Here is a 259,907-nt window from a genome sequence, read left to right on the forward strand (position 1 = left end):
GTATTGACCAACCAGAACTCAGCTGTGCCAATCAATGGAAACTAGGCAAGTTTGCAACTTTTATTTGCATAAACAGATTTGATTGGACATCTGAGCAGGAACTTTTGCTATAAAACTGGAAACCTCCGTTTGTTCTCTCGAACATGCCTTCATTTCACAGGTTTGCAAACTGTTACCTACCGCATGATAGTAAAATTAATAGTACTCTTGTTTTAACATTTGCTGTGAAGATTAAATGAGTTAATAAAGAATGTTTAGAATATCTGGCATGTAGTAAGTATTCAATTATTATTACTATTATATAGTAATAGAGCAATTATTGTTACTTTAGGACTTAAAAAGCATCTAAGTTTACAACAATTCCTCCCTTAAGAGGAATTATGACAATAGAGAAAGAGTTCAGTAAATTATGGCCCATCAGCTGAGTGGAATATTACATGTACCCTAAAAAAATGATCCTTCCTATGAGTCTATAATAATTTGGAGAAATGCTTGTTACCTGAAAACATAGTAGGCTTTATAATCATACATACAATGTCATCTCAGCTATACTCAAAAGTCCAAACAAAAATTATGCACAGAGTAAAGACCGAAAGGAATTATACTAAAATATTAACAGCTACCTTTCATAATGGAAAAAAGTGTTTTTTTTCTTCCTCCACAAAGAACCCTCTCATTATTAGTGAATGCCTCTGCAGGGGAGCTGGGCACACCCTATGCTTTTATTAGTTAACCTCTTATCTAGCCAAGGCTTGGCAGGAACTACAGCAACGCAATCCAGGGTGGAGGAATATGTTTGAAGGGGAGGAGAGAAGATGAAAGAAGAGATACATAAATGAGGAAGAGGCTGCTGTGGGGAAAATGGGAAATGCCAAGGAAATTTGTGCTTTCCCATTGCACCTGAATTCAGGAACATTCACTCACCTGCAGCAGCATCACGCAGACATGTCCAGCCAGCCTATTGCTGAAAATTATGCTGCTGCTGTCTTATGCAGAGATCTCTAAGGCAGAGGCCTGTGATGCCCATGGTATCTGCTTATACATTTCTCTTTGACTTCACGCCTGTGTCTGTCAGAAAGGATATTACTCATTCATGATGGCAGCTGCAAAGACTATGATTAAATTATTAATAAACTGCAAAAGTCATTTCCTGATCTTCCATCCCAAGCAGAAATTCAGCTTTTGTCACACTGACAACATTTTGAACCTAACTTCTCCTTTATCTATGCATATTTGGTTGCAGGGAGAAGACAACTTTCCTCTTCTTTCCTGTCTCTTACTCTGTGATTTTTGTGGTGAGTAACTTATTTTTCTAATCACGCAGGTAGCTCATGAACTGAGGCAATGCAAGGAATTATCTTGGTTCTTGGGTGCCGGTTTCTGGTCAGCCAACCCTTTGTTGTCTGGAAGGTTTGATAATTTTAGCTAAGTGTCCCTCTTAGTCAGACTAATTAGATCCGTAGCACTGTGAAGCACGTCTTACCAGGGAATTTGCATATCATGCTTCTATGTATTAACTCTACCTCCAAGGCTAGGAAACAGGAGACTGCCCTAATGTCCATGGACACCCTTTCACTTTTTCTCCATAAATCAAGAAAATGGAGCTTATATTATTTAGGCTGCCGTGTTGGAAATGCGGGTCTCACTCTTTGAGGGAGCCAACTGATGAAAAAATATTTGGAACATTTCCATGGGGCAGCCTGGCTAGAAACCATACAAAAACTGCTGGCAGCCAGCCTGGGGTATGCCTACCTGGTCTCCCTGTGGGCAGCTCAGGGCCAGCTGGAGGGAGAGGGTGTGCCCAGTCAGCACACTGCAACCCTGACAAACGGAGTTCATCACTAAGGGCAATCTGAGGCTGTATGTATTCAAAACCAATTATTTTATTTTTTTCTTCTTCAACTTTTAAGTCCCGAGGTACATATGCAGGATGTGCAGGTTTGTCATATAGGTAAATGTGTGCCATGGTGGTTTGCCGCACAGGCCAACCCATCACCTACGTATTAAGCCTAGCATCCATTAGCTATTCTTCCGGATGTTCTCCCCTCTTACCCCTCCACTAACAGGCCCCAGTTTGTGTTGTTCCCCTGCCGAGTATGTCCATGTGTTCTCATTGTTCTGCTCCTACTTATAAGTGACAACATGCAGTGTTTAGTCTTTTGTTCCTGTGTTAGTTTGCTGAGGATGATGGCTTCCAGCTCCATCCATGTCCCTGCAAAGGACATGATCTCATCCCTTCTTATGGCTGCATAGTATTCCATGGTCAAAACAATTGTTTTAATTTTCCCCAATTATTAAAACATACAAAGTCATTGTTGCATTGGAAAATACAGAAAGAAAAAAGCAATTGTAAAACTTAATATTTTGGGCCAGGTGCGGTGGCTCACGCCTGTAATCCCAGCACTTTTGGGAGGCCAAAGCGGGCAGATCACCTGATTGGGAGCTCAAGACCTGCCTGACCAACATGGTGAAACTGTCTCTACTAAAAATACAAAAATTAGCCAGGCGTAGTGGCAGGTGCCTGTAATCCCAGCCCTCAGGGGGCTGAGGCAGGAGAATCGCTTGAACCAGGAGGTGGAGGTTGCAGTGAGCTGAGATTGTGCCATTGCACTCCAGCCTGAGTGACAGAGCAAGACTCTGTCTCAAAAAAAAAAAAACTTAATATTTTGTAATATTTTCTTTTGAAATATTTTCTTTTGAAATATTTTATTGTCCTTTTTTTTTAACCATAGTCAAACAAATACAATGTATAAAATGTTTGTGTCCTGCTTTTATTACTTTATATGGCATGAATATTTTCATATAGTGTTAAAGATACTTTGCAATAATCAGTTTTAATGGCTGCTTAATATTCTCTCCAGCTGTAGTTTCTTTAGCAATTCTTCTATGGTTGGGCATTTTTCATATTATAAATAGTATGAGCCAAGCATGTTGATACACTCCTGTGGTCCTAGTTACTCGAGAGGCTGAGGTGGGAGAAATGCTTGAGCCAGGAGTGATCATGCCACTGCACTCCAGCCTGGGTGACAGGGTGAGGCCCCATCTTTAAAAGAAAAAGAAAAAGAAAACTTAAAAATTAAAAACATTTAAAAAAGTAAAAAACTTCTTTGATCATAAAATTTTTTCATATTTCAGGTTATTTCCTGAGTGTAGAGTACCAGAAGAGGAATTTATAAGTGAAGATCATAAAAATGACTACCATATGGTAGCACTTATGTATCGGGCATTTTACATATATTTTGGAATTTAATTCTTATAAGAATCCTGCAAGATTTGTATTATTATTTCTATTTTACACATGAAAGAAGGCTCAGAGAATTAAACAACTATTAAGTGGCAAAATTGGGATTCAAATGCAGGTTGGTCTGATTCCAATACACATTTGTGATGGTTAATCTTTTTTTTTTCTGAGACGGAGTTTCACTTTTGTTGCCCAGGCTGGAGTGCGATGGCACAATCTCGTGTCACTGCAACCTCCACCTCCTGGGTTCAAGTGATTCTCCTGCCTCAGCCTCCCAAGTAGCTGGGATTACAGGTGCCTGCCATCACGCCTGGCTATTAGTAGTGGCAGAGTTTTACTATATTGGCCAGGCTGGTCTCGAACTCCTGACCTCAGATGATCCACCCACCTCGGCCTCCCAAAGTGCTGGGATTACAGGTGTGAGCCACTGCGCCCAATCAGTGATGGTTAATCTTACGTGTCTTCTGAGTATAGAACTCAAGAATTCCTGAGTATAGAACTTCTGAGTATAGAACTCAAGAATTCCCCAGACTTGGATTTCTACAAAAACTTTGCCAAAAAGAAATCAGTATCAGACAAAAGCAGTGTATGTTTCCTCTAAGGCAATCAGGCTCTGGTTTATGGTTTATTTTGCTGGTTGACTTTGCTGGACCCCATTGCCCAGATGTTTGGCCAAACATTATTCTGCATTTCTGTGAAACATTATTCTGGATTCTATTTTTAAGATGAGATTTATATTGAATTGGTAGACTTTGAGTAAAGCATATTGTCTTACATAATGTGGGTGGGCCTCATCTCATCAGTTGAAGATCTGACTAGGAAGAAAAGACTGACTTCCTCCAGCCAAGAGGCTGTGGCTTGAATTGCAACAACAGCTCTTCACTTGATCTCTTACTTGACAGCACTCTCTGGAGATCTTGGACTTGCCACCCTCCATAATTGTGTGAATCAATCCCTTAAATCTTTTTCTACATATATACACATCCTATTGATTCTGTTTCTCTGGAGAGCCCTGAGTAATAGAACATTCTCCGACTAGAATATTTCTAAAGTTTTTGATAGATATTTTCAAATTGCTTCTCAAAAGGCTTAACAGTGAATATTACCGCCAGCAATGTATGCGAGAACATGAATTGACAATTCACAAAGAGAAGAAACACAGTGTTTGGATGTCTGTGTCACCCACAACATTCAACATTCATCTTTTAAAGTTCTACTTATATACTATATAGGAAAGGCAATTTCACTTGAATTCACATTTCTTTTTCTAACTACCGAAGTTCAGTTTTTTTCTGTATTTTTTTTAACAGATATTCACTTTTTTTCTATTTTTTCTTTTTTAAGGATTGAGTATATTACAAATAGGTTTCTGGAATTTATTTTGATGTATGGGACATGTTGAGGATCTGATTCAATTTCTTCCAAAATGACTAATATACTGGCCTGATGGTTTTTATTGTCTAATCTACTGGGCTTTGGTTTTCTCATCTATGAAATGAGAGGGTTGGACTAGAAGTGGTTCTCAACTCTTACTGTATGTCAGAATCACCTGGGGACGCTTTTTGAAAAAAAACATAGTTGCTTGGCTTTTCTCCAAAGTTTTTGTTTCAGTTGGTCTGTGGTGGGATCTGCAAATTATTTTTTTTCTTTTCTGGTCCTTTTGATTTTAATGTGTAGCCAGGTTTGAGGAAGCCTGAGCTACATGACCATTGAGGTCATTCCACCTCTAAAACTCAGATTTGAGGTGAAGCCATCTGTGATGTTGTGAGCTCATTGCTCACCAGGTAGCAACCTCTGATTAGGCTGGTGGTGTCTGGGAAATGTGGGGTAGGGAGAGGCAGATTCCCTTTCTCTCTTCCCCGCTCTTTGTATTCGCCTCCTGGAGCTTTCTGGTCTTTGAGGTTACACACCTCCTGGCCCAGGTCACAGAGGATAGCTCTGCTCTTCTGCTTGAACTTCTGAGTATAGAACTCAAGAATTCCCCAGACTTGGATTTCTACAAAAACTTTGCCAAAAAGAAATCAGTATCAGACCAAAGCAGTGTATGTTTCCTCTAAGGCAATCAGGCTCTGGTTTATGGTTTATTTTGCTGGTTAACTTTTGTCCTGGACTGTCCTTACCTTTGCAATCCGCAGATTGTCCCTGATGGCATTTCTGCTAGCCCTCGCCCTTCACACATCTCAACTGGGATATGGACTCCTTAGGAAGTGATTGTCAAGCCAGAATGAATGGTAGATCCCATGGAGAGGTTTTTTTTTTTTTTTTTTTTGAGACAGTCTTATGACACAGATCTTGGCTCACTGCAACCTCCGCCTCCTGGGTTCAAGCGATTCTCATGTCTTTGTCTCCCTAGTAGCTGGGATTACAGGCATATACCACCACACCCGGCTAATTTTTTTGTATTTTTTATTAGGTTGATGCATAAGTAATTGTGGTCTTGCCATTACTTATAATAGCAATTATCCACCTCTAATAGTAGAGACAGGTTTTGCCATGTTGACCAGGTTGGTCTCAGACTCATGGCCTCAAGTGATTTACCTGCCTTGGTCTCCCAAAATGTTGGGATTACAGGTGTGAGCCACTGTGTCTGGCCCCATGGGGAGCTTTTAAAAAATGCGGATGCCATGGTCCTACCTCCAGAAATTCTGAATTTGTCTAGGGTAGGATAAAAGCACCAGGTAATTCTCATGTGTAGCCAGATTTGATATCCACTGCCCTGGGATGTGATGGTGCAGATTCAAGTTGCAATTAGGGAAAGAAATATTGTTGAGAAAGAAAATTCTAGACAAATTAATTTTTATTTTTATTATAGTAATCAAAGGGAGAGAAAAAAAGAGGTAGATGGCCTCATGCAGATAAACCATATTCAAGGGCCAGAACTACTTTAAGGTAGCCTCAAGCAGGAAGCATACTGGGGCCTGAGCTTCATTATAGCCAGGCAGATACTGGTGGGATAGACATGGGAAAATTTAGATTAGTTCAAAGGGCACTCAGATGGGCCAAAGGGCCTGGAAAACTTGGAGGGCAGTTGGGCAAGTATTCGCACTCTGGAGAGTAAATCCAGCAGGAAGGCATACGTCAGGTAGACAGTCGCTTTCTGGTTCTGGGCAAACAGTTTATGTAAGGCAATGGCCCGGCTAGTGTTTAGGGACATGAAGATCAGGATACAACCCCCACAAATGAGTAGGAGGAGAGCATGACACTGTGGCTCCATCTGCAGGGAGGAGCGGGGTTAAGAACAGGGTCCTTGCAAAATCATTTCTGAGGAAATTTTTCTCTTCTGATTCTTTTTATTGGAAGGTAAGCTCCCTGAGAGCAGACACACATACTTCTGTTGTCAGCCACTCTATCTCCAGCACATATCACAGTGACAGTTGCATAAGAGGTTCTCAAATATTTTGTAATTGGTGGTGGTTTGTTTTTACCACATCATAAATCTTTTTTCCCTGAGACGTTGTCTCACTCTGTCCCCACGCTGGAGTGCAGTGGCACAGTCTTGGCTCACTGCAACCTCCACCTCGCGGGTTCAAGCGATTCTCCTGCCTCAGCCTCCTGAGTACCTGGGACTACAGGCACGAGCCACCACGCCCAGCTAATTTTTGTATTTTAGTAGAGATGGGGTTTCACCATGTTGGCCAGGATGGTCTCAATCTCTTGACCTTGTGATCCACCCAGCTCAGACTCCCAGAGTGCTGGGATTACAGGTGTGAGCCACTGCGCCCCTCCAGCACATCCTAAATCTACAAGCAGCAAGGCATGGGTTCAGTCCCCTCTTGCTAGTAAGAGGCGGGTGCTAATATCCTCTCCACTCAGATACAGTGGGGTAGGCAGATGCTGACAGGAGGGCCTGTTGATTGCTGTGCTGGGAGGAGAAGGGTCTTGAATGGCAGGACTATTTCTGCCAGGTTACTTCCCGCAGACTGCCTTAATCACTCCTTCTTCCCTTGGCGCTGCCCCCACCAGATCCCCCACATCTGCTGTGAGGCAAAGCCCCTGAAGAGAGTTCCTGAAAGGCAAATGCCTGGGGCTACCTGTTTTGACATTCAAAAAGAAGTCAGCAGACCTTAAAAAGGGCAGATTTTTTCCTTCAAACACACATTAAAAGCTAACCTAGTGCCTTTGTAACAGTTTGCGTCTTGCCAAATGCTTCAAGGATTGCTTTTTCAACTTGGAAGAGGATTTCCTCAACTTTAGAAAAGGTGGAATAAGCTATTGCCAAGGCAACCAGTAGAATCCATAACATTTGGCCTCCTTCACTTTAGCATGCCCAAGTCAATTGGAGGGGTCCGTGGGTGGAGGGAATGAGCCGTTCCAAGCGGCTGATCTCTGCTGCCACTTTCCCCAGCTCTTCAGGTAAATGCAGTTTATTATATCTGACAGCTGGCTCTGCAGCTGTGGTGCAGGCAAGCCATCTCGTCTTTCACCTCATGGTCTGAGGCTGCTCCCTTATTAAATACACTTACTGAGTCAGAGAAATGGAGTTTTAAAACAGTCTTTCCGGGAAGTTCAGGGAAATCAATCTTTCCCAACCCCTCTTCCTGGATAATGGCACCTGCCTATTAACTGGCCTGCCTGTTTCCATTCTCACTGTCCTACAGGCCAGGCCTTTCACAGCTCAGCCGGAGGGATCTTCTTAAAATGACAGTCATGCCATGTCACTCCCCGACTTCGTTTCCTCTAGTATTTTTTTTTCCCCTCATCTCAATCAGGATAAACTCCAAGCTCCTTCTGAGGGAGGCTCAGGAGGTCCTGTGACCTCAGGCCTACTTGGTGAGCCACAGCTCACAGAACTCATCCCTCTACTGGCCTAATCACAGCATCCTTTTCTGTCACTTGTAGCCTTCATTGGACCATTTCATCCATTTCTTCCCAGATCCATCAATCTGAGTGTTGGTGATGCTGTCATAATGAGTGCATCATTTTCTCTAAACAGATCAACTCTTAAATGAATTCTCAGTTACTGAAGCAGCCTTGTTGTCTGGGGTGATAACCGAGGTTCATTGTCTCACGGTCATGGAGATCAAGGATGCAGACACACAAAGAGTAAGGTTAAGAGCAGAAATGTAATAGGTGAAAGAAAGAGAATAGCTCTCTGCTACAGAGAGGGGTTTTGGAAAAATGCGTTGTTGATCTGTGGTGAAATGCAGGCATTTTTATAGATAAGCTAGTGAGGAGGTGGTATCTGATCCATATACGGTGTGAAAACCAGGTCAGGACCAGATGTGCCATCTGCATAGGGTGTGAATCTCTGGCAGCCTCCACCCCAATCTTTTATTATGCAGGTGGGTTCTCTGCCTGAGCTTCTCCATATTGCCCAGTTCTTTCTTACCATACATGTGCTAACAAAAAAGGGAAAGTGGAGCTTCCATGGTGGACATGCCTGGCCCCAAGTAGACCCTTTCTATTGGCACTGCTGCCGGTATTCCCCTGTGCAAGCTTCCAGCTTCCTTATCTATGTTTGCAGCTTGATCTTTCAGGCTGCTCTTGATTAGAAAAGATATGATTTCTATCATGAGGTCAGGAGATCGAGACCATCCTGGCTAACACGGTGAAACCCCATCTCTACTAAAAAATACAAAAAAAAACAAAAAACAAAAAAAAACAAAAAAACTAGCCACGCGAGGTGGCGGGCACCTGTAGTCCCAGCTACTCAGGAGGCTGAGGCAGGAGAATGGTGTGAACCTGGGAGGCGGAGCTTGCAGTGAGCTGAGATCCGGCCACTGCACTCCAGCCTGGGCGACAGAGCGAGACTCCGTCTCAAAAAAAAAAAAAAATAAAAGAAAAGAAAAGATATGATTTCTTGGGCTCCTTTTTGTTACAAGGGAAATTCTGCTGAGGACTCTCTTGGCCCCAGCATCTGCCTAAATAATTTTATCTTCTGTCTGTATCATTACTTTATGGGAAAATCCAACATTAACAGATAAGATACTCTGTAGTCTGTAAGATGGGGTGAAAACCTGGCCTCACGATAAGATCATTTGGCATTGAGAAAGATGAGAAAAGGAAAGGGGAAGGGAAAATGGAAGGCTTGAGGGAGAGGAAACTGTGGAAACTGGTGGCACAAAAGATAAAAGAGGAGCTACTGAGATAATACTGCTTTCAGATTCGTTCATTATGGTCAGGCACGGTAGCTCATGCCTGTATTCCCGGCACTTTGGGAGGCCAAGGTGGGTGGATCATGAGGTCAGGAGTTTGAGAGCAGCCTGGCCAACATGGTAAAACCCCATCTCTACTAAAAATACAAAAATTAGCTGGGCGTGGCGGTGGATGCCTGTAATCCCAGCTACTTGGGAGGCTGAGGCAGGAGAATCGCTTGAACCTGGGAGGTGGAGGTTGCAGTGAGCCAAGATCTCACTATTGCACTCCAGCCTGGGCAACAGAGTGATCTGTCTCAAAAAAAAAACAAAAAAAACCAAAAAAGATTTATTCATTATTTGTAGAGTGGTATAATGTTAATTCTGGGTTGACTGTGATAAGTTAAAGAGCCATATTATATTATAATCTTCACAGCAACCACTTTAATATCTACAACAAAGAAATATTGATGAAAAAACCAACAGAGGAAATAATTTGAAATACAAAAAAATTGCTATATTAATTTAACATTTTAAAAGACAGAAAAGGAAGAAAAAGAAATAACACAAGGGAAACGGAATCAAAAATCACCATGGTAGATGTATTAGTCATCATTCTAATAGGATAACAGAACCAATAGAATATATAGAGACATATAGGAGGAGATGTATCACTGGAATTCATTCACACAAAAGGAGGCTGAGAAATCTCTTGATAGGCCATCAGCAAGTTGGAGAACTAGGAAAGCTGATGGTGTAATTGAGGGGAGCTGATGGTGTAACTTTTGCTCCAAGGCCTGAGCACTGGAAGGTGGGATGTAGGGGAGAAGGTAGGAATGCTGGTGTAAGTCCCAGAGTTCAAAGTTTCGAGAACTAGGAGCTCTGATGTCCAAGAGAAGGAGAAAATGGATGTCTAACTCAAGAAGAGAGCAAATTCTCCCTTTCTCCTCCTTTATGTTTTATTTGGGTGGGTCCTTAATGGTTTGGGTGATGGCTGCCCACACTGGTGAGGGAGATCTTCTTTACTTAATCTACCAACTCGAATGCTAATCTCTTCTGGAAACAGCCTCACAGACAGAGTAGTCGTGTTTTACCAGCTATCTGGGCATCCACTGACCTAGTCAAGTTGACATATGAAATTAATCATTTCATTAGACATGAACACAATCATATCAATGATTACAATAAATATATTAGTTTCCTAGGACTGACACAAATTACCACAAACTAAGTGGCTTAAAACAACAGAATTTATTCTCTTATAGTTTAGGTGGCCAGAGTACAAAATTAAGGTGTTGGGCAGCATTAATTCCTTCTGGAGGCTCTGAGGGAGAATGTTTCATACCTCTAGCTTCTGGTTATTCCTAGCAACTCTTAGTACTCCTTGGCCTGTAGCTACATCACTTTAATCCTTACCTTTGTGTTCACATAGCCTTCTTACCTCTGTGTATCTTTGCGTATCCTTTCCTCTTCTTATAATTGGATTAGATTTAGGGTCTGTTCTAATCTAGGATGACCTCATCTTAACTAATATTTGCAAAAACCAATTTTCAAATAAGGTCACATTCTGAGGTTCTGGGAAAACGTAAATTTCGAGGGTACATTATTCAGTCCACTACAAACATTAATGGATTAAACTTTAAGTAGGCCAGGCATGGTAGCTCAGGCCTGTAATCCCAGCATTTTGGGAGGCTGAGGTGGGTGGATCATGAGGTCAGGAGATGGAGACCATCCTGGCCGACATGGTGAAACCCCATCTCTACTAAAAATACAAAAATTAGCTGGGCGTGGCAGCGTGTGCCTGTAGTCCCAGCTACTCGGGAGGCTGAGGCAGGGGAATCGATTGAACCTGGGAGGTAGAGGTTGCAGTGAGCTGAGATCACGCCACTGAACTCCAGCCTTGTGATAGAGTGAGACTCTGTCTCAACAAAACAAAACAAAACAAAGACTACACTTTAATTAAAAAGAGGAGATTATAAGGCTTTTTTTTTTTTTAAAGCAAGACAACTATATGCTGCTTTTAAGAGATATACTTTAAATATAAAGATACAGATAGGTTAAAAGTAAAAGAATGGTTAAAAAGGTCTACTATGCAAATTAGTGTGCCTATAATAATGTCAAGAATGTAGATTTCAAGATAAGGAACATGACTAGAATTAAAGAGGCACATTCCATGATGGTGAGTCAAGACACAAAAATACTAAAAGTGTATGTACTTAATAACAAAGCTCCAAAATATGTAAAATAAAAATAGATGGAGAAAGCAGACAAATTCATATTTATATTTGGAGATTGCAACATCTCTCTGTTAGCAAATACTAGAAATAGACAAAAATCAGTAATGATATGGAAGATTGGAACGACAGTATCAACCAACTTGTCCTAGTTATTATTTATAGGACATTGTACTTAACAACTATAAAATACAAATTCTTTTCAAGTGCACCTGGGACTTTTACAAAGATAGACCTGATCCATAACACAAGTCTCTGTTTTATAAATTTTTTGACAACTAATAAGATTTAACAGTTTTTCTTAGTACACCTTTGACTATTCTCTGGAAAATTGTGCTTTTGTGTCCCTTTTCCAGGCATCTATTGGGTTAAAACTGAGTTAGCCATTTGACTCATCACTTAGTCTATCTGGACCCTAACTCTTCTTCCTATAGAATGTTTGATCATTCATTCGTCTGTGCACCCACCAAATATTCATTGATGTTTTATGTGTCAGGCATTGTTCTAGATGCTGGAAATATAACAGTGAGCAAAACATAAAAATCCTTGTTCTCATGGAACCAACCTTTTGACGGGAAGAATAATACTGCCTACCTTACAAGGTGGTATAATCCATGGGAAAGAAAGCATGTTTACACGATGCAATAAAAACATAAGTGGTTCTGGCCGGGCAAGGTGGCTCAAGCCTGTAATCCCAGCACTTTGGGAGGCCGAGACGGGCGGATCACGAGGTCAGGAGATCGAGACCATCCTGGCTAACACGGTGAAACCCCGTCTCTACTAAAAAAATACAAAAAATTAGCCGGGCGAGATGGCGGGCGCCTGTAGTCCCAGCTACTCGGGAGGCTGAGGCAGGAGAATGGCGTAAACCCGGGAGGCGGAGCTTGCAGTGAGCTGAGATCCGGCCACGGCACTCCAGCCTGGGCGACAGAGCGAGACTCCGTCTCAACAAAAAAACAAAACAAAACAAAAAAAATAAGTGGTTCTAACTTATTATTTTACCCTTCCAACAATTGTGTGGTCAGAAGACGCTAAACCATCCCCTGTACCTCCTCATAGCAACCCCCACGCCTTGCTTTGTACCTTATATGACTGATTTCTTTGAGGTAAAGCATTTTAAGAAGACTAACACACACAATTTATTATAATTCCTGGTTTACAAATTGACCAAGTCACCTAACAGGGCCCTGAAGGAACAAGGTAGTGCTCAAGTTTTGTATTTATGTCATAAAAAGGGCCAGAAAAGGCAAGAACATGGAAATTACCAGTGAGGACACAGGTGAGAATGAGGCAACACCAGCGTCCTGTGCTGGGAACTGATTGGAAAGCAGAAAAGAAGACTGGCGTCTTTATCCTAAAAACCAAAAACCTCCACTGGAGTCTCCCGTCAAATTGCAAACTTGACAGAGGTGGGGAACAAGACAGAATCAGAAATATTGCTCCATTTCCAGCACCAACCACAGTGCCTGGCCCAGAGCAATATTTGAGGCATTGTTTAATAGCCTCTACTCCAGATATTATAGTTCAGATTTAGCAGAAATCTACATGGGTTGTTTATGTGGGGGAGATCTTCATGGAGAAGGTGGGGCTGGCCTAGACTTCAAGGGTGATGGGAATTGGGAGGATGAAGCTGCCCTAGGAAGGACTGATGAAAAATCTTCGAGCAGGTACGTCAGGGAGTGGCATCAGTGGTGTAGTGGAGTGTATGTGCAGTTCTTAAGTCTTGGAGACTCGGTGAGGAGGTGGGGCAGGGACAGGCTGAATGTCATGAATAGCAGAAGCATCATGGGCAGAGTCTCTGAGAGCAGGTTTGGGACCAGTGGAAGTGGAGCCAATTAGGGGGAGTATTGTGGCCCAAAGTTTTTATTATTATGCAACGTTGCTGGACTGGCCTCACTCTTGTCAGTCTTGGTGAAATTTCCTGAATCAGAGTGTTCTGCCTCCCACATACAGCCTGAAGTCTGCAGGGACTTCCTTATTTTGCAAAGGGATAATAAACTCTTTATGGAGTCTGGCTTTAAACTATTAGCTTGAGCATATTTTCTTTTTTCGGTTCAATTAGCTAAATCTAGCTAGTATAAGAGCAAGAAATTGTAGTAAACTATTGTAGTAAACTCAGGATCATTCAAACAAGGGCTTGGCATGAGATTCTGGGAACTTTGCTTGCAGCAACAGGAAGAGACAGGGCTTGCATTAGGATGTGTAAGCATAGACTTGGCACAAATATCTGAATTTATAAGGGCTCCACAATTTCAACAGTGCCTCAGTTTTCCTAAGCAGATAAGATTGGGAGGGCCCAAGTAAAAATACAGATTGGAGCAGGAGCTTCAGTGGGTATTGAATCAACTCCACCTTTTACTTCCCAACAGCTGGTGTTGGGTGGGGCTAACCAGGGGTTAGCCTTGATTGACCTAAGACAATTAGTTTCATCTCCTCTTCTTTGCCACATAGATTAGCTCATGAGTGAGCAGGTGATTCAAACAAAGTAAAACTCAGGACTTTGTTTCAGCGACTGGGGGATGGCGTGGGTGTGGGTATTAGTCTGGACACTGCTGCAGTTATTTTACTCTAATGACAGGCGCCATCCAAAGGTGAGGCCACTGCTTGAAGAGGGCAGATTCAAAAGACTTAAGAAAAAATGGAGTCAGAACCCGATCAAACCACAGGTAAAGTCTACCCTACCTTTGCTATTACAGTTATATGAGCCAATAATTTTTATCTATTGTTGAAACTAATTTATCTTGCTTTTCTTTTGCTTATCTGGGAGTTTCCCTTATATTAAACAAATACTTATAGTAGTTTAGGGAGTACAATTCGAAGCCCCCTTTCTTCTCTGTTTTTGTTTTTGCTTTTTTTTCTGAGACAGGGTCTCACTCTGTCACCCAGGCTGGAGTGCAGTGGCTCAATCACAGCTCACTGCAGCCTCGACTTTCCCAGCTCAAACGAACTTCCCCCCTCAGCCTCCCAGGTAGCTGGGGCTACAGGCACACACCACCACACTGGCTAAGTATTTTTGTAGAGATGAGGATCTCACTCTGTTGTGTAGGCTGGTCTTGAACTCTAGGGCTCAGGTGATCCTCTTGCTTTTGGCCTCTTAAAGTTCTAGGATTATAGGCATGAGCCCCTGCACCCAGCCTAATCCCTCTTTCAGTCTCACTTTTCAGAGTTAACCACTGCTAACTGATCCATATGTGTCCCTCGTGTCAATTTACTGTGCACTTTATTGCTCCATATTATAAATTACACTCTCATTATATTTCAGAAATTACAGCACATCCCCTTCCCTCCACACATTTATAACTAATGTAAGGGTACCCATTGCTCATAATCCCACCTTATTCTACCTCTTTCAATCTAGGATTTGTAATCTGTTAAAGGTGCATTCCTGTGTTTTTCAAAGCTGTCCCATGAAATAAAATTCTCATAAAAGTTATCCTGCAAAAGGAATGGGACTCTTATCAGACAGGATTGAAAAAAAAAATCACACTAAAGAAAACTGCATATCTGGATCCAGATAATCAGTCTTTCTGGAAAAATTACAGAACCAAGCTATCTTTAAAAGTATATTCCTTTTTAGGATCAAGCATTTGATAAGAAAATAAATTCCCAAAGTCTCAGTCACACAGGAGGTAGAACTAATTAACCCTCAAGAGGCAGGAATTGAGTGTATGGAAGGATGTCAGAGGATTAGATTTTTTGAGGGGCTCAATTCAGTTGAGTTCCATTCACCATTATAAACACGTGCATCAGGGATACTCAGAGAGAACTCAGATTTTTGTTGTTTCAGTGAGAAAAATTGGTACTCAAAAGTTGCCAGCCATCTCTCTCTATTAGTAGAGTATATGTCACCTTGGGTAGAACCATGAAATGCTGTGTTCCAATTATGCAGTTAGAAATTATACTGGGTCAAGAGCAAAACTTTCTTTTTAACTTGGCAAATACTATCCCTGAAAGAATCTAGGGAGAGGGAGAATTTGCATATGGGCCAAGGAGCCCTCCCTCCCATCATACAATTCATGCTTTAAAAGGGTGAAATTTAGTGGTCTTTTGTATATTTACAGAATTGTGCAACTATCACAACTATCTAATTTTAAAATATTTTTAATACCCTGCAAATAAACCGTACTCATTAGCAGTCACTCATTCTCCTCTCCCTAACATCAGGCAATAACCTGTTTATAGACCTACCTATTCTGGACATTTCATATAAATGGAATCATACAACTTTTGTCTGCTCACTTCTATCTCTTAGTATAGAAGTTTCATTCATGTTGTAGCATGAATCAGTACTTCATTTCTTTTTTTCACGATCATCTTTTCGCTTTTATTCATAGTTTCATTAACCAAGTATGAATTCCTGAACAATATACTTTTCTTTTGCCTGTTTTTTAAACTGGCGGTAATATATATGTAACATAAAATTTACCAGTTTTACAATTTTTGAATGGACAGTTCGGTGGCATTAAGCACATTCACATTATTCTGCAATCATCACCACTATCCATCTTCAAAACTTTTTCATCATTGCATACTGAAACCCTGTACCCATTTAACAATAACATCCCATTCACCCTCCACCCCTGCTAGCCCTTGGTAATCACTGTTCTAATTTCTGAATCAGTGTATTAAACTATTCTAGTTACTTCCTACAAATGAAATCATACAATATTTTTTCCTTTGTGTTTGGCTTATTTAGCATAATGTCTTCAAGGCTGATCCATGTTGTAGCACGTATCAGAGTTTCCCATTGTGTGTGTATATACCACATTTTGTTTATTCATCTTTTGATGAACATTTAGGTTGCTTCTGCTTTTCGACTATTGTGAATAATTCTGTTCAGCTATCAATTTTCTTGATAGTATACATAGTAATGGAATTTTTGGAGCATATGGAAATTCTATGCTTAATTCTTTGAGGAATCATCAGACTGTTTTCCATAGCTGCTGTACCATTTTACATTCCTACCAAAGATGCACCAGGGATCCAGTTTCTCCACATCCTCATCGATATTTGCTATTTTCTGACTTTTTGATAGCCATCCTAATGGGTACAAAGTAGTATTTCATTGTGGTTTTGATTTACATTTCCCTAATGATTAATGACATTGAGCATCTTTTAATGTGCTTTTTGGCCATTCGTATATCTTTTTTGGATAAATGTCTATTCAAGTCCCTTTTCCATTTTAAATAGTTTTTTGTTGTTGAGTTGTAGGAGTTCCTTGTATATTCTGGATGTTAATCTCTTATTAGATGTGTAATTTGCAAACATTTTCCTCATATTCTCTGGGTTGCCTCTTTGCTCTGTGATAGTGTCCTTTGATGCACAAATGTTTTAAATGTTCGTGAAGTCCAATTTGTGTATTTTTTCTTTTGTTGACTGTGTCTTTGGTGTCATATCCAAGAAATTATTGCCAAATGCAATGTCATAAAGATTTCTTCTGTTTTCTTCCCAGAGTTTTACAACTTAGGTCTTACTTTTAGGTCTTTGGTTCATTTTGAGTTAATTTTTATATATGGTGTTAAGTAAGGGTCCAAATTTATCCTTTTGTATAGGATACCTGGTTTTCTTTTTCTTAGTATAATTTGTTGCAAAGCCTGTCCTGTTCCCATTGAATGGTTTTGGCACTTTTCTTATTGAAAATCACTTGACCATATATATGAAGGTTTATTTCTGGGCTCTCTATTCAATTCCTTTGGTCTATATGTCTGTCTTTATGCCAGTGCCACGCTGTTTTGATTTTTGTAGCTTTGTAATAAATTTTGAAATCATTAAGTGAGTCATTAAATTTTGTTCTTCTTTTTCAAGATTGTTTTGGCTATTTTGGTAACCTCAGGGCCCTATGAGGTTCCATATAAATTTTAGGATGGAGTTTTCTATTTCTGCAGAAAAGGTTGTTAGGGCCAGGTATGGTGGCTCATGCCTGTAATCCCAGCACTTTGGGAGACCAAAGTGGGTGGATTGCTTGAGCCTAGGAGTTTGAGACCAGCCTGGGAAACACAGCAAGACTCTGCCTTTACCAAAAAAAGTATACAAATTAGCTGGGCCTGGTGCCACATGGCTGTGGTCCCAGCTACTGCAGATGTTGAGGTGGCAGGATCACTTGAGTTCATGAGGTGGAGGCTGCAGTGAGCTGACATCATGCTGCTACACCCAGTTTGGGGGACAGAGAGGCCCCCTATCTAAAAAAAAAAGTTGCTGAAATTTTGTGGGAATTACATTGACTTGTAGATTGCTTTGGCTAACTAATATTGTCATTTAAATAATATTAACTCTTCCAATCCATGAACATGGAATGTCTTTCTATTTATGTCTTCTTTGATTTCTTTCAGCAGTGTCTCATAATTTTCAGTATATAAGACTTTAATCTCCTTGGTTAATTCCTGAGTATTTCATTCTTTTTGATGTTATTATAAATGAAATTTTCTTAATTTCCTTCTCAGATTGTTCACTGCTAGTGAGCTGAAATGCAACTAAATTTTATGTGTTGATTTTTTTTATCCTAATACTTTGCTGAATTTGTTTATTAGTTGTGACAGCTTTCTTGAGTGTGGAATTTTTAGGGTTGTCTACATATGCAATCATGTCATCTGTGAACAGAGATAATTTTATTCTTTCTTTTTGACTTGGATACCTTTTATTTCTGTAGCCGAATTTCTATTTTTGCCTATCTATATTGTCTAATTGTAGTGTCTAGAGATCCTAATACAATGTTGAATAGAAGTGGGGAAAACCGGCATTCCTGTCTTATTCCTGATTTGAAGAGGAAAAGTTTTCAGTCTTTTTTTTTCTGAGATGGAGTCTCGCTCTGTCTCCCAGGCTGGAGTGCAGTGGTGCGATCTCCGTTCACTGCAAGCTCCGCCTCCCAGGTTCGCGCCATTCTGCTGCCTCAGCCTTCCGAGTAGCTGGGACTACAGGCGCCCGCCACCACGCCTGGCTAATTTTTTTTTTTTTTTTGTATTTTTAGTAGAGACGGGGTTTCACTGTGGTCTCGATCTCCTGACCTTGTGATCCGCCCACCTCGGCCTCCCAAAGTGCTGGGATTACAGGTGTGAGCCACCACGCCCGGCAGTTTTCAGTCTTTTGCCATTGAGTATGGTGTTAACTGTAACTTACATTAAAGTTGAAGGAAGTTCCTTCTATTTCTAGTTTGTTGAATGTTTTTATCATAAAAAGATGTTAAATTGTGTCAGATGCTTTTGCTGCATCAATTGAGATGATCATTTGGGTTTTATCCCTTTGTTTTGTTAATGTGGTGTACCACAGTGATTCATTTTGGTATGCTGGAATCATCTATGCATTCTAGGAATAAATCCTTCTTGGTCATAGTATATAATCCTTTTAATATGCAGATGAATTCAGTTTCCTAGTATTTTTTAAAAGGATTTTTGCATCAATATTCATAAGGGATATTGGTTTGTACTTTTTTTTTCCTTGTAGCATCTTTGTCTGATTGTGGTATTTAGGCAACATTGGCCTCAGGAAGAGTTAGGAAGTGTTCCTATTTTCAAATTTTTGAAAATGTTTGAAAAAGATAGGTGTTAATTTTTCTTTAAATTTGATAGAAATCACTGATGAAGCCATATGCTTTGCTTTTTTGGGATTTTTTTCATTACTAATTCAATCTTCTTATTAGTTATAGATGTATTTATATTTTCAGTTTTTTCATGATTCATTCTAGGTAGGTTTTGTTTCTAGGAATTGGTCCATTTCATCTAAGTTACCCAATGTATTGGTGCCTAATTGTTCATAGTATTCCTTATAATCCTTTTTATTTCTGTAGAATTAGTAGTAATGTCTTTGCTTTCATTTCTGATTTTAGGAATTTGAGTCATCTTTTTTCTTAGTCTAGGTAAAGGTTTGTCAATTTTGTTTATCTTTTCAAAGAAAACTTTTTATTTTATTGGTGTTCTCTATTGTTTTTCTAGTCTCCATTTCATTTCTCTCTTCTCTAATCTTTATTATTCCTATCCTTCTACTTGTTTTAAGCTTAATTTCCTCTTTTTTCTCATTTTTTTTAAAGGCATAATTATTTCTCTTCTCAATTCTGTCCGTTTTTGCTTCATGTGTTTAGGGCTCAGTTTTTAGGTCCATATATATTTATAGTTGTTATTTATTCCTGGTGAATTGACACTTTAATCATTATAAAAAGTTCTTCTTTATCTTTAATAATTTTTTTTTTGTCTTAGAGTCTTTTTTGTCTGATATTAGGATAGCCATTTTAGCTCTCTTTTGGTTACTATTTGCATGGTATATCTTTTCTGACTCTTTTAAACTACTCGTGTCTTTGAATAAAAAATGTCTTATAGACAGCATATAGTTGGGTTAAAAAATCTATTCTGCCAATTTCTGCCTCATGATTGGACTGTTTATTTGCACTTAATGTAATTATGATATGGTCAGTTTACATCTGTCATTTTGTTGTTTTCTCTGTCTTATGTATTTTTTTGTTCCTCTAGTTTTTCGTTATTTCTTTGTTAACATTAAATCTCTATTTTATAGAATACGGTTTCAATTTCCATTGTTTCTTTTAACACATATTTTTAGTTCTTTTACTATATATTTTAGTTTACTATATATTTTCTTAATGGCTACCCTGGGAATTACAATCAACATCTTAACTTATAAAAATCTAGTTTGGATTAATGCCAACTTAATTTCAATAGTTTAAGGAAGTTTGCTCTGGTATAACTCTACCCCATCTCCTCTCCTTCATGTTGTTACTGATATACAAATTACATTATATATAATAATGTATCAATGCAGTTTATATTTTAAAAAATAATTATTTCAGTTATCTTTTAAAATAAATAGAAGAAAAAGAATTAGAAACAAAAATACATTTAAATCATCTTTTAAATTTACTCCACTCCAAGATGCCACTTACGCTAGATTGCCTCTGACCCAGTTATTTGGGCACTGTGTATGTGTGTGTGTGTGTGTGAGCACCTGTAGAGCCATAAACGAAAAGATTTACTTCACTAAAGAACCACAACTATGGGATCAACAGAAAACTTTGACAAAGGTAACTAATATCTGTTGGTGATCATAGAAGATTATCCAGTTCAGTTCTAATAGTGAAATGAAAGCAACCAGGACCAGTTCCTAGATCTAACAGATGATGATAATGTGCCCAGCATCAATAGCCGTAGTGATGGTAGACAGAGGTATCTTGAGACTGTTGGGCTTTCAGTGGTGATGCCAACCTCTCAACTTTAGTAGCTTCAACTGTGGTATGAAGGTCTGTTCTGGACCACCCACTGCTCAAAGAGCAACTGGGACTGATCTGTTGGACCTAATCATTCCCTAAATAAGAAACACTGGGAGAGTCAGCATTATATGAATTTAAATATTAAGATAAGTGGCTTTCTTTTAAATCATAACTTGTGAACAGAAATGTCAATAAATTTAAGCAACAAATTTTAGTAAGAGCCCTGCCAGTGAAAAGTAAATCAATAAACAAACAGTAATATTGTTTAATAGATTATTTCTCTCCCTTCCAGTGCATTTGCTTGATGAGATTTACAAAGTCTAGAAGCTCCTGAAGAGTAGGGCCAACACCTTATGCACCTGCAAGGGGTCTCAAAATAATCATCGCAGCCCACACTTACTCTTACCCTGTGCCAGGCACTGTGCTACTCAGAGTGTGAGCTGTGGATCATTGCTGGTCCATGATCTGTTTGTTAATGATCCATGACAATAAGTACACAAATCAAGAATAAACATTTAAACATTTTTATAGCAATTTGACGTTGCTGCAACTTGAAGGTAGGTGATTATTTTCACTGAGCTTTACAAAAATGTCAGTCCAAGCTTGAAAAAACCAAAACCAATAAACAAAAACTAATCCTTTTGTTTGGATAGCTTGAAAGTACTGTTCTATAATATTATTATTTTTTCCACTTTACAGATGAAGAAACAAACTTAGATTAATTACTTGCCCCAGGATACAGTTAACAAGTAGGTGCTGGAATTTAAACCCAGGTGACCTGACTTCCAGTCTATGGTCTCAGGGACCATACTGTGAGCAGTAAGAAGCAGCTCCTCACCCCATTGACAGATATTTGGCCTCTGGTTGTGGCAGCAGCAACTTTTAGCAGCGCCCTTCCATTTAAATGACTCTATCCTTGAGCTGACCTGTCATTGGTCAGGAGGTGAGCAGGGGGTGGCTGATGGGGCCTGGCCACTAAGGTGGAAGACTAGGGCATAGGTATTTGTGTTAATCATGTATGTCCAGAAAGTCAGGGGTTCCAGCCACAGGAATGAGGGTTTCAGCAGATGGCACTAATTACCATGATTTCACAGCTGTGATCAATTCACGTTTTCTCACTTTGAGCTCAGGCCTGCTCTATGGGGACTAATGTGAAGAGGTGTAAAAATAAGTTGTGTTTTCAGCCAGATGAATTACAGGCTCTGCTGAGGCCCCAGTGCAGATTGCCTGGACTGCAAGATTGATTGGCTTAGGCCCCAGGTCCAGCTGAAGGAAGGCTACATGGGCTGGCCCAAGGGTGCCCCAGGGGGTGCAACTGAAGTTAGAGAGGCAGCCCAGCCCTGCTGCTGTCCAGCTGTGGCTCACCCTGTGGCCTCCTCCTGAGGGCCTTCCCTCCATAAGCACCCATCCATCTCAGAGATGTGCAGGGAAGATTAAAATGAGGCAACGTCTGTGAAAGCCTAGGATAATGACACAGAGAGTAGGGGATGGTCAACATTATAATGTCATTATTATCAGTGCTATTTATTTTTATTGTTATTCATTTTCTTTTTTATATATCCTTCTCTTCCTACTAAATCCTAAGTTCTTTGAGAGCAGGGACTTTTTTTTCTTTCAGAAAAATACAGAGTGCAGAACACAAGTCGATGTGTACGCCTTTGACGCATGATTTTCCAAGCCACTAAATGAATTGTGAAGTTAAAAAGACACTTCTGAGAAAGAGCTATAGAGAGTTGCTCACTTTGCCTTGAGACAGAAGTCACAGGTGATGGGGCAGGGGCAAGTCTCTTGTGCGTAAAGAGATAGATTATGGGTGACAGATGTAAAATCATGTTTTCTGTTCCTGCTGACAAGAGGGGATCAGTACACTTGTTGGAATGAAGTGTGTTTGCCCAAATGGAAGGCTTTGCTAGGAACTTACTGGGGCTCCTTCAGGGGTGTCCCAAAAGAAAAGACAGGGATGATGAATGTGGCTTCATGAGAGCAGGAGTCTGCTCCTACTGTGTTGGAACTTGGCAGGAGTGGTGACCACAGAACCTGTCCATGTGCCATAAGTGGGCATGTGGATCCAGGTCACCCTGTGACAACACGGCCCCTCCAGAGCCTGCAGGGAAACAGCAGCCCAGCCAGACAGGGGGTGGGGCACCTCTGAACAAAGATTTGGGCCAATCAAGAATCGGAGCTCCTAACAACAATAACTAAGATGCATTGAGCCGAGCACTCACTAAGCATCTGACCTCCTTTATCTGATTAGGTTCTCGTAACAGCCTTTTATGGTAAATACTAACAGCATCCCCATTTTACATGTGAGGAAACTGAGGCTTAGGTCAGGTAAGTAGCTTATGTAGTGTTACTCAAGTAAATATGTTTTGAGAACCCTCAGCCTCACTCTCTTCTTCCTCAGGGCACACTTTTTTTTTTTTTCCTTCCTATTGTGTGAGCTGTGGTGGGAATGTTAATCAGGAAGCCTGTCTTTCCCTAGTCTTGGGGTCAGGCAAGTGCCCGAAGTTAGGATAAGCAAACTCTCCTTCCTGGGACTCTGAGGAGAGGCTCATTGATGGGGGAAATGGAGGGAGTGGATTCACTCCAGCTCGGCTCTGGGACAAGATGGCCATGGAGCTCCTGCTACATAGATGTCAGGGACTATCCTGGCTCCATCCTGCCTACTTCCCTAACTGCTGCCCAGCATCACCTAATAAACATTCTTTGAGCTGGTTTCTGTCCCTTGTGACCACTGAGCCCTGACTGACAGATGGCTGTGGGCCTGCTTAGGCCAACATTTCAGCTTCTAGGATGGTCCTGGAGTCACGGCCCACCTTTTTTCCAAGTCTCAACTCTGCCTTGCCTTCCCCACAGCCTCCTTTGTCTTCTCGGCTGCCTCCCCACTGCTCCTAGAAGGGCCTGGTACCAGCCATGGAAGCTGTGATGTGGTGCCGTCCACGGTCAGCAGCTGCCAACTCTACTATCCTGGAAGGAAGGGCTTAGATCCCAGGTACAGAAGTAGGAAGTTTCAGGAAGCTGGTGAGAGAGAGTAGCCGTGCTGGTGAGAGAGAGTAGCCGTGGTTGGGGGCTGCAGTCACACTGTGTGAGGCTGGCCTATGATCTGCCTCACAAGGGCTGATGCCTCTAAGCAATTGTTCTCCACTTATGTTGGCTTCTCTGATTCCCTTAAAGATTATTCTGCCCAGTTGGCCAGATCCTCTGCACAGGCAATCCAATTTGGTTGGGAAAATGCCAGCCAGATCATTTTCCAATCTGATGTGTTTCTTTGCCCAACCTGAGATTCTTCCATCAGACTCTGAATTTTTTCCTATTTTTCCTGGCTCATTACATGGCTCTCTGGCCCATCTCTTGGGCATCAGACCTCCTGAAGTCCTGCATTCAGAGTCCCAGAAGCTCAGTAAAGAAGCCCAGGGTAAAGGATAGGGCTTAAGAAAATAAAAAACAAACAAAAAAAAACCTTACAAAAAAGGCAAAGGGCAAAGAATATGTGATTCAGCGAACTCATTCAGCAATGTGGAAGAGATTAGTTTTCAATTACTTTAAATTTGAAAAGCAAAATAAATACTAATAGACTGAAGCAATTCATTAATCTTATGATGACATTTCTTTTCATTTCATACAGAGCATAACTGATTACAGCCTACTTAATTTTTGAATAGGTGATACATGCATGTGGTTCACAAACCAATAATTATAAAAATGTATACAGAAAGTTTCCTTTGCAACTTTGTTCCTCAACTGCCCTGCCCCACAAAGAACCACAATTCTAATGTTTTTCAATGACTAAAATCTGTCTTTCTAACCATATTTGTCCTCCCCTGGGCTTAGTTTTAACTTAATTTTATCCCACAGATTAAAAAAAGAAACTATTTTCTCACATTATCATTTGAGAAGATTTTTGCTTTAAAAAAAATGGTATGTGATACATAACTGAGACAGTGTTGCCATCTTTGAAATTCTCTTCCCTGGTATTTTTATAAGCCAGAGTCTCCGCTGACCTCAGATGACCTGATAAGAAGTTTTGTGTCTCAAAATCCCAGAAAGATTTGTTGAGTGTCAGTTGGAATCTTGAGGTCCATGTAGTCAATGATAAATACCATGTCAAAACTCATCCAAAGTGGCAATAAGATGTTAAAGCCCTGAGAAGGATCTCTGGCCAGTCATGCCCTCTGTCCCTTCAAGTTCTCAGACTGTCAGTAAGAGCATGTTATTTTAGACCAAACCAGAGAAGTGTCAGGGAACAATGGTGCTCCTTGGGAAATGCCTTCAACTCACATCAATAACCATACACCAAGCTCTGTGCCGGGTCCTGAGAAGGAAAACATAAGATGGTTTCTAGGTAGTTGGACATTTTGGCTGGGGTGACATGTAGAGAAAGAGGGGGAGTCAGAATATGCTAGAACAAGAGCAGTAGAAAGAATGGTCTTCAATTCTGGCCACATATTAGAATCATCTAGGGAAGATCTTTAAAACTTGATCCCCGAGACTCACATCCTGGAGTTTCTGGATTCTGATTTATTTGATCTGGAGTGAAGCCCAGGTATGACTATATTTTAACATTGTCTCTAGGTGATCTGACTGTGTAGCCAGATGATGAACTCTAAGGTCATTAGAGTCCAAAATATTTACTTTGAATCTCATTGAGATACAAAAGCATGTGATTACAACTTATGTAGTGCAGGTTTCACATTACAGATATCATTTTGTTCTTAGAGTGTAAATGGAACAACATAAATGGTTTTCCCTTGTGGCATCTGAATACAGCTTGACTGGAGCCAAGGTTAAAACGAAAACAAGCAGTGCAAAACCCGGCCCCTTTACAGTTTGGCCAGAGTAATTTGGATGGTCCCTACCTTTATGGCTTGTTGTCTTGCCACTCTCTTCTACGTTTCCCTCACTGCTATTCTCTCTAAAATGATCATTACCATCTTCTCTTTGCATCTCAAACCTTTCCAGAGCTCCTAGTGGCTTAGAGGGGGCACTACTTCTCAAACTGGTCCAAAGGTCATGTTATGCTTGGAGAAATCACAGTGTACGGGTCTGAGGATATAAAGTGTGTAACTTTTTTTTCTTTTCCTTTCTTTTCTTTTTTTTTTTTTTGAGACACAGTCTTGCTCTGTTGCCCAGGCTGGAGAGCAGTGGTGCAATTTCGGCTCACTGCAGCCTCCTCCTCCTGGGTTCAGGCAATCCTTCTGCCTCAGTTTCTCGAGTAACTGAGATTACATGCATGTGCCACCATGCCTGTCTAATTTTTTTTGTATTTTTAGTAGAGACAGGGTTTCATCATGATGGCCAGGCTGGTCTTGAACTCCTGTCCTCAAGTGATCTGCCCGCTCGGCCTCCCAAAGTGTTGGGATTATAGGCGTAAGCCACCGCACCTGGCCTAAAGTGTGTCACTTTGTTTAATCCAGTGTTTCCCGAACTCATTTGACCACAGAACACTTTTTGTGAACACGGGTGTGAAGCAGACATGGTCTACAGACCTGAGCTTGCATCTTGAATGAAGGCAGGTCTGTTTGCACATCCCCAAGACAGCCTTCAATGACGCTCACCTTACGGCCCTTATGCTCTTGGGTGTTCTGTCCCATCTTGAATCAGGGCTGAGCTGTGTGACCTCCAAGGCTAGCTAATGAAGGATGTATGGCTTCCACCTTGTTTTCTTGGGTTGCTTTCTCTTGGGGGAAGCCAGCCACCATGTTGTGAGGACACTGGAGTGGCCCTGTGAAGTGGCCCACATGGTAGAGAATGGTGGCCTCCCATCTACAGCCAGCACCACTGTGGCTGAGCCACCTTGGAAGTGGACCCTCTGGTCACAGTCAGTCCTCCAGCTGACCAGCATCTTGATGAGAACCTCATGAGAGCCAGAAGTGCTAGCTAAGCTCTCTCAGATTCCTAACTCGCAGAAACTGGGAGAGCTAATCAATGTTTATTGTTTTAAGCCAGTATGTTTTGGGGTAATTTGTCATTTGAAAATAGGTAACTAACACGCCTGGAGATTTTACTTTTGGGTCTCAGTTTCCTCATCTGTAAAGTGGGCATTACAGTACCTTCTTCATAAGGTTATCGTGCCAATCTTAAAAGGAGAAAATGCCTGACCTATAGTACGTGATCAATAATTGGTAGCTATTTTTATGAGCTCTTCTCCATTCTGATCAGTCTTTTTTGTTTCCATTGTTTTAAAACCTCATTGTACAATTTCATTTTAACTATTTATGCCTATGTTTGTAGTTACAACTAAATGGAAGGCGTATTGTTTTTCATTTATTTTGTCTCACCGGACAACACATAGAAAGCGGTCTTTTGTATTCACAGTAGAAGCGATAATAGGTGGACTCTTTAAAGGCTCATTTTGTTGTGTCTCCTTTGGGGATCTTGCTGACCATCTCTACCTGCTACATTCATCTTACAGCCAAGTGTGAGGCCTGCCCTCTGCTGTGTAACTATGCTTTAGAGTCACAGGACAACCTCATTCTTATTCCTAACCTTGGGGGTCTCATCTTACCAGGTAAGGGGTAGAGAACTCAGGTGACAATGAACTTTAGTAGGAGCCTTACTACTCAAGTACTGTGGTTCCCACTCCCTGAAAGGCTTCCAAATCTCTCTACTTCTTTGTTCCCACTGCTACCACTATAGGCCAGGCCATCACTATCTCTTGCCTGAGCTATCACAATAGCTTGCCACCTGCTTCCCGGATTGTCTCCCCCACTCCCTGAAATTATGTCTGATATCTCAGCTAGAATAATATTCCTAAAGTTTAAATTTGATTATGTCACGTCCCTGCTCCAAACTCTTTTAAATGATTTACAAGACCTCACGAGTTCTCATGTCTGTTCACCCTTCCGGTCCCACCTCCCCACGATATCTATTTGCAGTTTCCAAATGTGCTAAGCTGTTTCTAGTCTCTTAAGCTTTGCACATAATTTTCTCTCTGCTTTAGGTCACATAACATATAAAGTTCCAGAGAGTCCCCCAAACAGCATTACCATCAAAAAGCCACGTTTCTTTCATCCCAGATTAGCTGTAGCTGCATAAAATTCCACCATTCACTAGTGAGACACTCAAGAGTTTAATAAACATTTCCTCCTGTTGGATTACAGATAATTGGCAGTGTGAGTGGGTGGGGGATGGAGAGTTACACAGGAGTTTGGCTTCTTGGCATTAGAGACCATATTGTCCATGTGATTCCCCAAACCATTTCAGTTTACTTGGGTCAGTAGGCAAGGGCAGTTAGATGCTGAGTGGAAGAAGACCAGGTTAGAATTCTGGAGCCCAGGGGTCAATACATGGACCCCACCCAGCCCTGACCCTTCTTCTGAACTCCAGACCTGGAAAGTCAATTACCAATTGGACGTCTCTACTCACATGTCCTGCAGACAGCTCAAATTTCTCATGTCCATGACCAAACTCATTGTATGCTCTCCCAAGCCTTCTCTTCCGTTGGTATTATCTTGGTAAATTAATGGAGCCATTAACCACCCAGTCCCTGGGCCAGAAACCTGGATGCCCTCCTGTGCCCACCTCTAAATCTCAGACACAGTCACTTTTCATGTTCTGCATGTTGAATATTTCTTCTTGCTGGGTCTTTTCCTTTCTATCGACACTGCTTCTGCCTTGGTTCTGATTGACATCTCTGTCCTGCGCCATGGCTACATCAGTTTCTTAAGAGTTTCTCTGCTTCCAATTGTATCTTTCTCCATGTACTCCCATAATGATATTTGGAAAATGCAAAACTCTCGTGATTAAAATTCCTCAGTGACTCCTTTACTCTGTAGGGTCGTGTCCCACATCCTCGCCATTGCACACAGGGACCTTGATGAGGGGTTCCTGCCCTTCTCTGCAGCCTCCCCTTGGCTGGCACCCCACTCACAGCCTGGCCGTGGTAAGCTCATGCTGTTATACTGTTCCTGCATCAGGCTGTGAAATTTCATGAGCCCTCACCCTCCAATGCCTTTTTCATATCCCCCTCACTTGGAAAGTTCCCAAACAGCCCATCACAGGCATCTTAAAGTCTTGAAAGACCTTCTAAGACTTGGTTCTAATGCAGGCTTGCTGAAGCCTTTCCTGACCACCACCCCATCCTCTCCTACTTGGCTGAGCACTTACAGGGTGGGTGTTTCCTATTTCAGCAGCAACTGGCTGGCTGAGGGAGGGGGTGTGGGGGATGGAGTTCCAGCTGGGCAGGCAATGATATGAAAAATTTGCTCAGCGGAAATCATCAGTGGAAGGGAGGGTGATCCAGGATTAACTCTACTTTGAATTTGGCACCAACACTTTGGCCCTTGGCCTATGTGAAACCAGAGTGGGGTTGAAGGAGATGATGCTGCTGGCTGGAAGAAATCTATCTGGAGGACAGCAAAGGGCGGCAGACGCCGTCACTGGTCCCTTGAGCCTTTCATGCTTCTTGCTTTGGTGCTTGTGGAAATCTCAGTGTGAATTTGTAGTGGGATGGGAGACGGGGCTCAAGACAGGAGAGAGCAAGGGAGAGAGACAGATGCTTAAGTGTGGACGGCCAGAGGCTGGGAGGAAGCCAAGGCCTTCAGAGTAGGGGAAGGAAGGGCCAGGCTCTCAGCTGAGAAGGGGAAAGGGTGGGTCACCTCATTTAAAAACTCTTTACCAGGCAGCCTGACATTAAGGTTTGCACCTCCTTGCACTACCCATCCAGAATCCTGCTTCCACATTGCCTTGGAAAAGCAAAGGTGTGGGAGTGAGCGAGGGGTGAGGCGCACCCACCCTTCCAGCCTCCAGCCGCTTACCCAAGTCTCGGTGACCACAGAGACCCATTTCCCCACAGTGGCTACCCCTGTCTTGTCCGCAAATGAGAGAAAATGGAGCCTAAGAAAGGAACCCTGCATGCCGCATGTAATCTTGCGGTGGCCGGCTCGGCGGGCCCCAGCACAGGCCCTTATAGCACTGGCAGTGCTTTCCCAAACACCGCGGTTTTGATTTAACCAATTCAAAAAAGAGTTAACTTCTCCCGAAGAGTTTCACATAATTGGAAACATGCATTCTGGCAAAGGCAGATGGAGAAATTTTTGGTACAACTCCAGCGAAAAGGCCAATTTATCAACTGCAGTGGGACTGACAGGCCGGTCTGCTGCAGCCCAGGAATTGAGGCAGGCGATGAAGCCCGGGGCTGACGGTAGGTAGGTGGGTAGGCAGGCAGGCAGGCAGGCAGACATGTAGGTAGGTAGGTAGCTGCCTGAATGGTGATGGCAAGCTGGACAGAAAGGCACATGAAGAGATCTTTATAAATAAAAGGAGCAGGCTGTACTGAGAAAATGGAATCATTTTCCCTAAAGCGATAGCAAACTTTTTTTCCAGTGAGGAAAAAAAGTGAGAGGCCGGGCATGGTAGCTCACACCTGTGACCCCAGCACTTTGGGAGGCTGACACGGGTGGATCACCTGAGGTCAGGAGTTTGAGACCAGCCTGGCCAATACAATGAAATCCCGTCTCTACTAAACATGTAAAAACTTAGCTGGGCTTGGTGGCGGGTGCCTGTAGTCATAGCTACTTGGGAGGCTGAGGCAGGAGAATTGCTTGAACATGTGAGGCAGAGGTTGCAGTGAGTCGAGATCATGCCACTGCACTCCAGCCTGGGTGACACACTGAGAGTCTATCTCAAAAAAAAAAAAAAAAAACAGAAAAAAAAGAGAAATGTGAGACCAGTGACATGTCAGTGACCAACAGCGGGTTTAATATGATGCTCAGGTATATAGATGATCAATGTTTTGTCCACACTGTGTGGTGTACAGGGGGACAGAAGGTGAGTTCTCTCTGCCACTGACTGACACGTTTCTTAGCTTCTCAAAGCCTGATCCCTCATAGATAAACTGGGGACATGGATACCCACCCACAGAGCTGTCATTAGGATTTAAAAATTATTTATAAAGCATGCCTGGTGCAGTAGCTGGTGCTCTGTATGAAGGACGACCTTGCAGGTAACTTTGGATGCCTTGACACCTGCCATTTATAAGATCTTGCCAGCCAGCTCAGGAAGGAAGAGGAGGTGCCACCTCACCAACCATCTAGGTCCCTGGGCCATTTGTTTTGGCGCCTGTGTGGCTGAGGACGCTCCCCATGAGGACCTGCGATACCCAACTTGGCCGTGCTCTTCTCTGCTCCTGATCTCACCCTCAAACCTCTGGCTTGGCCTCCCCCAGATCCCGATCTCTGGCCTCTGTGCCTCTCCCCTGACCCTAAGCAGACTGCTCTCAGCTTCCAAAGACTTGGGTATCTTTATTCACCTTCTTCTCTGATTCGCAAGGAGCTTCCTGGACTGATTACCATGATTCCATTTCTATAGAAATAGACAGTTATCCAGTAGCAGCCTGCTCTTTTAACATAACTTCATTTCTGGATTTGAGAGACAGTTTCTTGGTGGTGAAGAGCCAGGCTTTGGAGTGTACATGCCTGAATTCTAACTCTGGCTCAGTTACTCACTTCCAGCAGTGTGACTTTGGGTGAGTTGCTTCTCTGAACTTCATTTAAATAAACTATAAGGGCTGGGCACAGTGGCTCATGCCTGTAATCCCAGCACTTTCAGGGGCTGAGGGCGGGTGGATCATTTGATGTTAGGAGTTCAAGACCAGCCTGGCCAACATGGTGAAACCCCATCTCTACTAAAAAAAAAAAAAAAGGAAAAATTAGCCGGACTTAGTGGTGCGTGCCTGTAAGCCCAGCTGCCTGGGAGGCTGAGGTGAGAGAATTGCTTGAACCCAGGAGGTGGATGTTGCAGTGAGCTGAGATTGCGCCACTGTACTCCAGCCTGGGACAGAGTGAGACTCTGTCTCAAAAAACAAAAAAAATCCTATAAAGTAAGAATAACAACAACAAGTTCATAGTGATATTATGAAGATTTAATTAGGATCTAGCACTTGGGAAATGTTCAGTAAATGGTAGCTATAAAAATAGGATATGTCAATGGGTGTATATCAGTGTGTGCATATGCTGTATACAAAAATATGAATAACCTCCACCCCTCCTCCAACACGTCGCATCTTTATCTGGGGTCACAGATAAAGTAACCATTCAAGAGCCAGGTGACTCAGTTGGGACGTGGCTTCTCTGAGATGGAGTCTTGCTCTGTCGCCAGGCTGGAGTGCAGTGGCATCGTCTCAGTTCACTGCAATTTCCTCCTCCTGGGTTCAAGCGATTCTCCTGCCTCAGCCTCCTGAGTAACTGGGAATACAGCCATGCGCCACCATGCCCAGCTAATTTTTTTTTGTATTTTTAGTAGAGACAGGGTTTCACCATGTTGACCAGGATGGTCTCGATCTCTTGACCTCGTGATCCACCCTCCTTGGCCTCCCAAAGAGCTGGGATTACAAGGCGTGAGCCACCGTGCCTGGCCCAGACCTGGCTTCGAATGCAGGCACTGCCTGTAACCAGCTGAGTTACCCTGGAGAGGCCCCCTCATGTAGATGGTTCTCTAGAGGCTTCTATGAAGTCTGGCCATAAAGCAGTCACTTGTTATAAACCGAGACATGGAGCACCATGCTGGGGTGCAGGGTTTGGGAAGCAGGGGTCCTCACAGGGGTTCACGCTTGTCAAGAAGGAGCTGTGGAAAAGAAGGGGAGGGGCCTGCTGCCTCCTGACTCTGCTTCTCCTCCAGCTTCCTTGGCCACCACAGCCACGTGGACTGTGAGAGAGGGTCCTCTCCAGTCTGCCTTTTCCTTTGCTAAGTGCAAGGCTGCTACCAAACTGAAGCTGGTTGTTTCTTGAGCTCCTACCCAGGTGGTAGCGGCTTCCCAGATAAAAGCAGGGTCCTCTGTGACCCCAGGGGCCCACCATATGCTGGAAATGAGCTCTTAACACTGGGATCAGACCCTTGGGGCTTTATAATCCTGGTTCTTAAGTTGGATACTGGACTATCATTCTGACACATAAACAGAATACTTGAAAAATCCAGGCCCTAGAAAACCAGGATTAAGATAAAGTTGAGGTGCAGGGGCAAGTGGGGTCTAGAAGCACATGGACTAAGAGGAAGGGAAAGGAGTTAGTATAGATAGCAAGGCCTACTGTGTGCCTGATGCTGGACTTAATATTTTACATGTGTTCTTATCTCATTTATACTCTTCAACAATAGACAGTGTTATTACCAGTCCCATTTTAGAGATGAAGAAGTTAAGGCTGATAGCTTCAGTTACTTGCCCAAGGTTACCCAACTAGTAAGTGCTGGTGCCAGGATTTCAGTCGAGGTTTTTCTGACATCACAGCTTAAGCACCAAACCACTAAACCACATGAGACAGCTAAGAGATATTCAGTTCTCCCCACAGCCTTGTGAGGTGCAGGCATCACTATCCTGATGTTCCTGTTGTGAGAAGAGTGACCCAGACTTTCCCAAAGATTCCCAGCAGGGATTTGAAGCCGGGTCTGTCTCACACCAAAGCCTGTGTGAGAGCAGCACCTTCCTTGTCTCCACCGGACACAGGAAGGGCTGGTTGGACTTCCCTCGGGACAGGGCATGCACGAGTGGAATTTTGTGATACCCGCAGGACCAAAGACTTTTAATCATTTTCATAATACTGAGCACTTCTGTCCATTTAAAAACAAATTGAACATCAAGAGGAAGCATCACATATAGAAGGGATTTGTTGAATCTGGTACTGGGTTAAGAGAGCCGTTGCAACTCACTGAAAGTATGAGAAGTATTTTGTATTTAAGCAAATAAAAGTCTCAGGAGTCCACTAATAATTATGCAACCCCAAATTTATGGTTCCTAGGTCTCATTGGATAAAATGTGAAGCATAGCAACGAACTCATTAGGTTATGACACATTAAAAGAAGAATGTGAAATATTTATTAAAGCAACAGACAATGATGAAATAGACAGCTTGGGGCCTGATACTTGAGGATGAGAATACAAATTTTGAGTATACACCAAAATTGTTCTTTGGCAATATTCATTAACATCTGTCACAAAAGTTCAAGAGACCCAGAAAATATGTGTAAAAATAATTAAGAACCAAGTGGAGGCGAGCAGGGGAACCAGGCCCAGGAGAGGTGTGAAAAGACTTTACAGTGTCTGGAAGCCTTCCTCTTCAGTGTGTGTGGGCAAGGAGCTTAGATTCACTGTGAGGATACTTCCTAGGCAAAAATGTCACTCACAATATGCCAATAAGAAGGCCCTGAAAGGAGGGGTTTTCAGCAGTGCCTCCTTTTGAGGATGGTGAAGAGAATCATTTACAATCTTTATGTTTGCTGTTATTATACTCTCTCATCATTTAAGACATATAATTTTGGGATGGGTGTGGTGACTCATGCCTGTAATCCCAAAATTTTGGGAGGCTGTGGTGGGAGGATGACTTGAGTTCAGGGGTTTGAGACCAGCCTAGGCAACATAGCAAGACCCTGTTGCTACTTAAAAAAAAATTTATAAATTAGCCAGGCACCGTGGCACATGTCTATAGCCCCAGCTACTTGGGATGCTGAGGTGGGAGGATTGCTTGAGCCCGGCGGTCAAGGTTGCAGTGAGCCAGGATCATATCACTGCACTCCAGCCTGAGTGGCAGAGTGAGACCCCGACTCTAAACAAAACAACGACAACAGGAAAGGAAATACAGTTTTGGCTCTTTTCTTAAAGTGAATAAATGCCATCTGGTTCATGTTTTAATAGTTACATTTTAAATAAACTGGGGCTCATTTAAACGAATCCTGGGAACACCAGGGATAGTACTGCTCTGAGCAGCACCTTCAGCTCTTTAAACTACTCCAGCTGTTTGGGTCCTCCCTGGTGCACTCCCAGATGTCAGGGAGCAGAGACAAGCAACTCATGCTGTACCCTGCCCAAATTCCTGACCTGCATGAGCATGAGAAACAGCTGTGTTTTATGCCACTAAGTTTGGGTGGTTTGTTATGCAGCAATAGAAAACCAGAACACGTGGAATCTCCTAAGTTTTAAATGCCACGCCTAATTCAAGATTTTACAACAACAATGGCAATACCACAATGCCGGCCAATACAGTGCAGGCCAAACACGATCGCTGAATTTGTTCCCATAGGACACCAGCTTGAGACTTCAACTTAAAGAAATTATAAATGGTAGGTGGTCGATGACCAATGGGACAAAAGAGAACCAGCAAGGAGGGCAGAGATTTCTTTGCAGAGAGATGGCAGGCACAGGGATTAGTGGGGTGCTCAGAATTACAGCAGGTTTTCAAAAAGTGAACGTTAAATGCAAGAAGGCTCTCATTGAGAGGCCAAAGGACCTTAATTGATCTGGAATACATTGGCATCTCATGTACTATGTACTTAGACTCAAGTATACTTGAGTATACTTGAATTCACTCAAGAAAACTACTGACAGCTATTTTGGATCCACAAATACCAAGTATTTTCTCCTTGCAGGGAATCTCAGTCTGGAGGGTCCCATTTGTTTCATCCTTGCCTGGGAGCAACTAGGCACTGAGTTTCCCCATGTTGCATTGTGAGAAAACACTAGAATGGTCAGGACAAAGGCAGATAGCATAAGGAGACTGGCCCTTAGCAAATAGAGTCCATGCAAATAAGTCTGTGTGGACTCAGAGGACAAATGTAACAAACCCCTACCTGGGCCAGCCTTCTCATCTCATGGGTAACTTGTTTCTAGTTACTCCTTGGATTGTGAAATTTATTTATACAAGATTGCCCATCAAATTTTTTCTGTGCTTTCAGTAGCTTTCTGTTTGACTTTAACCACCTTCAGAGCACAGCTTATATTCTTCTTCATGATTTCAGTAATTTGTGAAGACAGTATATTTTTCTAAGAAGGCTGAAGTTTTCTTTTTATTTATTTATTTATTTTTATTATACTTTAAGTTCTAGGGTACATGTGCACAACATGCAGGTTTGTTACGTATGTATACTTGTGCCATGTTGGTGTGCTGCACCCATCAACTCGTCAGCACCCATCAACTCGTCATTTACATCAGGTATAACTCCCAGTGCCATCCCTCCCCCCTCCCCCCTCCCCATGATAGGCCCCGGTGTGTGATGTTCCCCTTCCAGAGTCCAAGTGATCTCACTGTTCAATTCCCACCTATGAGTGAGAACATGTGGTGTTTCGTTTTCTGTTCTTGCGATAGTTTGCTGAGAATGATGGTTTCCAGCTGCATCCATGTCCCTACAAAGGACACGAGCTCATCCTTTTTTATGGCGGCATAGTATTCCATGGTGTGTATGTGGAAGGCCGAAGTTTTCTAAGCCACAGCTTTCTGCTGCTTTTATAGAATACTATCTGTGCAGGGCTGTCATGAGAGTGGTTTGTGTTGTCTTCTCAGCTCGGATTACCACCGCTGAAGTGGGTGGGCTTATGTGGGCACTTACGTTCTATAAGAATCTGGTTCTTACTCCACTTCCAATTCCTAACTGATTTGACCCAGGAGAGCTAGTCCATCAGCTGGACAGAAACCAGTGATTCTCTCTAAACACTTCCTACCAAGAGACTCAAGAACCGTGGCTGGATGGTACTGAGCTCCTGAATTAAAATGTTATGCAGAACAATAGTTGTGTGCAAGCTGAAGAAAAGCAGTAAGATTTAGGGAAATCTGCATTGAAGATGGACAGGGGAGCAAACCTACAGAAGGAAGCGAAGGCAGGATCATGTGGCCTGGAGTGGGCAAAGGAAAGCACTGCTGTCCTCTTGGGGCTCCCCTGCCAATCTTGTGCTATGGGGCCTGGCCGATCACCTTTCTATGTGAACCAGCTATTTCTTATACCACACTGATCTTCCCTCAGTGAGCCAGGACCTAACCGTAGAGATAAAATACGTCAGGTCATTGAATACCTGTAGATTCTAATTTGGCAAGTGTGGAAAGGGCCTGGATAGCATATTTTAAAATACCTCACTTTGCAATTCAGCAGACCAGCCAAGATCAAGAGCATCGTCCCGCAGAATAAAGTCCCGGCTCCTTGTAGGTACACATCCCCTTCTGTGCCTTGGCCTTGTCTGCCTCGGTCGCCTCACTTTGCCCCAAGTCCTGCCTCAGAATTCGTGCTCTTGAGCTTATGCTCAGAGATTTTCTCTAAGCTTTGGGGCTAAGCAGGATGGAATCCCTTCAGGGGCATCCTCGCCTAAGCTATAGAGCTACTCAAGGGGTCATATCTCCCTCTGAGTCTGCAGTTCCTTCTCTCATCATTTATACCCTAGACTTTTCTCCCTTTTATACCCTAGACTTCCTTTGGTCCCAGGGAAAGCGCAGGAGGAATTAGGCCTTCTCTGGGGCCATGCCAGGTCCTCACCTGCCCCCTCCCCCGTGCTTCCTTTCACCTCCTCCTGGAATCACCCTCTTTCCTATAGGGAGTACCTCCCTTCCCTCCTCTCCACCTGTCTCCCTCCCCCAGCCTGAGACATTCAGGCCAGAAGAACATCCTGGCATCTACTGGGGGTCAGAAGGCTTTGGCGACAGACCTGAGCTGAGGGTGAAGAAGGGGGTCTGGTGTTCCAAGATGTGTCCTTCATATTCGTGATTTTAGCTGACTTTTTTTTGAGCCTAATAGTAAATGTAAATACCTATCTCTAGAACAGACACTTTACAGGGAGCTGTCTAGTACCACCTTAAGCTGAAATGAGAAAATATTTTCCCAATTAGCAAGACACCTTCTATTTCCTGAGTCGTGAGTGCCTGTTAATAGAGCAGTGTGTGGTTTCTGTCCTACTCACTAGTGGCTTCCTATAACTTAAAGATGCTATAGTATTCTTCCTGGCCTCTGAGACATCAGGAAGGGAACCTAACTTACATTTCTGATTCTTGGGTTATCACACTTCTGATACCCCTGCCCCCAATTCCCTTCTTGCTGCTTCTTCCCTCTGCTATGCCAGCTGTTCCCTTTGCCTTGAATCTCTTGGCATTGCACCCCTTTACCATGCTGGCTCCTGCCTTTTCTTTCTTTCTTTCTCTCTCTCTTTCCTTCCTTCCTTCCTTCCTTCCTTCCTTCCTTCCTTCCTTCCTCCCTCCCTCCCTCCCTCTTTCTTTCTTTCTTTCTCTCTCTCTCTTTCCTTCCTTCCTTCCTTCCTTCCTTCCTTCCTTCCTTCCTTCCTCTTTCTTTCTTCTTTCTTTCTTCTTTCTTTCTTCTTTCTTTCTTTCTTCTTTCTTCTTTCTCTCTTTCTCTTTCTCTTTTCTTTTCTTTCTTTTGATTCTCACTTGGTTGCCCAGGCTGGAGTGCAATGGCATGATCTAGGCTCACTGCAACCTCTGCCTCCCAGGTTTAAGCTGATTCTCCTGCCTCAGCCTCCTGAGTACCTGGGGTTACAGGCGCATGCCACCACATCCAGCTGATTTTTGTATTTTTAGTAGAGATGGGGTTTTACCATGTTGGCCAGGCTGGTCTTGAATTCCTGACCTCAGGTGATTCACCTACCTTGGCCTCCCAAAGTGCTGGGATTACAGGCGTGAGCCACCCAGCCTGGCCAACTCTTGTCTTGGCATCAACATGACTCCACATTTTTATTTTTCATGCAGGACTTGTTAGTCATTTAGTAAAGGAGACTCTGGACACCAGAAATAGCACCTTTCTCTAGAAGCTTTCCTTGATTTCCTCTCCTTTCTGCTCTCATAGACTCCATATCTGTCTCCATGGTGCACTGATCAGAGATAAGCACAAGGGCTTGATGATGGCTGAGTAATGGGTTAGTGGAGCCTACAGCAAAGGGTCTCTTGGCCCCAGGAGTGATAGCATGAGACTACAGCATGATTATAGGTGCCTGGAAGGAGCTGTGGAAAGGGGTGGGTGATGGAGAAGCAGAGGATAATGGATGGGGTGAGAGCAGACAGGGAGAAGCCACAGCCCGTGATGGGGCTAGCCTGGGAAGAGAACTGGCTCTGGAGGTGCATGCTGGGAGGACCTGGAGCAGAGACACTTTGCAGAGAAGAGGAGATGACAGAGATTACCTGGCAGATGGATGTCTTTGGTCCTATAGGCTCGTGACTTTCAAATTTGTTTGGACCATAAATCATAAGGAAAACATTCTACTTCACAATTCAGCAAATAAATACACATCTACATGCTGTCTGAAAACAAGTTTCATAAAAAGTACTTTATTTTACTACCCGTGAAGCACTGATCTGTTCTATTCAATTGTAGTCTCTTTTATTGAAAAAATGCTGGTCAGACCATCTAAATTGATCTTACAATCCTTTAACAGATCAAGTTTGTGCATGTGTGTGTTTACCAACTTTTAAAAAAAAAATTTAAATTCACAGATGAAAGAACAGTGAACATCCATATGCCCTTTATCTAGATTCATCACTTGTCACATTTATTTATGCTATGTACATGAATATAATACACACATATATGGACATGTACATATGTGTGTACACACACAACTGATTCCCATTATTCACATACAGTTATACTCTAGAGAGTCAACGTGAACGCTGAATTAGAGAACATGGAACCATTTCTCCTAAGGGAGATACAGAGCTAGATTGCTAAGAGCCTCTGCTGATGTTTTCATTAAGCTTGTTTTGTGGGCATTTCTGTTTGAAGGCGCTTTACGTAATGTATATTGTTGATTCAGTAACATTGAGCATATGCCCGATAGTGCTATGACTCATGTCTGAATGAAGCTTCTCTAAGATGTATTTTCTCCATGAGGTTCATCACAGCTGTCTTGCTCATGGGAACACTAGACAGCACTTCAGCCTTGTGCGTGGGGCAATCTTAAATAGTGAAATCACCAACAAAAACAAAAATGCAAAAAATGTGCCACTAAATAGACCTCAGAAAGGACACTTATTTACAGTGGGAAACAAGAAGACAGAGTGTTGGTCAGCCTTCCTTGACCTCAGCTGAGAATATTTGCATCAGGTAACTCAAAGTTTTCATCACTCTGTGTACGTCTGCAAGTAACCATCAAAGCCCTATGAATATTGATTCAGGGGGCTATAATTCTGAAATAAATTTTAGCAAGTAGGCAAATCTGCAAATATAGAATGTCAGTGATGAGTATCAGCTGTATGTATGTGTGAAAGTTGCAGACACTATGTCTCTTCCCCTGAATGCATCTTTTAAGAATAAGGATATTCTGCAACGCAAGTACGTGACCATTATCTCACCCAGGATAACTAATCTTCTTTCAATAATATCATCTATTGTGCAGTTTATATTCAAACTTCTCCAATTTTCTCCAAGAATTCGAAGAGCTGTTTTTTGCGGGGGGCCTAAATTCAATCAAGACTCACCCACACATTGCATTTAATTGTGTCTCTTTAGTCTCCTTTAATCTATACATCTCCTGCCTTTTAAGAAATTGACATTGACATGTTTGAAGAGTCCAAGCCAATGGTCTCTTAGAATGTCCCACATCCTAGATTTATCTGGTTGCTTCCTTATGATTAGATGTTGACGAAACCCTTTCGGCAAGATTACCACAAAGAGGGTATTGTTTACTGCTTTTGCAGGCCAGGAGAAGGCTCCTATCAGTTTGTCCCTCTATTAGTCAGGCTGTTTCATTCCTTCATTAAATTACTGCTGTAGAGTAATGTAGGGTATGATGGCTCACGCCTGTAATCCCAGCATTTTGGGAGGCCAAGGCAGGAGAATCCCTTGAGCCCAGGAAATTCGAGACCAGCCTGGGCAACATAGGGAGACCCCCATCTCCATACAAAATTTAAAACATTAGCCAGGCATGATGGTACATACTTGTAGTCTCAGCTAATTAGGAGGCTGAGGCAGGAGGGCTGCTTGAATCCAGGAATTTAAGGTTGCAGTGAGTCATGACTGTGCTCCTGCACTCCGGCCTGGGTGACAGAGTGAGACCCTGTCTCAGAAACAAATAAATAAAAATGAAGTACTGCTCTAGGTGAAGTAGGGTCAGCGCTGTAGAGGTGAGGGCCTGAAGAGTGGAGGAAGAACCAGGAATCATTGTTGTGAGTGGGGCAGGAAGTCTTAGGGGCTGAATCCCAGCACTGAGATGCAGCAATCTCTCTCCCAGGAGCAGAGGGCCTGCATCTGTCCTGGAGCCCTTCCTTTGTCAAGGGCATGAAGAAACACAGCGTCAATGTCTGGGGGCCTACTCTCAATTTCCAGTGAAATTAGGACAAAGTTCCTTTAGGCTTGATATCATTTCTTTTAAGCCTGGGGCTTGAAGTTGGAGCATTCTAAATGCATAGGAAACTGTTATGAATAGCAACAAAAGGCAGAGTAACTAACACCTGACATAGCTATTTTCCTTGCCATTGCCTCTGCATGATTTAATATTTAATATGCTTGTGGTCAAACCAAGTCTGAACAGAGCAAGTCTGAAGCATTTCTAGCAACACAGCCAGGTGGCCAGGAGCCCAAAGTGATATAACTGTGGTTTACTCACAGGCTTTCAGAGTAACCTTTAGGGCTGGTTGAACTCTCAAACACCACTTAGCATTTCCTAATAATGATCTGTAATGCATTTGGGAAGCCTGTCTGAATCACCCAATTAGATCATGCCTTCTAATAGGCTTCAATGCAGAGATGCTGCCAACAGCTTTGGCAGAGGCACACAGAGTCCCCTTCTTTGCAAGGCGTCTTCCACTCTCTGTTTTTGATTTCACTCTCACAACATCACTGTGTTGTATCCCAGGCGGATGTTACTATTCTCATTTGCAGATGAGGAATCTGAGGCTCACTGAAGTTAAGTGACTTGTGCAACATCACAAAACCATTGAATGGTTGCTGTGAACTTCCAACTCAGGAAAGGGCTTGACTTTCCCCTCAGGTGCCCTTTCCACTGTGGTGCTGGGAGTTAAGCAGAGGCAGACAGGTCATTACTGGATGGGAAATGCCCTGTGAGCCATTGCCAGCTATGTTTCTGTGTTGGCCTCCAGCCGTGCTTGTCTGATCAGAGACAGGGGTTATGTGGTTAGAACTGGGAAGAAGGCACCCACTAAAACTCTCTAGTGACTTGTTTTAACTTTTGTTTTAGGTTTAAGGGTAGAAGTGCAGGTTTATTATACAGGTAAATCGCATGTCACAGGGGTTTAGTGTACAGATTATTTCATCACCCAGGTAATAAGCAGAGTACTGGAAAGACAGTTGTTGGATCCTCACCCTCCTGCCACCTTGTACCTTCAAGTAGGTCCTGGTATCTGTTGTTCCCTTCTTTGTGTTTACATGTACTCAGTGTTCAGCTCCCACTTCCAAGTGAGAATGTGGAGTATTTAATTTTCTGTTTCTTTGTTAGTTTGCTTAGGATAATGGCCTCCGGCTCCATCCATGTTGCTACAAAGGATATGATCTCATTTTTTTTATATGGCGGTGTAGTATTCTGAGATGTGTGTGTACCACATTTTCTTTATCCAGTCTACCATTGATGGGTATATAGGTTGACTCCATGTCTTTGCTAATTGTGAATAGTGCTGCGGTGAACATACATGTGCATGTGTCTTTATAGTAGAATGGTTTAGATTCCTTTGGGTATATACCCAATAATGGGATTGCTGAGTTGAATGGTAATTCTGTTTTGAGTTCTTTGAGAAACCACCAAACTGCTTTCCACATTGCTGAACTAACTTACATTCCCAACAGCAGTGTATGAGTATTCCTTTTTCTCTGCAACCTCGCTAGTGTCTGTTATTTTCTGACTTTTTCGTAATAGCCACTCTGACTAGTGTGAAATGGTATTTCATTGTGGTTTTGATTTGCATTTCTCTGATGATTAGTAATGTGGGCATTTTTTCATATGCTTTTTGCTGCATGTATGTCTTCTTTTGAAAAATCTGTTTATGTTCTTTGCCCACTCTTTAATGGGGTTGTTTTTTGCTTGTAAATTTAAGCTTCTAGATTCTGGATATGAGACCTTTGTCAGATGCATACTTTGCAAATATTTTCTCCCATTCTGTAGGTTGTCTGTTTACTCTGTTGGTAGTTTCTTCTACTGTGCAGAAGCTCTTTAGTTTAATTAGGTCCCATTTATCCATTTTTGTTTTTGTTGCAATTGCTTTTGGAATCTTCATCACAAAATCTTTTCTGTAGCCTATATCCAGAATGCTATTTCCTGGGGTATTTTCCACAGTTTTTATATTTATGCTTTACATTTAAGTCTTTGGTTCATCTTGAGTTGATTTTTGTATATGGTGTAAGGAAGGGGTTCAGTTTCAATCTTCTGCATATAGCTAGCCAGTTATTCCAGCACCATTTATTGTATAGGGAGTCCTTTCCCTATTACTTGTTTTTGTTGACTTTGTCAAAGTTCAGATGGTTGTAGAGGTGTGGCTTTATTTTTGGAATTTCTACTTTGTTCCATTGGTCTATGTGTTGGTTTTAGTACCAGTACCTTATTGTTTTGATTACTGTAGCCTTGTAGTATAGTTTGAAGTCTAGGTATAGAATCATATTGTCTACAAACAGAGATAGTTTGACTTCGTCTCTATTTGGATGGCTTTTATTTCTTTCTCTTGTCTGAATAGGAGTGGTGACAATGGGCATTCTTGTTTTGTTCTGGTTCTCAAGGGGAACGCTTCCAACATTTGCCCATTCAGTGTGATGTTGGCTATGGGTTTGTCATAGAAGGCTTTTATTATTTTGAGTTATGTTCCCTAAATGCCTAGTTTGTTGAGGGTTTTTAACATGAAGGGATATTGAATTTATTGAAAGCCTTTTCTGCTTCATTGAGATGATCATGTGGTTTCTGTTTTTATTTCTGTTTATATGATGAATCACATTTATTTATTTATATATGTTGAACCAACTTGTGTCCCAGGAATTAAAGCCTACTTGATCATGGTAGATTAGCTTTTTTATTTGCTGCTTGATTCAGTTTGCTAGTATTTTGTTGAGTATTTTTGCATGTGTGTTCATCAGGGATATTAGCCTGAAGTTTTCTTTTTTCATTGTGTCTCTGCCAGGTTTTGGAATCAGAATGATGCTGGCCTCATAGAATGAGTTAGGAAGGAGTACCTCCTCCTCAATTTGTTGGAATAGTTTCTGTAGGAATGATAGCAGCTCTTCTTTATACATCTGGTGGAATTGGGCTGTGAATATGTCTGGTCCTGGGCTTTTTCTGGTTGGTAGGCTTTTTATTACTGCTTCAGTTTTGGAACTCATTATTGGTCTGCTCATAGGTGTGTCTGTAGTAGTCCCCGAGGGTTTTTTGTATTTCTGTTGGATCAATGGTAATATCCCTTTTGTCTTTCTGATTGTGTTTATTTGGATCATCTCTCTCTTTTTTTTTCTTTATTAGTCTAGCTAGTGGTCTATCAATCTTATTTATTCTTTCAAATAACAAACTTTTGATTTTGATGATCTTTTGTATATTTTTGCATCTCAATTTCATTCAGTTCATCTCTGATTTTGGTTATTTCTTTTCTTCTGCTAGCTTTGGGGTTGGTTTGCTCTTGTTTTTCTAGTTCTTCTAGGTGTGATGTTAGGTTGTTAATTTGAGATCTTTCTAACTTTTTGATGTGGGCACTTAGTGCTAGAATCTTCCCTCTTAATATCTAGTGACTTCCCAGAAGGTCAGGAGCACCCCCTCTACTGGAAGCATCAAAAGTGGCCCACAGCTTGGTGGTTAAGATCATAGACTTAGAGTTAGATCGAGATTGGAATCTCAGCTCTGCCTCTTACTGATGTGTGGCCTTGAGCAGGTTGTTTAACCTTGCTCGTTGTAAGTCTTCTTACCTATAAAATGTGGTTTTATAGTTTTTTATGAAGAATGAATTATTGTATGTAAGGTACTTAGATCAGTAGCAGACACTCTACAATTAGTAACTGTTATTATATAATGCACTTAGTAAACACTCAATAAAAAGCCATCGTCATGGCACTGAGACATTTTCATGAACAGTGGTTGCTACTTGCAGACAATGTCATTGAGAACTGAACATATTCTGTGACACTGTCTCCCAGAGGCTAAAGAAACTTCCTAAGTACAGAAGCCTGTGATTTGCACCTATATAATGTGCTCCATGAGACAATTTTCCATCATGTCATCAGCAGTGCATTGAATAAGTGCTGGGCAAATGGAGGTAAGAGTTGTGTTTCTTGCCCTCAGGGAACTTATGATCTGGCTGGGATTGGCCAGTGGGGGAAGGTGTAAAAACCCGTGCATAGAACATAAACACCAAATACAGTAACATTGTCCATATGGAGAGGATTGGGTCCCCTTGGAGTACAGAGAATTAGGGGAGGCAAGAGCCAGGGTGGCCAGGCAAGGCCTGGCATAGGAAATGGACTTGAACAGTAATATTAAGTCATTCCTACTCCCTCCTTGCTGAGCAGGAATGAGAAAGCGAACTCCCAATGACAGGTACCGACTTGGTGTCAGTTCAGAGAATCTCCCAGGCCTCTCTGCCCTTTAGTGGGGATGTTACCTTGTATTCAGTTGTAATTCTCTCAGAGGGTCCAGGCAGCTGGTGTGGGTATTAGTAAGGGTCAGGCCATATATGGGTCTGGGAAGCTCCATCTACCTGTTTGTCCACTCCATTATCTATATTTGTCTATATGTCTGCCTGTCCACATCTGATCATTTTCCTGTCCATCTCTTCATCTGTTGACCTGTGTATGTCTGTCCTTCCACTCATCTATCCATCTCTTAGTCTAGCCATCCATCTATCTGCCATCTGTCTGTGTGTCCACCTGTCCTTTCCATATTTCTATTGCTTATCTTATTCCACAAAAGATTTGCAGTGGATTACAGAAAATACAAGGAAACAAAACAAGCGCACGCACACACAGGATTAGAAAGGTCTATGAAGCTAAGAAGTTGCAAATGGGAAAGGGGCTAAAACTCAGACTATGTAGAAATGACATAATTGGTTGCTGCTATAGTTGAGCCACAAATTTGTCTCCTATTTATTTTTACAGTTATCTTCCTTGAAGTAGACACAATCTACTATTTGTTTATAAGAAAAAATATTTTCTCTTATTTTTAGCTCAAACATAACTTTATCTCATGAAGCTTCCTTCAGTTTCTGGGGAGAGGCAGATGTTGGTAGTTTTACATGGTGGCTTCTAAATCAGACCAGCCTAAGTTCATATACTGCATCCATCATTCAACAACTGAGTAACCTTGGGCTCACTGAGTCTTTCTGGGTCATACTTTCCTGATCTATAAAAAAATGGGATAAGCCAAGTATCACCTCAAAGGGCTACAGTGAGAATTAACTGTGATTGTATATACCCAGAACTTAGTAAGGTGTGGGACACATAATTAGTCTTTAATATGTGACAGCACTTGTTATTATTGAACCTAATCAGGTTTTGAAAGCAATCTCTTGAGTGTGATTGAGCATTAGCATTTACTCAGCTTCTGCATGCAGAAATCGTGCAGAAAGTCAAGGCCAGAGCAGTTGTGCCCAGGATAGTGCCTGTTAGCCTTGGATGGGCAGGGAAGACACTCTCATTCTCCAATCTGTCCTGTTGATTAGCAATCTGCTTTTTCCCTGTCCCTCAAGGCCAGTCATGGGGGAGGGCTTAGCCAGACTGCCCTCACCTTGTGGTCCCAGCTGGGAAGTAGAGACCAGACAAGCTGCTGTGACTCACCTAATCTTCCCAGCAGTGATCCCTTTGTGCTTAAAGATGATTAATTGCATGGGGGAGCAAGTGTGCATCCCTCTCCTTGGCTGCAGTTGCCTCTCTCCCTTAAGTTCTGTATAGCCAGCAGCATTTCACTCTTAACCTTGCAGTCTTCCTGGCCTGATTTGCATCCATAAAGTTTCTATGTCTTATTTAGGAGTTGAACCATCTCTCCTTAGAGACCAAGGGGTGTGGGGCAGGGGACAAGCAGCAGGCGGTGTGGCTTATTCTGTCTGAGAGCAAGAGCCAATGACTCAGTTATGAGTGTCTATATTTGTGTGCGAGGGAAGATAGGGTGAGAATGGAATAATTCCACTTTGTTTTTACTTTTAAGTATTGCACAAATGGTCTTGGGAGTCCGCTGGCAGCTGGTAGACTTTGATTTAGAAAGCAATGAATTATATCCTCCAGTTGTGAGTAAAATTACAAATATCTTCAAGATGTGCAGTGCTCTGGGAAAGGCAGCTCACTCATCCTGGCTTTGTGGATGCCTCCTGTTCAGAGAAGGACACAGCACCTCTCTCTCCAGAGGTGAAGTGGGAAATGGGGAGAAGACTGTGGGGAGCGTATCCCACAACACAGGGACTAGAGAAGAGTATGATTTAGGGACATAGCCTGGACCAGATATGGGGTAGGAAGGAATGGGAAGGCCAAGTGAAGCAACATGGGCCCCTTCCAGGCTTTGCAGATAAAATCCTCTCAAATTCGTATCTGGAGAGGAGTTGTGTAGGAGAATACCTGGTATCATCAGGTAGAATGGATGCTACTTGATGAAGGCTTCTTCACCTCAGCAGCAAATATATATATTTCTGATACAATGTCTCGCTCTGTTGCCCAGGCTGGAGTGCAGTGGTATGATCTCGGCTCACTGCAGCCTTGACTTTCCAGGCTCAAGTGATCCTGCCATCTCAGACTCCCAAGTAGCTGGGACTACAGGTACACCACCACACCTGGCTAATTTTTGTATTTTTTGTAAAGAAGAGGTTTCACCATGTTGCCCCAGGAGTTTGAGACCACACTGGGCAACATAGCAAGGCTTTGTCTCTACAAAAAATAAAAAAATGAGCCAGGTGTGGTGGCATGTGTCCGTAGTCCCAGCTGCTCCCAGCTGCTTGAAAGGCTGAGGCAGAAGGATTGCTTGAGTTCAGGAGTCTGAGGCTGCAGTGAGCTGTGGTTGCTGTACCGCACCCCAGCCTGGGTGACAAAGCGAGACCCCGTTTCAAAAGAAATTAATAAGGTATGGTGCTCTTGGGATGTGAACCCTGTGGATAGGGAGGATCAACTTTTTGTGTATATGCAGGTTCCACAGCGCCAACTTCAAGACTTGAATATGTGTGGATTTTGGTATCCAAGGGGATCCTGAAATGAATCCCCCAACTCTACTGAGGGACTGCTATATATTCGATAATTGTTTTTCCAAAGAGGTCACATCTTCTTGGTATAGTTAAGCATATTGCAGAAGGAGGTTAAGCAAGATGTATACTTGGGGAAGGCAACCAAAGGGAAAGGTTGCTGGAAGGGAGATTTGGTTCCTTCCCAGCTAACCCTTTGGCCAGGGGCCCAGCTCCAAGTCCTCCAGCCCGAGCACATGGGAATGAGAACAGTGGGGCATGCCATTTTGAAAAGAAAAAGCTACTAAGTACCTGCATAGAATAGATATTAAGAAGAGATTTGTGTAGGGATTTTTTTAAAAAAAACAACCCATTGATTTAATAACTAACAAATTTCCTTATGGAAACAATGAGATTTCATCAAGCACGTATTTAATTTATGGACACTCAACAATTTGCTGGATAAAAGAGAAAGAAACACACGTAGGAGCACACACACACACTCACTCACTCTTAAACGGTCGGGGCCATTGTCCCTGCCAATCTCAGTGCTTATATACCTGGTGAGCATGAACGGGAAATTAGAACATAGGCTTTCTTCAGTAGGTCTCAGTTTTTATGAACCATACACAGAGTGAGTCTTTTGTTGCTTTGGTGTTGAAAGGTTTTTGTTTTGTTTTGGTTTTGCTTCAAAATGATCAATCTACTTCATTTCATACTCACTGAAGAAATGAATCTGTTGTAATCATGGAGGAAACCTTGGCTCTGTTGGACTTACTGAGAGATACTGTCTTCAACATGGTGTTGTCCTAAGGAAATTTCAAGAGTACTTTTAATCATTTGTATAAGTTTAGTTTTAGATACATATAATATAAAACTCAAATTAGTGACTTAAGATGAATTTTGATATCTTTCCAACAAAAAGTGTCCAGAGAAAAAAATGGTCCGGGTTGGTGACTGCGGCTGTGGGAGACCCAGGTTCTGCCTGTCTTCTGATTCTTCTAGTATTGGCACATGTTTTCCAACTCAAGTCTACCACATGACCCAAGATGATTACAGTAACATCTTAGAGTCACGTTCTAGGCAAGAAGAAGGAGAAAGGGAGGAAAGAGCACAAAGGTGATCCTCCCAGTCAAGTAAACCCCTTTGAGATGCTTTCCCAGCAACTCCAACGATGACTTCAGCCTGTATAGCATTGGCCACACCTAGCTTCAAGGGAGACTGGGCATACTGTTACCCAGACTAGTCCTGGGGTTCTATTAGCAGGTGAGAAGGGGAGAATGAGTGTTGGGGAGAAGACAGTCTCTGCTATGACTTTTTTGCTTATGAGCTGACTTTAAAATCCAATCCCCACATAAGGTAGATCTCCAATGTAACTCAGAGCCCTCCAGGTCTTCTGGGGCTATTTGGGACTTGCTCATTCCTAGAAGGCAGGTGTGCTGACCTGGGCTAAACCAGAGGGCACTAGGGCACCAACTGACATGGTGTGAGTTTGCTCTACAATTTGGATGGAGAGAAGAAGGGCAGAAAGTAGGTTCTTTATCTTTAATTTATGGAGGAAGAAAGCAAGTACAGCAATGACAGTTTCTCAGGGACAAGAAGGGCTAGAAACACAGTGGTGCAGGATGCAGGAAGGAAGAGGCAGAGCTTTATTGGTGGTAGGGAGACTGGGGGTGGGAATGGAAGGTGGGGCCTTTAGCACTTTGTATCACCAATGGTGAGTTCTGGGAGCTTTCTGTAGAGGGTGTGTCAGAAAATGTTCTGGGAGTGTATTAGGCCATTCTTGCCTGGCTATAATGAAATACCTGAGACTGGGTAATTTATAAAGAAAAGAGATTTAGTTGGCTCATGGTTATGCTGGCTTTACAGAAAGCATGGTGCTGGCATCTGCTCAGCTTCTTGGGAGGCCTCAGGAAGCTAATAATCATGGTTTAAGGTGAAGGCGGAGCAGGCGTGTCACAGGCCAGAGCAGGAGCAAGAAGGGTGGGGAAGATGCACACGATTGTCAATGACCAGATGTCCCAGATCTTGTGTGAACTCAGAGCAAGAGCTCACTTATCACCAAGGGGATGGTCCAAGCCATTCATGAGGGATCTGCTCCCATGATCCAAGTACCTCCCACCATGCTCCCCCTCCAACATTGAAGATTACATTTCAACATGAGATTTGGGTGGAGACAAATATCCAAACTATATCAAGGAATAGACAAGGGACAAGAAAGAGATGGTGTGAGAAGGACTGATTCTATAATGACTCTATAATGATTTATGTGGAAATGTTTTAAAACTAACCTTTTTGTAGATTTTTATGGTTAATAAAGCATTGGGTGCTACAGATGACAATTTGGGGTCGTACTGATCTGGGTCCAATTCTGGCTTCAACCTGTGCAACCACAGGCAAATTGTGTAAGCTCTATCAACGTCAGTTTTCTCAACTGTTAAATGGGAACAATAATTAAGCCTATTTTACAGACTTGCCATGAGAGTGGAATTATATTAGATATCTAAATGGTTGAGCATGGTGCTTGGTCTGTAATAGCGCTAAATAAATGTGAAATATTGGTTTCTTTCCTCTTGCTGAGGCTAGTGAAGCATAAATGGAAGAGGGTAGGAGTGGGAAGTGGTAGGAGGGGGAGGGCAGGGAGGAGGACGAATAAGAGTTGTATTCACAGCCGATGTGGGGAACAACACCATGGGAGAGAGGAGCTCCATGAGCGAGAGACTGCACATAAGGAGAAGGCAAGGAGTGAAACAGCTAGACGCATTAGGGAAAAACAACCTGACACAGCAAATAACCCAATCCAGTGGGATGAGCTGGGAATCACGGCAAACTGGAGACCAAGAGAAGAAAACATATTTACACTCCTGGAAGGAAATACAAATGGAAAGACAAATCCCCAGACTGGAGCAAGCAGGCTGGCCCTGCATCCCTGCCTGTCCCTGGGGGCTTCACAGTCGCCGAGTCTGCCTTTTGCAGGTTACTTCTTTCTTAACCCTTTTCAACTTTACTCCGATTCTGTCAGGAAACCAGGTGGAATAGGCTGGGCTACACTTCTCTTGAAACAGTATTCGACCCCCTTACCCTGTGCTTTCAGGAATGCTATGGTTTGAATGATGGTTTTGCCTCCAAAATTCAGGTGTAGAGGCTTAATGGCCAGTGCGATAGTATTAAGAGGCGGGTCCTTTAAGAGGCAATTAGGTCATGAGGCTCCTCCCTCATGAGTGGGTTTAGGGACCTTATAAAAAGGCTGGAGGGAGTGGATTTGCTAGCCTTTTCTTTGTGTCTTGCCCTTCCACGTGTGAGTATGAAGCAAGAAATGCTCACCAGATGCCAGCACCTTGATCTTGGACTTCTCAGCTTCCAGAATTTGTGAGGAAATACATTTCTGTTCTTTGTAAGTTGCTCAGTCTCAGGTATTTTGTTATAGTAGCACAAATGGCTTAAGACACAGGAAATGCATAAAGTGTGGTGACCCAACAAAATGTTGTGCTCTTAAAACCCTGAAAAGCTGGTGTGAGTGAGGACTTTCAGAGATAACTCATTGCTTCAGCTAGAGAAGGGCATAGGCTGGCCAAGTGACTCTCACTACCTTTTACCTTGAATCCTGCACCCCATTCTCCACTTTTCCATCTCCTCTCTTTCTCAGTCCAGTTTTAGTTTTTCTGAGATAGAGTTCAAATTTCATCATTCTTCTGCTCAAAAACATTCAATAGCTTCCCCATTGTCCTCAAAATTAAGGACTAGTTCTTTGGTTTAACCTTCAGGAAACTGCCATAATTTTACCCTAACCCACTTTTTCTAACTTTTCCAACTTGTTTTTCCTCTAGACTGATTCTTACATCACTACATTCCAGCCTCATCCCCAACATTTACTGATTTTCCATCTTTGTTCTTTTCATCATGTGTTCCCTCCATCCTCCCATTTCCATGTGTCCAATTTTTTCTCATCCTTCATGGACTATTTCAAATGCCATTTGCTTTGTAAAGCATTTTTGGATCCTCTTTCCTGCCTCCCCTAGCTGGACGTAAGTATTCAGTGCAATTTTACTTAAGAAACTATTGAGATTGGAGTCAAGATGGCCAACTAGATGCAACCAGGAAAACCTTCTTCCACTAAGAGACAAGACCATCAAGCAGACCAGCACACTCCCAGATCTTTAGGAGGAAGGCATTGAGAGCAGCAGATGGGGGACAGACAGAGGGAGGATGCAGGCCCTGGGCTGAAGTGGGGAGGTCACTGGGGACCCTGCATGGGGTTGCTGAGCACCAGGACTCATTCCTGGCCACAAGAAGTTCCTGGAGAAGCAGTGAGTTAAATAGGTGTGGAGTGGCCCACTCTCACCGTGGACCTCTGGAATCCTAGCTGCATGAGACCCCATGAGCCCATGGGCATTTGAGCTGGCAGCGAGAGCTATGTGGGGAGTTAGTGGAGAAAGGCCTCTAGCCATGCAGAGCCCAGAGGGTTTGGGGCAGGAATGGCTGCAGTGGAGTATATTCAGGAACCCCTATCCTCCAAGGTTCACCATGCTCCTCTAGGTGCCTGTGACCTTTGTTGACTATCAGACCTGGACAGAGCAGGGCTATGTTGCCTGGTGGATGGGCAACCCCCATGTCTGAGCACCCCCATGTCTGCTTGCCTCTCCTTGGGTTCCTGCTTGGCTGTGCCCACTTGCCGTACAGCCTTAGATACCCAACTAGGGCATCTACCAGGAGCCCCCACCATATCTCCTTCATGAGCACACTCTATATAACCTTTGGAGACCTTCTGCAGATGGGCCAGCATTGGCATGCACTCACTTGGAGCCTCCTCCCGTTGGTTTGCAGGTGTGTGGGGGTGGACCTTGCCACCCTGCTGCCACTGGTGCATAGGCACAGATCTCACTGCCATGCCATCACTGGACAAGTACACACTCATGGTCTCCACCACCCCACTGCCACCAGTACCCAAGTGTGCATGCCAACTCTGCTGTGCCACTGCACTGCCACCCCCCTGTACATGCAGGTGGATTCCACTATACTGCAATTACTGGTGCATGTGCATTCATGGACACTGCTGCTCTGCTGCCACCAGTGCACACATGCAAACACTGCCATGCCACTGTCCTGCTGTTGCTAGCACATGTACGTGAGCATGGACCCTGCTGCCACCACTCTGATGAAGCACTTTTTGCCAGCACCCCCAAGCAGAGTGTTATGGCCAGTGGACTGGGAACACCTCAGCCCCTCCAGTGCAGCAGGTGCTTAACCTTGAGAGACCAGAGAACAAAGAAGCTGTGGGCCTGGTCCCAGCCCTTCAGGGTTATAGAACACAGGTCAGGAGTGCTAAACTGAGCTTTGGCTCCCTGAAGTCATCCAGAAATGAAGCCAGGAGACTGAACCCAACTTATACCACAAGTAAACCCTCAAGGGCATCAAGGATATATAAGCAAAAAGCCCCATTCAAAAGACAGCAATTTCAAACATCAAAGGAACATCAGTTCACAGAGATGAGAAAGAACTGGTGCAAGTACTCTGGCAACTCAAAAGCCAGAGTGTCTTCTTATCTCCAAAAGACCACAGTAGTTCCCCAGCAATAGTTCTTAGCTAGGCTGAAATGGTTGAAATGACAGACATAGAATTCAGAATTTGGATGGCAACAAAGATCATCGAGATTCAGAAGAAAGTTGAAACCCAATCCAAGGAATCCAGTAAAATTTTGCAAGAGCTGAAAGACAAAATAGCCATTTGAAGAAAAAACCAAACTGATCTGATAGCGCTGAAAAACTCACAAGAATTTTGTAATACAATCATAAATATTAACAGCAGAATAGACAAAGCTGAGGAAAGAATCTCAGAGCTCAAAGAATGTCTATTTAAACCAACTCAGCAGACAAAAATAAAGAAAAAAGAGTGAAGAAAGCCCCTGAGAAATATGGGATTGTGTAAAGAGAGACCAAACCTATGACTCATTGGCATTCCTGAAAAAGGAGGAGAGTGAGTGAGCAACTTGGAAAACATATTTGAGGATATTGTCCACAAAAATTTCCCCAGCCTTTCTAGAGAGATTGACATTGAAATTCAGGAAATTTAGAGAACCCCTGTAAAATATACAAGATGACCATCCTCAAGACACATGGTAATTCAGATTCTCCAAGGTCAATGTGAAAGAAAAAAATATTACAGGCAGTTAGAAAGAAGCGGCAGGTCACCTACAATGGGAACCCCATCAGGCTAACGGGAGCTTTCAGCAAAAACCCTATAAGCTAGAAAAGATTGGGGGCCTATATTTAGCATTCTTAAAGAAATTTTGACCATGAATTTTATATCCAGGCAAACTAAACTTCATAAGTGAAAGAGAAGTAAAATCCTTTCTAGACAAGCAAATGCTAAGGGAATTAGTTATCATCAGACCAGCCTTATAAGAGGTCTTTAAGGGAGTCCTAAACATGGAAATGAGTGGCTGTTACTGGCCACCATAAAAACACACACACTTAAGTTATAGATCATTGACACTATAAAGCAACTACACAATCAAGCCTAGATAACAACTGTGTAACCATATGATGACAGGATCAAATCGGCACACATCAATATTAACCTTGAATATAAATGGGCTAAATGCCCCACTTAAAAAGTGCTGAGTAGCAAGTCAGATAAAGAAGCAAGGCCTAACTCTATGCTGTCTTCAAGAGACCCATCTCACATGCATGACACCCACTGGGCCAAAGTAAAGGGATGGAGAAAAATCTATCAAGCAAATGGAAAACAACCAAAAAAAAAAAAAAAAAGGTTTTATATTAAAATATAGCAGGGGTTGCTATTCCTTTTTTCCACAAAACTGTCTTTAAACCAACAATGATAAAAAAGGACAAAGAAGGGCATTACATAATGATAAAGCGTTCAATTTGACAAAGGACTTAACTATCCTAAATACATGTATTCCCAACACTGGAGCCCCCAGATTTGTAAGAGAAGTTCTTAGAGACCTGCAAAGAGACTTAGATAATCACACAATCATAGCAGGAGACTTCAACACCCCACTGACAGTATTAGGCAGGTCAATGAGGTAGAAAACTAACAAAGATATTCAGGACCTAAACTCAAACTTGACCAAATGGACCTAACAGACATCTACATAACACTCCACCCAAAAGCACATGACATATACTCTAAAATCAACCACATGCTCAGCTATAAAGCAATTCTCAACAAATTAAGGAAAAAAACCTGAAATCATACCAACAATACTCCTGGACTACAGTACAATAAAAAATCAGTACCAAGAAGATCTCTCAAAACCATACAATTATATGGAAATTAAACAACCTGCTCCTGAAGGCCTTTTGGGTAAACAAAGAAACTAAGGCAGAAATCAAGAAATTCTTTGAAACTAATGAAAAGATACATTACATCCACCTGCATGTACAAGAGGGTGGCAGTGCAGTGGCACAGCAGAGTTGGCATGCACACTTGGATACTGGTGGCAGTGGGGTGGTGGAGTACTTGTCCAGTGATAGCATGGCAGTGAGGTCTGTGCATATGCACCAAAGATACAACATAGTAGAATCTCTGGGATACATCTAGAGCAGTGTTAAGAAGAAAGTTTATAGTGCTAACTGCCCACATCAAAAAGTTAGAAAGATCTCAACTTAATAACCTAACATCACACCTAGAGGAACCAGAAAAACAAGAGAAAACCAACCCCAAAGCTCACAGAAGAAAAGGAATAACCAAAATCAGAGCTGAACTGAATGAAATTGAGGCACAAATAAACTATACAACAGATTAACAAAACCAAAAGTTTGTTTTCTGAAACAATAAAATTGATATACTACAAACTAGGATAATAAAGAAAAACAGAGAAAAGACCCAAATATACACAATCAGAAATGACAATGGGGACATTACCATTGACCCCAAAGAAATATTAAAAAAACCCTCAGAGACTACTATGAACACCTCTGTGCATAAAAACTAGAAAACCTAGAAGAAGTGGATAAATTCCTGGAAACATATAACCTCCCAAGATTGGACCAGGAAGAAACTGAGACCCTGAACAGACGACAATAATGAGTTCCAAAGTTGAAGCAGTAATAAAAAGCCTACCAACCAGAAAAAGCCTGAACCAGATGGATTCATGGCTGAATTCTACCAGATATGTAAGGAAGAGCTAGACCAATTCTAATGAAACTATTGCAGCAAGTTGAGGAGGAGGGACTCCTCCCTGACTCATTCTATGAGGCCAGCATCATTCTCATACCAAAACCTGGCAGAGACACAATGAAAAAAAAAAAACTTCAGGCTAATATCCTTGATTAACATACATACAAAAATACTCAACAAAACACTAACCAGTGGAATCCAGCAGCACATCAAAAAGCTAATTCACCATAATCAAGTAGGCGTTAATCATTGGAATGCAAGGTTGGTTCAACATATACAAATCAATAAATATGATTCATCACATAAACTGGATTAACAACAGAAACCACATGATCTCAATAGAAGCAGAAAAGGCTTTCAATAAAATTAAACATCCTCTCATTAAAAACCCTCAACAAGCTATGCATTAAAGGAACATACCTAAAAATAATAATAGCTATCTGTGACAGACCCACAGCCAACATCATACTGAATGGGCAAAAGCTGGAATAATTCCCCTTCAGAACTGGAACAAGACAAGGATGCCCACTCCCACCACTCCTATATAACATAGTACTGGAAGTTCTTTTTTTTTTTTTTTTTTTTTTTTTACAATTATATTGGTTTTTATTTTGCAGAAAGGCTCTGAAATGTTTAGTATCAGAGAAAAATGATTTATTATACATTATTATGATAATTCGTAATTAAATTCATAATTCATAATTAAAAACACACACAAGAAAAGTGTTATGAAAAATACTATCTTATGATTTTTTGAATTTCTGAGAATCCCCAGGAATTCCAATTTATTCGTGGAAGTTCTTGCCATAGCAATCAGGCAAAAGAAAGGAATAAAAGCCATCCAAGTAGGAATAGAGGAAGTAAAACTCTCTCTGATTGCCAATGATATGATTCCATACCTAGAAATTCCCGTAGTCTCTGCCTAAAGGCTCCTAGATCTGATAAACAACTTCAGCAAAGTTTCAGGATACAAAATGAATGTACAAAATTGGTAGTATTTCTATATACCAATATTGTCCAAGCTGAGAAATCAAGAATGTAATCCCATTTACAATAGCCACAAAAAGAATAAAATACCTAGGAATACAGTTATCTAGGGAGGTGAAAGATCTCTACAATGAAAATTCTAAAACACTGCTGAAATAAATCAGAGCTAACACAAACAAATGAAAAAGAGAACACAAACATTTGTTTACAACAAGAATTACAAAACACTGCTGAAAGAAATTAGAGATAATACAAACAAATGAAAAAACATCCCATGCTCATGGATAGGAAGAATCAATATTGTTAAAATGGCCATACTGCCCAAAGCAATGTACAGATTCAATGCTATTTCTATCAAGCTACCAATGACGTTTTTCATGGAATTAGAAAAAACGATTCTAAACCAAAAAGAGCCCAAATTGTGAAAGCAATCCTAATAAAAAAGAACAAAGCTGGAGGCATCACACCAGCTGACTTTATTCTATAAAACTACAGTAACCAGAACATGATGGTACTGGTACAAAACAGTTACATAGGTCAATGGAAAAGAATAGAGCACCCAGATATAAAGCCACATGCTTACAACCATCTGATCTTTGACAAAGTTGACAAATACAAGCAATGGGGAAAGGACCTCCTATTCAATATATGGTGCTGGGATAACTGGTTAGCTCTATGCAGAAGAATGAAACTGGACCCCTTCCTTTCACCATATACAAAAACCAACTCAGGATGAATTAAAAATTTTAATATAAAACCTAAACCTATAAAAACTCAACAGAAAAACCTTGGAAATAGCATTTTGGACATAGGTCTTGGCAAAGATTTTATGATGAAGACTCCAAAGCAGTTGCAACAATAACAAAAATTGACAAGTGGGACCGAATTAAAGAGTTTACATACAGCAAAAAGCAAGCAAATAAACAAGAAAAACCTATCAACAGAGTAAACGGAAAACCTACAGAGTTGAAAATATTTGCAAATTACATGTTCGACAAAAGTCTGAATGTTAGCATCCAGAATCTATAAGGAACTTAAATTTACAAGCAAACAACAAACGACCTCATTAAAAAATGGGCAAAAGACCTGAATAGACACTTTTCAAAAGAAGACATGCACATGGCCAACAAGCATAGGAAAAAAATGTCCATATCACTAATTATCAAAGAAATTCAAATCAAAACCCCAATGAGATAGCATCTCACACCAGTCAGAATGGCTACTATTAAAAAGTTGGAAAATAACAGATGCTGGTGAGGTTGTGGAGAAAAGTAATGATTACACACTGCTGGTGGGAATGCAAATTAGTTCATCCATTGTGGAGAGCAGTTTGGAGGTTCCTCAAATAACTTAAAAATAGAGCTAGCATCCCACCTAGCAATCCCGTTCCTGGGTATATACCCAAAGGAATAGAAATCGTTCTACCACATAGACACATGCATGCGTATGTTTATCACAGTAATATTCACAATAGCAAAGACATGGAATTAACCTAGATGCCCATCAACAGTGGACTGGATAAAGAAAATGTGATACATATACACCATGGAATACTATGCAGTTATAAAAAAGAACAAAATCGTGTCCTTTGTAGCCACAAGGATGGTGCTGGAGGCCATTATCTTATGTGAATTTACATAGGAACAGAAATTTGAAAACTGCATGTTCTCACTTAGAAGTGGGAACTAAACATTGAGGACACATGGACAAGTAGAAGGAACAACAGACGCCAGGACCTACTTGAGGACGAAGGGTAGCAGGAGGGTGAGGATAATAAGAACTGTCTATTGGGTACTATGCTCATTACGTGGGTGATGAAATAATCTGTACACCAAAGCTGCGTGACCTGCAATTTACCCACGTCACAAACTTGCACATGTATTCCCTGAACCTAAAATGAGGGTTGGAAAATAAAGACACTACTGTGCTTGCTGGGCATGAAAGAGGCAAAAAAGAATAACACATGTTCCCTCTCCTCTATCAGGAACACCTAGACAGGAAGGCAGGCATATAAACAATGAATCCTAAACCAAGGTGACAATAAGACATCATCAATGAGAACAAGGCCTTAGGGAGCCACCTTGGAGTCACCAGCATCTCTTGCCTCCTAATTTTTCTCTGATTCTTCTCCTGCCCATTTCCCCCACCTTACAATTTCTTTTATTATCATTATTATTATACTTAAGTTCTAGGGTACATGTGCACAACGTGCAGGCTCATTACATAGGTATACATGTGCCATGCTGGCCCGCTGCACCCATCAACCTGTCATTTACATTAGGTACTTCTCCCAGTGCTATCCCTCCCCCTGCCCCCCATCCCACAACAGGCTCCGGTGTGTGATGTTCCCCACCTTGTGTCCAAGTGTTCTCACTGTTCAGTTCCCATCTATGAGTGAGAACATGTGGCGTTTGGTTTTCTGTCCTTCTGATGGTTTGCTCAGAATGATGGTTTCCAGCCTCATCCATGTCCCTGCAAAGAACATGAACTCATCCTTTTTTATGGCTGCATAGTATTCCATGGTGTATATGTGCCACATTTTCTTAATCCAGTCTATCACTGATGGACTTTTGGGTTGGTTCCAAGTCTTTGCTATTGTGAATAGTGCTGCAATAAACATACGTGTGCATGTGTCTTTATAGTAGCATCATTTATAATCCTTTGGGTATATACCCAGTAATGGGATCACTGGGTCAAATGGTATTTCTAGCTCTAGATCCTTGAGGAATCACCACACTGTCTTCCACAATGGTTGAACTAGTTTATACTCCCAGCAACAGTGCAATATTCCTATTTCTCCACATCCTCTCCAGCATCTGTTGTTTCCTGACTTTTTAATGATCACCATTCTAACTGGTGTGAGATGGTATCTCATTGTGGTTTTGATTTGCATTTATCTGATGACCAGTGATGATGAACATGTTTTCATGTGCCTGTTGGCTGCATAAATGTCTTCTTTTGAGAAGTGTCTGTTCATATGCTTTGCCCATATTTTGATGGGGTTGTTTGCCTTTTTCTTGTAAATTTAAGTTCTTTGTAGATTCTGGATATTAGCCCTTTGTCAGATGGGTAGATTGCAAAAATTTTCTCCCATTCTGTAGGTTGCCTGTTCACTCTGATGGTAGTTTCTTTTGCTGTGCAGAAGCGCTTTCATTTAATTAGATCCCATTTGTCAATTTTGGCTTTTGTTGCCATTGCTGTTGCTGTTTTAGTCATGAAGTCCTTGCCCATGCCTACGTCCTGAATTGTATTGCCTAGGTTTTCTTCTAGGGTTTTTATGGTTTTAGGTCTAACATTTAAGTCTTTAATCCATCTTGAATTAATTTTTGTATAAGTTGTAATGAAGGGATCCAGTTTCAGCTTTCGACATATGGCTAGCCAGTTTATTAAATAGGGAATCCCTTCCCCATTTCTTCTTTTTGTCAGGTTTGTCGAAGATCAGATGGTTGTAGATGTGTGGTATTATTTCTGAGGCCTCTGTTCTGTTCCATTGGTCTATATCTCTGTTTTCGTACCAGTACCATGCTATTTTGGTTACTGTAGCCTTGTAGTATAGTTTGAAGTCAGGTAGTGTGATGCCTCCAGGTTTGTTCTTTTGGCTTAGGACTATCTTGGCAATGCAGGCTCTTTTTAGGTTCCATATGAACTTTAAAGTAGTTTTTTCCAGTTCTGTGAAGAAGAAAGTCATTGGTAGCTTGATGGGGATGGCATTGAATCTACAAATTACCTTGGGCAGTATGGCCATTTTGACGATATTGATTCTTCCTATCCATGAGCATGGAATGATCTTCCATTTGTTTGTGTCCTCTTTTACTTCCTTGAGCAGTGGTTTGTAGTTCTCCTTAAAGAGGTCCTTCACATCCCTTGTAAGTTGCATTCCTAAGTATTTTATTCTCTTTGTAGCAATTGTGAATGGGAGTTCACTCACGATTTGGCTCTCTGTTTGTCTTATTGGTGTATAGGAATGCTTGTGAATTTTACACATTGATTTTGTATCCTGATACTTTGCTGAAGTTGCTTGTCAGCTTATGGAGATTTTGGGCTGAGATGATGGGGTTTTCTATCTTTACAATCATGTCATCTGCAAACAGGGATGATTTGATTTCCTCTTTTCCTAATTGAATACCCTTTATTTCTTTCTCTTGATTGCCCTGGCCAGAACTTCCAACACTACATTGAATAGGAGTGGTGTGAGAGGGCATCCCTGTCTTGTGCCAGTTTTCAAAGGGAATGCTTCCAGTTTTTGCCCATTCAGTATGATATTGGCTGTGGGTTTGTCTCAAATAGCTCTTATTATTTTGAGATACATTCCAGCAATACCTAGTTTGTTGAGAGTTTTTAGCATGAATGGCTGAATTTTGTCAAAGGCCTTTTCTGATTCTATTGAGACAATCATGTGGTTTTTGTCGATGGTTCTGTTTATGTGATGGATTATCTTTATTGATTTGTGTATGTTGAACCAGCCTTGCATCCCAGGGATGAAGCCAACTTGATCATAGTGGATAAGCTTTTTGATGTGCTGCTGGATTCGGTTTGCCAATATTTTATTGAGGATTTTCACACTGATATTCATCAGGGATATTGGTCTAAAGTTCTCTTTTTTGTTGTGTCTCTGCCAGGCTTTGGTACCAGGATGATGCTGGCCTCATAAAATGAGTTAGGGAGGATTCCCTCTTTTTCTATTGATTGAAATAGTTTCGGAAGGAATGGTACTAGCTCTTCTTTGTACCTCTGGTAGAATCTGGCTGTGAATCCATCTGGTCCTGGACTTTTTTTTTGGTTGGTAAGCTATTACTGCCTCAATTTCAGAGTCTGTTATTGGTCTATTCAGAGATTCAATTTCTTCCTGGTTTACTCTTGGGAGGGTGTATGTGTCCAGGAATTTATCCGTTTCTTCTAGATTTTCTAGTTGATTTGCATAGAGGTGTTTATAGTCTTCTCTGATGGTAGTTTGTATTTCTGTGGGGTCGGTGGTGATATCCCCTTTATCAACTTTTATTGTATCTATTTGATTCTTCTCTCTTTTCTTCTTTATTAGTCTTGCTAGCGGTCTATCAATTTTGTTGATCTTTTAAAAAAAAAAACAGCTCCTGGATTCATTGATTTTTTTGGAGGGTTTTTTGTGTCTCTATCTCCTTCAGTTCTGCTCTGATCTTAGTTGTTTCTTGCTTTCTGCTAACTGTTGAATTTGTTGGCTCTTGCTTCTCTAGTTCTTTTAATTGTGATGTTAGGGTGCCAATTTTAGATCTTTTCTGCTTTCTCTTGTCCCCCACCTTACAATTTCTTCTCTCTAAACCTGTCAGAGGGTTGACTCTGACTGATATGCTCCTCCCCTGCTTCAACCCCTCCAGAGTCTTGCTGTTGTACATGGAATAAAATCGAAACCCACCATCCCGACTTACAAATGCCCCTCAAAATGGGCCTCGTCCACCTTTCTGACTTTCTGGACTCCATTATCTGCCTCTACCTCTCACATTGCTTCAGCACACTAACCTTTCTGTTCCTTAAACAGCCCAAGTGTTTCCCTTTTAAGACACTGAACCAGTTTTCACCTTTATCTATAATGCTTTTCCCTGCTTGCTCTTGCCATTTCAGTATCTGTTTAAATATCTCCTACTTGGTGAGCACTTCCCTGACCCATCCAGTCATAACCAGCTGTCCAGCCACACTCTTACAGCTCATTGCTGGCATTCATCCTATTTGGCTGTTGATCATCTGTCTCTCCCACTAACATAAGACACTTGAAGGCAGAGGTCTTGCTGTGTGGTTCATAGTTGTAGCCCCAATGCTCTAACGAAACAAGGCTTGGCACAGAGTTGGAGCTCAGTAAATGTTTGATGAATGACTGATTAATAGGAAGATCTCATAGAAGAGTTGAGAGAGGAAGTCTATTATTGCAGGGAAGGGCATTTTTGGTAAAGGGAACAGAATGAGTGAAAAGGAATGAGGAGAGTATTAATAATTAGATAGCTGCATGTACCAAGTGTAACATTTGGCCCATTTCACTAAAATTGCTTGCCAAATTGGCTTTCACTAGAGATTGTCAGTTTCTGAAGGCATGGGTCTCATCTATCTTGCTTACCACTGTATCTTCAATATCACACTGAAGACACATCGTGGGTTCGCAACTGTTGTAATGAAAAAATGAAGGGAATAAAAGGAAGAGCAGTGGGATGCAAGGCTGGAAAGATACTGTGAAGCCTCATTGCTAAAGGTTGAATGTTGAACAAAGGAGGTTTTATTTTGTCCTGTAAAAAATGGGGAGCCAGTGAAGGTTTTTCTTGTGTGTGTGTTTTTTGTTTTGTTTTGTTTTTGAGATTGAGTCTTGCTTGGTCGCCCAGGCTGGAGTACAATGGCACAGTCTCAGCTCACTCCGCCTCCCGAGTTCAAGCGATTCTCCTGCCTCAGCTTCCTGAGTAGCTGGGACTACAGGCACGCCCCACCACGCCTGGCTAATTTTGTACTTTTAGTATAGATGGGGTTTCTACTAAATGATGGCCGGGCTGGCCTTGAACTCCTGACCTCAGCTGATCTGTCTGCCTCAGCCTCCCAAAGTGCTGGGATTACAGGTGTGAGCCACCGCGCCTGGCTGTGTGTTTTAATTTTTTAATAATTATGTATTTATTGTATAATTTTTAATTTTTTTTTGAGACAGAGTTTTGCTCTTCTTGCCCAGGCTGGAGTGCAATGGTGTGATTTTGGCTCACCACAACCTCCGCCTCCCAGATTCAAGTGATTCTCCTGTCTCAGCCTCCTGAGTGGCTGGGATTACAGACATGCACCATCATGCCCAGCTAATTTTGTATTTTTAGTAGACATGGGGTTTCTCCATGTTGATCAGGCTGCAGGAGGCTGCAAAGAAAGGTATAGCGAAGTCTCATACACCATTTACCCAGCCCCTTCCAATACAACCATAGCACAATATCAAAACCAAGAACTTGATGTCGCTACAATCCATAGAACTTATTTAGATTTCAACTTGATTGTTGAGTATCTTGGGAATGGTATTTGTTGATTACCATTGCCACAAAATTCCCATGTCTCCTATTTGTAGTCACACTATGCCCCTATCCCTAATGCTTGGTAATTGGCAATATATCCTTCATCTAATTAAGTTATTTCATAACTGTTACATAAATAGAATTATGCAACATGTATTCTTTTAAGATTGACTTTTTTCAGTCAACATAATTTCCCTGAGTTTCACCCAAATTGCAGTGTACATCAAGAGTTCACTCCTTTTCATTGTGCAGTGGTATTCCATGGTATGGATGTACCAGTTTGTTTAAGCATTCATCATTTAAAGGACATTTGGGTAGTTCCCAGAAGATCTTTACTTAAGGGAATAATAGCATGCTGACTTTTTTCCTCTAAGGAGAGGATTCTAGAGGCAGGGGAAGAAGAAATTGGACTAGAATAGTACTTAGTATAAATAAGAGAAATGGAGACAAGTAGGAGGTCATTTCAGTAAGACAAGAGGGAGATGAGGAGTGGAACTAAGGAAGTGGCAATGAAGATGGGGAAGAGGTAGATTCAAGAGAGATTTCCGAGGTAGAATTGACAGAAAGGAGTTGGCATGAATTTGATGTAGAAGATAAGATAAAATATATCAACAATCTCTTAAATTTTCCTGGCTTGGTTAACTGCAAGATTGGTGATTCTATACACTATGATATGTTATTCAGGAAAACAGGGCATTTAAGAAGAAAAATGAATCCAATTTTGGGGACCCAGAGTTTGAGATGCTTAGCAAGAGATCCAAGTGGTAGTGCCCAGTGGTTCAGGAGAACTACCTGGGCAGGAGATGCAATGGAGAGGCTTCCAGAATACAAGTTATATTTGGATCTATGGAATGGATGAGATTGTCTGAGGAGTGACAGAAAGTTGAGTAGAGAGCTGAGGACGTAAGCTTTGGAAATCCACATGGAATGCTATGAAGACACCAAACACAATGACAGGGAAAATTATTGTACTGGCAATCAGGTGATCATTGGGTGATCTTTATACAACCAGCCTCAGTAGACAGCATGGTGGGGCAGGTGAGGTGATGAAGAAGAAATGAAGCAGTAGAGGCAAGTAGTGAGAGCTCTGAAGAATTTGGGAGCTGGGAACTACCTGCAGGATCTCACAATGATCCCCACATACCTGGTGCCCCTGTGGCCATGGGGGCATACACCAATCCACCAGATGTAGCTTTTCTGCAAGTCCATATGTGATCCTGGGACTGGTCTAAGTTTAGCTCTTGACTAACACCTACTTGCCTTCTTGGGGATAGACTAGGAATGTTGCTTTGGGTCTGAGAAATGAACAGGTCTGTGAACTGAGGTCTCGAGACTAAGTGAAGAGAGAAGAGATAAGCAGGGGCTGGGACAGTTGATACAGCGAGGTCCCTGAGGAGTGAGAAGAGACTAGTGGAGAGATCTGTGTTGGGGGAAGAATCTTTCTTTCCTCAGAATCTGAAAGTAATTTCTTCAGGATGGGAGAAATGATGACAGTTGTGATGGGCAGGAGAGAGGGGCTTAGGCCACAATGTTCTCAGTGAGGTAGGAGGTCATTGCAGTTCAAAGCAAGAAAGTAGGGGTTGTTCCATAGGTTGAAGACAGTGATAAAGATTCAGAGCAATGCTGTTTCTCTGTAGCACCTGTCACCACCTGACGTAATATTGGTGTGGCATTTGGCTGTTTTTTTTTTTTTCTCAGTAGTATATAAACTCCATGCAGACAAGTTGTCTGTCTTCTTCACTCTATGTCTCAGCGTTTAGGATCGTGCCTGACACAAAGCAGGACTTGATAAATATTGAGTGGATGAAAGAATGAACAGAGGAGCAAAATGACTGGTGAGCATCACAGAGGGCCCAGTTGCAGTGGAAATAATTCCTTCCTCTCCTGCTCTGGCCCTCTCGTCTGTATTTGTCCCCTGTTGCCTTGTAGCTGAGTTATTTCTAGTCATGTCTTGTCCCCTGTCTTGCACTAAACACTCTTTGGGGCTAAGTCTGCAGCTGATCCATCCTGCTGTGTGCACAGGTGGTAGGTGTTCAGAAATTATTTGCTAAATGAATTGATATGTGAATGGAATGCTAAGCAGCTTCAGTTGTTGCAAAGGTCCTTGTTTTGTTGCATTAAAATCTAGCTTCTTGTGACTTCTATACATTAGTTGACGTTTTGCCATTTGGAATAAATGAAGCCTGTTTCTTCTACCCTTAGCCAGCTTTTCAAGTGTTTGAATGATTGCAGCGTCTCCCACACTTTCTCAGGTAAAGGCGTGTGATTCTTGTGACTGCCCCTTCTATGACTGGTTTCCAAGCCCCCTGGCATTCTGGTCTCTCTGGAATAGGAACTCCTTGGCCCCCAGAAGTTGTTTAGACACCATCGGACTATGCCTCCGCAGGGACCCAGGCACTCTGGTCCAGCACATATAGAAATGGCCAGAGGCCCTGTTTTTTTTTTTTTTTTTAAATCATCCTTTTCCAGAGTTTTACAATCAACCTATAAAACTGTGAGGTCCACTGAATTCTAAAATTAGGCGCCAGTCTGTCATTGGAGCTGATTTCTATGCCAGCAATGAGGTACATCTCTGCCCAGCAGGACCTGTGACCCTGAGCCTCTTAAGCTGGTAGCACTTTGCAGAGAGTTGTACTTTATTCCTTTTTCGGAGGTGACAGGCAAGTGCCTCTGGCATTCCCCCTCCGTATTTGGAAGATAATAAATAAGGGGCCCGCACATCCCTGGGGTGGGGTGGAGAGGCAGGCCGAAGCCTGCCTTTTCAGCACTGCTGGACAGAAATGGCTTTTGGTTGGAGTTGTTTCGCTGAAACTCTTCGTTGCCTTTACTCCTTAAGCCCAGGCTATGTGGGGAGTTCATTAGCTCATAGCTCAGGTTTCAGTCAGAGGGGAAGAAACTGACCTCCGAGGAGCAAGGCGATGACCCTTATAGCTAACCCAGCAGGGTCCATTTTTAAATTTATTGAGAGCTAATTAGCATACAATAAAATACATAGCTGTTCAGGGCTCAGTGCGAAGAGTTTTGAAAGTGGTAGACACCTGCTTAAACACTGCCTAAAATAAGATACAGAACATTTCCATTACCCCAAAGCTCTCTGGTGCCCCTTCCCAATCTAGTCCATCACCTTCCTAACCACTTTCTGCCTTCTATCATGATAGACTACTAATTTCTGTCCTTGGGCTCCATGGAAATAGAATCACACAGCATTCCCTCTTTTGTGTCTGTCTTCTTTTGATCAACACAGTGTGTTTTAGATTCTATCATGTCGTTGTATGTATCAGCAGTTTATTCCTTTTCAGTACCAAATAGTATTTCATTTCGTGAACATACAATTTATTTATCTGTTTTCCTGTTAACAAATGTTTGGATTGTTTAAAGTTTTTGGCCATTGTGAACAGACACTATAATGAATCTCTGTGTGTAAGTCTTTGTGTGGACATGTGGTTTTCACTCCTGTTAGGTAAGTATCTAGAGTAAATGCATGAACCTTACAAGAAATTTTCAAACAATTTTTCAGTGGCTATGCCATTTTACACTCTTCTGCCCCACCCCACACCTGTCCCCAGTAATGTATGTTCCAGTTCCCCTACATCTTTGGATGATGTCTTCTAAGTTTGATCCACTCTAGTAGGTATGGAGTGCTATCTTATTGTGGTTTTCATTTGCATTTTCCTATCACTAATGACCTTAAGCATTTCTCAAGTGTTTATTGGTCATTTGTAAATCTCCTCTGGTGAAGTGTCTGTTCAGATCTTTGCCCAATTTATAACTTGGATTTTTTTTTTGTCTTTACTTGATTTGTAGGATTTCTTTATATATTCTGGATTTGTTAGATATGTGCTGTGTGTGTATGTAGCAGTGTGTGGCCTGTGGCCTATTTCATCTTCTTAATGGTATAATTTGATAAGGAGACATGTTTAATTTTATTTATATCAATTTATCAGTTTTTGTCTTTAATGGTTCGTGCTGGCTGATCTAATTTTCATATGAGAGACTCTTTTTAGCTGTGAGAGGAGGTCTGAGATACCAAAAAGAACCTGGAATAATTGGGAGTGGAAGGGGCTGGTAGAACCTTCACCTTTTAAGGTTACAGCAGCCCTGTAGCTTGGTGTTTGGAGAGGGCACAAGGTTAGTGAGTAATCAGGAGACCTAAACTGAAGGCCTGGCTCAGCCATTTACTACTTGAGTGATCAATTTATTCATCTGTAAGATGGGGGGTTGTTGTTGAGCTTACTCAGCCCATATCACAGTGGGCTTTGAATAAACTGAAAGCCAAAGGCGCTCAACAAGTGATCATGAGTATTATAATACTATAACCCCTGTTATATATAACCACCATTATAACTAACATTATATTATAACCACCATTGTATTATAACCACCATTATACTATAACCAGCATTATACTATAACCACCATTATACTATAACCACCATTATACTATAACCACCATTATATTATAACCACCATTATACTATAACCACCATTATATTATAACCACCATTATACTATAACCACCATTATACTATAAACACCATTATACTATAACCACCATTATATTATAACCACCATTGTATTATAATATAATAACCACCACTCTTATTATCATCCACCCTACAGTAGTCCATTGTCTTGTTTGTGTTATCTAATTCCTGCTTCCCTGTTTCTTACTCCTGAACATTTCATGTTCAAAAGCATTTTTCTTGGGGGACAGGTGGGAAGGAAAGACTTCCCACTTGAATCCATTTTTTTGTCACCTGTTTGTATTTCCAGAAGAAACACCCTTGAGGTGTATTAGTCCCATGGTGCTGTGTGCTGGGCGTTGAGCTGTGCAGTGGGAGGCTCACATGAGAATCTGAGAGGTTCACAACGGATGGGGACACAGAATGAGCCCCTGAGCAGGCTGCCACGGGTGTCTAGCCTCGTGACCTCTCATGGCTGCTTTTGTGATTTTTCTTCCCCCTCTGCATCCTCAATTTTTAACATACCTTTTCACCAAAAAACTCATGGGATTGCAGGTAGTTTATTTTGTCAGGAGTCAGACCTTACTTTCCCACAAGTTAACATGGGTTCACGAATTATATACAACCAAAAGTAGGTGCCGTTAACCTGTGTAGTTTTATAATTGTCTTTTTCAAAATGTTGAACATGTTATGGGTATCCTGCTCCTACCTCTGAGAAACCCAAGCAGTCTGAGACCTTGGAAGGATGTTCCCTGCTCACTGCAGTCCACGCCTTTGAGAAGAGCTACATGAGGACAATGCTTTTCTTTTTACTTGCTTTAAAGTACAGTTCCTCTTAGGAGTAAAGGGAGCAGGCAGGGAGTCTTCATGATGCAGATTGCCAATTTGTGATGGGAATGATCTAAAGTTTTTGATAGGTGTAAAACATCTGCTCCCATGGTACCCAGCTGAGCTTAGGCCTAGAAGTGTTAAGCTGGACCATACAGGCTGCCCCTCCTCCAGCCAGATGTGGGGATCTAGCCTGATAGCCCAGGGCTCCTCGTTATTCCCCTCCAGAGGAGTGTTCAAAACATGAAAGTGGTCTGAGAAAAACAGCAGTCTTGTTTTTTCATGTCTTCTTAGTTTACGGAGAAGCCAAAAAACTCCCTAACAAATATTCAAATCCAGACCCTGTCTCCACCCCGAGATGGGTCCCCAGAGCCTGAGTGAGATGCTGTATAATCTGGAGAGGGAGGAGACGAGGGCAGAATGAAGTGGCATGGGGTGGAAAGTGTAAGTCCTCGCCTGGCTGTGGTATCAGCAGTGAGTCCAGCAAGCAAAGGGTGTTAAGGGAATGAACTTGATCCTTGAGGCCTCAAAGCAAGAGTAGTCTCTGTTCTCTGTGTATATCTGAGAGAGGAGTTGGGAGGCGGGGAGGCAGCAAAGATAAGAGGCCAGTGGCTGGGTGTCATATTACAAAGCTGAGAGGAAGAAGCGAAGAAACGAAGAGCTCTCACAAGAAAGATCAGAGAAAGCTGTGATTATGCAATATGCCCACTGCAGACAGACAGGCGGCACTGGCCCTTCATCTTTCTTAACCTCAGATTCCGAGAGAGCTTTTGTAGCCTGGTCAGTCACACGTAGGCATGGGCTGGGCTGGGGTGAACGTCAAAGCTCTGGCAGGTCCCACTCTGGATAAGAGGGTAAACTTGGGGAAAACCAAAGACTTTTCCAGGTTAGGGAACTGATGCTCAGCCCCTAGCCTGGTTATCAGTTTCCCACATTTAGCCTCCTTCAAGTTGCCCCCACCCTCCCAAGTACCCCAGGCCTCTAAAGCTCCAGCACTGCAGATGGTAGTGTGTGCAGGGCCCCAACCTGCCACATACTTGGCAGGCCCCATCCAGACGCGTGCCAATTTGAGATGGGTAAAGAGCGAAACCGCAATCCATCCAGCAGTTGTTTTGTCTGCACAACACCAAACCAACCAGTTATTTACATTGGTGCCACACGGTAAGGAGAGCTATTTTGACTAAAACCAGCTCCTTGGACATTGTGGAGCCTGCACTTGGTACCAGATGGAGGGAAGGTAAAGACGCATGTTAGAGACTTCCTCAGATTCAGGCCGAGTCAAACATCACTGCCCTGAGACTGGGTACTGTTTTGGGGTGCCCCAGTCTTACGGAGTCAAGCATTTTTGTTTACTGCCACAGCTCTGAGTATATGTATAGCCTCTGTGGGTGTCCCTGGGTGCCAGGAGTTACAGAGAGCAGAAGGAACACGGCACTGTGCTTACAACTGAGAGGATTAGAAACGAAAGCAGCATAGACACAGATCCTCACTTAAGACAGCACTTGGCGTTGGAGAAGGTTGCAGGGAAGCCAGTCTCTGGGTCATAACCTGGACGTGGCTTATCCCCAGGGTGGGTTCTGAGTAAACGTCAAATCACCAGCTTCTCAGGTAGGTGAGAATAAATGTGGACCATGGGGAAGGCAGGAGAAACATCCTGCCACCTCCTAACTGTGGAACCTTTGCTAGATGAGGCCTCTCCTGTGGTCATCTGAGACTGGTCTGTTGATTTCTGAGGTCATGTCAAATGGCTCAGATTCTAGATAATACAGTTAATCTTTTGACAAAACCTGGAGGCAATGGAAGGGAAAGAGCTCCACAAAATACCTAAGATGTCCAATTAATTTTCCCTCACCCATACACACATAGAGGGCTTTAGACTTTTGGACAGTTTTCCCATTCATCACATTGCCTGGAATGCTCTTGCCCTAGATATCCACAGAGTCAGCCCCCTGTCTCAGCGAAGCTTCTCTGGATACCTGACCCCACGTTTTACTGACTCAATCTGCTCCTGCCACTTCCATCTCCCTTCCTGGTTTTATTTCTCTACTTAGCACTTACTATCTATCATTTGATACACAAAATATTTTCTCATTTGTCACACTCATTGTCTGATTTCCCCACTAGATTGCAAACTCCATGAGGATGGGGAGATTTCCTTGTGCACTGCTTGTTCACTGCTGTACCTGGTGAGGATAGTACCTGGCACATAGCAAGTTATCAATACACACTTATCAAATGACTAAATCAATGTTTTATGTTCTTTGAGTAGATGTTACAGAAGAGGAAATTGAGGCAGAATGTATCTACGCTCATTTCCAATGACTGGGTTTGGGATGGGCTGAGAGCTGTGCTTTCTGCTGAGAAAGTGACCTGAGAGGTGGGTCCACTCATGGTGTCACCACACACATAGTTTGCCCTCAGATGTCAGCCTGGCTGGAGCACCATCTGGGGACCAGTGAGGAGAGATGGGGGTCGTCAGTGGGCTGCTGAGGTGAGGGATTATGGGGAAGAACAATTTCTAAGTGATCGCAAAGGGTTGGACCAATAGTCTGGGCAGGTACCAGGGGAGCACTCAGCCTGCCAGGTCTGTGCCCAAAAGTGGGAGTGGGGTACCAAGCCAAAAGAGATGGTTAGCCTTCAGGACTGGCACTAGAAGTGGGGAGGGTTGTGGATGGAAGCAGAAGGGCCACAAGAGGGAGGGGAATCCTCACATACTTTTTAGGCTTGGAAAGACACAACCGCCTCAAGTCAGACGGGTCAGGCCTCACCTCTAGGAACCCAGATCTATTCAAGCTCAAGTTTAGTGGCATCCGAAACTGGTCTGAGCTCATATAATCTAGTTTGGGTTTCCAACCCAAGAAAAGATGAAAAAGACCTTGCTTTTTCTTATCTTTCCCATCAGCTACTCCTGCTACAGGAGAAAGGCATAAATCTAACAAAATATATACAGGATGTGAATGCTGAAAATAATCGGAGGCCTAAATAAATGGGGAGATATGCGATATTCATGGATTGGAAGACAACACAGTAAAGATGTCAACTCTTCCTAAATTGATAATTTCCTTTGGTCTGAAGTCTTTGTTGAAATTAACGTAACTACTCCAGTTTTTTTTTTGATTCATGTTAGCATTTCTGTGTCCCTTTACTTTTCGTCTATTTAAAGTGAGTTTCCTGTGGACACAGAGTTGGGTCTTGGTTTTTTTATTGACTCTGACAGTCTCTCTTTGGTATGTTGAGGCCACTGATGTTTAAAGTGATTTTCGTACAGTTGTATGAATATCAATCATTTTACTATTTTCTATTCATTGTCCTTGGTTTTCTGCTCCTTTAGCCTCTCTCTTTTTGATTGGGCATTTTATGATTCCATTTTTTTCTCCTTTTAGCATATCAATTATACTTTTTTAAAACTTACTTTTTTTTTAGTGGTTGCCCTTGAGTTTCCAATATACTTTTATAGTGAATCGAAGTCCACTTTCAAATAACACTGTGTCATTTCAGATAGCACAAGTATCTTCTAATACAGTATTTCTCCCTCCCATCTTCAATAACATTGCTGTCATTCATTTCGCTCCTCCGTAAGCTATAATCTTCAAATACATTGTTGGTATTTTTATTTTGAACTGTTACCTGTTAGATCAATTAAGAATAAGAAAAATAAAATATTTTATTTTATCCTTCTTTATTCCTTCTCTAATGCTCTATGTAAGTCCTCTTTCTGAATAACTTCTTTTAACATTTCTTGTAAGGCGGTTCTACTACTGACAAATTCCCTCAATGTTTGTTGTGTGAGAAAGTCTTTTTTCCCTTTACTTTTGAATGATAATTCACAAGATACAAAATCCTAGGATGGTGGTTTTTTTTTTTTTTTGAGATGGAGTCTCGCTCTGTCTCCCAGGCTGGAGTGCAGTGGCGCGATCTCGGCTCACTGCAAGCTCCGCCTCCCGGATTCACCCCATTCTCCTGCCTCACCCTCCCAGTAGCTGGGACTACAGGCACCCACCACCACGCCCGGCTAATTTCTTTTGTATTTTTAGTAGAGACGGGGTTTCACAATGTTAGCCAGGATGGTCTCGATCTCCTGACCTCGTGATCCACCCGCTTCGGCCTCCCAAAGTGCTGGGATTACAGGCGTGAGCCACTGCGCCCAGCCTTCTTTTCTTTTTTTTTTTTTGAGACAGGGTCTTGGTCTGTTCCCCAGGCTGGAGTGCAGTGGTGTGATCTTGGCTCACTGCAACCTCTACCTCCTGGGTTCAAGTGATCTTCTGACCTCAGCCTCCTGAGTAGCTGGGACTATAGGTGCTTACCACCATGCCTGGCTAATTTTTGTATTTTTTTGTAGAGGCAAGGTTTTGCCATGTTTGTTGCCCAGGAAGCCTCGAACTCCTAGCCTCAGGCAACCCACCTGCCTCAGCCACCCAAAGTAATGGGATTACAGGCACGAGCCACTGCACCTGGCCGATGGTGATTACTTTCTTTCAACACTTTAAATATTTCACTCTCTTTTGCTGCATGATTTCTGATGAGAAGTCTATTGTAATTCTTACCTTTGCTCCTCTAGGTATTTGTTTTTTCCTTCTTTCAATATTTTCTTTTTGACTTTTTCTGCAGTTTAAATATGATATGCCAAGGTGTAGATATGTTGGTGTTTGTCCTGAACTTCCTTGCTCCGTGGTTTGGTGTGTGTGTCATTAATCATGAGAAGTTTTCAATAATTTTTGTTTCAAGTGCTTTTTTTCTGTTTTTCTTCTCCTTCTGGCATTTGCATTATATGTATGTCATACCTTTTGTAATATTCCCAGTTTTTGGATATTCTATTTTATATTTTTCACTCCTTTTTCTCTTTGCCTTTCAGTTTTGGAAGTTTGTACTGACATTACTTCAAGCTCACTGGTTCTTTACTCAATCATATCGAATCTACTGATGAGCCCATCAAAGACATTCTTCATTTTTGTTACACTGTTTTTGATTTCTAGAGTTTTTTTATTCGTAGTTTCCATACCTCTGCTTATGGTATTCACCTGTTCTTGCATGTTGTCTAATTTTTTGATTAGTACTATTAGTATATTAATCATAGCTGTTTAAATTCCTGGTGTCATAATTCCAACATCTCTGCCATATCTAAGTCTATGGATGTGTTTCAGATATGTTCCATTGACATGTTTGTCTATCTCTCCACCAATACTGTACTCTCCTGATTGCTGTAGTTGTACAGTAAGCCTTAATTTTGAGAAATGTGGTCTTTTCAACTTATTCTTCTTTGTCAAGGTGATGTTAGCTATTCTAAGGCCTGTGCCTTTCCAGTAAATTTTAGAAGAAACTTATCTACAGCTACAAAAATCCTTTCTGGGTGTTTTGGTTGGAATTGAATTAACTATGTATCAATTTGGGAAGAGTCAACATCTTTCCTGCGTTGAGCCTTCCAATCCATGAATATTGCATATCTCCCCATTTAGGTCCTCTGATTACTTTCACCAGCATTTGATCAATATTTTGTAATTTTCAGCATTCATATCCTATATATATTTTATTAGATTTATGCCTAAGTATTTCATTTTCTTTAGAGTAATTATAAGTGGTATTGTCTTTCATTTTACTTTCAGCATGTTATTGGCATATATAAGTATAAAATGATTTTTGTGTGTTGACCTTGTATTCTGTGACCCTGCTGAATTAAATTATTAGTCCTAGGAGGTATTTAAAAAAAATCCTTGGGATTTTCTATGACAGTCATGTCAATTATGACACTTGCAGATAGCTTTATTTCTTCTTTTCCAATCTGCATGCCTTTGTTTTCCTGCCTTAGTTCAGTGGCTATATCTTCCAGTAGTACGTTCAGCAAGAGTGGTGATAGCAGACATCCTTGGTTTGCTCCTAATCTTAGGAGAAAGCATGTAGTCTTTCACCATTTCAGCATGAGATTAGCTGTAGACTTTTTGTAGATTTTAAAAAAATCAAACAGGCTGGGTGCAGTGGCTCATGCCTGTAATCCCAGCATTTTGGGAGGCTGAGATAGGTGGATCACTCGAGGTCAGGGGTTTGAGACCAGCCTGGCCAATATGGTGAAACCCTGTCTCTACTAAAAATACAAAAAATTAGCTGGGCGTGGGTGGCGGGTGCCTGCAATCCTAGGTACTCAGGAGGCTGAGGCAGGAGAATCGCTTGAACCCAGGAGTCAGAGGTTGCAGTGAGCTGAGATCACACCATTGGACTCCAGCCTGGGTGACAAGAGCGAAATTCCATCTCAGAAAAACAAACAAAACCAAAAAACAAACAGGTATTTTCCCTCTAACTTGCTGAATTATTTTTTTAAATCATTAATGGGTATTAATTTTCAAATGTCTTTGTGTCAATTTATATGATACTATGACTTTCCATCTTTAGCCTGTTGATATATGGTTGATATACTGATTTTCAAATATTGAACCACTTGCATATCTGAAAAAAAATCCTAGTCATAGTAAATAATTCCTTTTATTCATTGCTACATTGTTTGCTGATTAAAAAATTGGCATATAAATTCATGAGAGACATTGGTCTGTAATTCCTTCTTTTCTTCCTTTTCTTCTTTTCTTCCTTTCCTCTTTTCTCTTTCTTTCTTTTCATACTCTTTTTTGGAATTTGTACCAGGATAATACTGACATCATAAAATGAGTTGGAAGTGTTTCCTACTTCTCTATTTTCTCACAGAGACTGTATAAAATTGGTTACAATTTTTCTTTAAATGTTAGAATTATCCAGTGAAACCATCTGGGCCTGGGAGATTTTTTTCTTTGGGAGCTTTACCTTGTGAATTTAATTTATTTAGTGATTATATGACTATTCAGATTATGTTTCATCTTGGTGGTGGATTGGTAATTTGTGGTTTGTCAAGTTTATGAATGTGAAAATTATTTGTAGTATTCTATTATCCTTTCAATGGCTGCAGAATCTGTAATGATATCTCATGTTTTATTCCTGATATTGGTGATTTGTTTTCTCTTTCATTAGTCTTCCTAGAGATTTATCAACTTTATTGATTTTTAAAAATGAGCCACCTTTTAAATTTTCTCTATTTTTCTATATTCAATTTTGTTGGTTTCTTTGATCTTTATTATTTTCTCCCTTCTGCTTGTTTTGGATTAATTTTGCTCTTCTTTTTCTAGTTTTTTAAGGTGGGGTCTTAGCTTATTGACTGGAGATCTTTCCTCTGTTTTAATGTAAGCATTTAGTGTTATAAGTTTTCCTCTAGGCAGTGCTTTATTAGTATCTCATATGTAGTAAATCTTCATTTAATGTCATCAATATGTTCTTGGAAACTGTGACTTTAAGCAAAAGGATGACAAAATTAAACCAATTTTACCTAAGATTAATTGATATGAACAAGAGTTGTTTCTTTGGTGTTTCTGGTCACAAAAACACTGTCAAACTTCTAAATAAAGACCCAAATTATTCTAATATTGAACCTTGGAATAAATACTAACCCTCTCTATATATTTAAAATAGATTAATAAACACAAGTAAGATACTTAGTTGTTCCAATTCAAGGTCTCGGGTGGCAGGTGCCTGTCCTGGCAACTCAGCGTGCAAGGCGGGAACCATCCCTGACAAGATGTCATCCCAACGCAGGGTGCAGTCACACACCCACACTCATCCTGGGACAATGTAGAAATGCCAGTGGACCTAACGGGCACATCTTTGGGATGTGGAAGGAACTCAGAGTACCAGAAAAACCCCAGGCACACATAAGGACAATGTGCAAACTCCACACAGACAGTGGTCCCAGCTGGAAATCAATTTATGTTTCTTCATCAGTGTTATAATGAAACAACATTGAATGAAATGACGTTATTCAAGGACTTGCTCTATTTTGAAATGTTGTATTTCCACTTAGTTTTGTGATTAAAAAAGTTTTCTTTTGAAACTTCTCTTTGACTCACGGATTATTCAGAAGTGTGTTGGTTTCCAAGTGTTTGGAGATTCTCCTGTTATCTTTCTGTTATTTACTTCTAGTTTAATTCCGCTGTGGTCTCAAAACATACTCTGTATGATTTCAATTATTTTAAAATGTTGATGTTTGTTTTATGGCCCAGAGTAAGGCTTCTTGGTATATGTTCCTTGAGCAATTGAAAAGAATGTATACTCTGCTGTTGCATGGATTATTCTATAAAGGCTGATTAGATATGATTGATGGTGTTGATGAAAATTCTTCTATATCCTTGCTGGTTTTCTGTCTAGTTTTATTTAATTGTTGAGAGAGGAGTCTGGAAGTCTCCAACTATAATTGTGGCTTTGTCTATTTCTCCTTTCAGTTACGTCATGTTTTGCTCTAATGTTTTGAAGCTCTGCTGTTTGTGCATACACATTTAGGGTTGTTATGTCTTCTTGGTGGATTGTCATATAATGTTCCTTTCTGTCTCTGGTAATTTTCTGAGTTTTATAGGTCTATCTGTCCAGTTTTAATTTAGCCACGCCTGCTTTCTTTTGATGAATATTTGCATGATGTATCTTTTTCACCATTTTACTTTCAACCTACCTATGTCGTTGAATTTAAAGTTAATTTTTGTACACAAGAAATAGGTCATTAAAAGAAGTTTGTTCCTCCTCCACCCCATACACACTTAAACACTCTGTCAATCTCTGTCTTTTGATCAGTATATGTAGATTATTTACATTTAAGGCAATTCTTGATACATTAGAGCTTAAGTATGCCATTTTATTATTTTCTATTTGCTTCCTCTGGCTTTATTATTCTGCTTTTTTCCCCTTCCTATGGGTTTTAAAGAATTTTTTTTGGAATTTCATCTTGATTTATTGTTTGAGATATACACACTCCAAATATATAGTTTTTGTAGTAGTTGCTCTGGATATTACAATATACATCTGTAGCATATCACACTACTGGTACCAACATTTTACCACTTTGAATGAAGTATGGGAACCTCACTTCCATTTAGGTCCTTTTATCTTTTCCACTTTTCAATATCATTGAGTATCAAATGGTGTTTAATTTTTGTTTCAAGTATCAAATATGATTTATAAAACTGAGGATTGTCTGTCATACATACCCTTATTTCTGTTTTCTTTCTTTCCTGATGCTCCAAATTTTCTGTTATTTACTTTGTTTAAAAAAGTTTCCTTACCAAATCTTTACAAATGTATCTGCTAGTGACACATTCCTGACATTTTCTTTCATCTGAGAATGTCCTTATTCTTTCTTAATTCATTGAGGTTTGTTTCACTGGATATGGGATTCTGGGTTGACAGCTCTTTTTCTTTCTGCACTTGTAAAATGTGCTACTTCCTTCTGGCCTCCATGGCTTCAAATGATAAATCCTGTCATTTGAATTGTGTTTTCCTATAGGTAAGGTGTTGGTTCTGTTTTCAAGATTTTGTCTTTAGTTTCCAGACATTCAATTATGATGCCTTTGCATTTATCCTGCTTAGGTTTCAGTTTCTTGAATGTGTAGGTTTATGTCTTTTACCACATTTGTTAAGTTTTCAGCCATTATTTCCCTGAATACTGTTTCAGCCGTACCCTCTCTCCTTCTGGAACTCTGACACAAATGTTGGCTCTTCTGTTAGTGTTCCATGGGTGCCTGAGACTCTGATTATTATTTTTTCCAGTCTGTTCTGTTGTTCAGATTGTCATCAAATTCTATCAATCTGTCAAGTTTACTGATTCTGTGCTCTTTCATCTCCACTCTGCTACTGAGCCCATACACTGAGATTTCTGCTATTGTATTTTTCAGTTTAACAATTTCCATTTGGTTCTTTTGTGTAATTTCTATTTGCTCAGATTATATTTTTTTCATTTAAGATAATTTGTATTTGGTTTCTGACACATTTTAGAGTGGCTGTTTTAAAAATCATCTTAATGTTGACATTGTCTTTTCTCATTGAAATTGTGATTTTCTTGGTTCTTGGTGAGACAGGTGATTTTTAATTGTATCCTGGACATTTTGTCTATTATGTTAAGAGACTCTGGGTCCTACATAAATCTTTTTAGTTTAGCAGTCACCTTGTTTAGTTTCAGCACCCACAGATCTGGCCTATGTTTGGGGTGGTGGGCCCAGTGACAACTTAATTTTCAGAGCTTTTGTGGTGTATTTTGATGTTTCCGGTCAGGGAGGCCTCTTTGTTCCTCATGCCTGAGACAGCCCTGGCTGGGTATTTTTTTGTGGTGAAATCCTTCCCATATCGTCTGGCTGTTCCAGTGTTTTTGGACAGGGGAGGGGAATCTTACAGCAGCTGTGGCCAATTAGCTTTCCAGGATGAGCTGTGGGTTGTGGCTGGGTCCTTCTTGCTGTTTTTGCCTGACCAACTATCTTTCAGGGGTGAAGGAAGTGTCAGACCTAGCAGGAAAGGTCATTTATTACTAGTGGGGCTCTCATCAGTGCATCTTGCTGATGGTTCCTGCTTCACCCAGTGGTGTCAAAGGGATTCTCACTGATCAGGGAAAGGGGCACTTCTGAGCTGCCTTGTGTTGCTAGTTGGGAAAGGTCAGGCCTTGGGTCACCTTCTTCTACTGGTGAGATGTGTGATGCTCTGCCACTGCGTTGTTCCCCCACTCCTAGAGTTCCAAACCAGTTTCACTGCCTCTTATCCCCTTTCAAGATTTTCTTTTGGCTGTCTCTTGTATACTTACAGGATTTACAGTTGTACTTAGCAGAGAGGAGCATAGAGACACAAGTCTGCCATTTTGTGTAAACTAAATTCTCAGTCCAATTATTTTTATATTCATCATAGCTTTCGGAATTATTTCTGATATGATTTTCATAAATTTGAGATACCCAGCCTAGACACAAGAATTTAGGAAAGTCTGGATGGTCCTCACATATATAATTTGTGCCTGCTTTATGATGAAAGAAGTATTGTCTTACCTATTTTAAGAGGAAAAGGTAAAAAAAAAAAAAAAAAAAAAAAAAACAAACCTGTGGTCAGAATGAGGTGCCAGCTGACTGTACCCACGACACAAGATCTATTGTGAGCATTAAATGAAATACTACATGTAATACATTCATCACCAGTGCATGCATGCAACAAAGTACCCAATAAATGTTACTGTTCCCACTCTTCTACACAGCCCAATTTGTCCCTTCCCTGTTTAAAGTCCTTGAGGATAGAAATAATTTGTCTTTTTCACCTTGTATCACTAGGGTCTGGAACAGTACCTGGCAATAAAAGTTTAACTGCCTGAATAACATTTTATCACTTTTAACACTTTCATTTTCCCAAGCCATGGTCTTTCCTTCTTTTCAGTTTTGTTTCTTAAACTCCCTGTGATTCAATTTCTTGTAGGAATTAGAATGCTTACTTAAGGCTTTCCCCCTTCTCTACTCACTTGCTGTGCCATCAAGCAGGAAGTGTTGTCTTGTGTTCCGGTATTTTGATGATTCTCTGCTACTTAATCATCCCATTCTTGGGGAAAGATACTCATTTCCTTTCCTCCTGAAAATTTTAGGCAGTAACAATCGCAGCCCCTGTGATCTGGCAGAGAAGGCGCATTTCTTTGTAGCACCCATTTTATTTGCTTAAGAGTAATGGAACTACCTCACAAGATTTTAGCTGATTTATTCACTTCATAGCAGATAAAGAGGCTGCAAGGAGAAGTCCTAAATTTAATTCAAAGTTACTGTAATATAATATAAAGTCTAGACTATAACAATTAGCATTTAAATCTTAATGTCTCCAAAGCCTATACATTGCCATGCAAAATTCAACTCCAGAAAACATATTTTGCCTTAACAAATGTTAAAATATATTTTGATCTAAAAATGTGTATCTGTTCTGTGCTGTACTAAGTGAACACACATGAAAGAACAATGCTCAGCCGGGCGTGGTGGCTCACACCTGTAATCCCAGCACTCTGGGAGGCCATGGCGGGTGGATCACCTGAGGTCAGGAGTTTGAGACCAGCCTGACCAACATGGAGAAACCTTGTCTCTACTAAAAATACAAAATTGGCCAGGCATGGTGGCACATGCCTGTAATACTAGTTACTCGGGAGGCTGAGGCAGGAGAATCACTTGAACCCAGGAGGCGGAGGTTGCTGTGAGCCGATATTGCGCCATTGCACTCCAGCCTGAGTAACGAGGGTGAGACTCCACCTCAAAAAAAAGGAGCAATGGTCATCTAATACCATCATTTGTGTGTACTTCTTTGGGATTTCAAAACAAAACTTTACAAATTACAACCCAGAGCCCTCTGTCAATTAATTCTATCATAACATCTGACATTATGGAGGGCAGAGCTAAGAATTCATGGTATTAAAAAAAAAACAAAACCTGAATGCAACATGAAGGTGGCTCAGGAACAGGGTAAAATGCTAGCTCAGGGTAAGTCACCACCAGAACTCAAGAATACTTAGAAACTTACCTTATGAGAAATCCTCACAGCCAGAATAGATGTTGAAGAAAGTAAATATTTTATCCAACTTTATTATTCAGGGAATAAAAATCATTTACTAAAATTTTTTTTTGTAATGAATTTTTCTTTGCATTGGACTAGGCAGTTTGTAAAGATGTTCTCTGTGTCATTAAAACATGAGCTGGCACTTTGGGAGGCCAATGCGGGTTGATGGCCTGAGCTCAGGAGTTTGAGACCACCCAGAGTAACATGGTGAAACCCCGTCTCCACTAAAAATAAAAGATAAAAAAAAAACATAACCGGGTATGGTGGCACGCACCTGTAGTCTCAGCTACTTGGGAGGCTGATGCAGGAGAATTGCTTGAGCCCCAGAGGCGAAGGTTGCAGTGAGCTGAGATCACGCCACTGCACTCCAGCTTGGGCTACAGAGTGAGACTCTGTCTCAAAACAAAAAACAAAAACGAAAACAAAACAAAACAAACAAAACATGACCTGGAAGGAAAATACGAATTAAACACTTGCCACCAAAATTTGGATGAAAATACATAATATTCTTAGAATTACTTTTTTAGCAGAAACAATATGGCATTGGTTCAAAGATATATATTAGATCCCTTTGAATCAATGTCATGTCATGAAAAGTAGAAAAGCACAAAGGAGATAATCTCTTAAATTCAGTGCTTTTAGATTAAGACTCTTTCTAAAAAGTGAAATTATCATTGTGTTTCTGAGAGAAATCAGCACCAGTGTGTGTGTACATTGCCCAAATATAACCTGACTGGAGTTGTGTCCTTTTCTGCCCAGTTAGAAGAAATTCTTTCTGGACTGAAGTAGTGTATGTTTTTGAATCCCTTTGAAATAGTGGTTAACTTTACACAGAGGGAACCTCAGCCAACTTTAAGACGGCAAAGCTGTAGCAGTCATGACAATCTTGTCATATTAAATACATTTATATGACCTGAAAAGCAGTGACGTCTTGGCCTGTGTCTGGGGTCATCTGGGTATTCTGGTTAGAATGGTCCAAACTTAGATAAGAATATCTCACACAATCGAAGTGATCTGATGGTTCTCTGACATAAAAATACTGACTGTATCTCATTTCAGGAGCACAATGAAAACATAATGCCTAAGAAAATGAAGACTTTGTATCGAAAATATGACTTGTTTGGTAAATAACATTAGAAAAAATATTCTAAAAAACCACTTTTCCTAAAAAGACAGACTGACCATGGGTTCTGACTAAAAGCTCAAGGTTCAAATTCCACATCAATTATACTCTATGAAATTTCCAGTGTTAGGCAGAGACTGGGATCATTAACTAGAACAATTCTACAAAGGGCAATATTGCTCTGGTGGGATGGTTAATTCTGCAGAATGGCATTTTATTTAACAGACAGCATGGACTTCATACATATCCATTATCAGTGCCTTGAAAACCAAACAACTTTAAAAGTTAGCAGCAGTTTCTGCAAGTACAAAAATACACATTTATTACATAACATATGGTAGTAAAATTTGTCAAGATATATTATACAAACTCAAAGCATTTTAGATAAAGCATCAGTCTAATATATTATAGATTGATGGAGTATAATAAAATGACATATAGTCTGTCTTCAAATCATACAATATAATACTTTACAGCAATATTAACAAACTATTCACATTAAGAATTACAGGAGTATCTAAGGGAACACAGATAGTAGGAATGGTTATTAAAAAACCTCAGCAACTATTTTCTTTGATGCTTCAAATTGGGTGAATGATTTTTTTTTTTTACCTGCTAATATGAAAAAGAAAAAGGCAATTTCTTCCAGAAGACACTCCAAGCCATAAGAGCTTCATTCACATCTTGCAGTTCTGACAGTAGTATGCCCTAAGGGAAAGGGGAGTCCCTGCTGACTTTATATATTATACCAAAAAAGATGCATATGGCCACTTAGGAGTCTTAATATGTGGGACTGGTTAGTTATAAAGTGAAATCGACTTCACATCTGTGACTGAGAGGGCCAGTGTCATGAAGTAGCTCTTTGGATGCAGAGTTCTTAAAGATCATTGTAACGGTTAGCACAAACAGGGCCATGTCCCCACGAGGTAGGTAGCACCTATAGCTAATACTGAAATAACTTCTTCTATCTTAGAGAAAACATTTTTTCCCTATAACTGAAAATGCAACCTTTAGAACAAAAAAGAAAGAACATTTGATATGACCATTTTCTGGCTGATTGATAAGACAAATAATTTGGAATAAGCTAGCTTGTGAGAGAAAGATCCATTTGGTGGTGAACTAAAGAGAATGGGCTCAGAGCAACTTCTTATAGGTAAGTAGTTAATGTGAAAGAAGATGCACATCCATTTTCAGTGCCATCCCTGCATACTAGTTGGCAAGACCTGATAATCTATTCCTAGGTAATGAGATGTACTGCTGTAAACTTTAAGAAAGCGGAGAAAGGTCCATAGATATAAAATAAACCAATGGGGTATAAGCCAGGAAACATTTGGAGCAAAAATACAAAACAACGTCTGGAAGTAAAACCCAAAGCAAATGGCTGTCTGAGAAGGCCTGGTAGCCACTTTGTTGGGTATTCTATTGTGGGACTCCTTATAATCTGCCAATCTCTATATTGCTCTCTCAACTGCCAAACTATAAAAATCAGAAAAGGGATGATTTATGTTTTTTCTGGCTGACTATAATCTAAGAGGCAGGACTATGCAGAAACATTTCAGCAAAGTGATGCCATGGTTTGATCATGTTAACAGCATTCATGTAACTGAGAAAGGACCATTGCTGTGGTCTTTTCCTCCACACTGAGAGTGAATGCTGTCAGGAGGTCACCTTCTAAATAGAAAAAGTTGCTTTTCTGAAGAACGTTCCTAGCCAGAGACACCTTTGAAAAGGGTACTGAAATGAGCAGCCATTTTCTTCTTTCTCCTCACAACTCTGTTTCCTGAAGCCTTTGCAAAGCACTTCAACACTAATGAAAAAACAAATGGACAAATACAACCAACAAAACTGATTATCATGGTACCCATGGCTTTTGAGTCACTCTGTTTTTCTCCACTCTAGCTGTAGCAATGGGCTGGTTCCTGGAATGATTCTGTAAGGACACGTGATTAGTAAGATCCCACAAAAATGGCCACTGGCTTAGATTTAGGGAAAGGTTTTACATGATGTTCTTCATTACTGGACACACTTAATGCTTTCATTAGTGGCATTTTTCTTGCCTACTTATTAAAAACATTCCATGGAATGTAGATGGTTTCTCTGTACCCTTCCCCTCTCTCCTCAGGCCCCTATTCCTTATTCATGGTATCTTGGCCTTCTCAGGACACCAATCTCACAGACTGTTCCCATAAGTGGTTCCTCTACAGAAGGTGCTTTTGCTAGCCCTCTGTTAGTATCTCTAAAACCACATGACAGGACCAATCCCAACCTTTAATAAGAAAAAGCCTCCTAAACACTTAGGTGACAAAAGTTTTAGCATAAAGTTATTTGTCAAGTAGTCTCAATAAAGAGAATTATTTCATTGTCCTAAGTATTAGCAATGATAATCCTTATGCTACCTCTCCCAGGTATCTTATACAAAGGGGTCATAATAATTATTGTCTATTATTATTAACCCAGCTCCTGTTCTTGCGGACATCAGATTCTTATTATGGTTAAATGTCTTTGGTTAAATACCTGTCCTCAATGTCGCAGACCACTGTCGGCCCTGAGTCTGGGCTGGTCACATCCTCTAGAGTCCAAGAGCTGGCTGAGGCTCTTTCCCAAGGGAGAGAACCAGAAGAGCTCTGACTACCAGGCTCTATTTCCTCATGTGACTTCATACACAGCTTGAGTCTGCTCTCCACTAGGCTGAATGGAGAACTACAGTGTCTCTCTGAGTCCTGGAAGGGAGAACTACACCTTTGGGCTGACTGCACAGGGGCCAGTCCTTCAGCTGCCCTTAATGGCAAGTCTTTTTGTTCCTCTTGCAGTGAGTTGGCTTCTGGAACACCAGAAGCATGTGGGGGTGGCTCTAAGGGTCCTTTTGGAGAATCTATTTTCTTTTCCTCTGGTCTGGCTGCCTTTGCTTTCTTTTTGAGGGACCAGTTTTTCAAACTGGCCACACCATTTCTCAACCATGTGCTGGGATGAAGAGTTACAGAATGCATTTGTGAATGCCACTCCATGGTGTCCTTCTTTGTATAGGCCGGGCGGCTGCAAGCCTGCCCTGATGAGGGACCGGGCATTCCAGAAACATGGCTGGCATTGCTAAAGTCAGGAGAAAGCTCTTCCTGTTTTCTCTGAGCCTGAAAAGTACAATCTATTGGAGAGGAAGTCTCAGTGGGTGTAAACACAGAGTGTTCAGAAATCTGAGAAAAAGCACTGTCTTGGGAGCTTACTGATGAGCCGGATGGGGAAGTGCCTGGGGAGGATAAGCTGGAATAGCTGGTCCTTGGGCAAAGGTTTAGTCTTGGGGGTAGAACCTTCTCAGTGTTTTGGTTTGTGGCACTACTCTTGCCCACCTCAATCCCCATGACTAAACTCTGATTAATAAGCTTCTGCCCCTCCATTTGCAAAGACTTATGCCGTTTGAGATAATCCTCCTCTCCATGCAAGAGACCAGCTTCACAGCTGGTTTTATGTTGTTTCTTTGAATAAATTCCCCTGAGATAGGTCAGCTTGCGGTTCTGGTCTTCTATGTTGGGCTCGGAGCAGCGCCGATGTGTCCTTGGACCCTTGAGGGCATCTGCTGTGTGTGGTGGGGAGTATCTAGATGTATCCACATCAAAGGGCTGGTTCTTGGAATGATCTTGTGAGGACATAGGACTGTAAGACGCCACAGAAATGGCCACTGGCTTGGACTTAGGGAAAAGTTTCATATGATTTCCTTCACTACCAGACAAGCTTTTCTTCTTAGTGTTTTGAGTAGTGGCATTTTTCTTGCTGACATCAGTGCCTGTGACTAAACTCTGTTTAAAACATGTCTTTCCCTCTTCCTGGAGGGGTTGATTCTGCTTCAGATAGTCTTCATCTTTTTGAGAAAGAATTGTATCACAGCTGGACTTGCGTAGCTTTTTCTGATAAAACTCCCTGAGGTAGGAAAGCTTTGAATCCAGATAGTCGATGCTGGGCTCGGAGCAACGCCGGTGTCGCCTCAGGCTTTTTGCAGCATTTGCTGCAGCTGTGGACAGGTAGCTGGGTGTGCACATGGCAGACGGGGCCCTGGCATGATCCCGCAGTGGGATCTTTGTGTACACTAAAATGTTCACCGGCTTGGATTCAAGAGGCCGTTTCATTTGAACATCTTCATCTTTAGAATGGGCCAAGTCAAAGTCGCTTAGGGTTAAAAGGCCTTCCACCTCGGGCTGGTCAAGATCATAGTCACTGAGGGTTAAGACAGAGTCCATGCTTCTGCTCCCCTGGCCAAGTTTCTTTACCAAGTCACTGCATGGTGCATCAACATCCTCATTTAGCTCATTTTCCAAGCTGTCATAGGAAGAGTCATTCAGTTGAAAGCAAGAAATATCTATCAAAAAAATTAAACCATGATTAACATGTTTACTTACCACAAATATACCCATGCTTCCTTAAGAACAAACTATGGTGCTTAGCTGAATTCTCTTTTCATGTGGAGTGTTCAAATTCCTGCTCTCAAGAAAGAATCTTTCACAATCTCAATTGTTACTGAAGAATAAAAATAAAATTGCTGGGGTATAGGAGATTTATATCAGTTCCTGACAAATGGGCTTTCCTTAAAATTTTCTTAAGGCAATGAACATGTCATATGACCAAGAAATGGTGAAACATATGAAGGAATTAATGCTTTCATAGTATAAGTATATCCAGATTCTGAGTGAGACTCTGCCTTCTAACAGGTTGCTGGTGGTTACACATACTTAACACTAGTCTTGGGGAAACCATTTACTAACTCTAACAATGTCCTTTTACAAAGTTCTTTAATATCCATTACCTTATTTAATCTTTACAACAACCATAAAAGTTAGACATTGTCTTTATCTCTAAAATGTGGATAAAAATAATGATGTTCACTGGCATAGAATAACCAGCCAAAGATAACATATCTAGTAATTGATGGCACAGGGATTCACGTTCTGAAGGCAGCTGTATGTCTTCGAATTCAATGTTCCCCACCCTCCCAGCCAAATGATGCTAGTTGTTTCAAACTGTTTCATAGCACACTAGAATTCTGAGGTGCCTGAGGGACCAGCATGAGGAAGAAGACAAATAACAAACAAACAAACAAACAAAACCACTCATGCCTCTACTACCTCTGGGCTTTCTACACCAGTTTCACCCACAGCAGTTCTGTTATACATACTAGGGTTATTCATAAAAAGCCCATCAAAAACCATCATACCACAGCATGCCGCCACTAACTTATTGAAGGCTGGAGCCTAATCTTTATATAGTTCTTAATCCCACTACACTGTTAACATATGCTGACCTATTGGCAGGCCATCTAAGGAAGGACCAAAAGCCCTGGGCCCCACTGACCTGGATCAGAGACTCCCTTCACTTCAGCTGCTATGGACTCCAGGAAAACCCCATCCCAGTATGTTTACAAACATGTGTCTGTTTCTCACAAAAACCAATCCAATTATTCAAAATACCTGAGGCATTCTCTCTAGTGTCACATCTCACTGAAACCTCTCTGAAGAGGGAAGTGATTTCTTCTCCAAATATCCTAAGGCAATTCTCAATCAGAAATTGTACAAGCAGAGAAACCTGTAAGAAAAAGGACAAATGAAGTATTACTTTTCATATTACATGTTTATAAAATCACATTTCATATATAAATCCTGATTTTAACAACAAAAAGCACATGTACCCACAGAAAAATTCATATCTGCTTTAAAAGTACATTAAACAGTTTCCCCTAAAAATACTTTGGGCATAGAAATGTAATCGGTGGACTAAAGTTATTATTTGTAGCCTTGCCTTAATGTTAACATTTTATACCAATGGCTCTGTTTGTAAAACTAGGTAAAGAAATATATTTTGTTATTAAAATTTATAAAGCATCATTAGACAAAGACTTATAAAAACTATTTATTGTGTAAAGGGCAGGCTGTCATAAACTTGGGAAGAGGGCTCATCTGCGAGTGCACTGTGAAGGAGAAAGACAGCTAGGAAGAAAACTTGTGTTCCTGACTAGTCTCTACCCAAGCATTTGCCTGCCAGGTCTATCCATGTACTGCCACCTTCTGCTAGGCTCCCTAACAAGAGGTGCTTCTGGCGAAAGGTAAGAGTTTATTAGGGAGCTTTGTGATGCCACTGAGAGGTACCGGAACCTTTCTGAAGTTTCCTTGCCCCAGTAGCTGAGGCCAAGGGGCAGGAGAAATGTTAAGAGCAAAGGGAACTGATATCCCCACACCCCTTATTAACTGCCCGGGACTACAGGAGTGTGATTTCAAGTAACTACTGTATTATCACCGACTCCATTTTATTTCTAGATGAGGACACTGTGGGTCAATGTAACTTTGCCCAAGACTATACATCTGGCAAGGGGGTAGAGCTGAGAATGAAAGCTTGGCTGTCCTAACTCCAAAGTCCTTTTTTTTTTTTTCATTTTAAAAATCATATCAGCTGCTTTCTCACTTTATGGTTTTAGTCATAGGGTTTAGCCTCCTTAAAGGGAAAAGAGAAGTAGCCCATCTGCTATCATTTCCTACTTAACAAATCACTTTCCTATAAACTACCAGTAAAGTCAAATTTCTAAGGAGGTATACTTAAGTTATTTAAGAAATCATCTTTTAGAATACCCCAAATTTCAGTTTCAAAATGGGGACTCAGTCTCCCAGGGCATAAAAATGAAAAACTTCATTACCTTTTTTGTAAATTCGTTTTCTAGTTCTGGGCGGGAGGAAGTAGGAGGCCAAAGAATACTTGGAGCGACACACACAGCTAAATTAAATGCAGTCATCTGATTGGATGAGGAATGTTGCTCAATGTTGTGTAACACCCCAAAAAGATACCTTAGGAGAACAACATTGGCTCTCGGAAGCTGGTCTAATAGCCTAAAGACAGAAAAATTACTCTTTAAGCAAGACATTTCATTTAAAAACTTGTAAAGACAAGCAACTCTCACTCTGAATGGGGAAGAGGGCAAATCAAGAACATAGTTCAGATATGCAACAGTTTCAGTTAACATGGTACCATACAAAGTGAGGACTGCTTGCACAGAAAGAAAAAATAGGCATTGGGAATTTATTTTTTGTTTTTTTATACTGTCTTCACATCTCAATGAAAATGTAAAAGAATGCAGAAAAATGTTTCATTCAAAAAAATGCTGCCTGAAATATTTCCCTGAAACCAGCATAATGCAAACTTAGGCCAATCCTGTAACATTTCATAATATTTTCAACCAAAAATGACAAAAAGCTTTCTGATAAACAGTAATTTATAAAATGCTCCTTTATTTCCAAGTAGCAACACAGAAATGCTGTCTCTTGGTAAGAACCCAAACCTTAGCTATCAAGACATTCAGGTCCATTTTGAGAGCTTATGCTCTGCTCCACCAGCTTCCAAGGTCAATTTTGTCCTAAATCTGTTTCATCGTATCACTTTCACATATAAGTTGCTTATAGTAGTATATTTTCTACTGTTCTCATGTTGTAATTGATAAGGGATTTTTAAACAATCAGTCACCAAAAATGACTACTATTAACCAAAAAAATTACAAATACACTGATATTCATGACTCTTTTTTTTTTTTTCAATAGAAACCTGCAACCTAGGGAAAACAAGATAGTCTGACTGCTGCTTGCACAAATAATGAGCATAGTTTTTGTAAGGGTAAGTTATGAAGGACTTTGAAATAGAACAAAAGATTACTGGGTGTATTCAATGGAAAATAAGGCATCTAGCATAAGTGTTTGGGTTTTCTGCTTCTATAGGGCCCTAGGATTTTTCACAATAAGAGGTATTTTACAACTCTGTGTAAGTTGTAAACAACTGATAGCAGAGCATCTAATACTTGTCTAAAAAATGTGAAAATTCCTGTCTGGTGGAGAGACAACTGATTTATCTGCACCCCTGCCCTGACAGAAAAGGTCAGTTTTGTTTGTATTTATTTGCAAATTCACTTTAGCATTTCTGATTCATATATACATGAATACATATATTAATATGTATATGAATATTATGAATATATATGAATGTATATATGATTTCAACTTTTAAATCTCCTTTGAACTGGTTGTAACATCTTACTAGTTCCCTCATAAATGATTTAAACAAAATATTTCACGTGTTCATATTTGCATGAGAGTCATAATTTTACCTTTTCCCAAAAAAAATCATTTAACAGCTTATAGGATATATAGTGTTTTAGACAATTAGCAACAAAATTTAGAATTTGATGCTCACTATCTGAATGGTTTACACCAAACTATAGTGGAAGTGGAGGTGGTATTTTGTTAAACGGCCTTGGTTTCTGGTGTATTCAGCAGCTGTACTATGTTCTACTGGTGAAAGATGTAGATAGTTCATCTATGAAAGTTGCTTAAGAAAAAAAGCAACTGTACTAAACAAGCAAATACAAATAAATAATATTGAGATTCTTGAGTATTCATAGAAGTAGAAATATTGCTTTTTGTTAAGGGACATTTCTTTCCTATTCTCTTATAATGCAGGAAACATTCAGGAATGGGGTAGTGAGTTCTACCAGCAATTTCCCTTTGCATGAGTAGAGACAGCACATCCTTTACGATCAGATGTACTTTGCAACTCTGCTTTTCCTTTCCACTTTTCAAGGACTTAACTGTGCCTTTGCTGTGCTTCCACAACACTGTCCAAATCTCTCTCCTAGCACTGATTGTACTGTATTGTAATTCTTGATTTTTCTATCTACCTTACCAGACTGTGAGTTCTGTGAGAAGACAGAATAGGTCATTTTCTCTGTATGACTTCAGTTGGTAAATGCAATATATGATGAGTTGTCTGGTTAAATATTTACAAAAATTAAGATCATAAACTGAAGACTGGGCCTATAGTATTAGCTAGTGGACTAATGGATTTCAGCTCCCATCAGATTCAGGTATATGGAAGGTATACAATGTTCAAGTATTACAATGTTCAACTACAAGATTAAGGAGGAAAACAATGACAAACTAGCATAAATCTATTTCTAAACTGGTCCACATGGATATGACTTTGATAGCTGTCATTATTTTAATAAATAATCTTATAAAATATTTTAAAAGTATATTTGAGACATGACCAAATTAGAATAATTACCTTTGAACAGTATTTATTTTCTCTTCATCATTTCCTTGATCCATTACAGAGACCCAGTGATCATAGAGATCTGATGAAAAAATACTTCCTGGAATATTTCGCAGAAAATCCTTAAATCGATGGAAAAACAAATATTTCAAATCATTATCCCCATGCCAAACATGTATTAGAGAAAGTAGAAGACATTTTGTTGAAAAGTTCCCTTAAGTACTCTCTTCTGTGAACTACACAGCTCTGCGCCAACTCTCCATTGGCTTGGGGACACAGAAACATGTACTTTGATTTTCTTATAGCAAAAATCATTGGGATAACTAGAGTCTTCATTATTGTAGGAAAATAAAGGACAACCCATTTGGCCTGTCCCTTAGACGGCTAGTTCAAGGAAATGCACCAAGGTATCTATGAGGTTCATTGTCTAGTAGTCATTAATTCAATCATTCTATGTGCATTTATTCATATGTGCCAAGCACTATTTAAGTTGCTGGGGATAGAGAAGTGAATAAAACAAAGTATCTGTTACCTTAGAACTTTATATTCCAGTAGTATTAGTGCACAATTGCATCAAGAGGTACTTAAGGTTTCTCCCTGTATTCCCTATAGAAAGGTTCTCATATATTTGGGGAGAGAGAGCATTTCAGGTGATGGCCGGGTTCTAGAAACTTGGACAGCACACCCATGCCTGATGTACACTAAATAACATGTCCACAGGATATTATCCTTTTCTAGGAGACCCTATTCTGCTGAGATCACTGGCAGGGCTGAGTGTGGTAAGGCTGAACTATGACACAAACAGCAAATGACCAAGGATGTTTGTTGTTTAGCTTTTGTTGTTTGGTTTTTGTTTACAAAAAACTTAAAAATAACAAAATTTGGTTCTTGTCCTGGTCCTACAGAGTTGACTCTAGGCCAACTGTCTCTCTTGCTTTTGGTGTGGCATTACCAAGGTCAAGCTTACAGTCTGATCTCCACCTTAGTAAACTTTAGACAGAGTAAACTCAATATCGTGTTTAAGCACCATACACATGGTTGGCTACCCTCTTGCAATTCCCTGCTTACAATATGAGGACAGGTGAAAGTCTGCAATTGGGCAATTTTAACTCTTGCTAAATCAAATCAATAATTTTATCTATGTGCCTTATTGAAGGCAACACACAACTTGTTACTTAGCTATCATGTTTATAACAGTAATTTAGAAGCTGTGATAACTTATTGTTACAATTGGCTGATTGTGTGGGCATCTTCCCCACTTGCTTATGAGCTCCTCCAGGGTAGGGACAGACCCTTACCTTCTTTGTACATGTCAATGCAAAGCACGGTCCTAGTCATAGTACAGGTCATTAGTGAACTACTGCTATATTGCATATGGCCAAATATTAATGGGAACCAAGAGAAGGCCAATCAACTGTAACTGAGATTTTTAAGATAATCTGAAAAGCCTCTTTGTAGTCATGTCACTTTATTACCATCCTTTTTTTTTTTTTTAGAATGTTTAACAAGAAGGAAGATTGACTAATTCAAAGTCTTCTTCTGTTCTATTATATCTTCTAGCAGAAATGTACTTGCATACTTGTGATTCAGGTATATCATTACAAAAGTTACCTCTTTTTGGGTAAAGTGATTGAATTTTCATAATTCCAAACTAATTTTAGCTGCTGTACCCACTTTAGAAGTTAGATTTAGAAGAGGCAAAATTTGTTATTTCAAAATGTGGTAGGGACAATAGCTCTCTTTTAAAATCTCAGTGGAAAACATACTTATGATCTGTCTTGGAGAAAAACATCATTAACATCTTAAACCTACACTTGAAAGATAATAACTCATAACATCTCAATGAACTCTCCCACAGCTGGAATAACAAGTTACGAAATACAACCATCATCACAGCTGAGAAGGATGTGAGAGCCGATTCTGAACTGCAGTCACCAGCTCACAGCACTTAACTGAATGTCTCCTCTCCTCCAAAACCAGAGCCAAGGCCATCAGCAGAACCCCCAAATTCATTTGAGATGAGATACTGCAGGATTAAATATGAACTTTTCCTCAAAGGTTTGATGGATCAAAGTTATAGTGTCTTAAGCAATTTTCATCCAATTATAGTTTGAAGAGTTAAGCTATAACTTAAACTTATATTTAAGCAAAACCAGCATAAGTGAAAAATTAAAGGAAAATGTAAGTACCACTCAAAACAGATTTAAAAACAAGAAACAAAACAAAAGCTTAAAAACTTTTGCTAAAAATTGTCTCCCTTTCTGCAAGCACTTGGAAGAAAAGGGGGTAAAACATACGATAAAATGCTAATTACTTGGAACACATTTAACCAGACTTTTCAATCAGTTGGATCATTTTTTGCCTTTTGGTTATTTTTGGACAAATATTTCTGCAATTTGAAACATAATTTAACTCTTCTAGAACCATGCTTCTTTGCAATAGCATCAACAGTTTAGCACAAAATTTTAAGAAGTGTAATGCTATGAAGAACAGCACAGTAAGAAATTTTTTTTTCTGCAGACATTCTTGGTTGTTTAAAGAAAATTGTTTAAAACACAAGCTTGGCAGGCCAAGGCAGGCGGATCATGAGGTCAGGAGATTGAGACCATCCTGGTTAACACAGTGAAACCCCGTCTCTACTAAAAGTACAAAAAAATTAGTTGGGTATGGTGGTGGGCGCCTGTAATCCCAGCTACTCTGGAGGCTGAGGCAGGAGAATGGCGTGAACAAAGGAGGCAGAGCTTGCAGTGAGCCGAGATCACACCACTGCACTCCAGCCTGCGTGACAGAGCGAGATTCTGTCTGAAAAAACAAACAACCCAAAAAAACACAAGCTTTACCTTTGTAAATTAAGAGATATATAAAAAAAAATTTATCATGCATAAAAAACCTTGGCATATATATCTGGCTACATATTTTTACATATGTGTATATGTAAAATACATATTTTACATATTCATATTTTTAGTGTGTTCCAGGACTGAAGAGTAATCATAAACCCTGTGCAAAACAGATGAGATGACCTTAGCTTCAATCCTCCAGTTCTCTTGCATGATATTTAATTGCAAAAATCTATAGCAGGGTTTAAGAGCAGATATGGCTTATTTACCAAGAACCATCTGATTGCATATAAAGTCATGAAGTAATATTCTATAAGCACCTGTGCACTTAGCTGGAGTAGGGGTATGCAGGAATCTTCTTCACCATATTTTCCTTAACTTGGTTTTCATGTTTCAGCCTGAGATACAGGCTGGGGCCTTGTCTCGACCCCTAGCTCTGGTGCATTCCAATTCTTTGGGAGGTGGGAGCCTGACACAGGTCTGCAGAAGATACTGCTAAGGTCAAAAGCTCTGCTTAAAGCTCATTTTGACTGTAGGTGTTTCCAAAAATGTAGAGCATTTCCAAGAATGTGGGGGCAGAAAACATTTCAGAACGCTGTATCTCTGTAACTATGGACATGACTTAAGTAACAATGGGTAAAGTGTAAGAACCATAAAGAATGCCAAGTGTGGTAAAAGTAAAAGAAAACTTAGATGCTGAAGTCATTCCTACTCCACTTTTAAAGCAAAAGGCATTAGGTCGGGTACGGTGGCTCATGCCTATTATCCAAGCCCTCTGGGAGGCTGAGGCGGGCGAATGACCTGAGGTCAGGAATTAGAGACCAGCCTGGCCAACATGGTGAAACCCCGTCTCTAGTAAAAAAACAAAAATTAGCTGGATGTAGTAGTGCACGCTTGTAATCCCAACTACTCGGGAGGCTGAGGCAGGAAAATTACTTGAACCCGGGAGGTGGAGGTTGCAGTAAGCCGAGATCATGCCACTGCACTCCAGCCTGGGCGACAGAGTGAGACCCTGTCTTGAAAAAAAAAAAAGGTAAAAGGCATTAGGGGACAAGGGAAGGCATGATGATTATGAAAATAAATAGAATTTTCAGTGATCTCAGCAATTTTTTTATTTCAATCATGAGGCAAATGTTTATTATGGCAAACTTCTTTATTTTCTTTTTATTATACTTTAAGTTTTAGGGTACATGTGCATAACGTGCAGGTTTGTTACATATGTATACTTGTGCCATGTTGGTGTGCTGCACCCATCAACTCGTCATCACCCATCAATTCGTCATTTATATCAGGTATAACTCCCAATGCAATCCCTCTCCCCGCCCCCCCGATAGGCCCCAATGTGTGATGTTCCCCTTCCCGAGTCCAAGTGATCTCATTGTTCAGTTCCCACCTATGAGTGAGAACATGTGGTGTTTGGTTTTCCATTCTTGTGATAGTTTGCTAAGAATGATGGTTTCCAGCTGCATCCATGTCCCTACAAAGGATGCAAACTCATCCTTTTTTATGGCTGCATAATATTCCATGGTGTATATGTGCCACATTTTCTTAATCCAGTCTGTCACAGATGGACATTTGGGTTGATTCCAAGTCTTTGCTATTGTGAATAGTGCCGCAATAAACATACATGTGCATGTGTCTTTATACCAGCATGATTTATAATCCTTTGGGTATATACCCAGTAGTGGGATGGCTGGGTCATATGGTACATCTAGTTCTAGATCCTTGAGGAATCGCCATACTGTTTTCCATAATGGTTGAACCAGTTTACAATCCCACCAACAGTGTAAAAGTGTTCCTATTTCTCCACATCCTCTCCAGCACCTGTTGTTTCCTGACTTTTTAATGATTGCCATTCTAACTGGTGTGAAATGGTATCTCATTGTGGTTTTGATTTGCATTTCTCTGATGGCGAGTGATGATGAGCATTTTTTCATGTGTCTGTTGGCTGTCTGAATGTCTTCTTTTGAGAAATGTCTGTTCATATCCTTTGCCCACTTTTTGATGGGGTTGTTTTTTTCTTGTAAATTTGTTTGAGTTCTTTGTATATTCTGGGTATTAGCCCTTTGTCAGATGAGCAGATTGCAAAAATTTTCTCCCATTCTGTAGGTTGCCTGTTCACTCTGATGGTAGTTTCTTTGCTGTGCAGAAGCTCTTTAGTTTAATCATATCCCATTTGTCACTTTTGGCTTTTGCTGCCGTTGCTTTTGGTGTTTTAGTCATGAAGTCCTTGCCCATGCCTACGTCCTGAATTGTATTGCCTAGGTTTTCTTCTAGGGTTTTTATGGTATTAGGTCTAACATTTAAGTCTCTAATCCATCTTGAATTAATTTTCGTATAAGGAGTAAGGAAAGGATCCAGTTTCAGCTTTCTACTTATGGCTAGCCAATTTTCCCAGCACCATTTATTAAATAGGGAGTCCTTTCCCCATTTCTTGTTTCTCTCAGGTTTGTCAAATATCAGATGGCTGTAGATGTGTGGTATTATTTCTGAGGACTCTGTTCTGTTCCATTGGTCTATATCTCTGTTTTGGTACCAGTACCATGCTGTTTTGGTTACTGTAGCCTTGTAGTATAGTTTGAAGTCAGGTAGCATGATGCCTCCAGCTTTGTTCTTTTGACTTAGGATTGTCTTGGCAATGCGGGCTCTTTTTTGGTTCCATATGAACTTTAAAGCCGTTTTTTCCAGTTCTGTGAAGAAACTCATTGGTAGCTTGATGGGGATGGCATTGAATCTATAAATAACCTTGGGCAATATGGCCATTTTCACGATATTGATTCTTCCTATCCATGAGCATGGTATGTTCTTCCATTTGTTAGTGTCCTCTTTTATTTCACTGAGCAGTGGTTTGTAGTTCTCCTTGAAGAGGTCCTTGACATCCCTTGTAAGTTGGATTCCTAGGTATTTTATTGTGAATGGAAGTTCATTCATGATTTGGCTCTCTGTCTGTTACTGGTGTATAAGAATGCTTGTGATTTTTGCACATTGATTTTGTATCCTGAGACTTTGCTGAAGTTGCTTATCAGCTTAAGGAGATTTTGGGCTGAGACCATGGGGTTTTCTAAATATACAATCATGTCATCTGCAAACAGGGACAATTTGACTTCTTCTTTTCCTAACTGGATACCCTTGATTTCTTTCTCTTGCCTGATTGCCCTAGCCAGAACTTCCAACACTATGTTGAATAGGAGTGGTGAGAGAGGGCATCCCTGTCTTGTGCCAGTTTTCAAAGGGAAGTTTTCCAGGTTTTGCCCATTCAGTATGATATTGGCTGTGGGTCTGTCATAAATAGCTATTATTTTGAGGTATGTTCCATCAATACCGAATTTATTGAGCGTTTTTAGCATGAAGGGCTGTTGAATGTTGTCAAAAGCCTTTTCTGCATCTATTGAGATGATCATGTGGTTCTTATCTTTGGTTCTGTTTATATGCTGGATTACGTTTATTGATTTGCAAATGTTGAACCAGCCTTGCATCCCAGGGATGGAAGCCCTCTTGATCATGGTGGATAAGCTTTTTGATGTGCTGCTGAATCCTGTTTGCCAGTATTTTATTGAGGATTTTTGCATCGATGTTCATCAGGGATATTGGTCTAAAATTTTCTTTTTTGTTGTGTCTCTGCCAGGCTTTGGTATCAGGATGATGTTGGCCTCATAAAATGAGTTAGGGAGGATTCCCTCTTTTTCAATTGATTGGAATAGTTTCAGAAGGAATGGTACCAGCTCCTCTTGTACCTCTGGTAGAATTCAGCTGTGAATCCATCTGGTCCTGGACTTTTTTTGGTTGGTAGGCTATTAATTATTGCCTCAATTTCAGAGCCTGCTATTGGTCTATTCAGGGATTCAACTTCTTCCTGGTTTAGTCTTGGAAGAGTGTAAGTGTCCAGGAAATTATCCATTTCTTCTAGATTTTCTAGTTGATTTGCATAGAGGTGTTTATAGTATTGTCTGATGGTAGTCTGTATTTCTGTGGGGTCCGTGGTGATATCCCCTTTATCATTTTTTATTGCATCTATTTGATTCTCTCTCTTTTCTTCTTTATTAGTCTTCCTAGCGGTCTGTCATTTTGTTGATTTTTTCAAAAAACTAACTCCTGGATTCACTGATTTTTTGAGGGTTTTTTGTGTTCTATCTCCTTCAGTTCTGCTCTGATCTTAGTTATTCTTGCCTTCTGCTAGCTTTTGAATGTGTTTGCTCTTGCTTCTCCAGTTCTTTTGTGATGTTAGAGTGTCAATTTTAAATCTTTCCAGCTTTCTCTTGTGGGCATTTAGTGCTATAAATTTCCCTCTACACACTGCTTTAAATGTGTCCCAGAGATTCTGGTATGTTGTATCTTTGTTCTCATTGGTTTCAAAGAACATCTTTATTTCTGCTTTCATTTCGTTATGTACCCAGTAGTCATTCAGGAGCAGGTTGTTCAGTTTCCATGTAGTTGAGCGGTTTTGATTGAGTTTCTTAGTCTTGAGTTCTAGTTTGATTGCACTGTGGTCTGAGAGACAGTTTGTTATAATTTCTGTTCTTTTACATTTGCTGAGGAGTGCTTTACTTCCAATTATGTGGTCAATTTTGGAATAAGTGTGATGTGGTGCTGAGAAGAATGTATATTCTGTTGATTTGGGGTGGAGAGTTCTATAGATGTCTATTAGGTCCGCTTGGTGCAGAGATGAGTTCAATTCCTGGATATCCTTGTTAACTTTCTGTCTTGTTGATCTGTCTAATGTTGACAGGGGAGTGTTGAAGTCTCCCATTATTATTGTATGGGAGTCTAAGTCTCTTTGTAAGTCTCTAAGGACTTGCTTTATGAATTTGGGTGCTCCTGTATTGGGTGCATATATATTTAGGATAGTTAGCTCTTCCTGTTGAATTGATCCCTTTACCATTATGTAATGGCCTTCTTTGTCTCTTTTGATCTTTGATGGTTTAAAGTCTATTTTATCAGAGACTAGGATTGCAACCCCTGCTTTTTTTTGTTCTCCATCTGCTTGGTAGATCTTCCCCCATCCCTTTATTTTGAGCCTATGTATGTCTCTGCATGTGAGATGGGTCTCCTGAATACAGCAGACTGATGGGTCTTGACTCTTGATCCAGTTTGCCAGTCTGTGTCTTTTAATTGGAGCATTTAGTCCATTAACATTTAAGGTTAATATTGTTATGTGTGAACTTGATCCTGCCATTATGATATTAACTGGTTATTTTGCTCGTTAGTTGATGCAGTTTCTTCCTAGCCTCGATGGTCTTTACATTTTGGCATGTTTTTGCAATGGCTGGTACCGGTTGTTCCTTTCCATGTTTAGGGCTTCCTTCAGGGTCTCTTGAGGCAGGCTGGTGGTGACAAAATCTCTAAGCATTTGCTTATCTGTAAAGGATTTTATTTCTCCTTCACTTAGGAAACTTAGTTTGGCTGGATATGAAATTCTGGGTTTAAAATTCTTTTCTTTAAGAACGTTGAATATTGGCCCCCACTCTCTCTGGCTTGTAGAGTTTCTGCCGAGAGGTCTGCTGTTAGTCTGATGGGCTTCCCTTTGTGGGTAACCTGACTTTCTCTCTGGCTGCCCTAAGATTTTTTCCTTCATTTCAACTTTGGTGAATCTGGCAATTATGTGTCTTGGAGTTGCTCTTCTGGAGGAGTATCTTTGTGGTGTTCTCTGTATTTCCTGAATTTGAATGTTGCCTGCCCTACTAGGTTGGGGAAGTTCTCCTGGATGATATCCTGAAGAGTGTTTTCCAAGTTGGTTCCATTTTCCCCCTCACTTTCAGGTACCCCAATCAGACGTAGATTTGGTCTTTTTACATAATCCCATACTTCTTGCAGGCTTTGTTCATTTCTTTTTCTTCTTTTTTCTTTTGGTTTCTCTTCTCTCTTCATTTCATTCATTTGATCCTCAATCGCTGATACTCTTTCTTCCAGTTGATCGAGTCGTTTACTGAAGCTTGTGGATTTGTCACGTATTCTCGTGTCATGGTTTTCATCTCTGTCATTTCATTTATGACCTTCTCTGCATTAATTATTCTAGCTATCAATTCTTCACTCTTTTTTCAAGATTTTTAGTTTCTTTGCACTGGGTACGTAATTCCTCCTTTAGCTCTGAGAAGTTTGATGGACTGAAGCCTTTTTCTCTCATCTCGTCAAAGTCTTCTCTGACCAGCTTTGATCCGTTGCTGGCAATGAGCTGTGCTCCTTTGCAGGGGGAGATGCGCTCTTATTTTTTGAATTTCCAGCTTTTCTGCCCTGCTTCTTCCCATCTTGTGGTTTTATCTGCCTCTGGTTTTTGATGATGGTGATGTACTGATGGGGTTTTGGTATAGGTGTTCTTCCTGTTTGATAGTTTTCCTTCTAATAGTCAGGACCCTCAGCTGTAGGTCTGTTGGAGATTGCTTGAGGTCCACTCCAGACCCTGTTTGCCTGGGTATCAGCAGCAGAGGTTGCAGAAGATAGAATATTGCTGAACAGTGAGTGTACCTGTCTGATTCTTACTTTGGAAGCTTCCTCTCAGAGGTGTACTCCACCCTGTGAGTGTGGGGGTGTCAGACTGCCCCTAGTGGGGGATGTCTCCCAGTTAGGCTACTCAGGGGTCAGGGACCCACTTGAGCAGGCAGTCTGTCCGTTCTCAGATCTCAACCTCGGTGTTGTGAGATCCACTGCTCTCTTCAAAGCTGTCAGACAGAGTCGTTTGCATCTGCACAGGCCTCTGCTGCTTCCCCTTTTGTTGTTTAGCTGTGCCCAGTCCCCAGAGGTGGAGTCTACAGAGACAGGCAGGTTTCCTTGAGCTGCTGTGAGCTCCACCCAGTTTGAGCTTCCCAGTGGCTTTGTTTACCTACTTAAGCCTCAGCAATGGCGGGCACCCCTCCCCGAGCCTCGCTGCTGCCATTTCGGTTAGATCGCAGACTGCTGTGCTAGCAATGAGGGAGGCTCCATGGCCGTGGGACCCTCCCGGCCAGGTGTGGGTATAATCTCCTGGTGTGCCCGTTTGCTTAAAGCACAGTATTGGGGTGGGAATTACTGATTTTCCAGGTGTTGTGTGTCAGTTCGCCTGGCTAGGAAAAGGGATTCCCTCCCCCTTGCGCTTCCCAGGTGAGGCAATGCCTCGCCCTGCTTCAGCTCTCGCTGGTCGGGCTACAGCAGCTGACCAGCACCGATTGTCCGGCACTCCCCAGTGAGATGACCCCAGTACCTCAGTTGAAAATGCAGAAATCACCGGTCTTCTGTGTCGCTTGCGCCGGGAGTTGGAGACTGGAGCTGTTCCTATTCGGCCATCTTGCTCCGCCCTAAGTCACTTTAACTATTTTCAAACATTTAATGTTTATATTTTAAAACTGCCTTCATTAAGAACATAGTGAGATAGTGAGGAAATCGGAAGCAGGATGTCTCTTTTGGTATATATGTGTTTTTTGATTTTTTAAACTTAAAATTTTTATTTTTTACATGGAGTGGCAGAAGTAAAGATGAGATCAGTGTGGGATAAAAAATTTAAAAAGCATATTTGGTATGTTATATCATCAGTGGTAGCTTTTAAAGTCCAATGTTGACTTTGTGAAATGTTTTTAAAACACTTTTTAGTGTAAAAATTATGTTAAATCTATTATGGGTCTTTGCAGATAGAAATAACGTTCATAACGAAAAAGTAAAACACCCTTTCTTTCTCTAGAGCTACACCATGGGGTGGATAAAGGGAGGACTCTTCTTACCTTTAAGACAGATGCTATCACAAAAATAGATTCACAGTCTAGGTGTACTTCAACTCCAGAATTTAATTTCTCTTTTAGTTCTCTGCAGGATTTCACATTGGCCGACTGCCTGAAGATACCTTTGGTGAGGGGTCCTTTTTGATTAAGAAAGAAAAGCATATCCTACGGGGAAGCAAAGGAAAATAAACAAAATGATACTTCACACACACAAATAAGGCAATGTATACTTGCCCTCTTTGGATGCCAGAGGCTAGGGTGTGCTAGGGTAAAAGCACTGAAGGATTGGAGTTAAATAAATGGCTGGAAAAATTAAAGTCACCTTTCTGGAGAGTGGAAGGGTGGTTACCAGGGGCTGGGGGTGGTGGTGAGGTTGAGGAGATGTTGGTCAAAGGATATAAAATTTCAGTTAGGAAGAATAAGGTCACCTGATCTATTATATAACATTATGATTATAGTTAATAATGCACTGTATTCCGAAAAAGTGCTCAGAGAATGAGTTTTAAGTGTCCTCTAATTTTGCTTTCTATCACTATGTCCTCTGCTTACAGTGTAAGAAGACAAGCAATCCATGGGATTCAAAACCTAGTTATGCCACTTAGTTACTGTGTAACATTGAGTACAGTACTGAGGCTTTAAAACAATTTGTAAAGTAGGGATGGGATGACGACACGATAATAACTATTCCCTAAATCTGTTGTGAAGAATAAACAAAGTGGCTAGACAAGTGTCTGGCATTTATAGATGCATAATACAGTATAAAATGCCATATACCTAGTATAGTGCTTGAAGGATACTGGAGACTCAATAAATGCTGCTTAGCAGTGATTATTTAAAATATCAGCTGGAGATAATATAAACCCAGTGGCTTTCATCTGACCCACTCTATATACAAAAGATAAACAAATGCCAGGGAATGTATCTTTATGCCTGAGCACTTGAAATAGAAATAAAACGGATTTAAAAACCTAAGTGTAACATTGAGTAGCTTCTGCTGCTACAATGATCAAAGAAGACTTTGAGAACAATGTGACGTTCAAGAAAGGATTTGTTAGGAATAATGTGAATTCTCTGTCTACAGAGCAAATTCTACTTTATCTGAGCAGGCTTACGTGGCTCTTTCCTGTAATCAGCAGACTAGGTTATCTCTTCCTATTATGTCTTCCTTCTGATTTCACAGTAGCTAAATCTGATTTTGTTATTTGGAGGAATAATAATGAAGATTCTTAGCTAAAGACAATGGTGTCTATAATTTTTCCATTTGGGGACAGATTTACCTTGCAGAGCTCTCCTTTCCCAAACACCCTTTCCCATCAATTTAAAGACCAAAATGAGCCTTACCAAGATAGGTTTGGGAAGATTGTCGTTCTCACAAATATTTGGCAGAGAAATTCCAAAAAGCTGTCCTGGCATAGGTGATGTTGGCGATGTGGGCAAGTTGTCCAGGTGAGTGCTAGAACCTCGCCAGAAGGCCCAGTTTATGATAGATCTTCTCCTTTTAAATGTCTTATGACCTGAATCTAAGGAAGAAGTGAGCTTATTAGAAAAATGAGTTTCATTCACTTAATCTTATTTCTATAATTTCCATTTTATGGTATGTTTGTTGCTATGGTTCAAAGAGAAAAAGATGCTAATATATGGCTTTTGTCATTGAAACTTCAACCTATACAATTTCATTATGGTATCTTATAAATGAAAGACGAATCAATGAAGGAAGAATCAAATATTTGGGTTCTTTTCCCACTCAGTTTTTGGATATCACTGGTCTGTTCATACAAACCCATTTATTTTCCCATTTTAAAGAGGAGACTAAGCATATGAAAAGTTTAAATAAGACTATAGTTAAATACTGAGAAAAAAAGGAAATGTGAAGAGGGAAAGATAAAGGTGGAAGGGGAAGCAGGAGTAAGACAAGGACAAGATGAAAGGGAAAAGGAGGAAGAAGGAAGAGAAGGGAAGTGGGGAGAATAAAGAGAGGAGTTTTCTCTGTTAAGATGTTCTTTAGAAATAATGCTTTAGTATCTGACATCTTACTCTCCTCTTGAGAACACAGACAGGAAGCTAATGTCCTAAAGTTTTTTTCTTTCTTTGCAACTGCAGACTTTTATGTTTCTTTTCAGTTCTTGACTTTAAAGTATGTTTAAGGAAGCATGGATAGACACAAACATGAGTGAGACTTGCTGTTACTGATGAAGTTTATAATCTAATAGAGATGAAGAACTGGTTGGGGTGGGGAGAAAAGCAAGTATGTTAATAAATATAATGTCATAAGGTAGGAACAAAGTACTAAAAGCATTCAGAGGAAAGTAAATCACATGTGGTCAATAAGAGGGAGGGGGTGATCCTGGGAGTGTTTACATTTGACTTGGATTTTGAATGAACAAGATTTTAACAGATAAGAGCATCTGGCATAGTGCCTTCTATCTAGTAAGCACTCGCTAAATCATTATTAAACAATAATTGAACTTGAGGAGAGATTTAAGTAGAAAAAGACAATATGAAAAAGAAGAGGCAGAAGAGAGGTCAATAGTAAGGTATGGTTTTATACTATAGTGCCAAAATGTTTTTGGTGTCATTTGTGTCTAATTTTAATATGAAGTTTAACAGGTTTGCTTATGATTTAATACACAAAAAGCTCTTTAAGGTTCTACTTTTAAAAGTGGCTGACCTCTCTGTCCCCTCTTCCCAACAGATACACACAAGTAACAACTATAAACTCTGGAAAACCAACCCAAATAAACCTAGCTGAAGACACTAAAGAGTGAACAAAAGAAGGTAGATATAGAGGTCAAAGTGTGACACTTGGGATGAAGGGAATGGCATAGCACTGGGTCAGTTTTCTAATCTTACAGCTTTTAGGCTGAGAGCAGGCCCCAGGGTAATGGGGGTGACTAAAAGTTGAGAAGAAACCTCTACTTTTACTGGCTTGAAGAACTAGAGAAGGGAGACAGAGGTACCCACAGCTGGAAAGTGAGGGAGGATCCCAGAAAGAAGAAAACCTGATAGTGGGGGCCCTAAATATTGTGTATGAATTCTGCCCACATCTCTGGCTAACCCCTGAAGCTTGTATTCATGGGGGCAGATTCAAAAAAGCTTGCAATTAAGGTTGACAGAAGTGAGATCTGAGGAGCTGTAATGCCTAGGCAGTGCCCACTCATGGTTGGACTCCTTTCTCTCCAGTGAGAGTGCATGGGAGTTGGTAATCAGACTGGCTGTGTGGCACTGTTCTTTATGACACCAAACCAAACTTACACAGAGATGATGTTCCCAACATTCCCTGATAATGAAATACTGAAGGATTGATCTTTTTAAGGAGGACACAGTCAGCAGTCTTGTCATTTCAGTGGAATTAGACATGTTAATTCCAAAGAAGTCTTCTATATTGTTTGGCTATAATGAACCTTAGAATTTTATTTCCTTAGAATAACCTACTTAACTCAATATTTAAACAGCCAAGTTGTGGGAGGATAAATAAATAAGCAACATTTTACCAAATGGCCTTAAGACCATCATCTACACATCACTTCCTTGAAATACAGCAAATGCATCACTGATGTACACACACACAGGTATGTAAAGCTCTTTGGCTCTAGAGTCAGGAGCCTCTCTGCACTCCCAGTTCACTTATTTGGACCAAGTTACTTAACCCCTTTTCTTTCCTCAACCTTAAAATGTAAAGGATATGAATTAGCCCTCAAAGGCTTATTGAAAGGATTGTATAAGACAGTCTCTGAAAAGTACTATTTTGTCACAGTGATCTTGATGAACGCTGCCAGATACCAATCTTCTTCCCCACAAAGAGGACAACCTCTCTGCACCTCCTCTCCATGTGGTTTCACAGCCTTCAGCAGGTATCCAGTTATGAAGGAATATCAATACTCCACTTAACTAAGGCAGTTTCTTCCTGCTCTGACATTCCCAACCTCCATTATTTAAAAATAAAACAAAAACAGAAAGGGAAACTAAACCTTTTCTGAAGTCCAGGAAGGGGTTCCTGTATTAGCAAAGTCAATCTATGCAAATGTGTGCTTAATATATATATGAATATACATGTTGAGTACTTGTGCTCAGTCGTGGTTTGCTCACATTTACTTGATTTTTATTTTTTATTTATTATTATTATTATTTTTAGAGATGAGGTCTCACTATGTTTGCCCAGACTGGTCTCAAACCCCTCCCTGGGCTCAAGCAATCCCCTGTCTCGGTCTCCCAAAGTGCTGGAATTACAGGCATGAGCCACTGCACCCAGCCCTCATTTTATTTCTAAAACAATCAAAATAAAAAGTTATTTGATTTTTTTTAGCTTTCACATACTTAAGAAGAATGCTCTATTAAAAAGTTATATACTTAGCTACCCTATGAGTGTTGACAGAGGATAAAGTAGAAATTGAGTCCTTTACTTTATCATAAATACTTTCAGCTGTAGCCATGCCTTTTGCTACATATACGGCATTCAACCTGAGCGTTCAGGATTCCTCTGGGTCTGAGAGAAAAAAATTTCATTAAAGTTTACTTTCTTACAGAGCTTTTAATGCACAGATCTTACTTTCTAAATGTCACAAAGGCTAATGAAAAAACGTGCTATTGCTATAAAAAATATGAGTGATGTAAATAAATGTAAAGCAAACTAAATTCAAGTAAATCTAGTTTTCCTAAATGTCCCTGGCAAGATTCAAGTTAGTGTGTTTACATGCCTAAATTAGATAACTGAATGTTAAAATTTACAGTGCTTAAAACTTTGTGTTTATATAATAATAATCATAACAAAAATGTTAGAAATTCTATTCCAGCCATATAACTTCCCAAATTAAGAATATCCCCACCTTTTTTTTTTTTTTTTTTTTTCCTAGAGTAGAAAACACGGAGGTGAATACTGGAACTACAGGGTAAACAGGTAGAAAAAAAGATGTGTCCCATATTTTACCAGCCACCATAAAAGTTCAATTCCAGTTCATTCCTAAGTCTGAAGTAGGTGTGGAAAGTGAACCTACTTTGGGCATAGAGCTGGGAGTTCAGGACAGACTGGAACTCCAAGAACTACTTCAGACTACACTCACAAAGATTCCATTTAATTCCAGAACTCTTCCACTCCAAGTTTTTCCATACTAGGGATGAGTAAGCCATTCAATCTTTCATTTAATTTCTACTCTGTTCTATACACTAGACTAAGCCCTGGGATGAGTTCCCAGGTCTTAAGAAGGTCATTGTCTAAAGAGACAAGTAGATTATATAAACAGGTAATCATAATGTGATTTTAAAAAATATGTTACACTAGAGATATGTATGAAGTGTTAACTGCCTGAAAGAACAAAGATTTCCGAGAAGTAATGATGGCAGCAGTGGGCTGTCTGGAGCAGCTGCTGCCATCACACTGGCTGTAGCGGGGAGGCATGGCCAGGGCTGCACACTTCATGGAACTGGCAGGGGCTTGGGACAAGTGGGAGCCCTGCCCCTTCTGAGTTGGGGTAGGAGGTACCTGGGTGCCTCTGCAGACACCCAAGCCATGGCTATGGACCCTGGCATCCCTGGGCTCTCAGGACCTGGGAGCAGGTGGAAGCCCTGCCCTCCCGGGTACAGCTGCAACCACCTAAGTTGTGGTTGCAGGCCTGGGCTTCTCACTCCACAGAGCAGGTAGGAGCCCTGCCCTCCCATGGCTATAGACCAGGCTTCCCTATACTCTTGTGGGGGGCAGGTAGGAGCAGGCAGGAACACCGCCCTCCCAGGTGCAGCTCCAGTCACCCAAGTCATGGCTGCAGACTCAGGACTCTTGCTCCATTGAACATGCAGGGCCCCATCCCCCCATCCCCCAACACAGCTGTAGCCAACCAAACTGCAGCTGTAGACATAGGCATTTCTGTACTCTTGGGTGCTCTGTAAGGCCACCCTTGGCCTCGCAGGCTCAGAAGTGCCTGCTACCACTGCCTGGCTTCTCCCTACTGTCTGCACCTGCTCTGATCATGGTGCAAAGCTGGGTGAGCCCAGGTGTGCTGTTGCAGCCCAGCTGGGTTGTGCACACACTTGGGGGCAGTGCTGACATGCCAGCCCCCTGGTGCTTTGGCCTGCTCTGGACTTTGGGTGCCAATGAGCATAGCAGGGAAGCCAATGGGGGGTCGAGGCAGCTCAGCATTGGCCTGCAGGTGCCTCTTTGCACCTATAGCCTGGGCACCATGAACAGCAGCAGGAGGCAGAAAGGTTCCTGGGCAGAAGGGGGTGAGTCCCTGGTAAGGCCTAGTTTCAGGCCAGGGAGGGCCTGAAGGCTGGGGGCCAGGCTGCCAGTCCTGTGGACTGGAGTGGGAACTTGTGGTGCTTTTTCTGGGCCTGTCCATGGCTGCCCATGGACAAATCAGCATGCTCTTCCTCCCCTCTAAGGCCCATAAAGCTCCTAGGCTCAGCCAGAGCTAAGCAGATGTCCTGACAACCAGCTGCAGAGAGGACTACCCACTCCAGGGCCTCCTTTCTGCTGAGAGCTGCAGACGTGAGGATGACCAGTCTGCAGAGAGGAGCTACCCATTCCAGGGCCTCCTCTCTGAGAGCTGCACAGATGACAAAACAACCAACTACAGGGAGGAGCTACCCTCTCTGCTAGGAGTTGGGCATCTGACAGGACAACCTGCCTGCAGAGAGGAGCTACTCTCTTTGCTAGGAGCTGAACATTTGATGGGAAACCCTGGCTGCAGAAAGGAGCTGCCCCCTGTGGGTCTCCTCTGAGCTGTTCTATTGTTCAATAAAGCTCCTCTTCATCTTGCTAACCATTCACTTGTCTGTGTGCCTCATTCTTCCTGGTCACAGGATGAGAACTTGGGACCCACTGAATGGTGAGGCTGAAAGAATGGTAACACAAACACACAGGGCTGAAACATGCCCCTTGCTTACCATGTTGTGCGGGAAGAGAAGGAGATAAGAGCTGTGGTCCTTTGGGAAGCTCAGACCTGGGAGCTCCCTGAGCAGGGCTGTGGCTCTCACTTTGGGTCCCTGCAGTTCCTGGCATCTCCAAGCTTCTGGGCACCACTGTGTGCCAGCCATGGAAGCTGCTGGTAGTATGACTGATCTGGCTGCAGCCTCACAGCCAGCCAGCACCCATGCAGGCACGTGGAACTGTCTGCTCGACTGCAGCCGTTGGTCTGTGTGCAGTGGCCAGGCCCCAGGCTCACTCACACACCCCTCGCCACTCCACACCTGACTTGCCTCTGGCAGGCATGGGATCCAGGCTGGTAGTAAGAGCCAAGTGCAGCCTGCAAGGCCGAGTGGGTGGAATGAACCCAGTGGACTGAGCAAATCTTGGGCAAAGGCGTCACTGTCCACAGAGATTTCTGGCCGGAAAAGTGACAACCCCAAGGTGTCGTAACAGTAACATCTAATAGTAACATGCAACGGTAACAGTAACCTGTAACAGTAACATGTGAGTGGGGCCTTGAGGTCAGAACTTTGAATGTCTATATCTTGAACCTTCACAATTAACACTAGAGCTTTCCCACTGGGGACCAACCATTCTAAAGATGAGTTACAGATCTCAGTCTCAGAGGGGGCCTTCTGAAAGATTTACTGCTCTTATGTTTTCAGTGTAAGGCTGTTTACTAGGAGGCCTTCTCTACACTGAAGCAGAAATTTGAAAAACAGATTGGCAATGACTATGTTCACCAATGGTTATCCTGGTTAATGGGATATTTTCTGAAAGCTTATTAGAGAAAGCTTTATATTTAGTTTAAAAATAAAATATTTTTCTCAGACAATATTCTAACAGAAATCATTAGATTTTAACCCTTTGTTTCCAGGGGAGAAAACAAGACATGTTTTTCCACATAAGAGACCATGCAAAATACCCATTTCCTAGGACTAAGCAATTTAAGAATTTATGAATTCTGTGGATTTTAAATATACAGGCCACAAACAAGTGTGAAAGATTCTGACTATAACAACTGGCACTTGGTAAATAAGGCAAAATTCTATGTTTATACTACGTGCCAAAAAAGAAGTATTAGCTCATTTTTCCCCATTAGAAGTCGGGTTAATAGCTGATATGTATGTGAACAAGGGAGCATGAAGATACTCTTGCTCAAATTAGAACATGACAAAGATGTAACAGGCAAAGGAATGAAGACAAGTCAAATAAGATGGCTGTTACTTGTGTGAGCTCTGTTATAAAGTCTTGTAGAATATGGAGACTTCAGCTGGCATGTTTTAAATTATGCATATTTTAATCATTCAATCAGAGGGCACAAACTATGCTCCCTGGACCAAATCTGGCTTGTCACCTCCCTTTGGATAACTTGTGAGCTAGGAATGGCTTTTACATTTTTAAAAAGTTGAAAAAAATTCAAAAGAATAATATGTAGTAACACATAAAAATTATATGGAATTTAAACTTTAGGCCAGGCGTGGTGGTTCATGCCTGTAATCCCAGCACTTTGGGAGGCCAAGGCGGGCAGATCGCCTGAGGTTAGGAGTTTGAGACCAGCCTGGCCAACATGGTGAAACCCCATCTCTACTAAAAATACAAAAATTAGCCAGGCGTGGTGGCAGGCGCTTGTAATCCCAGCTACTCGGGAGGCTAATGTAGGAGAATCACTTGAACCTGGGAGGTGGAGGTTGCAGTGAGCCAAGATTGTGCCACTGCACTTCAGCCTTGATGACAAGAATAAGACTTTGTCTCAAAAAAAAAAAAAAAATTCAAATTTTATTGTCTAGAATAGTTTTACTGGAACATGACCACACTTATTCATGTAATGTCTATGGCTGTTTTCACTTCACACTCAATAACAAAGTAGCTGTGACAGAGATGGTATGTGGTGCGTTCATTACTTTGTACTGCTGCTCAGGGCACTACAAATTGCAGTGACCCTGTTACATCTTGACTGTTTCAAATGCCATATGTATCATGATACCACAACATCTTTTTTATTACTTATTATGTAAAAACAATAAAAGAAAAGTGGACTTCTTCTAATGTTAAATTTTTAAGGCAAAGTGAAATGCAGATAACTTTGTTATGAAACTAATGGCAAAATATTATGTTTACTGTGCAATGAAGTAACAGCTGTGGTTACAGAATACAATATATGTCAGTGGTTAACAGACCAATGGTTAATCACAATGCTCCCAACTCATAAGAAAGCAATGGATCAGAAAAATATTTAAAATGAAATATATCATTACTGCAGAATTTCCTCACAAAAATAAAAATGAGGCTACAATAAAAGTTTCTGAGTGGTTCATTTGTTAGCCAACCAAGGAAAGCCATTTACCCATTTACCAATGGTGAACTGATTACATCTGTGTGCTTGCAGTAGATTAAGAAAGAGGTCCAGAGAAACTAGATTTAAGATTATCAGCCTTTTAGTGAGAATAGATGATTGAATAGTTGAGGGCATTAGGAGTAATATCAATAGTAAACTAAAAAACAAGGCAAGTGACTTTCCTTGGTTCTTGATGAAGTGATAAATGTTACCAATACCACTAAGTTGTCTAGTCAAGAAGTCAATGCTGAGTTTGAAGTGACTGAAGAATTAACCTTGAATAGTCTGCATAGAACAACTATGGGTAAGAATATTTTCAAAGCATTTGAGAAAACAGTAATTCAGTACAACCTGAACTGGAATCTGCTGTGTTATATTTCATGGTAGTGAAAATATGTAGAGCAGAGAAAGGTGTAATTTGACAAATTTAGAAAGCTTGTGAAAATTTAAAGTGTTTAATACCTATGATTATTCATTGTATTGTTTTGATCAGTGGTACTGCCTGAAAAACATGGAAATCTATCAAGTGTTACTGGATCAGTACTGTCAACAGTGAACTTCATTTACTCTCATGGACTTAATTATTGTCAGTTCTGCAAATTTTTGTTAAAAATAGATGCTAAACGTTATCCTGCATTATGCTATCACACAGCATTTCAATGGCTCAGCACTGCTAAAGTTTCATAGTGATATTTTGAACTCAGGGCCCAGACTGAACTTGTTATGAATGAGAAGAACAGCCTTCAACCTCTATTAATGGACCCTAAATGGCTTTGAAAGTTAGTTTTTGCTGTAGATACGATGATGTTTCATAATAAATCCAACCTAAAATTACGAGGCAAAACAGTGCTTACATACAAAGTTTTTACTGTAGTAATTTGGAAAACAATGAATATTTAATTACAAGTAGTATCAAGCTGCTTTATATACTTCTTGTGCCATCAAAAGTTAAAACAAGAAGCAAGATCTTGATTCACATAAAAATTTACAGCAGATATGTTTTCTGAGTTCAAACTACAGTTTGAGTAGTGTTTCTCGATACAAGAGCAAAGGTGATTTCCATATCTCAAAATCCATTTCACTATGCAACTGAAGAGCTTCCACCTAACCTTCAATTGAAAGTGATTATCTGCAATGAAATGATATGCTAAAAGGCAAATATCAGAAGAATCTAACAAAATTCTACAAATGCCATGTAAAAGAGACATATGCTGAACTGAAATTAGACGCTTGTAGAATGATATCAGTATTTGGCAGTACCTATGTGAGAAAATATGTTTTCAGAGATGAAATATAAAAATTTTATTATAGATCAGAATGTTTGTACTCAATTTTGATGGCTAGATCACTAACTTTAAATTCCAACTAAGTGAAATGTTATCCCTCCAAAGAATTCACTTCTCACTTATTAGATTTGTATTACATAAAATTGTACTCAATTGTTGTTATATTTTGAATTCTATCAGTAAAATTTGGTGGAAATTTGTTTTTTTCTCCTGTTACATAACACTTACATAATATCCCTGATTTGGGATACTGACCTGCAAAAGTTTTACTATCTGGCCCCTTAGAGAAAAAGTTTGCTGACCCCTGATCTAAATCACTGGTAAAGGCAGTTGCTCAACAAATTCTTTTGTACTTAAAAAGAAACAACATTAGTGGTTCACCTGTAATTTTTTACACAGGCGATTCTGATGCTCTTAGCTGGCCCTTGGCATCACTGGTCTATAGTTGTTCCATCCCTAATCCCATTTACCATGAATCATTTATAGCTGGAATCATCTACCCTCACTTCCAATAGAAAGAAACGAAGCAAAGGATGCCTACAAGTTAGTTGAGCAAATCATTAGAAAAACTGGTTAAAATCCTTAGGATTCCTGATTATTATAAAATAAAGTTGACAAGGACCCAGAAAAACATAGGTACAAACGTAAAAGAGTGGAAGATTATTATTCTCCTCAGTCTAGTTATAAAGATACCCTTTGTATCTTTAATGAGCTGACAACAGACCTATTATTCATTCACTCAACAGATATTGATTGAATACTTATTTGTATATGCCAGGCACTTTTCCAGGTACTGGGGATATAGAAGTGAACAAAAAAGACCAAAATCCCTGCCTTCATGGAGCTCACATTTTAGTGGATGGAAAGATCATGATGTCTCAGTGTTCCCCTTTCAAAATTACCCAAGGTGAGCAAAAAATTTTAGAGTCCAAAATCTCAATTTACCGTTATAGAGAGATGACTGTTAACAAATTCAAGGTAAATTTGTGTATCTGATGTTGGCAAGATGAGGCAGTCCCTAATGATTGATCTACTGATTTACTAATGACTTCGGTAAAGTATAAATTTGAGGCTAGGTCATCAACAGAAAGTGACAGGCTGGATGTCTATGTGAGTATAAATTTATATAAGACAGTTGATTCAAGTAGCTGGAGAATGCTGCACAGAAACAAAGTTAAGACTACTCTCCCAGTATGAAGTGCCCATTAAGGTTGGTCACTAATGATACAGAGTAGCCCTGATGCTATATGATTTCTTCCAACCATGCAAAGAGTTCATCTAGAGATGAGATTTTAGGAGGTGTATAGGAATGTAGAAAAGAGGGTCAAAGAAACAGAAGTTTTCTGCTAGACAGGGATGATCATGATAACCATGGAATTCAAGTTGCATAAGGAGGAAAGTAAAGATGGACAGGGGGACTAACAGATGGAGAAAGTGGTAGAGTTTAGTAGGTTTGAAATGAAGCAGAAGGAATCTGAGCTTCCAGAGATGAAAAATAGAATGAACAAAGGCTGGCTGAAGAAAACAGATGGTGGTTATAACTCTTTTTGTCCAATAAAATGTCAAAATCTTGAATCAAAGGGGCGAAAAGGAAAATAAGTTTCACAACGCTGTTACAATTTCTTGATGTAGTTATTTCAGAAACTGTTTTAGTATGAAATATAAATTAGAAATTAAACAACTTTAAATGCATTAGAGGAGATTCCGTTTAAAACAATCTTGGTGTGTATTAACACTTAAGGCAAAACAACAACAACAAAAAAAACTCCTTACAATGAGTGCTGATTTAATTTGTTTTCTATAAGTTCAGATAGGTACATACAAATGTTTCTTAAAGTAGGGTTGTTCTGTAATGAAGATAGAAACAATATGAGCTAATTTTTCATTAATACTATATCAGTTGAATCACACACAGATGAAGAATTTCAGACTTTCCCCTGGCACTCAGATGCTGCCAATAATCTGTCAAGTGGCAGCAAGGTGGTCTCAGTGATCTCTCAAGGTCTATGTCATCCCTTTAAACTTATTACGCCGGGGGTCCAAGTTTGGTCCTTTGCAAACACAAATCCTTGGGTCTCCCAGTTCACACTGACAAAGGTAGCTATAGAAATTCATAATCAATTTTCTACTATCTCACTCATACTTTTTGGTATCAATTTTCTTCTGTTGCTTATACAATCTTCCTTTCAGACAGAGCTTAAAGCTCAAACTTGGGTTAGGGTAAATTGCGGTTCTCTTATATTGAACATCACTTTTATCATTCCAGAGTCTTTATTGTGGGGTGGGTAAGAGACTGCTATGTTCACAGGGAATTCATATTAGATTAGTAGGCTAAGGAGAGACTTCTGTAGAAATCATCTTAGTCTTCACATACTTATCAGCACCAGAATCCAGGTAGGGCATCACAATCTTCTGACACCCATCACTGACAGCCTCCTTTTTATAATGCAACCATTTAGGGAGAACACACAGTTGGAGTGTATTACAGTACAAAGAAGGCATTGAAGCACCTGCAGTACTGCTTAGTGCCTTTGACTCTGCAGTAGGAATAAGGTTTAAGGGGAAAGAATGGTGAAGAAAGAAGGAACAGATTGTATTGCTACTAGCTGCTAGCTGCTGATTCTTAGTCAATCATGCCTATTGCTGATTTATAAAACCATCTTCTAAAAGTCCATCTTTCCTTTTCAAAATACTTAACAAATTCCGAGAAAAAATACCTCATCTGGCGGGAGGTTTGAGTACTAAATTTATGTTCAGGAATGAAAACTTTTGCTAGAAGCAACTCACCGCTCAGTTGCTGGGCTGCAGCCAGGCGGCTAGGCTTCAGGATGAACTGGCACTGCATCTCTCGGGGGAGCTGTTCCATAAGGAAGGGCTCTTGGAGGTTGAAAGGGGTGGTAGAGTCCTTTGATCCTGGTGTCAGGAGTGCCGTGTCTCGAAGATGGCTCATTTTAATTCCATATGGATATTCATGCCCTACACAGAAAAAAAGCTAAATGTAGACTTCAGGCTGACTGGTACTGTCAGCATGTGTACTACAAAATAGGAGTGTACTGAAATTTACTCCTGGTACTTTTGGCATAAAGAATCCCTTTGTTTAACAGAATGATCATTTATACTCTTACAGTTGGAGACCAGCATGCAGGTGGTCCTACCAAAGTAGTTTTAAGGGGAGGAGGGAGAAAAAGAAGAAAAAAATCTTTAAAGATTATCTTGTTTGGAATGAATGCACAGATCAGTTTGCCAGTTCCATAGTGCTGACTTTTCCAATGTGTGCATCTAAGGATAATTAAAGGTATTCTATTGTCTCCTTTGACATTAACTAGATCTATAAATTTTCAGCAAATACATGTCCTTGCTCAGTCTCAAATCTATGATTTAAAATATTTTTTCTACCTACCACAGAAGTATAAGGATCTATATATGTCAAGTATCACTATTATTAATATATTTAACACAAGATGTTTGCCTAAAAACATTTCATTAATTTTTATTAGTTATATAGTTAGTTACTCAAGAGCATTGGGACTGGTTTGATTTATGCTTCCCTCTCACCGTTGCCCTCTGAGATTGATGTTCAGAGGCAATGATCAGAAGGAAGACTGCAGGGGATCAGAAACACAGAAACAGATGCAAAAAGGAATGTACAAACTATAAAAACGAAACCCTGGACATCTGACTACAACATGATTTTAACTCTTTAGTATTCTAAGTAATTATGTCCTTTTAGTGTGATCCTCAAATACCACTGTGATGTAGATTTTTTAAGTACAGAGAGCAAGTTCCCTTCTATTCCTGACTTATCACTAAATGTAACTCAGTGAACTCTTACTCTTCCTTTTCACCTGGTCTAGGCATACAATGTCAATGTTTCATTAATATCAAGTACTACAGCAGCTTCCAGAGATTAAGGCAGAAAAAGGCTTCTATGACAATAAAACGAAATCAATTTATCAAAATAGCCGGCAGCTAATCTATAATTGAGGTCTGCAGAGCACATTAAAATAATGATTAAGCATTGCTGCTAAATCATGGGACAATAATGTCCTATGTCCCATTGTTTTTCAGTAAGAGCTAGTCAGGAAGCTTGGGGCTGTCATAAGCCTAAACGTTACCATCTACATAGTTTTCATTAATATATTTTATTAAAACAATAATTTTAAGTGTTTGATTTTTAATAACTTTAATGCTCATTGACTATTTCAAAATGACAACATTAAAATCTGAAATACAGTCGATTTTGTCTTTAGCTCTGTGCATGATCACTTTCTGTATTCTAAATCTGAGCATATACATTTGTAGAAAAATTTGGTTTTAGATTACTAAGATCACTTGAAACACTGAATTACACAGTTGTGACCTCACAGATAAATGAAATAATTACATGAAATAATGCATACAATATGCTCTGCATGATGGCTGGCAGGTAGTAAGCATTTTAAAATTGTTAACAGAAATTGTCATCATCATGATTATCATCGTCATCATCTCAAGATTTGGTAAAGATACTGTCCTTTAATTGTTCTATTTCTGTTAACCACACTGAATGAAATTACTGATCAAGAAATTTTTTTTAGTTAACAGCTTAAATAAGGTAAAATGGAACGTATTTATCAACAATTCCTCATGAAAAATGCTGGAAAATCTGACTAGAGAAATAGCAAAATAATTAAGTTATTGAAGTAGCAGATAATAAAGACTTTTAGGAGTCTAAATGGGTTAATCTGATTTTCTTCATGAAGCTTAGGAAGGTTCTGGGTATATAGCAGGTGTTACATACTCACTGATGAATTAAGATGCATGGTTATATTTTACATGGTCTTCCATAGAGGCACATAGTAGGTAAGGGAACAGGAAATGTAAAAACTGAATATGAAAAATAAATCTATGGAGAAAAATACCAACACATATTTCTTTCTTAGAAAAATATTTAAAAAGCTTTGGCAGGATGACTCGTTTGTCAAATGAAAAAGCAGAGAGAAAAGTTTGTATTTCTCTTCCCAATTACACCATTAGCTTGAATGAGGAGATATTATGTCTAGTACATAGTAAATCCTTGACAGATATTTATTAAATGAACACCATGAAATTTTCTATTTAATAGTATTTAAGCTTAGGACCATATGACCAATTCTCGGAGACACTTAAACTTATAATTAAAACACAATCGGGCCGGGCGCGGTGGCTCACGCCTGTAATCCCAGCACTTTGGGAGGCTGAGGCGGGCGGATCACAAGGTCAGGAGATCGAGACCACGGTGAAACCCCGTCTCTACTAAAAATACAAAAAATTAGCCGGGCGCGGTGGCGGGTGCCTGTAGTCCCAGCTACTAGGGAGGCTGAGGCAGGAGAATGGCATGAACCCAGGAGGCGGAGCTTGCAGTGAGCCGAGATCGCGCCACTGCACTCCAGCCTGGTGGACAGAGTGAGACTCCGTCTCAAAAAAAAAAACAAAAAAAAAAAACAAAAAACAACAACAACAACAAAAAAAACACAATCAATGCTATCTTAGACTTTTGCAAAAACTTACCAATGAGTGGGTATGGAGCCTCTTCTTTTCCAGAGTTGACCCACAACTGGTAATCTCTCTCAGAGCCCTTAGAGATAAAAAGAGTTAAATGTCACAATAAATCTTTCACATCTGATACTTGAATGAGGACACTTTTTTTTTTTTTTTGGTTTTGTGTCCTCCCTCCTGCCCCCTACTCAGTGATGGTTAGAGATCCATGAACTGCAGTGGAATCAGGCCTTCACTATATAGGTAGCCTAGAGAGCGTAAAATCATAGTTAGGCCCCTTTACAAAGGTAAAACAATCTTCCTGGCTCTTAAAGGCTAATCTCTTCCTTAGAGTCCTGACTTCTGCTATGTTCCTCCACTTCTCAGAGAATATTGGGCTTAACCTCCAACATGCCCCTGCAAAGACAACCTTATTATCAAGAAAACCACAAAACACTGCTGTGTCTATGATTAAAAAGTAATATCTCAAAGGCTGATTATTAGCTCAGCTGCTTCTGAGCAGGAGAATGACCAAGAGGCTTTGAGGAGATAAGTAATTGGCACAACCTCTACTGGCTTTAGTTTAGGCAAGTTCAGTCCTGGGGAAAGAAAGGACAGGAATTCTATTCTAGAGAATAGGCCCAGTCATGGAAAACAATAAAATTGTTCACTAGCAGAATTATAATCCAGCAACATTATAAATTCCACTTGAAAGAAATGATACTAAATTATACAGATTTTTCTGAATTCTCTAGGAGGGATAAAGCAGAAATGTTTTAAATGAAGCTAGAACAGATAAGTCTGTTGGCAATATTTCATATCCTTGCCTTTAACTTCTGATAAAAAATCATGGCCCTGACCTTATAATACCATAAAAATCATTCCACCCCCCCCATACTCAGTTTATCTGTTACTTCCTCCCTGCCCCATCCCTCCTAGTCAAAAAATTTATGGTAAATAGGAAGACCAATCTAATAAAAATCCTTTCTTCTTATATAGTGTCTGAACACACTGTAATAATCCCTTAAAACTGGTATAACCAAATAGTCTCAATTCCTAATTAACAGTTCTTTTTTGGTCTGAGGAGATTAATAATTTTATCCAAAGGAAAAGCATAGATAAGAGAATGAATCCTGTCATTAATTCCTCTATATACCTCTAAAACTATCTAGTTTCTTCCAAAATATATTCATATAGCTTAGAAATTAATGGAGGTGCCTACTTTACCCAGTGCATATATTTTAAATGTAATCAAATTTATATCACTAAATTTAACTAATTATCAGATTATCCCAAATTCTGGTTGTCCTGAGTTCTAAAGGGCTTACTATAGTACTGTGTATAAGCAAATCTAAACACAAGTAATCATACTATGGCATGTCTTAAATATGGGTCATGAATTGCTCTGGAAACAGTGCTCCTTGAATGATGTAACATGACACATATTTAAGACATGCCATAGTATTCCACAGTATTATTAACTGTATTTAGATTTGCTTATATACAATGTACTTTCATATTTACAGAGAATCTCACTGAAGGAATAGTGTTTTTAAGTGCTTCCTTTAGTTATCATCCTTTTGAAAGTCATTCCCTTTAATGAAAGCACTCATTGTGTGGTGTTTATACAACTGGTAGTAAGGTGATGAGGACAGTCTTCCAGTTCTCTTTCCTCTACCTCATCCTCAAATGTTCTAATCTTCTCCACTCCTAAAATTCTCAAAAATTCACCTCTGTCGCAGAAAAGAGAAAGCTACAAAGCTAAATTAAAACAGGGAAGAATGTGGTGTGCACACTAAAGCTCTCCAAATCCATGATCTAATTCAAAGCTTGTCTTTTTACTAACCAATGTATCAGAGGTATTAACCATATCATCCTTAGGTCCTGTAGCCAGCCAATATGGTTTTATGTAAAAATTCTACTACAGAACAAACTCTTAAGAATTCATCATCCTAAGACTGACCGAGTCTTGGGATAATAACAGGATAATTATATAAGGGAAAAGTCAAATTGTGACCAGTAGGAAGGCGAGAAGAAGTATGAAACTTTATTAAGAACTTTATACCAAAAAATTTTTTGCATATATATACAGCATACATAATAAAATACATGTTGTCACTTTAAAATTATAGTCCAATCTTATAATTTTCAGATCACACAGATTTTAAAATAGGAGAACAGCACCACCCATATATTAATCATATTAAAGCTTTACTGTTCTTATTTTCTATATTTTGGGGAGTAAAGTATGACTTTGGTATCTCTAATAATCAACTGTCTTATGATGGAAGGAAAATACTTACATAAATTTAAATCATCAAAGTTTATTTTTAATTAAGAATGTCTAGCAGAATAACTTACAGTTATCCCTAGCATTGGTAATGACATGTTGATAACTTCATTCGCTGTATCTGAATTCATTACTGTTATAGTTTTAGACTGTAGAAAAAAATAAGAAATATAGCTATAAAATAATGAATTTTAAAACAGGTTAACAAACAGTCACTGTCAAATGATTATTGAAAGGCAAATCTCGATTTCAAGTATGGATAGAGTAAAGCATAAGATTTAGGGAGAACACAAAACTTCGATTATAATTTGCTTTCATTTCCTTATAAATTATGCCCTCTAATAAAACATTTCTCTTAAAGGATGCATGGCTTACAGAATATAAAAACTTAAGCAAAAAAGAAAGACTACATATATTTCAGAGAGAGTACATGGACCCAGCTCCCAATTAAAAAAATAAATCAGTGAGGTTGCTCCTCTGTCTTATTTCCATAATTGTATTTCCATAAGGCAATGGGTAATTAAAAAAAGGCAAGAGCTGAATCTCTATTTCTTCCTTAGTAGTGTTTTCACAATACAGGGTTTTATTTCTTTGCATGGTATAAAGTCAGGTTAGGTAGAATTAGGATAATAACTGGTTACAAAAGACGTTTAAAGCTTTGAATTTTTAAAAGTCACTATTGGGAACTTTCCGGCCGGGCGCGGTGGCTCAAGCCTGTAATCCCAGCACTTTGGGAGGCCGAGACGGGCGGATCACGAGGTCAGGAGATCGAGACCATCCTGGCTAACACTGTGAAACCCCGTCTCTACTAAAAAAAATACAAAAAATTAGCCGGGCGAGATGGCGGGCGCCTGTAGTCCCAGCTACTAGGGAGGCTGAGGCGAGAGAATGGCGTAAACCCGGGAGGCGGAGCTTGCAGTGAGCTGAGATCCGGCCACTGCACTCCAGCCTGGGCGACAGAGCGAGACTCCGTCTCAAAAAAAAAAAAAAAAAAAGAAAAGGGAACTTTCCATGTGTCACACACTGTGGCCACTAAGATTTTAATTGTTGAAATCTTTGGAGGACATAAAAAAATGACTCTAGAAGAAAGAATTGAAAATTTTAGAAAGCTCAATTCTATTATCAACTCTGCCAATGAACAGAATATCTATAATAGCTCTGTGCTAAACTATACTGAATACTTTTACTTAAAAATAGACAATTTGCAGCAAACAGTAAAAGAGTTAAGAAGATTCTGAGATATCTATAGAGATTGCTGAATTCCAAAATGCATTATTTAAATATAAAACAATGCTATGTTGTAAAAAAACTTGATATATACATAGGTTTTACATGAGAATTATAAGATTAAATCAGCAATTAGGGCTGTGTCCCTGATAAAGAAGGCTTAAATGGCATAAGAAAGTAGCATAAATACAAAAATGATACAAAAATAAAGGTAACTGAAATCTGATAATTCATTATTTATCTTTCCATTAATAGAATTTCTTCTCTATGAGTGAATTATTTGACATGACAAATTGCCTCTAAAAATTGTTTAACTGAATTTTAATTTAAAAAAGCATTTTAAATGCACAATTTCAAACTGTTCCTGGTAGCCTCAAGGATTGTGCAAAATTGTCTCAGAGTGAAACAGGGAGTCTTTGGAGCACTCAACCCAGCGTCTGTCTTCTACCAGAGCGTTATAGGTATATGACATACTGGGCTTTAACTTGAGAGATAATTTTAAAAAAGGCTTCTGATTTTTAAAAAGTCTAAAATTTTTTCCATTTAATTTAAAGAAACTCTCCCATGAAGTCTTGTAACGTGAAGAATCTGTCCTCCCAATAACCTGGTTTCTAAGATAATAGTTTTTCTTAATACTAGGCACATATGTTCAAAACATAATTATAGAAAGTATATCTTTTTCCTACATGCCTTTCCAGTATACAAAACAAGTGAATTCCAGCAGAAAGAACTCTTTGGCTAGTAAACAAATAACAGACAAAACTGAAAATGTGGCAATTTTGTTCCATATTGGCATACTTTACTGACAAGGTATGTATAACCAGAGGGCAAAGATAAAGAATGCTTCCCACACATGCACTCTTATTTGGGGGAATTGCTCTGGAGGCAGGGCTCCCTGAACGAGAGTCTGGTTATGAAAGCTACTTTAGAGAGCAAAGGACAGAGCATGTCACATCATCCTTGACTTAACCAGGGTACTAGTGATAAAAACAGAGCACCCAACCTGACCATATCTCTTATCTTCTCTTCCAAAATGACAGTGGGACATCAGTCCTTTCTCAAGTACACACTTTCCATATACTGAAAAGAAAGTGTTAAAAAAAATTGAGGGATTTTACAGGAAATCCTGAATGTAACCAACCGCCACAACTAAATCAAAGCAGACAGAAAAAACAGGGTTTTTGTTTTGTTTTGTTTTACTCTGCTACAGATCTCTGTAGTCTCGTACTATAAAAATTTGAGTATTTCCCTCAAGCAGTGACATCTGGCATTCAGGAGTTGGTCAGAACATTTGCATAACTTTTGCTTTTGGCCAAAACATAACTATTTTGCACTACATATTTTTCCACACACAAATAAAGCTATTCTGTGTGATCTAGAGCTGCTGTGAAGTATGACAATTGACAGTATCATAAAATATTCACAAGTTTTCATATTTTTCATAATTGATAACATTTATCTCTTGTACTATGATTTCAGTCATCAAATTATACATAATAGCTGGGGTTAAAGACTTAGCATTTATGTGATCGATATGATAAACACTGTGAAGTAGTAAAATGCTGATCCTTTAAAAATGTCACCTCTCCTAGATCATCCTCCTATTAACCTAAGGAATTCAATCCCTAAAAACTTAAAAGAATGAAGAACTTTTCAAAACCACTTTCTGCTTAAGAAGTGACAAGTTGGGAAAAAATTGCTTAATAATAATAGGAAATACTCCTGTGGAAACAGCTTTACTACAAGTCTCTGCAGCTGCTATTGAAAAGATTCAGAGAAATACTTATACCAGAGGGAGGAAAGAGACATCTCACAAGCAATGTTCTTTCCAAGCGTAAATGTTAAATACTGTAGTTCATATGAATTTCTCTTGCTTCATTTTCTCTAGGGTTTATTTTTCATATATATGAAGACATACATATAACCAGGAAAAAGGATTTTCCCTATGGTATTTCTAAATGCCTACCTTTCATAGCACATACACAGTCTGCCTGCCTGCCTGTCTCTTCTTATCCATAGTGTTCTGTCTTATGCAGGGACTTGGAATTTAATTTTCTGGCTTAGAAACACTTACATAGGCACAATTCCCAATGTCCTTGGCGAAGATTTTGAGGGGAATGCTCTTCGGGTAGTCCTTTTCTTTCTCTAGATTGATGTATCTAATCAAATGCAACAACAACCCAAAACAACACTGAGTCAGATGGAATTCGCTAATGGCTTATTTTAAAAATCAACCTATTTTGCTAATATTTCCAATATACTTATAGGCTACTTTTTAAAAAGATAGATGAGAAGACTCAGCAAAGTCAGATTACATTATGGGTTGGAAGAGAATAAAAAAATTCAGGACATTAGGCATGGGCACAAAAAAATAGGACATCCATGTCAAGTGAGGTTTGAGAAGCACAACCAAGTTAGGGCACCTCTGGGTAATGTTTTACCCTCAAAGTTTCCCTGTCTTCTTTGGACAGGTCCAGCACCTTACTGATAAGTATGGGAACATATATAATAAATATTTTATAAGGTCAAACCAAAGCAATGGCCTTGTACTTCTCATTTAACTCCCCAGTAGGGTGTAAATCTTGGTTATCCTATTGTGTGGAGAGGGAGAGAGGACAGGAGGGAGGGAAGGACTGTAAGTCTAATAGTTGAGCCTAAATCAATCATTCTAGTCTGCATGCTCAATGGTAGGGATAACAACTACCATTATTTTTGAGGTGCTTAGCAGAAAACCCTGCATTTATGGAAACTTAATACATACTTTGAGGAAACTGTTAGCTCCAATTGGTAGGCTGGAGACAATGGAAAAAGAGAGGAGATTATTGACTAACTTCTGTCTAAAATGATGTAACTAGACCTCAATGTTCTCCTTCCTAGAAAGTTAAGAAATACATGTAATGAGAGAACATTATTTATAGCAAGTAAGTAGCTAGTGTACAATATAAACAGCAGCTTATTTAGAGGACAAATGAACAATTTTGACTAAGGAGAAGGGGAATAATTTGGGGCACATCTCTGCAGAAAATGTCTTAATTTGTTTATTAAAGGTTAAAGATTAAAAATATGAATACTGAAAAAATACCTCTGAAGGAGAGAGAGCCATTTGTCCTTTTGTTCTGGAGAACTGCAATCAAAGAAAATGGGAGAGAAAAATTAAACCACATAAAATACCTATGCTAACAGATTTAGGATTGTCAATCCAGATGAAAATATCAACAGCCTGTTGTTACTAATGCAGTTGCATACATAAGCTGCAACCTTGGCATAACTGTGTTCTGGAGAACTCTGCAGTGAAAATATCCCTTTGGAAAAACTATAGTCAAATGTAGTTTTATTAAATCCTTTTGGATGGATCTAAGACAAACCTTCTTTTCTACTTTACTGCTTTTTTACAAGTGGTATTATACCAGTGAGAGAGAGTTCCTATAGCGGAAAGAGTACTTGATTTGGAATCTAACACTTGGTTTCAAAATTATATGCACGCTAGACAATCATGGGCAAGTCATTTAACCTCTAAGCCTCAGTTTCTACATCTATAAAACTGGGTTAGTATTTTTGTAGCTCAAACGGCTATACAAATAGAAAGTATGGTTAATATTGAGAATACACAGATTAAGAGAAATTTGGCATGTGGATGGAAATCTCTTTGCCCAGAAACCAGTTTGCTATTAGGAAAAGAAACATTTTTAAAAAGCACATACAGCAAGATTATCATTTAGTAAATTAGTTAATTGAAAACTTATTCTTAATAACTAAAACCTTCTGATTAAGATCAATCCATTTGCAACTAAATGAGCATTCATTTTTATGCTGATTTCACTATTATGTTTAATTCTTAAGATTAAAAATAATTTAAAGTTTATTCCTATGTAGTCTTGTCACTAATGAGCTTTTAAAATCATATTTCTCTCTCATTTTTTTTTAAAGACAGGGGTTTTGCTCTGTTGCCCAGGCTGCAGTATAGAGGCATGATCACGGCTCACTGCAGCCTTGAACTCCTGGGGCTCAAGAGATCGTGCTGGCTCAGCTTTCTAAGTATCTGGGGCTATAGATGCATGCCACAAGGCCTGGCTAATTTTCTAATCTTTTTAGAGATGTTGGAAATCCTAGTTATTTTATTATTTCCAAAAATACATTTATTCACTAACTTTGTTGTTTAGCAATTTTCTCCATAAGCAATCTGCCAGGATTGGCCATCAGAAAGTGTATCACTTTTTTTTTTTTTTTTTTTACCATTGAGCATACATTTTCCATCTTTCACAATTCCTTACTATCGTTTGATGCAGGCTCTTTTCTAAAATAGATTTTCTAGGTTCACTTATGTCAAGTCTTGGATTTATTTAGCAAAAATCTGTTGAGAAATAGATAAGAGGTTTGCTTCAGACCTGCTAACGTTTTTCAAAGCAGTTAAAGAAAATTGCCCCTTTAAGACACTTAGTATTTTTTTAATTTTTAACTGAAATAAATGATACATAGAGAAAACTGCACAAAGCTTACATATACAGGTTGAATAATTTTAACAATCTGAACACACTCACATAAACCAGCACCCAGGTCATGAAATAGAAAATCACCTTGGAAGGTCCCTTATGTTCTTTTAAAGGCAGTAGTTTCCACTATCCTGACTTCCAATGCATAGAATAGTTTTGCATGTTTGGGTACTTTATATAAATGTAACCATAAAGTATATACTATTTTGTGTCTGGCTTCTTTGAACATTATGTTTATAATATTTAATTATATTACTACATGTAGTTTTAGATAATTATTTTTTTCTTTTTCTTTTTTTTTTTTTGAGACGGAGTTTCACTCTTTTTTCCCAGGATGGAGTGCAATGGTGCAATCTTGGCTCACCACAACCTCCGCCTCCTGGGTTCAAGCGATTCTCCTGCCTCGGCCTCCCGAGTAGCTGGGATTACAGGCATGTACCACCACGCCTGGCTAATTCTGTAGTTTTTAGTAGAGACAGCATTTCTCCATGTTGGCCAGGCTGGTCTCGAACTCCCAACCTCAGGTGACCTGCCTGCCTCGGCCTCCTAAAGTGCTGGGATTACAAGCATGAACCACTGCGCCCGGCCAATTAATTTTCATTGCTGTGTTCCCTTGTTTGAATATATACCATATATTACTTCAAAATATAAATTATGAAATGTGTCAGGTTAACGTATGGAGATGAATTTGTGTAATCTTCTTATATATTTCCCTTTCCCCCCTGCTCTATACCTGAATCCAGGACTCCCTTTTTTTAGTAATTCTTAATCTCAGGCATTTTTAAGGGACTAAAAATAGAAGTACTTCAAAGTCAATGGCTATCTCTGGGTTTTATAAATACTTAAACCCCTTAAAAAGATAGTAAGATCCAAGATAGCAGAAAGGAGTGTATCTTGGAAAATAAAAAGGGCATGGCAGATTAGAAGATTCTCTCAAATTATGGAGGAGATAGAGGCCTGTCATCACTGAGAGTGAGCCGGGAACCATATGTCACTCAGTTAAGGTGCCCGAAGGAAACAGAAAGAATCCAGAGGAAATGGTTTTAAGGAGTCATTAGGGAGGCTGGGTCCTAGGCACCCAAGTTTTTATATCGGCAAAGATACCTTCCACCCACCCTCTGCCCGCCCCTTATGGCAAAGAAGCAGAACATCTCTGGATATACAGGGACAACTCTGAGCACAGAAAAAAATGTCAACAGTGGGCCGGGCACGGTGGCTCAAGCCTGTAATCCCAGCACTTTGGGAGGCCGAGACGGGCGGATCACAAGGTCAGGAGATCGAGACCATCCTGGCGAACACAGTGAAACCCCGTCTCTACTAAAAATACAAAAAACTAGCCGGGCGAGGTGGCAGGCACCTGTAGTCCCAGCTACTTGGGAGGCTGAGGCAGGAGAATGGCGGGAACCCGGGAGGCGGAGCTTGCAGTGAGCTGAGATCCGGCCACTGCACTCCAGCCTGGGCGACAGAGCGAGACTCCGCCTCAAAAAAAAAAAAAAAAAAAAAAAAAATGTCAACAGTGACCACAACAGACTAAAGTCAGAAGCCCTTTGTCTGTTTTGGAGGCATCTTAGAAATCTCCTGTATTATAGTTCTACCTTACAAAAACAGCAGTTCCAGTAAAGAAGAAAATCTGATTTCCTACCAGCCTGGCAAAATGGGGGTTTAAGATGAGTTTTAATTTGATCTATAAATAAACATGCATACCTGAGTTTGTAGTTTAAGATTCACAGTAGGTACTTAAGTTAACATATTATTTTCTGATTCTTATAGACAGACTACTGTCAGATTCAAGTACTGTGTGTGTTTTTTGAATAATTTTCCCATTCTATCGTACCATTATTTGTAAAATCAAGGTGCAGCACCTATTTTTCTGGTAGATATTTACCTAAGTTGGTGAATCAAAGTATATGTAGTGATAGAGATGAAATTCCTTTTGGGCTTTTTTGGGATGTGACTACCCTGTTTTCAAGTAAAGCATGAAAAGTTCACATTGATTGTCTGCTCTTTCCTCAATTTGACTCAATGGAGAGTTTTTCAAAGATTCTGGCAATTGTCAGTCTTAGATTTCAATGCTATTAGTTTTTACTTTTTATTTTTTTTTGAGACCAAGTCTTGCTCCGGCTAGAGATATTGCCCAGGTTGGAGTGTAGTAGTGCAGTCACAGCTCACTGCAGCCTTGAATTCCTGGCCTCAAACAATGCTCCTGCCACATCCTCCCAAGTAGCTAAGACTACAGATGGGTACCACCATGCTCAGCTAATTTAAACATTTTTTTAGAGATGGGGTCTACATTGCCCAGGTCTATGGCCTCAAGCAATCCTCCACCTCAGCCTCCCAAGTAGCTGGGACTGCAGGTGTATGCCACCATGCCTGCGTAATATTTTGACTTTTTTTTTGTAGGGATGGAATCTTGTTATATTGACCAGTCTGGTCTCAAAACTCCTCCCCTCAAGTGATCCTCTCACCTCAGCCTTTCAAGCAGCTGGGATTACAGGCACCAGCCACTGTGGCTGGCTACATTTACAAAAAAACAGTTACATTATAGTAACTGGAGAGACTGCTTCTTTAACCTGCTACCCGATGGAATTCTAAAAGGATCATGACCTAGATTTCCCTAACATTTCCAATGACTGCCACTCCTTCCTAAAGATCTGAGCTTTCCTCTTGTATTTCACTTCAGTGTGACAATTTGTGTTAACATTTTTTTGTTTTAGTAAGACAGTTCTGCTAGTAATAAACTGTTATAGTTTTTTAAAAAAATATTCACTCTACCTTCATTTTTAAATAATATTTTTGCTGAATATTGTATTCTAGGTTAAAAGGTTTTTGTTTCAACACTTTAAAAAATATATTCCATTGTCAGCTGGGCATGGTGGCTCACTCCTGTAATCCCAGCACTTTGGGAGGCCGAGGCAGGCGTATCACCTGAGGTCAGGAGTTTGAGACCAGTCTGGCCAACATGGGGAAACCCCATTTCTACCAAAAATACAAAAAAATTAGCTTGGCGTGGTGGTGCGCACCTGTAATCCCAGCTACTCAGGAGGCTGAGGCAGGAGAATCACTTGAACCCGGGAGGCAGAGGTTGCAGTGAGCCGAGATCATGCTATTGCACTATGGCTTGGGCAACAAGAGCAAAACTCCATCTCAAAAAAATAAATAAATAAAAATAAAAAAAAAAATAAATAAAGTTCCACTGTCTTCTAACCTCCATAGTTTCTAATGAAAGGGCCATAATAATTCAAATTGTCATTTTCCTATTTGTAATACATTGTTTTTATCTGACTGCTTTCAAGATTCTTCTCTTATCTTTGATTTATGGTAGTTTATAGTAGTTTATAACATGACTAGGTATAGTTTTCTTAATAGTCACATTGTCTAGAGTTCAGTGAGCTTGCTGAATCTGAGTATTTATGCCTTTTAACCAAATTTGGGTATTTTTAAGCACTATTTCTTCAGCCCTATTTCCTCTCCTCTTTCTGTAATTCCAATGAGATGTATATTATACTTTTTGATACATTCCCACAAGTCCGTGACACATTTTTCCTTTAAAAAATCTTTTTTTTTTCCTGTTCCTCAGATTAGACAATTTGTATTGATAAACCTTCAAGTTCACCAATTCCTCTTTCATTTCCATTCTGCAAAGAAGTCCACTCAGAAAATATTTTATTTAAAATATTGTAGTTTTCAGTACTAGAATTTACATTTGGCCCTTTTCAGTATTTTCTATTTCTCTGCTCATAGTTACTATCTTTTTATTAATTTAAATTGAATTTTCCTTTTACCTGCCATGCTTACTTATGAAAGCTGTTTTAAAATTCTTTTCTGGCAATTCAACATATGAATCATTTCAAGATTGGTCTCTGTTGATTATCTTTTTCCTTGTTCTTCATATGTCAAGATATTTTAGATTGTATTCTGGACATTCCAAATGTTTCAGAGACTGTATTCTGTTATATTTGTGGAACAGTGTTGATATTTTTGTTTTAGCAGAAAACTAACTTGATTAGAAAACTAACAAGTTAGATGAACTAACTTGATTACAAACTCTATTTCATCTGTGAGGGTTGCAGCTCAGTTCAACGCTTTCAGTCTTAGCTTCAAGATGCTTTCAGTCTATCTCATGCATGTGGGGTTTGGTGATCAGTCAGAGATTTGGGCAGTGTTTATACATAGAATTTGGAGCTTGCCTTCTCTGCTACTTTCCTTTTTGAGATTCTCCCCCTCATCCCACAATAGCTGTGGATGACATGGCTTCTGTCCTCTGGTTCTTCAGCTCAGAAAGACTGTTTCTGCCAATTTTAGTTGCCCTACACCATGATGTAACTGTACCCTGCCCTCAGGGTAAGGCCTTAAAAACAGGAAACTCACCCAGTACTTGTGCCTACTTCCAAGTTTAGATTCCTCTCCAAAAGACCTCACTCTGACATATCAGAGGCAGAATTCCTCAACACTTCACTTTTTTAAAAAAATAAATTCAGAAAGTTTAGATTTCCATAAAAGTTACAAAGATAATACAGAGATTCCCTATGTAGTTCTGATGCTGTTTAAGTTTAGAGTAATCTAATATTATTCTTTTATATTATCATGGCCCATTTGTCAAAACTAAGAAACTAATACTAGTACATTACTATCAACCTCTTGACTTTATTCAGATTTCACCATTTTTCCCATTAATGTCCTTTTTCTGTTCTAGAAGCTAATCTAGAATACCACATTATAATTATTATATCTCTTTAGTAACTGATCTATGACCATTTCTCAGTCTTTCTCTGATTTTGTTTTTTTTGACCTTGAGTATTTTAAGGAGTGCTGGTCAGGTATCCTGCATAATGTATCTCAATGTGTGTTTGTTCAATGATTTCTTCATGATTAGACTGGAGTTAAAGGTTTTTGGGAGGAAGATCACAAGGTTAATTGTTCTTCTCATCACAATATATCAAGGAGTACATTTTACCTATGTGACATCACTGGTGATATTAACCTTGATCATTTGGTTAAAGAACCATAGTTTGAATAATATAATATAGGTAAAACTTGTTTCCACATTTTCCCCTCTTCTTAAAAAAAAGTTTCACGAAAATTCCTTGATTAAAAATGTCATGTAGTCATACCCTCACTTAAAATTACGTCCTTTCACCAATAACTCCAAGGAGATTAAGCAATAGGAAATGATAATATCTAGAGAAATCTGTCATGGAAAAGATATGCTGAGAATGAAACAAACACTTTTTTTTTTTCCAAACCAGTTCTTAAAATCTTGTGGTAGGCCAAATAGTGCATAATAGAATTTAATGACATGCCTATCTTTTAATAGAAGATTAACATAGTGGAAAATTTTAGTTGTCTGGCTTTAGGATGATGTCCTAGGAGTTTTGTGGTAGCAAGAAGAGAAGCAGAATAAAAAGCATCATGTGCATGGGATGAACACTAACTTTAAGTGTAAAACAAATACTGGAGAGGTTGGGACACAGTTATTCAAAATCACAGGTGTGACTGTGATTGTTCACTCTGAACTGGACAGTGCCAATTAAGCATGTTCATTAGAAGAGGACAAATATTCTGCATTCATACATTCTCCAACCCCATCCTGGCACAGGAATAAGTCTTGGGAAGCTCTGACTCCTTAAAATCATACCTTCGCTTTTCGTTGTCACATCTCTATAGACACCAACTGAAAACCTGCTACACAATTTAGGTAACCAGTATTTCATGACATTAATTTTATTTGTATAATAAAACACTATTTATTTAAAAATTCGGGAGTATAAACCACTTATTGAAACTTAATTGGACTATACAATTTGCTTCAATGAAGGTCTTTTTCAGTGGTTTGAAAAGACTGATAAGACTTAAAAGCTCAATATGTAAAACAAATACCTACATATTAAGGAAAAGGATGTTGAAGAGGGGTTCCTAAAGACTCTATTCCCCTTCCATACTCCTGGAAGTTCCTGTTTTTTTTTTTTTTTTTTTTCCCACAAAAATAACAAGTCAAACCAAGGTAAATCATCCCAAGAGTTCCCAATATTTACCACTCATTTTCACATATTTTAATCAAAAGCCCATTGGGAGAAATATATGGCATACAAGTATTTTGGTTGGGTGTATGTGTCAACAGATGAGTTACTGACTTAATACACAATCAGAATAAAATACTTCCCTCTTAAAAATTAGATGAACAACATTTGATTAATTTTTTTTTTAAATCTCAGTCCTAGAAATGATCATAGTAGCTAACCTAGGTAAATAGAGGACAAGCTGTGATTCTTACCTGAAAGTGGCCACAAAGTTCACTGTGGGCCAGCCCAAAACAAAGGATTTCATGGCATTGGTGTTGCCTTCTCCCACTTCATCCACACAGCTTGCTGTCCACATATCAGTTAATTTAATTTTATTTTTTATCTTAAAGTTATTGTTATATCTAGAAAGATAAAAACCAAACAGAACCTTTTGTTAATTTGTTTCTTAAATTTTATGGGAGCTTCTCTGGAAGCCATCATCCTCAGCAAACACAGGTACAGAAAATCAACCACCACATGTTCTCACTCATAAGTGAGAGTTGAAGAACACTGAGAACACATGGACACAGAGAGGGGAATAACACATACCCTGGCCTGTTGAGGGGTGGGGAATGAGGGGAGGGAACTTAGAGGACGGGTCAATAGGTGCAGCGAACCACCATGGCACACATATCGCTATGTAACAAACCTGCACATTCTGCACAAGTATCCTTTTATCTTTTAGAAGAAAAATAATTTATGGGAGCTTCTGTACTTGTGATAGAAGGACTATTTTTCACTAATCATGGGCCAAGTGTCTTATTCAGTGTTTTTATCTTCAGTGCCTAGAAGAGTAAACTAAAACAAGGTTGGCTACTTTGGCCCAAGAAGATCTTTGAAACATTGGTGAAACAATTAGTCCTCATGCCTGCATTTATGGCAAGAAATAGCCATAAACTGGCCACCTTATTTTTCTGTATGTCAAGCACTGCATTAAAAACCTAATCTCAAATGTACTGCTGTTACAAAAGATTAATTCGTTTATTATTTATAACTTGCTAATTTCCAAAACAATTTGGCTAAAAACAGAAAATACACAGGATTTATTAAAATGTTTATAAAATTTTCATTTTAAGAGAGATGCACTAAAAAATTCCTGTAATTAGAATAATTTATAATACATTTTCAATGAAGTGGTTACAAGATTTTCTAGGCTTTAGAAGCATAGGTTATTTTAAATTTCCTTTCTTAGATTTTGTTCAACCATTTCCCCTTATATTCTGGCTAAAAGTAAAAATCTGCAGTCCCCCAAAAAGAACCTAAACCAAACTTGAAAAAAAAAAAAGTAGGGTTGACGCAATTAACATTCATCTCTGGGGACCCTGAAGGTGATCTATTTTAATTCAAATGAGATTGCTTTTAGACAATTTCCACCTAATCCCCATAGACTCCTGATATGGAAACCACCATATCTCTTGACCTAATTGTCAGGTTTAACGCTAGCAGGGGCCTGAGACTTAAATAGAAGGCAATGAGAAAGATAAAGAGAATGCTCAGGAAAACATGGGTACCTCTTGGCATTCAGAATCATTTGTGTAAATACTAAAAGTTAAAATGAAATCAAAGGTAACTTATATGGAAGTATCCCTAAAATTCCTCTGATTCATGCATTATTTAAAGTTAAAAATTTTCAGTGAAATTCGTAAGATGAAGAAGGATTTTGCAGGAACTGAAGGAAAATCTAGATTCAAAGCCTCATTTATGCTTCCCATAGAATTTAAGTGTAATAGAAAGTGTCTTGTGGCATTAAGGCTTCTTCCTATATTTCAATATTTTCCCCCCTATTGTTATGAATCTTTAGATTTTTAAAATAAAACAAACCTAAATTACAGAGCAAATCTTATTTGTTGATGCCAACTGTTTGGGTAATATAAAACTAAAACTACACATCTTTTGAAAAAACAGGTATCTTTCCATATTTGTTTTCACGTATTTTGTGTTTTCTGATGCAAGTCTCTATCTTAGTAGATACTGCAGATATCATGTGGGAACATCCACATCCATTGACCTGGGAAAAAAGTCATCCCAAAGATCCTTTCCCTAGATCAATAAGGTGCTACATTATCCACCCCGATTTCCAAAACAAGCAACTGTCTAAAAGTATGAACAATGACTTCCATTCTCCTATAATAAAAATAACGGCTAATATTTATTGAGAACTTACCATATACCATTGTTGTAAATACTTTACACACATTATTTAGCTTGATCCTCAGGAATTTTATAGGTAAGGAAATGGAGTCGTAGAGAGGTTAATCTGCTAAAAGTCATATAGCTTAAGTAGCAGAGATAGAATTTAAACTTGGACAGTGCTGATTCCTGAGCTTATTTATGCTCTTAACCACTAGACATCTATAAAAAGTCCTGGATATCGCTATTCCTAAAAAGCACCTGAAACCTGGGTGAAATTATATTTTCCATGAAGTTCTCTTCAGCTTTTCTATCTTTGGCTTTTTGTTTTTTTAATCTCTCCAGAGCTACAAGGCTTTCTGATGTGGCTATTATGGAGGCCGAGGAAGAAATCTCATGAACACTTATTGAACATAAAGCTAAATAGACTAGTTTGAAAATATTTAAAAGTAGTATTCCAATAAAGTTTTATATTAAAATGGACATTCTTGGGGTCATAGAATGGTTCTTCAGATTCTTCACTTTCCATTTCCAATAGTATTAGACTATAGAAATTTAAAAATGCTAATTTAATGTGAACTGGCTCCAATAGCATGACAATGACTATCTCCAATAGTATTACGAAGACAGGAATTAAAAAGTGTGAATCCAATATGAACAGACTGAACAAAACCCCCTAAAAATAAATTCTTTTTTTTTTTTTTCCTTGAGACCGAGTTTCACTCTTGTCACCCAGGCTGGAGTGCATTGGTGTGATCTCGGCTCACTGCAACCACCACCCCTCAGGTTCAAGTGATTCTCATGCCTCAGCCTCCCGAGTAGCTGGGATTACAGGTGCCTACCACCACGCCCGGCTACTTTTTATTTCGTATTTTTAGTAGAGATGGGGTTTTGCCATGTTGGTCAGGCTGGTCTCGAACTCCTGACCTTAGGTCATCTGTCTGCCTCGGCCTCCCAAAGTGCTATGATTACAGGTGTGAGCCACTGCACCTGGCCAAATTCTTTATTTCGACAACATAGTCCCTTACTACCAAGCTGACAGATATACTTTGCTTTCCTATCCTTCTATCTTCATACTGGAAAAATTTCCAGTGAACTGATGAAATACACAGGATTCCAGGGAGATTTCTCCCCATTCTAAGATAGGGATGTCTTATCGAATATGTTTTGGGGTAGAGATCATTATATATTCCACAAATATCTGATGGTAACTCTATTAATAAATTTATTTCATCTTCTTCACCTAAAGAGAACTCATTACTATTTGCTTATTCTCATAAAATATGATAATAGTGATGACTTATGAGCATGTGAGGTAAATACATTTATCCTTTCTGTAAATTCCATATGGGTGCTCAATGGCTATTATCAGAGAGAATAGTGAACTTCTTTCTAAATAATTTAATGTTTGTAAAACAGATCCTGTTTTTTTTTAAAAAAGAAAACTCATGATTTTATTGGAAAAGTAACCTATTTATCTTCCAAATGAATATCAAAAATGGTCCCCAAGTACCCACCTGGCTTTAATACTTTACTAATTTAGTATGGAAAAGAATTACCATAAACTCAAAACAATTTTCAGCAAATACTGTCAGCATCCAGTACAAAACAGATCAAATATAATAATTCAGTCAATAGAAGGAAGCATTTAACACCCGCTTTATTGTTGTACTTACTAAAATTCACTGAACAAATATGTAGCAGTTGATTATTTATCCCACTCAAGTTTATTTCTCTAGGCCCAACCTAAGGACTGAAAGCAGTATCTAAAAGAAGCCTGAAGATGAGCTGATGTAGTATAGAACCTAAGGTCCCCTCCTTGTCTCCTATGGCTCAGTAAGAGACTTAATTGCTAACTTCAGATTATGTCAACAAATTAGGCCAGGCGCGGTGGCTCAAGCCTGTAATCCCAGCACTTTGGGAGGCCGAGACGGGCGGATCACGAGGTCAGGAGATCGAGACCATCCTGGCTAACACGGTGAAACCCCGTCTCTACTAAAAAATACAAAAATCTAGCCCGGCGAGGTGGCTGGCGCCTGTAGTCCCAGCTACTCGGGAGGCTGAGGCAGGAGAATGGCGTGAACCCGGGAGGCGGAGCTTGCAGTGAGCTGAGATCCGGCCACTGCACTCCAGCCTGGGCGACAGAGCGAGACTCCGTCTCAAAAAACAAAAAAAAACAAAAAACACATTAATTGATCCAGGGTAACACTCAATCTTTCATCTAAGGGTAAGAAATGACCTAAAATACTAAAATACATAGATTTGGAATTACAGGGACTATTTGCTTTTGGTTGTTATTTCATAAAAATTAAGTTCTTTCATATTAAGAAGGATCTGTGAATATAACTAAATGTTTGCTGTGGAATGATCATATAATCAATTTCCTAAAAAATGGCGGTCAAAATTTTTGCAAAGTGGCAGGATTTAATAATAATAATAATAATCTCAAATATGTATGTTCCATCTCAGGGGTTTTGGATTTATGCCAAAAAATAACTTAGATCACTCACACTTTTAAATATTCCCAATGGGTATAAAAAGTACTTAAAATAATCTTTCATAATTCGAACCTCTTAAATAACAGCATCTAAATCAATTGATAGACTTTTTTTCACTTCACAAAAACATTAAAGTGGACACAGTTATCTCAAAAACAGTGTATGGGAAAAAGTGGTATAACCTTATGTGAGAAAGGGACAATCAAAATAAAAAGTCAGCTACAGAAGCAGACGATGAGTACACATTTTGCCAATATATCTAAAAACAGCAATATTCTAGTGGAAAAGAAATTGTCTTTCTATAAAATATTTTTAGCAAAACATAGGTTCCATAAAAACAACTTATATGCTAACAGTATACAGAACAATAAATAACCTCAGATAAAAAAACAGAGGTCCTCTATTCTAATTATCATTGTAACTGCTAAGGGAGAAAATATCCGAAAAAGGTGAAGGGAAAATACATTCTTCCCTAAGAACTGAATGCATGCTACAAGTAAATCGTCTTTAAGATCTTAAAGTTCAGAAAATTGGTTATTATAAAAAATTTCTGTTGTCTATTTATCTACCTCCAGGCTGAGCTATACAACTAATGAGTACCGTGTGCTAAAAAATATAGAAAGAGCCAGCCGTTGGAAGTAAGGCCTAGATTCAAACCCCAGCCCTGCCATTTCTTAGTATATAACAAACCTTCCTGAGCCTCAGTGTTCAATATCTGAAACAACTCTTATCTTGGAGGACTGTCAGGAAAATTAAACGAAATCTTTGTGATTCTATTATAATACCTAGCATAGAGAATTCATCTAATAATTTTTAAATAAGAGAATAACTGTTTTTTGAAAATAATGACTTGTTCCACTATTAAGAGTTTCCCAACTTAGAACTTCAAGTGGACCTAGTGCAAAGATGTGGCTGGAGAAACTTTTTCTTTCTCTTTATTCCTATAATACCATATCCACTCCAAAACTACATCTGTAGGCATTCCTTCTATCCAAATCACATTCTGAAACAGTTCTCATCATTATGCTTGCCTTTAATTTAAAAAAAATGTATAAACAATTCACTAAGCATTCTATACCATCTCTTAATAAATGGGTATTTAGTTGGAGCCTTTTATTCATTCACGTGAAGAGGAACTCAAGCCTCTGGCCACAAGCTACTGAGGAACTAAGGCTAACAGCATCCACTTGAGTGAGCCTGGAAGTAGATTCTCCAGCTCCAGGCGAGCTTTGAAATGACTTTAACCCAAGCCAACAAGCTTGAGGGCCCTCATGAAGGTTCGTAAGCCAGAACCATCCAGTGAAACACTCTCAGACTCCTGACTCAGAGAAACTGCATGAGGCATTTATAGTTTTAAACTGTAATGTTTTTGGGTAATTTGTTAAATAGCAATAGATAATTAATATAGCCCACAAAGGTCCTTATAACCTAACCCTTGTCTACTTATCTAATCTTAATTCATCTTACTCTCCTTGGCTTGTTACACTCCAGTTACACAGGCCTTCTTTTAACTCCTCCAAGGGCCAAGCTTTCCTCAACTACCTTTGCACCTGCTGTGCCCTCTCCCTGGAATGCTCATCCTCCCAATATCTGAATGGCTGATTGTTTTTCATCCTTCACTGAATTTTTCCCCTGACTACACCTACCTAACATATATGCCATCTTTTACTTCAGCCAGCACCCTATTTTCTTCATAGTACTTATCACAATTTGTCATTCCCCCTCACCCCATGCATAAGACTGTAAGCTCCCATATTAGAACATAAGCTCCCAAAAGAGCAGGGACCATATCCATCACATTCTTCATTGAATTTCCTACATTTATTCAGGACATGGCACAGAACAGGACCTAAATAAACACTTGTTGAAAAAATGAACAACCTTTTTTTTTTTTTTTGTAAAAAAGGGCAAAAAATCACTTTAGACATTACCTATAGTAACAGAGGCAAAACCTTCTTACAGTAAGCATTGAGTAGAAAGGGTATCTTTGTTAGGAAAAGTGCAATTTTATAATGATAATCAGGAGTATACAGTATACGTACTTGATTTTGGCCACAACAAACAGATCATTGAATAGAAAAAGATGCCGCTCCTGCCTCTGGAGGCCTCTTTTGAGTTCTGCCCGGCCATCAATCAGCAGAGTCCTACTGGAGCACACAAATGATGACAGAAACGTGCACGTGTCAACACTAGCAGAAGGACTTTCCCTGTAACAGATCAAATGCCACAGATCAGTTAGTCAAATGATCATTTTATAGTTGGCCAAGAACTATAAAACTCTGTAATGTTTTTTAATACAATGGTATAGCATCCTAACTGGTCCTGAGTCTATTCTACACACAGTAGTCTTTAATATTTCAATATGAAAATTTTGAAACAAAGAAAAGTTGAAATAGTTTTATAATAAACACATGTATATGTATCTCAATCTAGATTCTACCATTAGTGTTTTACTATACTTGCTTTATTGAATACCTATCCAACCATCCATTGAATAATTCATTTTTTTTTTGGCATTTCAGTGTAAACTACATACAGGCAGTACATATCCCCCTGAATGCTTCAGCATACATACCATTAACTAGAGTTCAATTATTTATTTTGAATTTTTCTTTTGATATAAAATTTACACACAACAAGATGCACAGATCTTAGGTGTATATCCACTGACTTTTGACAAAAGTACTCATCTGTGTAATCTAAGCCTCTAACAAGATTTAGAAAATGATCATCACTCCAAATAATTCCCTCTTGCCCCTTCTCAGATATTATATAAATTAACCACATATAGTCTCTATGGATTGGCTCCTGAGTTGTTTATTTCTTTACTGCAGGCTGAGACCTGTTAGTTCAAAACCTCATTAGTACCAAACTCAAATTTTTATATATCGAAGTATTTGAAAAATAGCCCAAACAATCAGATTTTTAGCCAGTAACAGCCTGCCTGCTTTGAACACTCCATCGAACTACCCCCAGCACCTGCTGGCCATTGATAAGAAAGTGTCTGTGGTTATGAAACCCCCAAGTTGCTCCTGCCCTTTAGAGCTCTCTGACCTAGCCATTCCACACCACTGAGGAATGGACATGTTCTCTCCAGAAATATCTGCTCTGATTCCTTTCTCCCCTGCGCTCCTTCCCTTCTGGATGGTGGCCCCTTGTCATAAGCCTCTGGATAGTCTCATACTGTGATGAATTTACTCTCTCATACAACCCTGTACAATGGTCATATTTTAAATCTTTGGTCAGATCCCAAATACCTCAAACTATACCAGTCAATCCTTACTTGATCACCCCAGAGGTAACAACTATTCTGATTTTTTTTTTTTCCCATGGAAGACTGCCTATTCTAGAATTTTATACAAATTGAACCACAGTATCTATTCTTTTGTGTAAGGTATTACTTCCTCATCATGTTTTTGGAATTCATTCATGTTATTACATTGATCATTAACTCATTCCTTTATCTCACTTAGGTATTCAATGTATAAAATATACCAGAGTTTATTCTTCTATTGTTGTACACTTGGGCTGTTTCCAGTTTTTAGCTATCAAGAATAAAATGGCTATTATACATTGGTACTATTCTTTTTGTATCTATGTTTTCATTTCTCCTGGGTAAATACCTCGGGTGGAATTGTTAGGTCACAGAGTAGGTATATGTTTAATTTTAGAAAAACTACCAGTTTTCCATAACGATGGTACCATTTTACATTCCCAGCAACACTGTAAAAGAGTTCCAGTTGCTCCATGACCTTGCTAACACTTGGTGTTGTCAGTCTTTTGAATTTGGCCAGTTTAGTGGATGTATAGTAGCCTTTAATTAGGATTTTTTTTTTTCTTAGTTTGAGACGGAGTCTCAGTCACCCAGGCTGGAGTGCAATGGCGTGATCTCCAGTCACTGAAACCTCCACCTCCTGTGTTCAAGCAATTCTCCTGCCTCAGCCTCCTAAGTAGCTGGGATTACAGGCATGCATCACCATGCCCAGCTAATTTTTGTATTTTTAGTAGAGATGGGGTTTTGCCATGTTGGCCGTGCTGGTCTTGAACTCCTGACCTCTGGTGATACGCCTGCCTTAGACTCCCAAAGTGCGAGGATTACAGGTTGAGCCACTGCACCCAGTCTTTAATTAGGATTTTAATTTGCATTTCTCTGCTAATTTCTTTCACGTTCTTACCGGCCATTTGCATTATCTTCATTGGTGAACTGTCTTCAAGTTTTTTGCTCATTTAAAACAATTTGGGTTATATGTTATTACATACATACTATCTATTGAGTTGTAGGAACTTTTTAATGTATTGGATCCTAAATTACAGTTCTTTGTCAGGTTACGTGTTTTGGAAAGTATTTTTTCCTAGTCTGTTGCTTGCCTGTAAACTTTCTTAACAATGTTTCTGACAGAAAGTTTTAAATTTTGACAAAGTTTATCAAATTTTTTCATATGGTGTTTACTTTCTGTGACCTTTCTAGGAAACTTTCACCTATCCCCCACTCATCAAGATATTCTCCAATGCATTCTATTAAAATATGTATGATTTTTAGTTTTTACATTTAAGTCTATGATCCATCTCAAATTAATTTTGCTTAATAAGGAAGAAGGCCAGGTTCATTTTTTTCTATACAAATACTTCATTTTCCTAGCACTATTTACACCAAAGACTTGGTGCTTACTCATATGTAAAGTAAGTTAGTTTGACTAGGACTATAGATCTTTAAATTCCCTTCCTCAATGGATTGCTTTGGCACCTTTGTAAAATTACATGACTATAAAGCATAGGTCTATTTCCAGGCTCTCTATTCTGCTGCACTGATTTATTGATTCTTATGCTATAACCACACTGTCTTATTGTTCTAAGTTAATAGTGAATCATAAAATTACATAGTGTTAAGTCCATCAACTTTTTCTTTTTTGAGACTGTTTTAGATAATCTAGGTCTTTTGCATTTCTATATATTTTTTGACTCACGATTTTTTCACTTTATGATGGTGTGAAACTGATAGTCATTCAGTAGAAACTGTACTTCAGATTTTGAATTTTACTCTTTTCCTGTGCTAGGTTAGGTGTATTAAATGCATTTTCTACTCATGATATTCTCAACTTATGATAGATTTATTCTGACATAACCAATTGTAAGTTGAGGAGCATCTGCACATTTTAGAGATTAACGAAAATGAAGAACAAAGGAAGGAAAGCCTATAGTGGCTGGGAAAGAAGAGATGACCTCAATTTCAAATGTACTGAGTCTGAAATTATCAGTGGGCTAGGTGGTATGGCAAAATCAGGTAGGCATGCAGCACTTGGAAGAGATGTCAGAAGCAGAGATGTCATACAAAGACAGGTGCATAAATAACTCTTTGTAATGGCTAGAACTGCCAAGGCAAGGAGCACAAAATAAGAAAAAAGGCAGAAACATATCCCTGAGAAAAGATGTATGTTGCAGAGATGAAGGGAAGAGAACCTATGAACAAAGATGGAGACTGGTGAATGAAGTAGCAGAAAAATAATAAAAAGTAGTGGTGGTCAGGAGTGCTGAAACTGACAGAAGGGATAACAAGCTGAGGTCTGAAAAGGTGTCTCGGGGTTAAAAGTCATCAGTTGGTCATTAAGACCATCGAGGAAACAGTTCCAGGAGAATGGTGTGGGCAGAACTCAAATGTCTGGAATTTGAGGAGTAAAAGGATGAGAAGTGAGGAATTAAGGGCAAAAACTCTTGTTTTTTTTAGCAGCTGAACACTAGAATGTGACTTTAAGGATTCTAAAGTGGATACAGCTGCTGAGGAAGGAAAGGTAAGAGATAAACAATCAGCCCTGAAGGTAGGAATTACTATTCTTCATTTTACAGATTTGAAGCTATTTAGGGTAGCCAAAATATACAGCTACTAAGGTGATTTATAAGTATGGTTTCACATACTTTAAAAAATTCTATGTAGTTTTTCAAATGGGCAAACACTGCATTGACTCAGCTTCCTCCTCCACAGCCATGGTGATTGAGTTCAGTGGTTTAGGGTTTAATGACTTGGGTGGAGCGCTAATCCAAGTCTTCTTGCTAAGTAGTGTGATATGGCAAGTTACCTGGTTGGCTTAGTTTCCTATATGTAAAGTAAGTTAGTTGGACTAGGACTAGAAGATCTTTAAATTTCATTTATAATTTACATAGGGGACTAATTAAACATGTATCCAAAAGGTGGAATTAAGATTATTGATGAGAGGGAAATGGATAATGGATATGATTCGCTATGTCTGTGAGAACACTCCAATCTTAAAATATAGTTTATAAATATGTAGCTAAGCATATTTGAGAGTCACTTCAGGGAAACAATCCAAAGTTGAACTAAATTAAAAGCCATGCAAAAGTTATAATAATGACAATGAGAACAGTTTTTTTTTTTTTTTAATTAGTCTAATTAAATGAGGAGCTCAAAGAACAAGTATTTGTCAGGGTCTCCAACAACGCATAAGGTGTAAGAGGCCATGACTTCTCAGCTCAATTATCAGGTCCACGTGGCAGCTATAAAAAAGGAGAATTATGGCTTATCTATGTTTCTTGGGTTTGAATAGTATGGGTCACGGTGTCTGATCTCCCCTGGGTATACTAAAAGTCTGAGGCCCATACACTATCCTAATAACTCTGAATTAATCCCCAGTGGTCAGCCATCCCTTTCTTTATTACATTCTCATTGTGTGGACTCCTGATCAGCATCATCATCATCAACCAGGAACACGTTTTAAAAATGCAAATTCTCAGGCCTTCCTCAGGTTTATTGAATCAGGAACTCTGGAGGGCTGGTTCAGCATCCTGCAGTTTAACAGGCCAGTCAGGTGATTCTCACGCACATTGAAGTTTGATTCTGATGCACATTAGATCAACTCTCTATCATGAGTCTACAAAGCATTCTAACATTGTAAAATTCTACAATAGTGTATTCCAAGTAAGTATAAGTAGTTTATAGTTCTACTTCAGCTAAGTTGAACTTTTGAGAGTTATTCCATCATTTCCTATGATTTCTCAGCTATAGCTGCCCCTTCCAGGAAGTGAAGTCTACTATGCTCACTAATTGCTAATTAACCACATATTATGCATAACTTAAATACATATAGGTGAATGACAAGGCAAGTAAATAAATCAAAGTCCTGCGAAAGAAAAGGGAAAAGGAGTTTCTATGCTTGATATTATAGGTTGGAATTAAGCAGAGAACAAAGAAAAGGCCTACATTCGCCATCACAGAAAAAAAAAATCCTTTCTCAAGTTCTTTTGGGGGAGTGGAAGAAGGTATAATGGAATCTTTTAGTACGTGTGATTTTCAAATGTATAGAAAACAAAAATAAAGCTTTCCCTTGTTGAAACCGAGTAAGGACAAGGCTACTAAGCAATGAATGGATGAAAGAATGGCTAAAATAATATTTTGCTGAGCTTTAATTTTTTAATTGCATAACAACAAAACTTTGCAAGAGGAAAAATCATCTTCTGCATTTTGGTTTAGGTATCCAACAAATAGCTGCTTCTTGATTATAAGAAGCCATCAGATTGCAGTATGGCTTAAACTAGGGACCTTCAAACTATTACTCAAAGGGTCTGATGATAGTTTAAGTTTTGTGGGCCATACGCTCTCTGTCAAAACTATTCAATTCTGCCCTTGTATTGCAAAATCAATTGTATACATAAATGAACAGGTGTGGCTGGGTTCTAATAAAACTTTATTTACAAAAATAGGCAACCTGTCTGGGTTATGGTTTGCGGATCCCTGGTTTAAACAATACTTCCAAAACATTTAAATGTTTATAAATAAAGGCTAATCTGAAGTAATTGGAAAATTACTATTTTGCGTGGGGTTGGCCTAGGCCAAAGATTAAGTTATTTTAAAAAATAGTTTAAATTTTAAAGCAATCCCAAAGGATTTTCATACACAATAACTCATTTTCCTCCTCATGATACTGCTTTCAAATAAGTGGACTGGTGCTGGTGTCAGGGAGAATTCACAATAAAATTAAACGATTTTCTTTTTCTGTGTGCATCTATCAGGCACCTATATGTAAGTGTGGCAAGAGATGCCTGAAGACTTTAGTAAACTAAGTATTGGTCAAAAAATTCATGCTGTACACTAGAATAAAAGTAAACATCTCAGCACTCACATAATTTAAAAGGAAAAAATTTTCATGAGAGGAAACAAAAACACAACTTTTGTGTGTTTTAATACAATATTAAAGTCTCCTACTTAAAAACATATTTCTCAATTTTATGACTCTGAAGTATTTATTTTTATTCTGAGTGAAGTGTAGATGTGTTTATTTTACTCTTTTAGAGTTGGAAGTGGGGAAGGGTAAGACTAGAAACTTCTATTTAGCCTTTTAATATAGCCTAATTGGGACTTACAAGTTATAATTAACAGAGCTCTAAAATAATCTAACAAATACAAGCAGAGTCTAGGAATTCACCTGTTGCCTGCTTTTTATGTATTAACATTCCATTTTCAAATGGGTTTGTGAAATCATTTCTGAAAAGCCAAAACAAGTTTTAGAAACTTAATTATTTTTCACTAAAACTAGAAAACAGCTTTCACAAAACCTGGCCACAGTAACATACCAGTATTTACAACTAAAGTTCATTCTAAAAATGAGTCCACTTTCAGCTAAAGTTTCAGAGGCAGTGTTGCTTAATTATAAATTATAAAGAAAATAAAATTCAGAATACTTGGAAATGCCTATGTTTATTAGTAATCAATTAGAGATTATGATAAAAAGTACTAGATAGGATCTGGATAACTTTAAAGCCTGGTAAAATAATTAGCACACGGTCACTGATAGATAATTGTTGAATAACTAAATAAAATTTACCTTCCAAAAATTTACCCATTTCTCAACGCCCATGCCAAATGTCAACTCTTTCATGACTTTTTATCAACTGAATCCTTGCTTGGCATCTCTTATATGACATCTAGCACCTATAGTCTGCTTTATATCATTTATTGTGCATGCAATTACCATATAATAAATTATTTGTAATACTGATAAGCGTTTTCTTCTCTGGGTACCTGCCATGTGCCAGGCATAGGAGCTAGATTGGGTCCTTGGCCTCCAGGAGTTATCAATCTGATAGGTAAGTCAGACAAGTAACATGATGATAAACAAGGGATGTAAGTGCAATAAAAGAAATGCAGAGTGCAGGAGCACAAAAAAGCAAAAACAGGAGACCCTATCTCAGACTGCATTGGCTAGGAAAATTCCTTGGAGGAACCAAAGTCTAAAGGGTAAACAGAGAGACCAACAAAGGCTGAAGGGCACTTTAAGAAGGAAGAGCGTGTCAAATATGCACCTTGTGCTTCAGTAACTGGCAAATTCAGAACGGCAGGGGTTATAAAGGCTTGAGAAAGATTAGCAGCAGATGAGAAAGTGGTACAGTCATTGGGGTTTCTCCTATCATGTAAGGGGCTTAGATTTTAACTGGAAGTGCTAAAGGATTTTGAGCAGGACATTGCATTTTGTAATACAGGTTGAGCATCCCTAATCTGAAAATCCAAAATCCAAAATGCTCCAGAATCCTAAAATTTTTGAGCACCACTATGACACCACAAGTTCAAATTCCACACTTGGCCTCAAGTATACAAATTTTGTTTCATGAACAAAATTAAGAAAATTGCATTCAGGCTATGTATATAAAGTGTATATGAAATACAAATAAATTATGTATTTATACTTGGGTCCCATCCCCTAGATATCTCATTATCTACATGCAAATATTCAAAAATTTAAAAAACTGAAATTCAAAAATAAAAAACACTGAAATTCAAAATACTTCTGGTCCCTAGCATTTTGTAACAGGGATACTCAACCTGTACATTGAAGAATACACAGGAAGGCAACTTAGAGGGAGTGAGACCATTAGGAAGTTACGGCAGTAATCTTAGGTAAGAGATGTAGCACACCCAAGTTGGCAGTGAGAAAGGGATAGGAAAGACAAGAGAAAACATAAAAGATAGAGACTGTTAAAATTAATACATTGATTTACTGGGGTTGGGGTGAGCTGGAGATGAAATTGACCAAGAAAAAGAACATAACCTTACTGTTCAGACTTTATTTCCTTATTTTTAATTTTTCATCAAATAACTGAGCATCTATATGTACTGTCTAGACACTGCTATATTAATATATGGAGTAAATAAGCTTGTTTTTTTTCTCTACTCTTGTGGAACTAGTTTAGCTGCTTGGCTCAGTTTCTAGCAGAGGTTGGAAACCACAGCCCACACTCATATTTTACTTCACACCCCCACAACAAGAGTTTTAAAAAACATTTGATTTTGAATGCCCAGTTAGCCACATTCCTTCTGTTACTTTACTCTGTCTATTGAACTTCCGAGTTCTCTGAAAGCATTAGTCTATCGTTCTTACGATAGTGTGCTTTTTCTTTTTTAAACAAAAACAAAAAACTAGTATAAAAAACACATGTAAAATGTTGCATTGTGAACATTTAAAAATGCATAATTCAGTGGCATTTAGTACATTGACAGTGTTGTAAAACCATTATCACTATTTACTTCCTGAATATTTTCATTACCCCTAAAGAAAAACCATATAGGTTTTTCTACAAGCAGTCTATAAGCAGTCTATAAGCTTTTCTATAAGCAGTCATTCCCCATTCCCCGTAGTCCCTGGCAACTACTAACATCTTTCTGTCTCTACGGACTTGCCTGTTTCGAGTAGTTCACATCATGCAATAGCTATCCTTTCATATATGGTTTCTTCCCATTAGTATAATGTATTCAAGATCTGTTCATGTTGTAGCATGTATTAGCACTTCGTTCCTTTTTGTTGCTGAATAATATTCCATTGAATGGCTATAGCACATTTGTTTATCCATTCATTAACTGATGGACATTTGGGTTGTTTCCACCTCTTAGCTATTATTGTGAATAGTGCTAAGGATTCATGTACGTATTGTTTTTGAATATCTGTTTCCAATTCTTTTGAGTACATACCCAGGAGTGGAACTGCTAGATCATATGGTAATTCTATGTTTAACTTATTGAGGAACTGCCAAACTGTTTCCCACCATGGTTACACCAGTTTACATTACCACCAGCAATGCATAAGGATCCTAGTGTTACTTTAGACTCTTCCTCTTTTGCTTCCCACATAAAGTCACTTGTTATGTTTTGAGAATATTCTAATTAAAAATAAAATTTCTTGACTCTGGATCCGCATAACCTATAGTTTATAATAAACTCCTAACTTGATTCTCTAATTTTTCCCTCTCTCTTTTCTCCAATCCATACTACTAGCCTCTCTCAAATTAATCTTCTGAATGCATAGTACCAATGATCATAGCATAGACACTGTCTAAAGGATAACCCCAGCTCATTAGCTTACCAAGTTCTAGCATCTGTTTTACCCTACCTGGTTCTGACATGTAGGTTAGAACTTTCTATATTGCCTGTGTAATGGGTAACTCTGCAGAGTGTTAGGGAATAAATCAGTCCAGATATCATTTGGAACAAAAAGACTACTGAAATGAAGCCACAAAAACCACTCTCAACATCAAAACTCTATCTTATTCAGCAATGAAATCCTATTATTTATTTATGACTATATTGGACACCTAGAACTAAAAGTATATTATATGGAAATCTAATCTACTGCAATTATCTGTCTTAATGAGATCAAACATGAGAAAGTACTCTTACATTCTATCATCTTGATAAAATCACATTGAAATTACCAAAAAAACCCCACATAGTGATGATAACAATGTGATTGTATGTAATATATACTATAACTTCAATGATTAAATAATAAATCATGTAGCTCATAGTCTGAATTATGACTTGTATTATGAGAACAGAGCTTAGTGATAATAGTAATACCAGCATCAAAATGAATGAAGACAGGATAAGGGCTTGATAAGATAGGTGGACAAATGGCTAGATAAACAGAGTGAGCAAGGGCTTAAAAGCAAGAAATATATAAAGGAGCACTTTTAAATTATCAAGATGCTGATGGAAGCATATGTGATACAATGAGATAAATATATCAACAATGATACTAATATTTAAAGACCAAGGAAAACATAAACATTAAGTAAGTGAAGACAGAACAGAAAGATGGAAGGAGAGAGTGAAGGTCAGAGAAGGACACTAATACACAGAATTACACTAATAGAGTGAGATCCATACACAAAGTTATTATTTCCAAAGAAGAGAATAATTACATAACTTCCTCCTAACCTTGACACAGAAGTTGTTTAACAACATCTATTAGGAATTCACTTAGTACAAGGCACTTGATAAAACATTATCAAGAAAGAAAGGAACAAGATTTTATGAGCATTGTCTCTAAAGACTTTAAAAGGAAACAATTTATCTATGAACTATATATATTGATGCAAGACCACTAATCAAGAAAAACTAGAGTATTTGAACTTCAAAGAGCCTAGTGAAAATGGCAACCCTTTAAGAATAGTTCTGCTGCATTACGTTTTCTTTGACCCCACCCTCAGAGGCTATAGTGAGCTATTACAATGCCACCACATTTCAGCCTGGGCAATGGAGCAAGACCCTATCTCAAAACAAAAAGCGAAACAAAACGAAACAAAAACAACACAAAGCCTTCATTATGAAAGAATGAGAAGAATGAGTAGAAACAGATCCCAACTAAGCACTGGAGAAACTTCCAAACCAATTTAGTCATCTTTGTGTGTGGCCTGCTGACATAAAAATACTACCTCTCTTCATTATCCACTAAGTAAAATTTGTTTGGGTACTCATTTTGAATTCAAGCTACTCAAAGAAATTTATATGTGTAATGATTACACTGTATGTGGTTTCGTTAGTTTGTTTATGGATTCAACAATGAACAAGGTCACCAATATGCTTACTGGGAACTCCAACAGTTTGAGTTTTCTTGAGATAATAATTACATAATGGTACACTTAAAGGAATGAAAGAATTAAACCTGATTAATAATAATTCTATATATAATTTCTGGATCTTCTAAAGTTTAAAAAAACCACTGATTTTGCATCCTGAAACTTTACTGATATTGTTGACCACTTCCAAGAGCCTTTTGGTGAGTCTTTAGGGTTTTCTAGGTAGAGAATCATATCATGGGTGAAGAGAGATAGTTTGATGTCTTTTTATATTTGGATGCCTTTTATTTCTTTCTCTTGCCTGATTGCTCTGGCTAGCACGTCCAGTACTATGTGGAATAAAAGTGGGGAGAGTGGGCATTCTTGTCTTGTTCCGGTTCTCAAAGAGAATGGATCCAGCTTTTGTGCATTCAGTATGATGTTGGCTGTGGATCTGTTATAGACAGCTCTTATTATTTGAGGTATATTCCTTTGATACCTAGCTTGTTGAGGATTCTTATCAGGAAGGGATGTTGGATTTTGTTGAAAGTTTTTCCTGTGTTTATTGAGGTAGTCACATGGTTTCTGTTTTTAATTGTTTATGTGGTGAATCATGTTTATTGATTTGTGTATGCTGAACCAATCTTGCATCCCAGGAATAAAGTCTACTTAATTGTGGTGAATTAACTTTTTGATTTGCTGTTGGATTTGGTTTGGTAGTATTTTGTTGAGGATTTTGTGTCTATGTTCCTCAGGGATACTGGCCTGCAGTTTTCTTTATTCATTGTTGCTTTGCCAAATTTTGGTATCAAGATAATGCTGGCTTTGTAGAACGAGTTCGGGGAGACTCTCTTCCTCGACTTTTTAGAATAGTTTCAGTAGAACTGGTACAAACTCTTCTTTGTATGTCTGGTAGCATTTGGCTGTGAATCCATCTGGTCCAGGGCTTCTTTTGGTTGGTAGGCTTTCCATTACTGCTTCAATTTCAGAACTCATTGGTCTGTTCAGGGTTTCGATTTCTTCCTGGTTCAATCTTGAGAGGCTGTGTAGTTCCAGGAATTTATCTATCTCTTCTAGATTTTTAAATTTGTGTGCACAGAGGTGTAATAGTCTCAAGATCTTTTGTATTTCTGTGAGATTGTTTGTAACATCACCTTTGTCATTTCTGACTGTACTTATTTGGATCTTCTTTTTCTTTGTTATTCTACCTAGCAGTCTCTCAATCTTGTTTATGCTTTCAAAAAATTAACTTCTGGTTTCACTGGTCTTTTGTATAGATTTTTGTTTTGATTTCATTCATTTCTGCTCTGACTTTATTTTCTTCTGTTAGCTTTGGGGTTGCTTTGTTCTTGTTTTTCTAGTTCCTCTAGATGTGACGTTAGATTGTTAATTTGAGCTCTTCCTTCTTGATGTGGGTGTTTAGTATGATAATCTTTCCTCTTAACACTGCTTCAGCTGCATTCCAAAGATTCTGGTATGCTGTGCCTCTGTTTTCATTAATTTCAAATACTTTTTTTGATTTCTGCCTTAATTTTATTGTTTAACCAAAAGTCATTCAGGAGCAACTTGTTTAATTTCAATGTAATTATGTAGTTTTGAGAAATCTTCCTGATATTGATTTCTATTTTTATTGCATTGTGGTCTAAGAGTATGCTTTGCATGATTTTTTTTAGTTGATTGAGATTTGCTTTATGGTGAACATGTGATCCATCTTAGATAATGTTCCATGTGCAGATGGGAAGATTCTTCTGTGGTTGCTGGGTGGAGTATTCTGTGGGTGTCTATTAGGTCTAATGGGTCAAGTATCAAGTTTAAATTTGGAATTTCTTAGTTTTGTGCCTCGATGATGTAACACTGTCAGTGGGGCACTGAAGTCTCCCACTATTACTGTGTGGCTATCTAAGTCTTTTCATAGGTCTAAAAGAACTTGTTTTATGAATCTGGGTGCTCTAATGTTGGGTGTGTGTAGACTTAAAATAGTTAAGTTTTCTCAGTGAATTGAACAGTTTATCATTACAGCATTTCTATACAACAACAATGACCAAGCTGAGAGATAAATCAAGAATGCCATTCATTTAAAACAGCCACAAACAGAACACAATACCTAAGAATACAGTTAACCAAGGAGGTGAGAGATCTCTACAAGGAGAACTACACTGCTGAAAGACATCTAAGATGACACAAATAAATGGAAAAACATTCCATGCTCATGAATTGGAAGAATTAATATCATTAAAATGACCACGCTGCCCAAAGCAATCTACAGATTCAATGCAATTCCTATCAAACTGCCAATGTCAATTTTCACAAAATTAGAAAAAAACTATTCCAAAATTCAAATGAAAGAAGAAAAGGCCCCAAATAGTCAAAGCAATCCTAAGTAATAAGATCAAAGCTGGAGGCATCACATTACCTGACTTCAAACTATACTACAAGGTCACAATAACCAAAACAGCATGGTACTGGCATAAAAACAGATACAGAGACCAATGGAGCAGAATAGAGAGCTCAGAAATAAAGCTGCACACCTACAACCATCTGATCTTTGACACAGTCAATAAAAAAAAAAAACAAGAGGGAAAGATGCCCTATTCAACAAATGGTGCTGGGATAGCTGGCTATCCATACATAGATGAATAAAACTGGACCCGTATCTATCTCCCTATAAAAAAATTAACTCAAGATGGATGAAATACTTAAATGTAGGACTATAAAAATCCTGGAAGAAAACCTAGGAAATACCCTTCTCAATATCGGCCTTGGCAAGAAATTTATGTTTAAGACCTCAAAAGTAATTACAGTAAAAACAAAAACTGACAAGTGGGACCTAATTAACTAAAGAGCTTCTGCATGGCAAGAGAAATGATCAAAGGAGTAAACAGACAATCTAAACGGTGAAAGGAAATATTCACAAACTATGCATCTGACAAAGGTTTAATATCCAGAATCTATAAGAAACAAATCAACAAGCAAAATCAAAATCAAATAACCCCATTAAAAATTTTGTGAGCAAAGGACATGAACAGATACCTCTCTCTCTCTCTTTTTTTTTTTTTTTTTTGAGGCACAGTCTTGCTCTATCACCCAGGCTGGAGTGAAGTGGTGCAATCATGACTCACTGCAACCTCCGCCTCCTGGGTTCAAGTGATTCTCATGCCTTAGCCTCCTGAGTAGCTGGGATTACAGGCGTGAGCCACCATGCCTGGCTAAGTTTTGTATTTTTAGTAGAGACGGGGTTTCACCACGTTGGCCAGGCTGATCTTGAACTCCTGGCATCAAGTCATCTGCCCGCCTCGGCCTCCCAATCTGCTGGGATTACAGGCATAAACCACAGGGCCCAGCTGAACAGACACTTCTCAAAAGAAGACATATAAGTGGCCCACAGACATATTTTTTTAAATGCTTATCACTACTTGTCAGACATGCAAATCAAAACCACAGTGAGATACTATCTGACAGTACCAGTCAGAATGGCTTCTGTTAAAAAGTCAAAAAGCAACAGATATTGGTGAGGCTGCAGAGAAAAGGCAACACTTATACACTGTTGGTGGAAATGTCAACTAATTCAGCTACTGTGGAGAGCAGTTTGGAGATTTCTCAAAGAACTAAGAGTTGAACTATCATTCAACTTAGCAATCACATTACTCGGCATATACCCAAAGGAAAAGAAATCATTCTACCGAAAAGACACAGGTACCTGTATGTTCACTGCAGCACTATTCACAATAGCAAAGACAGAATCAGCCCAGGTGCTCATCAATAGTGGAAAAAGAAAATGTGGTACATATTCACTATAGAATACTATGCAGCCATAAAAAGTGAAATTATGTCCTTTGCAGTAGTATGGATGCAGCTGGAGGCCATTATCTTAAGCGAACTAACACAGAAACTGAAAACTAAATACTCCACGTTCTTACTTACAAGTGGGAGCTAAACACTGTGTACACATGGACATAATTATGGGAACAATGGACACTGGGGACTATTAGAAGGGGGAGAGAGGTAGCGGGCCAAGGGCTGAGAAACTGCCTATTGGGTACTATGCTCACTACCCAGGTGATGGATTCATTCATACTCCAAACCTCAGCATCATGCCATATACCTTTTTAACAAACCTGCACATGTACCTCCTGATTTAAAAATAAAAGTTGAAAAAAAAAATCACCTAATAACTCCTATTTAGGAAATGTATAAATATTGTATTATACATACACATTACAAAGTCCTCAAGGCAGTATACTCTAGGCAGTGACTTACCTACTACCTTCTGCTCACTTATGCCAAAATGTCAATATTCAGGTTGATACACAAACGAGCTGATGCAATTAACTGATTCATAACTAAAAGAAAAGAGCTGGCTTTGAAAGGAAACTTTTAAGTACTATCCTGCCAAATATTAACACCTACACATCTTGATCTTTCTCCTCTCTAAGCACATAAACTATATGAAATCTTTAAAAAAAAAAAAAAAAACTCTGTGTCCCTGGTATATGAGCAGTATCTGACTCATAATGGGTGTTATAATTATTTGTTGACTAATATACGTATAGGCTACAATGTGCTACTTAGCACTTAATTATACATCTTTCATGTTTTCTACTTATATCTATATGCCATGTTTTCCCAACTGGATGGTAAGCTCCTAGTGGGCACTTTAATTACAGTATGTATCAAGGTAGGATGCAAATCTTATTTCTGAACCCCTGTTCCTAGAACTGTGCCTAATACAGAGGATTCAAATGTTGCAGAATGAATAGCTAAACAAAACAGCATCCTTAGTTCCTTCTTTAACTATGAAAGTAGAGAAATCCTAAAGCCACTTTGATCTGAATCTGTAGTGCTACAAATAATCTTTTTTAATTGGAGTAGAGTGGGGATGGGAAAGGGAGGTTTTTCTTTCTTTTAGCTGGTAATCACCACAGTTCCAGTAACACAGTGGAGTAACTAACTTTCTTGAGTGGAGGCAGACTTATCTGCTTATCTGCTCCCATTCTCTACCTTTATGACTGTAGTCTCACCTCTACATCCACACCACTCTATTGCTGGAATTATTTTCCACTAGTGCTTCTAAATAAAAACAAAACAAAGGAAGAGGGGAGAATTCAGGAAAGATGAAGGCTTCATGCAGTTTAGTTCATAGCAGCAGGGATTTTTTTCAAGTGATCAAAGCATTCTAAAAAGTGAGAAAAAGTTAAAAGCTATTTGAAATAACTTTAGCCAACTGTCTCTCTTGCCCATGCTAACAGACTCTAATTCAGACTTGCCCCTCTCAAAGACCTAGGTTGTGCACATATGTGCTAAGATGCCCAATGTAGTTTTGGAATTGTAAGTCCTGATGCGAGGACAAATCTTTCAATTTTGCTACTTACAAACTACAAAGCCTGGCCACAGGGCACTTACTCTAAAACTGATCACACAATTGGAAGTAAAACACTACTCAGCAAATGCAAAAGAACTGAAATCATAAGTTTCTCAGACCACAGCACAATCAAATTAGAACTCAAGATTAAGAAACTCACTCAAAACCACACAACTACATGGAAATTGAACAACCTGCTCCTGAATGACTCCTGGGTAAATAATGAAACTGAGGCAGAATCAAGAAGTTATTTGAACCTAATGAAATTAAAGAGACAATGTATCAGAACTTCTGGGATGCAGCTAAAGCAGTGTTAAGAGGGAAATTTATAGCACTAAATGCCCACATCAAAAAGCTAGAAAGATATCCTCACATCACATCTCTTGGAACTAGAGAACCAAGAGCAAAAACAAGAAATAACTAGGATCAGAGTGGAACTGAAGAAGGTAGATACACGAAAAACCCTTCAAAACAACAACAAATCCAGGAGCTTTTTTTTTTTAAATTAATGAAATATTACTAGACTGCTAGCTAGACTAACATAGAAGAAAAGACAGAAGAATCGGATACAATAAAAAAAGATAAATGGGATATCACCACTGACCCCACAGAAATATAAACAACCATTAAAGAAAATGATAAACACCTCTATGCAAATAAACTAGAAAATCTAGAGGAAATGGATAAGTTCCTGGACACATACACCCTCCCAAGACTGAACTAGGAAGAAGCTGAATCCCTGAATGGACCAATAACGAGTTCTGTAATTGAGGCAGTAATAAACAGCCTACCAACAAAAAAAAAAAAAAAAAAAAAACCCCGGAGTAGACAGATTTATAGCTGAATTCTACCAGAGGTACAAAGAGGAGCTGGTACCATTTCTTCTCGACCTATTCCAAACAGCTGAAAAGAAGGAATTCCTTCCTAACTCATTTTATGAGACCAGCATCATCCTGATACCAAAACCTGGCAGAGATACAACAAAAAAAGAAATCTTCAGGCCAATATCCCTGATGAACATCGATGCAAAAACCCTCAATAAAATGCTGGCAAATTGAATCCAGCAGCACATCAAAAAGCTTATACACCACGATCATGTCGGCTTCATCCCTGGGATGCAAGGCTGATTCAAAAAATGCAAATTGATAAACGTAATTCATCAAATAAACAGAACTAAAGACAAAAACTACAAGATTATCTCAATATATGTAGAAAAGGGCCTCAATAAAAATACCTAATTGTTAAAACCTCTCAATAAATTAGGTATCAAAGAAATATACCTCAAAATAATGAAAGCCATTTATGACAAACCCACAGCCAGTATCATACTGAATGGGCAAAAGCTGGAAGCATTCCTTTGGAAAACCAGCACATGACAATGATATGCTGTCTCTCCATTCCTATTCAACATAGTATTGGAAGTTCTGGCCAGGGCAATCAGGCAAGAGAAAGAAATAAAGGATATTCAGCTAGGAAGAAAGGAAGTAAAACTGTCTCTGTTTACAGATGACATGATCCTATGTCCAAAAACCTCCTTCGTCTCAGCCCAAAAGCTTCTTAGGCTGATATACAACTTCAGCAAAGTCTCAGGATATAAAACAAATGTGCAAAAATCACAAGCATTCCTATAAACCAATATCAGACAAGCAGAGAACCAAATCAAGAATGAACTTCCATTCACAATTGCTACAAAGAGAATAAAATACCTAAGAATTTAGCTAACAAGGGAAGTAAAGGACCTCTTCAAGAAGAACTACAATCCACTGCTCAAGGAAATCAGAGAGAACACAAATGGAAAAACATTCCATGCTCATGGATAGGAAGAATCAACATCGTGAAAATGGCCATATTGTTTCAAACTATACTACAAGACTACAGTAACCAAAACAATATGGTACTGGCACAAAAACAGACACATAGATCAATGGAACAGAACAGAACATTTGGAAATAAGACTACACATCTATAACCATCTGATCTTTGACAAACCTGACCAAAACAAGCAATGGGAAAAGGATTCCCTGCTTGATAAATGGTGCTGGGAGAACTGGCTAGCCATATATGCAGAAGATTGAAACTGGACCCCTTCCTTACATCTTATATAAAAATTAACTCAAGATGGATTAAAGTCTTAAATGTAAAACCCAAAACTATAAAAATCCTAGAAGAAAATCTAGGCAGTACCATTCAAGACACAGGCATGGGCAAAGATTTCAAGATGAAAATGTCAAAAGCAATTGCAACAAAAGCAAAAGTTGACAAATGGGATCTAATTAAACTAAAGAGCTTCTGCACAGCCAAAGAAACCATTATCAGAGTGAAGAGACAATCTACAGAATGGGAGAAAATTTTTGCAATCTATCCATCTGACAAAGGTCTAATATCCAGAATCTACAAGGAACTTAAAACAAATTTACAAGAAAATAAAACAACCCCATTAAAAAGTGAGCAAAGGACATAAACAGACACTTCTCAAAATAAGACATTTATGTGGCCAACAAACATGAAAAAAAGCTCAACATCTGTGATCATTAGAGAAATGCAAATCAAGACCACAATGAGATGCCATCTCATGCCAGTCAGAATGGTGATTACTAAAAAGTCAAGAAACAATAGATGCTGGCGAGGTTGCAGAGAAATAGGTATGCTTTTACACTGTCGGTGGGAATGTAAATTAGTTCAACCATCATGGAAGACAGTGTGGCAATTCCTCAAAGACCTAGAATCATAAATACTATCTGATTCAGCAATCCCATTACTGGGTATATACCCAAAGGAATATAAATCATTCTATTATAAAGATACATGCACACATATGTTTATTGCAGCACAACAGCAAAGACATGGAATCAACCCAAATGCCTCTCAATGGTAGACTGGGTAAAGAAAATGTGGTACATATACACCATGGAATACTAGGCAGCCATAAGAAGGAACAAGGTCATGTCCTTTGCACTGACATGGATGGAGCTGGATGCAAACTAACACAGGAACAGAAAATCAAACACTGCATGTTCTCACTTATAAGTGGGAGCTGAACAGTAAGAACACATGGACACAGGGAAGGGAACAACATACACTGGGGCCTGTCAGGGTGGTGGGGAAGGAGAGCATCAGAAAAAATATCTGATGCATGCTGGGCTTAATACTCAGAAGAAGGGTTGACAGGTGCAGCAAATCACCATGGCACACATTTACCTATGTAACAAACCTGCACATCTTGCACATGTACTCTGGAATAAAAAAAAAAAAAAAAAAACAAAGCCTGGCACATACTCACAAATATTTGCTGAACTGAAGTCCAAACTGAACTGAAGGAAATCAAGAAACATTAAAGTACTTACCTACTGGACACCAGTTATGGGGAGCCATCATATTAAAATCATATTAAAAGTCATCATTCTCAAAAACATTTTCCTTATGTTCAAATTATCAAGAGATTAATCACAATGATCATAAATTAGTGCTAAATAACAAATGTCTTAATTTCTATTTTACTTAGAGTCTTTAAAATTTTAGTAATAATGAAATATTTTTAAGTAATTGCCGATGCATGTTAAAGTGTGAAAACCATGTATTAAAAGCCAGACAAAATAAAATTGATAGCTTAACTAAAACCAAACCACATTTTAAGTCATTTTTCACATAGTTAAAATGACATTATTCCCCTAACAAAGCAGAAAGCATGTATTGCATCTGTGTTGGTAGAACGAGCAAACACACATGTGGTCTGATTTATTTCCAGACTGTGAGAAGTTTAGTGCAATGCTATAAGGTCCTTCCTCTGAACATTCAGCATAAGTGCTAAAGCAAAATTCCCCAGCATAAAGGCCTACCTGGAAAGAGAGGTTAGAGGGAAAGTGCTCAACCAATTCTATCATTCCCAAAACAATTATATTGTAAATAAATTCCACATGTTTCTCAATCTAGGGGTTGGGAGAAGATTTGAGAATAAATCTTTAAGCAGAATACAATTAGATTCCAGTAGAAGTTTCATTCTTATTCTTTAGAAAAAGCTTCTCCACTGACTCCAACTCTGGATATCTACATGGTGATAGTTAGTGTTCCACAACAACAGATTCAAATTAACTACATTTGAGCTATCCTAGACTATATTCTTCTTTATTTAGCACCAGGAAGCTAAGTAGTCAGCTTTCTGAAAGAGAAGAAAACAAAAAGGGGATTGAGAGAAAGCCTTCTCCTCTCCTGGAACCAGAACTGAATGTGCCCAAAACATGAGCAGAACAAATCAGAGTCCCTTCTTTCAAGAAGCTAACAATCTAATGAGACAAGGCAAGGACACATGAAATAATCAGGGAACAGAAAATTTTAAACTAGGCGGTACCAACTCCAAGTATAGTCGGAAGAGTCACTGTCTTATAACAGAAAGAATTCTAAAGTTTAGTGAGAATGAGATTTAAATCTACCTTATCAATTAACTACTAGCAGTAAAACCTAGAGAGAGGAAGCATGAAAGACGTGTATGTGAATTACAGCTAGGATTAATGTGTTTTGCATTGGAACGTTAACGTAAGCTCCCAATGCCAAGGGTTTTTGTCTGTATTGTTTACTGCTGTGTCACCTGAAGTGCTTGGCCATAGGAAATAATAAGTGTTTACTAAATAAATTATGATCATGAATGTCTATCTTGTTATGGTCTTGTAAAGCCCCTTGTAGACAGTCATGGATTTCCTCTGAAGGTGGCAGATACTGTCAGGGTTAGTGATCAAGGAAGAGGCAGGTCTTTGAAGTGGGCGAGAGTATCTATCTCTAATCTCTCACTCTTTAATCTGGGAGCTCCTTGAGGCTGGCACAGAGATGACAAAAAGGAGGGGAAAGAACAAGTCCTATTTTATAAATGACATTTCCTAAGGCTATGTGAGTGTCTCTATTTCCCTTAGGGCCAGGCATTTTTCTGAGTATCTTCCATGGGATGTTAACAGGTGTCTAAGATCAGGGAGGCCTTTTCTGACTATCCTACCCTAGTCACTCTCTAATTGTCCTGGTTTATTTTCTCATACTAGACATGAGAACACCTTTACCTTCTACTACCTTGTTTGTGTGTTTTGCTATCCACATCCCTCCACTAGAATGTAAACTCTAAAAACGGAGGCCTTAATGTGTTGTCTGGGATGCTAGAGAGTTTTTTTCACTGTTGATGCTCTACTTTCAACTTTCAGCAGTCCTTAAATGCTAGGACTATGTGCAGGGGGTGGAGGAAGTCTCTTGTAGCTACTGCTCCTCCTCCAGCAGTAGACTCCTACTGCCTGTTACTCAGCATTTGGCTTTTGGTGGGAGCATGTGGAATTCTTAGTCCTTCTTTGGCTGAGCCTGTGTACCTGAGCCTCTGAGGTAGGGTCTTCTCATTTTCCTGCCCCTCCTCAATCCCATGGCTAGCAAATTCTACTTTGAATTGGTGGAAGCTCTTGGGCAAAAGAGTTTCCAGTTTCCCCTTTAGTGGTAGCAAACCTCTGCTTTGTATTGGTGCAGAATCCAGAGACCAAGAGGCTTTTCCACCTCCTCCATATATGGCCTTTATTTCTACTTCTTCCCCAGTGGGTATTTGCCTGAGTCCTCTTAGTAAGGGAGAGAATTCCCTCTCCAAGAGGCAGATGAGTTTTGCTTCTACCTCTCCCCAGGAAGTAGCAGAAGTTCACCTAGGCCCTGGGGATGAGAGCGTTTGGTTCTCCTCCATTGTGAGTATTAAAAACATCCTGAGAAAGAAGCCAGTGCTTCAGGTGTCTCGCCAAGTCAACAAATCAATTTTTGCATGCTCAGCCACTGAGGTGGGCTCTCTTCCATCTCCTGAACTACCTCCAAACTTTTTTTGGGAGAAAATCAGTGGAGGCCCATGGAAAAGAACCTGCACATGAATGTCAACTCTCTTTGTGTTCCGGCGAACCCAGTTACTAAACTGATACTTTAGCCCTTACTTGGTGCCTTTAAGAAATGCATTCAAATTTTAATTGATTTCTTTTTACCCATTTTGTTGACAGCTACCTCTTCTTCCCATGCTGTTCCAAAGGTAAAACAGTTTATGTATCTTATCTCTTTTTAGAGGGGCTTGCTACTCTGAAATTTAGTTCATTTGGTTGTTTTACAAACTCAGTTCACTAATGGATTCAACAGAGGTTATAATTTTTAAGATTATACGGCCTTTATTCATTGCTAAAATAGAAATCATGGTCTCTTGAGGATTTATTTTATTAAGGAAAGCAGCAGTTTTTAGCCATTTATTTTTTTCAATCCTTGGTCCTTTAAGATGTGAGTTAAATTTTTGTTGTTGTTAAGTCCATTCCAGTTCTAAATTTCTGATTCTGAGATCACAGAAAGGAAATACAAAGCTGGAGTTATCAGGACAAGTGAATAAGAAACTAAACCTGGCTATGAGGTAGTCACCGGCTACTGAGAGGCAGAAACCTAAAGAAATGATTATGTTAAAATGTGTGGTGAAGGAGATATAGTTTACATGAAAAAAAATGGGAATTTAGTGTGAGGAGTGGGAGAAGCTTGAAGAGGAAAAATAGGATGATCTGGCCAAGAGAAGTATCACAAGGCATAAGCTGAACTGACCCTTGAAGTAATTATCTAAGTAGACAAACAGAAGGGGAGTATATTCAAGGTAAAGGGAGGCAAACATACCTTAGAAATGCCTAGGGCTGGGCAGGCACAGTGGCTCATGCCTGTAAATCCTAGCACTTTGAGGGGCTGAGGCAGGTAGATCACCTTAGGCCAGGAGATGAAGACCAGCCTGGCCAACATGCAAAACCCCATCTCTACTAAAAATACAAAAATTAGCCCGGCGTGGTGGCACATGCCTGTACTCCCAGCTACATGGGAGGCAGAGGCAGGAGAATCGCTTGAACCCAGGAGGCAGAGGTTGCAGTGAGCCAAGATCATGCCACTGCAGCCTGGGTGACAGAGCGAGACTCTGGCAAAAAAAGAAAGCGAAAGGGATAGGGAAATGGAAACGGAAAGGGGAAGGGGAAGGGGAAGGAAAGGGAATGTCTAGGGCCGCAGTATGTGAGGAAGTTCCAGGAGATGAGAATTAAGAGCAAAAATTTAACAGTCACACCTGAATTTGAAACTTGACCTACCACTTAAAGACTATGTGACTTTGGATAGTTGGGTAAGCCTTTTAAATTGCATTTTACTGGTCTGTCAAATAGAAGTATTCATGCCTACTCCTCAGGGTTGTTGTGAGGATTAAATGAGAAAATCCAAGTAAGGCACTTAGCTAAACACATCTGGAACACACCTGTGCTGATACATAATGGCTGTTACTACTGATAGTAATGGTTCTCCATCACAGAGCAGTAGTAGCATTAAACATCCTCTGCAGCCCTATTCATTTGGGACTTTTCTAGAAACCTGAAGGAGCCAGAGGGTCACATGCTTTAGGAAAATATTTGTCTCCCTGTGGCTCGCGAATAACTCTCTTCTTCCTTAAGGTACTACAGTTGCTATCTCCTCGTTGGCACAAAAACTAGAATATATATTTAAAAGTAGCTATGGAGAAAGACCCTCCTACTAGGAAACAGTAAGTAATAATTTACGCCTGACAAGTCGGAAAAACTACTAATTTCATCTGTTTCTCTGCCTGTATGTAGGAAGGAAAGCAGACAAAAAAGGGATAGGCTAAAAAATCATTCTTATTTACAGGGTAGAGTTTAGCCTAGGATTACATAATGCAAATACAGTGAAAAACAGATAATATATTGATAATATATAATATAATATACAGTGAAAAACAGATAATATATTGTTACATAATGCAAATACAGTGAAAAACAGATAATATATAATATATTGTTCTCATTTCTGCACTGAGAACTGAGGTTTAATCCATTCCTCCAGCATCCAAGTACTCAGGTTGTTGTTGTTTATTGTTTATATTTTTTCCTTGCCTTGGGGCCTGCAGTAGCTCTCCAGACACTTAGTAATCCTAAAAAGGCTTGGAAATTGCTCTTCAAGTGTTGCTAAGGAGTTAACTATATTACCTGAAACTCATTCCCTGGGCTATCCCTCCTGGCTACTGCTTAATCACTTCTAAGTAATTTAACCTAGAAAATGCCCTAGGTCAGTGGTTATCAAATTTTTAAGCCTATGTCAGAACTACATATAGGGCTTGCTAAAACACAGAATGCAAGGTTCTACTCCTGAAATTTTTGACTCATTATGGGGCAAGGCCCTAAAATCGGCATTTCTAACTTGTTCCAGGTGATGCTGAAGATACTGGAGTTAGGACCACACTTTGAGGACCACTACCCTAGGAAGTTTCTGTTTTCTCAGAGTGGTGTACCTTCCAGGTACCTAATGGGTGAGTCAAGAGACCAGTCACTGGCCTACAGAAAGAACTGTGTGAACCAGATACAAGTACATCAATAATAACACGGTAAGGCATGTGCTGAAAAAAGAGATGATTTGTTCTTCCAACAGTTTTCAAAAGGGGTTGAACCTGCAGGTTTTTTTTTTTTTTTTTTTTTTTTTTTTTTTTTTTTTTTGAGACGGAGTCTCGCGCTGTCACCCAGGCTGGAGTGCTGTGGCCGGATCTCAGCTCACTGCAAGCTCCGCCTCCCGGGTTCACGCCATTCTCCTGCCTCAGCCTCCCGAGTAGCTGGGACTACAGGCGCCGCCACCTCGCCCGGCTAGTTTTTTGTAGTTTTTAGTAGAGACGGGGTTTCACCGTGTTAGTCAGGATGGTCTCGATCTCCTGACCTCGTGATCCGCCCGTCTCGGCCTCCCAAAGTGCTAGGATTACAGGCTTGAGCCACCGCGCCCGGCCTGAACCTGCAGGTTTAACTTGGGGGTAGGTGGAAAGTGCTGGCAGGTCAACCTTTTTTTTTTTTCATATTATTTTCACTAGATCGTGGGAGCCCAGACCCAATTTTTCCAAGCCCATCAACAGATCTACCCTGCCTCCTATACCAAGACAGAGTGGTTATTCCCAGAAGTACAATCCCTAAGGCCAAACATCCTGACCTCTCCACAAAGTCATTCCTCTCAGAACTAAAAGAGGTTACTCACATTCCCAGGTGAATATTTTTAATGCCTTAGGAAACAAGCAGGTGCTATTGCTATTCTTTATGAATGTCCTGTATATGATTATGTTGGTCTTTTTTTTTATCCACTTTCTTATTTTTAAGGCCAAATATGAGGGGAAAAAATGGGGCTAGAATGAGGACAATGAAAACTTGGGCCCTAATTCTAGTTCTAACACTCCTTGCTCTGTAGCCTTAGGCATTCAATCTCTCTCACTTTTAGACTTGTCAGTCATAAAATAAAATGCCCAGTGAAAACCGACTGCAGATTTCTATGCCACAGATTCTGAGGCTCAGTTCAGAAGTTTACATAATTCCAAAACAAATACATCAGAAGACCATTGTCAAACCAGTAGTTTCACTTAAAAGTTATTCCATCTCTTCAGTGTTTGCTGGGGGTTAAAAAATAAAAAGCTATTACTCATTCCGTCTTTTTTTTCCTGTCTTTATCCTATTTTCATTTTAATAAAAAGCAGATAATTATTAAGTCCAAGAGGAATTAGTCTATTTCAGTATCCAGGTGCACAAACATAACCATAAACTCATTTTTATATAACAAATGAAGAACTTACGTGTTTATGTGAAACACAGAAGGGAAAAAACACAGTGGGGAAAAACAGCAGGAGGACAAGAAATTCATTCTCACAATTTAGTTGAAAAGGGCCTTTAAAACCAATGAATTAAGTTCGCAAGTTCAGTAATAGTATACTTCTTACTGTAATTCTGACATAAAAATATTATCTGGGTACAAATGCCCAGTTTAAGAAAAATTCAGTAACACTCTCATCATTAACACACCCAAATTATACTTTTAAAAAACTCTCATCACTAACACATCCAAATTATACTTAAAAAATGGATATAGTAAAAAAAATTCAACACTTGTTTTTATATAAAGAACATTATTTTCTCTACTGTACTGATGAATTGTTATTTTTACATCATGAGTTTCCTATGTTTTCATAGCAAAATAAACATAATTCACATTTATTTAGGATAACATATAACTTAAAATGTTTCTGCTTCACACCAATAGATATTTATATTAAAAGTACTCTGATATATTAAGACACTCTCTTAGTGAGGCTGTGGTAAAAACAGATATTCTTCTACGTTACTAGCAAGAATGGAAATGGTACAACCTTTATGAGGGAAAAGTGGCAATATTTAACAAGATAGTATACAGCAATCCACTTCTGCAATGTAGAAAAAATAAAAAAGAAGCACAAAGTTTTTTCACTGCAGGATCATTTATAACAAGAGATTGGAAACAACATAATAATTCATCATAAGGAAGTGGCTGAATAAACCATGGCATACATAAGCAATGAATTTCCAGGAAGCTGTAGAAAGAGAAGAAAAGTATCTCTATGTACTGGTAAGAAGTGATCCCACAGATATATCGTTATGTGAAAAAATAGGGTAGAAAAGTATATAGTATATTTTTGTTTATCTAAGAAAGAGAGATATATATATATAAAATTCATAGTTGCTTATATCAAAAGGTTAAATTTTTAAGGTTACCAATGAAAGGAAAAAAACAGTGTTGAGAAGACAGAAATAGAAGCAGAAATTTATCTGAATACATCTTGTTTTAATAGATTCAACTTGAACTGTGTAAATGTTTACATAATTATAAAACCAAATAAAAACTTTGTAAAACTATAAAAAATAAAATTAAAACGAATTAACCAAAATTTGTGTCCAGTTAGCAGCATAACCACACATAGAAAAAGTAGTCCAAGCGACTTTTAAAAACACTAATATGGTTATACATTATTACTAGGATATGCCGTAAAGATAGTTGCCAAAACAAATCTTAAACAATTTCCAGGAATCATATTGGTAGTGGTAGTGTTGATACTGTTTTTCTGAAACTATTAATAGTCTTATACATTATAAGATAATGTGAGTAATTATGTGATATTTTAATTCCTATATTCCCAGTGTCACTGAGAGTGGTATTTTCAGCATAAAAGAAACATGAATGTTAACATTGGACTAGGTTAACTTAAACAAACATCTGTAGTCCTGAATCTGAATTGGAAATCAATATAAATTCAGTCATGACATATTTTTTTCTCTAAAGATAATTTTCCTTATTATGTGCACTGAAAAGACCTGGAAATGATGATCCTAGTAGAAATGAATGACCTTCATCCCCAGAAGGTAGTCTTGGAGAAACAACTGACTTCAAGTCTGAAGTAGGAAATATACAAGACGAACCAAGAACATCTTGTCATATTAAAAAAAGTCTTTTAAGCAATCCTATATATCAAAGAAGAAATCAAAAAGAAAATTGGCAAAGTGTTGTAAACTTAATGAAAAGAAAAACACTACATCTCAGAATTTGTGGAATACCAATAAAGTAGTACTTAGGGAGAAATTTATGGTACTCAATGTCTAAATTAGAAAAGATCTTAAAACAACTACCTCAATTCACACCTTAAGAAACTTGAAAATAATAGAAAATTAAGTGAAAACAAATATGAAAGGTAATAATATCAGAGTGGAAATCAATGAAATAGAAAACAGAAAAGAAAATAAATGAACTAAAAGCTGGTTCTTTGAGAGTACTCATAAAATTGCAAAAACTTTGCTAGACTGTTCAGGAATATGAAAAAATACACTAATATTATACTATATATTATATAATACTAATATATAATATGCTTACATATATAATACACTATATAAGACATTAATACTGTAATTACTAATATCAGGAATTCCAAAGGTAACATTGCTACAGATGCTACATAGGTTAAAAGGATAATAAGGGAATATTATGAAAAACTATATGGCTATAAATTAGATAACTGAAATGGAAAAAAAAATCCTTGAACTATATAATCAACCACAGCTTACTCAAAAAGTAATAAACAACCTGAATAGTATTATTAAGGAAATTGAATATTTAGTTAAAGCCTTCCCACAAAGCAAAGGAACGAAAACTTCAAGCCCAAACAGCTTCACAGTTGAATTCTACCAAATACTAATGAAATAAATAAAACTAATTCTATACAAACTCTTCCAGAAAATTGAAGGGGAGAGAATAGTTCCCAACCAATCAAGAGTCCAGCATTATTACCCTGGTATCAGAGCCAAAGACATTAGAGGAAAAGAAAAGTGTAGAACCAATACCTCTCATGAATACAGACGCAAAAATTCTAAAAATACCCATCAGCAAACTGAATACAACAATATATGAAAAGGATATTACATCATGACCCAGTGAAGTTTATCCCAAGAATGTGGAGTCATTTTAACATTAAAAATTCATCAATATAATTCACATAATACAAATATAAAATGAAAAATCATATCATCTCAGTAGGTAGTGATGGTGAAAAGCATTTGACAAACTGTAATACTCATTCAAGATAAAAAGGCAGCAATCTAGATATAGAAGTGAACTTCCTCTTTCTTCCTAATATTAGGAATAAAACAAAGAGGTCCACTAGAAACCACTTCTCTTCAACATTTAACTGCAGATCTTGGCCAGATAAATCAGGCAAGAAAAGGAAATAAAGGGCATCTAGATTGTAAGGAAGAAGTAAAACTGTACTTGTTCACAGATGACATGATAGTCTATGTGGAAAGTTCAATGGAACCTACAAAAACAATCCACTGAAGCTAATAAGTGAGTTTAGGAAGGTTGCAGGATATAAGACATATTATATATATACACACACACATACACACACACATATATATCAATATCAATTATATTTCTAGATACAGATAACACACATTCAAAAAATGAAAGAAGGGGCCAGGTATGGTGGCTCACGACTGTAATCCCAGCACTTTGGGAGCCTGAGGCAGGTGGATCATGAGGTCAGGAGATTGAGGCTCCTAACACCCTGGCTAACACAGTGAAAACCCATCTCTACCAAAAATACAAAAAATTAGCCAGGCGTGGTGGCAGGTGCCTGTAGTTCCAGCTACTTGGGAGGCTGAGGCAGGAGAATGGTGTGAACCTGGGAGGCAGAACTTGCAGTGAGCAGAGATTGTGCCACTGCACTCCAGATTGGGTGACAGAGCGAGACTTAGTCTAAAAAAAAAAAAAAAAAAAAAGACAGAATTGTTTACACTAGCAATAAAATATGAAATACTTAGGGTAAATATGAAAAAAGATATAAAGCACCAGTACACTGCAAACAACAAAACACTGTTGAGAGTTATTAAAGAAGACCTAAATAACGGAGAAATATATCTTGTTCCTATGTCAATTCTACCTCAACTGTCTTTAGATTCAGTGCAATTCCAATAAAAAATCCCAGTAGGTACTCTGCAGAAATCAAACACAGCATGTTTTCCAATTAAAATAGAAGTAAATTAAGAACTAATAACAGAAAGACACCAGGAAAGTACCCGTAAAACAATAACCCATGGGTATAAAATGAAATCACAGGGAAATTAAAAAACATTTTGAATGGGATGAAAACAAAAACACATATGTAAAAATGAATTTGCATATCCAATTTTGTGAAATGCATCTAAAACAGTGTTTAAAAAGGTCTCATATTAGAAAACACCAAAGGTCTAAAATCAATAATCTGAGTTTTCATTGTAAAAAACTAGAAAAAGGAGAATAAAATCCAAAATACATGAAAGGAAGGAAATAATAAAGAATGAAGGTTATTTAAATAGAGATTTCTGTTCCTGATTATGCTAGAATAACTTAACCTAGCAACAACAAAAAAGAAAAAATATATAAAACAAAAATGTTCAGACATTGGACAACAGAAACACAGAACAATGATTCCTAAGAGAAAAAAATGAGGTAAGGTCTAAGATTGTCTCAGATAGCAGCCTAGAGAGAGATTCCATTGCACAGTGCATGGAATAAGAAACCAAACACAGCCCAGCTTGAGAAGACAGGGTTGAAAAATCAAGGAGGCCAACTTGGATAGAATTCACAAAACATAGTGCCTTGAGAAAAGAGCTGTCCAGAGATAGAGCTCAGAGATCTGCAAAGCATTCCTCACAAGTTTCATCTGAGAATTGATCAGTGCATGTATGCGAGGAAATTACCTGAGGCTGGGAAAATAGCCACTAGGAAAAAGCAGGTAAACAATACCCTAAAACTCATAGGGCTGGGAAGAAGTCATGTACCCAAAGGTACATATATATATGTGTATATATATGTGTCTACAGACACACATATACACACACACATATATATACATACACAGATTCATTCCACATACTGTGCCATTTACAACAGCATCAAACAATATAAAACAACTAAGAATAAATTTGACAAAAATGTGCAAGACATTCAGAACGACACAATACTGAGAGAAATAAAAGCTCATTGAAATAAATGAAGAGATACTGTGTTCATGGATAGAAAGACAATATTGCTAAAATGCTGATTTTACCCACACTGATACCAATGAAATGCAATCACTATTGAAATCAGTAGCACTATTATTGTAGAAATTGTCAAGCTGATTCACAAAATATATAAAAGTTTATAGGACCTAAAATAGCCAAATTTGAAAAATAAAAACAAAGCCGAAGGACTTGCAGAACGTGTTTTAAAACATATTTTAAAGTTACTATAATCAGAAAAGGGTCATATTGGCATGAAGAACAGCACAGAATACAAAGTAGACCAACACTCACATACCCGACTGATTATAAACATACCTTGTTTTATTGTGCTTCACTTTATTGTACTTTGCAGATATTACATTTTTTACAAATTGAAAGTTTGTGGCAATCCTGCATCAAGCAAGTCTATCAGCACCATTTTTTTCCAACAGCATGTGCTCACTTCACATTTCCGTCACATTTTGATAATCTTACATATTTAAAACATTTTCATTATTACTACTATTTTATCTGTTATGGTGATCTGTGATCAGTAATCTTTGATGTTACTATTGTAATTGTTTTGGGGCACTGCGAATGAACACATGAGTGATAAGAACGTGATATAGCCTTATTGCTGATACGGGGAAAGTTTTAGTGATCAGGATAGATCAAACCAGCCACAACATTCCCTTAAGCCAAAGCCTAAACCAGAGCAAGGCTCTAAATCTCTTCAATTCCATGAAGCCTGAGATTGGTGAGTAACCTGCAGAAGAAAAGTTTGAAGCAAGGAGACGATGCTTCGTGAGATTTAAGGAAAGAAGCTAACTCCATAACGTGAAAGTACAAGGTGAAGCACTATGTGCTGATGTGGAAGCTGTAGCAAGTTGTCTAGAAAATCTAGCTAAGATAATTTATGAAAATGGCTACACTAAACAACCAAATTTTAACGTAGATGAAACAGCCTTATATTGGAAGAGAATGTCCTTAGGATTTGCATAGCTAGGGAGAAGTCAATGTCTAGCTTCAAAAGACAGGCTGACTCCTTTGTTAGGGGCTAATGCAGCTGGTGACTTTAAGTTGAAGCCAATGCTTATTTACCATTCTGAAATTACTTTCTGCTAAATCTACTCTGCTTGTGCTCTATCAATGGAACAACAAAGTGTGGGTGACAGCACATCTGTTTACAACATGTTTTACTAAATATTTTAAGCCCATTGTTAAGACCTATCACTCAGAAAAATAGATTCCTTTCAAAACATTACTGCTCACTGATAATGCACCTAGTCACCCAAGAACTCTGATGGAAATATACAAGGAGATGAACGTTGTTTTCATGCTGGCTAACAAAAGATCCATTCTGGCAGCACATGGATCAAGAAATAATTTTGACTTTCAAGTCTTATAGCTGCCATAGACAGTGATTCCTCTGATGGATCTGGGCAAAGTAAACTGAAAGCTTTCTGAAAAGCATTCACCATTCTAGATATTATTAAGAACATTTGTGATTCATTTGAGGAGGTCAAAATATCAGTATTAACAAGAGTTTAGAAGAAGTTGATTCCAACCCTCATGGATGCCTTTGAGGAGTTCAAGACTCCAGTGGGGGAAGTCACTGCAAATGTGTTAGAAACAGCAAGATAATTAGAAGTGGAGCTGGAAGATGTGATTGAATTGCTACAATCTCATAATAAAGTTGCTTCTTAAGGATGGGTAGAGAAAGTGGTTTCTTGATGTGGAATCTACTCCTTGTAAAGATGCTGTGAACACTGCTGAAATGACAACAAAGGACTCAGAATATTCCATAAACTTAATTGATAAAGCAGTAGCAGAATTGGAGAGGACTGACTCCAATTCTGAAAGAAGTTCTGTGGGGAAAATGCTGTCAAACAGTACTGCTTGCTACAGAGAACTCTTCTGTGAAAGGAAGTCAATGTATCAAACTTCGTTGTGGCCTTATTTCAAGAAATTGCCACAGCCAATCAACCTTCGGCAACCACCATCCTTATCAGTCAGCAGCCAACAACACTGAGACAAGACCCTCCACAAACAAAAAGTTTGTATGATTGGTTGCATTTTTAAAAAGCAATAACATATTTTTAAATTAAGGTATACAAATTGTTTTTTAAAGATATAATGCTGGACTGGGTGTGTGGCTCACACCTGTAATTCCAGCACTTTAGGAGGCTGAGATGGGCAGGTTGCTTCAGCCAAGGAGATTGAAACTAGGCTGGGCAACATGGCAAAACTGTTTCTATAAAAAATAGAAACATGGCATGGCGGCACACACTTGAAGTCCCAGCTACTCAGGAGGCTGAGGTGGGAGGATCACTTGAGCCCTGGAGGCGGAGGATACAGTGAGCCAAGATTGTACCACTACACTCCAGCCTGGGCCACAGACCAAGATCCTGTCTCCAAAAAAATAAAAAGAAAAAGAAAAGAAAGAAAATACATAATGCCATTGGCACACTTAATAGACTACAATATAATTTATACATAACTTTTATATGCACTGGGAAACCAATAAATTCATGCAACTCACTTTATTTTAATATTTGCCCTTTTTGGTAGTTTATAATTTAACTTGCAATCTCTCTGAGATATGCCTGAATTTGACAAAGATACAAAGGCAATTAAAAGGGAAAGGATAATTTGCTCAAAAAAATGGTGATGGAACAAGTGAATAGCCATGCACAATAAAAATGAACACTGACCCTTATTTTATAAAATACATAAAAATTAACTCAAAATGGATCATAGTTTTAAATGTAAAATCTGAAACTATAAAACTTCTAAAATAATACATAGAAGGAAATTTTGACTTTGGATATAGAAAAAAATTAAATAGGACACAGAATGCACAAACTCAAAGAAAAAATGATAAATTGGACTTCATTAAAATTTAAAACTTGGCTCTTTGAAAAACACCATTATGAGAAAAAGGCAAGTTATATACTAGTGTAAAATATTCGCATGCCATATGCCCAGCAAGGGATTTATATATAGAACTGTGCTGCCAGTAGAATTTTCTGAGGTTATGGAAATATTTTACATCTGCACTGTCTAATAGAAAGTCACTACTCATATTAGGCTAAATGAGCTCTTGAAATGTGTTTAGAGTGACTTGGGAACTCAATTTATATGTTCAATTTTAGTTAACTTGAATTAAAATTGCCAGTACTTAGTGCCTACCATACTGGATAGCACAGATTGGGAACATATGAAAAACACTTAAAACTGGACAGTAAGAAAAAAAAACCCAATACATAAATGAGGAGATGTGAACTGACTCTTGTTTAAAGATTATCTAGGAATGTCAACTAAGCTCATGAAAAGATGCTCAACGTCATTAGTTATCAGAGGAATACAAATTAAAACCACAAAGAAATATAAGAACGCACACATAGAATACTTAAAATTAGAAGGTCTGACCAGAGCAAGTGTTGACAAAGAGGTGGAGCAACTGTAACATTCACACACTGCTAGTGGAATATAAAATGACCCAACCACATTAGAAAATAATTTGGCAGTTCTTAATATATACAGCTACCTGACAACGCAGCCATTCCACTTCTTGGTACTTATTGAGAAGTTTGAAGCATATGAGTAAGAGTACACACAAATACTTGTAAATAATTGTACAAAGTAACTTTCTTTTTAATCATAAAATTAAAAAAAAACCTACTGTCTACTAACAAATAAAATAAAGAGGTTTTGGTATACCTACACAGTGCAATAGTACCCAGTAATACAAAGTAGCATGGTATTTATATAAAATTCTCAGAAGTGCAAACTAACCTATCAAGCAGCTCACTGATTGCCTGAGGATAGGCTTGTGGTATCAAGGAAGGATGGATTGCAAAGTCGCACAAGGAAACCTTTGGAGGTTATGAAAATGTTCATTATCTTGATCGTAATGTTGATAAATAACATATAAAAACTCATTAAAATCATACACTTTATGTGTGCTTTATTGTACATAATTATACTTCAATAAATCTCTCAAAAATAAACCAATGAAACATAAAATCAACACAATACAGAAAAACTACAAAACTAGAAGCTGGTTCTTTGAAAAGATAAAATTGATATGCCTTTAACTAGACAGATCTGGAGGAAAAAAGAGAATTTAGAAATTATCAATATCAAGAATGAAAGAAGGAACATTATAGCTCCTACACCCATTAAAAACATAATTAAAATATTATGCATAACTGCGTCAATTGACAACTAGGATGAAATAGACACATTCCTTGAAAGACACAAATTACCTGAACTGACTCAAGAGGAAACTGAATACTCACTCAATAGTTCCATATCTATTAAATAAACATCATAATTAAAAATCTTCCCAGAAACAAAACTCAACCTAGATAATTTTATTGATAAATTCTACCCAACATTTTAGGAAGAAATAATGACATTCCTTCATACAATTTTTCAGAAAAAGGAAGTGATAGTTCCCAACCCATTTTATACCAAAACCAGACAAGATAATACAGGAAAACTACAGACCTCTCTCTCTCATGAACACAGATTGAAAAATACTCCGTAAACTCACAATCCCTTTCTAACCACAAGAAAACATCAGACAAATTCAAACTGAAGAGCATTCCAACTACCTGACTGGTCTTACCCAAGGTCTAAGAAAAACTCACAGTTTAGAAAAACGAAGAAAACATGATGACTAAATCTAATGTGGCATTCTGGGTAGGATCCTGGGATAGAAAAAGTACTCTAGGTAAAAGCTAAGGAAATCTGAATATAGTATGACCTTTAGTCAATAATGTAATATTGGTTTATTAGTTATAACAAGTGTACTGTAACATTGTAAGATGCTAAAAATATAGTACACTGGTTGAGAAATCTAAAAAAACTCTGTAATATTCTTGTAACTTTTCTGTAAATCTAAAATTACTCCAAAATAGAAAGTTTATTAAAAAATCAATGGAATCAACCATATTAAGACTAAAGCAAAGAAAAAAACCCCAACATGATCATCTCAAAGTTGCAGAAAAAAGCATCTGACAAAATTTAACAAACATTTGTGATAAAAAAAAATACCTCACATACTGGAATTAAAGGGCACTTCCTCCACTTTATAAAGAACATCTACCAAAAAATCCTGAAGCAAACATCATACTTAATGGTGAAAGACTGAATATTTCCCTACTTAAGATCAGCAATAAAGATAATATGTCTGCTCTTACCACTTTCAACAATACAGTAGAAACTTTAGTACACTGAGGCAAGCAAAGGAAATAAAAATCAAACAAATTACAGTGGAAGAAGTAAAACTATTTTTATTCACAAATGGAATGAATGTGTATGTAGAATATTCTGAAAAATCTACATTAAAGCTAATAGAACTTTTTTAGATTTAAAAATAGGTCAATAACAAGTCAATTGTATTTCTATATATTAGCAATGGATAAATGAACATGAAATATAAAAAGTCATAACATTGACAAAAACAAAGATTTTTAGAAAACTAAGTAATCAAGATATTACAATATCAGTATGGACAGACATGTAGATTGATGGAACTGTGTCCAGAAGTAGATGTATACATATATGGCCAACTGATTTTCTACAAAGGTTCCAGAGTGCAAACATATGTACTTGTTGGGAAAGTACATTGGGAAAAGAAACTCTGTTTCAATCATTGGTACTGCAACAACTGGATATCCATAGGAAAAATAATAATCCTCTACCCTTACTTTATGCCACAGAAGAAATTAATCAAACTTGATCCCAGGCTTAGTAGAAAAGAACATAGGATAACATCTTTGAGACTTTCAAGTATTCAAATGTTTCTAAGATAGGATACAAAATTAATAAGCTTTACAGCTTTATAGAAAAAAATTAATCAGACTTTATCATAATTAAAAACTTCTGCATCTAAAAAAGTACTGTTAAGAAAATGAAAAGACAGATTTAGAGGAAACATCTGATGATACATACTGAACAAAGGACCAATATCCAGAATACATAAAAACTTTTTTTTTAAGTTTTTTTTTTATTATTATACTTTAAGTTCTAGGGTATATGTGCATAAAACTTTCAACTCTACAAGTTTACACATTAAAAAATGGGCAAAAGGTTTAAACAGATCACTTCACAAAGAAAAACATACAAATGGGTAATATTTTATAAAATGATGCATAATATTATTTGTCTTCAAGAAAACACAAATTAAAACCACAATGTGATGGCACCATACACCCACCAGATGGTTATTTTTTTTTCTTTCCATTTGAGATGGAGTCTTGCTCTTGGCTCACTGCAACCTCTGACTCTCATGTTCAAGCGATCCTCCCACCTCAGCCTCCCAAGTAGCTGGGACTACGGGCATGCACCACCACACTTAGTTAATTTTTTCATATTTTTAGTAGAGACAAGGTTTCACCATGTTAGCCAGGCTTGGCGAAATGTTTTAAGGTATCAAGCCAAAATGTTGGTCTTAGCTAAAATGTCTTAAGCTATTATTACTAAGTTTTGGTGAGGATGTGAAACAACTAGAATTCTCATACATTGTTGATAGGGATGTAAAATGCTACAACTACTTTAGAAAACAGTTCTTGTGATTTCTTTTAAACAAACATTACATGATCTAGTAATTCAACTCTAAGATATTTGCCCAGCAGAGTGAAGACATATGTCCACATAAAGATCTCACAAATGTTGACAGCAGCTTTCTTCATAGCAGCCCCAAACATCTCAAATATGTCTCAATAGAATAAACTAATTGTTTCATATCCATAAAATGGAATACCAGTTGGCAGTATCAGAACAGAACAAACTTCTGATACATACAACATAGATGAATCTCAAAAACAATCCTGCTGAGCCAAAAGAGACCAACACAAAAGAAATATATAGGACAAAAAGAGGGATATTTCCATTTGATAAAAGGTATAAGACACCAAAAGATCCTAAACTTTATGAACTTAACAATACATGTTCAAAACACAGAAAGCAAGAAACTAATAAGAAGAAATGTACAAGTCCACAACTTAAGTGGCAAACGTTTTACAGCCCTTTTAGCAAATGACAGAGCAAGAGGACAAAATATTAGGAAGGATATTGATGATTTACACAATCAATAACATACTTTCCAAACATATATCTAATACAGTACTCATAAAAACTTAACTACATTATCAAGTCATAAAAATTTTAAAAGCAGATATGATACAACCATATTCTCTGATACAAGCCATAAACTTAGGTACCTACATTAAAAATTATGGCCAAAAAAGAAAACAAAACCAAATAAAATAACATTTTAACTTGCTGCTTTATACTAGGAAATATCTAAAGGTAAGTAAATAAAATAATTACACTAAGCAGTGTAATTTATAAAAAGAATTGTTGGCCTCTACATTTAGAGATAAAAGTCAGTGATTGGTAAGTGGCAGAATCATTTCTGAACCATTGTGTCACTTTCATTTAAAGTGATGATCTCTGATACGTCTACATGGAGCCAGAACAGACAGAACCTTATGGCCACCATATCATAATAGTAACAGTGAAGTTTCTTAAACCTAGTCCTAGGTACAGTCTTTATCTTATCAGATAGAAAATTCTCAAAACAGGCAGTCTAATATGATGGCTAAGGTAACAAATTTTAGAGTCAGAGACAAGTAAATTTAAATTTCAACTCCATTATTTCATAGTTGTGAGAACTAAGGCCATTTTTTTTTTTTTTTTTTTGAGACAGCATTTCACTCTGTCTCCCAGGCTGGAGTGCAGTGGCATGATCTCGGCTCACTGCAATTTCTGCCTCCCAGGTTCAAGCAATTCTCCCGAGCAGCTGAGATTACAGGTGTGTGTCACCACACCCAGCTAACTTTTGTATTTTAGCAGAGACGGGGTTTCACCATGTTGGCCAGGATGTTCTTGATCTTTTGACCTTGTGATCCACCCACCTCGGCCTCCCAAAGTGCTGGGATTACAGGCATGAGCCACCACACTCAGCCAGCTATTTTAAATCTCTAAGATTAAATATCTTTATTTGTAAAATGAAAAAGCCATTCAACAATGTATATACAATATACTTAGAACCTGGCAACTAGTAAGCACTCAGTTTAAATTAAAGCAATTATTAGTACGGGTTGAGCATCCCTGATCTGAAAATCCACAATCTGAAATGCTCCAAAATTGGAAACAATCTGAGCGCCTACATGATGGCATAAGTGGAAAATCCCATACTTGATCTCATGTGACAGGTCACAGTCAAAATGCAGTCAAAATTTTTCTTTATGTGCAAAATTATTTAAAATATTATATAAAATTACCCTCGGGCTATATATATAAAGCATATATAAAACATAAATGAATTTTGTGCTTAGAAATCCCCAAGATTTCTCATTATATATATGCAAATATTCCAAAATCCAAAAAAAATCTGACATCCGAAACACTTCTGGTCCCAAGCATTTTGGACAAGGGATTCTCAACCCTTATTACCAGTACTAATATGTTGTCCTACACCTCAAAACTCACCATGTTCAAAACTTGTTCATGTTCTTGATTAGCCAGTTAATGATTGATGTCATCACCATCTACCCAGTCTTCAAAAACTAGAAACTTCATTCTTAGCTCCTCTCACTTCCTTTTTTTTTAAACTGTGATTATGAATTATATATATAATTTCATCTTTATTCTTTATTATACTTTAAGTTCTGGGGTACATGTACAGAACATGCAGTTTTGTTACATAGGTATACATGTGCTATGGTGGTTTGCTGCAACCACCAACCCATCACCTTTACATCTAAATCTTACTCTCATTTCTAAATATCTCTATTTTTCCTCTTCACTGCTTCAGTTCAGATTTTTATCATTTGCTTCAATGATGTTCAACTGTCTTCTAAATGGTCTACCTGCCTTGTCTGTCTTCCAATCAGCTATTTGATAGAGACAGTTTTCAAAACCACAAATCATATCACTAACTTTGATTTTCTCAGAACATTTTCCTACTATATAGAAATTTAAGGCCCTCAGACTGACAGAGACCACTTCTGATCTGGTCCTTATTTACTTTATTGGCCTCATCTCCTTTCTCAAAGTTTGTCATGCCTTTCTACACACTTTGAGCTCTAACTTAAAATCTCATTGCTAGAACATTGTATCACCTGTTGTCTCTGCTACAGCAGAGGTTCCCAACCTTTTTGGCACCAGGGACCAGTTTTGTGGGAGACAATTTTTCCATGGATGGTGGGGAGTTGTGGAGGAGGAGGAAGGATGGTTTCCGGATGAAACTGTTCTACCTCAGATTATCAGGCACAGGGACTAGATTCTCATAAGGTGCACACAACTTAGCTCCTTCACATGCACAGTTCACAGTAGGGATTGTGCTCCTAGGAGAATCTAATGCCAGTAATCTGACAGATGGAGGAGCTCAGGTGGTAGGTAATACCTGCTTGCCTGCCACTCACCTCCTGCGGTGCTGCCAGATTCCTAACAGGCCACGGACCAATACTGGTCTGTGGCACAGGGATTGGGGATCCCTGTGCTAGAGGACTCCTACTCATCCCTCAAAACCCAGCATAGATCGCAGTACCTCTATGAAGCTTTCCCTCATGCCCTAATGCAGCTGCTTTGTTCTCTTGTTTCTACCTTAATTATAACACTTATAGTCTATTCAAGTAATTTACTTCTGACAAATGTTTTTCCTCCACCAGGCTATGAGCTCCTTGAAGGCAAGCACAGAAAAGCAGATCTAATTTGATAGAGTGCCTGCCTCATGGGGAGCAGTCTTTGAATGAATCACAACATTTTTGTAAGGAAAAGCTGAGATGTTGAAAATAAAAATATATGGTATTACAACTCTTGCACATTTATTCCACAACTCTCTACTTCATGTTAGAAGTTTAAACAAATCCATATAACTGTATTTACTTTCAGCATGTTTCCATATGAGAAACACATAAATACAGTAAGCAGAGAATATTTCAACCATATATAGCATCACATTGATCATGTTTGTGACCAGTTTCAGAATACATAAACTTTGAAGCTGAATGACAGAAAAAGGTATTGTTTTAGTCTGTTCTCATGCTGCTAATAAAGACATACCTGAGACTGGGTAATTTATAAATCAAAGAGGTTTAATTGCCTCACAGTTCCTCAGGGTTAGGGAAGCCTCAGGAAAACTTACAAGTATCGCAGAAGAGGAAGCAAACATGTCCTTCTTTACATGGCAGCAGCAAGGAGAAGAGCCGAGCAAAAAAGGGAAAAGTCCCTTATGAAACCATCAGATCTCATGAGAACTCATTCACTATCATGATGGTAACGGCCCCCATGATTAAATCACCTCTCGCCAGTTCCCTCCCATGACATATGGGGATTATGGGAACTACAATTCAAGATGAGACATGGGTGGGGAAACAGCCAAACCACATCAGGTATAAAGGTTGATATCTCTGAATATAAATCAAAAATATTTTTGTACCTCCCTGCATTTTCCAAATTTTCCAAAATGTACATATTAATTTTATGATAAAACGTATTCAAAAGTGAAAAGTAGGTATTCTATACAATGAAAATTATAAAAAAGACCTATATCCTAAAATACATTTTTTAAAAATTGACAAAACATATAGATTTATGGTGTACAACATGATATTTTGATATATGCATACAATGTGGAATGGCTAAATCAAGCTAATTAACATTATTTTATAGACTCTACATCATGGAAACCTGACAAAGGATCACAGTTGGATTCAATGTATAGAAATTATTCTTTTCCAAAAACAAAGTTAGACTTGATGAAAAAACATACCAACCAAAGGCATTTAAATACAAAATACAGAATGAACTGGACAATTCAAGTTTAGCTGATCTTCATTATCATGATGTTTCAGGTTCAAGTGCTTTGGGGGCTTACAAACTTCAAATGAAATGCTTTAATCCTATACTTTGCTTTGCATATACACATATAATATTAAGAACAGAATTTGACAATAAAGAACTCCTAAAACTCATTAATAAACACTCAAATAACCCAATTAAAAATGCCTTAAGTTTTAAATAGAAATTCCTCCCCAAAGACATACAAATGACAAATAAATACATGAAAGAATGCACAACATCAGTAGAGAAACACAAATCAAAACCACGATAAGGCCACAGATGTTGTGGCCCATGCCTGTAATCCCACCACTGTGAGGCCAAGGTGGGCAAATGGCTTGAGCCCAGGAGTTTGAGACCAGCCTTGGCAAGATAGAGAAACCCAGTTTCTGCAAAAATTAGCCAGGTGTGGTGGTGTGCACCTGTGATCCTAGCTACTCAGGAGGGTGAAGTGGGAGGATCGCTTGAGCCTAAGATTTTGAGGCTGAACTAAGCCATGATCATACTTCTGCACTCCAGCCTGAGTGACAGAGCGATACCCTGTCTCAGGACAAACAAACAAACCCCACAATAAGCTATCTCTTCATACCCACTAAGATGGCTATAATAAAAAAGAAAATAACAACCACTGGTAAGGATGTGGAGAAACTGGAATGCTCATATATTGCTGGTGGGAATGGAGAATGGTGCCACTGCCTTAGAGAATAGTTTGATGGTTCCTCAAAAGATTAGAGTTACCATAAGACCCAACAATTCCACTCCAAGTATATACCCAAGAGGAATGAAACATATGTGCAAACAAAAACTTATACATGAATGTTCACAGCATTATTCATAAATAGCCAAAATGTGGAAACAACCTAAATAAATGTCCATGAATTAATGAATGAATAACAAAATGTGGTATGCCTATCTACACAATAGGAAGTAATGAAGTACTGATACATGCTACAACATGGATGAACCTTGAAAACATCACACTAACTGAAAGAAGTTAGCCACCAAGACCACACAGCACACAATTTCAGTTATTTGAAATATCCAGAAGAGTCAAAGTTATAAACATAGAAAACAATTGAGTGGCTGCTTAGAGCTGGGGATGTGGAGGTGCAGCAGGAGAGAATCAGGAATGACAATTAATAGCTATGCATTTCTTTTTTGGGGATGAAAATGAAGATTTTTGTGATGGCTTAACATCCCTGTGGATATAGTAAAAACCACTGAAGTATACACTTTTAACTGGTGAATTATACTATATGAACTGTATTTCCATAAAGATGTTGTTCTGTTTTGTTTTAAAAAAGATGTCTGGCCCCTTTTCCAACAAATTACATGATCTGGGGAATTGGCCTTTTCATTTATAAATGGGAATAGTATCTGTTTCCATCTTTCCACCTCTAGCTGTAAGAATACATAAAACATATTAATACATGAGAGAAACATTCTAGAAAGCTAGTTTCATAACTTGAAGATGACTATATTGATCTATTGCTGCGATAACAAATTACCCCCAAACATAACATCTTAAAACAACAAACATTTATTTATTTATTCATTTATTTATTTTTTCTGAGACAGGGTCTCATTCTGTTGCCCAGGCTAGAGTGCAGTGGCACAATCATGGCTCACTGCAGCCTCAACCTCCTGGGCTCAAGCAGTCCTCCCACCTCGGCCTCCCAAGTAGGTGGGACCACAGGTGCACACCACCATGCCCAGCTAATTTTCACATTTTTCTTTTGTAGAAACAGCGTTTTACCACATTGCCCAAGCTGGTCTTGAATTCCTACCTCATGCAGTTCCACCCGCCTTGGCCTCCCAAAGTGGTGAGATTACAGCCATGAGCCACTGCACTCAGCCAAACAAGTATTTATTACCCTACACAATGTATAAGGATCAGAAACCTGGAAGTGTCTGAGTTGGGTGGGTCTTAGGTCTCTCATGAGGTTGCAGTAAGGTTTTAGCCAGGGCTGGCTGCAATCTCTGAAGTCTTGACTAGAGTGGGAGGGTCTGCTTCCAAGAGCCTTCATGAGGCTATTACAGCCTTCGGTTTCTCACCTGTGGGTTTCTCCACAGGGCTGCTTATGACATGGCTTCCTCCAGATCAAGTGGTCACAGAAAGAAAGTATGAGAGCAATCAAGAAGGAAACTCTGCCTTTTGTAACCTAATCTCAGAAGTGGGACATCATTACTTTTACCAAATCCTATTGGTTACACAGAGCAACTCTGATACAGTACAGCAGGGATTAGACAAGGGTATGAATACGAGGAGGTGGGAATCACACTGGAGGCCATTGTGGAGGCTAGTTACCAAAACGACATGAAAACGAGTAGACCAAAGATTCTACATAGGCAAATGTTTGACCTTTGCACTGAAAGAGGATACTACTTACTCCTCAACAGTGTGACAGACACACTCAGAGATGTTTTATGAGTTGCAATGAAAGGGTGTACAAGAACATTTATACTGATTTTCATTCTTCTTGTAACTGAGGTATGGTTAGAATAATGAAACACAAAACTACAGAGCTGGGGTGAAAGAAGTACGAAAAGAATTTCGTCAACTGTACTCTCCCCTCCCCTAGCACCAACAGATGAGGGGAAAAAGTCCCAGTCATGGAAAGAATGGGTGACTCCATCAGGGTCACACAGTGCTAGAGCAGGAGACTAGAATCCATTCTCTGTGTGTTCTCATCATACTCAGAACTATGTGTCAGAAAACCAAAGGCAGTGACTCATAATCCAGATGACATGGTGAACACGTAAGCATTAATTCAACATACATTAAACAGCTGGTCACTCCAGAACGGACATTTCTTTCTGTGGCTTTTCATCACTTTGAGAAAGTGAACACTTTCTCAGGCAGCAGTAGACTCTTAGCCTCTTTCCATCCAACTAAGAGTTGACCTATAGTCAAGTTGAGGCAAGACCTAAAACTGGAACACTCGGCAAATTAGACATGTGACAGGAGACCCTGAAGATTTATATATTTTTAATAATTTTATTTAATGAAAAATTATATAACAGCTACAATATGCCAAACACATTATAATATTAACTCATTTAATCCCCTATGAAGTCTTCCCCATTTTACAGATGAATAAAGTGAGGCCTAAAGAAGTTAAGTAACTTGCCAAAGTTCTCACAGCTGGTAAGAAGAAGGGCCAGGGTTCAAACCCAAAAACAATGGCTATAGAGTTCACACTTTCTTAACCACAATAATATGAAGCTTCTCAATAATAGTAACAATTGCTCTTCTGCTTCCCTAATATGTCTTTTTTTACAAGGTTCTGAAGGAAGGTCAATCATGTAATGCCAAAACTCTGAGAAATCCTAGCTTTCAAGTTGTACAGGGGAAGGGAGTATCTAGTCCAATACAGCAAGGATGTCATAGGACAGACTGCTATCCCTATGAACAGGGGTGAGGAAGGGCAAATAAACATGCACTAATGAGGTAGTGCTTTCCTGGTACCAAAATGAAAGACATAATTGAATCATAACTGCAATTAGCAAATTAAGCTAAAGTTGGAATTAAGAAATTAAATGGATGTGCTGTTCTGTAGCTACAAAAATAAATTAATTTGACCCCATCAAAGCCCAGTAGAATGTGGAGGACTAAATTTAATCTCTTAAAGATTTCCTACCAGAATCATACCACAAGAAAATTAGTACACTGCACCACAAACAGATGTATTTGATCATTTTTTAAAGAGTATGAAAAGTAGTTTGAAAAGAACAAAGCAATATATGGGCCTGGAAACCTTTTGTCTAACAAAGTAATGAGTTCCATTTTGGTAAAAAATTTGCCAACTTTGCCACCTTATAAAGCAATTGCTGTCTCTTTCCTTTATATCTGAAGTTTACAACTTCGAAAAATGTTCATTGCAAGGAAAAACGATGGGATTTTGCAGGCTACTGGCAATCTTCACGTATTAAATTTCTACTTTGGTGTTCTCATCACATACCTTGGATCATTCACGGAACTCTCAATTAAAAACCTCACAACATATTGTCCAAAACTGTAGGAATGGATCTGATGTAGAGCCAGCTGGCATGTAATGAAAGACAGCACATGGAAAAGTGTTTGGCATAGAACTCTTCTAAAATAACATGTCAGTATAGTTTATGGTAATTTTGAAAAGGTCTTAAAGATTTTTAAAATTTCCTCTAAAGTTCAAAATTTTATTTAAGTCTTAAACTAAGAAACCATATCTAGGTATAGAAAGTTTATAAAATTCCAAAAAGTCTAGTAAGTTCTCTTTTAAATTAATTTTTCCTTTAAGTGATGTCAATCATTATTACAACTACCTTAGAGTCTCAGCATGAGCGTGGCCTTTATGAGGTCGTTGAGTTCATTCCCATTAGTATATCTGGAAGGTCCACACTAAACTATCATAGGTAAAAGCAGTTTTTCATTCTGTTATAAAAGTAGATTTTACTACAAACCTCAGTAAACCACTGTAGAGTATAAATGTATTTCCTTCATTCGAAAGTATGATAAGCTATTATCCACTTTAGGCTAATATTGAAGTTATGATGCTAATATGACAGAGGAAAAAGGAAGTGGAATAATGAGGAATTTGTAGAACACAATGGGGGATAGTCAGAGAAGGACAATGTGAGCATGGTGGTGTGTGGTCATGCACAATAGGAGTGAATGGACCCAAAGGAAGTGGAAGCCAGTTAGCAAATGGCTGCTTTCCTAGTTACAAGTGCCTTCTGATTGGGCTCTCTCACTCTATTATCTGTACCCTAAACCAGCCAATTCTATACGTACCTAATCTTAACTCACAGCTTTGGCACATATAAACTTCCTAGAGCCTCTTCCTCTTAAGTGACTGAGCAAAGCAGGTCAATCTTCCACGGCTCAAGCCCTCATTTCCCAGAGTCATTCTAGGCATACTGAGAACCTCTACACAGGGAGAACTCAAGAGTTGTCAGGGTCTACCAAAAATAAATCCAAAATATCCTGAGTTAATCCTGCTTTAGGCCAGACCTAGAAATATAATTTTCTTGCTAAAATGAATTTAATATTAGACTCTAGCAGGCTTCCAGATTCTCCATCTTTCATCTTGTTAATTTCCCATCTGCTATGGTCTTCAAAGAGTCTCTCTATGAGAATGTGTACTTCCTTCTGCTGCTACTACTGCTACTACTACTAACAATAATAAATAGCTTACATACATATGTAGCACTGATTATGTACGAGAGACTACTTTAAGAACTTTACATATATAAGACTCATTTAGTTCTCCTTAAAATCCTATGAGGTAAGTATTATTATCATCTCTGGTTGAAAAACTTACCCAAGATCACACATACCTAGGAAGGGGAAGTACCAGGATTCAGACCTGGCAATTTGGTTTCGGAATCTATGCACTTATGTACTATATCATATTCCTTTAAGACCAGACACCTGGGTTCTGGTCCTGTCTCTGACATTAATCAACTATGTGACCTAGAGGAAGTTTTTGACTCAATTTCTGCTACTTAATGAGCCAGGATCAATGATCCACTTCTAGTTATACAATGTTGTGATGATAAAGTAGGTGCTTTTTATTAACAAGCTTGACATTAATAGATGAGCCAGAAGGCTTGAGTCTTAAAAATTATATATATATATATATATATTATATCATGGAAGTGAAGAAGGGAAGTAATAATAACTAAGGTAATATTCTAAACATTTTTACTTATTTCCTCATTTTATGTTCTATGATGTAAGCATTATGATCCATATTTTACAGAGGAAAACATTGAGACTCAGAGATTAAGTAATTTATCCAAGGTCACACAGATTATTAGGATAGAGTGCCAGCATTTAAATGCAAACAAAGACCAAGCACTTTCTCCTATACCACAATTCTTCCCTGGTGTTGTCTTTCCCTACTCTCAGCAAGATTTAAAAAGTAAGTCTTGCTAACAGCCCAAAAACAATAAATTAACTTGGAGGTGGAGATGGAGATAGACAAGCGAATATCAACTTGAAAGTGGTAACAGGTTGTTACCCAAAACAAAAGTGGATACATTTTTGTGCAATTTCTACAAGGTGGGCTGTTCACCATATCAAAATAATATATTTTTGAAGGGAAAGTTTGTATGACTTGAATTCATTCCTAAATAAACAATGAAGAAATACCATAAGAATGTCAATATATATGAGATTTCTAAACCATATACATGAGCTCTTGTGGTATTTTGCTGCATGAAATTACTTCCTAACAATAATAAAGAAACATTTTGTTTAAAAAAATCTCCATTTTCCCTATCAAGACTTTCACAAATACCAATGAAAAAGTAAAGTCTTATACATTAAAGGAAGTCAGGAAAGTCAGAAACTACTGTGCTAACCTATTAAATTCCTCTTTTGGTTTGCAAATGGAGACATTAATTTACTCACTAATTCATCCAACAAATAATAACTGAACAGCAAGTATGTACAAGGTATTATTTTATTAATAAATGTGTGCTAGGAAACTACAGGAAACATGCATATAAGGAGATTCCAACAAAGTGTGATTGAGTGCTATGATTAAAAGATATATAGGGTGGTTTTCACACTGTGCCCAATAAATATGTACAATTATTATGTGCCAATTTTTTAAAAAGGTACTGTTATGACTCTTATTTCACAGATGAGGAAACTGAGGCTTGGAGTAACCAGTTGTTATGGTCTGAATGAGAGTGATCATCTTTATAGATTTTTAACGATACAATTCTCACCCAAGTTCAAGTGTTGCAACTTAATTACCAATGTGATAATATTAAGAGGTGAGGCCTTTTGGAGGTGATTAAGTCATGAGGGCAGAGCCCTTATGAAGAGAATTAGCTCCCTTATAAAAGAAGTACAAGGGAGCTGTTTGCCCCTTCCATCATGTGAGGACATAGTAAGAGATGCCATCTTAGAAGCGAGACTCCATCTCAAAAAATAAAAAAAAACTATATGGAAGTATGAAGTTTTTCAGTATTAAAAATAAGCTACATATCCAAATCCCAACAAGTGAAATGTACCAAAATATTCAACGTCACTTTCTTCCGAGCACTTAGAAAGTTCTCAGACTCAGTAGTTTTTCTCACCTACCCCCAGAAGACATACACTGTAGTCACTGGGTTGATCAAGAAATGTAAACTCCTTTTAAGAGATGCCTAATCAAAATTTAATTAGGAAGTCATTCTGCCAAATAAAAATACAGTGATATATTTCAGTGTCATATATAAATGACATCTGCATTGTTTGCATCAGTGTATCCTGGCTTTAGTGTGGATAAAAGAGAAAGGTTGTATCTTCATAGTTTAACACTGATTATCTAGAAACCTCAAGAGACAGTGTTTTTTTAGGGGAGGTGGATAGAGGAAACAGAATTAATCAGCATAGCTGTCTTTAATTCTCTACTATAGATGTAAAAATTATTGTTTATTTTTTAACAAATTTTTTAAACAAATACACAGTTTTGGGTAAAGTTTTTTATTGGAAGCTTGTGAGTATGAAGTGTGCTAAGGTTTTTCAGTTAAAAGTAGTCCTTATGTCATAGAAGCTTTAGCCTGAGATCAGGAACCAGTAATCATCTTTCCCCATTGTACCCCAGGGTAGGAATCTACGATAACTATACATGCAGGTACTGAAAGTTCATGCAGACTAGTGGTTCATAGGGGAGTGGGGGTGGTACTAAGCTCTAGGGAACACTTTGGAATTTTGTGGAACATTTATGCTTGGTCAGTGATTTAGTGACAGCAGCCAGGGATGCTAGGCATCCCATGGAAAGCACAGAACATCCTGTGTAGAGAATTGTGGGTTCCTGCATAGCTTTTGAAAGTCCTCTGTGTAGCATATGCATGAAGAGGGGAAAAAATCTTTATATCATTATCTATGCCTGTAACCTATTTTATATATAAGCACAAAGTATTTTTATACATTTCAATAAACACTAAATTTTTCAGAAATGTAGCTACCTTGTACATCAATAGATAATTGTACTTTGTATTGTTTGGAACCATTTCTAAAAATCACTGGGCTTCATTTTTCTGTGCTTGTTACATGACATTTCTTATCTGACTTCTCTTAAATCTGAATATAGTAATTGTAACTAGTTGTAAGCATCTTGACTACTTAGTTGTCTTTAGCGTAATCATATCTGAGCATGTACTTACTGAAATACATACTTATTAAGAACTACTTTCATCTTTTTCTGTATGTTACTGTTAGAGTGTTTTATTATTTTTGACTTTTTAAAAATATCTGTGAATTTCATTTCAGGATATAAAAAGAGGAATTTAAACATATATATAATATAGACTTTTGTATAACAAAGGGTCATTGGGTTTAACAGAATCAAGAACTACTGATACAGGTGAAGTGCCACGCTAGGGAAAACGCTAACACTTATCTGACTCACTGAAAAATGCCACTTCTTATTGTTTTAAGTTGAGAACCAATATAATAATATACAACAATGCCCTTCCCCACACTGCCTCCCTATCACTTCTTTAAGAACTGGTGTTTACATTAGAGCCAGTTCTCCCAGATTCTTAGCTTAGCAGTAGCAAATTATGATGAGTTTTGTGTCAAAATAACTATAAGAAAAAAAGTTTGTTTGGCTGGACATGGTGGCACACCTCTGTAATCCAAACCCTTTGGTATGCCAAGGTGGGAGGATCACTTGAGCCTGGGCAACATAGCAAGACCCTGTCTCTATTAAAAAAAAATCGGCCAGGCATGGTGACGTGTGTCCCAACTACTTGGAAGGCTGAGGTGGGAGGATCACTGAAGCCCAGGAGTTGGAAGCTGCAGTGAACTATGACTGTGCCACTGCACTCAGACCCTGTCTTTATATATATATAATATTAATAATAATATACATAATATATAAAATAATATAACATATATATATATAAAGACAGGGTCTGAGTGCAGTGGCACAATCATAGCTTACTGCAACTTCTAACATATATATGTATGTTTTAATCTTCGGTTAATTTCCTGGAAGTTTCTCTAGATCAGCAATTAGGGTGCACAATGCTAAGGAATGGGACGTTCACCTCTCTCATAATCTTATAAAAGATGAGATTATGTTTTTATTTTGTGCAGCTCTTGGTGCTTGTACTCTGAAGGTATGCAAAATATTTGTAAGCAATACAATTTCAGGATTGGAAAGAACCTGAAAGGGTCCTCTAGTTTAGTGATTTCTAAGTCTTTCTAATTCAGTATTCTACAGTGGGATACAGACATAGGCATATTTTTCAAATCCATAGTTAATTCTGTGCACTCTTTTTAAAAATCGTAGTAGGGATTAGGGGAAAGAGCGGGGGCGGTGCAGACGCGAACGACTCTGTCTGACAGCTTTGGGGAGAGCCGTGGATCTCCTAACGCGGAGGTTGAGATCCGAGAACGGACAGACTGCCTGCTCAGGTGGGTCCCTGACCCCTGAGTAGCCTAGCTGGGAGACATCCCCCACTAGGGGCAGTCTGACACCCCACACCTCACAGGGTGGCGTCACCCCTGAGAGGAAACTTCCAAAGAAAGAATCAGACAGGTACACTCGCTGTTCAGCAATATTCTATCTTCGGCAACCTCTGCTGCTGATACCCAGGCAAACAGGGTCTGGAGTGGACCTCAAGCAATCTCCAACAGACCAACAGACAGTCCTTCTGACTGTCAGACGGAAAACTATCAAACAGGAAGGACACCTATATCAAAACCCCATCCGTACGTCACCATCATCAAAGTCCAGAGACAGATAAAACCACAAAGATGGGGAAGAAGCAGGGCAGAAAAGCTGGAAATTCAAAAAATAAGAGCGCATCTCCCCCTGCAAAGGAGCACAGCCCATCGCCAGCAACGGATCAAAGCTGGTCAGAGAATGACTTTGACGAGATGAGAGAAGAAGGCTTCACTCCATCAAACCTCTCAGAGCTAAAGGAGGAATTACGTACCCAGCGCAAAGAAACTAAAAATCTTGAAAAAAAAGTGGAAGAATTGACAGCTAGATTAATTAATGCAGAGAAGATCATAAACGAAATGACAGAGATGAAAACCATGACACGAGAAATACGTGACAAATGCACAAGCTTCAGTAACCGACTCGATCAACTGGAAGAAAGAGTATCAGCGATTGAGGATCAAATGAATGAAATGAAGCGAGAAGAGAAACCAAAAGAAAAAAGAAGAAAAAGAAATGAACAAAGCCTGCAAGAAGTATGGGATTATGTAAAAAGACCAATCTACGTCTGATTGGGGTGCCTGAAAGTGAGGGGGAAAATGGAACCAACTTGGAAAACACTCTTCAGGATATCATCCAGGAGAACTTCCCCAACCTAGTAGGGCAGGCCAACATTCAAATTCAGGAAATACAGAGAACGCCACAAAGATACTCCTCCAGAAGAGCAACTCCAAGACACATAATTGCCAGATTCACCAAAGTTGAAATGAAGGAAAAAATCTTAAGGGCAGCCAGAGAGAAAAATCGGGTTACCCACAAAGGGAAGCCCATCAGAATAACAGCAGACCTCTCGGCAGAAACTCTACAAGCCAGAAGAGAGTGGGGGCCAATATTCAACGTTCTTAAAGAAAAGAATTTTAACCCAGAATTTCATATCCAGCCAAACTAAGCTTCATCAGTGAAGGAGAAATAAAATCCTTTACAGATAAGCAAATGCTTAGAGATTTTGTCACCACCAGGCCTGCCTTACAAGAGACCCTGAAGGAAGCCCTAAACATGGAAAGGAACAAGCGGTACCAGCCATTGCAAAAACATGCCAAAATGTAAAGACCATTGAGGCTAGGAAGAAACTGCATCAACTAACGAGCAAAATAACCAGTTAATATCATAATGACAGGATCAAGTTCACACATAACAATATTAACCTTAAATGTCAATGGACTAAATGCTCCAATTAAAAGACACAGACTGGCAAACTGGATCAAGAGTCAAGACCCATCAGTCTGCTGTATTCAGGAGACCCATCTCACATGCAGAGACATACATAGGCTCAAAATAAAGGGATGGAGGAAGATCTACCAAGCAAATGGAGAACAAAAAAAAGCAGGGGTTGCAATCCTAGTCTCTGATAAAACAGACTTTAAACCATCAAAGATCAAAAGAGACAAAGAAGGCCATTACATCATGGTAAAGGGATCAATTCAACAGGAAGAGCTAACTCTCCTAAATATATATGCACCCAATACAGGAGCACCCAGATTCATAAAGCAAGTCCTTAGAGACCTACAAAGAGACTTAGACTCCCATACAATAATAATGGGAGACTTCAACACTCCACTGTCAACATTAGACAGATCAACGAGACAGAAAGTTAACAAGGATATCCAGGAATTGAACTCATCTCTGCACCAAGCGGACCTAATAGACATCTATAGAACTCTCCACCCCAATCAACAGAATATACATTCTTCTCAGCACCACATCGCACTTATTCCAAAATTGACCACATAATTGGAAGTAAAGCACTCCTCAGCAAATGTACAAGAACAGAAATTATAACAAACTGTCTCTCAGACCACAGTGCAATCAAACTAGAACTCAGGACTAAGAAACTCAATCCAAACCGCTCAACTACATGGAAACTGAACAACCTGCTCCTGAATGACTACTGGGTACATAACGAAATGAAAGCAGAAATAAAGATGTTCTTTGAAACCAATGAGAACAAAGATACAACATACCAGAATCTCTGGGACACATTTAAAGCAGTGTGTAGAGGGAAATTTATAGCACTAAATGCCCACAAGAGAAAGCAGGAGAGATCTAAAATGGACACTCTAACATCACAATTAAAAGAACTAGAGAGGCAAGAGCAAACACATTCAAAAGCTACCAGAAGGCAAGAAATAACTAAGATCAGAGCAGAACTGAAGGAGATAGAAACACAAAAAACCCTCCAAAAAATCAATGAATCCAGGAGTTGGTTTTTTGAAAAGATCAACAAAATTGACAGACCGCTAGCTAGACTAATAAAGAAGAAAAGAGAGAGGAATCAAATAGACGCAATAAAAAATGATAAAGGGGATATCACCACCGACCCCACAGAAATACAAACTACCATCAGAGAATACTATAAACACCTCTACGCAAATCAACTAGAAAATCTAGAAGAAATGGATAATTTCCTGGACACTTACACTCTCCCAAGACTAAACCAGGAAGAAGTTGAATCCCTGAATAGACCAATAGCAGGCTCTGAAATTGAGGCAACAATTAATAGCCTACCCACCAAAAAAAGTCCAGGACCAGATGGATTCACAGCTGAATTCTACCAGAGGTACAAGGTGGAGCTGGTACCATTCCTTCTGAAACTATTTCAATCAATAGAAAAAGAGGGAATCCTCCCTAACTCTTTTTATGAGGCCAACATCATCCTGATACCAAAGCCTGGCAGAGACACAACAAAAAGAGAGAATTTTAGACCAATATCCCTGATGAACATCGATGCAAAAATCCTCAATAAAATACTGGCAAACCGGATTCAGCAGCACATCAAAAAGCTTATCCACCATGATCAAGTGGGCTTCATCCTGGGATGCAAGGCTGGTTCAACATTCGCAAATCAATAAACGTAATCCAGCATATAAACAGAACCAAAGACAAGAACCACATGATTATCTCAATAGATGCAGAAAAGGCTTTTGACAAAATTCAACAGCCCTTTATGCTAAAAACGCTCAATAAATCTGGTATTGATGGAACGTACCTCAAAATAATAAGAGCTATTTATGACAAACCCACAGCTAATATCATACTGAATGGGCAAAAACTGGAAAAATTCCCTTTGAAAACTGGCACAAGACAGGGATGCCCTCTCTCACCACTCCTATTCAACATAGTGTTGGAAGTTCTGGCTAGGGCAATCAGGCAAGAGAAAGAAATCAAGGGTATCCAGTTAGGAAAAGAAGAAGTCAAATTGTCCCTGTTTGCAGATGACATGATTGTATATTTAGAAAACCCCATTGTCTCAGCCCAAAATCTGCTTAAGCTGATAAGCAACTTCAGCAAAGTCTCAGGATACAAAATTAATGTGCAAAAATCACAAGCATTCTTATACACCAGTAACAGACAAGCAGAGAGCCAAATCAGGAATCAACTTCCATTCACAATTGCTTCAAAGAGAATAAAATACCTAGGAATCCAGCTTACAAGGGATGTCAAGGACCTCTTCAAGGAGAACTACAAACCACTGCTCAGTGAAATCAAAGAGGACACAAACAAATGGAAGAACATACCATGCTCATGGATAGGAAGAATCAATATCGTGAAAATGGCCATACTGCCCAAGGTGATTTATAGATTCAATGCCATCCCCATCAAGCTACCAATGACTGTCTTCACAGAATTGGAAAAAACTGCTTTAAAGTCCATATGGAACCAAAAAAGAGCCCGCATTGCCAAGACAATCCTAAGTCAAAAGGACAAAGCTGGAGGCGTCACGCTACCTGACTTCAAACTATACTACAAGGCTACAGTAACCAAAACAGCATGGTACTGGTACCACAACAGAGATATAGACCAATGGAACAGAACAGAGTCCTCAGAAATAATACCACACATCTACAGCCATCTGATCTTTGACAAACCTGAGAGAAACAAGAAATGGGGAAAGGATCCCTATTTAATAAATGGTGCTGGGAAAATTGGCTAGCCATAAGTAGAAAGCTGAAACTGGATCCTTTCCTTACCCCTTATACGAAAATTAATTCAAGATGGATTAGAGACTTAAATGTTAGACCTAATACCATAAAAACCCTAGAAGAAAATCTAGGTAGTACCATTCAGGACATAGGCATGGGCAAGGACTTCATGTCTAAAACACCAAAAGCAACGGCAGCAAAAGCAAAAATTGACACATGGGATCTAATTAAATTAAAGAGCTTTTGCACAGCCAAAGAAACTACCATCAGAGTGAACAGGCAACCTACAGAATGGGAAAAAATTTTTGCAACCTACTCATCTGACAAAGGGCTAATATCCAGAATCTACAAGAACTCAAACAAATATACAAGAAAAAAGCAAACAACCCCATCAAAAAGTGGGGAAAGGATATGAACAGACATTTCTCAAAAGAAGACATCCATACAGCCAACAGACACATGAAAAAATGCTCATCATCACTGGCCATCAGAGAAATGCAAATCAAAACCACAATGAGATACCATCTCACACCAGTTAGAATGGCAATCATTAAGAAGTCAGGAAACAACAGGTGTTGGAGAGGATGTGGAGAAATAGGAACACTTTTACACTGTTGGTGGGATTGTAAACTAGTTCAACCATTATGGAAAACAGTATGGCGATTCCTCAAGGATCTAGAACTAGATGTACCATATGACCCAGCCATCCCACTACTGGGTATATACCCAAAGGATTATAAATTACTCTACTACAAAGACACATGCACACGTTTGTTTATTGCGGCACTATTCACAATAGCAAAGACTTGGAATCAACCCAAATGTCCATCTGTGACAGACTGGATTAAGAAAATGTGGCACATATACACCATGGAATACTATGCAGCCATCAAAAAGGATGAGTTTGCGTCCTTTGTAGGGACATGGATGCAGCTGGAAACCATCATTCTTAGCAAACTATCACAAGAAGAGAAACCAAACACCGCATGTTCTCACTCATAGGTGGGAACTGAACAATGAGATCACTTGGACTCGGGAAGGGGAACATCACACACTGGGGCCTATCATGGGGAGGGGGGAGGAGGGAGGGATTGCATTGGGGAGTTATACATGATATAAACGTCATGCACATGTACCCTAGAACTTAAAGTATAAAAAAAAAAAAAAAAAAATCGTAGTAGGAACACAACATGAGAGCTATCATCTTTATAGATTTTTAAGTATATAATATAATACTGTTATCTATAGGATTCTAATGAATGCTTGGTGGAGGACCACTGTTGCATGATATAAAAGAATGCTTTTATGTTTATTTGCTTATAAAAAAGGAATATGAGATAGAATTTTAAGGAAGTATTTACAATTGACAGAAGTAATACATATTTCTTATAAAAGAAAACAATATGGACATGTATAAAACAAAAAGTAAAGTCCCTGCTCCATCCCCAGGGGTAACTACTATTAATCATTTGTATATCCTTTTAAATTCTTGCCCATTCAGAAGTGATTCAGATTTTTGTTGTCCCTCATGTTTAAATCTCACTTAAACATAGATGTAATAGTTCTTTTCAAGTCTCTTGCAGTTTTTTTAAAAAATTGGAGATCAAATCCTATTATAATAAACATTCAAGAAAGTCTTTTGAATTTTGTCCACTTTTTTATAATGTATGTTCCTGAAGTTACATAATCAGATTTTATGAATTATTAATGAACTTGCTATTTTAAATAAATCCTACAGTTAAAACTTAAATTTTATAGTAAAAAACTAAATAGTAGTATTCAGTGATATACTTCTTTTTCCAAAGTTGTTACAAATAATGCAAATTTTTGCAAATAGAATTTTGCTTTTCTATCCATTATACTCCAGAAATATGAGAAATGTCTAAAGTCCAAGATGATAACACATCTATTTCAAGTAGTACCTTATACAGCAAAATTCTCATATCCTTCCCCCTTAATCATTTCTGTCTCTTGCAATGTAACATGAGAACTAGACTGCAAAAGATTTGTGGGCAGTGTTTCGGCAGACAGTAAAGAAATAGTGTTTTACTTATTGACATTTTATAGTTTTTGAATTACGTCCATATTTGATTTTGGCATTGCTGTAGAACCTTACTATTTTTACTATTGTCCCATAGTTGTTACTTAGTAATTAATGACTTGTAGATAATAAAGCTTGTATGTAAATCCGCAGGAGACATCAAAGAATCCTTTTTAAAAATAATTTAATGAACAAGAGCTGGATTTGGATTTAAAGAGGAAGAAAGATTTAAATTAACTGATGAGTTAACTGTATTTATGTGTTAAACGTAGTTTTGTCTCCAGTGTTCTTTGGTGAATGCATAGAGTACATAAGGAGAGGCAGTTCACAGATTTTAACATTTTTTAAAATGTGACACCATTCAGAGCTGCTGGAGGTGGTTTCTCTAAGTAATTATTATATTAGGAAATGTGACAAGACATCTTTCACACTAAGAAGGTTAGAGGTTTTCTAAGGTGAGTGGTTACATGGCTACAGTCAACTACTTTTACTCTTTGACACAGTAGTGTTCAGTTCTGTGTTTAAAGATGATCTAACGTGTCATAATCATCCTTGTGTTAAGATTCTGAGTGCATATGTTAAAGGGTTTAGTTTTCTTAAAAATAAAATGAAAATGTTGAAACATATTATTTGTTAAACTTCTTCTAATTCTATGATCATATAATTATTTGTTGAATACAAATCAAAAGATTTCCCAGAAGACTGTGTATTTTCCAATATGATCTTAATTTTATTGTTTCATATAATTTTTCAGTGATAAAAGCCTCAACCTTGTTTTTTAAATTTTACATTCAGGGGTACATGTGCATGTTTGTTACATGGGTATATTGCATGATGCTAGGGTTTGAGCTTCTACTGAATCCATCACACAAACAGTGAATGTAGTACCCAGTAGTAGTTTTTCAACCTTGCCCCCTACTTGCCTCTCTTCTTTTGGAGTCCCTAGTGTCTTTTGTTTTCATGTTTCTGTCCATGTGTTCCCATTGTTTCCTCCCACTTACATGTGAGAACACATAGTATTGGGTTTTCTATTTCTGTGTTAATTTACTTAGAATAATGGCCTCCAGCTGCATACCTGTTGCTGCAAAGGACATGATTTCATCCTTCGTCCTTTCTCATGTCTGCGTAGTATTCCATGGTATATCTGTAGAAAATTTTCTTTAATCCACTGTTGATAGATACTTAGTTTGATTCCATGATTTTGCTATTGTAAATAGTGCTTCAATAAACATGAGTGCAGATGTCTTTTTGATAAAACTGTTTTTTTTCTTTGTTTAGATATCCAGTAATGGGATTGCTGGTTTGAACTGTATTTCTATTTTTAGTTCTTTGAAAATGTGCCATACTATTTTTCATAGGGGTTGAATTTACATTTTTCATAAAAATACGACTCAGATGCTAAGAAATTAAAGTATGGTAATATATACCGAGAATATAATGTCTACACAATCAATATAAACATTGTTTTAATATACCCAGCTGTTATTTTCCCTTTTTTGAGAAAGAATTTTGAATAGTTTCTGAATACTGTTACTTTAAAGGTTCACTAATATAATAAAATCAACCTGTTAGCAAAAACAAAAGACTTTTGTATATGTACTGTGAATTCTAATGCTCGCAGTTTCCTAAACACATCATACTCTCTAGCCTTCTCTCAAATGTCACTTCCTTCAAAAACTCCTCTAACTCTTCATAAATAACATCCATGCTCCTATAACACACTGTATATCTTTTTATATATAAATATTAGACATTTATTGTTCATAGTTCTGAAGGTTGGCAAGTCCAAGATTAAGGCACTGATGCCCAGGCTGGAGTGCAGTGGCGCGATCTCAGCTCACTGCAGCTCCACCTCCCGGATTCACACCATTCTCCTGCCTCAGCCTCCCAAGTAGCTGGGACTACAGGCACCCGCCACAACGCCCAGCTAATTTTTTTGTATTTTTTTAGTAGAAACAGGGTTTCACTGTGTTAGCCAGCATGGTCTCGATCTCCTAACCTCGTGATCTGCCTGCCTTGGCCTCCCAATCATATAGATTTTATATTAAATTAGCACAATTTGAAGAAATGTCATAGTAATAGATATAGCTTCACTTTAAAGTTGGTGAAGCCTTCACTTTACCTAAAAGGATTCACAGCTTAGAGAAAAATCATTGCAACATTCCCTGAACATAAAAACTCTTATGAGTTAAAATGCCGTTTAAAAATTAATGAATTAATGAATATTTGAATTTGAAACAATGAATAAATTAATGAATAAAATAATAATGACTATTCAGTTTCAACACATTATGAAAGACTCTTAAAATGTCTATTGAAATGTTACAGTATGTAACTAGTCAGGTGTGAGCAAGGCAGGAGAGGACTCCCCGCAACACACACCAGGAGTATTGCGTGACCATCAGTTGATGGTTAGGTGGTTGTTAACCATTTCTCTAAAGTAATAATTGGTCACAGCTGGCACTAGGGAAAGGCAGTCGTGTAATAGACAGAAAACACCTGAAACTGATCAGCAGCTCCCCAATGAGATTCCAGAATTATGCCAACATACAAAATCCCCAAGTCAAGAGGTCAAGCTGCGTACTTGTTTTCTCAAGTCGCCTGCTTGGCCCTCTTTCAAGTTGTACTTTCCTTCCTGTTCTAAATCTTTTTAATAAACTTTTGCTCCTGCTCTGGAAAAAAATGTCTATTTCAATGTCCACTGAAATAGTAATTAGCCTCCATTGGTGAAATGACTCTGTTCACAGATATTTAGCTTATTTTTCCACTTTGAATTTCACTAATTTAACCAATGCCTAAAATAAATCAATATTCCATTTAAAAAAATAATCTTAATATGGTTGTCTTCCTTCATATCTAAAGTTGGTAAGAAAAACTGCCTATCCATGCACAGCCATCACTTTATGTTGATTTAAAAACATGTAGTTTTGTGTGAAACAAAATATTGAATTTTCAGTATTTTGATTTCTATTTTACAAGTAAATTTGTTAAAATGTGGAACTTTCAAGTTTATATATGTTTTGGGGTGAAATTCACTTTTGAATCAGTTTTAAAGCAACTGAGCATATATACCAGCTGGGCCCTATTAAATAACCTCAGAACAAAAGTTGTATTTTCTACTCTTAAACAGAGAATTCTGGTGATGATAACAAACAACCTCTATACATTAAAGAATATGTGATATGAAAAACACTTCATCTAATTTGAAGTTCCAAGCACGTACTAAATGTGTAATACAAAGCTTTGCACTTACCTGGTAGTAGGCCGTTTTTGTAGGGCTTTATCCAGGATAAGAGATGGAGCGCTCCTCCTCCTTTCTGCTAGTGTTTTCATTTTCTGTTGATGAAACAAACCAAAATGAAGACCACGTGGCTTGTAAGGCAAGACAATGTTGATTTTTTTTCAATCCAATTTAACAAGTTTTGCTTTGCCTATCTTTGCCTATCAAGGAGCCTACAGTTTCATTATGGAGATAAAACTGTAACATCTAAAATAGAATAGTTTAAAAACAAAACAGGACAATAAGTGTCAAAAAGTGGTAAAGGCAATAAGTATTTTTTGTGGTCAGAGAATAAAGAGGTTAAATGTTTACCAGAATATTTGGGAGAAACACCATCATAACCATTATTACTGGTTATTATGTGTCCAGCTCTACGCTAAAGGCTAGACATGGATTATCTTATTTATAATCCAAAATGTCATCCGGGTAGATACTACTATCTTTATTTCACAGGCAAATTTGGCTTCAAGGAAAGACAAGTAAAGGAGAGGCAAAAACAGTTAAAGCAAAAGCCCAGAGACTAGATTTTTTGCAAAAATATTAACACACTTGGGAATCCCTTCTTCCAAAGAGACTTTTTTAAAAACTGTAACTTCAAACAATAAAAAATCTTTTTTTCTAGGTCGTATATAAATATAAGCAACTGGATAATTCAGGTACTCTGTTCCAACGACCTAAAATTGCAGTAAATGAAGTTTATTCAACTTGAATTATTCAGATAATTACTCTCTAAACTTAGTCTTATATATTTAACACATCTAGATACAGCCACTAGAGGCAGATGAGTAAAATTAACCATACAGTCACAAACAGCCATAAGCGAAGTTCAGGCTGTATTATCAAAACCATTCTTCTCACCCTGTATCTTTACGCCCTTTCATCCCTCCCAACCCTGTATCCTCGCCAAAGGTCTTATCCACTACCTCTAGGTCAGTCATGCTTGGGAACTGGATGTTGCTCCAATGGGAACCATATAAAACTAGCCAGCTCAGTGTCGGTATCCTATTATGTGATTCATAAAGGAATTGCTTGTAGTTTCAAAAGTAAAACAATGATTCTAGCATAGGAATAAAGAATCATCCAGTGGGAAGAGGATGCTAGACTTCTTTGGCACAATTCTTATCCCACAAATTCTGCATGCTCCTAGGGATCTCTCCCAAATTATTGTCACCACTGCTCTGGTCTCAGTGTTGCTATTCCACTCCTTAATCTTTTGGCTCACATGTGGAAGCTATAGGCCCAAATCTCCTTAAGCACAGCTGAGACAACAGCTGAAATAATTATGTAAAACATCAATAAATGACAGGAAACACATGGGTTAAAAACAGACACTATCAAACATCTCAATTGGGAGTTATTAACCACAAATCAATTTCAGGCCAGGTTACTTATATAAAAATTTTTTGCATGATTTATATTTGATGTCTTCCTTCTAGAGAAACAGCCTGGAGTTATCATCAGATTCTTAGAAAAGTCCAATCCTTTCCAACACTGGTGATTTCAATAACCTAGTTTATATATTATAGCGTGCAAGCCCCATCTCACTATTTCCATTACTCACACCTCTTAGGAACATAATCTTCAGGAATCTAAGATCCTTAGGCTAGTGTGACTGCAGAGGTTACAAGCAGAAAGGAAAACTGGGAGATAAGTATTTGTATTGCAAGGTACAGCAGCACTTCCTCATGTGAGGAGTCTCAATACTGAAAGACTGGATTGATTTTACTAAGAAAAGTGGCAGTTTGTTCATACCCATCAAGCTATGTTCCCGATTTTTTGCAGGGTTCTGTTTCATCTTCAGGCCTGGAATTGATTCCTACTCTCTATCCTGATTCCCTTTACAGGACCAATTTACTACTTTGAAGTGTGAAATGTACCCACACTTGTAAGCTTTACCTTTGTCCCTTACACGCTCTGTCTGCTTTGTCCTTGAGGATCTGCCATTCAGCAGTTTTACATCTGCTTTCTCTAACCTTCTGAAATCACTGTCAGCAGATCCAAGATGCTAAACTAGATCTTCATTAGTACATAGTTTCTAATTCTGAGCTTCTCGGCTTTCAGGTTTATGAAGAATTTGGAAAGGATTCAAAAGACAGTGTAAAATGATTTAAAATGTGAAGAAAAAGAACCTATGAAAAAAGATAAAATGATCTGAGAGTCTTCATTTAGAAACAGTAATAATCTCTCAAAATTAATGCAGAACTATAATATAGAGGAAAGTAAGCATCTTCCAAGGAAGATGAGGCAAAAAGAAATGGGGAGAAACATGGAATGAAAATCCAGGCTGACCTTGGGTAGTGGTTTGTTGAGAAATCTATAAAAGTTGTGAGCTAAATTTTGCATGCAACTTCAGGGGTTCAGAACTCCCATAAAATGGATTCCTTAGGGATTTATGAACCTCAAGTTAAGAAACTTTCTGATGTAACAAAATCTTCCCGAGAATGATAGCTGTTAAACATGAGAATGGATAATCAAAGAAGGGTGACAAATTTTCTTCTGAAAAGGTGCTTTTGAAATGGGTGTTTTTCATGTAAATCTATTGTAGAAGATCATTTGTATAACAGTGAATAGACTGTATTTTCTGAGTTTTAAAATTGTCAGATGTGTAAGGGGTCAAATGCTGAGTGTAGCCACCTCATCCAGCTTGATTTATATTGAAGAGAATGCAATCAAACTACCAGCAGGTAGTTTATTTTTATTTCAGGTTCCATTGTTCACACTCAGACTTACTCTATCATTAATGAGATGTGCAACCCAAGGCAATTCGGCCACTTCTCTGGGCCTCCATTTCCTTACCCACAAAATGAGACAGTTTGGACTACATAGTCACTTAGATCCCTTCTATTTCTGATAGTCCCACATTAAGTGTCCACCAAAGATTCACCATGGATATGCAAGAAAATAAACATTACATGAACCGTACATTTAGGATTCACAGGATTCATTCTAAATAAGTAATAAAAGTCTTACAAGCAGCCAATATAACCAGGGGATTAATAGATTTAGATATTAATTCATTCAAAATACAATGATCTCTTTCTTTTGCTCAAAAGTGTAACCAAACAAAGGGCCAGTAATAACTTCAAAATAAATTCACTGATCTCTTAAAGAATCTGTTCTCAGGCAATGAAAACTTAGATTTTCTTGTTTATAAAAACTATGTAAAATACATCAAAATAGAATGAAACTATTGATTCTTTTACAGATGTATAATAGTACAAACTTATCAGGACAGGTTTAGGTTATGCTTATCTTAGCACCAACAAATTTCACAGTTGTTCTGTGACAGGGATAACTACAATTCCTTGCCTCGCAGAAAACAAAGTAAACTACAAACAGTATACGGTATATATTTTCTGTTGTACTTGATGTTTATAACTAGATGACCTCATACATAGTGGACACCACTGTGAAACAGAATATATTTAAAAGGTAATGTTTTAAAGAAATGATAAGCTATACATTTAGGCAAAATACCCAATTAATTAATTGCATTAATCTTTTGGGAATGAGTTTAATATCGTACCACTTACCTAGTGTTAAGTATCCCCAAAAACTAAATAATAATTTTATGTGAGCTAAGAAACAAACAAATATGAAGTAGTATCTATCCACTCCTCTGCCCCCCCAAATGGGAAAAAGTGAGGAGGAGAATGGAAGAAGTTCTAAAATGGAATAAAGAGTGATTACATTTTAAAAACTGTTGTCTATTTACAAATGGCCCTTTATTAAGAAAGTATAACATGAATACTAGAGAGAAATTATTAGGTTGGTATACAAGTAATTGCTGTTTTTGCCATTACTTCCAATGGATCTTTGACCCTCTGCTGTCTCCTCTGCAGTTATATTCAGTATTGTAGGTCAAAAAGCCTATTATGCCTAAGAGTAAATGAATAAAGGTCATAACTGAATATGAGAACCAAATGTCAGTAATTTGTTTTTATCTTTTACATTTAAATAATAACACAAATCTGCAGCAACATTACCAACTAATCTGCAAGGTGCTTTCCACTTCAAGTCATTTTAAATACATGGATTAATTACGTATTCAACTCCCTGTGTTCCTTCATATATGATGCCTCAGTAGTAGCATTTCACATTACACTTAAGTTTCTGACCCTTTCTAGAAAGCAGGGGCTATGTCTTCTTCCCAAATTTTCTCCCTTCCTTCAACAATTATTTACTGAACTCTACTCTGTAGCAAGCATATTTTTGCATTCCCAAATCCTGGTATAAGGCCTGGCACAAACTATACACTCTATAAATGAGGGTTTTATGTGAATTATAAAACCCAATCATTCACCACATAAATACCGCCATCCCCAAATGCACACATATGAAAACAAACAAACCTTTAAGGGGCTCTGCTGGAATGGTGTCATTAAGAAAAATGTAAGCATTTGCTGTGGAACTAGACAGCAAGAGTATATCTGTGCACTGCAAACTACACCTTTTGAACACAGTGTTGACACTTATCACTTTGAACTACATAGTAAACATCTGCCTGACAATAAAGTTAATCATTTGTCAACAGAAAAAAATGATGCTAATTGGATATCCACATACAAAAGAATAAAGTTGGACCCCTACCTCAGACCGTATACAAAAATTAACTCAAAAACCTAAAAGTAACAGCTAAAAACTATACAAATCTTAGAAGGAAACACAGGCATAATCTTGTCATCTTGGATGAGGCAGTGGCTTCTTATTAACAGATATGACACCAAAAGTACAAGCAACAGAAGGAAAAAATAATGTCCATGCTTCAAAAGACACCATTAAGAAAGTGAAAAGACAACCCACAGAATGGGAAAGATTTTATTGCAAATCATATATCTGACAAGCGACTTGTATCTATTATAAATAAATATTAAAACTCAATAATAAAGGCAAATTGCCCAATTAAAAGTGGGCAAAGGATAGGAATACAGTCTTCCAAAGAAGATACACAAGTTGCCAATAAGGATATGAGAAAATGCTCAACATAATTAGCCATCAGGGAAATGCAAATCAAAATTACAATGAGATATCACATCACACACATTAGGATGACTATAATAAAAAAAGATAATTACAAGGGTTGGTGAGGATTGGAGACTGGACTCTTATACACTGCTGGTGGCAATGAAAACTGGTAAGACAGAAAACAGTTTGGCAGATCTTCAAATGGTTAAACATAGAGTTACCATATGATCCTGCAATTCTACTCCTAGGTACATACCCAAGAGAAATAAAAACATATGTCCTCAAAAAGACTTGCATAATTGCTTATAACAGCATAATTCATAGTAGTAAAAAAGTGGCAACATCACCAATGCCAATCAACTGATGAATGAATGGGTAAACAAAATGTGGTATATCTATACAGTGAAATATTACTTGGCAATAAAAAGAAATGAAATACTGATACATGCTACAACATGAGTGAACCTTGAAAACATTATACTAATTGAAAGAAACCATTACAAAAACCATATATGATTTCATTTATATAAAGTGCTCAGAATAAGCAAATCTATAGAGACTTAAAGATTTGTGCTTGCCTAGAGTTTGGGGAGACAGCAGAATTGGGGGATGATAGCTAAGGGGGTTCAGTATTTCTTTCTGAGGTAATGAAAATATTCTAAAATTTACTGTGGTGATGAATGTACCATTCTATGACTACACTAAAAGCCACTAAACATAACTTTAGGTGGGTGAATTGTACGGTATGCAAATTGATTTGGTTAATACCAAAGAAACCTAACTATCAAATTACTAAACCACTGGGCTCCAGTCCAGCAAACTGGTCCTTAGCCATAAGTTATAATTTTCTTCTTATCACAATCATTTGAACTATATGAAAATGGAAATTTTTTTTATCCAATATATTTTTTGTACAAAAAGTTTCAGTGGCTCTCCATTTGAGTTCTTCAGAGATCTGAGGAATTTGCCCATCTGCTTATTGTTTTAATCAAAATTTTTTAAAAACTCTAGATTCATGTGCATGTGTGTTACATCAGTATATTGTGTACTGGTGAGGACTGGGCTTCTAGCATACTCATTACCCAAATAGTGAACATTGTATCTGATGGGTAGTTTTTCAACTCTTGCCACCTTCCCACCCACCTCCCTTTTGGAGTCTCCAGTATTTATTATTTCCATCTTCATGTCCATTTATATCCATTGTTAGATTCTACTTATTAGTGAGAACATGTGGTATTTAAATTTCTGAGTTAGTTCATTTAGGATAATGGCCTCTAGGCTCCACCCATGTTGCTGCAAAGAAAATGATTTCATTCTTTTTTTGGCTGCATAGTATTCCATGGTGTATATGAATCACATTTTATTTATCCAGTTAACTGTTGATGGACACTTGGGTTGGCTCCACAACTTTGCTAATGTGAGTAGTGCTGTGATGAACATAGAAATGCAGGTGTATTTTTCTGTTTAGGTGTCTTTATAATGATTTCTTTTCCTTTGTGTAGATACCCAGTAGTGGGATTGCAGGATTGAATGATATTTCTATTTTTAGTTGTTTGAGAAATCTCCATATTGTTTTCCATAGATGTTGAACTAATTTACATTCCCATCAATATTGTATGTTTCCTTTTCTCCACATCCATGCCAACACTTTTTTTTTTTTGCTTTTTAATAATAGCAATTCTGATGGGTGTAAGATAATATCTCATTGTAGTTTTAATTAGTATTTCTCTGATTAGTGATTTTTGAGCATTTTTTCATGTGCTTTTTGCCACTTGCTTTTGTTCTTCTGAGAAATATCGGTTCATGTCCTTTGCCTAGTTTTTAATGGAGCTGTTTTTTTCTTGTCGAGTTCTTTCAGTTCCTTGTAAGTTCTACTTGTAAAGTTCTACTAGTCCTTTTGTCAGAGGCATAATTTGTGAATATTTTCTCCCATTCTGTAGGTTGTCTGTTTACTCTTTCTTTTGCTTTGCAGAGGCTGTTTAGTTTAATTAAATCCCATTTGTCTATTCTTATGTTGCATTTGCATTTGTCTAGTTTCATTCTTCTGCATGTGGCTAGCCAATTTTCCCAGCACAATTTATTGAATAGGATGTCCTTTCCCCATTGTTTATTTTTGTTGGCTTTGTTGAAGATCAGTTGGTTGTAGGTATATGGCTTTATTTCTGGGTTCTCTATTCTGCTCCATTGATCTACATGTCTATTTTTATACTAGGATCATGCTGTTTTAGTTGCCATAGCCTTGCAGTATAATTTGAAGTCAGGAACTATGATGTCTCTGGATTTTCTTTTTGCTTAGGATGGCTTTGGCTATTCGGGCTGTTTTTTTGGTTCCATATGAACTTTAGTATTTTTTTCCTAATTGTGTGAAAAATGAAATTAGTAATTTGATAGAGATTTCACTGACTCTGAGAATTGCCTTGAATAGTGCGGGCATTTTAATGATACTGATTCTTCCAGTCCGTGAGCATGGGATATTTTTCCATTTGTGTCATCTACGATTTCTTTCATCAGCCTATTTTATTAAGGGTTTTTATCAGGAAGGATGTTGGATTTTATTGAATGCCTTTTCTGCATCTATTAAGATGACTGTATGGTTTTTGTTTTCAGTTCCGTGTATGTGGTGAAACACATTTACTGATTTGTGGATGTTGAACCATCATTGCATCCCTGGGATGTAACTCACTTGATCATGATAAATTATCTTCTTCATCCAATAGCATTCGGTTTGCTAGTATTTTGTGGAGGATTTCTGCATCTGTGTTCATCAGAGACATGGCCTATAGTTTTCGTTTTCTGTTGTGTCCTCTCCCGATTTTGGTATCAGGGAGATACTGGTGTCATAGAATGAGTTAGGAAATAATCCCTCCTCATTGGTTTTTTAGAAGTTTCAGTAAGACTGAATGCCAGTTCTTTGTATGTTTGATAAAATTCAACTGTGAATCTGTAGGGTCCTGGGCTTTTGTTGTTGTTGGAAGATTTTTACTACTGATTCAATGTCATTACTCATTATTGGTCTGTTCAGGACTTCTATTTCTTGCTGGTTCAATCTTGTAGGGTTTTATATTTTCAGGAATTTATCCACCTCCTCTAGATTTTCTAGTTTATACACATAGAGATGTCCATAATAGTCTGTGATGATCTTTTGTATCTCTATGTTATCAATTGTAATGTCACCTTTATCATTTCTGGTTGTACTTATTTGAATTTTCTCAGTTAATTTAGCCAGCAGTCTGTCATTTTTGTTTATCCTTTCAAATAACCAACTTTTTGTTTCACTGATCCTTTATATCTTTTTTTTGTCTCAATCTCATTTACTTCTGCTTTAATCTTATTTATTTTTCTTATGCTAGCTTTGGGTTCCAATTGGTCTTATTTTTCCAGTTCCTTGAGGTGTGATATCAGGTTGTAAATTTAAGATCTTTCTATCTTTTTGGTGTAGACATTTAAAGTTATAAACTTTCCTCTTAGTTCTGCTTTTGCTCTATCCCTGAGGTTTTGATATGTTGTGTCTCTATTTTCATTTGTTTTGAACATTTTTTTGATTTCTTAATTTCACTGTTTACCCAAAGGTCACTCAGGAGCAAGGTGTTTAGTTTCCACGTAGTGTGTGTTTATAAGAGTTCCTCTTGGTCTTGATTTCTAATTTTACTCCACTGTGGTCTGAGAAGATACTTGATATGATTTTGATTTTTTTGAATTTATTGAGAGTTCTTCAATGGCCAAGCATATGGTCGATAATGGAAAATGCTCCATGTAGAGCTGAGAAGAATGTATATTCTGTGGTTGGCTAGAATGTTCTGTAAATGTTTGTTAAGTCCATTTGGTCTACAGTTCAGTTTAAGTCCAGAGTTTCTTGGTTGATTTTCTGCCTTCATGATTTGTCTAGTGATATTAGTGGGGTACTGAAGTACCTCACTATTATTGTATTACTATCAATGTTTTCTTAGGTGTAGTAGTATTTATTTTATGAATCTGGGTGTTGTGGTGTTAGCTGCATACATAGTTAAATCTTCTTGCATTGAACATTTAATCATTATATAATGCTCTTATTTGTCTTTTTTTCTATTGTTGGTTTAAAGTCTGTTTTATCTGATATGAGGATGGCTACTCCTTCTCACTTTTGTTTTCCATTTACATGACGTATCTATTCTTACTTCCTGTCTATTGTGATTTGCCACCAGTCCTCCCCTATTCCTCCGGTGTCCTCCTTAGGGTTTTCACATAGCAAATTCTCAATAGTTGTGTATTGAGTGAATGAATTAACATATCCAAAATCTGAGATTTTAAGGTGGTAATACAAGTGTGCCTATGTAGAAAAAATGAAGTTGTAAATAGGTAACTGAAGAAAAAAAGTTTTGTTGTTTTATTTTCAACAATGCAGAAAACACTTTTTATATAAAAACCTGTATGCAGACTCTCACTGGAATTTTAACTTCATGACAGCCAAGAGATATAGTACTATTTTTGGAACCTCTAAATCACTCTGAATCTGCTCATTATTAGTTCTCACAGAGATTAAAGGAAAACAAAGCATATCAAAAGGAAGGAACAGGATGAAAGATTAAAGTTGGAGGTGAACTGCAATTTTTCATGCTTTGTTTTGTTCCAGTCACTTTATGAGGAAAAAAAATCAAGCATTTCAGTTGAATTATGGATGGTGAAGTCACTTTCAAGCATTTAAAATAAGCATAGTATTAAAATAAAGACACTGGGAAAGCTTTTATAGAACTCCAAATTTTCAAGGCTAGAAAAAATAAGTAATCAAATTTACAAATTAGCTTATCCAAACTTGACTATTAATTCTTTTGTGGCTAGTCTGTGCAATTTGGTAAGCATTAAAATATTTCTTGTCTTCCCTACATGCCTGTAGCATTAACTTGTGGAGACATATCCAAGCCACTGAACAATTATACTTCAACAACACTGGCACCATAAGGGAAAAAGAGAATTACTTTTAACCTTGCGCCTTGCTTCTGGGTCCTACTATCACAACAAGGTTTTGACCACTAGGTAAGCTGAAGCTTTCTGCTATTGTCCATTTGGTCTGTGATAAATACAATCTTCTATTTACCTCTAAATCATCCCAATCAGAACCAGTTTAAACATTTAGCTAAAATAAGTATAATCGCAGTGCAGACTACTGTAAATGAATATACGTTCCTTGCTGAAGAAAGAAATGATTTTCCTTTTCAGCTCTTTCCTCTTTCTGAAGGGCTATTACCACGTTGAAATACAACAATAAATATGATAATCTATGTAATGCAGAAGAATGGGCACTAGGCTAGGAGACACTGGACCTTAATTCTGGACCCTAGTGCTACCACTTAATTTCTCAGATTTTCTCTAAAATGGACATAATACCTGCCCTACTCACTATATAGATATATTCATTCATATATATGAATGAAAGTCCTCTGAAATGAAAGGCACTGTGATAATGTAACATATAGACAGTAAATTTTAAAGTGCTTTAGTGCTGTACATAAATAAATATAAGGATATTAGAATTTCCCTTATACATTATTCTTTGTTTCCTTGCCTCCATCCTCACACATGCAGGATTCATGGAGCATCACCATGGGCCTTCACGCTGGCTAGATTTTTTTTCTTTGGCAGAGCTGCAAGTTTCAACCATTGGTCATGATAATCTTTAAGTAACACCCTGGAGTAGGTAGAGTCAATCACCAATGTTCTCTGCCTAATAGTTTCTTACAGGGCAGGAACCTGCCTGTAAAAAATAGTTTCTTCCTACATTTTTCACATAATGGTCCATACGAAATGATATTTGTACAACCATAACACTCTATGATAAACAAAGGGACACCCTGGCTCCCCAGTATCCATCCACTCACCTGAAGGCCAAGGGGCTAATTGTCAGACACATTTGCAACAGTTGGGAAGCTTTGCCTTATGGTAGCCCCTCATTGTTTTCAACGCAAAGGGGAAAAGTACTGTGATCAAATCCTAAAACCATAATGGTAAAAAACTAACGGACTATATCAAAATGAGAGAAAAAAAAGCAGAGCCAGGTCTATCTAGATTCAGACATAGTGTTACCCGGTGATGGCTATTGTTAAAGCTGAGGTTCAAAAGAGTGAATGTAGGGGCAGGAGAGGAAATAAAAACACACTCTCCTAGGTGTAAATTAGGACTCAGGTAAATAAGGAAAGCAAAAGGCCACAGAGCAGCTGTGTTTTCCAGATCTTTGATATGTGAGCTGATGTGGGCACACATACGTTCCATTTTCAGAGTCCACACACAAGTGATCAGACATCCAAAAACAAGTTTTACATTTCAGTTGTGTCATGTGACAGGTGTCTGTCAAAATTAGGTCAAGGCTGCTCTCAGCACACCACTGACCTACAGTGCTGATGAGGCTATTTCTGCTGTCAGTTAGATGTTTCTAACATAAACTTGTCCTAGATAAAGAAAATAAGACTGAAACAAAATATAAAATAAACTGGGCTGTATTGCCTGCAAGCCCCATTATTGATGGTTGACCAAAGGCAATCATCTCTGCTCCCTTTCCAGCCTCCTACATTGTGGCAAAGTCTCCTGCAAGTAAACAAAAGCTACAGATCAACCTTATCCTAGTTTGCTTCAGAAAACTGTTGTAGTTGCCACTACCAAATTGAGCATTCTCTCTGCAGGCTTTCTGCACACATCAGGACCTCTAGAATCCCTGTGATCCTAAACACTTGAAGTACCAACAAAACAGGGGAGCAAACTTTTCCTTCACTTAAAGTTCACTTTAAAGGTTTATACTAAATGCTCTGAAGACATGAGGGGTATGAGTAATCAAACTCCATTGAATCATAAAAATATATATTTCCTCAAAGCATTGTGCATATTATGAGTATATAAGTGTTATGTACACACATATAACTTTGATATTATATACCTATTTTTGTGACACTTTATAATGTATTTCAGCGGCAATTTAAGTTGAAATCTAGTATATTTTCAGCTACAGATATCTTCTAGGAAGGCAAGTTTTACAATTACGTATTTTTGTTAAGTTGTATGTAGTCCCATAAGGTATAACACGACTTTACTTTGAAAAGGATAGCCACCAAGTCCTGGATGGAAAGCTAAGAACTGTGAAAGAATTCAGACATCTAAGTTATTGACTGGAGAGCATTTCATTCTTGTAGTTACCATCAGTTTTCTCAGTTCTCTCCCATCTACTGAACATGTTCCACCTTTTGTCCTGCAGCCCTTTTGCCAAATCATAACCCGGGAGAATGCTGAAGGCACAGAGGGTGATAAATCGCTTCATGACAATCTTCACTTTAGAACTAAAAGCAACAACTGCGCTAACTATTTAGGTATCTACGACTTGTGAACTTTCAGTCTACGAATTCCAACTGCCTATTTTAACTTAGGGGACTCAATCTTCAAAATTAATAATTACTTTTTACACATATATAAAAAGATTATCCTTTACTTTTATTTTATACAACTACAATTTAGTCTATAAACTTTAGAGTCACAAAAACTAATTTTTCTTCTGTTATGGTAAAATGCACTATTGTATTCACATTTTAAGTGAGAATAACTATGGACACAAAGTTTTTCCCTCCAGACTCAGTGGAGCAGTGATATAAAAGTTTACTGAGTTGAGAGAGTTTCAACTGGGTTTCCACATGATTTTCCACAGTGGAATCATCTGAGGCTTAGGATTCAGTGCACCCACACGTAACTTTGAAATAGACTCTTCTGAGTTTTGCTGGAGAATATGGCAATCTTTCCAACAGCAAGCAAGGCTGAGGTACCAGCATAGAGATCAGGCCGGCTAAGAGCTCTTGAAATACATCTGCCTTATACAAAACATCTGAAAATGTTAGACACCGAAGCATAAAAATCACCAAAGTAATTAGACCAGTGATTGTGTCATTGATTGTCATGATAAGTCAATGTTTACCTAATATTTACCTAATGGTAGCAGTGAACATAACATTCAATGGTAGACAGAGAGGGTAGAAATGCCACTCTTCAAAGAATGTATACTCTTTTTGTTTCCATTGAGAAAAGGTCCTCAATTGTACTTTTCTTAGCTGGCTATATATAATTCAAACCTACTCTCCCCTGTATCCTATGTTACAAACAATAACAAATGCAGCAATAGTCTCGTTGAAAAGAGAAATGGAGTTGGAAGAACTGGGTTCAACTTCCAGTTTTGCCACTTACTGCACTGTAGCATTGACATGCTTCATTCAGTTCCTTCTTTAGGAAAAAATTAATACCTACCTCATATAATTGATGTGTTTTAAATATAGTTAAGCATTCACTTAAAGAGATTTTAAAATTTTCTTTATTCTTCCACAAGTTATAGTCGACCTTTATATTTTTATTCAAGTTTCTGCCTCATGGTATTTTATATCCATGGCTTCCAATGACGACTGCTTTAAAGGATGGTATACATTCATATGCATGTACATGTTCTGATGTTACATTTTTAAACTCAAACTCCTGTTGTTGCTTTACACCTACGCTCACATGGCAAGATACACTAATAACTCCTGCACTTTGGAATGTGTTTTCATTTACCTTTCACGACCCATAAAAACCAGCCTTGTGAGATGTGCAGGATTGGGGTTATTACTCCATTTTACATACAAAGAAACAAAGCCCAATTGGAAGTTCAGAGGTCACATGAGGGATAACAGAGGCCATTCCTGATTAATCTAATTTTATTTTTATAATTCTAGGATCCTCCCTGCCAAAACAATCTCACATATCTGATTTTATGCAACTCATTTTGTGAGTAACACCAGATAAGAAGTGAGTAGGATACTAGTTTAACTATGGGCATAATATTTTTCTCAGTATTGAAGAGTAAAACTAAAGCTTACTCACTAAGACGTTTAATTCGAGCCCCAGTATAAGACACACACATGGTTCAAGTTCGCCCTTGGGGGTGTTCTACCATGAAGTATTATAAACAGATTTGGACGCAGAGAATTAGAAAGAAAAGGCAGAATGAAGTTTACAACAGCAGCTGCTACATTTAAAAATGTTAGAGCTATTTTAAAATTATTTTCCCTTGTCTGGCTTTCTGGGCCTATAAGTTTCTTTTCCCTATTCCAACACTCATCCTATTTAAAGATTTTTCAATTAGTATATGAAACCAAAAAGTCAGAGTATTTGAGTCTGATACAAATCATTCCTAACTAAAATGATTCTAATATGTGCTTCCACTTCATTAAAACTATTCTGTGAAAATGTGGATATCCTCAAGGATGTATGATTCCAGAATAAAGTATTATCTATGCTTTATCTATATGCTATTATATTTTAGAATCCAATTTTTAGGAATTACTGTACAAATTTATTGTATATTATTTGGAAGTGCCTCAGTGATAGAAAAATCTTTGTCTTCTGAGAGTGGATTTGATTTTTGGAAACAATGGAATCTTCTGAGTAGTGAGTAAAAGTGAATGATCTAGCTAGGCAATTCTGCTTGAGATTAAAATAATAAGTGTCGCTATAAAATAAAGAGACTGACTTCATTTATAGCATCTATATATTAGCTCCTCAAACACATCTACCTCAGGACCTTTGAACTTAATGCTCCCACTTCTTTTTATAGCATGGTCTTTTTAAGTCATACGAGAGTTAAGGGACACCTAAAAAAGGCCTTCCCTGAACTCCCTAATGCAGAATGATCTAGCTCAACAACCACATTTGTCTAATTCAGGGTTATGTTTGTTCCTTCAATAACAGTTATCACCATTTATTAATTTTTTTGTCTCTTCCTCTGACCGGTGCTGTCCAATACAGTAGCCACTAGACACATGTGGCTCTTCAGATTTAAATTCAAGTTGATCATAATTAAGAAGCTTACAGAAAAAAAAAAATGACAAATTGTATTTCACCAAAAATAAGAACTTCTGTTCTTTAGAAAGAGACTCTTAAGAAAGTAAAAAGACAAGTCACAGACTGGGAGAAAACACAATTAAAATTGGGCAAAATATTTGAATACTTCACCAAAGATAACATATGGATGACAAATAAGCACATGAAAAGATGCTCAACATCACTGGTCATTGAGGAAATGCAAATCAAAACCATTAGACAGCATTTTACATCCACTAGGATGACTGTAATAACAAAAGCCAGATAATAATAAGTGTTGGTGAAAATTTGGAGAAGTTGGACTCATATGCACTGCCAGGGGGAATATAAAACCACTTTGGAAAAAACAATTGGACAGATTCTTAAAAATGTTAAATATCTACCTAAAATGTTATATATATATATATACACACACATATATATACACACACACACACACATATATACACATATATATATGCTTAAAATGTTAAATACGACCCAGCTAGTCCACAACTAAGTATTTAACCCCCCAAAATGAAGTCCATGCAAAGACTTGTACATGAATGTTCACAGCAATTTTATTTGTAATAGCCTAAAACTGGAAATAATCCAAATGCCCATCAACAGATGAATGGATAAATTGTGGTCTATTCACATGATGGAATACTGCTCAGCAACAAAATGAACTATTGATACATGCAAAACCATGGATAAACCTCAAAGTAACTGTACCGAATGAAACAAGGCAGACAGAAAAATAACATAAAGTATGATTATATTTACAAACAATCTTTGGAAATGTGAATTAACCTACAGTGACAGAAAACAGACTAGTGGTTGCCTGGGAATGGGGAGGGGATTAAGGAATTAGAAAGAGACATAAGGAAACATTGGGGGATGATGAATATGTTCCTTAGCTAAACTGTGGAGATGGTTTCACTAGCGTATATACATGTCAAAACTATTAAATGTATATACTTTAAATATGTGCAGTTTATTCTATATCAATTATACTTCAGTGAAGCTGTTAAAAAATTTTTAGTTTCTCAGTCGTGCCAGCCACATTTCAAGAGCTCAATAGCTACATGTAGCTAGTGGCTACTGAACTGGACACTGTAGATAAAGGAGTTCTATCATTACACAATGTACTACTCAGTGGCACTACTCTGCCCTAGTCAGGAAGAGGAAACTACACCACAGAGACTCCCACTTGTTTCTCCAAACTAAGTTTTATTACAACGCAGCTATGCCCATTCATTTCTACGTGGTCTATGGCTGCTTTAGCACTATAATGGCAGAACTGAGGAGCCTGTAACAGAGGGCCTACAAACCTTAAATATTTAGTATCTGGTCCTTTAAATAAAGGTTTGCTGACCCTGCTCTGAGCCATAAATTCTGAGGCCAGGGGCCACATCTGTCCTGTTCACTGCTGTACAAAACCCAACTAATATTTATGGAAAATCTAATATACAGCAGACACTATTCTAGGCACTGGAGAGACAGCCTTAAGCAATACAGATAAGGTCCCTATTATCATGGTTTTCACAATCTGGTGAGGGATGTGGGTAACAGATGACAAGCAAGTAAATAAGAAAATATCGGGCAAGGATGAATGCTAAGATGATAATAAAGCAGAAGGTATAGAGAATGACTGAGGAGCAACTTCCACTTAGGTAGTCAATGGCTGGCCTCTGCTACCACCTATGATCTGACAACAATATGAAAGTCAAGACTGCAAAGACCTGGGGCTGAAGCACAGAGAAACACCATCAAGGCCTCAAAATAAGAATGAATTTGATGACTTGAAACATGAAGAGGAAGAAGGCCCGTGTGGCTGGAGAATACACAAACAAGGGGGGACGTGTAGATGAGGTGGGAGAAGTAGACGGGGCCAAGAAAAAGGGGTCTGAATTTTATTACAAATGGATGAAAAGTCACTGCAGGATTTTAAGCATGTGAGCAACATGATTAATTTACATTATAAAAGATTATTCTGGTGCTAAGTGGTGACTGGATCAAAAAAGGGCAAGAAAGGTGTTCGGCAACTTAAGACATTTCTGCAAAGGTACAAGTGAGAGATGGCGGCTTGGCTTGGACTACACTGGCAACAGTGGAGATGAACTGGAGAAATTCAATACACATTCGGCTGGACAGTAGCTTCCCTGATGGATTGGTTGGTGCAGAGAGAGGAAACGAGTTGAAAATGAATCCTAGACTTTTGGCTTGAACAACTGGGACACAAAGGTATGAATTACAGATATAAGGATACTGCAAACAGTAAGTGCTAACATTTATTGTCTATTATATGTCATTATTCACTGAATTTCACATTTACTTTTCCCAACGACGTTGGAAAGGTAGGTACTGGTTTGTTAATGTGTGAAGCTGTTGTTTCATAACAAATGACAGCATCTTAAGGATAGTGACTACGATGAATAAAAAGAGCGTGAGAAAAGAGTGAAGCAACCCTGCATTTATTGGACAAGCATTACTTGATAAATGATAATGAAGTTCCTCTCTAACGCTTCCTCCCTTTGGCAGTGTTACCCTTAGCTAAAAAAAAAAGAAAAGAAAAAGGAAACTTGAGAAAAATAAATCTTTGATTTTCTTCCAATTCCTTACGTTTACAAAAAGAAAATGTTTTAAGTTTTAAAATTTATGTCCGTAAAGGTAGGGCTAGCCTGATAAATTTACGTTTTATGTGGGAAGACTTGACTACACACACACTCCCTCCAGCTCTGAAGGCGAAAAGCGACAAGGACAAACCGCAGCCTCAATACATCAAAGGCTAAGCCGGCACTACAGCCCATACATCATCAAGTTCACGGACACCCCTCGATGGCTCTGTGACACGGTCAAGGTCCTTGGGAACTCCCACACATTTCTATACTCGGCACACCGATCACCTCTCTTCCACTGACCTCTAGCCAACCTAAGATCCTGGTGGGAAGATTTATGAAAGGCGGTAAAATAAGACAAGCAGGGAACCTGCGTAACCCCTTTAAGTCTCTAATGAAACAAATGCAATCCCTTAAGATATTTCTTAAGGAAAACCTAGAAGATGCCTCTAATCGCCACTTGTTTCCAGAAAAGCTGGAAGTGCACCACTAAGACAAGGAAAAAAATGGCCAAATATCAGAATGTCTTATACTGCGGGCGGGGGTGGGGAGGCGGGGGATAGGCAGACAGGGCTAGAAACACCCAAATCAATTCATCAGGGAGCGGAACGGCCGAGGCTGGCAGCCCGCGGCCCACGTGCACTTGCTAAGGGAACCGTTCCAACGAAACCTGACCCGGATCGGAATCCTCCCGCAGCACCGCGGCTGTGTTTATTGGAATGGAACGCTACAAGTTGTCACCTGCATCCATCTCTCAGCTTTGACAGGGAACACGCGCTGCCCCCACGCCCACACCGACACCTGGACCCCTCTCCAGCCCGGCCAGAGTCCCAGGGGCCAGGGGACCAGCGCAGGCAGAAGGTCCCCCGCCTCAGCCCTCAGGACCCCCAACCACAGCCCACCCGCCCCCACCCTGCCCGGTTCTAGGCCCAGCCAAACCTACATGTCATCGTAGAGTCGACCGTTAGCATCCACAGTCTCCCCTCCAACAGTGACCCCCACCCCGGAGACCTGGAATCATCCAGGATCCTACTGTGGGGGGCAGTACCCCCCTATCTCTGCCCCCCAAAAACTGCCATGGAGCAGCCGCGCCTCGGGGGGCAGGTGAGGGGGCCGACCTCACTAGCGCCGCAGCCCCGCCGCCTACCTTCTTCAGCGCCGGCTGCCGCTCCCGGGCAGACATCGCCGGCCCTGACTTCGGGGCTGACCCCGCCAAAGGGCAGTGCTCGCCCAGGCCACTTCGGGGGACCCAGGGACACGGCGAGGGGTCGGGGAAAGGCGATCGCCCACTCCAGCCCGCGCGCCTCGACTGAGGGAGGAGCTGGGCTGCCGATCCGGCGGCGGATGGAGACGGGAGGGAGGCTGCGGGGTCGCTTGGGGAGAGATTAAGGCTCTAGAAACGGAGAAGCGGGAGCTCCGCGGGAGGTGGCGGCGCTGCCTGCCGTCAAGGGCGGGAAGTGTCCTGGGACTCCCGTTAGAGGCCGCGAGCCTCGAGCGTCAAATCCTCTCGGCGTCCGCCTAGCGCGCTACTGTGGCGGGCGCGGAAGGCGCGCGCCGGGAGTGGGGGCTGCGGCGGCGGAGGGCACGGGCCCCGGCTCAGCGTCCTCACCTTCTTGGTGCCGCTGCCTCCCGCGAGCCGAGACACTCCTGTCAGGGAAGAGGAGCGCCCCGGCTGTCCCCCTAGAGTCTCCTGCTGGGGGGACATCGCTTCCATGAAGAAAATCTTCAAACAAATCCCAGCGCAGGAGGAGGCTACACGATCATGTCCGCGGGCGGGCGGCCGCAGGGGCGAGGACGCGAGGGCCGAGGCGCGGCTGCCGTGCTCAGGCGGGGAGCCGAGCTGCGGGTGCCGGCCGCGCGCCTCCCGTCGGGGCCATGTACCTCCGCCTGCGCTCGGCACCGCGGGCTGGAGGTTAGTGCAGCGTCGACAGCCAGTCAGCGCCGCGGCCCGCCCCGCCTGGGGCCCGCCCCCTCCGCTCTGGGCGCCCAGCGCCGGGGCCCGCCCCCGCAACCCGCCTCAGCCCTCCTCCAGCCTGGGCCCCCGTCGCCTCGTCCCAGCCTGCGGCGCGCCTGGCGGGCGTTTCTCTATATATGTTCGCGCACCGACCGCCGGCTGATCTTCTCGGTCTGTGACTCCGCGTGGGTGCAGCCCGCAGGAGCTCACCGGCCTGTGTCACGCACCGGGGCCTCCAGTGCACGGACACGCGCCTCTACCGCCACCTGCCCACTCCCACCCGACCCCATCCCTTCCCGCGCCGCGCCGTGCCCGCGGCGGAAGGCGCCGGTGCAGCGCATGCATCCGCGGAGCGGTGGCGACCTCAGCCTAAGCAGAGGAGTTGCAGTGATTCCTGCCTCCCTTTCAGGGGACTGCGGAGGGTGTCCCCCACAGTCCCGAGGCCTCGGGATAGGGTGGCACGTCGCAGAGTGTCGCGGCTGTACAAATTTGGAAGCCCACAACATCGCCTGACCTCTTGTGCAATCCCCAACGCTAGCCTGTCTAACCCTGAGTGGGCTTCAGCAGCTGGTCATGTCAGCGGCCCCTGCACGTTTGCACCCGGTGTTTCCGCTGTCTGCAGGCTGCAGAGACGGGGGCATTCCAAACGTGAAAGCGCAATGAAGGAAAATGCAGACGGAGCGAGGACGCCGAAATTTGGCTAAGCTATTGAGAAGGCTACAATATGTGGAAGTGTTTATCAGATATCTGCGCCGAGAGCATAACTTCCTGTCAGCCCAAATAGTGGCAAAAATATTTTAAAGGCCAAAGAATAATCAGAGGGAGGGGATTTGGAGCTGACCCGCGTTGAGCTGAGTGTTGCTGCACTTTGCAGGGCTGGTTGATTGGTACGGATGATTCGGTAGATGGCATTCTTCCCTTGGAGTCAGGACTAGAAAAGCAGTGGCGGATTAGTGAGGAAGGACACCGCGCTATGATACTAGATTGTGGAAGGGGTTTGGTTTGCTTTTGTGGTAAGAAGAAAAAAATCGAGGTTTCTGCCTGGTTAGGCTGTTAATAGGACAGGTTATAGAAAAATAGGGCTCTGGCCGGCTCTGTTCCAAGGAAGGCATGCTGCCCAACACACACTCGCGCGCGCACACATCATCACCACCATGCCCAGGAATTGTTTATTGTGGAAATAATAGGGGGAAAATGTTCCAGCCCGTTTTAAGCCTTGTCCACATCGTATTGTTTAAAGTAGGCTTACATAGGCGTTATAAATCACACACACGTGTAAGTCACATCTATGATTTATAAATCATCTATTATTGTGTTTGTGTATGTATACATATACATACACAGTTTTTCCTGGTGACTCTCTTTTTGCAGCCGAGACCCATGTGCAGCGACAGGACTTTGCCCCCAGCATAGAGTTTGTCATGAATTCTACACTGCAGAGGGCTTTGCAGTTCCTTTCATTCCTTGCTGAAATCATCTACTTACAACTTGTTAGCCTCTTTTGGTTCTTATCATAAATGCACGGTCCAATTTTCCTTACTCTGTTTTATTTCGATAGCACTTATCTCCTTCTAATATGTCATGTAATTTACTTAGTATGTTTAGTGTTTATTATCTATATCTCAGAGAAATGCAAGCTTCCAGAGGGCAGGAATCTTTTGTGGGTGTGTTGTTGTTGTTGTTCTTTGTTGTATACCAAGCGCTTGAAGCAGTGTCTGGTGCAATAAATGTTCATTTGCTAAAGGAATTAAGGAGGCACACAAGGGTTATGAGATAGGTCTTAGAAGGGCCACTCTGATGGAGTTGGTTACTTCACTCAGAGTGCCCCATGTTTCCTTTTGTGATCTTTTTTCCACATGTTTCTTTTTGTGATCAATACTTCGTGTTCCAAATCAAAGTAGTATTTCACTGCATATTTGGAAAACTCACTTTTACTTCTTAATTTTTAAGTGCTTTTACCTCAAAACCCATTAGTTTTGGTTTCCATAGAAAAGTGCCCCATACCTAAAGAAAACTGACTTTGCTCAGATTAATATTATCACCAGAGTCGTGTTTTAAGAACACAAATTTGATCACATCACTCCCCTGATTAAACCCTTCTTTGGCCCCTTGTGTTTACAGGATAAATTTCAAATGCCATAGTATGATATATATGCAAGGCTGCCTTTAAACAGACATCCTTGCCTCCACTTGTTTCTCTTGTCATTTATTGCTCTTCTTCAACTCTCACCTCATTCCCTGTCACATTGAATTCGCCAAGAACTCGCCTTGCCATCTCACATCCTTGTGACTTTGAACCTGCTGTTTGCGTTATGTGGGAACTTTTCCTTCTATATTTCCAACCCCTATTACTTTACACTTAAATATCTAATACTTGGTGCATAGTAAATTCTCAGTAAATATTTGTTGAGGAAATAAATCTCCCAGACTTGAATCAATAATTATTAGAAAAATCAGTTCCTGACTTCATTTCTCCTTACCTAGCTACTGCCACACACCAACCACACACATGGGTCATCTACTGTAGGTAACATTGATTGCTTACTTAATGCCAGTGAGTACCTGTACGTAACAGGTAACATTTATTGAGTGCTTACTTAATGCCAGACACTATTCTAAGCATTTTGCACACATTAATTTACTTATATCTCTATAATCTATGAGGTAGCCTCTTTTACTACCCCATTTTATAGATGAGAAAACTAAGCCACAAGGATATTAAGTAATATGCTCAAACAGCTAGTAAGTAGTTGTGCCGAGCTTGGAACATGGGAAGTCTGCTTCAGAACCTGTGTTCTTAGCCATGTGGCCAACTGCCTCTCCTGTGTGTATTTCTTTCTCTTTATAGCACGTATTACATTATACTATTACCATCTGTTTTACTTGCCTTGAAATAAAAGATCGTATTTTGTCTTTTCTTCTTTATGCCAGGCACACAAGTATGCTCTCAATGAATTTTTTTTCAATGTCTTACCTTTGAAAGAATGGATGCAATATTAGAAAAAATCATCTTCATCTCCATTATTATGCTGTACAATTTAAGGAAGATACTTTGATGGGAAAGAAACAATTCTGGACTATTCCTTAGACTGTGAAACTATTTTCCATGCACTAGGAATGTTATGTTGTAGAAAAGGGTGGTGCCAGAAAACAAAAGTGATAAGACAGTTAAGGGAGTGTGATGACCTATGTCTGACAAAAGCAGGAAGTATCCAGAATATTTCGAAACAAATCTTAAAGCAAACTACTAGGAATAGTAACACTTAACAGCTGGGAAATGCCAATAGCAGACCTTTAGCAGAAACTAAGAATGAAACCAAAATGTTTTGCCAACCATTAGATTAAATAACAGTGAAGAAATTTAACTATAAAAGGAAATGTTTGGGCCAGGTACAGTGACTCGTGCCTATAATCTCAGCACTTTAGGAGATTGAGGAGGGAGAATTGTTTGAGGCCAGGAGTTCGAGACCCTGTCTCTACAAAAAATAAAAAAAAAATTAGTGGGGTGTGGTGGCACATGCTTGTAGTCTCGGCTACTCAGAAGGATGAGGCAGGGGAATTGCTTGAGCCCAGGACTTTAAGGTTACAGTGGACTATGATCGTGCCACTGCACTTGAGCCTGAGTGACATAGTGAGACCCTGTTTGTTAATTAAAAAATAAAAAAGATGTTCACGAAACTCTTTCATTCGATGTATATTTATGTGCAGGATACTGTGCCAGGCGCTCGGGGTACAATCAAGATGAATCCCCAGAAATAGTCCTTGCAAACCCCAAGATGCACATAAGAATCATTGACTGCTATCCAAATACCCTACATAAGTGATTGCAAATGATGGCCATCTGGGCGAGTTCGGGCATGTTTTTCAACATATGCATTTTCTTTTCAAACTTATTACCTTAAAAATCAAAATATTTCAAATAGAATTCTGGGTTGTGTTGAAAAAAAAAAAAATCAAGAAGTTAGCAATGTTAAACTCAACTTCTCCAAGGAACCAATCAGCTAAAACTGAGTCATAGCTGTGTTATTTCATTAAATGCTCAAAACAATCCTAAGGGAAATGCACTCTCATAATCATCACTGTCCCTAGTGCTGGGAAACTACTAACAAATAAGGCAATGGAAGGTGAAAAAGTGGCAAGAGACATAGAGAAGAGGCCAGAGAATGAGAAACACAAAGTGGATACTTTTTTAAAAAAGTAAGCCAAAGTAATAGAGTTTTTCAAGAACAGAAACAGTTGACAGTATCTTTTGCTGCAAGAGAGTAAGCTGGTAAAGACTAAAGTATAATGAGAAGAGAGAAAGTCGAGACTACTCTTTCAAGAAGCTTGGGCCAAAATGAATATGAGAAAGGGTAGGAGCTATCAGAGGAAGATGGGATCTATTTTATTACTAAAGTAGAAGGCAGGTCTGTTAAGAGTGAGGCAAGATGTTAGTCTTCACTTGGAAAACAAAACCAGAAGGAAGTGTGTTTCTAGAAGGAGAAAGTGATCAGTAATGTCAAGAAAGATGACTGAAAAATATCTATTGAGTTTATCAACCAGCAGGTCATTGGTGAGTTTATCTGGGAAGGCTCGAGTGAAATGAATGGACCAGGGATTTAGAAATGAGGAAGAAGTGAAGACAGTGAATGTGCACAACTCTGTTGGGAAGTATGATTGGGACAGGGAGGAGAGAGAGCTGGAGGGGATAGGAGTTTGGAGGAAAGCCATATGGGTGTAACTGTAGACATGAGTGTATTTAAATAGTGATGGGAAGACATTAGGGGTGACCCAGAAGCTGAAGACACTGGGACCAATGGAATGGGAATGGGACCTCTAGAGCAAAGATAGAAGAGTTAGCCTAGATCAGAGCAAGAGCAGTGCTTTCATTATCATAATAGGAAAGCAGGAAAGAATGGGTGCTAAGATAGAAAGCTCTTCTGATGTGTTCTATTTTCTCTATAAAATAGGAGGCACTGAAGACAGTTTGAGGCTGGGAACTCAAAACATATGTGTTCCGTTTGTGAATCAGTGAATTCTGCTGAGATTGGGCAGCAGGGTGAATCTAAGGGTTGGAGGTTGGAGGAGAGTTGAGTATTCTAAACAGACACTGAAGAGTGAGAATAACAAGGATAAGTTTGTGTTGAGGGCTCAGCCAAAGTATGTAGCCATGAATTTATAATGGACTGCCTACAAAGCCTATGGTTTCTCTTCAAGGATTCATTCAAGGAGAAGGTATGCCAGCTGGGTGTGATGAAGAATAATGCAAGAGAGTTGAGAATGCTAGCAAGAGAGTAGTAGATGGGGAAGACCATGGCCTGGGTTCTTTCTCCTTAAAAATCACTAACATGTATTTCTTCTGATTTCCTTCTCAAATAATTCTGTGGTCTTATTCCTTTTTTCTTCCAGCCCTGAAACACTCAGGGATTCACCCCCACTCTTCCTGGTGCCCTTGGAGCCCTCTGTGATTTTGCCCTCGTTCCTTGCATGCGATACCAACTGAGTCCTTTTTAATTACTTCCCTGACTACCTCCCAAACCTCCCTATTGATCACCCAAACTGACTCACTTATATGCTGATATGATTTGGCTGTGTCTCCACCTAAATCTCATCTTGAATCTTGAATTGTAGCTCCCATAATCCCCACCTGTCATAGGAGGGACCCAGTGGGAAGTAATTTAATCATAGGGGCAGGTTTTTCTCAGGCTGTTCTCGTGATAGTGAATAAGTCTCGTGAGATCTGATGGTTTCATAAAGGGCAGTTTCCCTACACACACTCTCTTGCCTGGCACCATGGAAGACATGCCTTTGTTGCTCCTTTGCCTTCCACCATGATTGTGAGACCTCCTCAGCCATCATGTGGAACTGTGAGTCCGTCAAACTTCTTTTTCCTTATAAATTATCCAGTCTTGGATATGTCTTTATTTGCAGTGTGAAAACAGACTAATACATATGCCTTGAAAACACTTCAAACTCCAATAGGTCTAAGGTTGAATCAATATTAACTCCTTATCTCCTTCTGCCACCCTCACCAGTTCTCTGTAACTTCCACCACCATCTTCCTCAGTAGCTCAAGCTTAAAACCTTGTAAAAATGACAGATTTCTTTCTCTTCAAACCTATTCAACAGCCTCTCACCCCATTGCAGCCCAATTACTCTCATCCACAGAGGCACGCAATTGACCACCAAGTTCTCCTTACTCTTATTTTGTGCACCTGAGATCTTTCCCTTCATTTTTATTTGCAGCCATACCCACAGAAAATTTCTGTACTAGATTTTTTTTTCCCTAAAGAGTTTTCCTCCCCCTTCGTATATTCTTGGGGGGAATAAAAAGTGGTGCAGTTTGGTGATTCATAAAAAGTGAAACATAGAATTACCTTATAACCCAGAAGTTCCACTTGAGTGCTAGGTATATACCTCAGAGAGTAAAAAACAAAGACTCAGACAGTTACTTGTATGCCAATCTTCATTGCATCATTATTCACAATAGCCAAAATGTGGAAACAACCCAACTGTTCATCAACAGATGAATGGATAAATGAAACGTGGTATACACGTACGATGGAATATATTCAGCTTTAAAAAGGAATGAAGCTTTGATACATGCTACAATATCAATGACCCTTGAAAACATGCTCATTAAAATAAGCCAGATACAAAGGACAAATATTGTATGATTCCACTCATATGAAATATAGATATTTCATATTCTAAAGAATAGGCAAATTTATAGAGATAGGATGTAGGTAAGGTTTACCAGGAGCTGAGGGAGAGAGGCATAAGCTATTGCTTAATGATTACAGAGATTCTGTTTGGGGTGAGAGAAGAGTTTTGGAAATGGATGGTGGTGATGGCTGCACAACACTGTGAATAATTAATGCCAATAAATTGTACATTTAAAAATGGTTAAAATGACAATAATAACAAAGAGTCTTCTTGCTTGTACCCTTGCCTTCCTCTAAGCAATAATACATATTCCATCTTTCTCAAACACCAGTCTGATCATGTTTGTGTGCTCCTGGAAACCTTCAGTGGCTCTCTATTACTCTCAGTACTCAATCCAGACTCACAAATGTCCTATCATATCTTCCTGCTTGCATCTCAGACATGAATTCTTGACTCTTCCTGACCTGCACTCAAGCCTTTTCCTCGACCCTCAATTCTGCAGAGCAAGAAGACAGCTGTGTAGAGTCTAGATGCTTCTCTAACCAGTCTAAGTGACACACAGAAAGCCTTGTGACTTTTGGTCGTTTGAGGGCACCAGTGACTCAGCTCTCAGGGGTGACCATGAGCCTTGATCTAGGAGAGCTTTTGACCTTAAGTAATTCTCAGGACCAAATGTGGAACTCTTTTTCTTTTATTGGAATCTCAAAGGGGCTATTTCCTCAAAATACATAGTCCCATTTCTAAGAGAGGAAGCTTATGGGCTGGAGTTAGGGAACAGAGAGGAGGAAGAAAGGAGAAAAGGGAGTATAAAGGAGAAAAGGGAGTATGAGAGGGTGTTTGGAGCTAGGGCTGGAAAAAGAGCTTGGGGTCACACTGTGAAGGACCTTGGATTCGATGGTGAAAATCTGGACATTATTTTCTAGGGAAGGTGGTACACAGCAGACTGGCATTTGATGAGTGCCTGCTTACATACTTCATTGTTACCAAAAAGGTAGGTATTATTATACTCATTTGAAAGATGAAGATGAAGTTCAGAGAAACTAAGTGACTTTCTGAAGTCATGCAATCAATAAATGGCAGAGCCAGGATTTGAATTCAGGTCTGATTGGGTTCAAAACGTATATGCTTACAGTATCAACAGTGTTACATACAGTATTAACAATAGCTACCATTCACTGATATTTAACTTTGAAGGATAGGGAGATATAAATTTGGCAATCAAACAGTGTTCTAAGTACTTTATACACTACCATCATCTTCAAAAACAACTCTAATGGCTTGTATTTTTATGCCCACTATACAAACGAAGAGCCATGTACTTAGAGATATTAAGGCACCTGTCAAAGATCATATAGCTACTGAGCACAAGAGCCAGATTCAAAACTGGGACACCAAAGCCCACATTCTTAACTACTAAGATTTGATGGTGCGGTATTCTTTTTGTTCCTTATAACTGGGGAGAGTCATAAATTGTGTTGTACTCATTTTCATGTGACATAAAACTAAATACGACCCCAAACCCTCTTCCTTAGTCCACGATCAACTTGCTTGCTGGTCAGAGGCTTAGCCTTATCATTTTAAAAATGTATTTTACAAAGTAATTTGATATTTTAACAAGAAACAGCAACAAGGAGGAGGAATGTCTGTTTTCCATCAAAGCTTAGATTGCTCTGTGAACCAGACCAAATTAACTATTCATCATTTATTGTCTACTGCATGCCTCATGCTCTTGCCCATTCTTTGAGTGTAAGCACAATTTGTGACACTTCTCTCTCACAAATCACTTTGGGTTTCTTTTCTTTTCCCTTTTGGTTTTTCCTAGGCATTTCGATTGACTGGATGTTTGTTAGTTCTGTCTATGTTTATGCTGTAATCCTCTCCAGAGATTTGTGGAAATAGTCCTTGTAACCATACTCCTAATTCACTGCTACATTTGCTGCAAAGTTGATTATTGTCTGTGCTGATATGGTAGAGTTAAGAAGCTTGGTCTCATGAGTAAGTTTAGTGAGTTGTGCAAGATTGTTCAGCTTAATAGGTGGTGGAGCAGCATTCCAATCCAGTTCTGACTCTCAAAAATATGAGACTTCAGTCCTTTTCCTTCAATCCTACTTAAGTTACAAGTAAAAATAAACTGTTGCATAATTTCAATAGAAAAAACAAAAAATGATATTGACAATTTGAAAAAGCACTATTTTAAAATGCTTACATCAAATAAAAGAGAGATAAGAAATTAGATGCAAGCATTCTGAAAGAATTTTTACTTTAAAGCATATTTTGCAAAGTGTGCTGTAGGGAACAGGAATCCCTTAAGATGCTTTACAAAAAAGGGTTCCAGAATCAAACAGGTTTTGTAATACTGCTCATGTGACAATTGTAATGTATATTGTAAAATGTGTATATTAAAATCATTGATATATTCTTCAAAGAAGCACTCCTAAATTCCTTCTTCATTTTTTCTTCTGTCTCTGTGTAGTTAACGTACTAATATAGTCCTAGCTATATTAGCATGTTGTTACCAAAAAGGTAGGTATTATTATATTCATTTGAAATATGAAGATGAGGTTCAGAGAAGCTAAGTGACTTTCTGAAGTAACGCAATCAATAAGTGGCAGAGTCAAAATATCTGTCTGTCTGTCTATCTATCTACCTACCTACCTACCTACCTACCTATCTATATCTTGGTCTATCTATCTATCTATCTACCTACCTACCTACCTACCTACCTACCTATCTATATCTTGGTCTATCTATCTATCTATCTACCTACCTACCTACCTACCTATCTATCTATATCTTGGTCTATCTATCTATCTACTATATATAATTAGTACTAATATAGTTAATATGATAATGTAGTCCTATCAGCAACACTGCTAGTTACACAATGAATTTTCTCTTTTTTAAAAACTGTTAAGTTTAAAGGCACATGTGCAGGTTTGTTACACAGGTAAACTTGTGTCATGGGGGTTTGTTGTATAAATCATTTCATCACCTAGGTATTAAGCCTAGTACCCACTAGTTTTTTTTTTTTTTACAATCTTCTCCCTCTTCCCACCCTCCACCCTCCAAAAGGCCCCAGTGTGTGTTGTTGCCCTCCATGTGTCCATGTGTTCTCATCACTTAGCTCCCACTTTTAAGTAAGAACGCTTGGTATTTGGTTTTCTATTCCTGTGTTTGCTAAGGATAATCACATCCAGCTGTGTGTTCTCCACAAAGAATATGATCTCATTTCTTTTTATGACTGCATACTATTCCATGGTGTATATATGTTAATACCACATTTTCTTTATTCAGTCTATCATTGATGCATACTTAGGTTGTTTCCATGTCTTTGCTATTGTGAATAATGCTGCAATGAGTGTACATGTGCATGTGTCTTTACAATAGAATGATTTCTATTCTTTTTTGTAAGTACTTAGTAATGGGATTGCTGGGTCAAATGGTGTTTCTTTCTTTAGGTCTTTGAGGAATCACCACACTGTCTTCCACAACGGTGGAACTAATTTGCAGTTCTACCAGCAGTGTATAAGCATTGCTTTTTCTCCACAGCCTCGCCAGCATCTGTTATGTTTTGACTTTTTAATAATGGCCATTCTGACTGGTGTGAATGGTCTCATTGTGGTTTTGATTTGCATTTCTCTAAAGATAGGTGATGTTGAGCTTTTTCTTATATTGTTGGCCACACATATGTCTTCTTTTGAGAAGTGTCTGTTCATGTCCTTTGCCCACTTTTTTATGGTTTTTTTTTCTTGTAAATTTGTTTAAGTTCCTTTTAGATGCTAGATATTAGACCTTTGTCAGATGCCTAGTTTGCAGCAATTTTCTCCAGTTCTGTAGGTTTTCTCTTTATTCTATTGATAGTTTCTTTTGCTGTGTAGAAGTTCTTTAGTTTAATTATATTCCATTTGTCAATTTTTGCTTTTGTTGCAATTGCTTTTGGCATCATCATTATGAAATCTTTGCCTGTACCTATGTCTTGAATGGTATTGCCTAGGTTGTTTTCTAGGGTTTTTATAGTTTTGGGTTTTATGTTTAAGTCTGTAATTCATCTTGAGTTCATTTTTGTATATGGTGTAAGGAAGGGTCCAATTTTAATCTTCTGTATAAGGCCAGCCCATTCTCTCAGCACCATTTATTGAATAGGGAATCCTTTCCACATAGCTTGTTTTTGTCAGGTTTGTGGAAGATTGGATAGTTGTAGGTGTGCAGTCTTATTTTTGGTTTCTTCATTTTGTCTCATTGGTCTAAGTGTGTGTTCTTGTACCACTACCATGCTATGTTGGTTATGGTAGCCCTCTAGTATGCTTTGAGGTTGGGTAATGTGATGGCTACAGCTTTGTTCTTTTTGCTTAGGATTGGGCTCTTTTTTCATTCCATATGAATTTTAATATAGTTTTTTCTAGTTCTACACAATGAATTTTAATAGAATGGGGATGGGAGAATGCGGTATGTGCTCATTTAATCAATTCCTCTCCATTGGTTTCTTTCTTTTGAAAGAAATACTTAAGTATATTGACAAAATATACCTAAGTCTTTACAACTTTTTTAATATAAACTTTTTTCAAATGACTTTACTTTTTAGTGTAGTTTTAGCTTTACAGCAAAACTGAGAGGGAAATACAGAGATTTTCCTCTACCTCGCCTCCCTTACACATGCATAGCCTCCCTCATTATCAGCATCCCTCACCAGAGTGGTATATTTGTTACAACTGATGAACCCACCTTGACAAATCATAGTCATTCAAAGTCCATATTTCACCTTAGGATTCACTCTTTGTGTAGTACATTAATTTCCTATTTTCTTAATGATTTCCTGTTTTCAATTTCATTGATTTCTTCACTAATTCTTACTCTTTCTTTTCTTCTGCTTGCTTTAGATTTAATTTGCTGTTCTTTTTCTAGTTTCCTGAGGCAGAAACTCAGCTTATTGATTTTCTTTTTTTTTTTTTTTTTTTTTTTTGAGACGGAGTTTCGCTCTGTCGCCCAGGCTGGAGTGCAGTGGCCGGATCTCAGCTCACTGCAAGCTCCGCCTTCCGGTTTACGCCATTCTCCTGCCTCAGCCTCCCGAGTAGCTGGGACTACAGGCGCCCGCCACCTCGCCCGGCTAGTTTTCTGTATTTTTTAGTAGAGACGGGGTTTCACCGTGTTAGCCAGGATGGTCTGGATCTCCTGACCTCGTGATCCGCCCGTCTCGGCCTCCCAAAGTGCTGGGATTACAGGCTTGAGCCACCGCGCCCGGCCAGCTTATTGATTTTCAATCTTTCTTTTTTTCTAATATATATGCCTCAATGCTGTAAATTTCCCTCTAAGCACTAATTTTACTGCATCTCACAAATTTTGATAAATTGCATATTCATTTTTATTTAGTTCAAAATACTTTAAATTTTTTTGAGGTTTCTTTTTTGACCACTGTGTTATTTATTATAAATGTGTTATTTAATCATGTTTTTGTATTTCATAGTTATCTTTCTGTTCTGTTTAATTCCATTGTGATCTGAGAACAGACATTGTATAATTTCCATTTTTGTAGATTTGTTAAGGTGTATTTAATGGCCCAGAGTGTGGTTTATCTTGGTGAATGTTCCATGTGAGTTTGAGAATAATGTGTATTCTGCTGTTGTTGGTTGATGGAGTTTATAGATGTCCATCCTATCCAGTTCATTGATATGCCCTTACTGATTTTTCTGCCATATGGATCTATCCATTTCTGAGAGGAGTGTGTTGAAGCCTCCAGCTATGATAGCAGATTCATCTGGTTCTCCTTTCAGTTCTGTCATATTTTTTACCTCACATGGTTTTATGCTCTGTCGTTAGGCATATACATGTTCTGTCTTCTTGGAGAATTGACCCCTTTATTATTATGTAATACTCTTTTTTATCTCTAATGTTCCTTGCTTTAGAGTCTTACCTGTCTGAAATTAATGTAACTACTCCTGCTTTCTTTTGATTAATGTTAGCATGGTATGTTTTTCTCCATCTATTTACTTTTAATCTGTATGTGTCTTTATATTTAAAGTGGGTTTATTATAGACAACATAAAGTGGAGTATTTTTAAAAAATTAACTGTGACAATCTCTGTCCTTTTTTTTTCCTTTCTTTTCTTCATTATACGTTAAGTTCTGGGGTACATGTGCAGAACATGCAGGTTTTTTACATAGTTATACACATGCCACAGTGGTTTGCTGCACCCATCAACCCGTCATCTACATTAGGTATTTCTCCTAATGCTATCCGCCCCCCAGCCCCCAAACCCTGACAGGCCCTGGTGTGTGATATTCCCCTCCCTGTGTCCATGTGTTCTCATTGTTCAACTCCCAATTATGAGTGAGAATATACGGTGTTTGGTTTTCTGTTCTTGTATTAGTTTGCTGAGAATGATGGTTTCCAGCTTCATCCATGTCCCTGCAAAAGACATGAACTCATTTATGTCTGCATAGTATTGCATGGTGTATATGTGCCACATTTCCTTTATCCAGTCTATCATTGATGGGCATGTGGGTTGGTTCCAAGTCTTTGCTATTGTGAACAGTGCTACAATAAACATATGTGTGCATGTGTCTTTATAGTAGAATGATTTATAATCCTTTGGGTATATACCCAGTAATGGGATTGCTGGGTCAAATGGTGTTTCTGGTTCTAGATCCTTGAGGAACTGCCACACTGTATCCACAATGAATGAACTAATTTACACTCGCACCAACAGTGTAAAAGCATTCCTTGGCCAGGCGCGGTGACTCACGCCTGTAATCCCAGCACTTTGGGAGGCCGAGGCGGGTGGATCGTGAGGTGAAGAGATGGAGACCATCCTGGCTAACATGGTGAAACCCCATAGTCTCTACTAAAGATACAAAAAATTAGCCAGCCATGGTGGCGGGCACCTGTAGTCCAAGCTACTTAGGAGGCTGAGGCAGGAGAATCACTTGAACCAGGGAGGTGGAGGTTGCAGTGAGCCAAGATTGCACCACTGCACTCCAGCCTGTCAACAGAGTGAGACTCCAGTTATTTCCTGACTTTTTAATGATCACCATTCTAACTGGCATGAGATGGTATCTCATTGTGGTTTTGATTTGCATTTCTCTAATGACCAGTGATGATGGGTTTTTTTCATGTTTGGTGGGCACATAAATGTCTTCTTTTGAGAAGTGTCTGTTCATATCCTTCACCCACTTTTTGATGGGGTTGTTTTTTTCTTGTAAAGATGTTTAAGTTCTTTGTAGATTCTGGATATTCGCCCTTTGTCAGATGGATAGATTGCAAAAATTTTCTCCCATTCTGTAGGTTGCCTATTCACTCTGATGATAATTTCTTTTGCTGTGCAGAAGCTCTTTAGTTTAATTAGATCCCATTTATCAATTTTGGCTTTCATTGCCATTGCTTTTGGTGTTTTAGTCTTGAAGTCTTTGCCCATGCCTATGTCCTGAATGGTTTTGCCTAGGTTTTCTTCTAGGGTTTTTATGGTTTGGGGTTTTACATTTAAGTCTTTTATCCATTTTGAGTTAATTTTTGTATAAGGTGTAAGGAAGGGACCCAGTTTCTGTTTTCTGCATATGGCTAGTCAGTTTCTCCAACATCATTTATTAAATAGGGAATTGTTTCCCCATTGCTTGTTTTTGTCAGGTTTGTCAAAGATCAGATGGTTGTAGATGAGTGGCATTATTTCTGAGGCCTCTGTTCTGTTCCATTGGTCTATATGTCTGTTTTGGTACCAGTACCATGCTGTTTTGGTTACTGTAGCCTTGTAGTATAGTTTGAAGACAGGTAGAGTGATGTCTCCAGTTTTGTTCTTTTTGCTTAGGGACAATCTCTGCCTTTTAATTGGTGTGTTTAGACCACAGATGTTTGAAATGATTATTGATATAGTTGAATTAATGTCTACCATATTTGTTACTATTTTCTATTTGTTGCCTTTGTTATTTTTTTCTATTTATGTCTTCCATTCTTTTTCTGACTTTCATAATTTTAACTGAGCATTTTGTGAGATTCCATTTTCTCTTCTTTCTTAGTATATATATATTTATATATAATATATATATACTAAGCTGTATTTCTTTTTTTAAACTTTTTAAAATGGTCATCCTAGAGCTTTACAATATGTATATTTACAAGTGATCCAATTTCACTTTCAAACAACACTGTATTGCTTTATGGTTAGCACCAGTACTTTATAATAACAAAATAATTCTAATTCTTTCCTTCTGTCAATTATATCATTTCTGTCATTTATTTTGCTTATATATGCATATATATGATATATATGTAAGTGTGTGTAATAATACTATTAATTTGAATGAACTGTTATTTGTTAGATCAATTAAGCCCAAGAATATTAAAGTTCTTATTTTACCTTCCCTTATTCCTTCTTTGATGCTCTTCCTTTCTTAACCTAAATCCAAGTTTCTGGACTAAATTATTTTCCTTCACTCTAAAGAACTCTTTTAACATTTCCCATAAGGCAAATTGCAGGAAATTCCTACTGGCAACAAATTCCTTCAGTCTTACGTGTCTGAGAACGTACTTATTTCTCCTTCACAGTTAAAGAATAATTTGACAAGGTACAGAATTCTAAGTTGGCTTTTTTTTCCTTTCAGCACTTTACATATTTTACTCCACTCTCTCCTTGCTTACATTGTTTCTGAGGAAAAGTTGGATGCCATTTTTATAATCATTGGTCTCTGTAGATAAGTTGTTTATTTTCTCTGGCTTCTTTCCGGATTTTTTCCTTACTTTTTTTTAATTAAAAAAAATTTTTTTTTTTTTTTTTGCATATATCCTGATCCTGCTTGGTGTTCGCTGACCTTCCTGGATCTGTGGTTTGATCTCTGCCACTAAACTGGGGAGATTCTCAGTCATTATTTTTAAACACATTTCTTCTGTTCCTATCTCTTTTTCTTTTCCTTCTGATACTACCGTTACATGTATGTTACACCTTTTGGAGTTGTCCCATAGTCTTTGTATATTCTGTGCTGTTTTTTTCAGTCTTTATCTTTGCTTTCACTTTTGAAAGTTTCCACTGATATATCCTCAAGCTGAGATGCTTTCCTCAGCTATGTCCAGTCTACCAATAATCCCATCAAAGTAATTCTTCACTTCTTTTAGAGTACTTTTGATCTGTACATTTTTTTGTGTGTGTTCTTTCTTAGGATTTTCATCTCTTTGCTTACATTGCCCAACTGTTCTTGCATGCTGTCTACTTTATCCATTAGAGTTCTTAGTATATTAATTATATTTGCTTTAAATTCCTTCTTCTAATCATTCCAATATCTCTGCCATGTCTGGTTCTGATGCTTCTCCTATCTCTTCACATTCCGCTCTTTGCTTCTTGGTGTATCTTTTAAGTTTTGTTCACAGTCAGACATCACGTACTGGATCAAAGGAACTGTTGTAAATAGGCCTTTACAATATAATGGAAAGGGGTGATGTAATGAAAGAGGGGAAACATCAGTACTATGACTAGATTTCAGTCTTTTAGTGAGCTTATACTTCTGGACTGTGAACTTCACAGATGTTTCTCAGTTTCCTTTTTCTCCCTTAGGTGGGGCAGAATGGCTAGAATAGGTTGGAGCTGGGCATTTACCTTCTTGCAAGTGGAATGCTAGAGGTGACTCGAGTTGGGTATTTCCTTCCCCGTGGATCATTAAGGCCCTGTTAAATACTCCAGCAGGTTAGACTCTGGTTAACTAATTTTCCTGAGGGCAGAACTTGTTAAGAAGAACAGAGTGCTCTGCCATATTTTAAATCCTTCTTTTGCCAGAAGCATGAGGCGATTTTTTTCCTGACATTTACTATGAGGACCTGGTCAAGAGTCTGGAGGTAGAACTCATGAAAATGTGGAGGCCTCTCCAAGACTTGGATCCCTGGAGATTTAAGTCTCATCTTTGTCTGCACTGGGATTCCAGCAATTTGTTAACTATAGTTCAGGTTTTCCTCACCCAGTACTGGTTCCCATGGCAGTTTCCACTTGTCAGTCTCTGCTCCAATTAAACTGTGACTCCCTATGTTTGCCTCTCTGTCTGTCCAACCTTGTGGCCAGCAGTTACCTCTGTGTCTTTCCTCTCTCTGGATCCAAGAAGAGTTGTTGATTTGTTTCCCCTCTGTTCAGCTTTTTAATTGTTGTTAGAGTGGAGTGGCAATTTCCAAGCTCCTTCCATGTGGAACCAAAACCCAGAAATCCAGGTTTTCATTATTTTAAAATAAAATTTTTTTGCAGCATGCTTCCCTCTTGAGTTATCACTTACTACCCTGCCTTCACTTTCTTTTTCTATTTCTTGCCAACTTTTTGAGAAAAGAATTCATATTCGTTACCTCTACTTTTTCATTGCCTTCCCTTCTTGCTAACATGAGATCCCTTCTATGATTTCCCAATGATCAAATGCAATACATTTCACAATCAATTTAAGGAGACTCTTTGTAGCACATGACTTGCCATTCTTCTCTTGGTAGCTATGAAAGTGTATGTCTCTTTTACTCATTCATTCATTAATTCATTCACTTCACAAGTATATAGGTTACCGAGGTTGTGTTAGCCACCATCTTAGGCACTGAAGGTATAAAATGAACAATTTAGATGTGCTTTCTATCTTTCCAAAGTCTGAATTTAGTTGTGCTCCTATTTCTCTGACTTCTTTTTGCTGTCTTCACTGGATCCTCTTTTCCTGCCAATATGTTTAATGTAGGCATCTCCTAAAGTCCTGTCATTTCTCTTTTCCTACCACATATGTGGGCAAAGACGTGCACACAAACAGCACACATGCACACACATATACCTTCAAGATGTTGAGGAACAGAAACGTGACTTTAGATCCCATAAACAGTTGTTGAAAATGTGAATTTATGATTTTCCTAATACTGGATATAACTATAGCACTTGTGCTACTCTTATTCTTACTAAAAATGAGGACTATTCTATGATCTATGAATGAAATAGAGAGGGTTTTGTTTTGTTTTCTGTGATAAATAGGTATGTGTTGAGTGAGTGAAAGGCAGAAGTGGATTTCAGAGGACTGTATCATTTATATGAAAAATAACTTAAGCAGTTAGCAAATAATTATTGAGAACAGTTCAGTTTCCTGTTAAGAAGTGCTTAAAAGTGTGACAAATTATAATTTTATCATAGAATTTTTCTCCAAAAGCATATCACAAGATAAGCAAAAATAATTTGTTTGTTTTTAATGTCCTATAGCCACCAAAGAAGGAAAGGAGCATGTCCTCAGCTTGAAGTTCTCAAGCATTCAAACCACTATGGGAGCTTTTAAGAATAATATTTGGGCCTGGTGTAGTGGCTCACGCCTGCAATCCCAGCAGTTTGGGAGGCCGAGGCAGGTGGATCACCTGAGGTCAGGAGTTTGAGACCAGCCGGGCCAATATGGCAAAACCCTGTCTCTAATAAAAATACAAAAATTAGCCAGGCTTGGTGGTAGGTGCCTGTAACCCCAGCTACTTAAGAGGCTGAGGCAGGAGAATTGCTTGAACCCTGGAGGTGGAGGTTGCAGTGAGCCGAGATCACACCACTGCACTCCAGCCTGGGTGACAGAGTGAGACTCCATCTCAATACATACATACATACATACATACATACATACAATAATAATATTAATAATAATATTTTGGTTTCTTTCCATCAGAGATTCTGATTCAATTTGTGTGGGATACAACCTGAACATCAAATCTTTAAGCTTCAGGAATTTTTAAAGCTGCAAAGGTGCATCAAAAGTTAAAATCCATTGACCTAAGCCAAAATTTCAAAACCTGGTTACTTAGAGGGGAAACAATTCTGTAGAGTAGTAAGGAAGAGTAATAGGGCTGCCTTCTTCACCTCACTCCAAATCCTAGAGAATAAACTTCTGAAATGGCTAAATATAATTCTGCCCAATATTGCCTCGTCTACAACAAAAAATGAGTAAGCAGTTTCATTTATTTTTTCCTTCTGGTCAATAATTAGCATGAACTGCAACTGGAGAGAAATAGATGATAAAAAATGAATGGTAAAGCTGCTTCTCTTATGGGAAGGAGGACTCTAGGCTATACCTCAATTCAAAGAGTGATCCAAAACTTGAAGGTCTTCCCCCACCAGAATAGTATACTATCCGGCTGGGCGCGTTTGCTCATGCCTATAATCCCAGCACTTTGGGAGGCCGAGGTGGGAGGATCACGAGGTCAGGAGATCGAGACCATCCTGGCTAACACGGTGAAACCCTGTCTCAACTAAAAAATACAAAAAATGGCCGGGCGCGGTGGCTCAAGCCTGTAATCTCAGCACTTTGGGAGGCCCAGACGGGCGGATCACGAGGTCAGGAGATCGAGACCATCCTGGCTAACACGGTGAAACCCCGTCTCTACTAAAAATTACAAAAAACTAGCCAGGCGAGGTGGCGGGCCCCTGTAGTCCCAGCTACTCGGGAGGCTGAGGCAGGAGAATGGCATAAACCCGGGAGGCGGAGCTTGCAGTGAGCTGAGATCCGGCCACTGCACTCCAGCCTGGGCGACAGAGCAAGACTCCGTCTCAAAAAAAAAAAAAAAAAAAAAATACAAAAAATTAGCCAGGCGTGACGGCGGGCGCCTGTAGTCCCAGCTACTCAGGAGGCTGAGGCAGGAGAATGGTGTGATCCCAGGAGGCGGAGCTTGCAGTGAGCTGAGATTGTGCCACTGCTCTCCAGCCTGGGTGACAGAGCGAGACCGTCTCAAAAAAAATAAAAAATAAAAAAAAAAAAGAATAGTATACCGTCCTTCACCCCAACCAGAAGCAGAATCCCAGTATAGAACATATAATAAAATCTCAGAAGAGATAGAAAAAAATGAGCAAGATGAAACAAAATGGCATGGCAACTATGCAAAAATACTATAGCACAGCATGAAATCATGCATTGCATGCAAAAGAAAGAGACGAACCTAAATGCAAATATAACTTAATGGAACAGGAAGTAATTCTTTATAAACTCTGCCTTCTATAGAGCAAGTTAAGTAATGAAACAAGTGTTCAAAGATGACATTACATATGAAATGAAAAGAGAGGTTTCATACATAAGAAGATAAAACGAGGACCCATAGCAATCAAATAAATTAAACATAAAAATTTAATCTGAGGATTAAAAAATCATCCTATGTTCTTGGTAAATTTAATACTTAGCATCAAGACTTACCTTTATTAAGCTGTTAAACTTCAAGTGTTCCAGTATAATGTGAGCTTCATAATGGCAAGGAGTGTTTTTGTTTGTTTGTTTGTTTTTGTTTTCGTTTTTGTTTGCTGCTGTATCATCAGTGCCTAAAACTGTGTCTGGCAAATTGTAGGTACTTAGTAAATATTTGTTGCATGCATAAAAGGATGAGGAACTTCAGATTTCTCCGCAGCCAGAGGAAAACACATTAATGGAAGTTTTGCAAGTAAAAGTGATTCCAGAATTATACCCAGCCAAAATGGTATTCTGAAATAAAGGCAACAAACAGATATTATCAAATATTATACAATTTGGGGGAACACAGCATTATTGAAAAAAGATCTTGAAATATAAAGCTAGCCAGCTAAGAGATAAATCAAAGAATTCGTGAATATAGAAACCATAATAAAAAGACTTGTGGGTAAGCAATGAATCAACTTAAGTATAAAACCAATATAAAATATTTCAGGTATTATGGTAACAGGAGAAGATGCAAAAATAGCAAAATATTAGCAATGTAAAGATAAAAAAGAACTAAAAACTTTTTGAGAGATCAGAGGAGTAGAGAGGGAAAGAAGACTTAGTCTTCTTTAAAGCATAGCATCAATGGATATTGAATAAAATGGATAATTATAGGTTTAGAAAATGACAGATTTTATTAATATCTCATACTCTCTTTTTGTAAACCCTCATTTCCCACATAAAACCTTAAAGAACTGTTTTGGAAAATAATATCTTTTGAGGAGAAATATTTTATCTGAATGTGAGATTCCTTCAATTTACTTGTTTTCTTTTAAAAAAATTCCAAGAATATATGATTTAATTTTTTTTTTTTTTTTGAGGTGGAGTCACCCAGGCTGGAGTGCAGTGGTGTGATCTGGGCTCACTGCAACTTCTGCCTCCCAGGTTCAAGCAATTCTCCTACCTCAGCCTCCCAAGTAGCTGGGACTACTGGCTCCTGCCACCACGCCCAGCTAAGTTTTGTATTTTTAGTAGAGACAGGGTTTCGCCATATTGGCCAGGCTGGTCTCGAACTCCTGACCTTGTGATCCACCCGCCTCAGCCTCCCAAAGTGCTGACAGGCATGAGGCACTACACCTGGCCCATTTAATTTTTAAGTAATTTCTCCATCCATCCATCCATCCATCCATCGATACATACATGTGTTAGTCCGTCTATCTGTAGTTGTATAGAAAATATCCTGAATTATCTTCTCCTAATATTTATAATAATAATTTCTGGGTAGTGGAGTTTAAAATGATTTTAAAGCTTTTAGTCTTCTGGATTGTTTAATCTCTTATACTTAGTATGTATCATCTTTTTAAAAGAATAGAGTTATTTTTCTATAGAATGAAGAAAGAAACATAAAAGTTAATCTGCTAAGATGTTAACCGTGATTAATGTTGGGTATGAAAATCTCTTATTTTCATTTTCTTATTGTACTTTACATTTTTTGTTTCTAAAAAGTGTTAGTGAAAGATATTTTTAAAAGTCTTTACAAACTTTTTAGTAAACAAAAGCATTTACAAATGAGCACATTATGTAAGTTTCACACTTCAGAAGGAAATTTAAAATGATTTTTTCCCTAGGTTCCTTAATTTTAATAATGGAGAGTTTGATCGTCAAATTGATAAGATGTTTAGTAAGAATAATCATAAGATTGCATTTGAGAACTGAAGGGAAAGGGAAAAAGACAATGGTCATTTCAAGAATGCCTACTGTGTACTCGGCACTGGACTAAGTCCTTTATTATCTCCTGTAGTCTTCACAAAAAACCCAGGAGATGGGCACTATTATTATTCCTGCTTTTAGAAATGAGGAGTCTGAGGTTTTGTGACAGTAAATCACTTGCCAGGATTGTGTGAGGCAGGATTCTAACCCAAACTGTATAACTTCAAAGTCCATTACATTCATTCTCTCATTTAATCCTCATAGTCTTTGGAGAATTTTCCCCCTTTAGATCAGGAAACTGAAATGTTAAAAGGTAAAATAATTTCCCCAAATCATGTGACAGAGCCACCACTTATGTGCTTTCCAGGGAGAGAGAGAGTGTGCGTGTGTGCGTATGTGGTGTATCTGTGTACAATCGCATATATGCTACTGCAGAAACAGAAATAAACTTTTACAGAGATTTAATTATTTGATACGTTTATATCGATTTTTCTTCCCTCCTCACCCTTTCTTGGAAAGTATGCTACACAGAGAAATCATGATTCCTAAGACTTTCCTTAACAACCCAATTGTATGACCTAGTAAACATGCCCAAAGCAATTTTCTTTCAAGATCAGAGCTTGCTTTGTGGTTACAGAGCTTGTGGTTCTAGATGTGCTCCAGAAATGGAAGAAACTAGAGAAGGGCAGAGTGTGTGAGGTTCTCACAGCATAACTAAACATTTCTATGCTTAGTTCTTCAACCTAGAAATAATTTTTGTCCTGAGGAAAATAAACAAACAAACAAAACTTAATAAACTGTTTTTTTCTACCTGTTCAGATACTCCATTACTCTTTGTTTTCTTTCTTTCTTTTTTTAAGGCATATTCATACATACACAATTTTAAGATTTAGAATGAAAAGTTTCTACTGAAAGACGGACAGATCAGGAAATGTTTTACAGTATAATTCTATGAAGCAGTAGCCAAGTGCTATGTTTGTGAATTAGAAAACAGAAATTGCCTTGAAGAGGCAATTGCTTTGAATGGGTTCTGTGAAAATAAAAAAAGTTTGATACGTGTACAGACTATACTACAGTCAATTTGCTTCAGCAATGAGCAAATAAATGAATTTAGGTTTTATTTTGTGAATGAGATGGACATAGTGATTAGTAATTTGTGTTCTGATTTATCCTACTGTGTGATAAACCCACATTCTGAAGGAATGGGTCATGGAAAGAAACCCCTACCATTATTTGAATTTGTTCTTTAGTTTCTTGTAGAGAATGACATGCCTTCCAAGAATCATAAATCAGAAAAAATAAATCAGAGATGCTTCTCTGAAATTTTAAAACTAAAAGACTGAAATTCTTCTGCAGGCAAAATAAGATTATCCAGTAATGGATCCAGCATTTAAGCAATCCCAAATTGCAGATTATCTAAAAAGCAATTTATATTTTGTCTAGAAATATGTTAATTTTTATAATACCAGTAGAGTTTCTTTGCTAATTGTCCTATATTTAGATTAATGTTAAAATGGATCCTATTCCCTACAATAGTGAATGTTGACTGCCTGATTCAGAGAGGCAACTGATCTAGGATTATAGCTTTGCAAATAGATTCTTTTCTGGGTAGCAATTACTGAATCTGTTCACCTCATTACTTTCATACCTAGAAGTAGGTTGGGCTAACAACAGCATTTTGTGAAATGATCTTTCTATGAAGAGACATTTTATAGTTGACTTAAGTATGAATTCTAAAAATGGCTTTATTCCAAAACAAGAAAAATACCTGCTGGGGAGGAACAAATGACTAGTCCATAAAAATATTTTTAATCTCCACTAGCATATTTATATCATTTTTTTTTCAGTCACTGTACATTTTAGGCATTTTCATGTACAATATTGCTATCCAATAACTCTTGACTACCTAGCATTTTATTTATACCGGAAAGTTATTTCGCCTTAACAATACAAATTCAAAATCACCTAAATTTATGAATTTGCTCCTGGCACTTTACTTCTGAGGCCCGTTAATCCAAATCAGGGAACCTCTGTTCTTAGAGATCTTAGTTTGCTTCCTGGCTCCGTACCCTACGTCTTAACTGTGTAAAATGGGCAAATTACTTAACTGCTCTGTACTTCAATTTAGACATATGTAATACCTCAAGGGTTTGTTGACTTGGTATATATGAGATGAATGTAGGTACAAGCATGTTGTGTAATGCAAAGCACTACACAAAAAATGGTATTATGATCTTCTGTTTAATGTGGACATGAGTGTCCTGGTACCTTAGTTCTATTTTAGCGGCCACGAGTTAATTCTGGAGTTCCTTGACTCTCTAAGCCTTGGGACAGGCACAGGATCTCCTGAGAGAAGAAGTAGAGGAGGGGAGGAGGAGAAGAAGGGGAAGAAGGGATCCTACCATCTTTCCCAAGCCATACAAAAAGACCTTACAAAACCAGAGTATGCAAATATGAGTGAAACAACATGAATTCACATCCCTGTAAATTAAACTTGCCAGGACATTTCTTTCCTATGTGAGCTTTCTTTCCTATTACTAAGGCACTGTAGGCTGTTTCTACAGCTCCAGTGATAAAACATGGCAATGTTAAATTACTGAATGGCACCATAACTCGAAGAACAGAGCAGGAAGTGGAGACTGATGAGAAAAGAAAATACTTGTGTTTACACATGGAAATGCTTTAGTAATAAGCAAAAAAAAAAAAGGAAAGAAAATATACACGATTTTTTAATGGGTTTTTAGCAAATTAAATTTGCAGACATGTGCTTAAGCTGTGGCATAGCTTAAGGGCTTGCCTTGTCAGGCTGGGTGATCTTTGTTTGCACACTGTGTGTGGCAGGGAAGGGAGAGAAATATACATTCATTTTCTGAGTATCATATGATTGCTGAATTAAAGTACCAATATATTTTCTTTTAAGTCTTTTGGTTGGAAAGTAATGTTAGGCATCATCCACATTGAATCCAAGGACAAAGTGAGAAAATAATGCTCTGTAGAAAGAAGACATCAAATGAAGACATATGCAATGTATCACAGACTGTGTTGCTATAGGCACACTGTTGCTCTGTAGGAGGATGTTAAGAGGAGTCAAGATAAAATTACAGCTGATACAGCATTTTTATGTTATCTTGACAAGAGCAACAGCAGGATTTAGCTTAACCAAATATTAACACTCTTCCAAAATGCTAATGAAATACAAGTACAGAAATTGGAGGATTCTGAATTTAAGTATTTTATTGGCAGACGCTTTACAGGCATATCTTGTTTTGTGCTAGAACACAGAAATAGACATAGAATGTATTCACATTCCATGGATGGTCATAGTCAACTTGCTTCCCTTTAAGCCTCCAGCTTTATGTTGAGAAAGAAAGAAAGGGAGAGAGAGAGAGAAGAAAAGGGAGGGATGGAATGAGAGAAGAAAGGAAGGAAGGGAGGTGAGAGAGGGAGGGAGAGAGGGAAAGAGGAAGGAAGGGGGGGAAAAAAGCAAGAAAACAAGAAAGAAGAAACTCATGTGCAAACAAGCGTTGGCAAGCATTGGTAAGCATTGGCATACCAAACGTGTAAGCAGTATTTGACAGACTGATCTAAGATTGGGAGGCGGAAGAAGACTAGGTCTTTAAACACGTTAAGAAATACCCTATGGTGGAGAAGTAACACACAGAAGCATTTTCAGTCCTTTCTGCAGTACACTGCATACTTGTAATTATTGTGGCTGCCTTTTCCTAAGGAAATAAATCTAATACACATGAATATAGTATTAATAGCCTAATGGCCTAAAAAAGCATATGAGAGAGGGGCTTAGCATATTTAAATTTCAAAAATACACTTTTCCCAAACTGCAGATGGGTTGAGGAAAGTAATGCATAACAAGATTGGCTGATTTGATCAAATTGTCTTATGGAGTATTTTTCACATAGTCTGATACGTTTTGCATGCCTCTGATAGTTCTGTGCTTTTAAAGTCTATTTGCTTCTCTGCAAAATAGAGATTATACTTTGACTTTAGAGAAATAGTTTTATGTATCTGTTCATTGCAACTACGGTCTGGTATATTAAAACTATCCTATTTATTTTACAAATCTCTCAACCTGGTAGATTATACAATTATCTTTCAGCCCATTTAATTACTTTCAGGAAAAAATATCATAAAGATTGATCATCTCACAGAGCATTCCTGATATCAGACCTCAAATCTGGAAGTGGAAAAAATGAAGATAAGAGAATAATAGTGTTATATTATCTTTCCTGTTGGAGTTTAGTGAGCTCATCCTTATCTATAGGCCTTGTGTAAGAAAAATCTATGCACAAGGATGGCTGAGGAGTGGTTGCTACTCACTCAATTTACATGTTTTCTATGGAATATATTAAAGTAACTACATTTCCTTTGGGTGTACACCATCACCTCAAATACAACAGGTCTAAGCGAACACCTTCTCTTCCCTGTTGTGCTATTCGCCCTTCTTTTCTCTCAGTTGCACAGCCGTTCTATCAATAACCAAAGGTCTAAATTTTACTCCTGCCTTTCTCCTGATTTCCACATTGAATCAGAATGGATTACTGCTTCCTCTCCTTTTGAAATCCCTCTCAAAATGCATCTCCTTCCCCACCGCACACACACTTTCTCAGCCAGGCCTATAACATCTCTTGCTTTGGTACTTAACAATTTCTAGCTGGTCTTCATATCTCCATTCTTTTAATATGTCAGCCATGCTACAAACTGCATAAAGTAACATTACAGTTGCAGGTCAGATTCCCAGGAAATAGACTCTGAGATGCTGAGATATATGTGCAGGAGGTTTATCAAGTGAGTGTTGACAGGCACAAATCTGAGGGAGCAAAGGAAGCAGGATAGGACAGATAGAAATGCAGAAGTGGAATGCAGCTTGCAACAGAGGCCTCAGCTAACCCCACAGGGAACTCTGAAGGGCTGGGACTTCAGAGATATCCACAATTGAGGCAAGAGGGTTGAGCTCTTATAACCCCACATAGACCAGTTATTAGATGTGGACTTTCCTGTGAAAAGGGAGCATAACTTTGGACAAAGTAGTACCATTTCACAGAGGGCAAGGGCTGGAGGGAGACACAGCTGTGAGTAATTAGCAGCAAATACTCCTGGCTACTGATATTGTATGTGCCTTGGTACTGAAAAAGAGCCTGGATGGTATACCAGAGAATCTACTAGAATTGACCTCTTGGGATGTACAGATCCTCTTGTTTCACATAGGATATCTGGGATGGTCTCCAGGACTGCAGTTCATCTCTTTTCCTGGAAATTTATAAGAGGAAGATTAGTAGGATGCAATACAATCTCTGCATCTACAACTGTTGTGAAAGTCACACCTTATATCCCTCTACTACCAGCCTCTCAACAGGCCTATGTGGCTTAACTGGTGGGCTCAATCAGTCACTCATACCTGAGGGGTATGAGTGACTTGGTCACCACATCCTCCTTAGGCTATGGATGCAATATTTGTCCATTTACCATCAAAGTATTGCCCCAGTGACCCACCTGTGGCCCTAAATAGAGCTTGTCCTGGCCTGGAGAATGGCACTTTATCCTTGTAGTGTTACCTCTGTATAACCTCAGGTAGTGGCACTAGCTGAGGCCCTGTGGGTGGGAAAGGTAAACCCTACCTGGAATATGTGTCAATTCCAGTTAAGAAGAATTGCTGTTCTTTCCAGCATTGAGAGAATTCACTGAAATAAACTTGTGAAGTAGCTGGTTGCTAAGTGCTGCGTTAGGACTCAGATTGGTCTTTGTTGCTGGCGCTTGGGACCTTTGGCTGTGGCAGTAGCTGAACCAGCAATTGGACCCATGAATTAGCTTCTCTTTTTATAAACCAATTGTGCTTGCACTTGTTTGTCCAGTGGCCAGAGGTTGGCTGACATCAAACACCAGGTCATTCTGTCTTCTTAGTTGTTAAATGCCTCTTTTGTGGATCGATGCCCCCTTGTGGACCTTAACGTGGGATACAAAGATCTTCGCTCATCATGTTCTCTCCCAAACATCTACCCACATGCCTCTTCCACAGACTTGTATACAATTATCCAATCTATTTCCTCCAGACCTCTGATCAACTAGCCAAGTCAATTGTCACTGCTTTGAGTTTATAACCTTGGTCCACTTCTCTTTTCATACAAAGTGACCGGTATACTGCTCAAAGATTCCCCTGCATCAGCTTACTTATCTCCTTAAATTGGCCCTCCATGGGTTCAATTGAAAATGTACTATTTATATCTTAAGATAGATTGATGCTGGAAGAGTACAACCTTGCGACATGGTGGGTCTGACAGAGTGAAAAACTGTTCTACCCTCACAGTCATTTGATGTTTCATGATCAGATACACCTGCTAGTATCTGAGGTGTGACTCTCAAGGGCTCAGCAGCACATTTGGAGCTGTTTATTGAGCGGTATATAATTTTGTGCTATCAGTGGTATGGCTTTGTGCAAGAACCGTCAGATCTACTTGTGATTCTCCTATTGGTGCTTGCCAGAAACTCTACACAGTGTCTTTTCCCACCAGAGATACCATAGGGTCTGCTGGGTCATACGGCCCAAGTGGCAAGGCTATTTACACGGAGCTTGGACCTGCTATAGAACATATCCTTCATCTAGGTCACACTGAAAGCTGGTATCCTTACAGGTTACGCACTAAATCATCAGAGTACCATTCCCGAATGGGGCATAGGCTACCTCCAGGATTCAAAGAACCAGGTTTTGTGGTTCTTTTTTCGTAACAGGAAGCCAAGATGGAATAATTTGTCTTTTACTTTGACAGACTTGTCCTAAGCTCCTCAATGGTCCCTTAAACATTCCGTCGATTTGATATATCTTTGAATCTTTATAGGATTTATCTCCCATCCTATACAGTGCATGTTTCTTACCAAGGCTTCCAATGTACTTCCACTTATTAATCATCTTGTTAATTAATTATGACCATTTGACTACTATGATATTCTGCAGAATGTCCAGATGGTCCAGGTTCATTTGGACTGTATTAAGACAGAGAACAAGAGAGTGAACATACCCTGGGGTAAGACTGTAGTAACTTTATACTGGTGTCTTTCCCACATGATTGTGAACTGATTCTTGTCTTCCTTTCAGATAGGGTTAAAAAATGTGTTAATCAGGTCAGTAGCCTCATACCATACTAAGACGGTGCTAATTAGTTTTAGCCATATCTGGCACAGCAGCTGTATTTGGACCTACTACTTCATTTATTTTGCTTTAGTCTACTTTCATCCTGCAGGACCCTTCTGGTTTTTGTAGGGCCCAGACTGGTAAATTAAATGAGGATATGATGTGGATCACTATCTCTATATCCTTTAGGTCTTTAAGCATGACAGTCTTTTTTGTTCCTCCCAGGATGCAATTTTATTTTTGGTTTACTCTCTTTCTTGAGTTATAAGTGAGGAGTTTCAGAGGTTTCCACTTAGCCTCTTTAGTATGATATTTCTTGCTCCGCAAACCAAGGAAGCAATATGGAGGAAATAACCAGCTGGGTCCATAGATCCAGTGGATCCACTGTGAGCCAAACCTGAGCCAGAATTCTGTCTATTAGTTGGCCTCCATAAGTCCCACTCTAAAAAAATAATTTAAGGATGAATAATCAGGCCTTTAGCCTTCTGATTATTCATTCATGATTTCTCTTGATATTAAATATTTAACAATATTCTTGTTGACTGTGTATCTTGCCCCTGGGAGTGCCATGTTCTATTAGTCTAGTGATTCTCAATTTGTGATTTCTGAACTAGCAGCATTAGTATCACCAGAGAACTTATTTGTTATTCATTATAGCAGGTCCTACCTCAGAACTACTAAATCAGCAAGGCGGTGGGTGGAATCTAGCAAGTTGTGTTTTTAAAAACCCTCCAGGTAATTCTGATGCATGCTCAAGTTGGAGAACAATGGTATTAACTAATGCTTTAGCTCTCTTCAGGTCCAGACCTTCCTGGCTGCTACCCTCACCTTGCTGCTTATTACCATGATTGCACTTATTTTGCTTTAGACAGTTAAGCACAACCACCTGGCTCGAGAATCTCAGGATCAGCACTGTTATCAGGGAGCCAGGTTCTATAACAGCATCTCTTGTAGTCAGCTCAGGCCTGCAGGGAGTTGCCAGCAATAAGTAGTGATATTGCTCCCCTTCTCATCCACTCAGCTCATTGGTCATTGTTTTGGTAAATGGAGTGTTCTTCAGATCCTCCCATGGAACAGAGCCATATAGTAGGTGATATGATTTGGCTCTGTGTCCCCACCCAAATCTCATCCTGTAGCTCCCATAACTTCCACATGTTGTGGAGGGACCCGGTGGGAGGTGATTGAATCATGGGGGCAGGTCTTTCCCATGCTGTTCTCATGATAGTGAATGGGTCTCTCAAGATCTGATGGTTTTAAAAATGGGAGTTTCTCTACACAAGCTCTCTCTCTTCCTGCGGCCATGTAAGAAGTGTCTTTCACCTCTGTTATAATTGTGAGGCCTACCCAGCCACATGGAACTCTGAGTCCAATAAACTTCTTCCTTTCATAAATTGCCCAGTCTCAGGTATGTCTTTATCAGCAGCTGAAAACAGACAAACATAGTAGGTTTTCTGGCTTTTGATGTGGTATATATACCCTGGTCTGCCCATTTCTCTGAGACTTTTGATTCCTTCTTCTTCTACCACAGCAGTTGTGGCATTTTACTTCACTTGCTATGAGCCATTGCTTTCTCCAAGCTTCTAAGTACTACCCTATCAATGTGCTGGCATTATCTCCCAATCTTCCCGAATTAGGGCCCTAAGCTTGGTATATCAGACTTGCTAAGGTCGAAGGTGAAGAATTCAATATCCTTTGAAGCTCTGCTACTCTGATTCTTGTTTGTTTTTGCTCTCTAGCCAAAGGAGATGAGAAGGGAGGCGATACCACAAGGATATCTTCTGGTTTTTGTGATTAGCCTTTAATTGATGATTCTTTACTATAAGTGTCTTCCATCCAATTCCACATGGTGCTTATAATTACTACTTCCACTGTACTTTCCAATGCTTGACAAGTTGCACCCACCAGTGCGGTCCCTTCCATTAGTATTTCACCCCAATTAACCACTGAAAGTTTAAATAATTGCAAGACTGCTGCATGCCTGGGGCCATCCATATCCCACCACAAGTGAACAAATGCTTTCATTTCTTTGGTTAAATACCTAGGGATGAAATTGTTGTAATGTATTATAAGTATGTATCTAGCTTTATAAGAAAACTGCCAAACTATTATTCAAGTTGGTTGTCCATATCTACATTCAACGATGAGGATTCTCATTGCTCTATATCCTCACCAACACTTGTTATTATTTTTAAAATAGCTATTTTAGAGGATGTGTAGTAGTATCATGTTGGGTTCAATTTGAATTTTTTTTATGATTAATGATGTTTACTATCTTTTCATGTGCTGCTGGTCATTTGTATTTGTCAGGATTCTCCAGAAGAAAACAGGACCAATAGAAAACAGAATATTTATTTATTTATTTATTATGAAGAATTTACTCATGCAATTATGGAGAGTGAAAAAAAGTCCCAAGATCTGTAGGACTGTCAGGCTGGGGACCCAAGAGAGCCAATAGTATAGTTCCAGCCTGAAAACCAAAGGCTCAAGACCCTGGTTCAACAGGAAGAGCCAATATTTCAGTTAGAGTTCGAAGGCAGGAAATAGCCAATGTCTCCATTCAATGTGAGTCGGACAGGAGGAATTCTTTCTTACTTGGATAGGACTAACCCTTTTCTTCTATTCAATTGATTGGATGAGGCCACCCACGTTAGGGAGGGGAACATACTTTACTCAGTCTACTAGTTTTAATGGTTATCTCATCTAAAACACCCTCATAGAAATGTCGAGAATAACATTTGATCAATTATCTGGGCACCCTGTGACCCAGTCAACAAATAAAATTAGCCACCACACCATTTATAGATCTCTTTTTTTCCCCTGGAATATATCCTATTTTATCATTATTTATTATGTTATGAATTACTGGATTCAATTTTCATTGAAATTCAGTGTTTCTCTCGATTATGATTATAGACAACAAAACAGTAACATTGGGTATATTCATGATATATTCAACGGTATAAGTTAGAGATATTTTCATATCATTACCATTACCTTGAATATTATGTATACTTACCACCACATTGATATTATTGATCCTCATTATTAAGTCCTATGCTTTATCATATTACTTAATGAATTTAGAAAATTATCTTTTATTATAATATTTTTTAACTTAATAACTATATTGTACTACAATTTGTTGTTTCTTTTGTAATACTCTTTCATGCCTATAGAATCATTATCCTGTGATAGGGCTCTTAGGCTTAACCAGACTGCCAAGAGGGTTTATGACACCAAAGTTTAAGAATCCCAGGACTACAGCTAAAAATTTCAGAATCCTTATCTTAAAACATACGGGACTAAAGAGGATCACCTAGAGAGCATAGATAGACAGGAATAGAGAGTGGAGGACAAAGTCCCAAATTTCTCTAACATTTGGAATCTGCTAGAAGAAGAGGACCTTGGTAAGTAGAGTGCAAAGTGGAGTAGGAGGAAAACCAAGTGATAGTGGTATGAAAGAAGCTTAGGAAGAAAGACTCTGTAATCACAACAAATACTGCTGCTGGGTGTTCACAAAAGATGAATATGGAGAATACGGCACTGGCAAAGTTAGGTCACTGATGTGCAGTGGGATCAAAAACACAATCAGTGTACTTTGGAAAGTGAATGAGAGGTGGGCAAGTTGAGACAGGAGTTTTCTTCAGAAGAGGATCTGAGAAACAGAGCGGGACCTCGAGATGTGGAGTCAAGGAAGCCAAGTTTGTTTTTTAAGATGGAAGACAGTAAGGGATGTTTGTATGTCAATGAGAATGATCCACTCAAAAGGCAGACATTTATGTAGGAGAGAAAAGGGTGCAGGTGCAAGGAAATTGGTAGGATTATTAAGCAGTGAGGTGGCTTTTTTCTATTGGATTTACATTTTTTATGAAGTATGAGGTGAGGTCTTTAGCTGGAGGAAGGAGGAGGGTTAGTTAGAGATTTGAGCAGGGAAGAGAAGATGTGAAATAGTTGGGAGAGTAGAAAGTTGAATTTCTTAGGGAGGCACAATAGGATTATTTTCAGCATAAATATTCCATTTGACTATAAAGCCTTCAGACACTTCCTAAATAACTCTTATTAGGTATTATGACTATCTTCAACCACTGTTGTCAAGACAAATGTTATAGTTTAGTTTTTTGTAGGCAGAATGCAGTCCTAGAATCTTTTCTAGTCTTCCCTGCAGTACAGGTTGTGTGGCTGTTTTGGGGAAAGCACAGGGAACAGAACTGAACCACCACTGATAACAAATAGCCCTCTTCTAAGCCTACCAAGTTCGATTCTACAGGCAAGAGTTTTGTCCTGTAGATTATTTTTCAGGTGCTTAACATGTTTAGTTTTGCAAGTTTCCTCTAAACCACATTTCATCCCACCATCCTCCATGATTAACCTTTTAGCAGAAGTTTCCATTATCTGGCTATTTGACATCAGCCAGTTTCAGGGTTTGAACTGTCACTTCCCATATATAAAATAAAATCATGAACACTGGTTTTTGACATCTCCAAGTTAACAAGAAGACAAGAGGATTCTCAAGCCAATTTTTAAGAAGATAATGCATCTTTCTTGTTTGGAATGATCAAAAAGGAAATACTGGAAAAGCAAACGATGGCTTAATGAAGTTTTAGGAAAAGATGTCAGTCTGTCTGTAGTAGCAGTGTTATTATTTGGCTTTGATAGTTTCTGTTTTATCTTTGGAAAACAAAATCCACCTAACAGCGTGGCCTCTTGTAATGTTCTCTTAGGGCCCCACATACTTCCCATCCCTAGCGCCTCTTTCTGAAAGATAATCTCTTGGTGACAAGGGGCTTGAATTTAACGTCATGAGTAAGTTCTCAAAAATCTGTCACTCACCTGACATCTAGGGTTACCATTAGTGGAAGTTAGTGATAGGAGTTTGGGGAGTCTTTTCTGTTTCCTAAATTCTAAAATGTGCCTATATGTATGATCAGATGCTGTATGTAGGGAATACAGTTTCTCTATCACACAGCCAGAATAAGGGTTGAAATGAACTTTAATGTTCATTGGTTTCTGGGTTTTGGTCTCACTGAGAACTAAATTTTTTAAAATGTTGGAATGCTAGAGAGTGGAGAACAGAAAAAAGTTGCTAATTTTTAATTTTGCCAATTAAGAACGTTAAACCAAACTGAACAAAAAATCCCCACTCTCTAAATATTCATAGTTCTCTTTTCACTTTTTAAGAAGGGTAATTTAACACAGAAGTACATAATAACATAGTCTTAGAATAGTTTCCCAAGAAAGAATGCTTGAAAAACTTACCCCCTACCCTGCCTACAACACTCTCACACACTTGGGAACCATGGATCTAATCCAACCATGCAGCTAATGTTCTACAAGATTCCATCCCAATTGTCAGAGTTTATTTGTAAAAGCTTTTAAAAACAGAGACCATGCTATTTTTATAAATACTCCTGAAGATTATATTAGATCTTTTAGAGGACATATAACATTGTTCTTCATGATTATGTGACAAGTGCTGCTAGATTCTTTGGCTATAAAGATTCAAGATAGTTCCTGCCTTCAAAGAGTTCACAATCTAGTGACACAATGACATACATAATTATAATGCATGTGGTAAGAAGAAGTATAGAAATCAGCACACTTAGAGTGCACTAGGGATTGGGGTGAGGGTGTCTGGATCATTAGGGCTTTCTGGAAGTAACTCTTTAGCCAGGCTAAGTGTGGGCAGTTGGAGGCAGCACAGACATAAAGAATAGCATGTGCAAATAATCATCAACATTATTTGTGGTGCTTACTATGGGCCAGGCACTTTACATGCACAATCTCAACTGATCCTTAGAACAGTCCCAAGAAGTAAATATTAATGCCCATAAATTATTGAAGCTCAGGGAGCTTAAGTAACTACCCCCAAAGCCACTTAGCTAGTGAGGGGGAAGAGTAGGTTGCAGACAAGCCAGTGTGACTTGCCCAAAGCCCTTGCATTTAGTAGCGACACTATATTGTTGCAGCACAGTGTGTTAAGGTTTTAAGGACAGTATGAAAATTCCTAAGACTGTTAAGCTAAATTCACCTTTCTGTACTGGGCAGGTGGTCATCAGTATGAAAAAGCAGGACTCTGCATTAATTGCCATTAAAAGCATTTCACTCTTCTATAGAGTGAAAATGAAATCTCAAAACGACATATTTTCCTTGTCTTCAACATCTGATGTAGGTTTTTTTCCTTTACATTTTTTTTATTGTGGCAAAATACACACAACATAAAATGTACCGTCTTAGCCATTTTTAAGTGCACAATTTGTGGTATTAAGTACATTCATAACATTGTACCACCATCAACATAATCCATTGCTATAATTCTTTTCATCTTGCAAAACTGAAACTCTGTACTCATTAAATTAAATAGTAACTTCCCATTTCCCTCTCTCCTCAGCCCCTGGCAAACACCTAGTATAATTTTAAAATAAAAAAAAATCTCTAAAAACAAACAAAAACTAGCATAAAGGTGGCATAGTGAGATTATAATGAAAAAATGTTCATTTTTAACTTTGCCCTGTGGATGTCTGGGTAGTTTATTTTGTTATATTTGGATTTAGAGACTGGATTCTAATTGTTTTATTTTATATATTTGCTTTCTCTTCCAGATTCAAGTCACCCACATGTTGGTGGTGGTGGTACTGGTGGTGGTGGTGGTGTGTGTGTGTGTGTGTGTGTGTTTGTTTGATCATCTGCTCATCTATACATTGGGTTGAAGAAATGCCCCAGGGAATTGCTTATTCCCTGTGCTGAGGTCCTTTGCCAAGAGAATCACACAAGCCTCAGGTTCTCAAAAAAGCCGACTTTCAGAGGAATGTCTCAAGAACGCTGGCCTCCCTGCAGGCTTCCCAGGCTCTAATAAAGTGAGCTTCATTATCACCTTTCTTGAGGGCAGAGTGACCCCTTATATCCTCTTTGTGTCCCTGGAGGCACCTTGCACAATGCCTGGCCTATGCTAGATGTTCGGATGCATGCTTATTAAATCAAAATGAATTAAACACAGACTAGGACTATAACTGTTACTGCTTTGGAAAAGCATGGTCACTCTCTCTGACTTATTTTGTGATTATGCTATTGTGATAATGACAAAAAGTCTTTAACACAAGAGGATTTGTGTACCTCTTCCTTTTTTTTTTTTTAATTTTACTTTAAGTTCTGGGATACATTTGCTGAATGTGGAGGTTTGTTACATAGGTATACATGTGTCATGGTGGTTTGCTGCACCTATCAACCCGTCATTTAGTTTAAGCCCTGCATGCATTAGGTATTTGTCCTAATGCTTTCCCTCCCCTTTCCCTCACCCCCAACAGCCCCTGGTGTGTGATGTTCCCCTGCCTGTGTACATGTGTTCTCATTGTTCAGCCCCCACTTAAGAGTGAGAACATGCAATGTTTGGTTTTCTGTTCCTGCATTCGTTTGCTGAGGATGATGGTTTCCAGCTTCATCCATGTCCCCGCAAAGGACAAGAACTCATTCTTTTTTATGACTGCATAGTATTCCATGGTGTATATGTGCCACATTTTCTTTATCCAGTCTATCATTGATTGGCATTTGGGTTGGTTTCAAGTCTTTGCTATTGTGAATAGTGCTACAATAAACATACATGTGCATATGTCTTTATAGTAGAATGATTTATAATCCTTTGCATATATATCCAGTAATGGGATTGCTGGGTCATATGGTATTTCTCGTTCTAGATCCTTGAGGAATCGCCACACTGTCTTCCACAATGGTTGGACTAATTTACACTCCCACCAACAGTGTAAAAGTGTTTCTATTTCTCCACATCCTCATCAGCATCTGTTGTTTCCAGACTTTTTAATGATTGCCATTCTAACTAGCCTGAGATGGTATCTCATTGTGGTTTAAAAACACCAAGAAGAGAACAAGTGAAATTGCATTTCTCTCTAGCCATATGTAGTCTTAGATGAAGAAGACTAACAAGGAGAAAGTCAATGGTGATAGAGTTTAAATAGGTAGGTGGAGAAGATGAAAAAATAAAGGGAACCAGTAAGTTTGGAAAAGTTGCTGTAAGAGCTTATCCTCTAACTGTTCTTATCCATATCATGATAAATATGTTGAATGGGCAAGGCTAAGAGCTGAGCTCTGAAGCTAGCCCCTAGAGACCTCCCTCCAAGATGAGGATCCATTAATCAGCCTCTTCTGAATATGATTATTTAACTGGTTTATTGTGGGCCTCCTTAATCTTATCCCCAAGTTTACAAGAGATCTCATAAAATCAGCAGTTGTCATCCAGATTCACCATGGTTGTTGACTCTGTTGACCACAATTTTCTTTTTAAAAATATAATGGACATATTAGGAAACTTTACCCAATAATTACAGTCCATGTGGTCAATTCCTGTGATTCGTGATAGTTATGCTCTATAAAGTCCCCATGAATACCGACTTGGCAAATATTGAATTATTGGTCCTGGGGGAAATACAAGGTTAAGTTCCTGCAAACCTCTGACCATAATATTTTTATCACCCAATTCATATGTCACTTTGTTTTATGTGCATTTCTGTTTAAAGGCACCTTATTTAATATATATTATTGATTCATTAACATTGAGCAAGGCCAATGGCACTATACCTTATGCCTGGAGGAAGCTTATCTAACATGTATTTTCTGTGTAAGGCACATCTTGTAGCCTTCTTGCAATTAAGGACACTAGATAGCACTTTATTGTTGTTCTTGGAAGCCACTATAAATAACAAAATCACCAAGAAAAAGCACAATAATGCATGCAAAAATCGTGACACTGACTAGGTTGTGAAAAGGACATTTGTTTATTTATAGTATAAGAGCTAAAACAAGAAGGTGGGATGTCACCTTGTTTGACCTCGGCTGGGAACGTGAGCATTGAACAACTTGATTTTTTACTGCTCTGTGCATGTCCTCAAATGACTGTGAATGCACCGTGAGTGTTGACTTTGGGATCACAAATTGTAGTAACTGAATTCACAAATATGGAATCTGTGAATAGTGATCAACTATGTTCTTAAGCACACATGAAGCATTTACAAATATTGACTACATTTTAGGTAAAAAAACAAAAAACAAACAAAAAACTCAGCTGTCAAAGGACCAGTATTACACAGATTACATTGTGTGTCTACAGCCTAATTAAAGTAAAAACTAATCTTCTGTCCCCTAAAATAACTCATTAGAACTAAATAATAGTAGTATTAGTGTAATTCAAAATGTGTGGGATATAGTTAAAGCAGTAAAGAGAATTTTAAAAAAATATATTTTAACATTTATTGTAGGTTCAGGAGTACATGTGCAGGTTTGTTACATAGGTAAACTCATGATTTGAGGGTTTAATATACAGATTACTTCATAACCCAGGTACTAAGCATAGTACCCAATTTTTTTTTTACCTGAACCTTTCCCTCCTTCCACCCTACTCCCTCAAGTAGGCCAGTGTCTGTTGTTTCCCTCTTTCTGTCTATATGTTCTCATTATTTAGCTCCCACTTATAAGTGAGAACATGTGGTATTTGATTTTCTGTTCCTGCATTAGTTTGCTAGGGATAATAGCCTGTCATTCCAGCCATGTTCCTGCAAAGGACACAATCTTATTCTTTATTTATGACTGCATAGTATTCCATGGTGTATATGTACTACATTTTTTTCTATATTTCATTAGTTTTGGGGGGAACAGGTAGTTTTTGATTACATGGATAAGTTATTTATTTTTTTCTTTGAGACAGAGTTTTACTTTTGTTGCCCAGGCTGGAGTGCAATGGCACAGTCTTGGCTCATTGCAACCTCTGCCTCCCAGGTTCAAGCGATTCTCCTGCCTCAGCCTCCCAAGTAACTGGGATTACAGGTGCCTGCCACCATGCCCGGCTAATTTCTTTTTTTTTTTTTTTTTTTTTGTATTTTTAGTAGAGATGGCGTTTCATCATGTTGACCAGGCTGGTCTTGAACCCTTGACCTCAAGGGATCTGCCTGCCTCAGCCTCCCAAAGTGCTGGGATTACAGGTGTGAGCTACTGCGCCCGGCCAGGTAAGTTCTTTAGTGGTAATTTCCGAGATTCTGATGCACCCATCACCTGAGCAGTGTACACTGTACTCCATGCGTAGTATTGTATTCCACACCATCCTATCTTCCCCAATGACTCCCCAGAGTCCGTTGTATCATTCTTATGTCTTTGTGTCCTCATAGGTTAGCTCCCACTTATGAGATCATATGATATTTGGTTTTCCTTTCCTGAGTTACTTCATTTAGAATATTGGTCTCCAACTATATCCAGGTTGCTGCAAATGCCATTATTTCATTCCTTTTTATGGCTGAGTAGTATTCTATGGTGTATATATACCACATTTTCTTTTTCCACTTGTTGGTTGATGGACGTTTAGGCTAGTTCCATATTTTTGCAATTGTGAATTGTGCTGCTATAAACATGCATGTGCAAGTGTCTTTTTCATATAATGGCTTATTTTCCTCTGGGTAGATATGCAGTAGTGGGATTGCTGGAAAAAATGGTAGCTCTACTTTTAGTTCTTTAAGGAATCTCCATACTGTTTTCCACCGTGGTTGTACTAGTTTATATTCCCACCAGCAGTGTAAAAGTGTTCCCTTTGTACTATATCCATGCCAACATCTATTATTTTCTGATTTTTAAATTATGGCCATTCTTGCAGGAGTAAGATGGTATCACATTGTAGTTTTGATTCATATTCAATTAGTGATGTTGAGGATTTTTTCATATGTTTCTTGGCCATTTGTATATCTTCTTTTGAGAATTATCTATTTATGTCCTTTGCCCACTTTTTGATGGGATTATTTGGTTTTCTTTTGCTGATTTGTTTGAGCTCCTTGTAGATTCTGGATATTAGTCCTTTGTTGAATGGATAGTTTGTGAATATTTTCTCCCATTCTTGGGGTTGTCTGTTTACTCTGCTGATTATTTCTTTTGCTGTGCAAAATCTTTTTAGTTTAATTAAATCCTATCTATTTATCTTTGTTTTTGTTGTTTGCTTTTGGGTTCTTCGTCATGAACTCTTTGCCTAAGTCAACATCTAGAAAAGTTTTACCAATGTTATCTTCTGTAATTTTTATGGTCTCAGGTTTAAGTCTTTGATCCATCTTAAGTTGATTTTTGTATAAGGTGAGAGATGAGAATCCAATTTCATTCTTCTACATGTGCTTACTAATTATACCAGCACCATTTGTTGAATAGGGTGTCCATTCCCCACTTTATGTTTCTGTTTGCTTTGTAAAAGATCAGTTGGCTGTGAGTATTTGATTTTATTTCTGGCTTCTCTATTCCGTTCCACTGGTCTACATGCCTATTTTTTTGCTAGTATAATGCTGTTTTGGTAACTATAACCTTGTAGTACAGTTTGAAGTCGGATAATGTGATGCTCCACATTTATTCTTTTTGCTTAGTCATGCTTTGGCTATGTGGACTCTTCTTTGGTTCAAAATGAATTTTAGGATTGTTTTTTCTAGTTCTATGAAGAATGATAATGATACTTTAATGGGAATTGCATTGAATCTGTAAATTGCTTTTGGGAGTATAGTCATTTTTACAATATTGATTCCACCCATCCATGAGCATGGGATGTATTTTCATTTGCTTGTGTTGTTGATGATTTCTTTGAGCCATGTTTTGTATTTTCCTTGCAGAGATCTTTCACTTCTTTGGTTAGGTATATTCCTAAGTACTGTATTTTATTTTTTACAGCTGTTATAAAAGAGATTGAATTCTTGATTTGTTTCTCAGTTTGGTCGTTCTTGGTGTATAGCAGTGCTACTGATTTGTGTACATTAATGTTGTATCCTGGAACTTTACTGAATTCATTTATTAGATCTAGGAGCTCTTTGGACGAGTCTTTAGATTTTCTAGGTATATGATTATATCATAAGCGAACAACGACAGTTTGACTTCCTCTTTACCAATTTGGATGTCCCTTATTTCTTTCTCTTACCTGCTCTCGCTAGGACTTTCAGTACTATGTTGAACAGAAGTGGTAAAAGTGGGTATTCTAGTCTTGTTTCAGTTCTTAGGAGGAATGCTTTCAACTTTTCCTCAGTCAGTATAATGTTTGTTTGTCATAGCTGGCTTTTATTACGTTGAGGTATGTCCCTTCTATGCCAATTTTGCTGAGGGTTTTAATCATAAAGGGATGCTGGATTTTGTCAAATCCGTAATTTCTGCATCTATTGAGATAATCATGTTGTTTTAAAAAAATTTTGTTTATGTGATATATGACATTTATTGACTTGCATGTATTAAGCCATCCCCACATCCCTGGAATAAACCCCACTTTATCATGGCATATGATCTTTTTGACATACTGTTGGATTCAGTTAGCTAGTATTTTGAAGAGGATTTTTGCATTTATGTTCATGAGGGATATTGGTCTTTAATGTTCTTTTTTTTGTTACATCCTTTTCTGTTATTGGAATTAGGGTGATACTGGCTTCATAGAATTATTTAAGGAGATTCCCTCTTTCTCCATTTTTTGGAATAGTTTCAATAGGACTGATACCAATTCTTCTTTGAATATCTGATAGAGTTCAGCTGTGAATCCATCTGGTCCTGGGCTTTTTTTGTTGTTGTTGGCAATTTTGTTATTATCATTTCAATCTTGTTGCTTGTTATTGGTCTTTTCAGAGTTTCTAGTTCTTCCTGATTTAATCTAAGAGAGTTGTATATTTCCAGGAATTCATTCAACTCCTCTAGGTTTTATAGTTTGTGTGTGTAAAGGTGTTCATTGTAACCTTGAATTATCTTTTGTTTTTCT

The 259,907-nt window shown here is 38.7% G+C and overlaps 1 protein-coding gene and 1 long non-coding RNA gene across 3 annotated transcripts in view; one reads left to right on the forward strand and one right to left on the reverse strand.

The window, feature by feature from the left end:
- Positions 1–82,685: 82,685 nt before the first annotated feature.
- Positions 82,686–218,511, reverse strand: ARHGAP20 (Rho GTPase activating protein 20). Of its 2 annotated transcripts, none has more exons than XM_033205822.1 (15): positions 218,201–218,511; positions 199,142–199,224; positions 138,838–139,002; positions 132,380–132,529; positions 124,701–124,742; positions 123,693–123,777; positions 120,463–120,540; positions 118,135–118,201; positions 115,393–115,581; positions 103,428–103,606; positions 102,090–102,251; positions 91,577–91,686; positions 89,166–89,355; positions 87,949–88,063; positions 82,686–86,843 (listed from the first exon to the last, which is right to left on the reverse strand). In XM_033205822.1, exons 1-15 carry the CDS (start codon positions 218,303–218,305, stop codon positions 84,991–84,993), a joined length of 3,573 nt encoding a protein of 1,190 aa, XP_033061713.1. In that variant the 5' UTR covers positions 218,306–218,511; the 3' UTR covers positions 82,686–84,990. The 2 variants fall into 2 exon arrangements, with proteins under 2 accessions (XP_033061713.1, XP_033061714.1); XM_033205823.1 differs by having other exon boundaries at positions 217,739–218,292.
- A 32,186-nt stretch (positions 218,512–250,697) lies between these two features.
- LOC117081267 overlaps positions 250,698–259,907 on the forward strand; it is a 10,474-nt gene continuing 1,264 nt past the window's right edge. Inside the window, exons 1-2 of the long non-coding RNA XR_004436145.1 lie at positions 250,698–250,709; positions 252,213–252,215. This is a non-coding gene — a long non-coding RNA (uncharacterized LOC117081267). The remainder of the gene's footprint in view (positions 250,710–252,212; positions 252,216–259,907) is intronic.

The sequence above is a fragment of the Trachypithecus francoisi genome, unplaced genomic scaffold, assembly GCF_009764315.1.
Source record: "Trachypithecus francoisi isolate TF-2019V2 unplaced genomic scaffold, Tfra_2.0 Lachesis_group8, whole genome shotgun sequence".
Classification (NCBI taxonomy): Eukaryota; Metazoa; Chordata; class Mammalia; order Primates; family Cercopithecidae; genus Trachypithecus; species Trachypithecus francoisi.

Coding starts and splice junctions, on each gene's coding strand:
- ARHGAP20 (XM_033205822.1), bottom strand. CDS start 218,305: ATGGAAGCGATGTCCCCCCAGCAGGAGACTCTAGGGGGACAGCCGGGG. Junction 139,003..199,141: donor CAAAAACGGCCTACTACCAG/GTAAGTGCAAAG, acceptor GATCTGTTACAG/GGAAAGTCCTTCTGCTAGTG. Junction 123,778..124,700: donor TGGCTCTCTCTCCTTCAGAG/GTATTTTTTCAG, acceptor GCATTTGATTAG/ATACATCAATCTAGAGAAAG.